This window comes from Salmo salar, chromosome 01, assembly GCF_965601325.2.
Source record: "Salmo salar chromosome 01, fSalSal1, whole genome shotgun sequence".
NCBI lineage: Eukaryota > Metazoa > Chordata > Actinopteri > Salmoniformes > Salmonidae > Salmo > Salmo salar.
In genome coordinates, this window is record NC_138291.1 from 91,319,648 (window position 1) to 91,608,005 (window position 288,358).

A 288,358-nucleotide genomic window follows, 5' to 3' on the forward strand; every position below is an offset into this window, starting at 1 on the left:
TTTTCCAACAATTGTTTACAGACAAATTATTTCACTTATAATTCACTGTATCACAATTCCAGTGGGTCAGACGTTTACATACACTTAAGTTGACTGTGCCTTTAAACAGATTGGAAAATTCCAGAGAATCACGTCATGGATAATTGACATAATTTGAGTCAATTGGAGGTGTACCTGTGGATTTATTTCAAGGCCTACCTTCCAACTCAGTGCCTCCTTGCTTGACATCATGGGAAAATAAAAAGAAATCAGCAATACCTCAGAAAACAAATTGTAGACCTACACAAATCTGGTTCATCCTTGGGAGCAATTTCCAAAAGCCTGAAGGTACCACGTTCACCTGTACAAACAATAGTACGCAAGTATAAACACCATGGGACCACGCAGCCGTCATACCGCTCAGGAAGGAGACACGTTCTGTCTCCTAGAGATTAACGTACTGTGGTGCGAAAAGTGCAAATCAATCCCAGAACAACAACAAATGACCATGTGAAGATGTTGAAGGAAACAAGCACAAAAGTATCTATATCCACAGTAAAACGAGTCCTATACGACATAACCTGATAGCCTGCTCAGCAAGGAAGAAGCCACTGCTCCAAAACCAGAAGCCAGACTACGGTTTGCAACTGCACATGGGGACAAAGATCGTACTTTTTAGAGAAATGTCCTCTGGTCTGATGGAACAAAAATAGAACAGTTTGGCCATAGTGACCATCGTAATGTTTGGAGGAAAAAGGGGGAGGTTTGCAAGCCGAAAAACACCATCCCAACCGTGAAGCACCGGGGTGGCAGCATCATGTTGTGGGGGTGCTTTGCTGCAGGAGCGACTGGTGCACTTCACAAAATAGATGGCATCATGAGGTAGGAAAATTATGTGGATATATTGAAGCAACATCTCAAGACATCAGTCAGGAAGTTAAAGCTTGGTCACAAATGGGTCTTCCAAATGGACAATGACCCCAATTATACTTCCAAAGTTGTGGAAAAATGACTTAAGGACAACAAAGTCAAGGTATTGGAGTGGCCATCACAAAGCCCTGACCTGATTCCTATAGAAAATTTGTGGGCAGAACTGAAAAAGCGTGTGCGAGCAAGGAGGCCTACAAACCTGACTCAGTTACACCAGCTCTGTCAGGAGGAAAGAGCCAAAATTCACCCAACTTATTGTTGGAAGTTTGTGGAAGGCTACCTGAAACATTTGACGCAAGTTAAACAATTTAAAGGCAATGCTACCAAATACTAATTGAGTGTATGTAGACTTCTGACACACTGGGAATGTGATGAAAGAAATAAAAGCTGAAATAAATCATTCTCTCTACAATTTTTCTGACATTTTACATTCTTAAAATAAAGTGGTGATCCTAACTGACCTAAGACAGGACATTTTTACTAAGATTAAATGTCCGGAATTGTGAAAAACTGAGTTTAAATGTATTTGGCTAAGGTGTATGTAAACTTCCGACTTCAACTGTATTACCTCAACTAACCTGTGCCCTTGCACATTGACTCTGTTCCAGTACCCCCTGTATATAGTCTCGCTATTGTTATTTTACTGCTGCTCTTTAATTACTTGTTACTTTTATTTCTTAAATGTATTTTTTTTTAACTGCATTGTTGGTTAGGGGCCCGTAAGTGAGGTCTACACCTGTAAGGTCTACACCTGTTGTTTTCGGCGCATGTGACTAATCACATTTGATTTGATTTGCTGCTGTGACTATTATGGCACTTTGGTTCAGGCTAGAGAAAGAATTCAATAACCCCATCTATTCATTATGGTCATTTATAATCTATCATTACTATTTCCCAAATCATTTACATTAATATCTCCTTAAATCTACAGTTTTTATACAGAGCCATCACTGAAGGGATTTCTTTACCAACTCACATCTCAGGCAAAAAGTAAATTCACCTTCAAGAAAAAAGTCGAAGATTATCTAATGTGATCGACCAAATGACTGGACAGACACTATAGAACATCTAATGCAACCGACCAAATGACTGGACAGATAGATGCTAATCCCAGAGAGCATTTACTGAAAGTTAAATGTGTTACCTGTCAGGTATTTTAGGTGTCTGTAATGTCTACTTGTAAATGTTAGCAATGTCTTAATGTCAATTGTAATTATTTGTAATGTCTTTTTGGTTCTGTGTTGGATTAGCTGACGTCATGGGATCCTACAAAAAAATTATAATGATCATATAACAATATAATATATGCCATTTAGCGGACACTAAGTCATCCGTGCAAACATTTTACGTAATATAATACCAAATATCAATTCATTCTATATCGGTAGCTTTGTCTGAGACTGGTTTGGGAAGAAGGGATTTATTGATTGGCAGTAGTTGTCATCTAGAGTTGAAACCTGTAGTGTTGAAGTTGAGAGAGTGACAGGGTTCAGTGGGTTCACAGATATAAATAAAAGGAACCATCCAGAACATCCTCATTAGCCCTGACCTGCTGTATAATCATTACTCTGCACACTATCTCAGCTGAGTAGTAGGAGATAGTATAACGAGCATTATGGCAGCTGAATGCCCTCTCCTATTGGCAGATCAAACGAGTCACAGTGACACGGTGACAGTGGAAGAGACCCAAGGATGAGCAGGCAGGAGAGAACATTTAAAGAAAATGCCACTATATTACATGTACTGAAGGCCATCAGGTCACCTCAGATCTTTTGAGCTGTGGTGGGTTTGGATCTCCTCAAAGCCTGGATAGCCCTGCAGATGTCAGGTTATCTCTGCTCTGGAACAACACGAGGCTCTTTGAAAACTGGGTGGACAAGGAAATCCTGTTGTTTTTACAGTGACTTACTGCCAGCCAGTTGCCTCTAAGTTACTGTAAAAAATGATACAGTATGCTACCATAAATTCCAATGAAACTTTGGTTAAACAGCACATTATTGTAAACTATTCTGGCTGCCAGTAAGTTACCATAAAAGTTACCGTAAAAGTTGTTTTAAGAGGAGACGACAGACAGTCTGTGGAGAGGAGTCGCTAGAGGACATCTCCGAGGACTCAATTACTGTACATCTGCGAACATCTGCTCCCAATCTCATCAGAGCAGGGGCAAGACCAGGGCCAGCAGCACCAGACAGCTGCTAACATGCTGTACGTGGGACCAGGGCCAGCAGCACCAGACAGCTGATAAAATGCTGTACATGAGACCAGGGCCAGCAGCACCAGACAGCTGCTAACATGCTGTACATGGGAACAGAGCCAGCAGCACCAGACAGCTGATAACATGCTGTACATGGGAACAGAGCCAGCAGCACCAGACAGCTGATAACATGCTATACGTGGGACCAGAGCCAGCAGCACCAGACAGCTGATAACATGCTATACGTGGGACCAGAGCCAGCAGCACTAGATGACTGACACAATGTGACTCCACTATAGTATCTTAGGATCTCAAATTACACCCTATTCCTTAGGTGTAGTGCACTACTTTAGACCCTATGAAACCATATTCCTTGTGTAGTGCACTACTTTCAACCCTTTTTCCAACATAGTGCACTACTTTTGACTGGAGCCACGCAGGGACATGTTGCCATTTTGTTTTTCGGTTGTAAAAACATTTAGTGGATTACGATGAGACTGCTACTTGTTTATTTCTTGAAATACTGCTTATACCCCTGTGAAACTACCATAACATTTGAATATCTGTAATATAACAGTTAAGGAATATTCTCCAAGAGTGTGTGAGAATACACACTCAGACACTACATGTGATGATGAACACCCTTTATAGGCTGCAATACTGTAACAGTGTAATTTCAGGGTTAGAGGGTTTCACAAATAGAAAAAAACACCCTTCTCCTGTTTTAGTTGCTCAACTATAAACGTATGTAGATATTAACCTGTCGTCTCCTGAATGCATTCTCTCTCTGGGCGAGCAGCAGCAATATGACTATAGCAGCATGATTAATATTCTAAACGGCGTTACTGTATCCTCTCTGCAGCTACTGTAACCTTGTAGCCTCGCCTTACCAGATCCCCCGTACAGACAACACTCTTAATAATGAAGCTGTTGATTGGAAAATATATTGGAGTGGCTGGAGCAGGAAGATAGGGGTTGTAATTTGGGGAACTGATGCACATTGAGGAGCAAGCTTATGTGTAGTGGCAGATGTCATTGTGAACGGACACAGAGGTAAACATGGGTTGTGTTCAGTAGAGAGAACACGTTTTGAAAACGGAGTGAAACGGGGAAGTACTACCTGAATTTTCCAATTATTAATCCTCCATTTCGTTTTCAGGTGTTTGCCCTTCTGAACATGACCCAGGTTCCTGACTTCTCTTGGAGAAGTTTCAGCTTTTTCAGCTTTTTCATGTTTAATATATTAGCGATTCAACCCTTTAAACTCTTATTCATTACACTTTGATAGTATGCTAATCAGTCTTAGATTGTGCATGTGCCCCTCATAAATAGCATAGTAGCCGATCAGAGTGAGACAATTCTGATAATATTCTGCCTTGTTCATCTCAGTGTGCCCTGCTAGACTGACCTCTACTGCTGATTTAGAATGCACTTTCATTCTCATTACATCAATTTCCTCTGGACTCTTTGAGATCTTCCAGAGGGCTGCCATCCACTGAATACATTATGGTTTGTACTGAGCCGACTCCTTAGAACTCCTTCCATAAAAACATGCTCAATTGAACAGTACTGTGCTGTTGTGTACTGAAGTTTACTGTGCTGTTGTGTACTGAAGTGTACTGTGCTGTTGTGTATTGAAGTGTACAGTGCTGTTGTGTATTGAAGTGTACAGTGCTGTTGTGTACTGAACTGTACTGTACTGTGCTGGTGTGTACTGAACTGTACTATACTGTACTGTACTGTACTGTAACGTGATGTTGTGTAATGTACTGTACTGTGCTGTTGTGTAGTGAACTGTACAATGCTGTACTGTGTTGTTGTGTACTGAACTGTACTGTACTGTGCTGTTGTGTACATAACTGTTCTGTACCGTACTGTGCTGTGCTGTTGTGTAATGAAATGTACTGTACTGTGCTGTGCTGTTGTGTAATGAAATGTACTGTACTGTGCTGTGCTGTTGTGTAATGAAATATACTGTAATGTGTGTTGCTGTTGTGTACTGTGCTGTGCTGTTGTGTACTGAACTGTACTGTACTATACTTTACTCTGTTGTTGTATACTCAACTGAACTGTACTGTACTCTGTTGTTGTGTACTGTACTGTACTGCACTGCACTTCACTGTACTGTACTGTACTGTACTGTACTGTACTGTGCTGGTGTGTACTGAACTGTACTGTACTCTACTGTACTCTGTTGTTGTGTACTCAACTGAACTGTACTGTACTATACTGTACTCTGTTGTTGTGTACTGTACTGTAGTGTACTGTGCTGTTGTGTACTGTACTGTACTGTGCTGGTGTGTACTGAACTGTACTATACTGTACTGTACTGTACTGTAATGTGATGTTGTGTAATGTACTGTACTGTGCTGTTGTGTAGTGAACTGTACAATGCTGTACTGTGTTGTTGTGTACTGAACTGTACTGTACTGTGCTGTTGTGTACATAACTGTTCTGTACCGTACTGTGCTGTGCTGTTGTGTAATGAAATGTACTGTACTGTGCTGTGCTGTTGTGTAATGAAATATACTGTAATGTGTGTTGCTGTTGTGTACTGTGCTGTGCTGTTGTGTACTGAACTGTACTGTACTATACTTTACTCTGTTGTTGTATACTCAACTGAACTGTACTGTACTCTGTTGTTGTGTACTGTACTGTACTGCACTGCACTGCACTGTACTGTACTGTACTGTACTGTGCTGGTGTGTACTGAACTGTACTGTACTCTACTGTACTCTGTTGTTGTGTACTCAACTGAACTGTACTGTACTATACTGTACTCTGTTGTTGTGTACTGTACTGTAGTGTACTGTGCTGTTGTGTACTGTACTGTACTGTACTGTACTGTACTGTACTGTACTGTGCTGTTGTGTACTGAACTGTAGTATACTGTGCTGTTGTGTACTGTACTGAACTGTACAGTACTGTGCTGTTGTGTACTGAACTGTGCAGTGCTGTTGTGTACTAAACTGAAATGTGCTGTGCTGTGCTGTTGTGTACTGAACTGAACTGTACTGTACTGTTCTGTTGTGTACTGAACTGTGCTGTGCTATTGTGTGCCGAACTGCACTGTACTGTACTGTGCTGTTGTTTACTGAATAGTACTGTACTGTACTGTCTGGTACTGTAGGTGCACCCTGTGCTGGGGACAATATAAGGCCACTCTAAAATGTTCATTTTGTCACACAACAAAATGCCACAGATGTCTCATGTTTTGAGGGAGTGTGCAATTGGAATGCTGACTGCTGGGATGCCCACCAAAACTGTTGTCAGAGAATTGAATGTTCATTTCTCTGCTATAAGCCGCCTCCAATGTCGTTTAAAGAATTTGGCAGTACGTCTGTAGTGGAAAGTCTATAGGAAGGGAGACTGTAGATTCTTCAAACAACTTTATTATAATATTTGCAAAAATGGAGCAGTTCAACAATCCACTCAACAATGCAGAGTTAAAAAGTCCAACGAACAAGAGTCAGCTCTCAGCTTTTATAGAAATTACAGCCTCTTTTGTCTACGTGGCAGTTTAACAGGTGTGTGGAAACAAGGGAGTGGAACGGAGTGCGGTCACACCCAAACGACTTATCACTAAGTCACACAATACAAGTTTTTATAGGTTTGAAAAAACACTAGCATATTCTCTCAATTGTAAAATATGGGATAGCATGACTAATTTTGTGATTTTTCCACCATACGTCCAACTGGTCTCACAACTGCAGACCACATGTAACCACGCCAGCCCAGGACCTCCACATCCAGAATCTTCACCTGTGGGATCGTCTGAGACCGGCCACCCGGACAGATGATGAAACTGAGGAGTATTTCTGCCTGTAATAAATACTTTTTGTGGGGAAAACTCTTCTGTAAGGCTGGGCCTGGCTCCCCAGCAGGTGGGCCCCTGCCCGGGCATGTGAAATCCCTAGATTAGGGCCTAATTATTTTTTTTTCAATTGACTGATTTCCTTATATGAACTGTAACTCAGTAAAATCGTCAAAATTGTCGCATGTTGCATTTATATATTTTTTGTTCATATTTCTGCTGTCTCAGGTGCCGCTCCAGAATCTCCCAAAAGTGTTCAATTAGGCTAAGATCTGGTGACTGACATGGCAATGGCTTACAGAGTTTTCATGCTAATCAAACCATTTTGTGACCACCTGTGCACTGTGAATGGAGGCATTGTCATCCTATTATTAGCCATGGCATCCTAAATACTGGCGAAAATACTGGCCTAACAGCATTTTTTATACATGGCCCAAAGCACGATGGGATGTTTATTGCTTAATTTAATCAGGAACCACACCTGTGTGGAAGTATCTGCTTTCAATATACAGTTGAAGTTGGAAGTTTACATACACTTAGGTTGGAGTCATTAAAGCTTGTTTTTCTACCACTCCACAAATTTCTTGTTAACAAACTATAGTTTTGGCAAGTCGGTTAGGACATCTACTTTGTGTATGACACAAGTAATTTTTCCAACAATTGTTTACAGACAGATTATATCACTTATAATTCACTGTATCTCAATTCCTGTGGGTCAGAAGTTTACATACACTAAGTTGACTGCATTTAAACAGCTTGGAAAATTCCAGACAATTATGTCATGGCTAATTGTCATCATTTGAGTCAATTGGACGTGTACCTGTGGATGTATTTCAAGGCCTACCTTCAAACTCAGTGCCTCTTTGCTTGACATCATGGGAAAATCAAAACAAATCAGCCAAGACCTCAGAAAAAAAATTGTAGACCTCCACAAGTCTGGTTCATCCTTGGGAGCCATTTCCAAACGCCTGAAGGTACCATGTTCATCTGTACAAACAACAGTACGCAAGTATAAACACCATGGGACCATGCACCCGTCATACCGCTCAGGAAGGAGATGCGTTCTGTCTCCTAGGGATGATCGTACTTTGGTGCGAAAAGTGCAAATCAATCCCAGAACAACAGCAAAGGACCCTGTGAAGATGCTGGAGGAAACAGGTACAAAAGTATCTATATCCACAGTAAAACAAGTCCTTTATTGACATAACCTGAAAGGCCACTCAGCAAGGAAGAAGCCACTGCTCCAAAACCGCCATAAAAAAGCCAGACTACAGTTTGCAACTGCACATGGCGACAAAGTTTGTACTTTTTGGAGAAATGTCCTCTGGTCTGATGAAACACAAATAGAACTGTTTGGCCATAATGACCATCGTTATGTTTGGAGGAAAAAGGGGGAGGCTTGCAAGCCGAAGAACACCATCACAACCGTGAAGCATTTACATTTACATTTACATTTAAGTAATTTAGCAGACACTCTTATCCAGAGCGACTTACAAATTGGTGCATTCACCTTATGATATCCAGTGGAACAACCACTTTACAATAGTACATCTATAGCTTTGTGGGGGGGAGGGTTAGAAGGATTACTTTATCCTATCCTAGGTATTCCTTAAAGAGGTGGGGTTTCAGGTGTCTCCGGAAGGTGGTGATTGACTCCGCTGTCCTGGCGTCGTGAGGGAGCTTGTTCCACCATAGGGGTGCCAGAGCAGCGAACAGTTTTGACTGGGCTGAGCGGGAAGTGTGCTTCCTCAGAGGTAGGGGGGCCAGCAGGCCAGAGGTGGATGAGCGCAGTGCCCTCGTTTGGGTGTAGGGACTGATCAGAGCCTGAAGGTACGGAGGTGCCGTTCCCCTCACGGCTCCGTAGGCAAGCACCATGGTCTTGTAGCGGATGCGAGCTTCAACTGGAAGCCCGTGGAGAGAGCGGAGGAGCGGGGTGACGTGAGAGAACTTGGGAAGGTTGAACACCAGACGGGCTGCGGTGTTCTGGATGAGTTGTAGGGGTTTAATGGCACAGGCAGGGAGCCCAGCCAACAGCGAGTTGCAGTAATCCAGACGGGAGATGACAAGTGCCTATATTAGGACCTGCGCCGCTTCCTGTGTGAGGCAGGGTCGTACTCTGCAAATGTTGTAGAGCATGAACCTACAGGATCGGGTCACCACCTTGATGTTAGTGGAGAACGACAGGGTGTTGTCCAGGGTCACGCCAAGGTTCTTAGCACTCTGGGAGGAGGACACAATGGAGTTGTCAACCGTGATGGCGAGATCATGGAACGGGCAGTCCTTCCCCGGGAGGAAAAGCAGCTCCGTCTTGCCGAGGTTCAGCTTGAGGTGGTGATCCGTCATCCACACTGATATGTCTGCCAGACATGCAGAGATGCGATTCGCCACCTGGTTATCAGAAGGGGGAAAGGAGAAGATTAATTGTGTGTCGTCTGCATAGCAATGATAGGAGAAACCATGTGAGGATATGACAGAGCCAAGTGACTTGGTGTATAGCGAGAATAGGAGAGGGCCTAGAACAGAGCCCTGGGGGACACCAGTGGTGAGAGCACGTGGTGCGGAGACAGATTCTCGCCACGCCACCTGGTAGGAGCAACCTGTCAGGTAGGACGCAATCCAAGCGTGGGCCGCGCCGGAGATGCCCAATTCGGAGAGGGTGGAGAGGAGGATCTGGTGGTTCACAGTATCAAAGGCAGCAGATAGGTCTAGAAGGATGAGAGCAGAGGAGAGAGAGTTAGCTTTAGCAGTGCGGAGAGCCTCCGTGACACAGAGAAGAGCAGTCTCAGTTGAATGACCAGTCTTGAAACCTGACTGATTTGGATCAAGAAGGTCATTCTGAGAGAGATAGCAAGAGAGCTGGCCAAGGACGGCACGTTAAAGAGTTTTGTAGAGAAAAGAAAGAAGGGATACTGGTCTGTAGTTGTTGACATCGGAGGGATCGAGTGTAGGTTTTTTCAGAAGGGGTGCAACTCTCGCTCTCTTGAAGATGGAAGGGACGTAGCCAGCGGTCAAGGATGAGTTGATGAGCGAGGTGAGGTAAGGGAGAAGGTCTCCGGAAATGGTCTGGAGAAGAGAGGAGGGGATAGGGTCAAGCGGGCAGGTTGTTGGGCGGCCGGCCGTCACAAGACGCGAGATTTCATCTGGAGAGAGAGGGGAGAAAGAGGTCAAAGCACAGGGTAGGGCAGTGTGAGCAGGACCAGCGGTGTCGTTTGACTTAACCTCTCTGGGCTAGGCGGGACGAATTCGTCCCACCTACGCAACAGCCAGTGTAATCCAGTGGCGCGATTTTCAAATACCTTAGAAATGCTATTACTTCAATTTCTCAAACATATGACTATTTTACAGCATTTTAAAGACAAGACTCTCGTTAATCTAACCACACTGTCCGATTTCAAAAAGGCTTTACAACGAAAGCAAAACATTAGATTATGTCAGCAGAGTACCCAGCGTGAAATAATCAGACACCCATTTTTCAAGCTAGCATATAATGTCACAAAAACCCAGAAGACAGCTAAATGCAGCACTAACCTTTGATGATCTTCATCAGATGACACACCTAGGACATTATGTTATACAATACATGCATGTTTTGTTCAATCAAGTTCATATTTATATCAAAAACCAGCTTTTTACATTAGCATGTGACGTTCAGAACTAGCATACCCCCCGCAAACCTCCGGGGAATTTACTAAATTACTCACGATAAACGTTCACAAAAAACATAACAATTGTTTTAAGAATTATAGATACAGAACTCCTTTGTGCACTCGATATGTCCGATTTTAAAATAGCTTTTCGGTGAAAGCACATTTTGCAATATTCTCAGTAGATAGCCCAGCCATCACGGCTAGCCATTTAGACACCGACCAAGTTTAGCCCTGACCAAACTCCGATTTACTATTACAAAAGTTTGATTACCTTTGTTGTCTTCGTCAGAATGCACTCCCAGGACTGCTACTTCAATAACAAATGTTGGTTTGGTCCAAAATAATCCATCGTTATATCCAAATAGCGGCGTTTTGTTAGTGCGTTCTAGACACTATCCGAAATGGTAAATCAGGGTTACGAGCATGGCGCAATTCGTGACAAAAAAATTCTAAATATTCCATTACCGTACTTCGAAGAATGTCAACCGCTGTTTAAAATCCATTTTTATGCAATTTTTCTCGTAAAAAAGCGATAATATTCCAACCGGGAATCTGCGTTTCGGTAAACAGAGGAAAGAAAACAAAGTATTTGGTCGACGCGGGCACGAGCCTGAGTCTCACAGTACTGTAACCAGCCACTACCCAAACGCGCTACTTTTTTTCAGCCAGAGCTTGCAAAGCCACGATTCAGCTTTTTGCCGCCTTCTGAGAGCCCATTGGAGCCGTAGGAAGTGTCACGTAACAGCAGAGATCCTTTGTAATGGATAGAGATGGCAAAGAAGGCCAAGAAATGGTCAGACAGGGTACAGTTGTACAGAATCTTCTCAGGTTTTGACCTGCCATTTGAGTTCTGTTATACTCACAGACACCATTCAAACAGTTTTAGAAACTTTGGAGTGTTTTCTATCCAAAGCCAATAATTATATGCATATTCTAGTTACTGGGCAGGAGTAGTAACCAGATTAAATCGGGTACGTTTTTTTATCCAGCCGTGTCAATACTGCCCCCTAGCCCTAACAGGTTAACCTCTTACATCTAGACGTTCCGCTAGCGGAACACCTGCTCCAATATCCAATGATAGGCGTGGCGCGAATTACAAATTCCTCCAAAATACAAAAACTTCAATTTTTCAAACATATGACTATTTCACAGCATTTTAAAGACAAGACTCTCCTTTATCTAACCACACTGTCCGATTTTAAAAAGGCTTTACAGCGAAAGCAAAACATTAGATTATGTCAGCAGAGTACCAAGCCTGAAATAATCAGACACCCATTTTTCAAGCTAGCATATAATGTCACAAAAACCCAGAAGACAGCTAAATGCAGCACTAACCTTTGATGAGCTTCATCAGATGACACACCTAGGACATTATGTCATACAATACATGCATGTTTTGTTCAATCAAGTTCATATTTATATCAAAAAACAGCTTTTTACATTAGCATGTGACGTTCAGAACTAGCATACCGCAAACTTCCCGGGAATTTGCTAACAATTTACTAAATTACTCACGATAAACGTTCACAAAAAGCATAACAATTATTTTAAGAATTATAGATACAGAACTCCTCTATGCACTCGATATGTCCGATTTTAAAATAGCTTTTTGGTGAAAGCACATTTTGCAATATTCTAAGTACATAGCCCAGCCATCACGTGCTAGCTATTTAGACACCCGGCAAGTTTAGCACTCACCAATATCAGATTTACTATTATAAAAGTTTGATTACCTTTTGTTGTCTTCGTCAGAATGCACTCCCAGGACTGCTACTTCAATAACAAATGTTGGTTTGGTCCAAAATAATCCATCGTTACATCCGAATAGCGGCGTTTTGTTCGTGCGTCCCAGACACTATCCGAAATGGTGAATCAGGGTCGCGCGCATGGCGCAAATCGTGACAAAAAAAATCTAAATATTCCATTACCGTACTTCGAAGCATGTCAACCGCTGTTTAAAATCCATTTTTATGCAATTTTTCTCGTAAAAAAGCGATAATATTCTGACCGGGAATGTCCATTTAGCTAAACAGAGGAAAGAAAACAAAGCTTTCGGTCGACGCGTGCACGAGCCTGAGTCTTACAGTACTGTAACCAGCCACTACCCAAACGCGCTACTTTGTTTCAGCCAGAGCCTGCAAAGCCACGATTCAGCGTTTTGCCGCCTTCTGAGAGCCTATGGCAGCCGTAGGAAGTGTCACGGGACAGCTAAGATCCTCACTCTTCAACAAACAGAGACAAGAAGAACGACACCTTGTCTGACAGGCCACTTCCTGCATGAAATCTTCTCAGGTTTTTGCCTGCAATATGAGTTCTGTTATACTCACAGACACCATTCAAACAGTTTTAGAATCTTTAGGGTGTTTTCTATCCAAAGCCAATAATTATATGCATATTCTAGTTACTGGGCAGGAGTAGTAACCAGATTAAATCGGGTACGTTTTTTATCCAGCCGTGAAAATACTGCCCCCTAGCCATAACAGGTTAACAAACGAGGATCGGATGTCGTCGACCTTCTTTTCAAAATGGTTGACCAAGTCATCCGCAGAGAGGGAGGGGGGGGGGGGGAGGGGGAGGAGGATTCAGGAGGGAGGAGAAGGTGGCAAAGAGCTTCCTAGGGTTAGAGGCAGATGCTTGGAATTTAGAGTGGTAGAAAGTGGCTTTACCAGCAGAAACAGAAGAGGAAAATGTAGAGAGGAGGGAGTGAAAGGATGCCAGGTCCGCAGGGAGGCGAGTTTTCCTCCATTTCTGCTCGACTGCCGGGAGCCCTGTTCTGTGAGCTCGCAATGATTCGTCGAGCCACAGAGCAGGAGGGGAGGACTGAGCCGGCCTGGAGGATAGGGGACATAGAGAGTCAAAGGATGCAGAAAGGGAGGAGTGCAGGGTTGAGGAGGCAGAATCAGGAGATAGGTTGGAGAAGGTTTGAGCAGAGGGAAGAGATGATAGGATGGAAGAGGAGAGAGTAGCGGGAGAGAGAGAGCGAAGGTTGCGACGGCGCAATACCATCCGAGTAGGGGCAGAGTGAGAAGTGTTGAAGGAGAGCGAGAGGGAAAAGGATACAAGGTAGTGGTCGGAGACTTAGAGGGGAGTTGCAATGAGATTAGTGGAAGAACACCATCTAGTAAAGATGAGGTCAAGCGTATTGCCTGCCTTGTGAGTAGGGGGGGGAAGGTGAGAGGGTGAGGTCAAAAGAGGAGAGGAGTGGAAAGAAGGAGGCAGAGAGGAATGAGTCAAAGGTAGACGTGGGGAGGTTAAAGTCACCCAGAACTGTGAGAGGTGAGTCATCCTCAGGAAAGGAACTTATCAAGGCGTCAAGCTCATTGATGAACTCTCCAAGGGAACCTGGAGGGCGATAAATGATAAGGATGTTAAGCTTGAAAGGGCTGGTAACTGTGACAGCATGGAATTCAAAGGAGGCGATAGACAGATGGGTCAGGGGAGAAAGAGAGAATGTCCACTTATGAGAGATGAGGATTCCAGTGCCACCACCCCGCTGGCCAGATGCTCTCGGGGTATGCGAGAACACGTGGGCAGACGAGGAGAGAGCAGTAGGAGTAGCAGTGTTATCTGTGGTAATCCATGTTTCCGTCAGCGCCAAGAAGTCGAGGGACTGGAGGGTAGCATAGGCTGAGATGAACTCTGCCTTGTTGGCCGCAGACCGGCAGTTCCAGAGGCTGCCGGAGACCTGGAACTCCACGTGGGTCGAGCGCGCTGGGACCACCAGGTTAGAGTGGCAGCGGCCACGCGGTGTGAAGCGTTTGTATGGCCTGTGCAGAGGGGAGAGAACAGGGATAGACAGACACATAGTTGACAGGCTACAGAAGAGGCTACGCTAATGCAAAGGAGATTGGAATGACAAGTGGACTACATGTCTCGAATGTTCAGAAAGTTAAGCTTACGTTGCAAAAATCTTACTGACTAAAATGACTAAAATGATACAGTACTGCTGGCTGGTGAAGTAGGCTAGCTAGCAGTGGCTGTGTTGTTGACTTTGTTTGAAAGTGTAGCTTGCTAGGTAACCTCGATAGCTTCTGTGCTACACCTTTATCATGATACAAAGGCAACTATGTAGCTAGCTAACATAACACTAATCAAGATGTTCCTTTGTAATGTATTTAGTTTCTACAATGCTGCTCGTCGGTAATAGTTGGCTAGGTTTGGAAAATGGCGTCGCGGGGGACGAAAATAGCTGGCTAGCTAACCTCGATAATTACTCTAAACTACACAATTATCAAACTATGACAAAGACAACTATGTAGCTAGCTAACACTACACTAATCAAATCGTTCCGTTGTAATGTATTAGTTTCTACAGTGCTGCTAGTCGGTAAAGGTTGGCTAGCTAGCAGTGGGTTTGATGTTGACTAGGTGTGTTGACTAAGTCTGGAGGACGGCGTCGCGGCGGACGAAAATAGCTGGCTAGCTAACCTCGATAATTACTCTAAACTACACAATTATCTTAGATACAAAGACAGCAAAGACAACTATGTAGCTAGCTAACACTACACTAATCAAATCGTTCCGTTGTAATGTATTAGTTTCTACAGTGCTGCTAGTCGGTAGAAGTTGGCTAGCTAGCAGTGTTGACTAAGTTTGGGGAACGGCGTCACGGCGGACGAAAATAGCTGGCTAGCTAACCTCGATAATTACTCTAAACTACACAATTATCTTTGATACAAAAACAGCTATGTAGCTAGCAAAAAAATTGCTCAGAACAAACAAATCAAACCGTTGTAATGTAATATTACCTGTGGAGCGAAGTGCAGCACGACTTTGGAAGCATGGGGGTGGCAGCATCATGTTGTGGGGGTGCTTTGCTGCAGGAGGAACTGGTGCACTTAAAAAAATAGATGGCATCATGAGGTAAGAAAATGATGTGGATATATTGAAGCAACATCTCAAGACATCAGTCAGGAAGTTAAAGCTTGGTCGCAAATGGATCTTCCAAATGGACAATGACCCCAAGCATACTTCCAAAGTTGTGGCAAAATGGCTTAAGGACAACAAAGCCAAGGTATTGGAGTGGCCATCACAAAGCCCTGACCTGAATTCCATAGAAAATTTGTGGGCAGAACTGAAAAAGCGTGTGTGAGCAAGGAGTCCTACAAACCTGACTCAGTTACACCAGCTCTGTCTGGAGGAATGGGCCAAAATTCACCCAACTTATTGTGGGAAGCTTCTGGAAGGCTACCCGAAACATTTGACCCAAGTTAAACATTTTAAAGGCAATGCTACCAAATACTAATTGAGTGTATGTAGACTTCTGACCCACTGGGAATGTGATGAAAGAAATATAAGCTGAAATAAATCCTTCTCTCTTGTATTATTCTGACATTCCATATTCTTAAATTAAAGTGGTGATCCTAACTGACCTAAGACAGGGAATTTTTAATAGGATTAAACATCAGGAATTGTGAAAAACTGAGTTTAAATGTATTTGGCTAAGGTGTATGTAAACTTCCAACTACAACTGTACTTTGTATCTCTCATTTACTCAGATGTTTCCATTATTTTGGTAGTTAACTGTATTCATAACAGCTCCCATGTAGGGCTGTGGCGGTCATGAAATATTGTCAGCCGATTATTGTCATGCAAATTACTGCCGGTCTCACGGGTAATTGACCGTAATTAACATAAACACATTTAGAATCTCCAGGCCTCCACGCATACAAGTCACCGATACGCGTCTTTGGAACATCTACATTTTAAAAAAAGTAATAAAAATTTATTTGATATACACCATCGCAATAAATACATTTTTTATTTTAGTCAAGTCTAAATAAACATTATGATATGAAGAAAATGTTTTTCAGAAGAACATAATATGAGTTGGCCTACTATATGTTACCTGGCTATGCTCCATGCCATAGGCTGTAGGCTTGTTCATTTAGCTGACATGATATGCTTATAAGTCCCCTGCCATTATTTTATATTATATGATTCTATAGTAAGATTGTAAAATGAGCAATTTAAACAGGTCCTGTATGTTAGATTTAGAGTAGTTTAGCAACTTTAGTTGCGAATGATACAAATCTTAGAATGTCTTACAAATCAAAACACATATGGGCTTCATGGTAAAACTTTAGGGTATATAGACTATAGGATATTGATGATTTGAGAAAGTAAGCCCCCCATGGTGATTCCTCAATCCATTAACCTACATGTTGTGTTTGTGGATCCATTTTGCAGCAGCTGATATACATATACAGTGGCCTGTTTATTAGGTACACCCACCTAGTACTGGGTCGGACCCCCTTGTAACCATGAAGGGATGAACCTGATCATACCACTCTTAAAGTCGCTTAGGTCACTCGTTTCGCCAATTCTAACGTTCAATCAAACAGTAACTGAATGCCTCGATGCCTGTCTGCCTGCTTTATACAGCAAGCCATGGCCAAGTGACTCACATTTGTTAGGAGGTAACCATTTTTTTGTGAACGGGGTGGTGTACCTAATAACCTGTGTAAACAACACACACAGTAAACTGTGATAGTGGAATAGAGGCTATAGAAATGTCCTAATTTTGTAAACTAGGTTTAAATGATTGCATGTGGTGCAGGAACATCTAGAGGAGGATATTATGCTCATTAGTTTATGTACATTAGTGATCGTATCTAATGGGTTTTCCATACGGGGCGACAGCAAGGGCTTTTATGATTTAGTATGATGGTTATTTTATGGAAATAACCAGGGTGAGCTCCTGCTCTCTCTCTCTCTCTCTCTCTCTCTCTCTCTCACTCTCTCTCGCTCTCACAGTTAGGTTGTTGATAATGAGTCAAGTTAAATGAGGATTCTTCCTGGCCATATTATCCAGGTGTGGTAGATTGTATCCTCTCTCTAGCTCCCCCGACCCCCCCCCCCCCCCCCCCCCCCTCCCCCCTTTCCTTCAGAACAGCCTCAATTTGTCAGGGCATGGACTTAATAAGGTGTCAAAAGGGTTCCACAGGTATGTTGGACCATGTTGACTCCAATGCTTCCCACAGTTGTGTCAAGTTGGCTGGATGTTCTTTGGGTGGTGGACCACTCTTGATACACACGGGAAACTGTTGAGCGTGAAAAACTAAGCAGCTGTCACATCCTGACCAGTGAAAAGGGTAATTTTGCCATAGTAGAATGGTCAGGGCGTGGCAGGGGTTTGATTTGGGTGTTTTGGGGTTGGTTTGTTTCTAGAGGAATTTGTTCTAGTTTTCTGTTTCTATGTTTCATTTTCCATGTGTGGCCGAGTATGGTTTCCAATCAGAGGCAGGTGTCTTTCGTTGTCTCTGATTGGAAGCCATACTTAGGCAGCCTATTTTCTGTTTAGTTATTGTACCTGACGGAACTGTTGGTCGTTGGTTATTTTGTTTAAAGTGTTCTCATAAAATAAATCAAGAATGAGCACTATTCACGCTGCACCTTGGTCTGTTCAATACGACGCCTGTGACAGCAGCTTTGCATTTCTTGACACACTCAAACTGGTGTGTCTGACACCTACTACCATACCTCATTCAAAGGTGCTTAAATATTTTGTCTTGCCCATTCACCCTCAGAATGGCACAGATACACAATCCATGTCTCAATTGTCTCAAGGCTTAAAAATCCTTCTTTAACCTGTCTCTTCCCCTTCATCTACACTGATTGAAGTGGATTTACCTGGTCAGTCTGTCATGAAAGATCAGCTGTTACTAATATTTAGTCCACAGTGTATGTGCTTATAGGAGAAAACGTAAAAAACAAGCGTTTATGCGTCTTAATTCTACTTTTTGATGAGCGAATGAGTTATTGATTGAACTGCACTAATGTGGGTTACTTTCAGTGAATTAAAATGCATAACGTAAATAGATAATTATATGGATATGGAAAAGTTGCTCCAACCTCCAACCTCCCTCCTTGCCAATCAGTTTGATCTGAGCTCGCTCCTCCACCTGATGAGTTGTGATCTGTTATTGTCCCTTAGGCCTGGCCTCCTCACATACAGGCGAAATAGGCGGTCTCCCTCCACTGGAGGAGGAAATGAGTCTGGCCTGAGATCCTCTCTCCTCTCTTGTCTGTCTCTCTCTCCCAGCTTGCCTGTCTCTCTCTTCTCCTCCCCACTTTTCCCTTCTTCCATCTCCTTGTGTCTCTGTCTTCCTGCTTCCCTTGTATCCCAGTCTTCCTGCTTCCCTTCTTCCTGCTTCCCGTGTATCCCAGTCTTCCTGCTTCCTTTGTATCCCTGTCTTCCTGCTTCCCTTGTATCCCAGTCTTCCTGCTTCCCTTGTATCCCAGTCTTCCTGCTTCCCTTGTATCCCAGTCTCCCTGCTTCCCTAGCATCCCAGTCTTCCTGCTTCCCATTTATCCCAGTCTTCCTGCTTCCCTTGAATCCCAGTCTTTTTCCTTCCCTTGCCTAATTGGTGGAATTCCTCCCTCTAACTTTCTCTTGTTCCATCTGACCTCTTCCTGCCTCCCTGTCTATGGGAGAATCTCATTTGCATACTCCTCGTCACCTCCTCAAAACCCATAGATGATATTGGAGGAGAGACGAGAGGGGAGGGACTTCTGGCTTTCTCATCCAATGGGTTTTGAGAAGGAGTCGAGGAGAGAGGACACAAGGAGTATGCAATTGCGATTCTCCCTGTGTCTCCCTCCCTGCCAGCCTGCCAGTCTACCTGCCTGCTTTTCTCATCTCCTCCCCTCTTCCATCTCTCCTCTCCCCCTGACAATGCTACTCAGGGAAACAGAGACAGATAGGCAGACATGCAGGCATCGAGCCCCTCTCACTGCCTGTCTGTGTCTCTGTGTTCCTGAGTAGCATTGTCAGGAAGAGAAAGAGGAGAAACACCTTGGCAGCTTGACTGGACAGGTTGACTGGTGAATAGGATATACTCGCTACACACAGTGAATGTTTTTTTCTGAGTGGTGGTCACTGTGTTGTGCATTTGTTATGCACCATTTTCTTATTTGTCAAGGGTATTTTCAACAAACAGTGTTGTAATGAAATTACTATTTGATAGTATTTCAAAAGTTTGGAAGAATCCTCTTTCACATGTTAAGGTTATTTGATGACAAATGGTTTGGATGAGTAATTGTACTGGACATTGAGTCATGTTTCATTCTACTGTTTGATCTCATTCTCTTTAATTCCTCTTAAAGCTCTCTGGAACAGCTCAGCACGTCCTCTTCGTTTCACATGGAATAGATCTGTCAGTCAAAGCAGCGTGACTGATCAGAGCCGACAGAGAGCGTAACACCATGAATGACACTGACAAGTGAAATCAACACCCCTGATGCCCATTTGCCTCTGGGCTTTGGGAAGTTCAGGTCAAACTAAGTCAATTATCATCTCCCGACACTCTCAGCAGTTCTTTAGTCTGAACTTTTTACAAAGTGGGGAAAGGTGTGAAAATCAAACTCAAGCATGGTATGGTTCACCGGTTTGGCTTTCTGTCTGCTCTGCTAACCAGAGCTGACATTCCAGCTGCTTGTTGTGTTCTGCTGGTTGTGAATCCTCAAACTCCAGCATGGTATGGTTCCCCATTTTTGGCTTTCTGTCTGCTCTGCTAGCCCGAGCTGACATACCTGGCATATTCCAGCTGCTTGTTGTGTTCTGCTGGTTGTGAATCTTATTGTCAGTTTGATAGGCGTAACTCTGAGGACACCTAGAAATCAACACCTGTGCATCCAGCTCAGTATCACCATGGCAAGTTGCTGACTCAATATGCAGGTTGTCATGGAATCTTTTGTCTTTAGAGTGCTCAAAAGTTGGGGAAATATTTGTGTCACGTTTTATTGAGAAATACGCTTTGGGAGACATTGGTGTAATGATAGAAACCATTCAAATATTAAAATAGGTAACTGCCAAAATAATGGGATACAAAGTATCTTGAAAGCAGGTGCTTCCACGCAGGTGTGGTTCCTGAGTTAATTACGCGATTAACATCCCATCATGTATAGGGCATAAAAATGCCAAATTATTAAGGCTACCATGGCTAGAATAAGAGATCTTAGTGACTTTGAAAGAGGGGTCTCAAAGGAGCATATGGGGTTTAAAGGGTGTGTGTGTGTCTCAGTCACAGAGTATGTGAGCTGGTGTGGAGCGAGGAGCAGTGCGATCCCAATTTGACTGGAGCGCGGAGCGAGATTCCCAAAGGCTGGAGCGTCGGCCTTCTAACCCGCTCCAATTTAGCTCCAGTAGCAGTCACTTCACGAGTTCAGGGTATTCCCGGCCCAGCATGCATTTGTAGTCTACTTATGTGCTGCTAATAGCCCCTTGCTTTAGTTACTGTCATGGAGTTCACTAAATATTTTTATAAAGAAACTGTTAAAACACAGAGGTGTAAAATCAAGGTGACTTTCAAAGATGAGGACCAAGAGCAAGAGAGGGAGTGTGGTGATGTAGTGTCCAGAACTAAAGAATCATTGTGTAATCTGAAAAGACAAGTATCCCGAAAGAATGATGGTGTACTTACTACATGTAAATGCTAAAAGAAAGGAACGAGGTGGGTATAAGTAAGTGTGTTGTTGTAGCAGAGTATTTATAAACAAAAAATCACGTCTCTTAAAAGTTTCCTTAAATTTGGTTCTATTATCTATACAATAGACCATAATTGATTTTGTCTCAATAGACCTGGCATATTTCCAAGTTCAAGGAGCATTCTGGCAGAGATGCAGAGGTTTGTTTGTTGTTGATTGGGTTATTTTGCCTAAAAACCTTTAGGCCTACCTATAGAAAAATAAAAAAATAACTTGGTGTTTAGCATCTCTGCCCAGCCTGGCGAGAGTGGCCTAAAGGGTGTTTAGCATCTCTGCCCAGCCTGGCGAGAGTGGCCAAAAGGGTGTTTAGCATCTATGCCCAGCCTGGCGAGAGTGGCCAAAAGGGTGTTTAGCATCTATGCCCAGCCTGGCGAGAGTGGCCCAGAGGGTGTTAGTGTGGAGAGGATATTCTCCACTGCTGGCCTGTTCTCCAGACACCATCACATGAGCCTGAAACCACAGACTGGCCAAACTAGTGTTTCTAAAAATGATTCTAAAAATATATTCAAAGGCACTAATCAAATCAAAATCAAATCAAATGTATTTATATAGCCCTTCTTACATCAGCTGATATCTCAAAGTGCTGTACAGAAACCCAGCCTAAAACCCCAAACAGCAAGCAATGCAGGTGTAGAAGCACGGTGGCTAGGAAAAACTCCCTAGAAAGGCCAAAAGCTAGGAAGAAACCTAGAGAGGAACCAGGCTATGAGGGGTGGCCAGTCCTCTTCTGACTGTGCCGGGTGGAGATTATAACAGAACATGGCCAAGATGTTCAAACGTTCATAAATGACCAGCATGGTCAAATTATAATAAACCCAGTTGTCGAGGGTGCAACAAGTCAGCACCTCAATAGTAAATGTCAGTTGGCTTTTCATAGCCGATCATTGAGAGTATCTCTACCGCTCCTGCTGTCTCTAGAGAGTTGAAAACAGCAGGTCTGGGACAGGTAGCACGTCCGGTGAACAGGTCAAGGTTCCATAGCCGCAGGCAGAACAGTTGAAACTGGAGCAGCAGCACAGCCAGGTGGACTGGGGACAGCAAGGAGCCATCATGTCAGGTCCTCCGAGAGAGAGAAAGAAAAAGAAAGAGAGAAAGAGAAAAATTGTGAGAGAGCATACTTATATTCACACAGGACACCGGATAAGACAGGAGAAATACTCCAGATATAACAGACTGACCCTAGCCCCCTGACACATAAACTCCTACAGCATAAATACTGGAGGCTGAGACAGGAGGGGTCGGGAGACACTGTGGCCCCATCCGACGATACCCCCAGACAGGGCCAAACAGGAAGGATATAACCCCACCCACTTTGCCAAAGCACAGCCCCCACACCACTAGAGGGATATCTTCAACCACCAATTTACCATCCTGAGACAAGGCCGAGTATAGCCCACAAAGATCTCCGCCACGGCACAACTCAAGGGGGGGAGGGGGGGGGGGGGGCGCCAACCCAGACAGGAAGACCACGTCAGTGACTCAACCCACTCAAGTGACGCACCCCTCCTAGGGACGGCATGGAAGAACACCAATAAGCCAGTGACTCAGCCCCTGTAATACGGTTAGAAGCAGAGAATCCCAGTGGAGAGAGGGGAACCGGCCAGGCAGAGACATCAAGGGTGGTTCGTTGTTCCAGAGCCTTTCCGTTCACCTTCACACTCCTGGGCCAGACCACACTCAATCATAGGACCCACTGAAGAGATGAGTCTTCAGTAAAGACTTAAAGGTTGAGACCGAGTCTGCATCTCTCACATGGGTAGGCAGACTATTCCATAAAAATGGAGCTCTATAGGAGAAAGCCCTGCCTCCAGCTGTTTGCTTAGAAATTCTAGGGACAATTAGGAGGCCTGCATCTTGTGACCGTAGCGTACGTGTAGGTATGTACGGCAAGACCAAATCGGAAAGATAGGTAGGAGCAAGCCCATGTAATGCTTTGTAGGTTAGCAGTAAAACCTTGAAATCAGCCCTTGCCTTAACAGGAAGCCAGTGTAGGGAGGCTAACACTGGAGTAATATGATCACATTTTTTGGTTCTAGTCAGGATTCTACCAGCCGTATTTAGCACTAACTGAAGTATATTTAGTGCTTTATCCGGGTAGCCGGAAAGTAGAGCATTGCAGTAGTCCAACCTAGAAGTGACAAAAGCATGGATTAATTTTTCTGCATCATTTGTGGACAGAAAGTTTCTGATTTTTGCAATGTTACGTAGATGGAAAAAAAGCTGTCCTTGAAACAGTCTTGATATGTTCTTCAAAAGAGAGATCAGGGTCCAGAGTAATGCCGAGGTCCTTCACAGTTTTATTTGAGACGACTGTACAACCATCAAGATTAATTGTCAGAAATAACAAAAGATCTCTTTGTTTCTTGGGACCTAGAACAAGCATCTCTGTTTTGTCCGAGTTTAAAAGTAGAACGTTTGTAGCCATCCACTTCCTTATGTCTGAAACACAGGCTTCTAGCGAGGGCAATTTTGGGGCTTCACCATGTTTCATTGAAATGTACAGCTGTGTGTCATCCGCATAGCAGTGAAATGTATCATTATGTTTTCGAGTGACATCCCCATGAGGTAAAATATATAGTGAAAACAATAGGGCTCCTAAAACGGAACCTTGAGGAACACCGAAATGTACAGTTTATTTGTCAGAGGACAAACCATTTACAGAGACAAACTTATATATTTCCGACAGATAAGATCTAAACCAGGCCAGAACTTGTCCGTGTAGACCAATTTGGGTTTCCAATCTCTCCAAAAGAATGTGGTGATCGATGGTATCAAAAGCAGCACTAAGGTCTAGGAGCACGAGGACAGATGCAGAGCCTTGTTCTGACATCATTAAAAGGTAATTTACCACCTTCACAAGTGCAGTCTCAGTGCTATGATGGGGTCTAAAACCAGACTGAAGCGTTTCGTATACATTGTTTGTCTTCAGGAAGGCAGGGAGTTGCTGCGCAACAGCTTTTTCTAAAATTTTTGAGAGGAATGGAAGATTCGATATAGGCCGATTAGTTTTTTATATTTTCTGGGTCAAGGTTAGGCTTTTTCAAGAGAGGCTTTATTACTGCCACTTTTAGTGAGTTTGGTACACATCCGGTGGATAGAGAGCCGTTTATTATGTTCAACATAGGAGGGCCAAGCACAGGAAGCAGCTCTTTCAGTAGTTTAGTTGGAATAGGGTTCAGTATGCAGCTTGAAGGTTTAGAGGCCATGATTATTTTCATCATTGTGTCAAGAGATATAGTACTAAAACACTTTAGTGTCTCCCTTGATCCTAGGTCCTGGCAGAGTTGTGCAGACTCAGGACAACGGAGCTTTGGAGGAATACGCAGATTTATAGAGGAGTCTGTAATTTGCATTCTAATGATCATGATCTTTTCCTCAAAGAAGTTCATGAATTTATTACTGCTGAAGTGAAAGCCATCCTCTCTTGGGGAATGCTGCTTTTTAGTTAGCTTTGCGACAGTATCAAAAATAAATTTCGGATTGTTCTTATTTTCCTCAATTAAGTTGGAAAAATAGGATGATCGAGTAGCAGTGAGGGCTCTTCGATACTGCACGGTACTGTCTTTCCAAGCTAGTCGGAAGACTTCCAGTTTGGTGTGGCACCATTTCCGTTCCAATTTTCTGGAAGCTTGCTTCAGAGCTCGTGTATTTTCTGTATACCAGGGAGCTAGTTTTTTTATGACAAATGTTTTTAGTTTTTAGGGGTGCAACTGCATCTAGGGTATTGCGCAAAGTTAAATTGAGTTCCTCAGTTAGGTGGTTAACTGATTTTTGTCCTCTGATGTCCTTGGGTAGGCAGAGGGAGTCTGGAAGGGCATCAAGGAATCTTTGGGTTGTCCAATAATTTATAGCACAACTTTTGATGCTCCTTGGTTGGGGTCTGAGCAGATTATTTGTTGCGATTGCAAACGTAATAAAATGGTGGTCCGATAGTCCAGGATTATGAGGAAAAACATTAAGATCCACAACATTTATTCCACGGGACAAAACTAGGTCCAGAGTATGACTGTGGCAGTGAGTAGGTCCAGAGACATGTTGGACAAAACCCACTGAGTCGATGATGGCTCCGAAAGCCTTTTGGAGTGGGTCTGTGGACATTTCCATGTGAATATTAAAGTCACCAAAAATTAGAATATTATCTGCTGTGACTACAATGTCCGATAGGAATTCACGGAACTCAGTGAGGAACGCTGTATATGGCCCAGGAGGCCTGTAAACAGTAGCTATAAAAAGTGATTGAGTAGGCTGCATAGATTTCATGACTAGAAGCTCAAAAGACGAGGCCTCATTTAACACAGTAAATTCATCAGGCTTAAGCCATGGTGCACCACCTCATTTGTCGCTCTCTCTCTCTTTCTCTCTCTCTCTCTCTCTCTCTCTCTCTCTCTCTCTCTGCCGTGTCCACTGAGCCGTTGGGCCCGCCCTGCAACCTCATTGGATAACGCTGGGCAGTCCTCTTGCTAGCTGTCACTCAAATGCGAAGGGCTGAAGCTCATTGCTAGGGGGCACACCATACACTGAGCAGACCGAGAGAAGAGGACAGAGAGTATCCAGCTAGGTGGTTGGTTATTGTTAGTGTTGTAGCCTCTGCATAGTTTATATGGCTGATCTGTATAACCCTTTCCCACCATGGTGCACTAACAATATGGAGTGGTTTCAGTATGTTATGTGATGGTCTCACAGTATCTCATGATTCCTGAATTGGAACAAATTACTAGAGCATTTAGCTTCTCTCTTCCACCTCTCCCCTCTCCTTCTCCACCTCTCCTTCTCCACCTCTCCCCTCTCCTTCTCCACCTCTCCCCTCTCCTTCTCCACCCCTCCCCTCCTTCTCCACCTCTCCTTCTCCCTCTCCTTCTCCACCTCTCCTTCTCCACCTCTCCCATTTCCACCACTCCTTCTCCACCTCTTCTTCTCCACCTCTCCCCTCTCCTTCTCGACCTCTCCCCTCCCCTCTCCTTCTCCACCTCTCCCTTCTCCACCTCTCCCCTTCCTTCTCCACCTCTCCACCTCTCACCTCTCTACCTCTCCCCTCTCCTTCATCACCTCTCCCCTCTCCACCTCTCCCTTCTCCACCTCTCCCCTCTCCTTCTCCATCTCTTCCCTCTCCCCTATTAGGTGGATTGTATCCTGAAAGCGGTGCTCCGTGATTAGATCACCACGTGGTACAAGAAGATCCAGGAGGACACGTCCATAACCCTGTCCCCGGTGGTCCAGCCTGAGAACATGGACTCCCAGTAGCTGGTGTCCCTGGTGCAGAAGGCTGTGATGGCCAGCATGACCAGGCTTCACAACCTGGCCCAGTTCGAGGAAAGGGAGTCAAAAGTTAAGACTCTGATGGCTGCAGCCAACAGCCTGAACTACCTCTGTCGCATGGACCCTGCCTGGTACCCCTGGCTATAAGGGGGTAGAGGAGACTCCCTGGCAGGCCTGGTTGTGAGAGGAGAGGAGACTGCCTGGCAGGCCTAGTTGTGAGAGGAGAGTAGACTCCCTGGCAGGCCTGGTTGTGAGAGGAGAGTACACTGCCTGGCAGGCCTGGTTGTGAGAGGAGAGTAGACTGCCTGGCAGGCCTGGTTGTGAGAGGAGAGCAGACTTCCTGGCAGGTCTGGTTGTGAGAGGTGTTTAGACTGCCTGGCAGGCCTGGTTGTGAGAGGAGAGTAGACTGCCTGGCAGGTCTGGTTGTGAGGGGGTGAGGAGAGTGCCTGGTATCCTGGCACTTGGGTAGAGGGGAGAATAAATTGGACATTGAGAGGGGGATATGAAGGGGAAATCTAAAGAAGATGGACATGATAAAACGTATGAAAATAGTTTTTCTTGGACATAAGGGTGTTGTAATGCACATTGGTCTGCTCGCACAACCATTAGATGTCATCATCATTGGCCGCTGAAGAGTGTGTCAGTCCCCTTCCCTTTGAGCCACACGAAATAGGAAATCATACAATGTAAACTGGAACTGAAGAAAATGCTTTTGTCACATAAACATGCTGTGCTCTGTCAGGTATTGTTTTTGAAGAGGGCTTCCTGGTCTCAAGTTGAAAGGATGCAGTGATATAGTTTAGCAAACAAACAAAGCAAGGGAACAATGTAGCATTGTTGAGTTCAGCAGAACCAGTCAGGTATCAGGAAACAGCCTGGTTAAACTAGGGCTGGCACAATTACCGTATAATTGTTTAACTGACAATTATGGTTGAAGACCATCATGAAAATATAATAAATGTGTGGAATGAACAGCTGACTGAAGACCGGACAACCAAGTCTGTTTCCATGGTAACATGGACTCTTCAATGTAATGACATGTTTCTTCTTGCTGAAACAAGCAAGGTGTTGTAGCAAATTATGTGTTGGTTGCCTAGGCAACACCCCCTGCCTGCAGCAGCACCTGCAGAGGAGAAAATGTGCATATTTTTTCTTTCTTTCTATTCAAACGATTATAACCCGGTCACTTGGCTGACCAATAATCGTCAACCAAATTTCCATGACCTGACCGTCACAGACCTAGGTTAAACCAGTTTGAATGCAGCGTTCAGTCTTGTTTAACCAGGCTAATCAGGAAACTCATTATGATGGAGAAACTATTTAAGGCACTCGAACCAAGCACAGTCTGACATGTTTATTCTGCAACACTCCTCACTGTACTTGACTTACTCTCTCATGTTGTCCATGAAAATAGAACAGTCCAGGGACTATTGGTGAAAGTACTGTACTGTGTTTTATAATGCTCATTTTGTGTAGAGGTCATGTGATTTTTTTCCTGCTTGACTTGGTAATACTGAGTTTCTAAGAGTCTATTCTAGAAGTTGACAAGTTGACTTGACTTGGTAATACTGAGTTTCTAAGAGTCTATTCTAGAAGTTGACAAGTTAACTTGACTTTTTTTAATTTGATTTGTTTATTTCACCTTTATTTAACCAGGTAGGCTAGTTGAGAACAAGTTCTCTTGTTCTCTTGTTTCCAATGGAGTCAATACTTAGGACATCTGGACACCCACAGTCAGTTTTTGACCCTGAACAATAGCATTTGAACTTGTGGGTGTCCTTACTGTCCTGTGGTAATACTGAGTTTCTAAGAGTCTATTCTAATAGAAAAAAATATTGTAGATAATAAGTCATTGTAATAATGAGTCATTATTACTTAAATGTCAAATTGTGTGTGTGTGTGTGTGTGTGTGTGTGTGTGTGTGTGTGTGTGTGTGTGTATATATATATATATATATATATATATATATTTTTTTTTTATTTTATTTTTTTTTATTTTTAAAACTACCGTTCAAAAATTTGGTGTCACTTAGAAATGTCCTTGTTTTTGAAAGAGAAGCACATTTTTTGTCAATTAAAATAACATCAAGTTGATAAGAAATACAGTGTAAACATTGTTAATGTTGTAAATGACTATTGTAGGGTAAGGGGTGGCTATTTTGAAGAATCTCAAATACAAAATATATTTTGATTTGTTGAACACTTTTTTGGTTACTACATGATTCCATGCGTGTTAATTCATAGTTTTGATGTCTTCACTATTATTCTACAATGTAGAAAATAGTAAAAATAAAGAAAAACCCTTGAATGAGTAGGTGTGTCCAAAGTTTTGACTGGCACTATATATATACTCTACCGTTCAAAAGTTGGGGGTCACTTAGAAATGTCCTTGTTTTTTAAAGAAAAAAAAATAAAAGTGTCCATTAAAATATCAGCAAATTTATCAGAAATACAGTGTAGACATTGTTAATGTTGTAAATGACTACTGTAGCTGGAAATGGCAGATTTGTAATGGAATATCTACATTGGTGTACAGAGGCCCATTATCAGCAACCATCACTCCTGTGTTCCAATGGCATGTTCTGTTAGCTAATCCAAGTTTCTAATTTTAAAAGGCTAATTGATCATTAGAAAAACATTTTGCAATTATGTTAGCACAGCTGAAAACTGTTGTTCTGATTAAAGAAGAAATAAAACTGGCCTTCTTTAGACTAGTTGAGTATACAGTATGTATGTAGTATGTGGGCTACCCTGACCTGTTTTTGTGTGCATTATCCCCCATGTATACACTATGTATGTAGTATGTGGGCTACCCTGACCTGTTTTTGTGTGCATTATCCCCAATGTTGTAAATGTACAGTGCTTTTTGGCTAACTGAAGGATCGTTATCTCCTGTCTTGTAAATATGCATTTTATTTTAATAAAATGCTATTTTTAAAAGTTTTAATTTTCTTTTGACACTTGTTTGTGTGTCGCTACTCAATTTCACGGTAAAGACAAATGGTTCCTGGTTTTAAATGACATATCAACCACACAGTCAGACAGTGCTTCTCATACCCATTCAGTTACAAAACAGAAATTACACTTCTCTCAGAAGAAAGACCAGGGTTGACATTGCAGTTACTACCTCTCACATTGCATACATTATCGATAAATCGTGTGCCTCACTTAGCTGGTCTGCAGTTTCATGTAAAGTTATGATGATGATGATGTGGCATTTTGGCTGAGGGCTATATGGAGGCAGAATAACCTTGAGTTTTTGTCTTCTTTTTTTCCCCTCCGGGCATGGCCCTCTCCATGCCATGGAAGTCCAGGGGAAGAGCACTGAGGTGCATTCAGTCTTGGCCTCCTCTTCCCTGGTGACTGATTAATGTCAATATATCTGTGTACCTTGGCCTCTGTTGAGTATCGGCCTGCTCTCCACACTCATGAACCATGTGTTCAATACTGTAAGTCACTCTCTCTCGTTCTCTCAATCTCACTATAACCGTTTCTCTCTGTCATCCACCTCTCTGTTGCAGCTCTCGCACACTCGCAAATTCACTTTCACACACACTCACTCACTCTTTCTCCTCACTCACACACACATACACAATCCCTCACTGTATCCATCTGCCTCTCTCTCTTTCTTTTGCAGCTCACTGTTCCCCCTTTATCATGTCAGCCAGCCAGACTACCTACCTGACTGTTCCTGTTACTGCATTTAACAATGCTACTTTATTCCAATCTGTTTGGCAGCTTAAGGACAAGTGGGCCTTAAGGAAGAACAGACTGCTACCCATGCTACCATCACATCACATGGGGCCTCGCCAGAAAACCTTCAAAAATCTAAACCAAATATGACATCTGAAGGTCAGTATAACACCATGTACTGTATCTCATATATCACACATCACTTTCCAATGGAGTCAATACTTAGGACCTCTAGGACACCCACAGTCAGTTTTTGGCCCTGAACAATAGCATTTGAACTTGTGGGTGTCCTTACTGTCCTGTGTAGTTTAGACATCCATGTCACGCCTCAGGTGTCTCCTCATATGAGGCTGGCAGTGAGATATGAAACCCACCACAACAGAGAGATGGGTTGTATCCTGCCTGTGTTGTCTTGGCATGTGTCACGGCCGGCCTAGGCGTCTACTGATGTCTAGACTGATATCTGGGAAGAGGAGGTGATTGATGCAGACCTTTGGGATTGAAGTGGGGAAGGATGAAGAGGGAGGGAGTGTGGTAGCTGGCACTGGCAGGGACATTGACACTCTCACTACAATGGAACCTGGCAGGAAGAGGGATTACAATTCCCTCTGCTGATATAATATCACCTATCTGACGATGGATTTCAACGTTTATATCATGTGTATATAATATTTTATAATATTGCAATAGTACAGCATCCTCTGCCTTTACATTTCAGAGCATAGTTACATTTACATTTTAGTAATTTAGCAGACACTCTTATCCAGAGCGACTTGTTAGTACATTCATCTTAAGGTAACTAGATGAGAACCACATTTAGTAAGAAACTCTTTCTCAAAAAAGTAGTTATCACTGAAGTCAGTGCTAGTAAGAAAAGACAAGTGTGAATGTTACTGCAAGAGTAAGTTCACAGCATTCATTATGATAGAATCAATTCTTGGGTGACTTACTATGTCTGACTCTCTGCTCAGCTGTAAGGCTGATCAGACAAGACCCACAGTGGACCATAAAAAGAACTCATAAAGACAGCAGCTGTATAGTTGCAGCAGATATATAGCCTACAGTAAATCTGTCTAGTCACAAGGAAAACAACATCATCCTAATCTGTTTGGTCTCTACAGTAATACATCATTCAATATCAGGATGTTATTGCCTGTCATACAGCAGGCCTAAGGGTTGATATTGTTTCGCATACATCTGAGGGATTTATTACTTCAACTTCCCAAAGTCACCCTATTCCCTATTTAGTGCACTACTTTTGAGCAGGGCCCATTGGGCTCTGGTCAAAAGTAGTGCACTATATAGGGAAAAGGGTTCCATTTTGGAGGTATCCGACAAATGTTTTATTGTTCTGTAAACAAACAAAATTAATCCAGACGTATCAGTTTATATAACAACAGTATTTTATTATTTAAAGGCCTGTTTTGATCTGGATTGTATTCCTGTTCTCTGACAGAACACCATTAACACAGCTAATTCATTAAACATATCTCCCATGATCCTTCAGGCTATTAGAATTTCACTGTGTCAAATGTCATCTCATCACACGGTTGTAGAAACCAAGGCTGATGAATGAATTACATTTTCTGTGTAAAAATTGGGTCGGTGCTGATTTTAAATGTCTATTTCTATTTCATTTAATTCTTCCAGTTTGTGAGCAGATATTTTCACTGTTCTGTGAATGAAAATCACATCAACTATAGTCATTAATATGGTAATTCAGGACATCTTCTCTTTAAGAGCCATTCAGGACATTGCTATAATGCTTATGCTTACTGACTGTTTCAGCTTTCAATCCCTTGTTCCAAAGTCTGCACGCTGTTAGTAACAGTTCATTGATATTCTTAGCAGTTGGGCCAGGAGAATGAGAGTGGTATTTTACAGTGTAGCTTATCACAGCTAGTGTTGTAGTTTATTTGTAAGTAAACAATCTTGAAAAAGATATTAGGCTCTTTCGGTAAGCATACTGTAACAAGATTAAGAGGCAGTCACTGTGTCAGAGAATTCAGTTGTATTGTATTTGGTTTACAAAATTCCTGGAACTTTCAATAAATTCCCTGGTTTCCAGAAATCCTGGTTGGAGGATTCTGGATTTCCTGCTTATTCCCTCCTGATATCCTTTACTAACGACATGCCACTGGCTTTGAGTAAGGCCAGTGTGTCTATGTATGCGGATGACTCAACACTATACACATCAGCAACTGAAATGACTGAAACACTTAACAAAGAGCTGCATTTAGTTTTGGAATGGGTAGCAAGGAATAAGTTAGTCCTAAATATTTCCAAAACTAAAAGCATTGTATTTGGGACAAATCATCCACTAAACCCTGAACGTCAACTCCATCTTGTAATGAATAAGGTGAAAATTGAGCAAGTTGAGGTGACTAAACTGCTTGGAGTAACCCTGGATTTTAAACTGTCATGGTCAAAACATATTGATACAACAGTAACTAAGACGGAGAGAAGTCTGTCCATAATAAAGCGTTACTCTGCCTTCTTAACAGTACTATCAACAAGGCAGGTCCTACAGCCTCTGGTTTTGTCTCACCTGGACTACTGTTCAGTTGTGTGGTCAGGTGCCACAAAGAGGGACTTGGGAAAATTGCAGTTGGCTCAGAACGGGGCAGCACAGCTGGCCCTTAAAAGTACACAGAGAGCTAACATGAATGACATGCATGTCAATCTCTCATGGCTCAAGTGGAAGAGAGATTGATTTCCTCATTACTTGTTTTTTTAAGAGGTGTTGACAAGCTGAATGTACCGAGCTGTCTGTTTAAAATACTAGCACACAGCTCGGACACCCATTTATACCTCACAAGACATGCCACCAGAGGTTTCTTCACAGTCACCAAGTAGAGAACAGACTATGGGAGGCGCACAGTACTACATAGAGTCATGACTAAATGGACCTCTATTCCACATCAGGTAAGTGATGCAAGCAGTAGAATCAGATTTAAAAGCAGGTGAAAATACACCTTATGGAACAGCGGGGACTGTGAAGTAACACAAACATAGACATAGACACAGACACATGCATACAAACACATGATAACATACGCACTATACACACACGTACACATGGATTTTGCGTTGTAGATATATGGTAGTGGAGTATGGGCCTAAGGGCACACACTTAGTGTGTTGTGAACTCTTTAATGAATGTATTGTAATGTTTTTAAAATTGTAAAACTGCCTTAATTTTGCTGGACCCCAGGAAGAGTAGCTAATGCCTTGTCAGCAGCTAATGGGGATCCATAATAAATACAAAATACAATTATCCGGGAATCCTCCAACCTAGAATTCGGGAAAACCAGGGAATTTATTGAAAGTTCCCGGAATTTTGCCACCCTAATTGTAGCTTGTCCAGTGTTCAGTGTTAATTATCCAGGCATCATGGCCCTCGTCTCTTCTCTCGTCTCCTCTCCTCCCTTTGCAGTACTGACTGGCTCCGAACAGCTCAACATCCTCAACCAGTTATTGACTCTCCTCTAACAATGTCCTGATCCTCTGGCAGAGGAGGAGTGCTCCTCTCAGCCCTGAGCTCAGCCCTGTTTGACAGCCTCTATCCCCCTCTTCCACACCTCATCCCTCCATCCCCTCCTCCACACCTCATCCCTCCATCCCCTCCTCCACACCTCATCCCTCCATTCCATCCTCCACACCTTATCCCTCCATCCCATCCTCCACACCTCATCCCTCCATCCCATCCTCCACACCTCATCCTTCCATCCCACTCTCCTCTCCTCATCCCTCCATCCCACTCTCCTCTCCTCATCCCGCTTTCTCCCAGATGTGTGATTTAATTTGTTTGGTAATACAGGATTGGCATGTTGAGCCCAGCCTCACTCCAAAGTGAAATTGGACAAGGGCATTGGAGCCTCACCATGTAAAACTGTCTAACCTTGACAGCTACTTGAGTGGGCAAAGGATTGCTGCTGTGGAGAGGAGAGAAGCACCTGAAAAGGGAGGCCGACACCAATTTACTCCTGTTCTTTCCTCAGGGGAGTGCTCTGTCAAGATGCGAGCGCTACTAAGACGGATGCTCTTTACCTGGGCCAGTTGCAGCCAGGTGGTACGTTCCATTTGGTATCCCTGTAACTTCTGGAGCTAATCCACATCCTTTCCAACCACTCCGATAAAAACCTCTCCGCACTCACAGGAAGAAAATCTGCCCCTCCAAATTCGCTCCATTCATAAAAATCACAATTTAACCAATCTCTATTTTTGTGAATACCTGGAACTACCATTTGGTTTTGAAGTATTACATTTTAAAATTTAGTCATTTAGCAGACACTCTTATCCAGAGCAACTTACAGTAGTGAATGCACACATTTGTATTAATTTCATTATTATTTTTAATTTTTTTTCTTCCCATACTGGCCCCCCGTGGGAATCGAACCCACAACCCTGGCGTTGCAAACACCATGCTCTACCAACTGAGCCACAGGGAGGCTGAAACCGAAGCATATGATTTGAATGAAAAGTATTTGAAAAAACATGAAAAGGTGAGTGTAAGAAGCACACAATTTCAAATAGGTTTCATGTCATACTAAACAGCATATAAACATTTTAAATAGGTCAGGAGCCAGACAGGGAGCCTAAGAAGGAACATGAAAAAATGAATTATGAATTATTTAGGCTATATTATTTCAATTATTTCAAAGAAATACATTGTGAAGCATTAGCGAGTGTGACACAAGTGTGACACAATAGGCTGGTAGGGACATAAAGCGCGCAGCATTTAAACAACATTTTGTTGTATTAAATCATTATAGTCTATACATTTCGCACATAGGCTGTTACTTTGAATTAAATACACATTTAGCGAAAAATGATTTTTTTTTAAATGATACGTCGGCACCAACGATGTTAGGATGAAACAGTCAGAGGTCACCAAGCGCAACATAGCTTCAGCGTGTAAATCAGCTAGAAAGATGTGTCGGCATCGAGTAATTGTCTCTGGCCCCCTCCCAGTTAGGGGGAGTGATGAGCTCTACAGCAGAGTCTCACAATTCAATCGCTGGTTGAAAATGTGTAGATAATTGGCCCTCTTTCTGGGACTCACCCACAAACAGGACCAAGCCTGGCCTGTTGAGGAGTGACGGACTCCATCCTAGCTGGAGGGGTGCTCTCATCTTATCTAACTCCTCTAGCTCCACAATGAAATAGGGTGCAGGCCAGGCAGCAGGCTGTTAGCCAGCCTGCCAGCTTAGTTGGGTCTGCCACTAGCACAGTCAGTGTAGTCAGCTCAGCTATCCCCATTGAGACCGTGTCTGTGCCTCGACCTAGGCTGGGCAAAACTAAACATGGCGGTGTTCGCCTTAGCAATCTTGCTGGAATAAAGACCTCCTCCATTCCTGTCATTATTGAAAGAGATTGTGATACCTCACATCTCAAAATAGGGCTACTTAATGTTAGATCCCTCACTTCAAAGGCAGTTATAGTCAATGAACTAATCACTGATCATAATCTTGATGTGATTGGCCTGACTGAAACATATATGTGACGTAGTACGCAATTTTCAGGGACCACTTTTGGGTCAAGAGCACTACTTTCAGAACTACTGGCTGAAAAGTATACATAAGTACCGGAACATCTCTAAGTATTTAACACCCCATTTTCTTCACCTCCTCCTTCTTCTCTCTGTAACTACAGGATGGAGCTGGGCTATACATAGATATATAGCTGCCTGCCTGCTGCCCTATCATTATGGGACCAACATAGATATACAGCCCTCCTCCTGCCACAGCTGGGACTGAGGCTGAGAGGCTGTTGTTTTTGTTTTGCTATGCCTCAGTAAATTTCCCTACAAGTTTACATTTGTAGGATGTAACACCCACACAGAATAACATCCATCAAGAATTATAGGTATCTAAATTAAGGCAAGAATTGAGAAATGAGACTGAAGCTATATGTTCACACTTTAAACTAAACTAAAGTGTTTGGTTCTACCCGTGATGTCTGTAGGTTCTACAAAGTGCACAGCAGTGGTCTACCACCGTGAAGGAGAACTCTCTCCTACAGTGGCTTCAATTTCAACTGCGATGTGCTGACTCATCCTTTTTGGCCAATCAACACGGCTAACAAACCATGAAAGACTGATTTGCTGTTGTGCTACAGGTGTGGGCTTGTTGTTGGCCCTACCTTGAAGTTGGGCTGAGCGAAGCAGCGTGCCACATGGATAATGGAGGCGGCGAGGGGACCGGAGACGCTGATGGTGGTCCAGAACTCTGAGACATTGGGCATCAGACGGGAGGGCATGGGCCGGTTGGCGTCCAGGTCACCCGTGGCGTTGTTGATATCGATGTGGAAGTACGACACGTTCAGCTTCCCCATGTTCTGTTGGAGGAGAGGAGTATAACGCTTAGGATCAGGTATGTATGATGTGTGATCAGTGTGTGTTTGTGTGTCTTCCCATCCTGATATTTCCTCATCTATTCCAGTCAGAATTGCATCGTGTCTAATCACTAACACAAGTCCCCCATAAACATTCTCCTGAGATATTCTCTACAGACCTGTTACCCCTATATAGAACCATGGACAGGAAACAGCTGCCTTCCAGACCAGACAGTCTGTGTGTGTGTGTGTGTGTGTGTGTGTGTGTGTGTGTGTGTGTGTGTGTGTGTGTGTGTGTGTGTGTGTGTAAGCATTTAACTACAAATTGGCTGATTTTATTGATCTGGCACCATACAAAGTCAACAGATCACCTCAAGCACATCCATAATCCCTCCATCCATCCCTCCCTCCTCATCCCTCCTTGTCTGTCCCTGGTGAGATAAATACAGTTGAAGTCGGAAGTTTACATACACTTAGATTGGAGTCATTGAAACCCGTTTTTCAACCACTCCGCTAATTTCTTGTTAACAAACTATACTTTTGGCAAGTCGGTTAGGAAATCTACTTTGTGCAGGACACAAGTAATTTTTCCAACAATTGCTTACAGACAGATGATTTCACTTATTTCACATAATTCACTGTATCACAATTCCAGTGGGTCAGAAGTTTACATTCACTAAGTTGACTGTGCCTTTAAACAGCATAAAATTATGTCATGGCTTTAAAAGCTTCTGAGTCAATTGGAGGTGTACCTGTGGATGTATTTCAAGGCCTACCTTCAAACTCAGTGCCTCTTTGCTTGACATCATGGGAAAATCAAAAGAAATGCCTGAAGGTCCAACGTTCATCTGTACAAACAATAGCACGCAAGTATAAACACCAGGCGAATACACAGCCGTCATACCACTCAGGAAGGAGACGCGTTCTGTCTCCTAGAGATGAACGTACTTTGGTGCGAAAAGTGCAAATCAATCCCAGAACAACAGCAAAGAACCTTGTGAAGATGCTGGAGGAAACAGGTACAAAAGTATCTATATCCACAGTAAAACGAGTCCTATATCGACATAACCTGAAAGGCCACTCAGCAAGGAAGAAGCCACTGCTCCAAAACTGCCATAAAAAGCCAGACTACAATTTGCAACTGCACATGGGGACAAAGATCGTACTTAAAAAAAAAAAAATGTCCTCTGGTCTGATGAAACAAAAATAGAACTGTTTGCCCATAATGACCATCGTTATGTTTGGAGGAAAAAGGGGGAGGCTTGCAAGCCGAAGAACACCATCGCAACCGTGAAGCACGGGGGTGGCAGCATCATGTTGTGGGGGTGCTTTGCTGCAGGAGGAACTGGTGCACTTCACAAAATAGATGGCATCATGAGGTAAGAAAATGATGTGGATATATTGAAGCAACATCTCAAGACATCAGTCAGGAATTAAAGGCTTGGTCGCAAATGGGTCTTCCAAATGGACAATGACCCCAAGCATACTTCCAAAGTTGTGGCAAAATGGCTTAAGGACAACAAAGTCAAGGAATTGGAGTGGCCATCACAAACGCTGACCTCAATCCTATAGAACATTTGTGGGCAGAACTGAAAGAGTGTGTGCGGGCAAGGAGGCCTACAAACCTGACTCAGTTACACCAGCTCTGTCAGGAGGAATGGGACAAAATTCACCCAACTTATTGTGGGAAGCTTCTGGAAGGCTACCTGAAACATTTGACCCAAGTTAAACAATTTAAATGCAATGCTACCAAATACTAATTGAGTATATGTAAACTTCTGATCCACTGGGAATGTGATTAAAGAAATAAAAGCTGAAATAAATTATTCTCTCTACTATTGTTCTGAAATTTCACATTCTTAAAATAAAGTGGTGATCCTAACTGACCTAAGACAGAATTTGTCCTAGGATTAAATGTCCGGAATTGTGAAAAACTGAGTTTAAATGTATTCGGCTCAGGTGTAGGTAAACTTCCGATGTCAACTTTATATACAACAGGTCTTTAAGCCTGTGTTTAGGTGAGGGAGCCATATGATGTACGAAGAGCAAAGAGCATTTTGGGAAGATAAGCTGTATATGGGAGAAAGGGGAGTCTGCTTATGGCAGCTTTTTGGCAATAACATTTCATTTGAGTTTTTTTTTTTTTGGCCAAAAGGGTTAGATGCTAGGCCCATGGAGGCTCAGATAAGCTCAGGCTCAGAGAGAAACTCCTCTGGCTCTGTACTGACGCAGTGTGCTGAATAATAACACATTAACAGGCGACGTGTACTCAATTTTGTGGCTATATTAATAGGCTGTGAACACAATATAAGGGAGGTGACATAAAATACATTCTCTGAGGATGTGGACATACCATAGAAATAGAAAGAATAAAATGGGTTTAGAATTTATAACCTGGGCAATTTGGCTGGCAAACTCATGGGTACACTCATGCCTGGTATTATGATGTAGTAATTCCCATGGTAATGTAGAATGTTCATTCTATGATGTTAACTGAGGCGCATTCAACAAGGCGAATAGTTCGCAAATGTTTGCTAACGTTAGTTTCCACTAAGTGTGTGGCAAGCGGCGAACAGAAAATGGACTTCACCGGGATTGGATTCAAGTAAGTCGATATTATTTACAAATGTATTGAAGAGCTAAATGATGTGGCTCATGCAATGGAATGCATTTGTTGTAATGTCAGTTGAGTTAAATCAACAAATCACAGCACATATCGATGGGTACACTTCCTGCTTTTGCTTCTTGCTTTGCTCCTATGGGTACTTGCAATGGCACCCAATCCAATCATTATGCCATAATTTACTTGAATGGGGACGCGCATTCTATTCATTTTTATAAAACATACACTGCAGAGGCCAAACCATCTCAATGCACTAGGTTAGAATAGTGTACTAGGGGTAAAATCTGGGGATATTTGAGTGTTTATTGGGGAGAGGCTAGGGGTTATCTATGTCAGTAATGTCCTTGATGTGTGTGTGTGTGTGTGTGTGTGTGTGTGTGTGTGTGTGTGTGTGTGTGTGTGTGTGTGTGTGTGTGTGTGTGTGTGTGTGTGTGTGTGTGTGTGTGTGTGTGTGCATATACAGTATGTGTGTGTGTGTGTGTATGTGTATGTGTATGTGTGTGTGTGTGTGTGTGTGTGTGTGTGTGTGTGTGTGTGTGTGTGTGTGTGTGTGTGTGTGTGTAATCCTGCCTGTGTCTAATGGGCTCTGTGGAGTGGAACAGGGAGGGGGCTTAATGCGTCTGCTTAGCTGCCCAGTGGAACGCCTGTCAGCAGAGACAGATTAGGATCAGAGAGGAGTCTGAGGAGAAGCTTCTTTAATAATGACTTTCAGAGGCTCTCTGCCCTCCGAAAGGAGCGTGTGTGTGTGTGTTTGTGAAGCATCCCGGCTCCTTAAATTGAATAATCTCTGATAGCAGAGCAAAGAGAGTCTGAATATGACTGACTGTCAGGAACGTCTCATAGATAATAGAATAATTAATAAATAATTTAAATAATTGCCTCGCTAAAATATTAGAATGCTTGATAAATTCTCAGCTAAGATCTTTCTAACCTTAAAAATGTAATTTAAATGTACATCAGTCTGGTTTTAGACCAGATCATAGCGCACTCTCTGCTGCATCCCTAGCTATACATTATATGGTTAACTGTATGGATAAAAGGCAACACTTTGCTGCCCTCTTCGTTGCCCTGTCAAAGGCTTTCCATATTGTTGATCACTCACTGCTAATTCAGAGGCTTTCTTCAATTGACCTAGACCAGGTTGCATGTAAATGGTTTAAAAATTACTTGACAGATAGAACTCAATGTGTATCTAATGATGGTGTTAAATCAGCTTTCCTGGATATTACGAAAGGTGTCGATTCTTGGTCCTGTACTTTTTAAGGTTTACATGACCGGTGTCCCATCCACGGGACGGTTGAGCTAACATAGGCTAATGCAATTAGCATGAGGTTGTAAGTAACAAGAACATTTCCCAGGACATAAACATATCTGATATTGGCAGAAAGCTTAAATTCTTGTTAATCTAACTGCACTGTCCAAATTACAGTAGCTATTACAGTAAAGAATACCATGCTATTGTTTGAGGAGAGTGCACAGTTTTGAACTTGAAAAGTTATTAATAAACAAATTAGGCACATTTGGGCTGTCTTGATACAACATTTTGAACAGAAATGCAATGGTTCATTGGATCAGTCTAAAACGTTGCACATGCACTGCTGCCATCTAGTGGCCAATATCTAATTTGCACCTGGGCTGGAATAATGGCCTTTCTCTTGCATTTCAAAGATGATGTTACAAAAAAAATGGTTGTTTTTTCTTTGTATTATCTTTTACCAGATCTAATGTGTTATATTCTTCTACATTCCTTTCACATTTCCACAAACTTCAAAGTGTTTCCTTTCAAATGGTACCAAGAATATGCATATCCTTGCTTCAGGGCCTGAGCTACAGGCAGTTAGATTTGGGTATGTCATTTCAGGCGAAAATTGAGAAAAAAGAGGTTTTAACAATATTGGTTAACTGGTCTGTTAAAACATTTTTACCTGTACTTGTATGCCAATGATACATTTGTGTGTGCTACTTCCCCCTCGGTTGACCAGGCTCTATATGGTTGTAATACAAAAACACTTTATTGACCTGAAATTAGTGGTGAATGCAGGTATAGGACGTTCTCTAGAGCACATAAAAATAACTCTGATGATTTCAGCATGTGTACTTTGTGTTTTAAATAGCATATTGATGAGTTAATTAAGATGCTGAGCATAAAAATGGGCTTCTTCTATAGAAATAGGTCCTGCCTCTCGCTAAATAGTAGAAAGCAGATTATTCAGTCAACGTTCCTATCAGTCCTAGACTATGGTGACATCATCTATATGAACGCAGCTGCCACTTCATTAAAGCCGTTAAATGCAGTTTATCATAGCGCAGTGCACTTTATTACGGGTGACAATTTTAGTACTGCATTCTCGACCAGAAAGTTTGTTGGCCCTCTTTGATGTCACGTAGGTTGATACATTGCTATGTTTCATTTATAAAACCCTTTTTTTTTTTTATGTCCCACTGTACCTAACATTAATACTAAACTTTAGACATACAAGTTAGCACGCCCAGTCACTGGAAATTCCATTTGTCTCTTTTATTTTACCTTTATTTAACTAGGCAAGTCAGTTAAGAACAAATTCTTATTTTCAATTATTGCCTAGGAACAGTGGGTTAAATGCCTTGTTCAGAAGCAGAACGACAGTTTTGTACCTTGTCAGCTCGGGGATTTGATCTTGCAACCTTTCGGTTACTAGTCCAACGCTTTAATCACTAGGCTACCTGCCACTCTCTACTGAGTTAACTGAAAGCTGATCTACCTTTCTTGCACCTTATTTGTGGAACAATCTTCAAAAAATTTTAAACTTTGTTTTGGTGCCTCTAATTCAGAAAGCTGATTGAGGACCTTATTACTAAAGAATGTGTTTCTCTTTCTGCTTGCATTTTGCATTTATATTGTGTGTGTGTAATTTCTGTAATTTAGGGCTCACCTGTAAAAGAGACCTTGGTCTCAGTATGACTCCCTGATAAAATAAAGGTTAAACAAAATAATATAGAGGCTCACTAACTGACAGGGCTGAATTGATATCATAGAGGCTCACTGACTGACAGGGCTGCAGTGATGGCATAGAGGCTCTCTGACTGACAGGGCTGCATTGATATCATAGAGGCTCACTGACTGACAGGGCTGCAGTGATGTCATAGAGGAGAGGAAGTAATGCATACTGCCTGTCAGAAGCTAAATATTTGTTATAATTCTAATTTCGAGGCTACACATGTTGTCATGGAAAATATTTTAAAAAATTTAACAACTAAATCCGCTGCATATTGAGCGTTGAGATTGCCGAAAGGCCAGTCTCTTTGGAAAAGGAGTGACAAGGAGTGGATTGTTAGCTAAAAATGTATCTTGTAACGTGCGTCGTATAGAGGGGACCAAGGCGCGGCGTGTTGAGTGCTCATGATATTTCTTTAATGAAAACTAAACACTTTTACAAAGAAAGAAAACGACAGCAAACAGTTCCGTCAGGCAACAGACAACAAAACGGAAAACAACTACCCACAAAACACAATAGAAAAAACCCCAACTTAAATATTATCTCCAATTAGAGACAACGCGAACCAGCTGCCTCTAATTGGAGATCATCCCAAAACTCCAACATAGAAATAGTAAAACAAGAACTAAACATAGAAACAAAAAACATAGAATGCCCACCCATATCACACCCTGACCTAACTAAACAGAGAAAAAACAGCTCTCTTAGGTCAGAGCATGACACATCTAGGGCAGGAGTATTCAACCGGGGGAGGTACAGGAGAGGTTCCACAAAAAGTGAAAATATATTTTTTATTTTATTTAGATTTAAAATTACATACTTAGAGTACAAAAGAAAATAGGAGAATATCTTCTTTCTAATGATGTCAACTTTATTTCTCAACTCCTAATAGCAAATGACACGTATTAGAGACAATTACACTCACTAGAGTATCTTATATAGGCTTTGAAGTCGGAAGTTTACAATCACCTTAGCCAAATAAATTTCAACTCAGTTTTTCACAATTCCGGACATTTAATCATAGGGAAAATTAGGATCACCGCTTTTTTTTCAGAATGTGAATTGTCAGAAAAATAGTGGAGAGAATGATTTATTTCAGCTTTTATTTCTTTCATCACATTCCCAGTGGGTCAGAAATTTACATACACTCAATTAGTATTTGGTAGCATTGCCTTTAAATTGTTTAACTTGGGTCAAATGTTTCGGGTAGCCTTCCACAAGCTTCCCACAATAAGTTGGGTGTCACGTCCTGACCATAGTAAGATGTGATTTTCTATGGTAGAGTAGGTCAGGGCGTGACAGGGGGTGTTTTGTGTTTTTCTATGTTTTCTATTTCTATGTTTAAGTTCTAGTTTTTCTATTTCTATGTTTTTTTGTTGGGTTGATCTCCAATTGGAGGCAGCTGGTCCTCGTTACCTCTGATTGGAGATCATATTTAAGTAGGGGTTTTTCTTCCTGGGTTTTGTGGGTGATTATATTTTGAGTAGTGTTTGTTTCTCTCTGCGTCTTGGTTTGTTGTTTTGTCTATTCAGTTATTATTGTATTGCAAAGTTTCACGGATTTAATAAAATGTGGAACTATAACCACGCTGCACTTTGGTCCGATCCTTTCGACAGCCGTGACAGAATCACCCACCACAAAAGGACCAAGCAGCGTGCCCAGGAGCAACAGAAATGGACCTGGGAGGAAATTCTGGACGGAAAAGGACCCTGGAGGCAGGCTGGGGAGTATCGCCGTCCGAGGGAGGAGATTGAGGCAGCTAAAGCAGAGCGGCGTCATCATGAGGCGCTGTACCAACAACGAGGCAAGGGCGAGAGACAGCCCCAAAAAATGTTTTGGGGGGGGGGGCACACGGGGAGATTGTCAGAGTCAGGTTGGAGACCTGAGCCAACTCCCCGTGCTTACCGTGGGGGGCGAGTAATCGAGCAAGCACCATGTTATGCTGAGATACGCACTTTGTCGTCAGTGCGCAGCTACAGCCCGGTGCACTCGGTGCAAGCTCCTCACAGGTGCCGTGCTAGAGTTGGCATTGAGCCAGGAAGGAGTATGCCTGCTCAGCGTTCCTGGTCTCCGGTGCGTCTTCTAGATCCAGGTTATCCTGCACCAGCTCTACGCACGGTAACCCCAGTTAGCCAACACAAACCTGTGCAACCTGTCACAACGCCTCGCGCTTGTCGGGCTACGGATGTTATCCAGCCAAGACGGGTTGTGCCAGCCATAAGCTCCAGACCTCCAGTGCGCCTCCACGGCCCAGTATACCCTGTGCCTGCTCCGCGCACCCGGCCTCCAGTGACGTTCCCTAGTCCAGAACTCTCAGCGACATTCTCTAGTCCGGTGAGACCTATTTCAGCTCCACGAAAGAAGCCAGTGATGATCCATGGCCCGGAGCCTGTAGAGATGATCCATGGCACGAAACCTCCAGTGATAATCCATGGCCCGGAGCCTCCAGTGATGATCCATGGCACAAAGCCTCCAGTGATGATCCATGGTGCGGAACCTGTAGTGATGATCCATGGCACGGAGCCTGCAGCAACGCTCCCCAGTCCAGAGCCTCCTGAGACGCTCCCCAGTCCAGAGCCTCCTGAGACGCTCCCCAGTCCAGAGCCTCCTGAAACGCTCCCCAGTCCGGAGCCACCAGCGACGCTCCCCAGTCCGGAGCCTCCAGCGACGCTCCCCAGTCCGGAGCCTCCAGCGGCCTGCAGCCCAGAACCTCCAGCAATGATCTACAGTCCGGTTCTTTCGACGACGATCCACAGTCAGGTGGTAATAAAGCAGAAGGATCAGCGGGTGGAGCGGGGAGTACGCCCCGAACCGGAGCCGCCTCCTCTGCTGGAGGTTAAGGTTATGTGGACTGCATTTGAGCCGCCATAGACAATTGTCACCCTCCCTACCCTCCCTACCCTCCCTTTTGTTTTGTGGTTTCTTTTGTTTTAGGTGCATTCGGAGTCTGCACATTTGGTGGGGGTACTGTCACGTCATGACCATAGTAAGATGTGAGTAGGTCAGGGCGTGACAGGGGGTGTTTCGTGTTTTTCTATGTTTTCTATTTCTATGTTCAAGGTCTAGTTTTTCTATTTCTATATTTTTTTTGTTGGGTTGATCTCCAATTGGAGGCAGCTGGTCCTCGTTACCTCTGATTGGAGATCATATTTAAGTTGGGGTTTTTCTTCCTGGGTTTTGTGGGTGATTATATTTTGAGCAGTGTTTGTTTCTCTCTGTGTCACGGTTTGTTGTTTTGTCTATTCAGTTATTATTGTATTGCAAAGTCTCACGGATTTAATAAAATGTGGAACGACAACCACGCTGCACTTTGGTCCGATCCTTTCGACAGCCGTGACATTGGGTGAATTTTGGCCCATTCCTCCTGACAGAGCTGGTGTAACTAAGTCAGGTTTGTAGGCCTCCTTACTCGCACACGCTTTTTCAGTTCTGCCCACAAGTTTTCTCTGGGCTTTATGATGGCCACTCCAACACCTTGACTTTGTTGTCCTTAAGCCATTTTTCTACAACTTTGGAAGTATAATTGGGGTCATTGTCCATTTGGAAGACCCCCCGACAAAGCTTTAACTTCCTGACTGATGTCTTGAGATGTTGCTTCAATATATCCACATACTTTTCCTTTCTCATGATGCCATCTCTTTGTGAAGTGCACCAGTCCCTCCTGCAGTAAAGCACCCCCACAACATGATGCTGCCACCCTCTTGCTTCATGGTTGGGATGGGGTTCTTCAGCTTGCAAGCCTCCCCCTTTTTCCTCCAAACATAACAATGGTCATTATGGCCAAAAGTTCTATTTTTATTTAATCAGACCAGAGGACATTTCTCCAAAAAGTAAGATTTTTGTCCCCATGTGCAGTTGCAAAATGTAGTCTGGCTTTTTTATGGCGGTTTTGGAGCAGTGGCTTCTTCCTTGCTGAGCAGCCTTTCAGGTTATGTCGATATAGGACTGCGTGGTCCCATGGTATGCGTACTATTGTTTGTACAAATGAACGTGGTACCTTCAGGTGTTTGGGAATTGCTCCCAACGATGAACCAGACTTGTGGAGGTCTACAATTTTTTTTCTGAGGTCTTGGCTGATTTGTTTTGATTTTCCCATGATGTCAAGCAAAGAGGCGCTGAGTTGGAAGGTAGGCCTTGACATACATCCACATGTACACCTCCAATTGACTCAAATGATGTCATTTAGCCTATCAGAAGCTTCTAAAGCCATGACATCATTTTCTGGAATTTTCCGATCTGTTTTAAGGCACAGTCGTCTAGTGTATGTAAACTTCTGACCCACTGGAATTGTGATACAGTGAATTATAAGTGAAATATTCTGTCTGTAAACAATTGTTGGAAAAAGGACTTGTGTCATGCACAAATTAGATGTCCTAACCGAATTGCCAAAACTATAGTTTGTTAACAAGAAATTTGTGGAGTGGTTGAAAAACTAGTTTTAATGACTCCAACCTAAGTGTATGTAAACTTCCAACTTCAACTGTAATAGGCTTTGTTAGAGTTTACACTTCCTCTTCCAAATATAATGTTGGGAGGTCAAATTAATAGAAAACGGTCTACCAAATGTATTCATTTTTAAATGTTGATGACTTGTCCTCTATTATCATTCACCTGATGATAAGACAAGGCGTGGGAAAAAACAAATCCCTCAGGCCGCCAGTTTCCCTTGGAAGGGGTCCCTGGGTCGCCTGTTTGCCTCGGCTGGGGTCCCTGGGTCGCCACAATGCTGTCACGGCACTCTGAGGAGAATTCCCTCGACCTCATGGCTTGGTTCTCTCTCTGACATGCACTGTCAACTGTGGGACCTTATTCAGACAAGTGTGTGCCTTTCCAAATCATGTCCAGTCAATTGAATTTACCACAGGTGGACTACAATCAAGTTGTAGAAACATCTCAAGGATGATCAATGGAAACAGGATACACCTGAGCTCAATTTCCAGTCTCATAGCAAAGGAACTGAATACTTATGTAAATAAGGTATTTTTGATTTTAGTTTTATAAAATTTGCAAAAAAAAATTAAAACCTGTTTTTGCTTTGTCATTATGGGGTATTTTGTGTAGATTGATGAGGAAAACATTTTGTTTAATCAATTTTAGAATAATGTAAGAAAATGTGGAAAAGTCAAGGGGTCTAAATACTTTCCGAATGCACTGTACAAAGAGGAGAAAAAGAGATTGATTGAAGAACAGGAGAGAGCGAGAGAGAGAGTGAGACTGTGTGTGAGAGAGAGAGAGAGAGAGAGAGAGAGAGAGAGAGAGAGAGACACACCAGGGTACCAATCAGTCCGAGTACACAGCAATGTCACGAGCCAATTCTCCCCGGGTGACATTCTGGTCTCCATGGATTCTGGTCTCCTCCTCTTCCTCTGGTCTCCACTGATATCAGGTTCTGTAACCGAGGGAAGCACATTGTACACTGACATGGGCTCAGTGGGCTTCTGCCAAAATGATTTCATCCATCCCCATTTATCTAATCTACCTAATCTAAAACCAAACTGTATCTAATCTATATCCCATAATAATCTAATCTATATCTGTCACGTCCTGACCATAGAAAGATGTTATTTTCTATGGTAGAGTAGGTAAGGGCGTGACAGGTTTTTCTCTCTCTATGTTTTCTATTTCTATGTTGTCAGGTTCTAGTTTTGTATTTCTATGTTGGGGTTTTGTTTGGGATGATCTCCAATTAGAGGCAGCTGGTCCTCGTTGTCTCTAATTGGAGATCATACTTAAGTAGAGTTTTTTTCCACCCGGGTTTCTGGGAGATTGTTTTTGTAGTGTATGTTTCACCTCTGCGTCACGGTTTGTTGTTTTGTTCTTTAGTTTATGTATTGCATAGTTTCACAGTGTAAGTAAAATGTGGAACGACACACACGCTGCACTTTGGTCCTCTTCTCCTTACGACAGCTGTGACAATATCCCATTTCTATCTAATCCATAGCCCATCGATCTAATCTATAACCCATCTATCTAATCTGTAACCCATCTATCTGATCTATATCCCATCTCTATCTAATCCATAACACATCTATAGCCCATCTATCTAATCTATAACCCATCTATCTGATCTATATCCCATCTCTATCTAATCTATAACCCATCTATCTACTCTATAGCCCATCTATCTAATATATATCCCATCTCTATCTAATCTATAACCCATCTCTATCTAATCAATATCCTATCTCTATCTAATCTATGTAATCAAAATCACAGCTATATCTAATCCATATCCCATCTCTATCTAATCTATACCCCATGTATCTAATCTATATCTCAATTATCTAACCTATACCCATCTCTATCTAATCTATATCCCATCTCTATCTAATCTATAACCCATCTATCTAATCAATATCCCATCTCTATCTAATCCATATGCCATCTCTATCTAATCTATACCCCATGTATCTAATCTATATCCCATCTCTATCTAATCTATAACCCATCTATCTAATCTATACCCCATGTATCTAATCTATATCCCAACTATCTAATCTATACACCATCTCTATCTAATCTATTACCCATCAATCTAATATATACCCCATATATTTTATCTATATCCCATCTCTATTTAATCTATAACCCATTTATCTAATCTATACCCGATCTATCTAATCTATATCCCATCTCTATAAAATCTATATCCCATCTCTATAAAATCTATATCCCATCTCTATCTAATCGATATATCATCTCCAACTAATCTATACCCCATCTCTATCTAATCTATAACCCATCTATCTAATCTATACGCCATCTATCTAATCTATCCCCGATGTATCTAATCTATATCCCATCTATCTAATCTATACACCATCTCTATCTAACCTATATACAATCTCCATCTAATCTATAACCCATCTCTTTCTAATCTATCTAATCTATAAACCATCTAATCTATAAACCATCTATCTAACCATCTACGTCTATCTAATCTATAAACCATCTCTATGTAATCTATACCTCATCTCTATATAATCTATACCCCATATATCTGATCTATCTTCAATTTACCTAATCTATACCCCCGTCTCTTTCTAATCTATTCCCATCTATATAATCTATACCCCATCCATCTAATCTGTACCCCATCTATCTAATCTATATCACATTTCTATCTAATCTATACCCCATCTATCTAATCTATATCCCATCTCTATCTAATCTATATCCCATCTCTTTCTAATCTATAACCCATCTTTCTAATCTATACGCCATCTATCTATTCTATCCCCTCATGTATCTAATCTATATCCCATCTATCTAATCTGTACACCATCTCTATCTAACCTATATCCCATTTCTATCTAATCTATAACCCATCTATCTAATGTATATCCCATCTCTTTCTAATCTACATCCCATTTCTATCTAATCTATACCCCATATATCTAATCTATACCCCATCTCTATGTAATCTATACCCCATATATCTAATCTATCTTCAATCTACCTAATCTATACCCCGTCTCTTTCTAATCTATTCCCCATCTATATAATCTATACCCCATCCATCTAATCTATACCCCATCTATCTAATCTTTACCCCATCTATCTAATCTATATCACATTTCTATCTAATCTATACCCCATCTATCTAATCTATAGCCCATCTCCATCTAATCTATATCCCATCTCAATCTAATCTATATCGCACCTCTATCTATTCTATACCCCATCTATCTAATCTTTACCCCATCTATCTAATCTATATCACATTTCTATCTAATCTATACCCCATCTATCTAATCTATAGCCCATCTCCATCTAATCTATATCCCATCTCAATCTAATCTATATCGCACCTCTATCTATTCTATACCCCATCTATCTAATCTATACCCCATCTATCTAATCTATACCCGATCTATCTAATCTATACCCCGTCTATCTAATCTATACCCATATCTAGCTAATCTATACCCAGTCTCTATCTAATGTATATCCTGTCTTGTTCTAATCTATATCCCATCTCGTTCTAATCTATACTACATCTATCTAATCTATATCCCATTTATTTAATCTATATCCCATCTATCTAACTATATCCCATCTATTTAATCTATATCCCATGATCTAATCTATATCCCATCTATTTAATCTATATCCCATTGTCTAATCTATATCCCATCTATCTAATCTATATCCCATCTATTTAATCTATGTCCCATTTTCTAATCTATACCCCAACTCTATATCTCGGCTGGGGTGCCTGGGTCATAAATTTGCCTCGGCGGGGGTCCCTGGGTCGCCAGATTACCTCGGCAGGGGATCCTGGTCATGAAACTTAGGGGTCTTGGAGGAACATCTTCACATTTAATTAGTCTCCTTGACATCCTTGAAACCTCTTTCTTTGACAGACAGACTGCTTCAAATTCCCTTATCTAAGTGTCCTTGGCCAGGGTTGGGTGTGGAGGAGGCGTGTGTGTGTGCATGCACATGTCTCTATGTATATATGTGTATGTGTATGTCTCAGGTTTGAGGATGCGTGTCTCTCTGTGCTATCTGCAGCGTATCAGGTTTGAGGATGCGTGTCTCTCTGTGCTATCTGCAGCGTCTCAGGTTTGAGGATGCGTGTCTCTCTGTGCTATCTGCAGCGTCTCAGGTTTGAGGATGCGTGTCTCTCTGTGCTATCTGCAGCGTCTCAGGTTTGAGGATGCGTGTCTCTCTGTGCTATCTGCAGCGTCTCAGGTTTGAGGATGCGTGTCTCTCTGTGCTATCTGCAGCATCTCAGGTTTGAGGATGCGTGTCTCTCTGTGCTATCTGCAGCGCCTCAGGTTTGAGGATGCGTGTCTCTCTGTGCTATCTGCAGCTCCTCAGGTTTGAGGATGCGTGTCTCTCTGTGCTATCTGCAGCGTCTCAGGTTTGAGGATGCGTGTCTCTCTGTGCTATCTGCAGCGTCTCAGGTTTGATGCGGTTGAAGTGTAACAGGAATTCAGCCAGGCCGATGAGAGCCAGCTGAACATTTTCCTGAAGGTCCAGTAGTCTGTAGCGTTGGGGAAGGTGTGTAACGCCCACTCCCTCAGCATGCTGCGACGCATCATATTCCCCTGCACCTCCTTCAGAATGTCACACAGCACCTGGTGGGGACAGGGGGTTAGAGTCAGAGAGGGAGTGTGTTTGTTCCAGACAGTTCCTGGTGGGGACAGGGGGTTAGAGTCAGAGAGGGAGTGTGTGTGTGTTCCAGACAGTTCCTGGTGGGGACAGAGGGTTAGAGTCGGAGAGGGAGTGTGTGTGTTCCAGACAGTTCCTGGTGGGGACAGGGTTAGAGTCAGAGAGGGAGTGTGTGTGTTCCAGACAGTTCCTGGTGGGGACAGGGGGTTGGAGTCAGAGAGGGAGTGTGTGTGTTCCAGAAAGTACCTGGTGGGGACAGGGGGTTGGAGTCAGAGAGGGACTGTGTGTGTCCAGACAGTTCCTGGTGGGGACAGGGGGTTAGAGTCAGAGAGGGCGTGTGTGTGTTCCAGACTGTACCCGGTGGCCTGTGTGCCGCTGGACTGAACTGTAGCCAGGCGGTCTTTGTGTGTGTGTGTGTGTGTGTGTGTGTGTGTGTGTGTGTGTGTGTGTGTGTGTGTGTGTGTGTGTGTGTGTGTGTGTGTGTGTGTGTGTGTGTGTGTGTGTGTGTGTGTGTGTGTGTGTGTCCATGCGTATGTTCCAGTATCTGGTGGCTGGCCTGTGTACCCCTGGCCTGTACAGTAGCCAGACGATCGTAGTTGCGTGAGATGGGGTTATCTTGCTTGATGCCCTTCTTGGACAAGCGTGGCTTATAGAGCTCAACTTGAGACAGAGAGGATGGGATGTCCTCCACCAGACGCATCTGAGGAGACACAGCTACCACCCTGGGTACTGGAGGGAGGGAGGGAGGGAAGGTGGAGGGAGGAAGATGGGGAGTAGGGAGGGATGGAGGGAGAGTAAGCACAATTTAATAACATGGTAAACTGATTACACACCTCAATACACTGTATTAAACCTAACCTTGGTGGACTAGAGGGAGAGGGAGAGGGAGAGGGAGAGCTAGAGCTACTGCAGTAAGACACCTCAATAGAACAGCTACACCTTCATTTTTAGAGACAAAACAATAAAGTTAACTATCATATCCAACAATCTTAGGCCTTCGAGCTCCAACATGCAGGACTAAGTTAAATAAAACAATGACAATGGTAATCCCCTCATCAATCTACACACAATGCCCCATAATGACAAAGCAAAAACAGATTTTTTTAAATGTCAGAAAATGTATATATTTTTTAACTGAAATATGACATAAGTACTCAGACCCTTTACTTAGTACTTTGTTGAAGCACCTTTGGCAGTGATTACAGCCTCCAGTCTTCTTGGGTATGACCCTAAAAGTTTGGCACACCTGTATTTGGGGAGTATCTCCTATTCTTCTCTGCAGATCCTCGCAAGCTCTGTCAGGTTGGATGGGGACCGTAGCTGAACATGCTATTTTCGATCGAGTTCAAGTCCAGGCTCTGGCTGGGTCACTCAAGGACATTCAGAGACTTGCGTTGTCTTTGCTGTATGCTTAGGTTCATTGTCCTGTTGGGAGGTAAACCTTCGCCCCAGTCTGAGGTCCTAAGCGCTCTGGAGCAGGTTTTCATCAAGGATCTCTCTGTACTTTGCTCCGTTCAACTTTCCCTCAATCCTGACTAGTCTTCCAGTCCCTGCCGCTGAATAACATCCCCACAGCATGATGCTGCCACCACCATGCTTCACCGTAGGGATAGTGCCAGGTTTCCTCCAGATGTGACGCTTGGCATTCAGCCCAAAGAGTTCAATCTTGGTTTCATCAGACCAGAGAATCTTGTTTCTCATGGTCTGAGAGTCTTTAGGTGCCTTTTGGCAAACTCCAAGCCGGCTGTCATGTGCCTTTCACTGAGGAGTGGCTTCCGTCTGGCCACTCTACCATAAAGACTTGATTGGTAAAGTCTTGGTGGTTATACACTTCTTCCATTTAAGAATGATGGATGCCACTGTGTTCTTCGGGACCTACAATGCTGCAGAAATGTTTTGGTACCCTTCCCCAGATCTGTGCCTCGACACAATCCTGTCTTGACCCCCTGGAACAATTCCTTCGATATCATGGCTAGGTTTTTGCTCTGACACGCACTGTGAGATCTTATATAGACTTTCCAAATAATTATTATTATATTATATTATATTATATTATATTAGAGAGAGAGAGAGAGAGAGAGAGAGAGAGAGAGAGAGAGAGAGAGAGAGAGAGAGAGAGAGAGAGAGAGAGAGAGAGAGAGAGAGAGAGAGAGAGAGAGAGAGAGAGAGAGAGAGAGAGAGAGAGAGAGAGAGAGAGAGAGAGAGAGAGAGAGAGAGAGAGAGAGAGAGAGAGAGAGAGAGAGAGAGAGAGAGAGAGAGAGAGAGAGAGAGAGAGAGAGAGAGAGAGAGAGAGAGAGAGAGAGAGAGAGAGAGAGAGAGAGAGAGAGAGAGAGAGAGAGAGAGAGAGAGAGAGAGAGAGAGAGAGAGAGAGAGAGAGAGAGAGAGAGAGAGAGAGAGAGAGAGAGAGAGAGAGAGAGAGAGAGAGAGAGAGAGAGAGAGAGAGAGAGAGAGAGAGAGAGAGAGAGAATCAGTCCAAGTACACAGCGATGTCACGGGCCAATTCTCCCCCGGGTGACATTCTGACCCCTCCCTTTCCTCTGGTCTCCACGGATTCCAGGACCGGTAAACGAGGGATGTACATCGCACACTGACGTGGGCTTCTGCCAAAAGGATTTCATCCATCCCTATTTATCTAATCTACCTAATCTATAACCCATCTCTGTCTAATCTATACCCCATCTCTATCTAATCTATATCCCATCGATCTAATCTATACCCCATCTTTCTTAATCTATACCCCAGCTATCTAATCTTCTATCCCATCTATCTAACCTATATACCAACTCTATCTATTCTATACCCCATCTATCTAATCTGTACCCCGTCTATCTAATCTATATCCTATCTAATCTATACCCCATCTATCTAATCTATACCCCATCTATCTAATCTATATCCCATTAATTTAATCTGTATCCCATCTTTCTAAATCTATACCCCATCTATGTAATCTATATTCAATCTATATAATCTGTAGCCCCATCTATCTAATCTATACCCCATCTATCTAATCTGTACCCCATCTATCTAATCTATTCTCTGTCTATCTGATCCATATCCTATCTATTCTATATTCCATCTAACTAATCTATACCACAATCTATCAAATCTATACCCCCATCTATCTAATCTATATTTTTTCTATGTAATCTATACCCCATCTATGTATTTATGTTACCAGATGAAATTGCTGTACAATATGATCTTGTTGTCATCTGATGCATATTCAGATGTCATAAATCATCACTGCAGAGCTCTCCCTGTACTTGTATTACTGTTGATGATATCTGGAAATGTGCATGTACACCCTGGCCCATCTACAGTTGCTAGCCCCAATTCTGACTTGTGCTCTGATATCTGCTTCACTGATTTCTGCTCTCGTAAAAGCCTGGGTTTTCTGCACGTTAACATTAGAAGCTTATTACCTAAAATTGATAAATTGAAAGTGTTGGTTCACAGCTCCAATCCAGATGTTTTGATCATTACTGAGACGTGGTTAAGGAAGTGTTTAGAATACTGATGTTCACCTTTCTGGTTATAACCTTTTTTGGCAAGACAGATCCTCCAAAGGTGGGGGAGTGGCAATCTTTACCAAGGATCACCTTCAGTGCTCGGTTGTCTCCACCAAGTCTGTCCCCAAACAATTTGATTTGCTGGTTTTAAGCATTCAACTTTCAAATAGCTCTTTGTTGACTGTTGCTGGGTGCTATTGTCCTCCATCAGCACCAGCCTGTACCCTACCTGCCCTAAGCTCTCTCCTGGACCCTTACAATAAGTCTGAATTTTTCCTGCTAGGTGACCTAAACTGGGACATACTTAAACCACATGACCAAGTCCTAAAGCAATGGGACTCCCTAAATCTTTCTCAGATTATCACCAATCCCACAAGGTATGACTCCAAACACCTAGAAAAGGCAACTCTCCACGATGTTATCCTCACAAATAATCCTGATAGGTATCAGTCTGGTGTTTTCTGTAATGACCTTAGTGATCACTGTTTTACAGCCTGTGTTAGTAATGGCTGCTCAGTGAAACGACCTGTCCTGATTTGTCTTAAACGCTTGCTAAAAAACTTTAATGTACAAGCCTTCCTTCATGAACTGGCTTCTGTAAAAGGGTATAGAATCAGCTTGATCCCCTCTGTCGAAGACGCTTGGACCTTCTTTTTTATATTTTCACTGGTATTGTTAACAAACACGCCCCCATAAAGAACATTAGAATTAAAAACAGGTTCAGTCACTGGTTCGGCACACGCATACTCAAGCATACTGGCTATCGTTCAGGCAAATGAGAAATAAGTGCACTCAGGCTATCCAGAAGGCCAAAGTTAGTTACTTTAAGGAGCAGTACTCTCTCTGTGGGTCTAACCCCAAGAATGTCACGGATCCCTCCCCAACTTTTATCACGCACACCTGTCCCCTATTCCCACTGATTAGTATTCGTATATATATACCCTTTGGTTTCCATGGTCTTGTCGATTATTGTTACAATGTCCGTTGGTGCGTGTGAGTACCTGTGCTGTGTGTTTTGGGCTTTCATGACATTGTGGATTGCGCAGATGATTACAGGTCTCGTCCCGTGTGTTAATCATCGTGCACGTGTGTTATTTATTCAAGGTACTCCTCGCTTTTTTGTTTGGGTTTCAACCCAGTGTTTTTGTTATGTGTTTATTTGGTCTTCGTCCCCGTGCCTTTACACGGCACGCCGTAATTTGGGGCTTAATAAAAAAAACTATTACGAATTCCTGTGTCTGTCTCCCGAATCATTCATGCCAACATGGCAAAGAAGTTCTGGAAAACGGTTAAAGACCTGGAGAATAAACCCTCCTCCTCACAGCTGCCCGTGTCCCTTAATGTTGATGATGTGGCTGTTACTGACAAGAAGCACATGACTGAGCTCTTTAATCACCACTTCATTAAGTCCGGATTCCTACTTTGACTCAGCCATGCCTCCTTGCCCGTCCAACGTTTCCTCATCTCCCACCCCTTCTAATGTGATAAGCCCCGATGCTTCTCCCTCTGTTTCCCCTGTCCCGCTACAAAGTTTCTCCCTGCAGGTAATCACTGAGTCCGAGGTGCTAAAGGAGCTCCTTAAACGTGACCCCGAAAAAACATCTGGGTCATATGGTTTAGACCCTTTCTTCTTTAAGGTTGCTGCCCCTATCATCGCCAAGGCTGTCTCTCCTTTCTGGGGAGGTTCCCATTGCTTGGAGGCAGCCACAGTTCGTCCTTTATTTAAAGGGGGAGATCAAGCTGATCTTAACTGTTATAGGCCTATTTCTATTTTGCCCTGTTTATCAAAAGTGCTGGAAAAACTTGTCAACAATCAACTGACTGAGTTTCTTGATGTCTGTAGTATTCTCTCGGGTATGCAATCTGGTTTCCGCTCAGGTTATGGATGTGTCACTGCAACCTTAAAGGTCCCCAATGATGTCACCATTGCCCTTGATTCTAAACAATATTGTGCTGCTATTTTTATTGATTTGGCCAAAGCTTTTGATATGGTAGACCATTCCATTCCTGTGGGCTGGCTAAGGAGTATTGTTGTCTCTGAGGGGTCGTTGGCCTGATTTGCTAACTACCTCTTTCAAAGAGTGCAGTGTATAAAGTCAGAAAATCTGCTGTCTCAGCCACTGCCTGTCAACAAGGGAGTACCCCAAGGCTTGATCCTAGGCCCCACACGCTTCTCAATTTACATCAACGGCATAGCTCAGGCAGTAGGAAGCTGTCTCATCCATTTATATGCAGATGATACAGTCTTATACTCAGCTGGCCCCTCCCTGGATATTGTGTTAAATGCTCTACAACAAAGATTTCTTAGTGTCCAACAAGCTTTCTCTGCCCTTAACCTTGTTCTGAACACCTCCAAAACAAAGGTCATGTGGTCTGGTAAGAAGAATACCCCTCTTCCCACAGGTGTTATTACTACCTCTGAGGGTTTAGAGCTTGAGGTAGTCCCCTCATACAAGTACTTGGGAGTATGGTCAGACGGTATACTGCCCTTCTCTCAGCACATATCAACACTGCAGGCTAAAGTTAAATCTAGACTTGGTTTCCTGTATCGTAATCGTTCCTTTTTCACCCCAGCTGCCAAACTAACCCTGATTCAGATGACCATCCTACCCATGCTAGATTACGGAGACATAATTTATAGATCGGCAAGTAAGTGTGCTCTCGAGTAGCTAGATGTTCTTTACCATTCGGCCATCAGATTTGCCACAATGCTCCTTATAGGACAGATCACTGCACTCTATACTCCTCTGTAAACTGGTCATCTCTGTATATCCATCGCAAGACCCACTGGTTGATGCTTATTTATCCTGATATGGATAGGGGGCAGTATTTTCACAGCCGGATGAAAAAATGTACCTGATTTAAACTGGTTACTACTCTTGCCCAGAAACGAGAATATGCATATTATTAGTAGATTTTGATAGAAAACACTCTGAAGTTTCTAAAACTGTTTGAATGGTGTCTGTGAGTATAACATAACTAATATGGCAGGCAAAATCCTGAGAAAAATTCAACCAGGAAGTGTAGGATCTGTGAAATGTAGTTCTTCTTTCTAGTCCCTTTCAAAACTACAGTATCTGTGCTGTCATGTTGCACTTTCTAAGGCTTCCATTGGCTGTCTAAAGCCTTCAGAAAGTGTTTTGAGCATTCCCCTGTCACTGGGCAGAGTATAGTAGCTCAGTTTCTGAGTGGACTGCCTGGGGACAAAGAGATTGGATATGTGCGTTCCCGCAAGCACGCTGTTTTTTATTTTCCTCCTTGAATGAATACACTATTGTCCGGATGGAATATTATCGCAATTTTACGTTAAAAATACCATAAAAATTGATTTTAAACAGCGTTTGACATGCTTCTAAGTACGGTAATGGAACATTTTGACTTTTTGTGTCTCGAAATGCGCTCGCGCGTTACCCTTTGGATAGTGACCTGAACGCACGAACAAAATGGACGTATTTGGACATAACTATGGATTATTTCGAACAAAAACAACGTTTCTTGTGGAAGTAGCAGTCCTGGGAGTGCATTCTGATGAAGATCAGCAAAGGTAATACAATTTTTCTAATACTAATTCTGAGTTTAGTTTAGTTTGCTCCGAACTTGGCGGGTGTCTGAATAGCTCACCGTGATGGCGAGCTATGTACTCAGAATATTGAAAAATGTGCTTTCGCCGAAAAGCTATTTTAAAATCTGACACAGTGATTGCATAAAGGAGTTCTGTATCTATAATTCTTAAAATAATTGTTATATATTTTGTCAACGTTTATGATGAGTATTTTTGTAAATTCGGAAGTTTTTGGTGGGAATACATTTTCTGAACATCACGCGCCAATGTAAAAAGCTGTTTTTGGATATAAATATGAATTTGATTGAACAAAACATACATGTATTGTATAACATAATGTCCTAGGAATGTCATCTGATGAAGCTCATCAAAGGTTAGTGCTTCATTTAGCTGTGTTTTGGGTTTTATTGACATATATGCTTGCTTGGAAAATGGCTGTGTGATTATTTTTGTCTATGTACTCTCCTACCATAATCTAATGTTTTGCTTTCGCTGTAAAGCGTTTTTGAAATCGAACAACGTGGTTGGATTCAGGAGAGGTTTATCTTTCAAATGGTGTAAAATAGTCGTATGTTTGAAAAATTACAATTATTGGATTTTTGAGGTTTTTGCATTTCGCGCCATGCGATCCCATTGGCTGTTGGCTAGGGGTTCCGCTGGCGGTACGGGGTTCTGCTAGCGGAACGCCTAGATGTAAGAGGTTATATAACCCTCTTAGGCGTCACTCTCCCCTATCTGAGATATCTACTGCAGCCCTCATCTTCCACATACAACTCCCGTTCTGCCAATCACATTCTGTTAAAGGTCCCCAAAGCACACACATCCCTGGGTCGCTCCTCTTTTCAGTTCGCTGCAGCTAGCGACTGGAACGAGCTGCAACAAACACTCAAACTGGACAGTTTTATCTCAATCTCTTCATTCAATGACTCAATCATGGACACTCTTCTGACAGTTGTGGCTGCTTTGTGTGATGTATTGTTGTCTCTACCTTCTTGACATTTGTGCTGTTGACTGTGCCCAATAATGTTTGTACCATGTTTTGTGCTGCTACCATGTTGTGTGCTACCATGTTGTTGTTATGTGGTGTTGCTACCATGCTGTGTTGTCATGTGCTGCTGCCTTGCTATGTTGTTGTCTTAGGTATCTCTTTATGTAGTGTTGTGTTGTCTCTCTTGTTGTGATGTGTGTTTTGTCCTATATTTATATTGTATTTATTATTTTTTAAATCCCAGGCCCCCGTCCCCGCAGGATGCCTTTTGCCTTTTGGGAGACCGTCATTGTAAATAAGAATTTGTTCTTAACTGACTTGCCTAGTTAAATGAAGGTTAAATAAAATAAATGAATAAAAAATACCCCATCTATCTAATCTATACCCCAAATCTATCTAATCTATACCCCATGTATCGAATCTATATCCCATCTATCTAACCTATATCCTATCTAATCTTTATCCCATTAATCTAATCTATACCCCATCTATGTAATCTATAACCCATCTATCTAATCAATTTTTTAATTTATTTTATTTCACCTTTATTTAACCAGGTAGGCAAGTTGAGAACAAGTTCTCATTTACAATTGCGACCTGGCCAAGATAAAGCAAAGCAGTTCGACAACATACAACAACACAGAGTTACACATGTGATAAAACAAACATACAGTCAATAATACAGTAGAAAAATAAGTCTATATACAATGTGAGCAAATGAGGTGAGATAAGGGAGGTAAAGGCAAAAAGGCCATGGTGGCAAAGTAAATACAATATAGCAAGTAAAATACTGGAATGGTAGATTTGTAGTAGAAGAAAGTGCAAAGTAGAAATAATGGGGTGCAAAGGAGCAGGATAAATAAATAAATAAATAAATACAGTATGGGGATGAGGTAGGTACATAGATGGGCTGTTTACAGATGAGCTATGTACAGGTAGGTGCAGTGATCTGTGAGCTGCTCTGACAGCTGGTGCTTAAAGCTAGTGAGGGAGATAAGTGTTTCCAGTTTCAGAGATTTTTGTAGTTCGTTCCAGTCATTGGCAGCAGAGAACTGGAAGGAGAGACGGCCAAAGGAGGAATTGGCTTTGGGGGTGACCAGAGAGATATACCTGCTGGAGCGCGTGCTACAGGTGGGTGCTGCTATGGTGACCAGTGAGCGGAGAAAAGGGGGGACTTTACCTAGCAGGGTCTTGTAGATGACCTGGAGCCAGTGTGTTTGGCGACGAGTATGAAGCGAGGGCCAGCCAACGAGAGCGTACAGGTCGCAGTGGTGGGTAGTATATGGGGCTTTGGTGACCAAATGGATGGCACTGTGATAGACTGCATCCAGTTTGTTGAGTAGGGTATTGGAGGCTATTTTGTAAATGACATCACCGAAGTCGAGGATCGGTAGGATGGTCAGTTTTACGAGGGTATGTTTGGCAGCATGAGTGAAGGATGCTTTGTTGCGAAATAGGAAGCCAATTCTAGATTTAACTTTTGATTGGAGATGTTTGATGTGAGTCTGGAAGGAGAGTTTACAGTCTAATATCATCTATGTAATCTATACCCCATCTCTATCTAATCTATATCCATCTATCTATTCTATACCTCATCTATCAAATCTATATTCCATCTATCTAATCTATACTCCATCTATCTAATCTATATCCCATCTATCTAATCTATACCCCAGATATACCACATATATCTAATCTATAACCCATCTATCTAATCTATATACATCTATCTAATCTATACCCCATCTATCTAATCTATACTCCATCTAATTAATCTATACCCCATCTTTCTAATCTATACACCGTCTCTTTAGATCAGAGCAGATGAAAGGAAAGACATAAGTCCTCTTAATGCTAAATGGAAATGCACTTCTTTATGTTGTCAGACAAGAACATTGTAGCCCCCCATGAGTATGCCCGTGACCTCTGCCCTGGAAGTGGTTCACCACAACACTGATGAGTCTATCATAGAAAGACAATTTAGATTTCATCTCCCAACCAGCCTCCTGTGGTCATAAACTTGCATCTTATTTTATTCACTCACTGACTGACTGATTCTCTGCCCTGACACAAGTCGGCACAATTCACTTAAATTTCATTTCCCTCATTCCTCTCTTCTCTTTTTTGCCCTGTTTTTCTTTAAAGAAAATCATATATACAGCTCAGTTAAAGACCTAGGATTTAAACATCCACTGCATGCCATCGAATGCATTGACATGCCCTTGGAAAAACATTTTAGACTCTGAGCTACTCTTGACATTTCTACTCTCTCCTTGAGAAATGCAGTCCTGGGTTGAGAGCCGCAGATATAAAGGGAGAGGGAATTTTAAACTGCCTGTGAAAGCACTGACTTGACAAGAGGAAAACAGATAGCCCAGACACAGATGGAGAGAGCGATATGAAAGAGGAGAGTCGAAGACCGAGGGAAGGGGACAAGGAGACACAGTCAGACAGACGTAAAGCAGTAGCCCAGTGTGTTGTCCCACTGAGGAAGAGCTGTCTTTTGGTGAACTATAGAGACTAGACAGAGGAGAGCGAGGAGGGCTAGAGAGAGACAGAGAAAGAGATCTAGACCAGTGTGTGTCATAGAAGTGAAAAAGAGGTGTCTCTTGGTGGTCTCCTTCCTCTTCTCCAGACAAGGGTTGAGCAGTCTCAGGAGCTGTAGGACCCTCTCCTCCCTGCGGAAATCAGTCAGTCAGGCATAGATGTTCCAGTTGAGACCTCTGATGTAGAGACGCAGTGTTGCTGAGTTGTGTTTCTGGACAATCTCCACTCTGGGCATGAACCTGGAGGAAACACTCATACACTGTTACTACCTGGGAGGTAATGGGTGCATAACAACAATTGTTGTTTGTTTGTGTGCGTGTGTCTATACTGTATCAGTGTGCTGTACAGTACTGGGTGATCTTGATGTAGTAGTGTGTGGGCTTGGGCATGAGGAATTCACCAGGGATCTCCACCTCAGCGGTCTGGGCGGAGAAGTTACTGAGGAAGCGACACTTCTCCTCGATCAGGAAGAACTTGGGCAGCTGCTTGGCCTTGGCCTCCAGGATCTTGATCCACTTCTTCAGCTAGGAGATGAGGTTGTGGAGATTCATGGAGCCAGTCACGCTGATGTCAAAGTCTGCATGGGGACAGAGACACAGAGAAAGGGGTTGATAACCTACATGAGGCTGGAGGTAGTGGAGGTTGACAACATGTTAGAAGGATGAGGCTGGAGGTAGTGGAGGTTGACAACAAGTTAGAAGGATGAGGCTGAAGGTAGTGGAGGTTGACAACATGTTAGAAGGATGAGGCTGGAGGTAGTGGAGGTTGACAACAAGTTAGAAGGATGACGCTGAAGGTTGTGGACGTAGTGGAGGTAGACAACATGTTAGAAGGATGACGCTGAAGGTAGTGGAGCTTGACAACATGTTAGAAGGATGACGCTGAAGGTAGTGGAGCTTGACAACATGTTAGAAGGATGACGCTGGAGGTAGTGGAGGTTGACAACATGTTAGAAGGATGACGCTGAAGGTTGTGGAGGTAGACAACATGTTAGAAGGATGACGCTGAAGGTAGTGGAGGTTGACAACATGTTAGAAGGATGACGCTGAAGGTTGACAACATGTTAGAAGGATGAGACTGGAGGTAGTGGAGGTAGTGGAGCTTGACAACATGTTAGAAGGATGAGGCTGAAGGTAGTGGAGGTTGACAACAAGTTAGAAGGATGAGGCTGAAGGTAGTGGAGGTTGACAACATGTTAGAAGGATGAGGCTGGAGGTAGTGGAGGTTGACAACGTGTTAGAAGGATGACGCTGAAGGTAGTGGAGGTTGACAACATGTTAGAAGGATGACGCTGAAGGTTGTGGACGTAGTGGAGGTAGACAACATATTAGAAGGATGACGCTGAAGGTAGTGGAGGTTGACAACATGTTAGAAGGATGAGGCTGGAGGTAGTGGAGGTTGACAACATGTTAGAAGGATGACGCTGAAGGTTGACAACATATTAGAAGGATGAGGCTGGAGGTAGTGGAGGTTGACAACATGTTAGAAGGATGACGCTGAAGGTTGACAACATGTTAGAAGGATGAGGCTGGAATTTGTGGACGTAGTGGAGGTTGACAACATGTTAGAAAGATGAGGCTGAAGGTTGTGGACGTAGTGGAGGTAGACAACATGTTAGAAGGATGAGGGTGGAGTTAGTGGAGGTAGAAGGAAGTCAACACCAAAGCCTACACTGACAAACATAAAATTCAAATTTGGTGTTCAAATGGTTTAGTCTATTATGGTTCATAGAGAAAACGAAATGATTTAGTCTTTTAAAGTTCATACAGAAAACTAAATGGTTTAGTCCAGTGGTACCCAAATTTTTTATAGTTCTGTACCCCTTCAAACATTCAACCTCCAGCTGCGTAACCCCTCTAGAACCAGGGTCAGCGCACTCTCAAATGTTGTTTTTTGCCATCATTGTAAACCTGCCGCACACACACACTATATGATACATTTATTAAACATAAGAATGAGTGTGAGTTTTTGTCACACCCGGCTTGTGGGAAGTGACAAAGAGCTCTTATAGGACCAGGGCACAAATAATAACATAATAGTAATGAATAATGTTGCTCTTATTGAACCATTTTATTTTTTCATCGAAAATGTTGAATAACTCACCACAGGTTAATGAGAAGGGTGTGCTTGAAAGGATGCACATAACGCTGCAATGTTGGGCTGTATTGGAGTGGGTCTCATTCTTAAATCATTGTCCATACACAGTCTGTTCCTGTATTTAGTTTTCATGCTAGTGAGGGCCGAGAATCCACTCTCACATAGGTATGTGGTTGCAAAGGGCATCAGTGTCTTAACAGCGGAATTTGCCAAGGCAGAATACTCTGTTCAGAAATCTGGAATTGGCTTCTGATTAAATTCAAATTTCACAGAACCGCTTGTTGCAATTTCGATGAGGCTCTCTTGTTCAGATATCGGTAAGTGGACTGGAGGAAGGGCATGAAAGGGATAACGAATCCAGTTGTTTGTGTCATCCATTCTGGGAAAGTACCTGCGTAATTGCGCACCCAAATCACTCAGGTGCTTCGCTATATCACATTTGACATTGTCCCTAAGCTTGAGTTCATTTGCACCCAAAAAATCATACAATGATGGAAAGACTTGTGTGTTGACCTTGTTAATGCAGACAGAGAAGAGCTCCAACTTCTTAATCATAGTCCCTGTAATCCTAGATTCGGATCATTCAGGCGAGAATAAACATCACCCAGATAGGCCAATCGTGTGAGAAACTCGTCATCATGCAAGCGGTCAGACAAGTGAAAATTATGGTCAGTAGAGAAAACTTTAAGCTCGTCTCTCAATTCAAAAAAACGTGTCAATACTTTGGGCCTTGCTTTTACAAATTTAACCATTTTCCCTGTAGTGGCCAAAACGTCTTTCAGGTCGGTGGATGCTGCAGTATACCCAAGTGGCGTCGGGAGCAACTGCTTGCACGCGCGTTACCACTCCACTATGTCTTCCTGTCATGGCTTTTGCGCCATCAGTACAGATACCAACATGAGCAGCAGCTACATTTGGTTACATACGGACCGTAAGTGGACTAGGCTACATGTATTGGACATTGTGTTGTTATTTCGCTGAACACTAAATGGTTTAATTTTATTTTTGGCAGTGAAATGGGGCTACTCAGGCAAGACGTGTACCCCAGTTTGGAAATACCTGGTTTAGTCTTTTAAAGTTCATACAGAACACTAAATGGTTTTATCTATTAAAGTTCATACAGAAAACTAAATGGTTTTATCTATTAAAGTTCATACAGAAAACTAAATGGTTTTATCTATTAAAGTTCATACAGAAAACTAAATGTTTTTATCTATTAAAGTTCATACAGAAAACTAAATGGTTTTATCTATTAAAGTTCATACAGAAAACTAAATGGTTTAGTCTATTAAGGTTCATAGAGAAAACAAAATTGTTTGGTTTCCATGAATGTGAGAAATAACCAAAGAGAGCAAAGCTGAGACTGAAAAGAACCAATGAGTAAGAGGCAGAAATAAGCTCTTCGTCACCATATCAGCCAAAGTGCTGTACGTTTTCCACCCAATCCCCCATGGAGCTAGTCTACTGATACAATCACAAGTCCCTCTCACAAGAAAAGGGATTCAACTCCATATTCAAGTCACAACTGACATTGCGCATATTCTTGGGAGGGAATGGTTTAACAAAAGGTGCAAGCAGAAAGGGAGCCACGGTGAAGGCCCCAGGACATCTTTATCAAGCGTGCAGAAACCTGCTCCAGTATCATGTGGCTGCAGTTCTCTGCTTGTTGTAATGAAACCATGAAAGTGTATCAGAGAAAGAAAGGTCTTGCCATTTCCCACTGTATGAGGGAAGTATAACGCTTGAAATAAACCTTAAAAAAATTCCAATGTTCCTTTTTACCTGCCTGCGCTTTGCTAGCCTAGGGGAGATGGTGAATTTGAAATAGTCTTGTTGAATTACCAATGATTCAGAGGCATAAAAGGATAAATAACCTACAAATAGAACACATGAACTGCAACTGTCTTTATTTTACAAGATCATTTTCATTACTGTCTCAATTATTTTGTGATATCAAAGGGTACGTAAACAGAGGAAATAGGAAAGAAGAGGAGAGTTGAAAATAGAACACATTTTGACATTGCAGCGTGGCCATATAGTGGAAACTGCGTCCCAGCAAAAGTAAGGAGGAGGGGGGCTATTTTAGCTCCCTTTTTATCTGACTGCTGATCAGTCATCTCATGCTGCTGTGAACAACAAGCACCCTGCTCTCTAATCCCTAGTCTCTTCCCACAGCTACAGATACCTGCTCCCTGACCTGAGACTGGAACACTAGGAGGCCTGGAACTCTTTCTCTCCTTCACTGCTCTCTCGGCCTCCATCTCTGCCTGCCTCAGCTCTCTCTGCCTGCCTCAGCTGTCGCTCTGCTCCCCCCCCCCCCCTTCATCATGTCCAGAGAACCACAGTGGTTACAGTGGAGTTAGTATATTACATTTACGCAAATCATGAATGCTTTTAAAAAATATATATATTTATTACTTTCCAAATAAACGTTATATTTCCATGGAAATACATGGGTAGCCATGAGAAAGACACATCAATATGACAACAAAAACAAAACATTGTTGTGCTCTCTCTCTGTCTCCCTCTCCAGATATACTCTAGACACCTAAAACAATCCTGCCATCAAGTTACAATCATTTATTAAAAGGTACATCAAAACAACTGCCACTGAACTTCAAGTAGGCCTACAATTTGAACACTGGCCTGAATGTCTGAGAAAAAAATACAGATCCCAAAGATGGGAGAAAAACCTGAACATGGAGACTACGTGTGTCTGTCGTGTGTGTGTGTGTGTGTGTGTGTGTGTGTGTGTGTGTGTGTGTGTGTGTGTGTGTGTGTGATGCATAAACAGTTTCATTCTTTCTCTTATCTCAGGGACCTATGATGCATTGCATTTGCAAAATACCAAATTCGATACAATTCTGTCAGTCATTTGTGCACGATGAGGCCGCAGTATGATGCCACCATGGCTGAAAACACACTCCACTGGAGCACTGGAGGCAGGCACTGCCAAGACCCTGATGGCCACTCGGGACAGTGAAGGAAGAGCCTTCATGTTCATTGCCCAGAACAAGAGGGCATTCTGTCCTTTGCATATGTCAAGGTAGTGACTTAGCTGTAGTGCTGGAGTGGTCGCAACAGCTTTCTTCTGCCTCTTACAGTATGCTGCAAACAGCCCTTCTTCTTGTCCAAGACTATGGTCCTCTTGCTCTTCCTCATCAACAAGAGACACAGCTTGCTCAGTCCCTGCAGCATCTTGCAGAATCAGTTCTGGCAAAACATGTAAAAGCAGAAACAAAAAGGCCGGTATTAGACTATTGGTGATGCAGTGGGTTAAACTGAAAAAGTATTATTGTTGCAGTCAATTTGATTAAAACTTCTTATGGCTTGGGGCGCTATTTTCACGTCCGGATGAAAAGTGTGCCCAAAGTAAACTGCCTGCTACTCAGGCCCAGAAGCTAGGATATGCATGTAATTGATAGATTTGGATAGAAAACACTAAAGTTTCTAAAACTGTTTGAATGATGTCTGTGAGTATAACAGAACTTATTTGGCAGGCGAAAACCCGAGGACAAACCATCCGGGAATTCTTTTTTTTGAGGTCACTCTCTTTTCAATGGGGTTTCATTGGGAATCTAGAATTCTAAGGCAGTTGCTTGCAGTTCCTATCACTTCAACTGGATGTCAACAGTCTTTAGAAATTGGTTGATGTTTTTCCTTTGTGTAATGAAGAAGTAGCTCTGTTCAGAATGGGGGTCGAGTGAAGTGTGCTGTTTGATAGAGGCGTGTGACCTGAAAAGCACGCTCCACTTTGTTTTCCTCCCGTATTGAACGCAGTTTATCCCGTCTTAAAATGTATTGATTATTTACGTACAAAAATACCTAAAGTTGTATTGGGAAAGTTGTTTGAAATGTTTGGACAAAGATTACAGGTAACTTATGAGATATTTTGTAGTCATGTTGCACGAGTTGGAACCAGTGTTTTTCTGGATCAAATAAATTGACATTTTGGATATATAACGACGGAATTAATCGAACAATAGGACCATTTGTGATTTTTATGGGACATATTGAGTGCCAACAGAAGAAGCTCGTCAAAGGTAAGGCATGAATTATATCGTTTTTCTGAGTTTTGTGTCACGCCTGGCGGGATGAAATATGATTGTCTGTGTTTGTTTGATGGGGTGCTGTCCTCAGATAATAGCCTTTTTGAAATCTGACACTGTGGCTAGATTAACAAGAAGTTCAGCTTTAATTTGGTGTATTGCACTTGAAAGTTAAATATTGTTTATAATTATTTTTTAATTTGGCGCTCTGCCATTTCACCGGATGTTGTCAAATCGATCCCGTTAATGAGATTTGAGCCATAAGAAGTTTTAAATTATGAGACAAAATTACATTAAACTCAATAATATTTACCTTTCACTCTTTATGCCACCTCCTCCTTGACCAGCACATGGTGCTCCACCCACATCAGAGAAAAAGCCGAATCCAAGGCAGCTGCTTTGAGGTAGACTGGATCTGAAAAGTGGGCAATGATTCCATCTTGTGTCCTGGCCATTTTCACATTGATGAAGATTCCAAGAAATATTTTGTTCAGGGATGCCTGGAGACTTCTGACCAGGCCGCTCAGGAAATGGACTTGAGGCTTCCGCTGCTCCAGCTGATAATTCAGGGACCGGACAGAGGGAACAACAGAACTGATTGTGACTATCTTCTCCCCCTGTGTCATATCTGTTGCTTCTCCAAATGGCTTCAGAATGTTCACCAACTCCTTCAACTTATTCCACTACCATACTGTGAACAACAACTCCGTGTGCCCAGCCTTTTCTAGAGCATGACAGAGCTTTAGATGGTCACATTGGATAACTGCTTTCACTTGTCTCAGTGTTGAGTTCCATCTTGTGTTGACAGCAGCGGAGATGCCTCTTTCCCCAAATTCAGCCTCAAACACCTCTTTGAATATTGTGCTTGTATGCAGCAGGGAGCTGATTTTTGATAACTTTGAAAGAGAAGGAGTCATCACTTTTGTTTCTTTCAAGCCATCTCCCACCACCAGCTGGAGAGTGTTGGCAAAACACTGCAAGCGCTGTTTTTTTGCAATAGCAGCATCCACTGTTTGCTGGTGTTCCAGGGTTAGGTCATTCCAGAGCTCTGGGTCATCAAGGTCATCTTTGTCATGTACTTAATCTTCTTGTTCAATGGGGAAGCACACCGTGGATGTTTTTCTCATGTTGGCAGCATTGTCACTAATGATTTAGTCCAATTTATCTTTAATGATGTACTCATCACATATGGCCTCAAATTGCTCACAGATTATTTTGGCTGTCAAGCGGTCACAGGCAAAGAGATTGGACTTGAGCTGTATCCTCTCCCCATCTTTCTCCATACAGTACACAGTGACACCAAGGAACCCCCTCATCTTTCGGTCGGACCAAATGTTCACTGTGACTGAAACGTGGTCTGTGTTTCTCAACTGAGTTTTCAGTTTTGAACCTCTCTCTGTAGCAAGGTTCTCTACTTTTGATGTCAATGTTCTTCGACACACTCGGCTGTACTTACAGTCAACCACTGAGAGAAAGTGACCAAACTCTTGTTTTCCACAATAGACAGAGGCAAGTTGCAATTGATAACCAGGTTGGACAGTATTGCATTGTTGATAGCTTTCTGCTGAGGATGATTCATGCTGTACTGCCCTACATGTGTCTCCATGAACTGTGAGATTGGAGACTGTTGTGGTTAATTGAGCGGCAGCAGTAGCACCGCAACCCCCCCCACATATCGATCAACTATCGAGGATCACTATGGGGCGCAATAGGTCAATGTAGGCTTGTACACAATCGCCCAACCTTAACACACACAAACACGCACACACACACACACACACACTCCCTCTCTGTGTGTGGAACAGGTTTTAGGAACAGCAGTAACATCAGGCAGGATTTAGACTACCAACTGCCTAGCCAGTTGTAGCTCAATCTTGGGTGCAATGATCACGTTCCCGCACTGACTGACTGTGTGGAGGCTCATTGATTTAACGTTACGTTAGCCTACATGCTACACTAGCAAAGTTATATATAGCTGTCGGCTATATTAGCCATGACTTACCGTTCTTTGTGCAGCTTGAAATGTCGAACAAAGTTGGAAATTGATGCGCCTCCGTCTGTAATTTACTTCCCACATGTTTTGCAAGTTGCAATCTGTTTTTTGTTGACTACAGTGTAGTCTTTATATCCGAAAATAATAATTTTGAGTATCATCTTTCCAAGGGCTCCATCTGAACTCACCCGCCGACGTTCCTCTGCACTGCCACGGACAACTTTTTCTCCACTGGCATAATTTGATTGACTGCTATCCGATTCAAACTGTAATCCGTTAAATGAAGAGTTGATGCACTGCACACGTCATTTTTCATATTTGGGGTGGGGGAGGGTTTCAAGTCATGTCGGGTCAAAAGGCTCAAGTCCAAGTTAAGTCGAGTCATTGGTGTTAAAGTCAAAGTCGAGCCGGAGTCTGACTCGAGTCCAAGTCATGTGACTCAAGTCCACAACTCTGCTAGGCGGTGTTAGAGGAAGGCTCAAATAATTGTCAAAGACTCGAGTCACCCAATTCATACACTGTTCTCTCTGCTACCGCACGGCAAGCGGTACCGGAACGTCTAGTCTAGGACCAAAAGGCTCCTTAACAGCTTCTACCCCCAAGCCACAAGACAACTAATCAAATGGCCACCCAGACTGTTTACATTGACCCCCCCCCCTGGTACCGGGTACCCCCTGTATATAGCCTTGTTATTGTTATGCACATTTATTGTGTTATTTTGATTGATCTGATTTGTTTATCTTTAGTTTATTTAGTAAATATTTGATTAAACATGTTTCTTGTACAGCATTGTTGGTCAAGGGCTTGTAAGTAAGCATTTCATGGTAAGGTCTACACCTGTTGTATACGACGCATGTGAGAAATAACATTTGATTTGTGAAGCACAACCCTTCAGACAAAATAATATTTGTTTCAGCTTGTGTGAAAATTGTTTGAAAACCCCCCAAAAGAGTGTTCACATGATGCCATGTTGCCAAAATACTGTAGTTTCTGAAAGACTGACAAAGACAGGTGATCTTGCTGGGTGCTGTGAACAGTGAAGTTATATAAAATATATTTTTTCCAGGGTTCTTTTGACAAGCAGAGAGATCTGGAGTGGGATCAATTTCTTAAACAGTAACTCATGCAAAGAGCATTCCCCATAATTGGATTTGAATGCCTCCCCCTCTCCTCCCTGTCCCCTCTGACAAATGTTATGTGTGCGCACATAAACAGATTTTCCGGCCCACAAACCCAGGAAAAGTGAAGGAGGGATCGTGTAACAGGGCAAGGCAGTGCCGGTGAGGTTGGCTGCTCGGCAGCAGCAGAAGTGCTGGGCTGTAAACCCTTTTTGTTCCGCTCTGAGGGATTTTTGGATTTCTCTGTGGCGCTCGGTTGCCGTGGACACAGCTGGGGAGCGACGGTCGGTCGGCAGGCAGGCAGGCACCCTGTGAGCCGGAGCTCCAGTGACGACTGGCCGAGCCAACACAGCTGGCACCCAGTACCCACACAGCTGGTAACACGCTACACGCTCCCTCTGTGTCTCTCACGCTTCACTCTTGCTCTGCCTCCAATTCTGTTTCCCTTTATTCTCTCTGTCTTGCTTATTCTCTCACAGGCTCTCTTGTTCCTCATTTTCTCTCTCTCCATTACTCAATTTATTTTCCCTCTTTCATATTTTACTCTCACACGCTCTAGTCTCTGGCCTTCTCTCCCTCTCCCTGCCCAGTCATCATACAGTACTGTAGTCAGACACATTAGCTCAGCTAGCCTCTCTCCAGTCTGGTGGAGAGGAAAACAGAGGTGGAAAAGAGGGGGAACTGAGTGAGGAGAGACAAGACAAATGAGAGGCGTGCCAGTGTGTGTAGGTGGACAGGGAATGGGCAGCTCTGTGTGTAGGTGGACAAGGAATGGGTAGCTCTGTGTGTAGGTGGACAGGCAATGTGGGAATGGGTAGCTCTGTGTGAAGGTGGACAGGGAATGTGGGAATGGGTAGCTCTGTGTGTAGGTGGACAGGGATTGGGGAGCTCTGTGTGTTACAGAGTTACAGAACTCACCACTGTGTTTTAAGACGAGAACAACATGCTCTCGTGTTTGTCTGTAAAGCACTTTTGAATAAACTACCTTCTTATTTATCATCACTCATCAATATTAGAATTATATTTCCTAAAACAAGGTTTCAAGCATGGATTACACTTGAGGCCCATGCGATTTCCACAGAGTTGGGTATGGCTGCCTTTTCCTGTTATGCTCCTTGCCTATGGAATAGCCTGCAGACTAAACTTAAACTTGAGACTCTTGTCCCCCTTGCCCATTTTAAACAGTTTTTGGAGGATTTTATTTTTGTATTGCTTGTAACTATTTAGGGTAATGCAAGTTCTTGTGCTGTTAGGGGAATAACCTATGTGTAAATGTCATAATCTGTTGCTGTATTTTTTGTGTTATCTGTGATTGCTTTGTTTGTCTTGTGTAGTTTCTTAATCATTGTACCTAAACTGTATGTGTAAACATGTATACGCAGGGCCCAGCTGAAAAAGAGACCTTGGTCTCAGTCTGTGTTCCTTGTTGAAATAAAGGTATAATAATAATAGTGTGTGTAGGTGGACAGGGAATGGGGGAATGGGTAGCTCTGTGTGTAGGTGGACAGGGAATGGGGGAATGGGCAGCTCTGTGAGTAGGTGGACAGGGATTGGGCAGCTCTGTGTGTAGGTGGACGGGGAATGGGCAGCTCTGTGTGTAGGTGGACAGGGAATGGGGGAATGGGTAGCTCTGTGTGTAGGTGGACAGCTCTGTGTGTAGGTGGACAGGGAATGGGGGAATGGGCAGCTCTGTGTGTGTACTCAGTCGTAAAAATTTGAGAGGAGAGACAGAGGAGGAGAGTTGTTATGTGGACACAGGGAGGAAGTTAGAGGGTGAAGCAGACATTCCTAGTTAAAACCAGTGGCCAGGGAACTGAACTGTGGTTCAACCTGGTGGTTATATAATGAGGAGGGAAATGTACCCTCTCCAAAAAAGAACAATTCGTATTTAGAAACGTCTCTACAGGGGCCAGCCTGCAGCTGTCTGTCGCATTCCCGAGTAGAACATAAATACATAGTGAGAAGTGAAGGGTGACGGTGTCATGGGTCGCTGACTAACATGCGCAAACATCCATACCAGAGATAAACGGATTGCTTCATGATTCAATTTAACTTCCGAATAACTGTTCCCGAGGTATTGTTTTGAAAGCAGTATGTGGTGATAATTTAGTTACACCAGTGGCTGAGGTCAAACACATACCACCCCAACAGATCCACAGATGATGCAATCCCTATTGCACTCCACAAGGCCCTTTCTCACCTCAACAAAAGGAACAACTATGTGAGAATGTTATTCATTGACTACAGCTCAGCATTCAACACCATAGTGCCCTCAAAGCTCATCACTAAGCTAAGGACCCTGGGACAAAACACCTCCCTCTGCAACTGGATCCTAGACGTCCTGATGGGCCGCCCCCAGGTGGCTAGGGTAGGTAACAACCCATCCGCTACGCTGATCCTCAACAAAGGTGCCCCTCAGGGGTGTGTGCTGAGTCCCCTCCTGTACTCCTTGTTCACTCATGACTCCACGGCCAGGCACGACTCCAACACCATTATTAAGTCTGCGGATGAAACAACGACGACACAGCCTATAGGGAGGAGGTCAGATACCTGACCGTGTGGTGCAAGGACAACAACCTCACCCTCAACGTGATCAAGACAAAGGAGATTATTGTGGACTACAGGAAAAGGAGGACCGAGCACGACCCCATTCTCATCGACGGGGCTGTAGTGTAGCAGGTTGAGAGCTTCAAGTTCCTTGGAGTCCACATCACCAACAAACTAACATGGTTCAAGCACACCAATACAGTCGTGAAGAGGGCACGACAAAACCTATTCCCCCTCAGGAGACTGAAAAGACTTGGCAATGGATCCTCAGATCCTCAAAAGGTTCTACAGCTGCACCATCGAGAGTATCCTGACAGGATGCGTCACTGCCTGGTATGGCAACTGCTCGGCCTCCGACCGCAAGGCAATACAGAGGGTAGTGTGTACGGCCCAGTACATCAGCGGGGCCAAGCTTCCTGCCATCAAGGACCTCTATACCAGGCGGTGTCAGAGGAAGGCCCTAAAAATTGTCAAAGACTCCAGCAACCCTACAGTAGTCATAGACTGTTCTATCTGCTACCGCACGGCAAGAGGTACCGGAGCGCCAAGTCTAGGACCAAGAGGCTTCTAAATAGCTTCTACCTCCAAGCCATAAGACTCCTGAACATCTATATTAAATGGCTACCCAGACTATTTGCATTGCCCCCCTCCCCCACACACACTTTACACTGCTGCTACTCTCTGTTATTATCTATGCATAGTCACTTTAATAACTCTACCTGCATGTACATATTACTTCAATTATCTCGACAAACCGGTGCCCTCGCACATTGACTCTGTACCGGTACCCCCTGTATATAGCCTCGCTATTGTTATTTTACTGCTGCTCTTTAGTTATTTGTTGCTTTTATTTCTTTTTTTTTTTAGGTATTTATCTTAAAATTGCATTGTTGGTTAAGGGCTTGTTAGTAAACATTCACTGTAAGTTCTACTACACCTGTTGCATTCGGAAACATGGGACAAACCAGATTTGATTTGAAATGTCTGCAGATGTTCAACAGTTGCTTTTACTGTTCTAATAAACACCCTTCAGTTCAAACTCAACTCTCCTTGCAGCACCAGTACCAGCAAGCACTGTTATGTTTTTCTCCACATGCTGTATGTACCCAAATGACCGCTAAACAGGCCGTTAGGGAGAGTCAACGGGTTGGATTAGCAGAGCTGTGTAATGCCTGTGAAATCAACACCCCAAACCAGACCAGCACACACTGGCACCCGGACGCGCGCTTGTGGACACGGACGCGCACACAGACACACACCACACACAGCACACACACACACACACTCAGCCCTCCATTAAATAAAATCATGTGGTTCAGAAGCCCCAATTACTTTCCGGAACATCCCTGTTCTGTTCTGTTTCTGCCTGGTAATGCAGAGCTAGGATACTTCTGGCAGCTAAATTATGTCTGGAAGCTTGGCTACTTCTGGCAGCTATGTTATGTCTGGCAGCTATGTTATGTCTGGCAGCTAGGTTATGTCTGGCAGCATGGCTACTTCTGGCAGCTATGTTATGTCTGGCAGCTATGTTATGTCTGGCAGCTAGGTTATGTCTGGCAGCATGGCTACTTCTGGCAGCTATGTTATGTCTGGCAGCTTGGCTATGTCTGGTAGCTAGGCTATGTCTGGCAGCTTGGCTACTTCTACAGCTAGGTTATGTCTGGCAGCTTGGCTATGTCTAGCAGCTTGGCTACGTGTAGCAGCTAAGTTATGTCTGGCAGCTAGGTTACGTCTGGCAGCTAGGTTACGTCTGGCAGCTAGGTTATGTCTGACAGCTAGTTTACGTCTGGCAGATAGTTTATTGTCTGGCAGCTAGGTTACGTCTGGCAGCTAGGTTACGTCTGGCAGCTAGGCTACGTCTGGCAGCTTGGCTACGTCTGGCAGCTAGGTTACGTCTGGCAGCTAGGTTACGTCTGGCAGCTAGGCTACGTCTGGCAGCTAGGCTACGTCTGGTAGCTAGGCTACGTCTGGTAGCTAGTTTATTGTCTGGCAGCTAGGTTACGTCTGGCAGCTAGGTTACGTCTGGCAGCTAGGTTACGTCTGGCAGCTAGGTTTCATCTGGCAGCTTGGTTATGTCTAGCAGCTTGGTTATGTCTAGCAGCTAGGTTATGTCTGGCAGCTAGGTTATGTCTGACAGCTAGGTTATGTCTGACAGCTAGGTTATGTCTGGAAGCTTGGTTATGTCTGGCAGCTAGGTTATGTCTAACAGCTTAGTTATGTCTGGGAGCTAGGTTATGTCTGACAGCTAGGTTATGTCTGACAGCTAGGTTATGTCTGACAGCTTAGTTATGTCTGGCAGCTTGGTTATGTCTGGCAGCTTGGTTATGTCTGACAGCTTAGCTATGTCTGGCAGCTAGGTTACGTCTGGCAGCTAGGTTACGTCTGGCAGCTAGGCTATGTCTGGCAGCTAGGTTACGTCTGGCAGCTAGTTTATTGTCTGGCAGCTAGGTTACATCTGGCAACTAGGTTACGTCTGGCAGCTTGGCTATGTCTGGCAGCTAGGTTACGTCTGGCAGCTAGGTTACGTCTGGCAGCTAGGTTACGTCTGGCAGCTAGGTTACGTCTGGCAGCTAGGCTACGTCTGGCAGCTTGGCTACGTTTGGCAGCTAGGTTACGTCTGGCAGCTAGGCTACGTCTGGCAGCTAGGTTACGTCTGGCAGATAGGTTACGTCTGGCAGCTAGGTTACGTCTGGCAGCTAGGTTACGTCTGGCAGCTAGTTTACGTCAGGCAGCTAGTTTACGTCTGGCAGCTAGGTTACGTCTGGCAGCTAGGCTACGTCTGGCAGCTAGGCTACGTCTGGCAGCTAGGTTACGTCTGGCAGCTAGGTTTCATCTGGCAGCTTGGTTATGTCTAGCAGCTAGGTTATGTCTGGCAGCTAGGTTATGTCTGACAGCTAGGTTATGTCTGACAGCTAGGTTATGTCTGACAGCTAGGTTATGTCTGACAGCTAGGTTATGTCTGGCAGCTAGGTTATGTCTGGCAGCTATGTTATGTCTGACAGCTTAGTTATGTCTGGCAGCTTGTTTATGTCTGGCAGCTTGGTTATGTCTGGCTAGGTATTGGAGCTAGGTTATGTCTGGCAGCTAGGTTATGTCTGGCAGCTAGGTTAAGTCTGGCAGCTAGGTTATGTCTGGCAGCTTGGCTACGTCTGGCAGCTTGGCTACGTCTGGCAGCTTGGCTACGTCTAGCAGCTTGGCTACGTCTGGCAGCTTGGCCACGTCTGGTAGCTTAGCTACGTCTTGCAGCTAGTTTATGTCTTGCAGCTAGTTTATGTCTGGCAGCTAGGTTACGTCTGGCAGCTAGGTTACGTCTGGCAGCTAGGTTACGTCTGGCAGCTAGTTTACGTCTGGCAGCTAGTTTACGTCTGGCAGCTAGGCTACGTCTGGCAGCTAGGCTACGTCTGGCAGCTAGGTTACGTCTGGCAGCTAGGTTTCATCTGGCAGCTTGGTTATGTCTAGCAGCTAGGTTATGTCTGGCAGCTAGGTTATGTCTGACAGCTAGGTTATGTCTGACAGCTAGGTTATGTCTGACAGCTTAGTTATGTCTGGCAGCTAGGTTATGTCTGGCAGCTAGGTTATGTCTGACAGCTAGGTTATGTCTGACAGCTAGGTTATGTCTGGCAGCTAGGCTATGTCTGGCAGCTAGGTTACGTCTGGCAGCTAGTGTACTGTCTGGCAGCTAGGTAACGTCTGGCAGCTAGGTTACGTCTGGCAGCTAGGCTATGTCTGGCAGCTAGGTTACGTCTGGCAGCTAGGTTACGTCTGGCAGCTAGGTTACGTCTGGCAGCTAGGTTACGTCTGGCAGCTAGGCTACGTCTGGCAGCTAGGCTACGTCTGGCAGCTAGGTTACGTCTGGCAGCTAGGCTACGTCTGGCAGCTAGGTTACGTCTGGCAGCTAGGTTACGTCTGGCAGCTAGGTTACGTCTGGCAGCTTAGGTTACGTCTGGCAGCTAGGTTACGTCAGGCAGCTAGGTTACGTCTGGCAGCTAGGTTACGTCTGGCAGCTTAGGCTATGTCTGGCAGCTAGGCTACGTCTGGCAGCTAGGTTACGTCTGGCAGCTTAGCTATCGTCTGGCAGCTAGGTTACGTCTGGCAGCTAGGTTACGTCTGGCAGCTAGGCTATGTCTGACAGCTAGGTTATGTCTGACAGCTAGGTTATGTCTGACAGCTAGGTTATGTCTGACAGCTAGGTTATGTCTGGCAGCTAGGTTATGTCTGGCAGCTATGTTATGTCTGACAGCTTAGTTATGTCTGGCAGCTTGTTTATGTCTGGCAGCTTGGTTATGTCTGGCTAGGTATTGGAGCTAGGTTATGTCTGGCAGCTAGGTTATGTCTGGCAGCTAGGTTAAGTCTGGCAGCTAGGTTATGTCTGGAAGCTTGGCTACGTCTGGCAGCTTGGCTACGTCTGGCAGCTTGGCTACGTCTAGCAGCTTGGCTACGTCTGGCAGCTTGGCCACGTCTGGTAGCTTAGCTACGTCTTGCAGCTAGTTTATGTCTTGCAGCTAGTTTATGTCTGGCAGCTAGGTTACGTCTGGCAGCTAGGTTACGTCTGGCAGCTAGGTTACGTCTGGCAGCTAGTTTACGTCTGGCAGCTAGTTTACGTCTGGCAGCTAGGCTACGTCTGGCAGCTAGGCTACGTCTGGCAGCTAGGTTACGTCTGGCAGCTAGGTTTCATCTGGCAGCTTGGTTATGTCTAGCAGCTAGGTTATGTCTGGCAGCTAGGTTATGTCTGACAGCTAGGTTATGTCTGACAGCTAGGTTATGTCTGACAGCTTAGTTATGTCTGGCAGCTAGGTTATGTCTGGCAGCTAGGTTATGTCTGACAGCTAGGTTATGTCTGACAGCTAGGTTATGTCTGGCAGCTAGGTTATGTCTGGCAGCTAGGTTATGTCTGGCAGCTAGGTACTGTCTGGCAGCTAGGTAATGTCTGGCAGCTAGGTTATGTCTGGCAGCTAGGTTATGTCTGGCAGCTAGGTTACGTCGGTCAGCTAGGTTACGTCGGTCAGCTAGTTTACGTCTGGCAGCTAGTTTACGTCTGGCAGCTTGGCTACATCTGGCAGCTAGGTTACGTCTGGCAGCTAGGTTATGTCTGACAGCTAGGTTATGTCTGGCAGCTAGGTTATGTCTGGCAGCTAGGTTATGTCTGGCAGCTAGGTTAAATCTGGCAGCTTGGCTACGTCTGGCAGCTTGGCTACGTCTGGCAGCTTGGCTACGTCTGGCAGCTTGGCTATGTCTAGCAGCTTGGCTACGTCTGGCAGCTTGGCCACGTCTGGTAGCTTAGCTACGTCTTGCAGCTAGTTTATGTCTTGCAGCTAGTTTATGTCTGGCAGCTAGGTTATGTCTGGCAGCTAGGTTATGTCTGGCAGCTAGACTACGTCTGGTAGCTAGGCTATGTCTGGCAGCTTGCAGCTTGGTTATGTCTGGCAGCTTGGCTATGTCTGGCTTGGTCTGGCAGCTAGGTTATGTCTGGCAGCTTGGTTAAGTCTGGCAGCTAGGTTATGTCTTGTAGCTTGTTTAAGTCTGTCATCTAGGTTATGTCTGACAGCTTGGTAATGTCTGGGTAGGTCTGTCAGCTTGGTTGTGTCTGGCAGCTTGGTTCTGTCTGGCTAGTTCTGGCAGCTTGGTTATGTAATAAAGGTAAATACAATATGTCTGGCAGCATTGTTATGTCTGGCAGCTTGGTTACGTCTGGCAGCTTGGTTATGTCTTTTTAGGTCCGAGAGCTTGCTTATGTCTGGCAGCTTGGTTATATCTCTCTAGGTCTGGCAACTTGGTTACGTCTGGCAGCTTGGCTACGTCTGGAAGCTTGGTTATGTCTAGCAGGTTGGTTTTTTCTGTCTGCTAGGTGATGTCTATCAGCTAGGTTATTTCTGTCAGCTTGGTTATTTCTGGAAGCTAGTTTATGTCTGGCAGCTAGGTTATGTCTGACAGCTCGGTTACGTCTGGCAGCTTGGCTACGTCTGGCAGCTTGCTATGTTATGTCTGGTATCTTGGATTAGTCTGCCAGCTTGGATACGTCTGGCAGCTTGGTTATATCTGGCAGCTTGGTTACATCTGGCAGCTAGGTTATGTCTGACAGTTAGGTTATGTCTGACAGCTTAGTTATGTCTGACAGCTTAGTTATGTCTGACAGCTTAGTTATGTCTGGCAGCTTGGTTATGTCTGGCAGCTTGGTTATGTCTGGCTAGGTCTTGCAGCTAGGTTATGTCTGGCAGCTAGGTTATGACTGGCAGCAAGGTTATGTCTGGCAGCTAGGCTATGTCTGGCAGCTAGGTAATGTCTGGCAGCTAGGCTATGTCTGGCAGCTTGCAGCTTGGTTATGTCTGGCAGCTTGGCTATGTCTGGCTAGGTCTGGCAGCTAGGTTATGTCTGGCAGCTTGGTTAAGTCTGGCAGCTAGGTTATGTCTGGTAGCTTGTTTAAGTCTGTCATCTAGGTTATGTCTGACAGCTTGGTAATGTCTGGGTAGGTCTGTCAGCTTGGTTGTGTCTGACAGTTAGGTTATGTCTGACAGCTTAGTTATGTCTGACAGCTTAGTTATGTCTGGCAGCTTGGTTATGTCTGGCAGCTTGGTTATGTCTGGCTAGGTCTTGCAGCTAGGTTATGTCTGGCAGCTAGGTTATGTCTGGCAGCAAGGTTATGTCTGGCAGCTAGGCTATGTCTGGCAGCTAGGTAACGTCTGGCAGCTAGGTTTTGTCTGGCAGCTAGGTTATGTCTGGCAGCTAGGTTATGTCTGGCAGCTAGGTAATGTCTGGCAGCTAGGTAATGTCTGGCAGCTAGGTAATGTCTGGCAGCTAGGTTATGTCTGGCAGCTAGGTTATGTCTGGCAGCTAGGTTACGTCGGTCAGCTAGGTTACGTCGGTCAGCTAGTTTACGTCTGGCAGCTAGTTTACGTCTGGCAGCTTGGCTACATCTGGCAGCTAGGTTACGTCTGGCAGCTAGGTTATGTCTGACAGCTAGGTTATGTCTGGCAGCTAGGTTATGTCTGGCAGCTAGGTTATGTCTGGCAGCTAGGTTAAATCTGGCAGCTAGGTTACGTCTGGCAGCTTGGCTACGTCTGGCAGCTTGGCTACGTCTGGCAGCTTGGCTATGTCTAGCAGCTTGGCTACGTCTGGCAGCTTGGCCACGTCTGGTAGCTTAGCTACGTCTTGCAGCTAGTTTATGTCTTGCAGCTAGTTTATGTCTGGCAGCTAGGTTATGTCTGGCAGCTAGGTTATGTCTGGCAGCTAGACTACGTCTGGTAGCTAGGCTATGTCTGGCAGCTTGCAGCTTGGTTATGTCTGGCAGCTTGGCTATGTCTGGCTTGGTCTGGCAGCTAGGTTATGTCTGGCAGCTTGGTTAAGTCTGGCAGCTAGGTTATGTCTTGTAGCTTGTTTAAGTCTGTCATCTAGGTTATGTCTGACAGCTTGGTAATGTCTGGGTAGGTCTGTCAGCTTGGTTGTGTCTGGCAGCTTGGTTCTGTCTGGCTAGTTCTGGCAGCTTGGTTATGTAATAAAGGTAAATACAATATGTCTGGCAGCATTGTTATGTCTGGCAGCTTGGTTACGTCTGGCAGCTTGGTTATGTCTTTTTAGGTCCGAGAGCTTGCTTATGTCTGGCAGCTTGGTTATATCTCTCTAGGTCTGGCAACTTGGTTACGTCTGGCAGCTTGGCTACGTCTGGAAGCTTGGTTATGTCTAGCAGGTTGGTTTTTTCTGTCTGCTAGGTGATGTCTATCAGCTAGGTTATTTCTGTCAGCTTGGTTATTTCTGGAAGCTAGTTTATGTCTGGCAGCTAGGTTATGTCTGACAGCTCGGTTACGTCTGGCAGCTTGGCTACGTCTGGCAGCTTGCTATGTTATGTCTGGTATCTTGGATTAGTCTGCCAGCTTGGATACGTCTGGCAGCTTGGTTATATCTGGCAGCTTGGTTATGTCTGCCAGCTAGGTTATGTCTGACAGTTAGGTTATGTCTGACAGCTTAGTTATGTCTGACAGCTTAGTTATGTCTGACAGCTTAGTTATGTCTGGCAGCTTGGTTATGTCTGGCAGCTTGGTTATGTCTGGCTAGGTCTTGCAGCTAGGTTATGTCTGGCAGCTAGGTTATGACTGGCAGCAAGGTTATGTCTGGCAGCTAGGCTATGTCTGGCAGCTAGGTAATGTCTGGCAGCTAGGCTATGTCTGGTAGCTTGCAGCTTGGTTATGTCTGGCAGCTTGGCTATGTCTGGCTAGGTCTGGCAGCTAGGTTATGTCTGGCAGCTTGGTTAAGTCTGGCAGCTAGGTTATGTCTGGTAGCTTGTTTAAGTCTGTCATCTAGGTTATGTCTGACAGCTTGGTAATGTCTGGGTAGGTCTGTCAGCTTGGTTGTGTCTGACAGTTAGGTTATGTCTGACAGCTTAGTTATGTCTGACAGCTTAGTTATGTCTGGCAGCTAGGTTATGTCTTGTAGCTTGTTTAAGTCTGTCATCTAGGTTATGTTTGACAGCTTGGTAATGTCTGGGTAGGTCTGTCAGCTTGGTTGTGTCTGGCAGCTTGGTTATGTAATAAAGGTAAATACAATATGTCTGGCAGCATTGTTATGTCTGGCAGCTTGGTTACGTCTGGCAGCTTGGTTATGTCTTTTTAGGTCCGAGAGCTTGCTTATGTCTGGCAGCTTGGTTATATCTCTCTAGGTCTGGCAACTTGGTTACGTCTGGCAGCTTGGCTACGTCTGGAAGCTTGGTTATGTCTAGCAGGTTGGTTTTTTCTGTCTGCTAGGTGATGTCTATCAGCTAGGTTATTTCTGTCAGCTTGGTTATTTCTGGAAGCTAGTTTATGTCTGGCAGCTAGGTTATGTCTGACAGCTCGGTTACGTCTGGCAGCTTGGCTACGTCTGGCAGCTTGCTATGTTATGTCTGGTATCTTGGATTAGTCTGCCAGCTTGGATACGTCTGGCAGCTTGGTTATATCTGGCAGCTTGGTTATGTCTGCCAGCTAGGTTATGTCTGACAGTTAGGTTATGTCTGACAGCTTAGTTATGTCTGACAGCTTAGTTATGTCTGACAGCTTAGTTATGTCTGGCAGCTTGGTTATGTCTGGCAGCTTGGTTATGTCTGGCTAGGTCTTGCAGCTAGGTTATGTCTGGCAGCTAGGTTATGACTGGCAGCAAGGTTATGTCTGGCAGCTAGGCTATGTCTGGCAGCTAGGTAATGTCTGGCAGCTAGGCTATGTCTGGTAGCTTGCAGCTTGGTTATGTCTGGCAGCTTGGCTATGTCTGGCTAGGTCTGGCAGCTAGGTTATGTCTGGCAGCTTGGTTAAGTCTGGCAGCTAGGTTATGTCTGGTAGCTTGTTTAAGTCTGTCATCTAGGTTATGTCTGACAGCTTGGTAATGTCTGGGTAGGTCTGTCAGCTTGGTTGTGTCTGACAGTTAGGTTATGTCTGACAGCTTAGTTATGTCTGACAGCTTAGTTATGTCTGGCAGCTAGGTTATGTCTTGTAGCTTGTTTAAGTCTGTCATCTAGGTTATGTTTGACAGCTTGGTAATGTCTGGGTAGGTCTGTCAGCTTGGTTGTGTCTGGCAGCTTGGTTATGTAATAAAGGTAAATACAATATGTCTGGCAGCATTGTTATGTCTGGCAGCTTGGTTACGTCTGGCAGCTTGGTTATGTCTTTTTAGGTCCGAGAGCTTGCTTATGTCTGGCAGCTTGGTTATATCTCTCTAGGTCTGGCAACTTGGTTACGTCTGGCAGCTTGGCTACGTCTGGAAGCTTGGTTATGTCTAGCAGGTTGGTTTTTTCTGTCTGCTAGGTGATGTCTATCAGCTAGGTTATTTCTGTCAGCTTGGTTATTTCTGGAAGCTAGTTTATGTCTGGCAGCTAGGTTATGTCTGACAGCTCGGTTACGTCTGGCAGCTTGGCTACGTCTGGCAGCTTGCTATGTTATGTCTGGTATCTTGGATTAGTCTGCCAGCTTGGATACGTCTGGCAGCTTGGTTATATCTGGCAGCTTGGTTATGTCTGCCAGCTAGGTTATGTCTGACAGTTAGGTTATGTCTGACAGCTTAGTTATGTCTGACAGCTTAGTTATGTCTGACAGCTTAGTTATGTCTGGCAGCTTGGTTATGTCTGGCAGCTTGGTTATGTCTGGCTAGGTCTTGCAGCTAGGTTATGTCTGGCAGCTAGGTTATGACTGGCAGCAAGGTTATGTCTGGCAGCTAGGCTATGTCTGGCAGCTAGGTAATGTCTGGCAGCTAGGCTATGTCTGGCAGCTTGCAGCTTGGTTATGTCTGGCAGCTTGGCTATGTCTGGCTAGGTCTTGCAGCTTGGTTATGTCTGGCAGCTTGGTTAAGTCTGGCAGCTAGGTTATGTCTGGTAGCTTGTTTAAGTCTGTCATCTAGGTTATGTCTGACAGCTTGGTAATGTCTGGGTAGGTCTGTCAGCTTGGTTGTGTCTGACAGTTAGGTTATGTCTGACAGCTTAGTTATGTCTGACAGCTTAGTTATGTCTGGCAGCTTGGTTATGTCTGGCAGCTTGGTTATGTCTGGCTAGGTCTTGCAGCTAGGTTATGTCTGGCAGCTAGGTTATGTCTGGCAGCAAGGTTATGTCTGGCAGCTAGGCTATGTCTGGCAGCTAGGTAATGTCTGGCAGCTAGGTTTTGTCTGGCAGCTAGGTTATGTCTGGCAGCTAGGTTATGTCTGGCAGCTAGGTAATGTCTGGCAGCTAGGTAATGTCTGGCAGCTAGGTAATGTCTGGCAGCTAGGTTATGTCTGGCAGCTAGGTTATGTCTGGCAGCTAGGTTACGTCGGTCAGCTAGGTTACGTCGGTCAGCTAGTTTACGTCTGGCAGCTAGTTTACGTCTGGCAGCTTGGCTACATCTGGCAGCTAGGTTACGTCTGGCAGCTAGGTTATGTCTGACAGCTAGGTTATGTCTGGCAGCTAGGTTATGTCTGCCAGCTAGGCTATGTCTGGTAGCAAGGCTATGTCTGGCAGCTTGGCTACTTCCACAGCTAGGTTATGTCTGGCAGCTAGGTTATGTATGGCAGCTAGGTGATGTCTGGCAGCTAGGTTACGTCTGGCAGCTAGGTTACGTCTGGCAGATTGGCTACATCTGGCAGCTTGGTTACGTCTGGCAGCTAGGTTAAGTCTGACAGTTAGGTTACGTCTGGCAGCTAGGTTACGCCTGGCAGCTAGGTTACGTCTGGCAGCTAGGTTACGTCTGGCAGCTAGGTTACGTCTGGCAGCTAGGCTACGTCTGGCAGCTAGGCTACGTCTGGCAGCTAGGCTACGTCTGGTAGCTAGGCTACGTCTGGTAGCTAGGCTACGTCTGGTAGCTAGGCTATGTCTGGCAGCTTGGCTACTTTTACAGCTAGGTTATGTCTGGCAGCTAGGTTATGTCTGGCAGCTAGGGTATGTCTGGCAGCTAGGTTATGTCTGATAGTTAAGTTATGTCTGACAGCTTAGTTATGTTTGACAGCTTAGTTATGTCTGGCAGCTTGGTTATGTCTGGCAGCTTGGTTATGTCTGGCTAGGTCTTGCAGCTAGGTTATGTCTGGCAGCTAGGTTATGTCTGGCAGCTAGGCTATGTCTGGTAGCAAGGCTATGTCTGGCAGCTTGGCTACTTCCACAGCTAGGTTATGTCTGGCAGCTAGGTTATGTCTGGCAGCTAGGTGATGTCTGGCAGCTAGGTTACGTCTGGCAGCTAGGTTACGTCTGGCAGATTGGCTATATCTGGCAGCTTGGTTATGTCTGGCAGCTAGGTTAAGTCTGACAGTTAGGTTACGTCTGGCAGCTAGGTTACGCCTGGCAGCTAGGTTACGTCTGGCAGCTAGGTTACGTCTGGCAGCTAGGTTACGTCTGGCAGCTAGGTTACGTCTGGCAGCTAGGCTACGTCTGGCAGCTAGGTTATGTCTGGCAGCTAGGCTACGTCTGGTAGCTAGGCTACGTCAGGTAGCTTGGCTACTTTTACAGCTAGGTTATGTCTGGCAGCTAGGTTATGTCTGGCAGCTAGGTTATGTCTGGCAGATTGGCTACATCTGGCAGCTTGGTTACGTCTGGCAGCTTGGTTATGTCTGGCAGCTTGGTTATGTCTGGCAGCTAGGTTATGTCTGACAGTTAGGTTGTGTCTGACAGCTTGGTTATGTCTGCCAGCTTGGTTATGTCTGGCAGCTTGGTTATGTCTGGCAGCTTGGTTATGTCTGGCAGCTAGGTTATGTCTGACAGTTAAGTTATGTCTGACAGCTTAGTTATGTTTGACAGCTTAGTTATGTCTGGCAGCTTGGTTATGTCTGGCAGCTTGGTTATGTCTGGCTAGGTCTTGCAGCTAGGTTATGTCTGGCAGCTAGGTTATGTCTGGCAGCAAGGTTATGTCTGGCAGCTAGGTTATGTCTGGCAGCTAGGTAATGTCTGGCAGCTAGGTAATGTCTGGCAGCTAGGTTATGTCTGGCAGCTAGGTTAAGTCTGGCAGCTAGGCTACGTCTGGTAGCTAGGCTACGTCTGGTAGCTTGGCTACTTTTACAGCTAGGTTATGTCTGGCAGCTAGGTTATGTCTGGCAGCTAGGTTATGTCTGGCAGATTGGCTATATCTGGCAGCTTGGTTACGTCTGGCAGCTTGGTTATGTCTGGCAGCTTGGTTATGTCTGGCAGCTAGGTTATGTCTGACAGCTTGGTTATGTCTGGCAGCTTGGTTATGTCTGGCTAGGTCTTGCAGCTAGGTTATGTCTGGCAGCTATGTTATGTCTGGCAGCTAGGTAATGTCTGGCAGCTAGGTTATGTCTGGCAGCTAGGTTAAGTCTGGCAGCTAGGTTAAGTCTGGCAGCTAGGTTAAATCTGGCAGCTAGGTTGTGTCTGGCAGCTTGGCTATGTCTGGCAGCTAGGTTACCACTGGCAGCTTGGCTACGTCTGGCAGCTAGTTTATGTCTGGCAGCTTGGCTACGTCTGGCAGCTAGTTTATGTCTGGCAGCTAGTTTATGTCTGGCAGCTAGTTTATGTCTGGCAGCTAGGTTATGTCTGGCAGCTAGGTTATGTCTGGCAGCTTGGCTACGTCTGGCAGCTTGGCTACGTCTGGCAGCTTGGCTACGTCTGGCAGCTAGGTTACGTCTGGCAGCTAGGTTACGTCTGGCAGCTAGGTTTCTCGTCTGGCAGCTAGGTTTCTCGTCTGGCAGCTTGGTTACGTCTAGCAGCTTGGTTATGTCTAGCAGCTTGGTTACGTCTGGCAGCGTGGCTACTTCTGGCAGCTATATTATGTCTGGTATCTTGGCTTAATCTGGCAGCTTGGCAACTTCTACAGCTAGGTTACGTCTGGCAGCTAGGTTACGTCTGGCAGCTAGGTTACGTCTGGCAGCTAGGTTACGTCTGGCAGATTGGCTACGTCTGGCAGCTTGGATACGTCTGGCAGCTTGGTTACGTCTGGCAGCTTAGTTACGTCTGGCAGCTTGGTTATGTCTGGCAGCTAGTTTATGTCTGGCAGCTAGGTTATGTCTGTCTAGGTCTGGCAGCTTAGTTGTGTCTGGCAGCTTGGTTCTTTCTGGCTACTTGTGGCAGCTTGGTTATGTCTTGCAGCATGGTTATGTCTGTCAGCTAGGTTATGTCTGACAGACATTATTTTTTTTATTTTTTTTTCCACCTTTATTTAACCAGGTAGGTTAGTTGAGAACAAGTTCTCATTTGCAACTGCGACCTGGCCAAGATAAAGCGTAGAAATTCGACACATACAACAACACAGAGTTACACATGGAATAAACAAAACATACAGTCAATAATACAGTAGAACAAAAGAAAACAAAAAGTCTATATACAGTGAGTGCAAATGAGGTAAGTTAAGGCAATAAATAGGCCATGGTGGCGAAGTAATTACAATATAGCAAATAAACGCTGGAATGGTAGATGTGCAGAAGATGAATGTGCAAGTAGAGATACTGGGGTGCAAAGGAGCAGGATAAATAAATAAATAAATACAGTATGGGGATGAGGTAGGTACATAGATGGGCTGTTTACAGATGAGCTATGTACAGGTGCAGTGATCCGTGAGCTTCTCTGACAGCTGGTGCTTAAAAGCTAGTGAGGGAGATATGGTTATGTGTTGGTTATATCTGGCAGCTCGTTTATGTCTGGCAGCTTGGCTACGTCTGGCAGCTAGGCTACGTCAGGCAGCTTGGCTACGTCTGGCAGCTTGGTTATGTCTGGCAGCTAGGTTATGTCTGACAGCTAGGTTATGTCTGGCAGTTTGGTTATGTCTTGCTTGGTCTGGCAGCTTGGTTGTGTCTGGCAGATTGGTTGTGTCTGGCAGCTTGGTTATGTCTGGCAGCTTGGTTATGTCTGGCTAGGTCTGGCAGCTTGGTTATGTCTGGCAGCTTGGTTATGTCTGGCTAGGTCTGGCAGCTTAGTTATGTCTGGCAGCTTGGTTATTTCTGGCAACTTGTGGCAACTTGCTTATGTCTTGCAGCATGGTTATTTCTGTCAGCTAGGTTATGTCTGTCAGCTAGGTTATGTCTGGCAGCTTGGTTATGTCTGGCAGCTTGGTTCTAAAGAGCTCTGTTCTAAAGTAACGCACTACATAAGGAATTGAGTGTGATTTGAGAATTACCCCTGGAATCCTATGGCCCAACACTGTTGGTTAGATTCCAAAAGTGAGTTCTATTTCTCAAAAAAGAGTACATAAATAAACAATGAAAACAGCAGAACAGAAAAATGAGATGTAGCAGTGTAGAACGGATCGTGCCTGTGGTGAAATGTCTCTTCATCTTCTAGAAGACAGGGTCCTGAGCGGTGGCCTGGGCTCGGCGGACGAGCGACTCTGATGCCGCGCTGGAGAACGTGGTGAACACGTTGGAGACTTTCTCCAACCCCACGGCAAACGTGCTCACCAGCTTCTTGACAAAGTTCAGTGTGATCTTGATGGGAATGGTTGGGGGAGAGGGTTAGGGGGAAGAGAGAGGGAGGAAGATTGATTATGAACATTTATACTACACCGTTATTTGTGACCCAAAAAATGCTATGACATTGAGCAAGCTATGATGCCCACAGACTCAGCCCAACAAGTGTATGTTTTCCAGATGTGATGGGACAAACACACCTCTAATCCCCCTCACCCCTTCCTCCCAAAGCCCCCTGACTCGGCAGAACAGGTGCAGCCAGGTGAGTTTGTTCCCATAAGGGGGGACAAGTGTTCCTCTGTCCCTGTCTAACCAATGGAACGGAGCGCTGAGCCTGCAGCTGCTGCTTCTGGAGCCCCCTTGCCGTCAGCACAGTGCAGTCAGCCCAACTACAGTCTACATCCCCTAGGCCCATCTCCCACTCATCAGGTCCTACACACTCACCGCACCCATCACCCCCATCTTCCCTCCTCCTATCCCACTCCCCTCACTAGCCCCCCACCCCTGATTACCTGACTATCCTCAGCTCAGTGCACAGCTGCCCCCCCCCCCCCTCCTCCCAGCCAGCATTGCTAAAGCACTTTGCAGCACCGCCGAGTTCGATTTGGAAGCTTGTGTCATGTCAGCTCTCTTTCTCTCTGTCAACACCTTGACTGAAATGGCTTGAGGATTTAGTGTTGTAGATGAAAGTGTTTCAGAAAGTACATAGTTAGCGAAGACTTCAGCTTGTCCTCTGTGTAAATGTTGAGTGCAAATGTCCATTTTCCAGTTTGTAAGTGCGCTGTGTTGGACATTGGATGAAAAAGTCTTATCTTTGTCATGTCATGAACGTGACAGAGCCCTTCCTTCAACAGAGCTTCAGACTGCTCAGGTAGAGAGGAACAGCAGCAGACTGAACAGATGTGGCTGCCATACTGTTGCAGGGTGGTATTGGGCTGTGCCAGGCTATGCCAGGGTTACCTTATGCCACTGTCTATCACTCACACACACACACCTCTCCACCCCCCCCCCCCACACACCTTCCCTCTCTCCACCCCACTCCACCTCAAACACCTATATGAATCCTACCTATATGAATCCTACCTGTCACACCCTGATCTGCTTCACCTGTATTTGTGCTTTTCTCCATCCCCTCCAGGTGTTGCCCATCTTCCCATTATCCCCTGTGTATTTATACCTGTGTTCTCGGTTTGTCTGTTGCCAGTTCGTCTTGTTTTGTCAGGGCTTACCAGCATTCTTTCTTGCCTTCCTGTTTCTCTAGTTCTGTTTCCTATTTTTCCCATTTCTGACCATTCTGCCTGCCCTGACCCCGAGCCTGCCTGCCGTCATGTACCTGCCTGACCTGATTACGAACCTCTGTCTGCCCTCGACCTGCCCTTTGCCTGCCCCGTGTTTCTAATAAATCATCTGAGAACTGTACTATCCACCTCCCGTGTCTGCATCTGGGTCATATCCCGAGTCTTGATACTACCTATATGAATCCTATCCATATGAATCCTACCTATATGAATCCTACCTATATGAATCCTACCTATATGAATCCTACCTATATGAAACCTACATTTGAAGCAGATCTCATGAGTAGCAGACCCTTTTTCTTTCTTCCTGTGCCAATCCGGTGTGCCTAAACCTACTGTCAAGTTACCAGGTTGTTAGCTAGCTAAATAACATGACTGAACAGCGTTGTTTGTTATCAAACCAATACATTTCGACCCTGGATTAGTTCACGATGTGGTTTGTGAAATTACATAAAATTCGAGAGAATCCCAATAAAAATAAAAAAGGTATCTCTGGTAATATGGGTCATATTGTTTTAACTGTCTACAGACAATACTTTTTCTTTGCTGTAAAGCTGCCAACATGCCTGGGCTCCATTTTCCCTCTCTGACATCCAAGAGGCTACATGATAGTGAGCTTGCAAAGTCTACTCAGTCTGACCTGTGCTCTTGGTTGATTTAAAAAAAAAAAAATTCACCTTTATTTAACCAGAGTTACGCATGGAATAAACAAACGTACAGTCAATAACACAATAGAAAAAAATATTTATACAGTCTGTGCAAACGAGGTAAGATTAGGGAGGTAAGGCAATAAATAGGCCGTAGTGGCGAAGTAATTACAATTTAGCAATTAAACACTGGAGTGCCAGATGTGCAGAAGATGAATGTGCAAGTAGAGATACTGGGGTGCAAAGGAGCAAAAATAAATATATCACAAAATGGGGATGAGGTAGTTGGATGGGCTATTTAAAGATGGATTATGTACAGCTGCAGTGATCTGTGAGCTGATGCTTAAGGTTAGTGAGGGATATATGAGTCTCCAGCTTTAGTGATTTTTTTCAATTAATTCCAGTCATTGGCAGCAGAGAACTGGAAGGAAAGGCGGCCAAAGTAGGGATTGGCTTTGGTGATGACCAGTGAAATATACCTGCACAGTATTGTCTCTTATCGATGGCGGTTATGATATTGTTTAGGACCTTGAGCATGGCTGAGGTGCATCCATGACCAGCTCGGAAACCAGATTGCATAGAGGAGAAGGTACGGTGGGATTCGAAATGGTCGGTGATCTGTTTGTTAACTTGGCTTTCGAAGACTTTAGAAAGGCAGAGTAGGATAGATATGCAGTGGGGGAAAAAAGTATTTGATCCCCTGCTGATTTTGTATGTTTGCCCACTGACAAAGAAATGATCAGTCTATAATTTTAATGGTAGGTTTATTTGAACAGTGAGAGACAGAATAACAACAAAAATATAGAGAAAAACGCATGTCAAAAATGTTATAAATTGATTTGCATTTTAATGAGGGAAATAAGTATTTGACCCCCTCTCAATCATAAAGATTTCTGGCACCATCTCCACCGTCAAACATGGAGGTGGAAACATTATGCTTTGGGGGTGTTTTTCTGCTAAGGGGACAGGACAACTTCACCGCATCATTTTACGGGGCCATGTACTGTCAAATCTTGGGTGAGAACCTCCTTTCCTCAGCCAGGGCATTGAAAATGGGTCGTGGATGGGTATTCCAGCATGACAATGACCCAAAAAGCACGGCCAAGGCAACAAAGGAGTGGCTCAAGAAGAAGCACATTAAGGTCCTGGAGTGGCCTAGCCAGTCTCCAGACCTTAATCCCATAGAAAATCTGTGGAGGGAGCTGAAGGTTCGAGTTGCCAAACGTCAGCCTCGCAACCTTAATGACTTGGAAAAGATCTGCAAAGAGGAGTGGGACAAAGTCCCTCCTGAGATGTGTGCAAACCTGGTGACCAACTACAAGAAACGTCTGACCTCTGTGATTGCCAACAAGGGTTTTGCCACCAAGTACTAAGTCAAGTTTTGCAGAGGGGTCAAATACTTATTTCCCTCATTAAAATGCAAATCAATTTATAACATTTTTTACATGCATTTTTCTGGATTTTTTTGTTGTTATTCTGTCTCTCACTGTTCATATAAACCTACCATTAAAATTATAGACTGATCATTTCTTTGTAAGTGGGCAAACGTACAAAATCAGCAGGGGATCAAATACTTTTCCCCCCCACTGTAGGTCTGTAGCAGTTTGGGTCTAGAGTGTCTCCCCCTTTGAAGAGGGGGATGACCGCAGCAGCTTTCCAATCTTTGGGGATCTCAGAAGATACGAAAGAGAGGTTGAACAGGCTAGTAATAGGGGTTGCAACAATTTCGGCAGATCATTTTAGAAAGAGAGTGTCCAGATTGTCTAGCCCGACTGATTTGTAGGGGTCCAGATTTTGCAGCTCTTTCAGAACATCAGCTATCTGGATTTGGGTGAAGGAGAAATGGGGAGGCTTTGGCTAGTTTCTGTGGGAGGTGCAGGGCTGTTGACCGGGATAGGGGTAGCCAGTTGGAAAGCATGGCCAGTCGTAGAAATTTGCTTATTGAAATTCTCAATTATCGTGGATTTATCGGTGGGTACAGTGTTTCCTAGCCTCAGAGCAGTGGGCAGCTGGGAGGAGGTGCTCTTATTCTCCATGGACTTTAAAGTGTCCCAGAACTTTTTTGAGTTTGTGTTGCAGGAAGCAAATTTCTGCTTGAAAAAGCTAGCCTTGGCTTTTCTAACTGCCTGTGTATATTTGTTCCTAACTTCCCTGAAAAGTTACATATCGCGGGGGCTATTCGATGCTAATGCAGTACGCCAGAGGATGTTTTTGTGCTGGTCAAGGGCAGTCAGGTCTGGAGTGAACCAAGGTTTATATCTGTTCCTGGTTCAAAATGTTTTGAATGGGGCATGCTTATTTAAGATGGTGAGGAAAGCACTTTTAAAGAATAACCAGGCATCCTCTACTGATGGAATGAGGTCAATATCCTTCCAGGATACCCGGGCCAGGTCGATTAGAAAGGCCTGCTCGCTGAAGTGTTTTAGGGAGCGTTTGACAATGATGAGAGGTGGTCGTTTAACCACAGACCCATTACGGACGCAGGCAATGAGGCAGGGATCACTGAGATCCTGGTTGAAGACAGCAGAGGTGTATTTAGAGGGCAGGTTGGTCAGCATGATATCTATGAGGGTGCCCGTGTTTACAGATTTGGGGTTGTACCTGGTAGGTTCATTGATAATTTGTGAGAGATTGAGGGCATCTACCTTAGATTGTAGGACGGCCGGGGTGTTAAGCATACATTTAGAGGAGCAAGTTGCCTTTATAACAGGCGATGAAATGATACAATGCATCAACTATGCTTGCTCTGCTCCAATGTAACAAATGCACAAATCGACCAGCAGAAGACTCAGGATCTGCATCCCTACTTGCCATCACGGCTAAATTACAATAAAACTGATGGATAAATAAATGTGGACGGAGAGAAGCAGGTGAGTGATGGCTGGAGGAGGAAGTGCTTGGCGGATTACTGTTGCCAAACGTGATATGCGCATGAAAGTGAAGTGGACATTCTTGGACCAGCGCATACAAGAGAATAGCTCACAGATCACTGCACCTGTACATAGCCCATCTGTAAATAGCCCAAATAACTACCTCATCCCCTACTGTATTTATTTATTTATTTATCTTGCTCCTTTGCACCCCAGTATTTCTACTTTGCACATTAATCTACTGCACATCTACCATTCCAGTGTTTATTTGCTATATTGTATTTACTTCGCACTTGGCCTATTTATTGCCTTAACACTACAGGCTGATCCAAATTTGATGTTATGTCCTTAAAACAAGTCAAAATGAGGCTCAGTAGTGTGTGTGGCCTCCAAGTGGCTGTATGACCTCCCTACAACGCCTGGGCATGCTCCTGATGAGGTGGCGGATGGTCTCCTGAGGGATCTCCTCCCAGACCTGGACTAAAGCATCCGCCAACTCCTGGACAGTCTGTGGTGCAACGTGGCGTTGGTGGATGGAGCGAGACATGATGTCCCAGATGTGCTCAATTGGATTCAGGTCTGGGGAACTGGCGGGCCAGTCCATAGCATCAATGCCTTCCTCTTGCAGGAACTGCTGACACACTCCAGCCACATGAGGCTTAGCATTGTCTTGCATTAGGAGGAACCCAGGGCCAACCGCACCAGCATATGGTCTCACAAGGGGTCTGAGGATCTCATCTCGGCACCTAATGGCAGTCAGGCTACCTCTGGCGAGCACATGGAGGGCTGTGCGGCCCCCCAAAGAAATGCCACCCCACACCATGTGTCACGTCCTGACCAGCAGAGGGAGTAGTGGTTTAGTATTTTGGTTAGGACGTGACAGAGGGATGTTTGTTTTGTATGGTGGTGTTTTTTTTTGTGTGTTGTGAGGGGTGTTTGATTTATGTGTTCCTGGGTTTTGGATGTATGTTCTAGGTTGTATGTTCTAGGTTGTATTGCTGCATTTTTGTCTAGTTAGGTTTGTTTTTCTATGTGTAGTTAATTGGGGTTGGACTCCCAATTGAAGGCAGGTGTGTTGAGTTGCCTTTGATTGGGAGTCCTATATAATAGGGTGTGTTTGTCTTTGTGTTTTGTGGGTAGTTGTTTGTGAGCACTGCTTTGTTTAGCCTGCCACTCTGTTCGTGTCGTGAGTATTGTTTATAATTTTTTTTCTCGTGTTCACGTGTTTGGAATAAATGATCATGATGAACATGCAACCCGCTGCGCCTTGGTCTCATCTATACGACACCTGTGACACCATGACTGATCCACCGCCAAACCGGTCATGCTGGAGGATGTTGCAGACAGCAGAACGTTCTCCACGGTGTCTCCAGACTCTGTCACGTCTGTCACGTGCTCAGTGTGAACCTGCTTTCATCTGTGAAGAGCACAGGGCGCCAGTGGCGAATTTGCCAATCTTGGTGTTCTCTGGCAAATGCCAAACGTCCTGCACGGTGTTGGGCTGTAAGCACAACCCCCTCATACCACCCTCATGGAGTCTGTTTCTGACCGTTTGAGCAGACACATGCACATTTGTGGCCTGCTGTAGGTCATTTTGCAGGGCTCTGGCAGTGCTTCTCCTGCTCCTCCTTGCACAAAGGCGGAGGTAGCGGTCCTGCTGCTGGGTTGTTGCCCTCCTATGGCCTCCTCCACGTCTCCTGATGTACTGGCCTGTCTCCTGGTAGTGCCTCCATGCTCTGGACACTACGCTGACAGACACAGCAAACCTTCTTGCCACAGCTCGCATTGATGTGCCATCCTGGATGAGCTGCACTACCTGAGCCACTTGTGTGGGTTGTAGACTCCGTCTCATGCTACCACTAGAGTGAAAGCACCGGCAGCATTCAAAAGTGACCAAAACATCATCCAGGAAGCACAGGAACTGAGAAGTGGTCTGTGGTCCCCACCTGCAGAACCACTCCTTTATTGGGGGTGTCTTGCTAATTGCCTATAATTTCCACCTGTTGTCTATTCCATTTGCACAACAGCACGTGAAATTTATTGTCAATCAGTGTAGCTTCCTAAGTAGACAGTTTGATTTCACAGAAGTGTGATTGACTTGGAGTTACATTGTGTTGTTTAAGTGTTCCCTTTATTTTTTTGAGCAGTGTATATAGACTTGTTTTTCTACTGTATGTTTGTTTACTCCATTTGTAACTCCATGTGTTGTTGTTGTAACGCGGGTCGTATAAAGGGGACCAAGGCGCAGCGTGTAGAGTGCTCTTATTTACTTTTAATGAATATACTTAAACAAAACAACAAAACTACTGACAACAGTTCCGTCAAGTGACATACAGAAAACAACTACCCACAAAACCCAGGAAGAAAAACCCCTACTTAAATATGATCTCCAATCAGAGGCAACAAGGATCAGCTGCCTCCAATTAGAGATCAACCCAAACAATCCCAACATAGAAATAGAAAAACTAGAACTACCCAAAACACCCCCTGTCACGCCCTGACCTACTCTACTATAGAAAATGACATCTTACTAGGGTCAGGACGTGACAGTTGTATGTGTCGAACTGCTTTGCTTTATCTTGGCCAAATCGCAGTTGTATATGAGAACTTGTTCTCAACTTGCCTACCTGGTTAAATAAAGGTGAAATATATATATATTTTTAAAGTGGCTGTTGTTTAAATTCAACTTAATTTATAAACAAAACTGACTTCATAAACAAGCGGCAGCTGGTTATTTAGAGCGGTAGGGCCGAAAAATGTTGGTAGTGTCATACGAAACAGTACTACGCTATTCTAAAATGTTGGTACCAAACTGTATGTATCATGATGTTTTGCAACCGTCATATTACCGTGGTACTGGCATAGCACACACACACGATTTACCTCTGTTGTAGCGTTCCCTCTGCTCTATCTTGAGCGTCAGGTAGAGGGTGTGGATGGGGAAGTAGACTGCCTGGGGGTACACTCGTCCCACCTAGCAGATAACAGTCATGGGCAGGGGGAGGGGTTCACACTCAGATTACCTTTCAAAGAAGAACCTACCCTCAGGGTTCACAGTGAAGCACAGATGAGAGGAGTGTACACGGCAGAGAATAACAAATAATATCAAACATTGATCCCCTGGATGAAAGCAGCTCTGTAATGTGTAATGGAGATGGAGTTATGATATGAAACCATGGAGGGTGATGTCAGGTTAAAACAGACCTGGGGCTACATTTAGAGGAGGAAGTTGCCTTGACCTACCCTTCTACTGCAGTCACTGAGCTAATGTCAGCTTTATATATATTTTTTTACGCAAACTAACTATGCACTCCCTAATCTACATTTCTACAGACGTAATCACGACTCCTCACAAAACCGGACACGTGTTGACACAACAAGCACTCCATGGTATAGACAGGATGGATGCAACAGTGTGACAGATAGACAGCCATTGGTGAGAGCTCTGCACCTCTCACTACGAGGGAGATACTCTGCTAGACACTGATAGAGTGACAGTGAGGCCTTGATGACAGAGAGACAGAGACAAGTTGGTTGAGCCCAGACCACAGTTCTTCTCTGGCCTCATTAGACTGACACCCTACACCCCTGTTAGCATACCCTGTTGATAGAGGGGTGAGGAGTAGCCTGTAGTCGTAAAGAGACACCTCTCTAACCCTGGCTCAATACAGAGGACTACAGAGGGTGGGCTGTAATGGATGGAAGGATGGATAGGAGATGGAAGGGAGGTGGGGTGGAGGAATGGAGCTTACTACAAAGCTCTACGCAGATGCAGGACTTGGAGTGTTGCAATGTTGCTTTTTGTCACAAAAAGGCCGGGACCTTTTAATACACTCCGGCATACCTACCTACTTTTTTTACTAAGTGAAAATTGAGGCACGCCGTATCATGATAAACCAGAGCTGTGGGGGCAGTGTTGTGGCATGGTTCCTTCATCTGATCTATAGACAATATAGGCTATTAATCAAAGTTGCCTATTTTGCATTGATAACCAAATATAATCTCAGCGGCTGGTAGAACCTGCTGTAAACATTTTATTTATTTAACCTTTATTTTACTAGGCAAGTCAGTTAAAACCTGTTAGGGCTAGGGGGCAGTATTTGCACGGCTGGATAAAAAAAATGTACCCGATTTAATCTGGTTACTAATCCTACCCAGTAACTAGAATATGCATATACTTATTATATATGGATAGAAAACACCCTAAAGTTTCTAAAACTGTTTGAATGGTGTCTGTGAGTATAACAGAACTCATTTGGCAGGCAAAACCCTGAGACATTTTCTGACAGGAAGTGGATACCTGATGTGTTGTATTACCTTTAAACCTATGCCATTGAAAAACACAGGGGCTGAGGAATATTTTGGCACTTCCTATTGCTTCCACTAGATGTCACCAGCCTTTACAAAGTGTTTTGAGTCTTCTGGAGGGAGATCTGACCGAACAAGAGCCATGGAACGATGATGGCCCATTAGACACCTGGCGCGCGAGTTCATGTTGGGTACCCTCGTTCCAATACGTTATAAAAGAGAATGCATTCGTCCACCTTGAATATTATTCATGTTCTGGTTAAAAAAGGCCCTAATGATTTATGCTATACAACGTTTGACATGTTTGAACGAACGTAAATATATTTTTTTCCCCTCGTTCATGAAGTGAAGTCCGGCGGGCTTAGATCATGTGCTAACAAGACGGAGATTTTTGGACATAAATGATGAGCTTTTTTGAACAAAACTACATTCGTTATGGACCTGTGATACCTGGAAGTGACATCTGATGAAGAGAATCAAAGGTAATGGATTATTTACATAGTATTTTCGATTTTAGATCTCCCCAACATGACGGCTAGTCTATATCGTAACGCGTATTTTTCTGGGCGCAGTGCTCAGATTATTGCAAAGTGTGATTTCCCAGTAAGGTTATTTTTAAATCTGGCAAGTTGATTGCGTTCAAGAGATGTAAATCTATAATTCTTTAAATGACAATATAATATTTTACCAATGTTTTCTAATTTTAATTATTTAATTTGTGGTGCTGACTTGACTGCCGGTTATTGGAGGGAAACGATTTCCTCAACATCAATGCCATAGTAAAACGCTGTTTTTGGATATAAATATGAACTTGATAGAACTAAAAATGCATGCATTGTCTAACATAATGTCCTAGGAGTGTCATCTGATGGAGATTGTAAAAGGTTAGTGCATCATTTTAGCTGGTTTTATGGTTTTGGTGACCCTGTCTTTGAATCGACAAAACATTACACACAACTCTTGTAAATGTACTGTCCTAACATACTCTAAATTTATGCTTTCGCCGTAAAACCTTTTTGAAATCGTAAAACGTGGTTAGATTAAGGAGATGTTTATCTTTCAAAGGGTGTAAAATAGTTGTATGTTTGAAAAATTTGAATTTTGACATTTATTTGGATTCAAATTTGCCGCTCTTGAAATGCACCTGCTGTTGATGGAGTGCACCACGGGTGGGACGCTTGCGTCCCACCTAGCCCATAGAGGTTAAGAACAAATTCTTATTGACAATGACGGCCTACCAAAAGGCAAATGTCTTCCTGTGGGGATGGGGGCAGGGATTAAAAATAAAAATAAATGAAATAAAAATATAGGACAAAACACACATCACGACAAGAGAGACAACACAACACCACATAAAGAGAGACCTAAGACAACAACATAGCATGGCATCAACACATGATAACACGCATGGTAGCAACACAACATGACAACAACATGGTAGCAACACAACATGGCAGCAACACAACATGGTAGCACCATAAAACAGGGAAACAAACATTATGGGCACAGACAAAAGCACAAAGAGCTAGAAGGTAGAGACAAAAATACATCACGCAAAGCAGCCACAACTGTCAGTAAAAGTGTCCATGATTGAGTAATTGAATGAAGAGATTCAAATAAAACTGTCCAGTTTGAGTGTTTGTTGTAGCTCGTTCCAGTCGCTAGCTGCAGCAAATTGAAAAGAGGAGCGACTCAGGGATGTGTGTGCTTTGGGGACCTTTAACAGAATGTGACTGGCAGAACGGGTGTTGTATGTGGAGGATGAGGGCTGCAGTAGATATCTCAGATAGGGGGGAGTGAGGCCTACTAGGGATTTATAAATAGCCATCAACCTTGTGACGGGTATACAGAGATGACCAGTTTACAGAGGAGTATAGAGTGCTGTGATGTGTCCTAGATTTGGTGGCAAATCTGATGGCCGAATGTTAAAGAACATCTAGCTGCTCGAGAGCACGCTTACCTGCCGATCTATGAATTACGTCTCCATTATCTAGCATGGGTAGGATGGTCATCTGAATCAGGGCTAGTTTGGCAGCTGGGGTGAAAGAGGAGAGATTACGATACAGGAAACCAAGTCTAGATTTAACTTTAGCCTGCAGCTTTGATATGTGCTGAGAGAAGGACCGTGTACCGTCTAGCCATACTCCCAAGTACTTGTATGAGGTGACTACCTCAAGCTCTAAACCCTCAGGTAGTAATCGCATTCTTCTTACCAAACCACATTACCTTTGTTTTGGAGGTGTTCAGAACAAGGTTAAGGGCAGAGAAAGCTTGTTGGACACTAAGAAAGCTTTGTTGTGGAGCGTTTAACACAAAAACCGGGGAGGGGCCAGCTGAGTATAAGACTGTATCATCTGCATATAAATGGATGAGAGAGCTTCCAACTGCCTGAGCTATGTAGTTGATGTAAAATGAGAAGAGCAATGGAACCAAGGGCAATGGTGACATCATTGATTACCTTTAAGGTTGCAGTGACACATCCATAACCGGAGTGGAAACCAGATTGCATACCAGAGAGAATACTATAGACATCAAGAAAGCCAGTCAATTGATTATTGACAAGTTGTTCCAACACTTTTGATAAACAAGGCAAAATAGAAATAGGCCTATAACAGTTTTATTTTTATATTTCACCTTTATTTAAAACCAGGTAGGCCAGTTGAGAATAAGTTCTCCTTTACAACTGCGACTTGGCCAAGATAAAGCAAATCAGTGCGACACAAACAACAACACAGAGTTACACATGGAATAAATAAACGTACGGTCAATTACACAATAGAAAAAAGTCTATATACAGTGTGTGCAAATGGCGTGAGGAGGTAAGGCAATAAATAGGCCATAGTAGCGAAGTAATTACAATTTAGCACATTTACAATGGAGTGATAGATGTGCAGATGATGTGCAAGTAGAAATACTGGTGTGCAAAAGAGCAAAAAAGTGAATAAAAACAATATGGGGATGAGGTAGGTAGATTGGATGGGCTATTTACACATGGGCTGTGTAAAGCTGCAGCGATCGGTAAGCTGCTCAGATAGCTGTTGTTTAAAGTTAGTAAGGGAGATATAAGTCTCCACCTTCAGCGATTTTTGCAATTCATTCCAGTCATTGGCAGCAGAGAACTGGAAGGAAAGGAGGCCAAAGGAGGTGTTGGCTTTGGGGATGACCATTGAAATATACCTGCTGGAGTGCGTGCTACGGGTGGGTGTTGTTATAGTGACCAGTGAGCTGAAATAAGGCGGCGCTTTAACTAGCCAAGACTTATAGATGACCTGGAGCCAGTGGGTCTGGTGACGAATATGTAGCAAGGGCCAGCCGACGAGAGCATGCAGGTTGCAGTGGTGGGTGGTATAATGGGCTTCGGTGACAAAACGGATGGCACTGTGATAGACTGCACTTAGTTTGCTGAGAAGAGTGTTGGAGGCTATTTTGTAAATGACATGGCCAAAGTCAAGGATCGGTAGGATAGTCAGTTTTACGAGGGTATGTTTGGCGACGTGAGTGAAGGAGGCTTTGTTGCGAAATAGGAAGCCGATTCTAGATTTAATTTTGGATTGGAGATGTTTAATATGAGTCTGGAAGGAGAGTTTACAGTCTAGCCAGACACCTAGGTATTTGTAGTTGTCCACATATTCTAAGTCAGAACCATCCAGAGTAGTGATGCTAGTCGGGCGGGTGCGGGCAGCGATCTGTTGAAAAGCATGCATTTTGTTTTACTAGCGTTTAAGAGCAGTTGGAGGCCACGGAAGGAGAGTTGTATGGCATTGAAGCTCGTTTGGAGGTTTGTTAACACAGTGTCCAATGAAGGGCCAGATGTATACAGAATGGTGTCGTCTGCGTAGAGGTGGATCAGGGAATCACCCACAGCAAGAGCGACATCGTTGATATACACAGAGAAAAGAGTTGGCCGGAGAATTGAACCCTGTGGTACCCCCATAGAGACTGCCAGAGGTCCGGACAACAGGCCCTCCGATTTGACACACTGAACTCTATCTGAGAAGTAGTTGGTGAACCAGGCGAGGCAGTCATTTGAGAAACCAAGGCTGTTGAATCTGCTGATAAGAATACGGTGATTGACAGAGTCAGAAGCCTTGGCCAGGTCGATGAAGACGGCTGCACAGTACTGTCTTTTATCGATGGAGGTTATGATATCGTTTAGGACCTTGAGCATGGCTGAGGTGCACCCGTGACCAGCTCGGATACCGGATTGCACAGCGGAGAAGGTACAGTGGGATTAGAAATGGTCAGTTATCTGTTTGTTAACCTCTATGGGCTAGGTGGGACGCTAGCGTGCCACCCGTGGTGCACTCCATCAACAGCAGGTGCATTTCAAGAGCGGCAAATTTGAATCCAAATAAATGTCAAAATTCAAATTTTTCAAACATACAATTATTTTACACCCTTTGAAAGATAAACATCTCCTTAATCTAACCACGTTTTACGATTTCAAAAAGGTTTTACGGCGAAAGCATAAATTTAGAGTATGTTAGGACAGTACATTTACAAGAGTTGTGTGTAATGTTTTGTCGATTCAAAGACAGGGTCACCAAAACCATAAAACCAGCTAAAATGATGCACTAACCTTTTACAATCTCCATCAGATGACACTCCTAGGACATTATGTTAGACAATGCATGCATTTTTAGTTCTATCAAGTTCATATTTATATCCAAAAACAGCGTTTTACTATGGCATTGATGTTGAGGAAATCATTTCCCTCCAATAACCGGCAGTCAAGTCAGCGTCACAAATTAAATAATTAAAATTAGAAAACATTGGTAAAATATTATATTGTCATTTAAAGAATTATAGATTTACATCTCTTGAACGCAATCAACTTGCCAGATTTAAAAATAACCTTACTGGGAAATCACACTTTGCAATAATCTGAGCACTGCGCCCAGAAAAATACGCGTTGCGATACAGACTAGACGTCATGTTGGGGAGATCTAAAATCGAAAATACTATGTAAATAATCCATTACCTTTGATTCTCTTCATCAGATGTCACTTCCAGGTATCACAGGTCCATAACGAATGTAGTTTTGTTCAAAAAAGCTCATCATTTATGTCCAAAAATCTCCGTCTTGTTAGCACATGATCTAAGCCAGCCGGACTTCTCGTCATGAACGAGGGGAAAAAATATATTTACGTTCGTTCAAACATGTCAAACGTTGTATAGCATAAATCATTAGGGCATTTTTTAACCAGAACATGAATAATATTCAAGGTGGACGAATGCATACTCTTTTATAACGTATTGGAACGAGGGTACCCAACATGAACTCGCGCGCCAGGTGTCTAATGGGACATCATCGTTCCATGGCTCTTGTTCGGTCAGATCTCCCTCCAGAAGACTCAAAACACTTTGTAAAGGCTGGTGACATCTAGTGGAAGCAATAGGAAGTGCCAAAATATTCCTCAGCCCCTGTGCTTTTCAATGGGATAGGTTTAAAGGTAATACAACACATCAGGTATCCACTTCCTGTCAGAAAATGTCTCGGGGTTTTGCCTGCCAAATGAGTTCTGTTATACTCACAGACACCATTCAAACAGTTTTAGAAACTTTATAGTGTTTTCTATCCATATATAATAAGTATATGCATATTCTAGTTACTGGGTAGGATTAGTAACCAGATTAAATCGGGTAAAAAAATTTTATCCAGACGTGCAAATGCTGCCCCCTAGCCCTAACAGGTTAACTTTAGAAAGCTAAGGCAGGATGGATAAAGGTCTGTAACAGTTTGGGTCTAGAGTGTCACCCCTTTGAAGAGCGGGATGACCGCAGCAGCTTTCCAATCTTCAGGGATCTCGGACGATACGAAAGAGAAGTTGACAAGCTGGTAATAGGTTTTGCAACAATGGCCGCAGAACATTTTAGAAAGAGAGGGTCCAGATTGTCTAGCCCAGCTGATTTGTACAGGTCCTGGTTTTGCAGCTCTTTCAGAACATCTGCTATCTGGATTTCGGTGAAGGAGAAGCTGGGGAGGCTTTGGCAAGTAGCTGCAGGGGGTGCGGAGCTGTTCGGGTAGCCAGGAGGAAAGCATGGCCAGCTGGAGAGAAATGATTATTGAAGTTCTCGATTATCGTGGGTTTATCTGTGGTGACAGTGTTTCCTAGCCTCAGAGAAGTGGGCACTTATTCTACATGGACTTTACAGTGTCCCAAAACTTTTTGGAGTTAGAGCTACAGGATGCAAATTTCTGTTTGAAAAAGATAGCCTTTGCATTCCTAACTGACTGCGTGTATTGGTTCCTGACATCCCTGAAAAGTTGCATATCGCGGCGGCTATTCAATGCTTGCGCAGTCCACCACAGGATGTTTTTGTGCTGGTCAAGGGCAGTCAGGTCTGGAGTGAACCAAGGGCTATATCTGTTCTTAGTTCTACATTTTTTGAAAGGAGCATGCTTATTTAAGATGGTGAGGAAATTACTTTTAATGAATGACCAGGCATCCTCTACTGACGGGATGAGGTAAATATCCTCCCAGGATACCTGGGCCAGGTTGATTAGAAAGGCCTGCTCGCTGAAGTGTTTCAGGGAGCGTTTGACAGTGATGAGGGGTGGTCGTTTGACCGCGGACCCATAGCGGATGCAGGCAATGAGGCAGTGATCGCTGAGATCCTGATTGAAAACAGCAGAGTTGTATTTGGAGGGCAAGTTGGTCAGGATAATATCTATGAGGTTGCCCATGTTTATGGATTTGGGGTTGTGCCTGGTGGGTTCCTTGACCATTTGTGTGAGATTGAAGGCATCTAGCTTAGATTGTAGGACTGCCGGGGTGTTAAGCATATCCCAGTTTAGGTCACCTAACAGAACAAACTCTGAAGACAGATGGTGGGCAATCAATTGACATATGGTGTCCAGGGCACAGCTGTGAGCTGAGGTGGGTATATAACAGGTTGCAACAGTGAGAGACTTATTTCTGGAGAGATGAATTTTTTTAATTAGAAGGTTGAACTGTTTGGGCATAGACCTGGAAAGTATGACAGAACTTTGCAGGCTATCTCTGCAGTAGATTGCAACTCCTCCCCCTTTGGCAGTTCTATCTTGACGAAAAATGTTGTAGTTGGGGATGGAAATCTCCGAATTTTTGGTGGCCTTCCTAAGCCAGGATTCAGACACGGCAATTACATCAGGGTTGGTGGAGTGTGCTAAAGCAGTGAGTAAAACAAACTTAGGGAGAAGGCTTCTGATGCATGAAACCAAGGCTTTTACGGTTACAGAAGTCAACAAATGAGAGCGCCTGGGGACACGCAGGGCCTGGGTTAACCTCCACATCACCCGAAGAACAGAGGAGGAGTAGGATGAGGGTATGGCTAAAGGCTTTCAAAACTGGTTGTCTAGTGCGTTGGGGACAGAGAATAAAAGGAGCAGATTTCTGGGCATGGTAGGATAGATTCAGGGCATAATGTACAGACAGGGGTATGGTAGGGTACGGGTACAGTGGAGGTAAACCTAGGCATTGAGTGACGATAAGAGAGGTTGCATCTCTGTACACACTAGTTATGCTGGGTGAGGTCACCGCATGTGTGGGATGTGGGACAAAAGAGGTATCTGAGTGGGACTAGGGGCTCTGCAGTCAACTAAAACAATGATAACTATCCTAAACAACAGTATACAAGGCATACTAACATCAGAGAGAGACATAAAGCAAGGCATAAAGCAATCACAGGTGTTGATTGGGAGAGCTAGCTAAGACAACAACGGATAAAACAACAACAGCTAATCAGCTAAGACAACAACAACAGGTAAAATGGCGATGAATGGGCAGAGAGGGTCAGTTAACTACACACAGGGCCTGAGTTTGAGGCTGGGGCCGACAGATAAACAAAAATAAACAAAATGGAGTACCGTGATTAATGAACACTCCAGCAGGCATCAGCTATGTAGGCAAGTGATCATAGGGTCCAGTGAACAGCAATAGACGAAACAGGGAAGCCGCTAGGTAGTCGTTACTATGCTAGCAAGCGGGAGACACGGTGTTAAAAAAAAAAAAGTTAGCAGGCCAGGGCTAGTAGAAGCGTCTGCTCCGACGTCGGGCAAAGGCCGGTTGAGGGCACAATGGATGGAATTACGTCGGCAGACCAGTCGTGATGGAACGACGGGGCTCCGTGTCGACAAAGGGTCCAGGCCAGTTGACAAAATAGGTATTGTAACTGGAGTCATTTCGATTGCTAGCCTGGCTCGCGGCTAACTGGTGCTAGCTTTGGGACAAGGGCATTAGCCATTATAGCCACTCGGTAGCAGCTAGCTAGCAGTGATGATCCGATGCAAAGGTCCAGAGCTTACGGCAAGAATCTTGTGGTGTAGTGGATTCTAGTTGTGTAAGTGAAGAGTCCGGGAGGCATCAGCTGTGTAGCCGAGTGATCATAGGGTCCACTGAGCAGGCCGGGAGGTGGGCCTGGCTTAAGGCTAGCTTCGGGGCTGGGCCACTCGGTGGCAGCTAGCTAGCTGTGATGATCAGGAGTAATGGTCCAGGGATAACGGCAGGAATCCGGTGTTGTAGTGGAGTAAAACAGTCCGATACTGGCAGGCTGGCAAGTATTATCCAGGCTGAAGGCGACTGGTGTCTGTGCAAAAGGTAATGGCCACTAGCAGTGGCTAACAATGACTTAATAGCTAGTAGCTAATTAGCTGGTTAGCTTCTGATGGCTAGCTTCTGATGGAGATTCTGGCTATAAGGTCTAAAAATAGCAGATCCATATCACATTGGGTGAGGTGGGTTGCCAGAAGGTATATTTAATTTAAAAATGGAAAAAGAGATTGAAAATATATTGAACTATATACAAAAAAGATGAGAAATTAAAAATGTACACGGGAGAAGAACAAACAACATCTGCACTGCAACGCCATCTTGGATCAGCTTGATCTCCCCCTTTAAATAAAGGACTAACCGTGACTGCCTTCCAAGCAATAGGAACCTCCCCCAAAGAGGAGAGACAGGTTAAGAAGGACTAACCGTGACTGCCTTCCAAGCAATGGGAACCTCCCCAAGAGAAGAGACAGGTTAAGAAGGTCAGAGATAGGATTGGTGATTATAGGGGCAGCAACCTTAAAGAAGAAAGGGTCTATACCATCTGACCCAGATTATTTTGGGGGGTAAAGTTTAAGGAGCTCCTTTAGCACATTGGACTCAGTGACCGCCTGCAGGGAGAAACTTTGTAGCGGGGCAGGGGAAAAAGATGGAGGAGTATCGGGGCTAGTCGCATTAGAAGGGGTGGGAGATGAGGAAATGTTATACCCCTACCTACATGTACAGTACATATTACCTCAATTACCTCGTACCCCTGCACATTGACTCGGTACCAGTACTCCTTGTATATAGCCTCGTTATTACTTCAACTACCTCGTACCCTGACTCGGTACTAGTACTCCCTGTACATTCTTGTTATTACCTCAACTACCTTGTACCCCTGTACCAGTACTCCTTGTATATAGCCTCGTTATACCTCAACTACCTCGTACCCCAGTACCAGTACTCCTTGCATATAGCCTAGTTATTACCTCAACTACCTCATACCCCAGTACAGTACTCCTTGTATATAGCCTTGTTATTACCACACTACCTCGTACCAGTGCTCAGGATCCTCGTTATTACCTCACTACCTCGTACCCCAGTACCAGTACTCTAGAGCCTCGTTATAACCTCACTATCTCATACCCCAGTACCAGTACTCTAGAGCCTCGTTATTACCTCACTACCTCGTACCCCAGTACCAGTACTCTGGAGCCTCATTATTACCTCAACTACCTCGTACCACAGTACCAGTACTCTACAGCCTCGTTATTGTTATTGTGTTACTATTTCCTTTTTAATTGTATTTTTTGTTATTTGCAAAAGAAAAAATCTCACTTTTTAACTCTGCATTGTTGGGAAAGGGCTCATAAGTAAACATTTCATGGTAAAGTCTACACCTGTTGTGATGAATACATTTTGATTTGATCTAGCTAGCCATGTGCTGTTTATTTTTAGCTGATATGGGAATGTATACACAAGCAGCATATCAAACTGGGAAAATGTTTTATGTTACACCAGCAAGTATAATAATATTTGCCAGAGATGTGGGAAGCTAAAAAGGCTAGCTAGCTTGCTATATTTTTATCCAGGGTGAAACCATCTAGCTAGGCTGTCAGCTAGCTACTACAAGTAAGGGAAGGCGACTCTTCCTTGCTTTCACAAAATGAAAAGACAAACATTTTAAAACATTGCCATCATGTTAACAAAAGGTGTCCGCTAATCCAAAAATCCCACTACACCCACGTGCACACACTCACGTAGATCGATGGAGTGAAGCTTGTAGTAACCTTAAGTGGCAGATTAAAGATGAAAGGAGGAAGAAGGAGAGAAGGAAGAAGGAGAGGAAGTTGAGATCAGGCGATGAAGGATGTCATATTTTGGAGGGGGTGAGGAGGAGGGGTGTTAGATTGTCTAAAGGAATGTTAACGCTGTGATTCATCTCTCCTCTGCCCCTCAGGGCTAACCTTCATTAATATTTCACTGTCCATTTTTAAAACATCCCGTCGTGCACCTGAATCCCGCGGAGAAACACTAAATTATTCAGCATCGCTGAGATAAAGGCTTCCATCCATTAAAAAGGTGCTTTGCTGCTTTTTTTATTTTACAGAAAGACACTCAACCTTTTACCCTTCACTTATCAAAGGGCGAGGAGGGATGAGGAGGGGGGAAAGGCCTCACCCATTCACTCCCCAAATACCAAACGCCAAAAGACATTCAAAAACCTCTCCTTGATGTCTCTCCACTCATGTAATAGGTAAAGGGAGTGCTGGATCAAAAAAAGGTTGAGGAAGCCTGATTTAACAACTAACAAAGCCATATTTCTATTCCATTAAGCACTTGACGTGGGATTGACTTACTATCCTTAATATGGTGTGCTACAGACAGATTCTGAGATCAGATAGATACTAACTGACATCTAACCCCGAACTGGCATCCAAACTTACTTAGGTGGTGTGCTGCCAATTAGGCCTTACAACTACTCTCTCGACTCTTTGCTCTCCCTTCTCTCACACTCTCTGTTCTCTCTCTCTTCATTCCCTACTACTCCTCCTCCCTCCTTCTCTCCCATTTCCCGCTCTACCGGCTGGATGAGGGGTGTTTGACGTAGCCAACTATTCTTTGAAGTTCACGCCACTTTAAATAATACTTAATTAACGGAAAGCAAATTAGTCACCTACTTTAATTGGCAGCTCTGTTCCTGCACTGCAGATGCATTTGATATTAACTTAATAATCATTCCTTCCATAAATCATTTGAAAAGGCTCACTGGAGAGAGGGGAAGAGGGGGAAGCCAATAAATGAGAGGAGAGGAATATGAATGGTTAATTTCATAAATCCAAAGTGCTGGAGAGAGGCCACTGGCACTGATTGCTGTTAATCTATCTTTATTAGGCTGACATGGCGGCACTCTTATGCGCACACACACCCCTTTCCCCTCAGCCACGGACACAGACACACATGGACAGATACATATGGGGGGAAAAAAACACATTTAAGAGTGATGAGGAGGGGAGGGCTGATTGCTTGTGGTACAGGAAGGTCCACAGCTTGCCCGTACCTGGTACAAAAAAGTTGAGAAAGTTGAGAAACACTATATATGGAAGAGTGCTTTGGTCCTCCTCGTTTTGTTTTGTAAATTAACCAATGAACCCCTTTGCCAAAGACTACCCATCTACAAAGATCTATTATTGTGTACCCTAACAACACTTACCTTCCTTTTTATACTGTAGATTTCTAATTCTAATGGGGTGTGCTGTAGACAGATGGGCTTATTCTATGGACATGAGGTGGCCACAGGCATATAATTATATATTAGAACTTAATTCAATAGGATCTCTGTGGGTACAGGTGTCTTGTGGGTGGTCACAGGTATGCTGTAGTAGACAGATTGACGTACCTGGCTGATGAGGTTGAGCAGGGGTTTGCCCTATGACCCCACCAGGAAGTTCAGGAGCTGTGGTATCCATGCCAACCACTGAATGGGCGGCACCCCGATGCAGTACTTGTCCACAGCATCCGCCAGGATGTTCTTGTCATGGAAACTCAGCAGCCAAGGCACCTGGGGATGGAGGGATGAAAAAGGGCAGGAGAGAGAGATAGAGAGGGGGGTGAGAATAGTGACACCGTTAGAGGGAGGTTGTCATCAACATTTCAATGGTAACTAAAGGGCTTAATTGCCTGTAGTATCATCACCGGACCATCTCTGCAGCTAAGATCAGTGGCACACATGCACAGTGAGAGGGAAAGGGGGAGGTTGCTTTCCTGGCAAGCTCTAGGCACTTTGAGAGGGGGAGGAGTAGAGAGAGGGGTCACTGAGGTGAACTCCCTCCTGGGAGGGACTGTTGATGGAGACATAAACCCCCCCAGCCCCTCCACCCTCCTGGCCCTCTACCCCTTTCAATCAGCCAGCCAGGCCACACAGCTTATGTATGATTACTGATAACGCTACCAGGACCAGACCCAGAGTGCGTCCCAAATGGGACACTATTCTCTATATAGTGCACTACTTTTGACAGTTAACCAAAAACAGTTAACTACATAGGGAATAGGGTGCCATTTGGGACACAACGCAGTTACCATGCCCCAGCCAGCCATCTCATCTCTTCATACAATATCAAGGGCAACAGACTCCCCTATCTTTGTGTGTGAGTGCATTGTTTAATGTTCATCCACAGAAACGCCAACCCATAGGAAATGGAATGGCCTGTGATTATTTCTGTGAAAGATGATTACAGTATTTGTGTGACAGACAATATCACAGCACACACTGGAGAGGGAGAGGCTGTTGTCCTGTTACTCTTTCAATTTTAATACAGGCCATCTTCATCTTATTGACACCCTATTGTCCATTTAGTGCATTATATGCTGTTGTCCAGTTCCACCATCACCGAATGAAGATCAACTACAGTATCTTATCTGGACATACACTACATGACCAAAAGTTTGTGGACACCTGCTCGTCGAATATCTAATTCCAAAATCATGGTCATTAATATGGAGTTGGTCCCCTCTTTGCTGCTATAACAGCCTCCACTCTTCTGGGAAGGCTTTCCACTAGATGTTGGAACAATGCTTCGGAGACTTGCTACCATTCAGCCACAAGAGCATTAGTGAGGTCGGGCACTAATATTGGGCGATTAGGCCTGGCTCAAAGTCAGCATTCCAATTCATCTCAAAGGTGTTTGATGGGTTTGAGTTGGGTCAGATGGGTCAGAGCTCTGAACAGGCCAGAAAAGTTCTTCCACACCGATCTCGACACACTATTTCTGTATGGACCTCACTTTGTGCACGGGGCATTGTCATGGTGAAATAGGAAAGGGCCTTCCCCAAACTGTTGCCACAAATTTGGAAGCCCCGAATCATCTAGCATGTCATTGTATGCAGTAGCGTTAAGATGTCCCTTCACTGGAAGTAAGGGGCCTAGCCCAAACCATGGCGGCGAGCTTTACACCAGACGACGCTTGGCATTGCGTATGATGATCTTAGGCTTGTGTGTGGCTGCTCGGCCCGTTCTGTGAGCTTGGGTGGCCAACCACTTCGCAGCTCAGCCATTGTAGATCCTAGACGTTTCCACTTCAGAATAACAGAATTTACAGCTGATGAACTGACTTGTTGGAAAGATGGCATCCTATGACAGTGCCAGGTTGAAAGTCACTGAGCTCGTTAGTAAGGCCATTCTACTGCCAATGTTTGTCTATAGAGATTGCAGTAGAATGGCCTTACTAAGTGGAATAGCCAAATCCACTTATTTGAAGGAGTGTCCTCATACTTTTGTATATATAATGTATTTCTGAGAACAGTGATCTAACACCACCGTATATAATCCATCTACAATAGCTTTTGCTGTTGGACTATTGGCTACAACTGTCCATTGCTCTTTCTGGAACCACAGTCAGCTAGGCCTCCTGAAAGAGCATCATAGGATCAGGGTGTGTAGTATTGATTGGTCTGGAGCGGAGACTGGGCGGTGTGGTCTGGTTGTTAGTGAGGGTCAGTCTGAGCTGATGCTGGGCGGTGTGGTCTGACTGTTAGCAAGGGTCAATCTGAGCTGAGGCTGGTGCCGTGTGGTCTGGTTGTTAGCTAGGGTCAGTCTGATCTGAGGCTGGGCGGCGTGGTCTGGTCTGGTTGTTAGTGAGGGACAGTCTGAGCTGAGGCTGTGCGGTGTGGTCTGGTCTTGTTGTTAGTGAGGGTCAGTCTGAGCGAAGCATGAAATTAAAGGAGACTATGGCAGTGATTGGTTGTGAAGAATAGATGGTCTTTCTTTGACATGGATGCTCCACTCGGTGGAACAAAAAGAGAAAGTGCTTTCACTAAATACTCCATTTTGAGTTATCTTGGAAAACCTAGTCTAAATAACGGCTGATGAACACAACTCCTACACGCCGAGAACCATTTGTGGGAGTTAAACTTCACAAGAGTCTTCCTGTTCATTTGTGTGCGAGACCTTCACAGGTAAAGGTGCAAGGCAAGCTTCAACGCCATACAACACTCCTTCCGTGGCCTCCAACTGCTCTTAAATGCTAGTAAAACTAAATGCATTCTCTTCAACGGATCGCTGCCCGCCCGCCAGACTAGCATCACTACTTTGGACGGTTCTGACTTAGAATATGTAGACAACTATAAATACCTAGGTGTCTGGCTAGACTGTAAACTCTCCTTCCAGACTCACATTAAGCATCTCCAATCCAAAGTTAAATCTAGAATCAACTTCCTATTTCGCAACAAAGCTTCCTTCACTCATGCTTCCGAACTTACCCTCGTAAAACTGACTGTCCTACCAATCCTTGACTTCGGCGATGTCATTTACAAATTAGCCTCCAACACTTTACTCAGCAAACTGGATGCAGTCTATCACAGAACCATCCGTTTTGTCACCAAAGCCCCATATACAACCCACCATGGCGACCTGTATGCTCTCTTTGGCTGGTCCTCGCTACATATTCGTTGCCCAATGGCTGCAGGTCATCTATAAGTCTTTGCTAGGTATAGCGCCGCCTTATCTCAGCTCACTGGTCACCATAGCAACACCCACCCGTAGCACGCGCTCCAGCAGGTATATTTCACTGGTCATCCCCAAAACCAATACCTGCTTTGGCCGCCTTTCCTTCCAGTTCTCTGCTGCCAATGACTGGAATGAATTGCAAAAATTATTGAAGTTGGAGACTTATATCTCCCTTACTAACTCTAAGCGTTAGCTGTCAGAGCAGCTTACCGATCGCTTCAGCTGTACACAGCCCATCTGTAAATAACCCATCCAACCAATAACCTACCTCATCCCCATATTTGTTTTTCTGCTCTTTTGCACACCAGTATATCTACTTGCACATCCTCATCTGCACATATATCTCTCCAGTGTAAATTGATAAATTGTAATTACTTCGCCACTATTGGCCTATTTATTGCCTTACCTCCTTACTTCATTTGCACACACTGTATACAGATTGTTCTATTGTGTTATTGACTGTATGTTTGTTTATCCCATGTGTAACTCTGTGTTGTTGTTTTAGTCAAAATGCTTTGCTTTATCTTGACCAGCTCACAGTTGTAAATGAGAACTTGTTCTCAACTGGCCTACCTGGTTAAATAAAGATGAAATAAAAAAATATATAAACCCACCGTTTGTGACCCATAATATTAGCAGTTTCATACGCCAAATGTTGGCTAGAGCTCTGTCCTTCATAGAAGCTGCAAGGTTACCAGCAGCTGTGCCTCATATATGCTAGAAGCTGGAAGGTTACCAGTAGCTGTGCCTCATGAGGTAGAAGCTGCAAGGTTATCAGTAGCTGTGCCTCATATGAGGTAGAATCTGAAAGGTTATCAGGAGCTGTGGTTCATGAGGGAGAAGCTGGAAAGTTACCAGTAGCTGTGCTTCATGGGGTAGAAGCTGCAAGTTTACCTGTAGCTCAATCAATCAATGAAATGTATTTATAAAGTCATTTACAGATCAGCCGATGTCACAAAGCGCTATACAGAAACCCAGCCTGAAACCCCAAACAGCAAGCAATGCAGATGTAGAAGCACAGTGACTAGGAAAAATCCCTAGAAAGGCTGGAACCTAGGAAGAAACCTAGAGAGGAACCAGGCTCTGATGAGTGGCCAGCCCTCTTCTGACTGTGCCGGGTTGAGATAATAACAGTACATGGCCAAGATGTTCAAATGTTCATAGATGACCAGCAGGGTCAAATAATAATAATAATCACAGTGGTTGTAGAGGGTGCAACAGGTCAGCACCACAAAAGTAAATGTCAGTTGGCTTTTCATATCCGAGCATTCAGAGTTAGAGACAGCAGGTGCTGTAGAGAGAGTGTCGAAAACAGCAAGTCCGGGACAAGGTAGGACATCCGGTGAACAGGTCAGGGTTCCATAGCCGCAGGCAGAACAGTTGAAACTGGAGCAGCAGCATGACCAGGTGGACAGGGGACAGCAAGGAGTCATCAGGCCAGGTAGTCCTGAGGCAAGGTCCTAATGCTCAGGTCCTCCGAAAGGGAAGGGAGAGGGAATTAGAGGGAGCATACTTAAATTCACACAGGACACCGGATAAGACAGGAGAAACACTCCAGATACAACAGACTGACCCTAGCCCCCTGACACATAAACTATTGCAGCATAAATACTGGAGGCTGAACAGGATGGGTCGGGAGACACTGTGGCCCCATCCGACAATACCCCCGGACAGGGCCAAACAGGCAGTATATTACCCCACCCACTTTGCCAAAGCACAGCCTCCACACCGCTAGAGGGATATCTTCAAACCGCCAACTTACTATCCTGAGGCAAGGCTGAGTATAGCCCACGAAGATCTCCACCCACGGCACGAACCCGAGGGGGGCGTCAACCCAGACAGGAAGATCACATCAGTGACTCAATCCACTCAAGTGACGTACCCATCCTATGGACGGCATGGAAGAACACCAGTAAGCCAGTGACTCAGCCACCATAATAGAGGCAGAGAATCCCAGTGGAGAGAGGGGAACCGGCCAGGCAGAGACAGCAAGGCGGTTTGTCGCTCCAGTGCCTTTCCGCTCACCTTCACACCCCTGGGCCAGACTACACTCAATCATAGGACCTTCTGAAGATATGAGTTTTCAATAAAGACTTAAAAGTCAAGACAGAGTCTGCATCTCTCACATGGATAGGCAGACCATTACATAAAAATGGTGATCTATAGGAGAAAACCCTGCCTCGAGCTGTTTGATTAGAAATTCTAGGGACAATAAGGAGGCCTGCGTCTTGTGACAATAGCGTACGTGTGGGTATATACGGCAGGACCAAAATCAGAGAGATAGGTAGGAGCAAGCCCATGTAATGCTTTGTAGGTTAGCAGTAAAACCTTGAAATCAGCCCTATCCTTAACAGGAAGCCAGTGTAGAGAGCCTAGCACTGGAGTAATATGATCACATTTTTGTGTTCTAGTCAAGGTTCTAGCAGCCGTGTTTAGAAATAACTGAAGTTTATTTAGTGCTTCATCCGGGTAGCCGGAAAGTAGAGCATTGCAGTTGTCTAATCTAGAAGTGACAAAAGCATGGATTAGCTTTTCTGCATCGTTTACGGACAGAAAGTTTCAGATTTTTGTAATGTTATGTAGATGGAAAAAAGCTGTCCTTGAAATAGTCTTGATGTGTTTGCCAAAAGAGAGATCACGGTCCAGAGTAACGCCGAGGTCCTTCACAGTTTCATTTGAGATGACTGTACAACCATCAAGATGAATTGTCAGATCCAACAGAAGTTCTCTTTGTTTCTTGGGAACTAGAACTACCATCTCTGATTTGTCCAAGTTTAAAAGCAAAAAATGTGCTTCCATCGACTTCCTTATGTCTGAAACACAGGCTTCTATCGATGGCAATTTTGGGGCTTCACCATGTTTCATTGAAATGTACAGCTGTGTATCGTCCTTGTAGCAGTAAAAGTTAACATTATGTTTTCGAATGACATCACCAAGAGGTAAAATATATAGTGAAAACAATAGTGGTCCTAAAACAGAATCTTGAGGAACACCGAAACTTACAGTTACAGATATGTAAGAGGACAAACCATCCACAGAGACAAAGTAATATCTTTCCAACAGATAAGATCAAAACCAGGCCAGAACTTGTCCGTGTAGGCTAATTTGGGTTTCCAATCTCTCAAAAAGAATGTGGTGATCGATGGTGTCAAAAGCAGTACTAAGGTCTAGAAGCACGAGGACAGATGCAGAGCCTTGGTCTGACGCCATTAAAAGGAAATTTACCACCTTCACGAGTGCAGTCTCAGTGCTATGAATGGGTTAAAAACAGACTGAAGCATTTCGTATACATTGTCTTCAGGAAGGCAGTGAGTGGGAAACAGCTTTTTCTAAAATGTTTGAGAGGAATGGGAGATTCAATATAGGCTGATAGTTTTTAATATTTTCTGGGTCAAGGTTTGGCTTTTTCAAGAGAGGCTTAATTACTGCAACTTTTAGTGAGTTTGGTACACATCTGGTGGATAGGCAGCCGTTTTTATGTTCAACATAGGAGGGCCAAGCTCAGGAATCAGCTCTTTCAGTAGTTTATTTGGAATAGGGTCCAGTATGCATCTTGAAGGTTTAGAGGCCTTGACATTTTTCATGAATGTGTCAAGAGATGTAGGATTAAAAAAACTTGAGTGGCTCCTATGATCCTAGGTTCTGGCAGTGTTGTGCAGACTCGTGACAACTGAGCTTTGGAGTAATACGCAGATTTAAAGAGGAGTCAGTAATTTGCTTTCTAATGATCATGATCTTTCGTCAAAGAAGTTCATGAATTTATCACTGCTGAAGTGAAGCCATCCTCTCTTGGGGAATACTGCTTTTAAGTTAGCTTTGCGACAGTATCGAATATAAATTAAGATTGTTCTTATTTTCCTCAATTAAGTTGGAAAAATAGGATGATCGAGCAGCAGTGAGGGCTTTTCGATAGTACCGTGCAGTGTCTTTCCAAGCTAGTCAGAAGACTTCCAGTTTGGTGTAGCACCATTTCCATTCCAATTTTCTGGAAGCTTGCTTCATAGCTCGGGTATTTTCTGTATACCAGGGAGCTCGTTTCTTATGACAAATGTTTTTTATTTTTAGGGGTGCGACTTCATCTAGGGTATTACACAAGGTGAAATTGAGTTCCTCAGTTAGGTGGTTAACTGATTTTTGTACTCTGACGTCCTTGGGTAGGTGGAGGGAATTTGGAAGGGTATCTAGGAATCGTTGGGTTGTCCAATAATTTATAGCATGGCTTTTGATGATCCTTGGTTGGGTCTGAGCAGATTATTTGTTGAGATTGCAAATGTAATAAAATGGTGGTCCGATAGTCCAGGATGATGAGGAAAAACATTAAGATCCACAACATTTATTCCACGGGACAAAACTAGGTCCAGAGTATGACATGTTGGACAAAACCCACTGAGTCGATGATGGTTCCGAAAGCATTTTGGAGTGGGTCTGTGGACATTTCCATGTGAATATTAAAGTCACCACAAATGATGAATATTATCTTCAATGACTACAAGGTCCAATAGGAATTCAGGGAACTCAGTAAGGAATGCTGTATACGGCCCAGGGAGCCTGTAAACAGTAGCTATAAAAAGTGATTGAGTAGGCTGCATAGATTTAATGACTAGAAGCTCAAAAGACAAAAACGCAGTCTTTTTTTTTGTAAATTGAAATTTGCTGTTGTAAATGTTAGCAACACCTCCGCCTTTGCGGGATGCGCGGGGGATATGGTCACTAGGTTAACCAGGAGAAGAGGCCTCACACAGTAAATTAATCAGGCTTAAGCCATGTTTCAGACAGGCCAGTCACATCAAGATTATGATCAGTGATTAGTTTATTGACTATAACCGCCTTGGAGGTGAGGGATCTAACATTAAGTAGCCCTATTTTGAGATGTGGGATATCACAATCTCTTTCAATAATGACAGGAATGGAGGAGGTCTTTATTCCAGTGAGATTGCTAAGGCAAACACCGCCATGTTTAGTTTTGCCCAACCTAGATCGAGGCACAGACATGGTCTCAAAGAGGATAGCTGAGCTGACTACACTGACTGTGCTAGTGGCAGACTCCACTAAGCTGGCAGGCTGGCTAACAGCCTGCTGCCTGGCCTGCACCCTATCTCATTGTGGAGCTAATGGAGTTAGAGCCCTGTCTATGTTCATAGATAAGATGAGAGCACCCCTCCAGCTTGGATGGTGTATGTCACTCCTCAGCAAGGCCAGGCTTGGTCCTGTTTGTGGGTGAGTCCCAGAAAGAGGGCCAATTATCTACAAATTCTATCTTTTGGAAGGGGCAGAAAACAGTTTTCAACCAGCGATTGAGTTGTTTAACTCTGCTGTAGAGCTCATCACTCCCCCTAACTGGGAGGGGCCAGAGACAATTACTCGATGCCGACACATCTTTCTAGCTGATTTACACGCTTAAGCTATGTTGCACTTGGTGACCTCTGACAGAAGCTGTACCTCATATGAGGAAAAAGCTGGAAGGTTACCAGTAGCTGTGTCTTGTATGAGGTAGAAGCTGGAAGGTTACCAGTAGCTGTGCATCATGAGGTAGAAGCTAAAAGGTTACTAGTAGCTGTGCATCATGAGGTAGAAGCTGGAAGGTTACCAGTAGCTGTGCATCATGAGATAGAAGCTGGAAGGTTACCAGTAGCTGTGCCTCACATAGGGATATTACTCTAGCTCATCTGTGTTTGCTTGGATCACACAAGCAGTAGTGGGGAGAACTAAGTTTAACCCACCTCGGCCAGGTACTTGCGTGACTTGCTCTCGTTCTGGTGTCGGCAGGCAGCAGGTGAGGGCGGACACACCCAGGTGCAGCTGGTGCTCCTTAATGAAGATGTTCTCCAGGTCGTCCCCCCACATGGCCCAGGCCTTCACTAAGACATCATGCATCTGGAACACCACCGAGAACGCCTTGTTAGCCTCCTCTGACCTGAAGGAGAGGGGGAGTAATGAAGAGAGTGATAGGGAAGGGGGGATATGGAGAGGGAGGAGATGGAGACAGAATCAGAGAAGGGAGGATAGAGGAGTGGGGAGGAAGAGGGAATGGCAAGAGAAGGAGAAAGAGGGGATGAGACTATGGAGAGGAATGGGGAGAGGGAGAGGGAGAAGAAGAGAGAGAATGGAAAATAGAGGTGGGAGTATGTTGAGAAAGAGAGAGAAGGGGGATTCATCGTCCCCTCTTCATCTACAAGGCTCTCCTCCCACCATTACAGCAAGCATTAGCACTTACTGTAGCATGACTTCTGTGAAGGACTTAATGTGGCATGAATTCTGTGAAGGACTCAATTAGGCATGAATTATGTGCAGGTTTTAATGTAGCATGACTTCTGTGAAGGCCTTAATGTAGCATGACTTCTGTGCAGGCCTTAATGTAGCATGACTTCTGTGCAGGTCTCAATGTAGCATGACTTCTGTGCAGGTCTTAATGTAGCATGACTTCTGTGCAGGTCTTAATGTAGCATGACTTCTATGCCAGTGAAGGTCTAGAGCTTTTACTGTGGTGAAGTACGTCAAAGCCAGTCTCACGTTATCACACGGAGCTGATCAATGAGCTTTAATAGCACAGTGACATTGCAGCTTAACAGCATCACAACATTTCATCAACACGTCACAAAGCAGGTTATGGCTCTGTATACTGGATCTGAGTATAAGCTTAAACGCAGAAGAGGCTACAGCTTAGAGAGAAACCAATGCAGATAAACTTGGGAGTCCTTGAGGATTCCTTATCCTGCTTCCAAAATCTAGAACTCACAGCTCAAGTGTTCCTTTTATAGGTTAAACATTAAGCAGACACACACATAAAGAGACACCTATGTTTGACTGTTGTGCTATGCAGACTGTGAAAAATATGTTCAACCATCAGCCACTTTCAATGCATCCTCCTCCCCTGTAAGCCATAAACCATAATAATTGTACACCCCATTTGGGACTTGATTAAGTAATAATGGGCAAGGCACCCCATAAAAAATAAACATGTCCCTCAGTCAAAATAAAGCCACTTGTCTGTCAACCGAACAAAAGCTCAACAGGGCTTAGTCAAACAACCCCATAATTTTGGGAGACGTTCCACACATCAAACCGTGAGGAGTAAACACACATAGTGTAAAATGGCTCCCAGGCCAATCAATTATAATGTGTTATTATAAAAACCTATTTGGAATTGAGATAAAGGAACGTGGAGGCTGATTGCTGTGGGAGTCTGAGCCAGGCCCCTACAGTCACATTGACCGTGTTAAAGCACATAAACAGTTTCTCCTCAGCGGGAGCAAAGCGGGTAGAGGGGGGTGAGGAGAGGAGCGGGGAGAGGGGAGCGGAGAGAGGCAAGAGGAGGGAGGAGCTGGAGAGGAGAGGAGAGCGAAGAGAGGGAATGGGATGAGGGGAGAGGGGAGCGGGCTGAGGAGGGAGGAGAGTGGAGCGGGGAGAAACGCCCAGCCGTGTGTCAAGTCACACACACATCACCTAACTGTACACCCCAAACCTCTACCCCAGGTCTGAACCATGCTGTTCATACTCCTGCAGAGTGAGAGTGCGTTGTGGTGTGTCTGTGTGTGTGTGTGTGTGTGTTCTTAATGACTGCATTAGGGCCCTACTGCTGAGGTTAGGCTAATTTCTGCTGATTCCAGTAAATTGCCAGCGAGTTAATTATTCGGGCGCAGATATTTAATAGCCGTCCCCAATTTGTCTTTCACCCTGTGGGGCACCGCCATCATGTCAGGGCTGATGAGATGAGTTGGCGCTGAGAGGTGAGGGGGAAAGCAGTGTGTGTGTGCGTGAAAGAGAGATTGGAGAAGGGCACGGAGGGGGTTGTGTGTGTGTGCTGCATGGTTTTTTTGTGTGTGTGTGTGTCTGTCTGTGTGTGTCTGTCTGTCTGTCTGTCTGTCTGTCTGTCTGTCTGTCTGTCTGTCTGTCTGTCAGCTTCTCCAAAGACACCCCTTGCAGTGAGAATAGTGTAGTGTAGTAACACGGTTAGAAATAAGTGTCTGAGGTTATAACTGGAGCCTGTCACCAAGTCAACCCGAAGAGTGAGCCTGTCACCAAGTCAACCCGAAGAGTGAGCCTGTCACCAAGTCAACCCAAAGAGTGAGCCCGTCACCAAGTCAACCCGAAGAGTGAGCCCGTCACCAAGTCAACCCAGAGTGAGCCTGTCACCAAGTCAACATGAAGAGTGAGCCTGTCACCAAGTCAACCCGAAGAGTGAGGAAATATGACCACATACTTGTTGATCTGGGCCAGGAACATGCCTTATAGAGCATAGAACTCAGCTGTCATCTCCTTGGTGAAGTACTTCAGGTTGGAGGTGGAGATGAAAACAACTGTTCACCAAAGATATTCAGCCTCTATTTAGAAAGGGGATATAATACAGGAGGTTGGTGGCATCTTAATTGGGTAGGATGGGTTCATGGTAATGACTGGAGTGGAATCAGTGAAATGGTATCAAATACATCAAACACATGAAAATATTTTTAGATATACTGTAGGCCTACTGTAGGCAACATGAGTCTCACTAGTGTTGAGTAATGTGCTGTTAAACGTGTTGTAGGTCTTATTTATTTATTTTAATTTAACCTTTATTTTACTACATAAAGGTCTACTTACTCTGCTGGCGTCTTGACCCAGTTTATGCCCTCATTTGCAATGCAAACCATAAGAAATTACTATGGGAATAAATGGAAGAGGCAAGTGGAAGGGGGGAAAAGTAAGGAACTTTTCTGTCGGCCCTGGAGGCCTTTTGGAAACATGTTTTCACAAGGGCTATTAGCAGAACAATAGTCATAATGTGGTCCCAAAAAAACCTCTCTGACATAGGGTCCAGCATATCTATTGATAATGATCGGCCTCGGGCCGATTCCGGTGTGAGTCATCTGGCCCATATGTATTACTTGGGGCTCTGGCCGATTCCGGTGTGAGTTATCTGGCCCAAATGTATTACTTGAGGCTCGGGCCGATTGTAGCTACTCTCTAGCAGATGATTACACGGGCTGCTTTATATAATTAGCATTTCATTATTTATTTATTTTTCTGTATTTTCTCATTGTTTCTGTGATCAACATTTTTTTTATTTTTTTTATTAAATTCTTTAAGAGTCCTGTTTAAGTAGAATTTCAGCATTTTAATACTTTGTGCAAGGCAATTGATCAGCATTAAACATTTTGTGGATGGGGCCTCCCGAGTGACGCAGATGCTGGTTCGATACACGTGCTGGCCACGACCGGGAGACCCATGAGGTAACGTACAATTGGCCTGGCGTCGTCCGGGTTGGGGGAGGGTTTGGCCGGCCAGGTGGTGGACTTTTGGTTTCTTCTGCAAACAACGTTTCTAGGATGGGCTATTAGCAGGACAATAGACTTTTTCCTTTTTTCAGATTACAACTGTTCAATTTCGGTTATTTGAAAACGAAATAATCTCCAAAATATAGTTATTTTTTAAACAAGGACTTGAAAATAAGATCAGGAACTCTGCAAACAACGTTTCCAGTCCAAGAGTGAGAATGGTAAATTACTGTAATTAATACATTCGTTCAATACATTGGAATACAAAATAAGCCATCCATCCACCCATTATGGGCTATTAGCAGGACAATAGATGCTTGCCAAGAAGGAGGGTAGGGGGAGTATTGTATCATTACGGATGAATGATTTCAGTTGATGCCAAACAAGTTAGATCGGGTTTAAATCAGGAGGCCTACATGTAGAAGTGAAACAAATATTTTTTGATATACTGTAGGACTATCGTAGGTGTTGTAGGTCTTTAATTTATTTATTTTGGTGCCACCGTTCCAGGGTTAGGACTGTAACCACCAGAGGACTTGAAAATGAGCCGGTGCTGAGAGGATCACCAAAACAAAAGTTATTTTAGTTTCAGTGCATTTTCTTTAAAGAATAGTATACAGCCTATCAATGTGTAGGCATACTGTGTAATTAATTCGATAATGTGAATGTGTTCTTGCAGAGTATGCAAATTTGCCGACAACCATCCGTGGAGATCAGTGGACAAAGGGCTGGACAATGGGCCGCACCGAAAAAATGCATGGTTCCACAGAATACCAACTGGGGTGGATCCTGAGGCAAACGTGGCTTCTTCATCAACGTCTTTATGCAAGAGGCATCACTACAGTCCCTGGTTCGACGCCAGGCTGTATACATCTGGCAGTGATTGGGAGTCCCATAGGGCGGCGCACAATCGGCCCAGCGTCATCTGGGTTTAGCCAGTGTAGGCAGTCATTGTAAATAAGAATTTGTTCTTAACTGATGTGCCTAGTTAAATAAAGGTTAAATCATTTTATTTTTGCAATTTTGTAATGTGTTTTGTTTAGTAAATTGTTTTGTAAATACTAATTCACATGTGTGGTGCCACTAAATAACAATGAACTATTTAAATCAATATTGTCAATATTTGTATTATAATATTTTTTTAAATTATGATGGAAACGGGGGACAGGGAGTTAAAAAAAATTAACCCCAAAAGGTTCTTTGAGGAACAATTATGAGGGGTGCTTCGAATAACCTTTTTCAAAGATTCTTTGAAGAACTTACAGGGGTTCCCCCACAGTTTCTGAGACTTGTCCAGGATGCTGGCCTTCTAGCCAGAGATCCTCTGTCCAGTGTCTGTGTTCTTTTGCCCATCTTAATCTTTTCTTTTTATTGGCCAGTCTGAGAAATGGCTTTTTCTTTGCAACTCTACCTATTTCGATCTTGCAACCTTTCGATTACTAGTCCAACGCTCTAACCACAAGGCTACCTGCCGCCCTAAGAAGACCAGCATGCCGGAGTCGCCTCTTCACTGTTGATGTTGAGACTGGTGTTTTGCGGGTACTATTTAATGAAGCTATCAGTTGAGGACTTGTGAGGCGTCTGTTTCTCAAACTAGACACTCTAATGTACTTGTCCTCTTGCTCAGTTGTGCACTGGGGCCTCCCACTCCTCTTTCTCTTCTGGTTAGAGCCCTTCTGCGCTGTTCTGTGAAGGGAGTAGTACACCGCGTTGTATGAGATTTTCAGTTTCTTGGCAATTTCTTGCATGGAATAGCCTTAATTTCCCCCGAACAAGCATAGACTGACGATTTCCAGAAGAAAGTTCTTTGTTTCTGGCCATTTTGAGCCTGTAATCGAAACCACAAATGCTGATGCTCCAGATACTTAACTAGTCTAAAAAAGGCCAGTTTTATTGCTTCTTTAACTTCTCTTGGCTTGGGGGCAGTATTTCGACGTCTGGATGAGAAGCGTGCCCAAAGTAAACTGCCTGTTACTCAGGCCCAGAAGCTAGGATATGCATATTGGTAGATTTGGATAGAAAATACTCTAAAGTTTCCAAAACTGTTAAAATAATGTCTGTGAGTATAACAGAACTGATATGGCAGGCGAAAACCTGAGTATGGGTATTTTCAATTGAATGTCTATACAGTGTCTAATGTGTTAGGACACAGATTGCAGTTCCTATGGCTTCCACTAGAAGTCAACAGTCTTTAGACATTGTTTCAGGCTTGTTTTCTGAAAAATGAAGAAGAATGAGACCTTTTTGTCAGTGGACTGAGGAAGAATGCAGAGCTGGTTTGTGCGCGTGACCGATTGCGCAACCTTCGTTGTTTTTCCTTTCTATTGAATACGCTATTGTCCGGTTGAAATATTATTGATTATTTAGACAATTGACAACCTGAGGATTAATTATAAACATCGTTTGACATGTTTCGACGAACATTACCGGTACTATTAGGATGTATTCGTCTGCATGTTTTGACCGCCTTGGAGCCAGTGGATTACTGAACAAAACGCGCCAACAAAACTGAGTTTTTGGGATATAAAGATTTTACTTTATCGAACTTAACAAACATTTATTGTGTATTTGGGACTCTTGTGACTGCAACCATATATAGATCTTCAAGGTAAGTGATTAATTTTATCGCTATTTCTGACTTTTGTAATTCCTTCACTTGGTTGTAAAATATTTGTTTGCTTTTGTAAGCGGGGTGCTGTCCTCAGATAATCGCATGGTATGCTTTTGCCGTAAAGCCTTTTTGAAATCTGACAAAGCTGCTGGATTATCAAGAAATTAATCTTTAAGCCGATGTATAACACTTGTATTTTTTATGAATGTTTATGATGACTATTTCTGTATTTTGAATTTGGCGCTCTGCAATTTCACTGGATGTTGTCGAGGTGGGTCGCTAGCGGAACGCCTGCGCCAGAAAGGTTAATCAGAACAACAGTTTTTAACTGTGCTAACACAATTGCAAAAGTGTTTTCTAATGATCAATTAGCCTTTTAAAATTATAAACTTGGGGCGGCAGGTAGCCTAGTGGTTAGAGCGTTGGACTTGTAACCGAAAGGTCGCAAGATTTATCCCCGAGCTGACAAGGTTTTTATCTGTCGTTCTACCCCTGAACAAGGCAGTTAACCTGTCTGGGCTAGGGGGCAGTATTTTCACGGCCGGATAAAAAACGTACCCGATTTAAACTGGTTACTACTCTTGCCCAGAAACGAGAATATGCATATAATTAGTAGATTTGGATAGAAAACACTCTAAAGTTTCTAAAACTGTTTGAATGGTGTCTGTGAGTATAACAGAACTCATATGGCAGGCCAAAACCTGAGAAGATTCCATACAGGAAGTGCCCTGTCTGACAATTTGTTGTCCTTCTGTTGCATCTACATTTTACATTTTACATTTTAGTCATTTAGCAGACGCTCTTATCCAGAGCGACTTACAGTAGTGAATGCATACATTTCATACATTTTTTTCCTGTGCTGGCCCCCCGTGGGAATCGAACCCACAACCCTGGTGTTGCAAACACCATGCTTTACCAACTGAGCTACAGGGAAGGCATCTCTATCGAAAATACAGCATCTGTGCTGTAACATGACACTTTCTAAGGCTTCCATTGGCTCTCTAAAGCCGTCAGAAAGTGGAATGGGGTGTCTGCTGTCTCTGGGCAAAGTACAGCAGCAGAGTTTGTAAGTGGTCAGCCTGGGGACAGTGAGACTGAGATGCGCCTTCACGAGACCTCGCAATTTTTTTCTTTCAGCCTTTGAATGAATACAACGTTGGCCGGTTGGAATATTATCGCTATTTTACAAGAAAAATAGCATAAAAATGTATTTTAAACAGCGTTTGACATGCTTCTAAGTGCGGTAATGGAATATTTTTAATTATTTTGTCACGAAATGCGCTCGCGCGTTACCCTTCGTATAGTGACCTGAACGCACAAAGAAAATGGAGGTATTTGGATATAACTATGGATTATTTGGAACCAAAACAACATTTGTTGTTGAAGTAGAAGTCCTGGGAGTGCATTCTGATGAAAAACAGCAAAGGTAATCACATTTTTCTAATAGTAATTCTGAGTTTAATGAGCCCCAAACTTGGCGGGTGTCAAAATAGCTAGCCTTGATGGCTGAGCTATGTACTCAGAATATTGCAAAATGTGCTTTCGCCGAAAAGCTATTTCAAAATCTGACACAGTGATTGCATAAAGGAGTTCTGTATCTATAATTCTTAAAATAATTATGTATTTTGTCATCGTTTATGATGAGTAATTTAGTAAATTCACCGGAAGTTTTCGGTGGGGATACAGTTTCTGAACATCACACGCCAATGTAAAAAGCTGTTTTTTTATATAAATATGAACTTGATTGAACAAAACATGCATGTATTGTATAACATAATGTCCTAGGAGTGTCATCTGATGAAGATCATCAAAGGTTAGTGCTTCATTTAGCTGTGTTTTGGGTTTCTGTGACATATATGCTTGCTTGGAAAATGGCTGTGTGATTATTTGTGGCTATGTACTCTCCTAACATAATCTAATGTTTCGCTTTCGCTTTAAAGCCTTATTGAAATCGGACAATGTGGTTAGATTAACGAGAGTCTTATCTTTCAAATGGTGTAAAATAGTCATATGTTTGAAAAATTGAAATTATTGCATTTTTGAGGTTTTGTATTTCGCGCCACGCGGTTCCACTGGCTGTTGAATAGAGTGGGACGTTACGTCCCACCTAGCCCAGACAGGTTAAGCAGCATGGCTACCAAAGCAATCTGCAGCGATACGTCATCCCTTCTGGCTTGTGATTAGTGGGACTATCATTTGTTTTTCAACAGGACAGTGACTCAACACACCTCCAGGCTGTGTAAGGGCTATTTGACCAAGAAGGAGAGTGATGGAGTGCTGCATCAGATGACCTGGCCTCCACAATCACCCGCTCTCAATCCAATTGAGATGGTTTGGGATGAGTTGGACGTGCTGAGTGACTGAAAAGCAGCCAACAAGTGCTCAGCATATGTGGGAACTTCTGGAAATGTAGGAACTCCTATTGAAAAAGCATTCCAGGTGAAGCTGTCAAGAGTGTGCAGAGCTGTCATCAAGGCAAAGGGTGGCTACGTTGAAGAATGTAAAATATAAAATACATTTTGATCTGTTTAACACTTTTTTGATTACTACAGGATTCCATATGTGTCATTTCATAGTTTTGATGTCTTCACTATTATTCTACAATGTAGAAAATAGTAAGAATAAAGAAAAACCCTTGAAAGAGTAGATGTTCACAAACTTTTGACTGGTACTGTACATCAAACACATGGTTTGTCCATATTGTTGCTGCTACCATCTCTTACGACCGAAAAGAGCTTCTGGATGCCACGAAGAGGAACTACGATGTGGGGAATCATGAGCTTCTCGCGGTGAAGATGGCGTAGGAGGAGTGGAGGCACGGGCTGGAGAGGGCAGAACATTCGTTCATTGTGTGGACAGACCACAAGAACCTGGAATATCTCTGCACCGCCAAGCGTCTCAACTCCAGGCAAGCTAGGTGGGCCCTGCTTTTCACTGGTTCAACTTCTCCCTCTCATATCGACCGGGATCCAAGAATGTCAAGCCGGATAAGCTGTCACGACGCTATAGCCTCATCGCTGATTTCCAAAACTGGGGGGGGAGGGGGGGGTACTGTCACACCCTGATCTGTTTCACCTGTCTTTGTGCTTGTCTCCACCCCCCTCCAGGTGTCGGCCATCTTCCCCATTATCCCCTGTGTATTTATACCTGTGTTCTTTGTTTGTCTGTGGCCAGTTCGTCTTGTCTTATCAGGTCCTACCTGCGTGTTTTCCCATCTCCCTGCTTTCTCAAGTTCTGTTTTCTAGTTTCCCTGGTTCTGACCATTCTGCCTGCCCTGACCCCGAGCCTGCCTGCCGTTCTGTACCTGCCTGACTCTGACCCGTTTACGAACCTCTGCCTGTCCTGACCCCGAGCCTGCCTGCTGTTCTGTACCTTATTGACTTTGCCCTGGATTGCGGACCTCTGACTGCCTTTGATCTATATTTTGCCTGCCCCCTGTTTGGGTCAATAAACATCTGTGACTCTAGCTGTCTGCATCTGGTTCTTATTCTGAGTTCTGATAGATGTATAGCACACTGAGAGACAACAAAAAGAAACCAGATGTAGAGGACACTGTGGGACAACAATAAGTCACCAGATTTGTCAACTCTCTCTCAATCTTCTCCTTTCAGTTGTTCTCTCGTTTCTCTTGTCCTCTTCATATCCTCTCCTCCTTCTTTCTCTCCTTGCATCACTCTGAGTTTCATCTCACCTCCAGCTCTCCAACTTTCCTTCCCACTCACTATCTCTTTCTCTATCTTCCTCCTTCCCCTCTTTACTCCCCCCTCTCTCTCTGTGTGTGTGTCTGTCATGCAGAGTAAATGAGTACTTTAGAGAGCTGACATTTGGGAAGGTAGAGAGCCTGAGGGGTTCAACTCACTGTGGCCTTTTAGTGACGCCCCCATCCTGAGTACTGATAGGTAGGGGGGGGGGGGGGGGGGGTGTGTGTGTGTGTGTGTGTGTGTGTGTGGTGTGTGTGTGTGTGTGGTGTGTGTGTGTGTGTGTGTGTGTGTGTGTGTGTGTGTGTGTGTGTGTGGTGTGTGTGTGTGTGTGTCACCTACTCTGGTAGTGGAGTGCGTCTGTCTATGCATTAAGATACGTGTCAGTGTGTGTGTCAAATTACATGTTGTAGACTCACAGTGAAATGCATACTTACGGGCCCTTCCCAACAATGCAGAGAGAAAGACAATAGACAAATAATAGAAAAGTAAAACACATAATCCTGAAGTACACAATGAGTAACAATACCGTGGCTATATACACGGGGTACCAGTACCGAGTCAAAGTGCATGGGTACGAGGTAATTGAGGTAGATATGTACCGATAACTAGGAATAAAGTGACAGATAATGAACAGTAGCAGCTGTGCATGTGATGAGTCAAAAAAGTTAGTGCAAAATAGGGTTAGTGTTTGTTTGTGTTTCCTACCCTGGCAGTGGTGCTGCCTCCACATGAAGATGCTGCTCCAGTGGGAGAGGTCTTCAGAGACAATGGTCAGCCTGTTCCTCCAGGTCTTCACCACAGTCTTCATGTCGTGGAGGCTGGTGTTACGGCCCAGGTTAGCTTTTGAGGATTTTGCAAGAATTGAGGAATAGGGAGGGGGAGAGAGAAGGGGTGAAGAAGAAAGAATGCTTGGTCGAGAACCATGGTGACAGGAAACGATTGGGAAAGAGAAGATGTGTCAGGAGGAGAGAGAGAGAAGTGGTTAACAGAGAAAAAGAAGAGAATGGTAGAGAAGAGGGAGGGATGGAGAGAAATAAAAGAGGGATGACAGTTGGCAGAGTTTCTGTTCTTTCTCTATGACAGTTGAAAAGGCAGTGTGTCCAGGCCAATTCCAAAGCCATTAGCCCACTGTATTACAGGCTAACGATGACTATTGAAAAATCTTTATCTGAAATTAGGTCCGAGAAGCCAGCAACTGATAGATGGATCAGACTGTCTTATCAACCATCTACCTTAAGGGAGCGTCAAATTAAGGCAAGGGCTGGTGGCAGACAGAAAATCATATTACTTTAATGGCTAATCACTTCTTTCAAACATAAATAAAGACCTAAAGATTGAAAATGTGAAAAATAATACACTAGATTGGGTCTCTCCATTCTGAAGGGTCTAAACCTGGAAATGAAATGCCATTGAGCTGCTAGAATCTGTGCATAATGATCAATCATTTTATTATATCAACCCATCAATCAACCTGACAATCAATATGGCTGGTGTGAATTCATTGATCGAAAGTCATTGGAAAGTCCTGCATTTTGATGGCTTGATTCTGAATGCAGTTTGATCCTAGTTATTTACCTGTAGAAAGCCTTTGTTTTAGAGTCACTCAGGACTTTAAGTGTATGGTACTGGAATAGAGACTTACAACTGCAGAGCTCACTAACCAGGAAATAACAGTTACTTTCCTCTGCTTTTATAATGAAATGGACCACACACAAACTAATGTATGGTACTGGAATAGAGACTTACGACTGCAGAGTTCACTAACCAGGAAAGAACAGTTACTTTCCTCTGCTTTTATAATGAAATAGACCACACACAAACGACTGTAGCGGTACTCAATTCAAATACCTGCTTTCAAAAGATAAAAGTCCTAAATCGGTTGGCGAACTTCCCAAAATCAAATCCCCAAGAACAAAATAAATTGGGTAGTACAATATTCTCACAATTATCTATTAATATCAGCTGATGCCACATTTCTAACCTTAATTTTGGAGTGTCCATTCATCATGTAAATGCAATTTTGGAGCAGGTATTTAATCAAACACTATCTGATGGGGGAAAGCAATTACGGACAATCTAAACCTACTGCCTCTTCTCCGTCTCTATTTTTCATCCCTCTCACTCACCCTCTCCTCTTTCTTCCATTCTATTTCACTCTCCTCTCCTCTTTCTTTCTATCCCTCCCTTCCTCCTCTTTCTTTCCCTCCCTCATAGTCTGTCTCTCTTTCTGTTATCTCCCTCTGTTTCACTCATGTCTAATCTAAAAGGTTGTTATTTGCCTTTCAGGGCAGTGTTTTTCCCCTCTTCACTGCCAGAATAGAGACGACTTATCAGTGTCATTCCACAGTAAATTGGCTGGGGTCACTGATGGACTCTTCATTTGGCAGTGATTTAAAATACATTTGTTCCAGCCTTTTATTGCCTCTTGTTTCAGACTTCAGATATATTTGGGTGGTGCTTGTATGTGTGTCTGCCTCCATCTCTTACTTGAAGTATTGGTGTGTGTACGTGGGACACGATGCGAGGCAGTCTCCTCCACTCCCGTATGGCCAGACTGGAGGATCTCCACCAGCTGTTCTATGAAGTTGAGCTGCTGCTCCTCTGGGTGGCAGATAGCCAGGTAAGCACGGTGCATGTTCACCTTCCACGCCATCTCCTTAAGACAGCTCAGCTCCACCTTACAGACAGACAGACAGACAGACAGACAGACAGACAGACAGACAGACAGACAGACAGACAGACAGACAGACAGACAGACAGACAGACAGACAGACAGACAGACAGACAGACAGACAGACAGACAGACAGACAGACAGACAGACAGGCAGGCAGGCACAGGTTATAGACACAGCAAGGGAAACCCATTACCCGTGCACACATGTTAGTTACCTTTGAAAACACAAGATGATACACACACGTAACAAGTGTGCATTTGTCAGTATGTGTGTCACAGCTGTGACAATTTGGACTGCAGTTGTTTGTGTGCATCTCTGAAGTGAATTACTTTATGCCACTGACACAAAGCAGCACTCTAACAGAACACACCAGCTGTTCTAGTCTATGTCCTATTCTATTCATTCTCCTCATCATTTTTAAAGGCCTTCGTGGGTCATGAATAATCAGCCTGACATGGAGGTGGACAGAGAGACTATATTGATCGGCCCACTGAGTGCTTTAACCACAACACTACCAATATCCCAGGGGAGCCTGCCTCCTGCGCAGTCAAACCTGGGCAACATGATTAGTTGTGTGTTTTCCCCTGTCTGTTGATGAGGAAAAGAATTACAGCGATCGGTCAACATGCACTTATCACAGACAAGGGGACATGTGATGAATCTCCAGTAGACAGTGGTGGCCTTATCAGAGGCTTTTTAATTCAAAGCTGTGCCATTCAGTTAGACAGGCTTCCTCTCTGAGCCAGGGGGTACCGAAGGCTCACCACAACAAGCCGGCTCTACTCTGTCTTCTACCACCGCTACATAACAGATGTTGGGCCAATTACTCACTCACAGACATATAAATATTAGATCTATGCAAAACCATGGAGGAAGGAAAGAGGGAGGAAGAAAGGGAGAGAGGGACACATAGAGAGAGAACACGGAGAGAGAATGAATAAGAGAGAATGGAAGAAATAGTGAAAGAGGTAGCTAGTTAAATGTTTTTCTGGACAGTTTAATGAGATGTCAGCTCAGGAGTATTTGTTATGTGTCAGCTACTATCACATTCCCCCCTATACTCTGCTTTAGAAAACATGAAGCCGATAAATTAACCTCCCTAATGCCGGTGTGTGTGTGTGTGTGTGTGTGTGTGTGTGTGTGTGTGTGTGTGTGTGTGTGTGTGTGTGTGTGTGTGTGTGTGTGTGTGTGTGTGTGTGTGTGTGTGTGTGTGTGTGTGTGTGTGTGTGTGTGTGTGTGAGAGAGATATGTGTCAGGGTGTGTGTGTTAGGCATCCCCTACCTGTACCAGTGCTTCCTTCATGGCCCCCCAGTTGGGGACCCTCCAGGCACACTCCAGTAGCAGTTGGGGTTGCTGTTGCCTTTTGACTGGCCGATCTCGGTCAGAGGCTCCCACTGGTTCAACTTTTCAGAACACCTGCAGAGACACGGAGGAACGTTTATATCAAGAGATGTAGTTATACTGAATTTAACTTTCTACATGAGTTACAGGGTAAATCCAGTTATTAAAAAGCAATTACATAGTTATGGCACAGTAACAGTACAAATCCCAACCAGAAGCCATTGATTACAGGCAACATCCACACTGAGCTAAAGGGTAGAGATGCCGCTTTCAAGGAGCGGGTTCCCGAGTAGCGCAGCGGTCTAAGGCACTGCATGTCAGTGCAAGAGGAGTCATTACAGTCCCTGGTTCGAGTCCAGGCTGTATCACATCCGGCTGTGATTGGGAGTCCCGTAGGGTGGCGCACAATTGGCCCAGCGTCGTCCGGGTTTGGCCAGGGTAGTCCATCATTGTAAAAAATTATTTGTTCTTAACTGACTTCCCTAGCTAAATAAAGGTTAAACATTTTTTTTTAAATACACAGATGATGCAATCTCTATTGCACTCCACACTGCCCTTTCACACTTCAACAAAAGGAACACCTATGTGAGAATGCTGTTCATTGACTACAGCTCAGCTTTCAACACCATAGTGGCCTCAAAACTCATCACTAAGCTAAGGACCCTGGGACTAAACACCTCCCTCTGCAACTGGATCCTGGACTTCCTGACGGCCGCCCCAGGTGGTAAGGGTAGGTAACAACCCATCTTCCACACTGATCCTCAACACGGGGCCACCTCAAGGGTGCGTGCTCAGTCCCCTCCTGTACTCCCTGTTCACCCATGACTGCATGGCCAGGCACGACTCTAACACCATCATTAAGTTTGCCTGATCACCGACAATGATGAAACAGCCTATATGGAGGAGGTCAGAGACCTAGCTGTGTGGTGCCCTAATAACAACCTCTCCCTCAATGTGATTAAGACAAAGGAGATGATTGTGGACTACAGGAAAAGGAGGACCGAGCACCATTCTCATCAACGGGGCTGTGGTGGAACAGGTTGAGAGCTTCAAGTTCCTTGGTGCCCACATCACCAAGAAACTATCATGGTCCAAACACACCAAGACAGTCGTGAAGAAGGCATGACAAAGCCTATTCCCCCTCAGGAGACTGAAAACTGCACCATCGAGAGCATCTTGACTGGTTTGGCAACTGCTCGGCCTCCGACTGCAAGGCACTACAGAGGGTAGTGCTTACGGCCCAGTACATCACTGGGACCAAGCTTCCTGCCATCCAGGACATCTATACCAGGCAGTGTCAGAGGAATGCCCTAAAAATTATTAATGTCTCCAGCCACCCTAGTCATAGACTGTTCTCTCTGCTACCGAACGGCAAGCGGAACCGGAGCACCAAGTCTAGGACAAAAAGGATTCTTAACAGCTTCTACCCCCAAGCCATAAGACTCCTGAATAGCTAATCAAATGGCTACACAGACTATTTGCATTGTCACCCCCCCCCCCCCACCCCCTATTTTACCCTGCTGCTACTCTCTGTTAACTATCTATTCATAGTCACTTTAACTCTACCTGCATGTACAGTGGGGAGAACAAGTATTTGATACACTGCCGATTTTGCAGGTTTTCCTACTTACAAAGCATGTAGAGGTCTGTAATTTTTATCATAGGTACACTTCAACTGTGAGAGACGGAATCTAAAACAAAAATCCAGAAAATCACATTGTATGATTTTTAAGTAATTAATTTGCATTAATTACTTAAATTACTGCATGAATTACTTAATTACTTAATTACTTGCGTATGTTACTTAATTACTTAATTACTTGCGTATGTTGTCTGAAAACCTGTACCTGTTGTGGTGGAGTGATGCTCTGCTGTTCGTAGAACTCGGCGGTGCTCTGCTTGGGCTTGCTGTGCAGGCTGAGGCCCTTCTCAAAGGCCTGCTGTTCCAACATCAGAGTGGAGCGCAGCCACAGTTTGTTAGTCTTCCCAAGGTACTTCAACACACAGGGCCTGATGGGGATAAGAGGCACACACTTGGACATGGCCTCCACGAAGCAGCTGAGGGCACTGGACGGGCAGTCCCTCTGAGCCTGGTGGCTCCCACTGCACAGGAACGGACCCATCTCACCTGACAGGGCCTGGGAGGAGAGGGGAAATGACGGGGAGGAAAGGGAGGAGGAGAAGGAGGAAAAGAGGGAAAGGAGAGTCTAGATAAGGCTAGGCGTCCCGCTAGTGGGTCAACTTCCGGTGAAACTGGATGGCAGGCAATTCAAATAAATAATCATACAAATTATGGATATTAAACATTTAGGTACATGCAAGTGTATTATATCGATTGAAAGCTTAAATTCTTGTTAATCTAACTGCACTGTCCAATTTACAGTAGGCTTTACAGCGAAAGAATGCCATGCGATTGTTTGAGGACGGCACCCCACATCAACAAAAAAATCCACCGGCACAGGTCTCATAAATTCACAAATAGCGATTAAATATTCACTTACATTTTGAAAATCTTCCTCTGATTTGTCATCCAAAGGGTCCCAGCTATAACATGTAGTGTCGTTTTGTTAGATAAAATTCTTCATCCCAAAAAGTCTGTTTAGTTGGTGCCATCGATTTGAGTAATCCACCCGTTCAACATGCCAAGATACGAATCCGAAAATCTACCCCTAAACTTTGTTTCAACAAGTCAAAATACATTTCTATTTAATCCTCAGATACCCTAAAATGTAGTCAAACTATAATATTTCATATGGAAAGAAGTATGTTCAATAGGAAAGCAATATTAGCAGGTGCGTGTTGTCTTCATGGCGCGTGCACACACAAATTTCCAAGCAGAGGTCCTTGTACGAAAACTCATATTTCTTACTCGTTTTGGAAGAAACAAGCCTGAAACCTTGAACAGAGACTACTGACCCCCAGTGGAAGCCATAGTAATTGCATACTGGGAGCTAGATTTAATTACTTCCCTATACGTTCCATTGTAATAGCACGGGTTCTCAAAAAACAACAATTCCGGTTGGTTTTTATCTTTGGATTTTCTCCTACCATATCTATTGTGTTATAGTCTCCTACATTATTTTAACATTTCTACAAAGTTCAAAGTGTCTTCTGTCCAATGGTACCACTTATATGCATATCCTGGCTTCAGGGCCTGAGCAACAGGCATTTTACTTTGGGCACGTCAGTCAGGCGGAAATTGAGAAAAAAGGACCCTAGCCTGAAGAAATAATTAAGAAGACAGACAGAGAAGAGTGTTTCTAAAGCCAAAAGCACGCAATATAATGCACAACTAAAATCAAGCTAGAGCTGATTGGAAGCCACCATTAACTACCACAGCTTCATCTCAGAGACAGCCTCAGCTAAAATAACCACATGAAGATATTTATAACCAGATAATTATTAGCGAAAATATGGAACCTATTTATGTCTTGACCCCTGTGTGTCTCTGAGCGACAAACATCATCATTAAGAAGTGTAGTTCTATTTCCAATGTGTTTCAGAGTTAAAAGCTCAATCACTGTCACGACTTCCGCCGAAGTCGGTCCCTCTCCTTGTTCGGGCGGCGTTCGGCGGTCGACGTCACCGGCCTTCTAGCCATCGCTGATCCACTTTTCATTTTCCATTTGTTTTGTCTTTGTTTTACACACCTGGTTTCACTTCCCCAATTACTTGTTCATTATTTAACTCTCTGTTCCCCCATGGTTTTTGTGAGTGATTGTTTGTATGTTATACGGTCCGTTATGTGGGCTTGCTTTCTTGTATTGTATTTGTCTATTTTGAGTAAATTAAGTTTATTTACTCATATCTGCTGTCCTGCACCTGACTCCTCTACACAAGCTACACACAGACCTCATTACAGAATAACTCAACTAAAACGAACACTATCGGTGCAGTCTGCGCAAAGACTTCCGTCGGGAGTTGGCCTGCCGAGACACCACCCTCACGTTGGATCAGCTGGTGGACTCAGGCGCAGCTGGGAATTTTATTGACCGTTCTTTTGCCAATAGTTTAGGGATTCCCCTGGTTCCTGTGGATATGCCCTTCCCTGTGCAAACCCCAGATTGTCGACCATTAAGGTCAGGGCTGATTAGGGAGGCCACCGCTCCACTAGACATGGTTACGCAGGAGGGTCACAAGGAGAGAATCAGTCTCTTCCTTATTGATTCTCCTGCATTTCCCATGGTGCTGGGCCTACCCTGGTTGGCCTGTCATGACCCCACTATTTTGTGGCAACAGAGGGCTCTCAAGGGGTGGTCACGAGAGTGCTCAGGGAGGTGTGTAGGGGTTTCCATCGGTGCGACTACAGTGGAAAGTCCAGACCAGGTCTCCACCGTGCGCATTCCCCCTGAATAGGCCGATTTGGCTCTCGCCTTCTGTAAGAAGAAGGCAACTCAATTACCACCCCATCGACGAGGGGATTGTGCGATAAATCTCCTGGTAGACGCAGCACTTCCCAGGAGTCATGTGTATCCCGTCACAGGTGGAGACGGCAGCTATGGAAACATATGTCTCCGAATCCCTGGGGCAGGGGTACATTCGGCCCTCCACTTCACCTGCCTCCTCGAGTTTATTTTTTGTGAAGAAGAAGGATGGAGGTCTGCGCCCGTGTACTGACTATCGGGGTATCAATCAGATCACTGTGAGGTACAGCTACCCACTGCCTCTTATTGCCAGTGCGATCGAGTCAATGCACAGGGCACGCTTCTTCACAAAACTGGATCTCAGGAGCGCTTACAACCTGGTGTGTATCCAGGAGGGGGACGAGTGGAAGACGGCTTTGAGTCCCATTTCAGGGCACTATGAGTACCTCGTCATGCCGTACGGGTTGATGAATGCTCCATCAGTCTTCCAGGCCTTTGTTGACGAGATTCTCCGGGACCTGCACGGGCAGGGTGTAGTGGTGTATATCGATGACATTCTGATATACTCCGCTACACGTGCCAAGTATGTGTCCCTGGTGCGCAGGATGCTTGGTCGACTGTTGGAGCATGACCTGTATGTCAAGGCTGAGAAATGTCTGTTCTTCCAACAGTCCGTCTCTTTCCTAGGGTACTGCATTTCCACTTCAGGGGTGGAGATGGAGAGTGACCGCATTTCATTAGTGCGTAATTGGCCCTCTCCCACCAAGGTAAAGGAAGTGCAGCAGTTTCTAAGGTTTGCCAACTACTACCGGAGGTTTATCCGGGGTTTTGGTCAGGTAGCGGCTCCCATTACCTCACTGCTGAAGGGGGGACCAGTGCGACTGCAGTGGTCGGCTGAGGCGGACAGGGCTTTTGGTCACCTGAAGGCTCTGTTTACCTCGGCTCCCGTGCTGGCTCATCCGGATCCCTCTTTGGCATTCACAGTGGAGGTGGACGCGTCCGAGGCTGGGATTGGAGCTGTGCTCTCTCAGAGCTCGGGCACGCCACCAAAGCTCTGCCCCTGTGCTTTCTTTTCGAAGAAGCTCAGCCCGGCGGAGCAAAACTATGATGTGAAGGACCGGGAGCTGTTGGCTGTTGTCAAGGCTCTGAAGGCGTGGAGACTTTGGCTTGAGGGGGCTAAACACCCCTTTCTCATCTGGACTGACCACCGCAATCTGGAGTACATCCGGGCAGCAGGGAGACTGAACCCTCGCCAGGCAAGGTGGGCCATGTTCTTTACCCGTTTTGTTTTCACTCTGTCCTACCGACCAGGTTCCCAGAACACTAAGGCAGACGCACTGTCCCGGATGTATGACATGGAAGGAGCAACCCATGGATCATACTCCCATACCTCCAGCCTCTTGCCTGGTGGCACCGGTGGTGTGGGAGTTGGACGTGGACATCGAGCGGGCGTTACGCACAGAGCCCACTCCTCCCCAGTGTCCAGCTGGGCGTCTGTACGTTCCGTCTGCTATCTGCGAACGTTTCATCTATTGGGCCCACACGTCACCCTCCTCTGGTCATCCTGGGATCGGTCGGACAGTGCGTTGCCTTAGTGGGAAGTACTGGTGGTCCACCATGGCCAAGGACGTGAGGGTTTATGTTTCCTCCTGCTCGATGTGCACCCAGTGCAAGGCTCCCAGTCACCTGCCCAGAGGGAAGTTACAACCCCTCCCCGCTTTTCAAAACGGCCGTGGTTGCACCTGTCGGTGGACTTCCTGACAGATCTTCCTCCCTCACAGGGCAACACCACGATCCTGGTCATTGTGGATCGGTTTTCTAAGTCCTGCCGTCTCCTCCCTTTGCCCGGTCTCCCTATGGCCCTACAGACTGGCCCTACAGACTGCGGAGTATGGAAGGCGTTCATGGAAGGTCTGGGGATCTCGGTCAGCCTCACCTCAGGTTTTCACCCCGAGAGTAACGGGCAGGTGGAGAGAGTAAACCAGGATGTGGGTAGGTTTCTGCGGTCATATTGCCAGGACCGGCCGGGGGAGTGGGCGGCGTTCATCCCCTGGGCAGAGATGGCCCAAAACTCACTCTGCCACTCCTCCACTAATCTCTCCCCTTTCCAGTGCGTACTGGGGTATCAGCCGGTTCTGACACCTTGGCATCAGAGCCAGATCGAAGCTCCTGCGGTGGACAAATGGTTTAAGCCCTCGGATGAGACCTGGGACGCTGCTCATGTGCATCTGCAATGGGCCGTGAGGCGACAGAAGGTGAGCACCGACCGCCACCGCAGTGAGGCCCCGTGGGTCTGGCTCTCGACCCGAAACCTGCCCCTCTGCCTGCCCTGCCGGGGCCATTGCAAGTCCTGAGGAGACTGAGCTGGTACAGGTTACAGCTTCCCCCAGATTACCATATTAATCCCTCATTCCATGTGTCTCTCCTCAGGCCGGTGGTGGCTGGTCCACTCCACGAGTCTGTGGTGCGGGAGGTTCCTCCACCCACTCTCGACATCGAGGGGGCCCCGGCGTATGCTGTTCAAACCCTCCTGGACTCGAGGTGTCGGGTGAGGGGCCTTCAGTACCTCGTGGAGTGGGAGGGGTACGGACCGGAGGAGAGATGCTTGGTGCCGGTGGAGGACGTCCTGAACCCTTCGTTGCTGAGGGAGATCCACCAGCTCCACCAGGATCGCCCTGCGCCTCGTCCTCCGGGTCGTCTCCGAGGTCGGTGTCGGCGCACTGCTGGAGCCGCGCTTCAAGGGGGGGTTACTGTCACGACTTCTGCCGAAGTCGGTCCCTCTCCTTGTTCGTTCGGCTGTCGACGTCACCGGCCTCCTAGCCATCGCCGATCCACTTTTCACTTTTTTCTTGTATTGTATTTGCCTATTTTGAGTAAATTACGTTTATTTATTCATATCTGCTGTCCTGCACCAGACACCTATACACAAGCTACACACAGACATCATTACAATCACTTCATATCAGGACCTTTAAATGGGCCTCTTAATACTGGAGCCATCTGGTTCGTTCAACTCATTACGTTTTTATCTTCGTCCATATTTTGCATAAATGAATGGTTCCTCATTAAGAGGAAATTGCATGTTTTAAAGCAGAAATGTGACAGCCAAGGTCAGGCTGACTGCCTTCTAAACTAATGTCACTGAGGTGTGTGTGTGGTGTGTGTGTGTGTGTGTGGGGGGGGGGGGGGAGCTGACAAGTTAGACCAGAACCTGTGACCCGTGTCAGCCCTGTCCAGGTGAATAATGATGACACAGACAATGCCATTAGATCCTTGGACCTCTATCATGGCATGACAACCAGGGTTTTGACTTTAACCTTACACACTAAATTATAAATAGCTAATCTCAATAAATAGCTAATCTCAATAAATACCTCATCTCAATAAATAGCTCATCTCAATAAATAGCTAATCTTAATGTTGCAGATAAAAACAACATCAATAGCCACTGTTATAGAATTACTATTATAATAGATATTCTATTTCTAGGGATCTGACATGATTCCTTCCATCTAAACGTTCTGGAATGTTGCTCCCATCTGAACACACCCCCCATCCCCTACCTGTACCAGTGAGCACAATGCTTTACAAGCCATCGTAGCCTGGCCATTCGGTGCCAACCCTTGAAGTACCTTACTGTGATTGTTTTCAATGAAAATGTTAAAAAAATAAACACAAATTACTTCTTAGCAAAGAGCCATTTCTCAAGCAATAATTTTGCTAGTACTGTCTGGGAGGGGTCTGAGCGTGGAGGGGCTATTATTGGCAGCGAGGTTTGGAACTCTTTCTTATTGGTCTATTAACTAATTTACCGCTTGGTGATATCAACAGGCAGGCCAAAACTCCATCCCACCAAAACAGGCTGAGATTTCAGACAGTCTTTTCAAACAGCTCTTACACCAAAAGGGCATTATCCACAATTATCCAACCTCAGTGTGGAAACAACTGCCAAAATAATGGAAACACCAACATAGTGTCTTAATAGGGCGTTGGGTCACCACGAGCCACAATAGCTTCAATGCACCTTGTGCATAGATTCTACAAGTGTCTGGAACTCTATTCGAAGGATGTGACAAGATTTGTCCACAAAGAAATTCCATAATTTGGGGTTTTGTTGATGGTGATGGAAAATGCTATCTCTAGTGCTGCTCCAGAATCTCCCATAAGTGTTCAGTTGGGGTGATATCTGGTGACAGAGAGCCATGACATATGATTGACATCATTTTCATGCTCATCTAACCATTCAGGGACCACTCGTGCCCTGTGGATGGGGGCATTGTCATCCTATGTGGGCATAGCCATAGTAGCCAAAATACTGGCCTGGAAATTATAGGCAATTAGCAAGACACCCCCAATAAAGGAGTGGTTCTGCAGGTGGGGACCACAGACCACTTCTCAGTTCCTATGCTTCCTGGCTGATGTTCTGGTCACTTTGAATGCTGGCGGTGCTTTCACTCTAGTGGTAGCATGAGACGGAGTCTACAACCCACACAAGTGGCTCAGGTAGTGCAGCTCATCCAGGATGGCACATCAATGCGAGCTGTGGCAAGAAGGTTTGCTGTGTCTGTCAGCATAGTGTCCAGAGCATGGAGGCGCTACCAGGAGACAGGCCAGTACATCAGGAGACGTGGAGGAGGCCGTAGGAGGGCAACAACCCAGCAGCAGGACCGCTACCTCCGCCTTTGTGCAAGGAGGAGCAGGAGAAGCACTGCCAGAGCCCTGCAAAATGACCTCCAGCAGGCCACAAATGTGCATGTGTCTGCTCAAACGGTCAGAAACAGATTCCATGAGGGTGGTATGAGGGCCCGACGTCCACAGGTGGGGGTTGTGCTTACAGCCCAACACCGTGCAGGACGTTTGGCATTTGCCAGAGAACACCAAGATTGGCAAATTCGCCACTGGCGCCCTGTGCTCTTCACAGATGAAAGCAGGTTCACACTGAGCACGTGACAGACGTGATAGAGTCTGGAGACGCCATGGAGAACGTTCTGCTGCCTGCAACATCCTCCAGCATGACCGGTTTGGCGGTGGGTCAGTCATGGTGTGGGGTGGCATTTCTTTGGGGGGCCGCACAGCCCTCCATGTGCTCGCCAGAGGTAGCCTGACTGCCATTAGGTACCGAGATGAGATCCTCAGACCCCTTGTGAGACCATATGCTGGTGCGGTTGGCCCTGGGTTCCTCCTAATGCAAGACAATGCTAGACCTCATGTGGCTGGAGTGTGTCAGCAGTTCCTGCAAGAGGAAGGCATTGATGCTATGGACTGGCCCACCCGTTCCCCAGACCTGAATCCAATTGAGCACATCTGGGACATCATGTCTCGCTCCATCCACCAACGCCACGTTGCACCACAGACTGTCCAGGAGTTGGAGGATGCTTTAGTCCAGGTCTGGGAGGAGATCCCTCAGGAGACCATCCGCCACCTCATCAGGAGCATGCCCAGGCGTTGTAGGGAGGTCATTCAGGCACATGGAGGCCACACACCCTACTGAGCCTCATTTTGACTTGTTTTAAGGACATTACATCAATGTTGGATCAGCCTGTAGTGTGGTTTTCCACTTTAATTTTGAGTGTGACTCCAAATTCAGACCTCCATGGGTTGATAAATTGGATTTCCATTGATTATTTTTGTGTGATTTTGTTGTCAGCACATTCAACTATGTAAAGAAAAAAGTATTTAATAAGATTATTTCATTCATTCAGATCTAGGATGTGTTATTTTAGTGTTCCCTTTATTTTTTGCAGCAGTATATATACTATTCTTACCAAGCTAAATTACCTAACATCATTGGCAAGAAAAAACAAGAACTAAAAAAAAGAAAATTTTAAATGAATTATCACTCAATATAAGATATTTAGGCTGGCTTAGATTTCTTTTTTTTTGCAGTGTGAGGGATACAAAGTATATTTCAATCAATTGCTTCCACACAGGTGTGGTTCCTGGGATAATTAAGCAATTAACATTCCATCATGCTTAGGGTCATGTTAGGATGTTAGAATTCACTTCTTTCCAAGCGTTTCCTTTATTTTACCAGTTAGCTGTATATAAAACACAGGAAAATCGTGTTTATGACTGCACTGAGCCATTCATTTCTAAAACTGATTGGGAGGGTTGCAGAGGAGAATAATAGGATTTTAACCAACAGGACGAGGGTCGGTGTCATAACTTACCTTGACCTCTCTATGGGAATCGTGGAACTTGTCGTGGCGGTTGGTGAGCATGTGAAGCTGGTTGCCTGAGTCTTTTTCCGCCTGCTCCTTGGTGTTGGGGATGGCTGTCTGGTCCCCTGAGGCTAGCTCTATATCGATCTCCACATCCTGGAGAACAGGGAGGAGGAGAGAAAAGACAAAGGAGGGGAGAGGGTTGGTGATTTATTGTCATAATGCAAAAGCACTTAGTCTTTCCCCTTGGAGAGATGCACATCATGATGACATGGGAGAGGAAAAAAGAAAATATTGACTGTTACATAAATACTGCTATGAATACAGCATTACATCTGTGTGGAAAACAGTTTGCTTGAGCAGGAAATACAAGTTAACAAAGAGGGAGCAATAGATGTTATTCCTCTCTAAGAAAAAACACATGGGATAGTGTGTCAGTCAACATGCATCTTGTGTGTGTGTGTGTGTGTGTGTGTGTGTGTGTGTGTGTGTGTGTGTGTGTGTGTGTGTGTGTGTGTGTGTGTGTGTGTGTGTGTGTGTGTGTCCATGTGAACCTTTGACTTCTGTTGCGTGGCGTCCTCACCTCCTCCTCGGTCTCGCTGTTCTCCCTCTCTCTGGGCTCCTGCTTGATGTTGCCATGGCGAAGGCAGTGCGGTCGTGGCTGTCGGCCAGATTGATGACATTGGTAATGGAGGGCAGCATGAACCCTGGCAGCTGGTCCCAATGATGCTGTTACGCTCACATACAGCCAGCAGCAGCTAAAACAGAGACAGCGAGACAGAGAGAGAGAGAGAGAGAGACAGACAGAGAGACAGAGAGAGAGAGAGAGAGAGAGAGAGACAGACAGACAGACAGACAGACAGACAGACAGACAGACAGACAGACAGACAGACAGTCTGTACAGACAGACAGACAGACAGACAGACAGACAGACAGACAGACAGACAGACAGACAGATCACAGAAAGCCAGATTAACAGTTTCTAGGGGGCTGAAGCATTATGGAGACACTTCAAGACAGTCAGAACAGACATTACAGACAAGCTAAATCACATACCACAGTATGAAGTAGGTTTTTGAGCTAAAACAGGACAAACTGTTCAAGTTCAAAGCTGAAGTCAGGAACCTGTTTACAAAGGGCTTAGTCGTAACTGGAATATTCAACACATCTCCAACTGACATCATGATTCCACCCCTCGTCCCAGTCTGCCTCCTTACCTCGATGCATTGCTTGATCCAGAAGTGGCTGCATATGGCCTCTCAGTTCTGAGAGCAGCAGACGTAGAGAAGCCTCTCGTAGACACGTCTCTTCATGGATAGGTCAAACACCTCACAGAATTTAGCCCTGATCAGAGGCTGGGCGCATCACAGCCCAGACAGGAAGGCCAGCTCCAACTTTGACATGATGTCACTTCTTGAGAGACTCTCATCCCAGATTGGACAAAGAGGGTTGAAATGTACAGTGAGGGAAAAAAGTATTTGATCCCCTGCTGATTTTGTACGTTTGCCCACTGACAAAGAAATGATCAGTCCTACTTGGTAGGTTTATCTGAACAGTGAAAGACAGAATAACAACAGAAAAATCCAGAAAAACGCATGTCAAAAATGTTATAAATTGATTTGCATTTTAATGAGGGAAATAAGTATTTGACCCCCTCTCAATCAGAAAGATTTCTGGATCCCAGTTGTCTTTTATACAGGTAACGAGCTGAGATTAGCACTCTTAAAGGGAGTGCTCCTAATCTCAGTTTGTTACCTGTATAAAAGACACCTGTCAACAGAAGCAATCAATCAATCAGATTCCAAACTCTCCACCATGGCCAAGACCAAAGAGCTCTCCAAGGATGTCAGGGACAAGATTGTAGACCTACACGAGGCTGGAATGGGCTACAAGACCATCGCCAAGCAGCTTGGTGAGAAGGTGACAACAGTTGGTGCGTTTATTCGCAAATGGAAGAAACACAAAAGAACTGTCAATATCCCTCGGCCTGGGGCTCCATGCAAGATCTCACCTCGTGGAGTTGCAATGATCATGAGAACGGTGAGGAATCAGCCTCGAACTACACGGGAGGGTCTTGTCAATGATCTCAAGGCAGCTGGGACCATAGTCACCAAGAAAACATTTGGTAAGACACTACGCCGTGAAGGACTGAAATCCTGCAGCTCCCGCAAGGTCCCCCTGCTCAAGAAAGCACATATACATGCCCGTCTGAAGTTTCCCAATGAACATCTGAATGATTCAGAGGACAACTGGGTGAAAGTGTTGTGGTCAGATGAGACCAAAATGGAGCTCTTTGGCATCAACTTATCTCGCCGTGTTTGGAGGAGGAGGAATGCTGCCTATGACCCCAAGAACACCATCCCCACCGTCAAACATGGAGGTGGAAACATTATGCTTTGGGGGTGGTTTTCTGCTAAGGAGACAGGACAACTTCACCGCATCAAAGGGACGATGGACGGGGCCATGTACCGTCAAATCTTGGGAGAGAACCTCCTTCCCTCAGCCAGGGCATTGAAAATGGGTCGTGGATGGGTATTCCAGCATGACAATGACCCAAAACACACGGCCAAGGCAACAAAGGAGTGGCTCAAGAAGAAGCACATTAAGGTCCTGGAGTGGCCTAGCCAGTCTCCAGACCTTCATCCCATAGAAAATCTGTGGAGGGAGCTGAAGGTTCGAGTTGCCAAAAGTCAGCCTCAAAACCTTAATGACTTGGGGAAGATCTGCAAAGAGGAGTGTGACAAAATCCCTCCTGAGATGTGTGCAAACCTGGTGGCCAACTACAAGAAACGTCTGACCTCTGTGATTGCCAACAAGGGTTTTGCCACCAAGTACTAAGTCATGTTTTGCAAAGGGGTCAAATACTTATTTCCCTCATTAAAATGCAAATCATTTTATAACATTTTTGACATGCGTTTTTCTGGATATTTTTGTTTTTTATTCTGTCTCTCACTGTTCAAATAAACCTACCATTAAAATTATAGACTGATCATTTCTTTGTCAGTGGGCAAACGTACAAAATCAGCAGGGATCAAATATTTTTTTCCCTCACTGTATTTGTGTTACCATTTGTTATATCTAATGAAAAATGGTTTACAACTTCAACTTGATTCTCTAACACAGTATTTCATGCTAATGCATTTGGGAGCTAGCTCCTTCATAAGAATGAAGATACAGAGTAGCTAAAAGCATCATGGCAATAAGTGGAGGACAAGAGGTGATGAAGGTCATCAATGTGAAACAGGATGCAGTAACATCTAAATGTTTAAAAAAGGAACATCTTATCTTTAATGATGGGAATACTCCTGGTGGAATAGTAAACCTGTTAACAGCCTACATTAGATGCTGTGTAATAACCTTGACAATCATTTCTAGATCATTCCACAACCCTGGTGAATGGGCCTCAAGAGTACTATTTAAATGAACAGAGAGGAACAGAAATGTCTCTCAGCAGTGAGTGTATTATATTAAAGCTACTAAATCATCACTTATTCAGAGACATGGTTGTGGAGCAGCTGCTCTGTCATTCTGTCATCTTTATGTGATGTGGACAGTGATGTGTCAATCATGGTTTTACTGCTTGTTTAAAGTCATGTGACTTACAGAGCAGATGTCTGTGAACAGGCAGACTGGGAAAGAGGATGGGGTAAGTTTTGAGGACTGAAGGAGAGGGACAGGGGAGTGGTGTGTGTGTGTTTAAAGGGCCAGGCGGGATGAATAGCAGTGGGCTGAGGAGTCAGTCGCCTTTCGCTTGGCTGCCTTCTCACCCCTCTGCCACCCTCCCACACCCCCATCTCTCCCTCAAACCATAAGTCCTGTCACTGGAAGACCCCCAAACTCAACCCCCATCTTTCTCTCTACCCAATCCCCACCGCTCTCTTTCTCCCCCTCCCTCTTGATAGATGAATGGTTGTGTGGCAGTGACCTGACATACTCCCCCCCCCCCCCTTTTTTCCCTCTCCCTCCCCCTCGATGGATGAAGAAGCGTAGTGGCGCCCAGCATACTTGCCATGCATACTCGTCCAGGTGATTAATGGGGATAATTACCTATAGACGTAATTAACGAGGGCCAGGAACTGGGCGTTTAACTCAAGGTCATCAGGGAAACGCTTCTCAATATAGGTCATCATCTTCTCCAGCAGAATGGACTTCTCACAATGATTGGGCATCTGTGGGAGAGAGGGAATGAGCGAGATGTAGGAGAGGAGAGAGAGAGGGAGAGAGAGAGAGCAGATTGATTCAGTTAATTTATCTTTAGAGCATCTGGAGGGGGAGGTGTGAAGCATCTTTGTTCCTGTCCCCTCATTCTGTCTCTCTGCTGGACTCTACTCTGAATAAATGCCTAAACAGAGCAAAGACAGCTGTGTAGGTTTGTGCTTCCTGGTTCCCAGGTTGCTTTGCTGGCTAGTTGTTCTTACACAGATCATTAGCAGAGTAAGTCCTGGGTTGTTCTTCACCCACTCCTCCACGATCTTGACGATGGTGCGGAGGATCTTGGCGTCGGGTGTCTTCTCGATTAGCGACGTGAGGATGACCTGGATGAAGTTCTTCCTCATCTCCATGGACATGACAGACAAATGACTATTCACCAGGTCCAACATTAAACACTGAATGCAGTCTGACTGTAGTAGCACCGTGTCCACACTATAACACAGCAAGAGGATCCTCTCTGCATCTATGACCCAGGAGAGGAACTAGAGCCCTGTTTGTCTCAGCCAGAGGAATCTCTGGGGATCTACAACCCAGAGCCGTGGTACATTCCCAGTGAGACCTGTTTATCAGCCCAGTGGATCTGCAGGACTTTACAGCCATTCACACTGATACAGGGGCTTCTGGATGGGCCAGACAGACCTGAGATATCTGAGCTCTGGGTCCTGAAGGGGAGGTGCCCGAGGTCCACACTCCAGTCCAGTAGGTGGTGGTAATGCACCTTAAAGTTGGTTGCCAACCGCCATATAAAGTCCAAAGAAGAAGAAGCCTGAAGGAGGAGAGATTACTAGAAACAAACTCGGTTTACCCTTTTATATTTGGATTAATTGTCAGAGTAGAGGACCTTGTGCATTTCAGGTAAAGTAACAACCGAATGTTTATATCCCAGGACAAATTACCGTAGCTAACAACAGCAAGCTAGCTAGCTAAATTGCCATAAATGTTTAATGCTTTTCGACCTGTCCCCAAATTAATATAGTTGGTTCAGAGTTTGTTTTGATATTTCAACCTGCGTGTCCTGACTGCATCTGGTATGGATGGACAAAATCAACACGCGTGCACCCTGTCTAGTCAGCATGTAAGGCAAGCCTAGGTTTTTTAATACGTTTTAAGGGAGGGAGAATTATTTGCTTGTGTCCGACATACACTGGTGGCTTTGATTGACTGATGCTTTTACGGGGGTGTACGTGTGAGTTAGCTGATATATGTCCATTCAGAAAGTTTCCTAAAGTAGCCTGTCTGGAGTACATCTCTTTAATAAGAATCAAACGCTCCTGTCATTTAATCTTATAAAAGGCGTATTGTCAGTAGCGTAGGCTACATTCTTTCTGTCATTATGGCGTTCTCTCTTTGAAGAACATATGCCAATACCATCGAATGACCGCAACAGCAGGGTTTGTGACATCATGCAAATATTTTGGGAAAAGTGGCAGAAAATCCATCAGACTTCGTTTGAATGGTTTTTCGCGTGAAAATAGAATCTGTATTCAATGTTTTTATATGCAGAAAAGCCAACAGACAAGCACAAGGTAGGCATATCTATATTTTGACTCTGTTAATGTTGTGTCAATACAAAAATGAGACAGATCCTCTCCAACTGGCATTTCTTAATTTGTTGATTAATATTTATAAGTAATAACCTGAATAATAATAACGAAATGCCATGATAATACCGAATTATAATAGCTTATTTCAAATAGGTTTTATTAAGACGCATATCCATGTAAACAAGTGTACTAACATAATTTTGACCTCCCCTGAACAGTTATGTCGGTGACTGTTTACATTGGCCTGGTCAAGTACCGTAACCTCCAATTCCAAGTCCGTCACAGCCCTATTCATTTCATTTTTTTCCTACAGATCTACACAACCTACTCCACATTTCCGAAGTGAAAGAAAGCTATAGAACCTTTTCCAAATAAAAATAAAATAACTAAATAACTGAAATATCATAATTTAATAAGTCTCCACCCAGTTAATATTTGGTTGAAGCACCTTTGGAAACCATCACAGCTGTGAATCATTTTCATAAACTTTACTCTTAGGGCAACATATCCATTGTTTTTGTCAAAATTGGTCAGGCTCAGTAAATTTGGTTGGGGATCATTGATGGACAGCAATATTCAAATGTTGTCTCAGATTTTTTAAGCAGATTTAAGTCAGGACTTAGACTGAACCATTCAGGAACACTCAACACCTCCTGCAAAGCCATTCTGGTGTGTCTTTTGCATACAAATGTGTGTAACTTTCAAGCAAAAGAATTAAACCCTATGTCAGGGTTAAGTTTTCAGAAGACTGAGGTGGGTTTTACTCTAACTTTTTACCTGGGTTTTGCTCCTTTCATATATTTTTTTTATCCCAACAAACTCCCCATAAAAAGATGCTGCCACCTCAATAAGTTTTACAAAAAATATGCATATACAGTATGTTGCCCGAAGAGTTGTGCAAATTTGGTAGAATCTCATTCAAGGGTTTTTCTTTATTTTTACTATTTTCTACGTTGTAGAATAATAGTGATGACATCAGAACTATGAAATAACACATATGGAATCATGTAGTAAGCAAAAAATTGTTAAACAGATCACAATATATTTTATATTTTAGATTCTTCAAAGTAGCCACCCTTTGACTTGATGACAGCTTTGCACACACTTTTGGCATTCCCTAAACCAGCTTAATGAGGTAGTCACCTGGAATGCTTCTCCAACAGTCTTGAAGGAGTTCCCACATATGCTAAGCACTTGTTGGCTGCATTTCCTTCACTCTGCGGTCCAATTCATCCCAAACCATCTCAATTGGGTTAAGGTCAGGTGATTGTGGGGGCCAGGTCATCTGATGCAGCACTTCATCACTCTCCTTTTTGGTTAAATAGCCCTTACACAGCCTGAAGCTGTGTTTGAGTCATTGTCCTGTTGAAAAACAAATGATAATCCCATTAAGCGCAAACCAGATGGGATGGCGTATTGCTGCAGAACGCTGTGGTAGCTATGCTAGTTAAATGTGACTTAGCTAGCAACAATTCTGAATAAATCACTGACAGTGTCACCAGCAAAGCACCCACACACCATCACACCTCCTCCATGCTTCACGGTGGGAACCACACATGCCTAGAACATCCGTTCACCTACTCTGCATCTCACAAACACATGGAGGGTAGAACCAAAAATCTAAAATTTGGACTCATCAGACCAAAGGACAGATTTCCACCGGTCTAATGTCCATTGCTCGTGATTCTTGGCCTCAGCAAGTCTCTTCTTATTATTGATGTCCTTTAGTAGTGGTTTCTTTGCAGCAACTCGACCACGAAGGCCTGAATCACGCAGTCTCCTCTGAACAGTTGATGTTGAGATGTCTGTTACTTGGACTCTGTGAAGCATTTATTTGGGCTGCAATCTGAATTGCAGTTTATTGCTGATTTTCTGAGTCTGGTAACTCTAATGAACTTATCCTCTGCAGCAGAGGTAACTCTGGGTCTTCCTTTCCTGTGGCGGTCCTCATGAGAGCCAATTTCATCATAGCGCTTGACGGTTTTTGCGACTGCACTTGAAGAAACGTTGAAAGTTCTTGACATTTTCCGCATTGACTGACCTTCATGTCTTTAAGTAAAGATGGACTGTCGTTTCTCTTTGCTTAATATGGACTTGGTCTTTTACCAAATAGGGCTATCTTCTGTATATCAACCCTACCTTGTCAAAACACAACTGATTGGCTCAAACGCATTAATAAGGAAAGAAATTCCACAAAATAACTTTTAACAAGGCACACCTGTTAATTGAAATGCATTCCAGGTGACTACCTCATGAAGCTGGTTGAGAGAATGCCAAGTTTGTGCAAAGCTGTCATCAAGGCAAGGGGTGGCTACTTTAAAGAATCTCAAATATAAAATATAGTTTGATTTGTTTAACACTTTTTTGGTTACTACATTATTCCATATGTGTTATTTCATAGTTTTGATGTCTTCACTATTATTCTACAATGTAGAAAATAGTAAAAATAAAGAAAACCCTGGACTGAGTAGGTATGTCCAAACTTTTGACTGGTACTGTGTATATATATTTTTTTTAATCGTTCAAAAGCCAGCTGTTACCAGCTAACAGAAACCCTGGCACATGCACACTAACACGTGCTGGTAAAACAAGGAAAAACGGTCAGTCTGTTTGTAAGGAGAAGTTATACTACAAGGTCATTTTTGGAGGAAATCTAACCGAATAACTGAGTCAAGAAAATGAGTAACGCATTTCTCTCTACACTGCTCTTGGGAGGGGAGACAATTTGTAAAATGTCACCCTCGGCAAGACACATTCATCATTTCAGTGGTGTGTGTATAACAGAACCCCTTGTGGAGAGGACAGGGTATGAAGGCAGTTATTGACCACTGTTGCCATTTCAGGAAACGGTATCAAATAGTGTTCACGTAAGAGTGTTCTCCAACAGCCATTTGTCACTTCATGTCCCACTTACTGAAATAAATAATGCCACCTGTTTAAATTGAGACTTTATTCTCTTCTATCAAAAATAAGCTTTTCAGAAAAACTTCTGACATCTGGTAGAAAACTGATTACAGAAGAAGTAGTTAAAGACAAAAATCGGTCTTTCCCGCTACAGACTGAATTCTGTGCTGCACCCTTCATGTAACCACACCAGCTGTTAACCCACCCAGCATAGACCACTGCTTTAGATTTAAACGACACACCTACTCCTCTAATTTCTGGATAGAGATAGTGTGGTAGTGTGCATGCATGAGTGCGCCCGAGAGAGACACAGAGAAAGAGCATGAGTGACTGAGTGCAAGGCAGAAAGAGAGAGACCAACAGAGAAAGTAAAAGAGAAAGAGAGTGTTGGTACTGGTAGGTGTCTTACCAAACAGCTGTGTTGGGTTAGCACTGCTGGTGGCCTTCTCATAGTTGGTGAGTCCCTCGTAGATTACCTTACCCACTGCTGCATACAGACACTCCAACTCCTCATACCTAGACGACACAGTTGACGTGCCTGGGAGACGAACAGGAAAAGGCAACATATTTGATTATAGTAGGTTAAAGCTCTCTATTTAGTAGGGAGAAGGAGAATGGGAGAGTGGGGGAGGAGAGAAGAAAGAGATAAAAATATTATTTGGACTCGGAGCAGACCCTTTGGACGAATATGTATTAATGAAAAAGGTGACTCAGTTGTTAAGGCTCTGGTCGAAGTAAAAAAGTATGAATTTATAGCTGTAGGAGCAGAATAAGGCCTAGTCTCTGGTGTGTTTCAGATAGATGTGTGTGTGTTCTGCCCTCTCCCGCTGTCCCTTTAATCACTGACATGACAGAACAATGAGATGATAAAGGACAATGTGATTTACAGCTCTGTTCATTACTCTGGATAAGACTGCTAGCCATGTACAGTTCAGTCTCAAGAGGGAGAGGACACATCTCTGAGGTAAGGTTGGGCCTTGGTTTGAGGGGGCTGCAGCGATCCACGGAGAGAAAAACAATCATTGTCAGACATTTGGGGAAGCACTCAGATAAGCTTGTCTTAGGAAGCTCATGAATAGGGAGGAGTGGAGGAGGAGATGGAGGGATGGGTGGAGGAGGGGAAGTCCAGGTGGACTTACTTTAGTTATCTCTACTACACTGATTGAGGCTGCTTCACATCATGACTAAATAATGACATGGAACTGATAAGGGACAAAGGAAGTAAAATAGGAAGACAGACTGGAACTTAGGAGCTGAGGAAAACAACCAACTGAAGGTGAAATCCCAGGAGGGAACTTTGCAAGAACACACTACAATAACTCACTCGTTAAAAAGACAACAGCTATTCATGGTTGATGTAAGTGGATGTGAGTATTTCAAATAATTTATAAAGCCATGATGAGGCTTTATGATGCAACATACGTCATCAGAGCACGCAACAGAACACTGTACTGTCTACACTCGGTTTGTTGTTAATATTAAATCTTTTTCATTAAATTGATTTTATTCAGAACTAAAGTTTTGTTTCTAAGGATTCCACGACGCGGTTAGCCTTTATGGCTGGGACTGCAAGTTTGTGTTCCATTTTTTTGTGTGGATTCCGCGAGTGCTAGCTGGCTGTACTACAGACACCTGTCGTCGTCGTGGGAAAGACTCATTGTTATCTTTTCGTAAAAAAACTGGTTGCAGAAAGGAGCCAACCTGGATACTAAGGAGATCCTGAGGGATATTGACGAGTACCAACAGCTTTACGCTATGGAGGAACAACATACTCCATCATGGAATGATCCGACTACCTCACAAAATAACTTTAACCTGACAAAAAAAGAAAAACAGATTCATCTACAGACATGGACGATTTTCTTAACGTTGAAGTAGAGGCTAGTGCTCTGGCTGTAATCCATGCAACACTGGAAACGTTGTGTGAAGAGGTAGCAGGGCTGTGGGGGAGTATGGAGTTTAGCCAGAGTAAAATTCTCACGCTCCAAGGAGAAAACAAGGCACTCACAGCCAAGGTAAAAATCCACGATTCCAACATGGATTGTCTACTCAGGGAAAACAGGGTGATGAAGGAGTCGCCACTAGACATACAAAGTCGTAGCATTCATGAAAATATTTTTTTTCTGGGATTCCTGAGGACGCATCCAATAATCCAGAGGGCGCGATCAGAGAATTCATGCAATCCGCCTTGAAATTTCCTATAGAGACTAAACAAGGTGGCTTTCCACCGAGTACACAGACTTGGAGCTCGGAGGGTCCCCGACCGATCATTTGAACACTACCAACAAAAGGAGCTGATCAAAAGCAGGAGAAGGGAGGGGACCAAATTTGGTCTCAATTTGGAGACCAAATTTGGTCTCAATGACCAATTTCCAAGGGAGATAAACGAACGTCGTAAGAGACTGTATCCGGTACAAAGGCATCAGAGGGAGGAGGGTAAGCGTGCCTTTCTCATTGTGGACACACTCTTTATAGATGGACATCTATTCCGAGACAGCTCCATAACACCATGACTGTACTAAATTCTACAGGGACTTCAGGCTACAAAAAAAAGTATGGGAACTGTAAAAATATCTGAACACAATGAAGTGGATATGAACACACAGGTACTCAATTACATGCTCGCTTACACATACGGACTTCACACACACACACACCTGATCTCGCTCTCTTCTCTCACTCTTTCTCTTTTCTCTTCTCTCCCTGTCTCTGTTGTCGAACTGTTTTATAATTTAATGTGTTTATTCTTGTATATCTTTTTATGTATTTGTCTACAACCTTATATATGTTTACAACAAGCAAGGGGAAGATATCAGAATATAGGCATTGGGGAATAATAACATATTGTACAGAATACATTTGTACTGTAGTGAAGCCGTCTCTAGAGTAATGCAAGGTCTCTTTCATGATCATGTGAAACGTCAATTTCTTTGGAAATGCTGGGATGTGTTTTTCAATGATGTTAAAGGAAATTATGATGCAACTATGACACGATATGGATTACAATTATCATCATGAATATTAAGGCTATACGCACTACATGTTAAACACATAGACACTCAACCATGCAAATTGGCAGAGTCATTATTTACATTTTAGTCATTTAGCAGACACTCTTATGCAGAGCGACTTACAGTAGTGAATGCATACATTTCATACATTTATTATTATTATTTTTCTCCATACTGGTCCCCCGTGGGAAACGAAACCACAACCCTGGCGTTGCAAACACCATGCTCCATGCTCTACCAACTGAGCCACCACACATTATAGTCTTACTCTTACACAGACATCGTACAGAATCTCACTAAATCACATCCAATATCATACACATCAACCTACTCAGATTTTACTCAGACTCAGTTTGGGGTTTACTAGTCCAAGATCAAATCCCTGAGCTGACAAGGAAAATCTGTTCTTCTGCCCCTGAACAAAGCAGTTAACCCACTGTTCCTAGGCCATCATTGAAAATAAGAATTTGTTCTTAACTGACTTGCCTAGTTAAATAAAGGTAAAATAAAAAAAAATACCACACACATACTATGTTGTCTCAATTTTCTAACGTCTGGCATTGGCATTGGCTCACAGGCAAACAGGCAAGGGAATAAAATAAATATTGCTAGAACCTATTTCTTGAATTCTAAATAACAGACATTTGAAAGCTCTAATTTTGACCATCATAATACCTCTGATGGCAGTAACTTTACAATCACTAATTATGGTCAATTTAGACTGGGAATAGTATCTAGTAATGGTAAGGGGTGCAATAAGTATAGCCAGTTATAATTGTAACGGTTTAGCAGGTTATAAAAAAAGATAATCAGTCTTTACGTGGCTAAAAGAAAAGGAATATAACATATACTGTTTACAGGAAACTCACTCGACATCCTTAGATGATGTTGCGTGGAAAAGGGAATGGGGTGGTGAAATAATTTTCTGTCATGGACAAAGGAACTAAAAAAAGGTGTGATGATATAAATTAACCAAAATTACGATCTGAATGTGCAAATAGTCAGGAATGATTTGCTTGGAAGGTGGATTTTGTTGAAAATGACAGTGGATGAAAAAGAGATTTGGCTCATTAATCTATATGGTCCAAATCAGGAGGATCCATACTTCTTCGAAAATATTTATATCAATTTATTGAGCTTACAGGCAACAAATGAACATATCATTTTGGTAGGAGACTATAACACATCGTTAAGTACCTAAATGGACCGTAAAGGTAATCACTCTACAAACTATCATCACCATGCTCTTAATGTTGGGGCTAGGGGGCAGTATTTGCACGGCCAGATAAAAAACGTACCCGATTTAAACTGGTTTCTACTCTTGCCCAGAAATGAGAATATGCATATAATTAGTAGATTTGGATAGAAAACACTCTAAACTTTCTAAAACTGTTTGAATGGTGTCTGTGAGTATAACAGAACTCATATGGTAGGCCAAAACCTGAGAAGATTCCATACAAGAAGTGCCCTGTCTGACAATTTGTTGTCCTTCTGTTGTATCTCTATCGAAAATACAGAATCTCTGCTGTAACATGACATTTTCTAAGGCTTCCATTGGCTCTCAGAAGGCGCCAGAAAGTGGAATGGGGTGTCTGCTGTCTCTGGGCAAAGAACAGCAGGAGAATTTGTGAGTGGCCAGCCTGGGGACAGTGACACTGGAGATGCGCGTTCATGAGAATTCTCAATTTTTTTCTTTCAGCCTTTGAATGAATACAACGTCGCACGGTTGGAATATTATTGCTATTTTACGAGAAAAATAGCATAGAAATAGATTTTAAACAGCGTTTGACATGCTTCTAAGTACGGTAATGGAATATTTTGAATTTTTTTGTCACAAAATGCGCTCGCGCGTCACCTTTCGGATAGTGACCTGAATGCACGAACAAAACGGAGCTATTTGAATATAACTATGGATTATTTGGAACCAAAACAACATTTGTTGTTGAAGTAGAAGTCCTGGGAGTGCATTCTGACGAAGAACAGCAAAGGTAATCCAATTTTTCTAATAGTAATTCTGAGTTTGGTGAGCCCCAAACTTGGTGGGTGTCAAAATAGCTAGCTGTGATGGCCGGGCTATGTACTCAGAATATTGCAAAATGTGCTTTCGCTGAAAAGCTATTTTAAAATCTGACACCGCGATTGCATAAAGGAGTTCTGTATCTATAATTCTTAAAATAAATATGTATTTTGTGAATGTTTATCATGAGTAATTTAGTAAATTCACCGGAAGTTTGCGGTGGGTATGCTAGTTCTGAACATCACATGCTAATGTAAAAAGCTGGTTTCTGATATAAATATGAACTTGATTGAACAAAACATGCATGTTTTGTATAACATAATGTCCTAGGAGTGTCATCTGATGAAGATCATCAAAGGTTAGTGCTGCATTTAGCTGTGGTTTTTGGTTTTTGTGACATATATGCTTGCTTTGAAAATGGCTGTGTGATTATTTTTGGCAGGGTACTCTCCTGACATAATCTAATGTTTTGCTTTCGCTGTAAAGCCTTTTTGAAATCGGACAATGTGGTTAGATTAACGAGAGTCTTGTCTTTAAAATGGTGTAAAAATAGTCATATTGTCACGTCCTGGCCAGTATAAGGGTTAATTGTCATTGTAGTTTGGTCAGGACGTGGCAGAGGGTATTCGTTTTATGTGGTTCGGGGTGGTGTGTTTGTTGAAGGGGCTTTTGATTTAAGTATTCCGGGGTTTTTGGGCACTGTTTGATTTTTCATGTATTCTATGTTTAGTCTAGTGTGTCTGTTTCTATGTTTGGTTAATTGGGGTTGGGACTCTCAGTTGAAGGCAGGTGTTGTCTATTTGCCTTTGATTGAGAGTCCCATATATTAGGGTGTGTTTGTGTTTGTCATTTGTGGGAGATTGTTCTGTGTTTAGCCTTTTGCCTTACCAGACTGTTTTGTTGATCGTTCGTTCTTTTGTTATTTTGGTGTTCATTTTGAATTTATTAAAACGTCAAGATGAGCATACACATACCTGCTGCGTTTTGGTCTCATCACTATGACAACTGTGACAGAATCTCCCACCAAACCAAGACCAAGCAGCGGAGAGAAGAGCGGCACGCTCAGTATATGGATGAGGCGGAAGGATGGACATGGACAGAAATAAGGTTGAGCGTTTCCAGGGCTATGGAGGAGTTTAAGAAACTCGAGAGGCAGCCCCAAGAATTTTTTTGGGGGGGGCACAAGAGCAGTTTTGCGGGGCAAGAATGGAGCCCCAGGCCAGCTCCCCGCACTAGCCCGAAGGTGCGTGTCTCCAGGCTGGCACGTCCAGTACCAGCCCCACGCACAAGGCTTCTAGTGCGTCAGTCCAGCCCCGTCAGTCAGGAGTCGCCAGAGCTGCCCGTCAGTCAAGATGCGCCAGTGCTGCCCGTCAGTCAAGAGTCGCCAGAGCTGCCCGTCAGTCAAGAGTCGCCAGAGCTGCCCGTCAGTCAAGAGTCGCCAGAGCTGCCCGTCAGTCAAGAGTCGCCAGAGCCGCCCGTCAGTCAGGAGTCGCCAGAGCCGCCCGTCAGTCAGGAGTCGCCAGAGCCGCCCGTCAGTCAGGAGTCGCCAGAGCCGCCCGTCAGTCAGGAGTCGCCAGAGCCACCCGTCAGTCAGGAGTCGCCAGAGCCGCCCGTCAGTCAGGAGTCGCCAGAGCCGCCCGTCAGTCAGGAGTCGCCAGAGCCGCCCGCCAGTCAGGAGCTCGCCAGAGCCACCCACTAATCAGGAGCTGCCAGAGTGGCCACGACTGCCCGGAGATGCCAGAGTGGCCAGACTGCCCGGAGATGCCAGAGTGGCCAGACTGCCTGGAGATGCCAGAGTGGCCAGACTGCCCGGAGATGCCAGAGTGGCCAGACTGCCCGGAGCTGCCAGAGTGGCCAGACTGCCCGGAGCTGCCAGAGTGGCCCATCGGCCCAGAGTCTAGCAACAACCCTGAACTGAGTAAGCCTGACAATTCAGAACTTAAAGAGATTAACTGTTTAATTGCTGTCTGCATACAGGGTGGAGAGGTGGAGGTCTGCCCATGATCCGGAGCAGGGGGAGTCTGCCTACGGTCCGAGGCTGATCGGGTCGGTCGGCACTCTGGAGGACAATAGGCCGGAGCCTGAACCACCACCAGCATAGGTGGGTTGGGGAGGGGGGGTGTAGCACAAGTGCCGTCGGTGACGGCAGCCACCATCCCTTCCCTCCCTTTAGTTTAGGGGGATTTTTTTGTTGTTGTTTGGGGTTTTGTTATTCTTGAGGTGCTTCCGGGGTTAGCACCTTTAGGGGGGGGGGGGGGGGGGGTACTGTCACATCCTGGCCAGTATAAGGGTTAATTGTCATTGTAGTTTGGTCAGGACGTGGCAGAGGGTATTCGTTTTATGTGGTTCGGGGTGGTGTGTTTGTTGAAGGGGCATTTGATTTAAGTATTCTGGGGTTTTTGGGCACTGTTTGATTTTTCATGTATTCTATGTTTAGTCTAGTGTGTCTGTTTCTATGTTTGGTTAATTGGGGTTGGGACTCTCAGTTGAAGGCAGGTGTTGTCTATTTGCCTTTGATTGAGAGTCCCATATATTAGGGTGTGTTTGTGTTTGTCATTTGTGGGAGATTGTTCTGTGTTTAGCCTTTTGCCTTACCAGACTGTTTTGTTGATCGTTCGTTCTTTTGTTATTTTGGTGTTCATTTTGAATTTATTAAAACGTCAAGATGAGCATACACATACCTGCTGCGTTTTGGTCTCATCACTACGACAACTGTGACACATATGTTTGAGAAATTGAAGTTATAGCATTTGAGGTATTTGTATTTCGCTCCACGCGATTCCACTGGCTGTTGACTAGCAAGCGTCCCACCTCGCCCAGACAGGTTAAGGAAATGACAAATATTATGGACACATTAGAAATAGTGGATATTTGGAGACTAAAAATCCCCGACCTAGTGAGATATACATGGAGGAGACTTAATTCAGCTAGTCGTCTTGACTACTTTCTTGTTTCTTTCTCTCTTGCATCAAAGGTTAAAAAAGTTTTAATAGGAGACAGAATGTGATCGGATCATCATCTAATTAGCATTCACATAACTCTTATAGATTTTCCACGTGGACAGGGATATTGGAAATTTAATCAAAGTTTACTGGAGGACAACTCATTTTTAACTAAGACAAAATAATTTATAACTCAATTTTTCCAGTGTAATATAGGTTCATCAAATCCCCTTATTGTTTGGGATACCTTTAAATGTGGAACGGCTGTCTGTAAGAGGGAACCAAGGTGCAGCAGAGGATGTGTTCATCATTAGAATTTTAATTCAACAAACAAGAGAACACTACAAAAGGAACAAAAAAACGACAGCAAACAGTCCTGTTAGGAAAATATTCTAAACAGAAACAATTACCCACAAAACCCAAAGGAAAAACATGCTCCTTATGTGTGACTCCCAATCAGCAGCAACGAGCTTCAGCTGTGCCTGATTGGGAGCCACAACCATGGCCCAAAACAAAGAAATACCAAAACATAGAAAAAGGAACATAGAACGCCCACCCAATGTAACACCCTGGCCTAACCAAAATAAAGAACAAAAAACCCCTCTCTATGGCCAAGGCGTTACAAAATGTACCTTCAGAGGTCATTCAATTCAATTTTCATCAATAATAAAAAAAGAAATTTCTGGCTAAAGAGACGAGACAAACAAGGGAAATCCATGAACTAATAGTACAGGTAGAGAGCAATAAAAACGATACTACGGAGATACAAAATAAGTTTGAGGGAAAACAAAAAGAACTTGAGGAACTTATTCAAGAACGATCTAATGTAATCTATTACAAAAATAAAGCAAACTGGATGGAATATGGAGAAAAATGCACAAAATTCTTCCTGAATCTCCAATACAGGAACACTAACAAAAATAATTTGCAGAAACTCGTTATTGAAGACGGAGTCATCAATGATTCTCCGAATGATATTTTAAAAGAGGAAGCTAATTATTTTAGGAAGATGTTCTCTTTTCTGTCTCATCCTCTCCCACTGAATGAAGATTACGGTAAGGAATTATTTCCAAATAATATAAAAAATGGAAAATTAACAAATGTACAGAAAGATCAGTGCAAAGGCCAAATTACAGAAGAATAACTTTTTGAGGTTATTAAATCCTTTCAGTCTGGAAAACCCCCAGGGCTTGATGGCATACCGGAAGAGGTATATCAAGCCTTTTTTGTACTTAAAGCTCCATTGTTAGATTGTTTTAACTACTCCTATAGAAATGGTTGTCTGTCCGGTACTCAGCAGGAAGGTCTGATTTCTCTATTATTCAAACAAGACCCAGATGGCAAATATAAAGACCCAGTCTATCTAAAAAAAATGGGGGCCCCTTACACTTCAATGGTGTGATGCAAAAATACTAGAGAAATGCATAGCACTCAGAATTAAAAAGGTTTTTCCAGGTATTGTTCATCCAGATCAGACAGGTTTTTTACATAAACGATATATTGGAGATAATATACGACAACTACTAGAAATAATAAAACATCATGAAACATCTAAGAAGCCAGGCCTAGTATTTATAACGGATTTTGAAAAGGCATTTGATAAAGTAGACTGGATTTTATTTATAAATGCCTGGATTTTTTCCATTTTGGTGATTCTCTTAAAAAATGGGTAAAAATAATGTATAGCAACCCAAGGTGTAAAATAGTAAATAACGTCTGTCACATCTGCTCCTGCTATGCCCTCTTGTGTTCATCTGGTGTTTTCTTGACCTGCAGTTACTCCCTCAGTACACTCTCTCTCTCTCCCTCTCCCAGAGCAGATCCCTACCAGCTGCAACTCGTTCCATAATTAAGACCTCTACACATATTCAGTCCTGCCACTTCCACTATGCCAGATCGTAATCTCTGCCCAGTCAGTTTATGCTTCTAGCTATTTATGATTATTCAAGATCCTTGGATTCCCCTCCGGACCTGTTTACCCAGTTCTACCCAGCTCACTCCAACCTCAGTCTTCACATCTGGCTTTCTTCAACTCATCTGAGCTTCCCCGGATCTGCACTCCATATCTCCCTGTGTTACAATAAATATCTAGGTTCATTCATCCCTGTTTCCTCGTCTGAGTCTGCTCTTGGGTTCCCCTGTGTCGCTCCGCCTAACAAACGGCTACTTCTCAGAGAGTTTTGAATTGTCAAGAGGAGTTAAAATAGGATCTCCACTGTCACCATATTTATTTGTTATGGCCATCGAAAGAGGATTAGAAATCCAAGGCTTAAAAACCAAAGTGTCCATGTATGCCGGTGACTCAAGTTTTATATTAAGTCAGCAAGCTAGATCCCTGCAATGTCTCATTGAAGATCTAGGTAACTTATCTCTACTCTCTGGACTTAAACCTAATTCTGATAAGTGTACAATATTACGTATTGGATCTTTAAAAAATACAACTTTTACATTACCCTGCAGTTTACCTATAAAATGGGCTGATGGAGAAGTAGACATACTTGGTATGTCTCCACAATTCATTTCAATAGAAAACTTGTAAAAATAGACAAGATCCTTCAACCATGGAGACGTAAATACCTGTCTATTTATGGAAAAATTGCCCTGATTAATCTCAGTTTACTCACTTACTTATGGAGCTCCCTACTCCTGATGATTCGTTTTTCAAATCATATGAGCAAAAAATATTTTGCTTTATCTGGGAAGCTAAGCCAGACAAAATAAAGCATGCCTACTCTTATAATGATTTTGAATTGGGTGAGTTGAGATTATAAAATATAAAAGCATTAAACCTCTCTCTGAAAGCTTCACTTATTCATAAGTTTTACTTGAACCCTAAATGGTTCTCAAGTAGATTACTAAGAAAAGCTCATCCATTGTTTAAAAATTGCCTTTTTGACTTTGTGCAGATGTCTAATTTTCGATTAGTATCTCTCTTTTTCAAACGAGCATTGCAGAGCTGGCTACAATTTCAATTTCATCCCCCCGAAAAGATAGAACAAATATTATGGCTGAACTCAAATGTGCTGGTTGATAAAATACCTGTATTTATGGGAAAGATGTTTGAAAATTGTATTTTGTTCTTAATGTAAATTGGAATGGTAGAGTTATGTCCTTCATGGAGTTAGCAGAATTGTACAGAAAGGTCTGCTCAATCCAAGAGTACAACCAATTGATTACAGCATTACCACAAAAATTGAGGAGGCAGGTGGCAGCGGGAGGAGGTAGGGAACTGGTCTGTCTGCCCAATATAAAGGATCAAAACTGGTGGAGGAATAAAAATAGCATAAATAGGAAACTATACTAGTTTCATTTGAGGACCAGAATGTTGACAACTGTGCCATACAGATTGCAAAATAGATGGGAAGAGATTTTTGATGTACTGATTCCATGGTACAGGGTGTTTGAGTTGATATATAAAACAATGCAAGATTTGAATATTGAATATCTGAGGCATAAAATCATCGAAGCTCTGCAGATTTTGTTGTGAGGATACAGAATCAATAGACCATTTATTTTGGTATTGCCCTCAGGTAGCCTGTTTCTGGTCTCAGGCATGGCTGAAAATGCATAGCATTGATGTAAAATTGACCCTAGAAATAGTACTGTTAGGAGATCTGGAGAGACCGGGTCAGTCAATTACTAATATACTAATACTCTTAGTAAAAGCATTTATCTTCAACTCGCAATCTGTGGATTCTATTCGATTAGATAGATTGAAATTGTACGTTACGCTAAACATCACAGCATAGTTGAAAGATATATGTTACGTAGAAATCCGAAGAGGGTGGCCAGCAGAGATAGGTGGGATTGGCTGAGGGAAGCTGAGGGTTGGGAGGTGGAATTGGAGACAAGTGGGAGTTAGAATGATGGTCAAAGAATGACATGAGGGACAGTGTTTTTACAGCTAATACCGGCTTGACTGAGGCTGATGCCGTGCAAGTGTGTGTACACATGCATATACACACACTTTCATTCAAATAAACGCAAACAAGAACACGCTCTTGCTGCTGGGGATTCTCTGATCCACCTCTACGCAGATGACACCATTCTGTATACTTCTGGCCCTTCTTTGGACACTGTGTTAACTAACCTCCAGACAAGCTTTAATGCCATACAACTCTCCTTCCGTGGCCTCCAACTGCTCTTAAATGCAAGTAAAACTAAATGCATGCTCTTCAACCAATCGCTGCCCGCACCTGGCCGCCCGTCCAGCATCACTACTCTGGACGGTTCTGACTTAGAATATGTGGACAACTACAAATACCTAGGTGTCTGGTTAGACTGTAAACTCTCCTTTCAGACTCACATTAAGCATCTCCAATCCAAAATTAAATCTAGAATTGGCTTCCTATTTCGCAACAAAGCATCCTTCACTCATGCTGCCTAACATACCACCGTAAAACTGACTATCCTACCGATCCTTGACTTTGGCGATGTCATTTACAAAATAGCCTCCAACACTCTACTCAGAAAATTGGATGCAGTCTATCACAGTACCATCTGTTTTGTCACCAAAGCCCCATATACTACCCACCACTGCGACCTGTATGTTCTCGCTGGCTGGCCCTAGCTTCATATTTGTCGCCAAACGCACTGGCTCCAGGTCATCTATTAGTCTTTGCTAGGTAAAGCCCCACCTTATCTCAGCTCACTGGTCACCATAGCAGCACCCACGCATAGCACGCGCTCCAGCAGGTATATTTCACTGGTCACCCCCAATGCCAATTCCTCCTTTGGCCGCCTTTCCTTCCAGTTCTCTGCTGCGAATGACTGGAATGAATTGCAAAAATCACTCAAGCTGGAGACTCATATCTCCCTCACTAACTTTAAGCACCAGCTGTCAGAGAAGCTCGCAGGTCACTGCACCTGTACATAGCCCATCTGTAAATAGCCCATTCAACTACCTCATCCCCATACTGTTATTTATTTTTTTGCTCCTTTGCACCCCAGTATCTCTACTTGCACATTCATGTTCTGCACATCTATCACTCCAGTGTTTAAATTGCTAAATTGTAATTATTTTGCCACTATGGCCTATTTATTGTCTTACCTCCCTTATCTTACCTCATTTGCACACACTGTATATAGACTTTTTTTTCTATGGTGTTATTGACTATGTTTGTTTATTCCATGTGTAACTCTGTGTTGTTGTTTGTGTCGCACTGCTTTGCTTTATCTGGGCCAGGTCGCAGTTGTCAATGAGAACTTGTTCTCAACTGGCCTACCTGGTTAAATAAAGGTGAAATAATAAAAATAAAAACTTTTTTTAATGATTTAGTTGTTCTTGATGTCCTTTGTTTTTTATTTTTTATTTTTGTTGTTTTTTTATTAAAAAATGTTGCATTGTTGTTTGCTGTTTTCTATCTTTTTCTTTTTCTCTTTAGTTCATTCTCTTGGTTGTTGGTGCATTGGGGTTCTTGGGGGTGGGGAATGGAATTAATTGTATTTTTGTTTTTATTTTAACTCTTGGGGGCGACTGTGGGAAAGCCTCTATGGTTGAGGGACAGCTATTGGGGAACTGTGGGGGGGGGGGGGGTGTGTTAGAGGGTTCAGGTTCACATTTTTTGGCCTGGTGGCAGATCTATCAACGAGCCCTTTAGCAGGGCATTGACCCTGGATGCTTCTGTGTGTCACTCTGAATGGGAATCTGTTGGATGACTGGTATGATGTAGTTGTTGAGCGGCTTCCCTGCAAGTATATTGTATGTTTCGGATATTCAATAAAAAATAAATATATATATAAAAAATAAATTTAAAAAGCCATGATGAGGCCCAGAAGAGGAGCAAGTGCTTAATAAGGAACTAGATTGTTAATATTGTACATCTCTGTGAAGCCTTACCACAGTCATGAGGAGTTTGTCAAACCACTGTAGTTTGAGCTCAGCTCTGGACCACAGCCCTGTACACTGATTAATCTAAATAAAACGTACAGATGGGCCCCTGACAACGCAACACACCTCAATACAGCGTTGAACTGCCCAGAAGTTACAACCTGTATCAATGCTTTCCTTTCAAGTACATTCAGCCCAAACCTCCCTGACATAAATTTGACTGTGAACAAATGAAATGAGATCTATCATAAAGCAGCCACAAAAGCAAATTTATGCAAAATTAAAAAACAGTTCTAATTCGAAACATCAAAAAGAGAAATGGTTTGATGCCGAATGTAAAATGTAGTTCTCTGTCAAATGGAAAAACATCACCAACCACAGGATAGAGACGTTTGGCAAAAAAATAGTGACACATTGAAAGAATGCAAACAAAACCTAAGATTGAAGAAACGGAAGCATTTTGATAACACTCTCAAAGAGATTGAAGACTCCATTGATGGAAGCCAGTTGTGGGAGAAATGGAATGGTCTAAATGGAAAACAGAGGAATAACCTAGCCATTCAAAATGGCAACATTTGGAAGATCAATTTGAAAGTCTCTATGGAATATTACCAGCAGAAGACCTTACTTTACATGCCCTAAACAGTACTCCTGAGCTGCAGGATGTCTTATTAAAACTATTGAACCTGGTTTTGGAGAGTGGCTGCTTGCCTGGTATTTGGAACCAGGGGCTCATAACCTCCATATATAAAAAGGTGACAAATTAGGCCCTAATAACTATAGGGGAATATGTGTCACTAGTAACATGAGGAAACTGTTCTGCTGTATTCTCAATGACCGAATACAGACCTTCCTCACACAACATAACGCTCTCAGCAAAAAAACAAATTAGCTCTCTACCCAAACACAGAACAGACCACATACACACATTACACACAATAATAAACCAGCATGTTCATCAGAAGCAGAGGAAAAGTATGTGCATGTTTTGTTGATTTTAAGAATGCTTTTGATTCCATATGGCATGATGGATTATATTACAAAACCCTCCAAAGCTGGCGTTAAGTGAGGTCAAGTATATGATATCATAAAATCTATCTTCTTGAACTACACATGTAGCATTAAACTGAACAATAAAATATGATTTTTTGGGCAAAAGGGAGAGGGGTGAGAAAAGGGTGCAGTTTAAATCCAACCCTGTTCAACGTCTACATCAATGATTGTAAATATAAAGAGAAGGGCATTAAAACATTGGCACCATTTTGTTTATTTATTAGCCATTCATTATTATTATTTTTTTGTAATCTTATTTTTATTGAATTATACTGAACCCAAATAAAAACGCAACATGCAACAATTTAAAATAATTTAATGAGTTACAGTTCATATAAGGAAGTCAGTCAATTCAAATACATTCATTAGGTCCTAATCTGTGGATTTCATGTGACTGGGAATACAGATACGCATCTGTTGGTCACAGACACCTTAAAAAAAAAGTAGGGGCGTGGATCAGAAAACCAGTCTGTACCTGGTGTGACCACCATTTGCCTCATGCAGCGTGACACATCTCCATTCGCATAGATTTGATCAGGCTGTTGATTGTGGCCTGTGGAATGTTGTCCCACTCCTCTTCAATGGCTGCGAAAAGTTGCTGGATATTGGTGGGAACTGGAACACGCTGTCGATCCAGAACATCCCAAACATGCTCAATGGGTGACACGTCTGGTGAGTTCTCAGGCCATGGAAGAACTTGGGACATTTTCAGCTTGCAGGAATTGTGTACAGATCCTTCCGACAAGGGCCTGAAACATGAGGTGATGGCGGCAGATGAATGGCACGAGAATGTACCTCAGGATCTTGTCATGGTATCTCTGTGCATTCAAATTGCCAACGATAAAATGCAATTGTGTTCGTTGTCGGTAGCTTATGCCTGCCCATACCATAACCCCACCAATAACAATGCTGATATCAGCAAACCGCTCACCCACACTACGCCACTACACACGTGGTCTGCGGTTGTGAGCCCTGTTGGACGTACTGCCAAATTCTCTAAAACAATGTTGGAGGTGACTTATGGTAGAGAAATGAACATTCAATTCTCTGGCAACAGCTCTGGTGGACATTCCTGCAGTCAGCATGCCATTTACATGCCCCCTCAAAACTTGAGACATCTGCGTCATTGTGTTGTATGACAAAGTGGCCTTTTATTGTCCCCAGCACAAGGTGCACATGTGTAATGATCATGCTGTTTAATCATTACACCTGTCAGTTGGATGGATTATCTTGGCAAAGGAGAAATGCTCATTAACAGGGATGTAAACAAATTTTTGCACAAAACTTGAGAGAAATACACTTTATGTGCTTATGGAACATTTCTGGGATCTTTATTTCAGCTCATGAAACATGGGACCAACACTTTACATGTTACGTTTATAACTTTTTTTCAGTGTAATTGTATTGACCAAAGATCACACAAAAGCAGTACTGTTGTACCTGGATACATGATAACATGTACTATTATTATTACTACTGAAATTAACTGGATTTTATTAGCCTTATTGCATTGTACTGTATTTACTGAAACTATACGCCTTTGCAATATCTACAAATTGTATTTCATGCCAATAAAGCAATCTGAATTAGATTTTTTTGTTGTTGAGAAAGACAGACAGACCGAGCAAGAGAGAGAAAGAGAGAGCGAGAGACAGACAGACAGACAGACAGACAGACAGACAGACAGACAGACAGAGCGAGAGCCAGAGAGAGCCTGCGAGAGTGAGGACACAGAGTGAAGAGACAGACAGAGTGAGGAGACAGACAGAGTGAGGAGACAGACAGACAGAGCGAGGAGAAAGACAGACAGAGCGAGGAGACAGACAGTCAGAGCGAGGAGACAGACAGTCAGAGCGAAGAGACAGACAGACAGCGCGAGACAGACAAAGCGAGAGCGAGGAGACAGACAGACAGAGCGAGACAGACAGAGAGCAAGACAGACAGAGAGCAAGAGACAGAAAGACAGACAGAGAACGAGAGACAGAGAGACAGAGAGAGCGACAGAGAGACAGACAGATGGCACGAGAGGCAGACGGACAGACAGACAGACAGACAGACAGACAGACAGACAGACAGACAGACAGACAGACAGACAGACAGACAGACAGACAGACAGACAGACAGACAGACAGACAGACAGAGCCAGCGAGAGCCAGACAGAGCAAGCACGAGAGACAGACAGAGCGAGGACAGACAGACAGAGTGACAGACAGAGCGAGAGCCAGACAGAGCGAGAGCCAGACAAAGCGAGAGCGAGAGCTAGACAGAGCGAGAGACAGACAGACAGAGCGACAGACAGAGCGAGAGCCAGACAGAGCGAGAGCGAGAGCCAGACAAAGCGACAGACAGACAGACAGACAGACAGACAGACAGACAGACAGACAGACAGACAGACAGACAGACAGACAGACAGACAGACAGACAGACAGACAGACAGACAGACAGACAGACAGACAGACAGACAATGCGAGCGAGAGACAGACAGACAGAGTGACCGACAGACAAAGCGAGAGATAGACAGAGCGAGAGACAGACAGAGCGAGAGACAGACAGAGCGAGAGACAGACAGAGCGAGAGACAGACAGAGCGAGAGACAGACAAAGCGAGAGACAGACAAAGCGAGAGACAGACAAAGCGAGAGACAGACAAAGCGAGAGACAGACAAAGCGAGAGACAGACAGAGCGAGAGACAGACAGGGTGAGAGCGTGGCCGAGCAATATGCATTATGTTAAATCGTCCAGCTGTCAAACCAGGATAAAACATCTCTGTTCGCAGATTTAGGAGGGCTACTACAAAATAACACCCTTTTTCATCTTGTTTCCAGGAAAATGCTTCAGTCAATTATTGAATATGTCAGTGGAGGCACACACACACACACACACACACACACACACACACACACACACACACTCAAGCACTAGCACACACACACGGACAGCATCTGCTCTTCGCTCGAGAAGAACAATTAAGAGGAAGCTAAGTATATGAGAAACATAAGTAATTGGAGGGGGGGACTGGCGCTGCACCGCTGAAATTAAAACAATGCAGTCCAGCAGGGAACACTCACGGTTAGGAATTTTAATTTCCATTTTGGGGCTTTTAATATTATGTTCTTTTACCATGTCGGTGTTTGTGTGTGTGAAAACATTTGAGAGGATGCTGTGTTCCCATACGTCCGTGTGTGTGTGTGTGAGAGAGAGAGGGAAGGGTGGGTTGGTTACCTTGGCTTTGAGCTCATTGTTGAAATGTGGGTCATTGAAAGAAGAGAATTCGTTTTTGAGCGATGCTGTAGTTCTTAGGGATCTCCTCCTCCATGTGGTCCTTTAGGAAGGTCATGTTGCACAGGAAACAACCCATAAACGCCCTCAGCAGCTGGAACAGCAGCTCGATCTCATTGAAGTTATGCCTGGAGGGAAGGGGGGTGAGTAAACAGTGAGTAGAACACTGACAGTGTGTGAGCATGCAAGGTATAAAAAATAAAGTTTTACATGAAAGATAGATGACAGTCAATGACGCATCTTGATCTTAGAAGTATTGACCAACCCAGGCAGTTTCATACTGAAGTGGTAGTGCAAATGATGCATATTTACAGCAGTATCATGGTGTGTGGGTTTTTTAGTACATACTTGCAATGGCTGAGCAGACTGTAGGCCAGCAGCTTGGGCTCTTTCCAGTTGATGGCGGCTATGTTGTCTTTGCGGTGTCGTTCCTGGAAGGCCTAACTGGCCCAAACCTGTCTGAGCTGGCTGACCAGAGAGTGCTGCCCCGCTAACCAACCCTCCTCGTTGTTCACTATGATACTGATGATCTGAGAAGAGGAAAGAGAGCAGTGGACACACAGGTGTGAGAAGGTGTAGCTGTTGGAAAGGATTGGATAGGTGAAAACAATATGGCTGAAACTAGCCGGTCAGTGGTAGATTTACATGAAGTCTCACAGGTTAAGGGAGGGTGCATTTGTGTGAGTTTGTCTGAGTGAGTGTGTAATAATGTTAATCATAATGATGTGGGTGCTTATATTTGTCCTAGTGTGTGTGTGTGTGTGTGTGTGTGTGTGTGTGTGTGTGTGTGTGTGTGTGTGTGTGTGTGTGTGTGTGTGTGTGTGTGTGTGTGTGTGTGTGTGTGTGTGTGTGTGCATCAGCGTGCAGCCATCCTCACCTTGATGGCCTGGAACTGCAGGTCGAGCCTGGCGGTGTCGGTGGTGGAGGACCCAGACCTGGCTGTGGCTGCAGTACCAGCAGGGGGGTGAAGCGGCTGGGGTTGGAGGCCAGCATGTCCGTCAGGGGCTTGGCTTCTTTATGTTTCAGGAAGCTCTGGAGCACAACAGAGGAAAGGGGATTAGGAGAATGGGAATTATCTCATGCATTTCTTAAACAGATCCATGGAGCAAAGGCTCTGAATGAGAACACCCGGAGCATAATGTTAGCAGCCATAACTGCAATTCTATCTGACATCAAACAGGGATTCCTCCACACAGTTAAAGCTCCATAGTGAGACATAATGTACCCAAGGCTCTTGGGCAGGATGGTGTTGACATCACCTCCACACAGTTAAAGCTCCGTAGTGAGACGTAATGTACCCGAGGCTCTTGGGCAGGATGGTGTTGACATCACCTCCACACAGTTAAAGCTCCGTAGTGAGACGTAATGTACCCGAGGCTCATGGGCAGGATGGTGTTGACATCACCTCCACACAGTTAAAGCTCCGTAGAGAGACGTAATGTACCTGAGGCTCTTGGGCAGGATTTTAATTTTTTTTACATTTTAGTCATTTAGCAGATGCTCTTATCCAGAGCGACTTACAGTAGTGAATACATACATTTCATTTTCATTTCATGGATTTTTTTTTTTTTTGTTGTACTGGCCCCCCATGGGAATCGAACCCACAACCCTGGCGTTGCACACACCATGCTCTACCAACTGAGCCACAGGATGGCGTTTGTCTCACCATGAACATGTAGCTCTACTGTGGGTCATTGAGTGTGGCCTCCATCATGAACAACTCTACAGTCTGAGATGGGGGATGCGTCAGGAACTTGATCAGGGGCTCCCTGAATGGACTGCCAGCCTGGGAGGGGGGGGCAATCAGTCAGTTAACCATGTACATGACACATTGATGTGTTGACATTTCAAGCCAAAGTGCATAACAAACACTCTGGACAGGGGGTGATCGGACATCTAAAGTTGTAATTAAATAGACAGAGAGATTGAAAAGAAAGTGGAGGAGAACTATAATTCAGGGGTAGATAGGTGGGGATGAGGAGATGAGAAGAGGGAGAGAGAGACAGGGAGAGTACCTCTATGAGCATGGCCCTCAAACTCCATGACCAGTCTGAGGAGCTGATTGAATCAGAAGGAACAGGAGTGAGTGAGTGAGTGAGTGAGTGAGTGAGTGAGTGAGTGAGTGAGTGAGTGAGTGAGTGAGTGAGTGAGTGAGTGAGTGAGTGAGTGAGTGAGTGAGTGAGTGAGTGAGTGAGTGAGTGAGTGAGTGAGTGAGTGAGTGAGTATAGTGAGTGAGTCACAGAAGGAAGACAGAGAGACAGTGCTCATGTGCTCCTGAGTTCTTCTGCAAAAAAATATAGAATTAGAGTTGGATGAAAGTAGATCAACTTACATTTTTAGCCTCAACATTAAAACCTTCAATCCAAATCAAAATTCCATACCTAAAACCTTGAATGACCTGAATGGACTATTACTACCAAAGACTATCAAGAAAAAAAAACCTAACAAACCAAAACCTGCAGAAGAAACACAGGGGAACCTGGAAATACACCCCCCCTCCCCCCCTCTTGCATTGAACACACCCAGGTCCCACAACTGCACTGCTCTCCATCATTGAGAAGGATAAATTCACAGAGCTGGAGAGAGACATGGTGGAGCTCAGAGAGCTAGTCTACACAATCCAAACAGAACAAATCCACAATACAGACCAGCACAACAACACCCCCCACCCCAACAAGACCCGGAGGGCAGAAGGTGGAGCTGGATGGCTGTCTGAGAGAGCTGGCTGCTCTACGGACTGACGTGAGAGAACTTAAAGTAGCACACATAGCAATGAAGGACGAGGTCAGAAAGCTGAGGTTTGACACAGAGCAGGACACTCCCCCAGACATGCCAGCAGAACAGCCCACCTCAGACTCGGACCACAACCTCAACACCCCAATGGGACAGACAACACAGGACCCACCAACCCAAAAGACCTCACCTCCTCCTAACAGCCCTCTTGTCAGCTCCCCCGATAGCCCTCCTGACAACCCCCCCACATCCACTGAGGACACACAAAAGCCAGAGATTGTGCTCCTCATTGACTCAAATGGAAAATACATTCAAAAGGATAAACTTTTTCCCAAACACAAAGTGGCTAAACTCTGGTGACCAAAAACTAGGCATGCCCTGGAGCTGTTGTCAGAGGACAGACTAGGGTCCCCCAGCCACATCATAATTCACACGGGCACAAATTACCTGAGGGCCAGCAGGAAAGGGTGGCAACAGCACTCAAGGGAGTGATTGAAAAAGCTTCTTCCACTTTCCCCAACACACAAGTGATTATTTCCATTCTGCTACCACGAAAATACTTTCACTCTGCCACCATACAGCGGGTGAATGCAAGCATTTCGCAAGACTGTGCCTCAAAATGTAATGTATACCTGGCCCAGCACTGCACCATTGACTTGAACAGCCTTTACGACCAGGTCCACCTCAACAAGGTAGAAATCCCAACTTTTTCCAGGACCCTGAAGGTCGTCACCCTCAACTGTAGCCCCAGCACCTTACACTGGAGCAACAGAGCAAAGGACAAACCCGCCCAGACCAGCGAGACACCCTCCCAGACCTGCAAGACCCCCTCCCGAAGGACCTTCACTGAGTGAACCTACGCCAAGAGGACCTACAGTGGGGGAAAACAGTATCTAATCCCCTGCTGATTTTGTACATTTGCCCACTTACAAAGAAATGATCAGTCTATAATTTTAATGGTAGGTTTATTTGAGCAGTGAGAGACAGAATAACAACAAAAAAATCCAGAAAAACGCATGTCAAAAATGTTATAAAAGGATTTGCATTTTAATGAGGGAAATAAGTATTTGACCCCTCTGCAAAAAATGACTTAGTACTTGGTGGCAAAACCCTTGTTGTCAATCACAGAGGTCAGACGTTTCTTGTAGTTAGTTGGCCACCAGGTTTGCACACATCTCAGGAGGGATTTTGTCCCACTCCTCTTTGCAGATCTTCTCCAAGTCATTAAGGTTTCGAGGCTGACGTTTGGCAACTCGAACCTTCAGCTCCCTCCACAGATTTTCTATGGGATTAAGGTCTGGAGACTGGCTAGGCCACTCCAGGACCTTAATGGGCTTCTTCTTCAGCCACTCCTTTATTGCCTTGGCCGTGTGTTTTGGGTCATTGTCATGCTGGAATACCCATCCACGACCCATTTTCAATGCCCTGGCTGAGGGAAGGAGGTTTTCACCCAAGATTTGACGGTACATGGCCCCGTCCATCGTCCCTTTGATGCAGTGAAGTTGTCCTGTCCCCTTAGCAGAAAAACACCCCCAAAGCATAATGTTTCCACCTCCATGTTTGACGGTGGAGATGGTGTTCTTGGGGTCATAGGCAGCATTCCTCCTCCTCCAAACACGGCGAGTTGAGTTGATGCCAAAGAGCAAAATTTTGGTCTCATCTGACCACAACACTTTCACCAGTTGTCCTCTGAGTCATTCAGATGTTCATTGGCAGACTTCATACGGGCCTGTATATGTATTCTTGAGCAGGGGGACCTTGCGGGGGCTGCAGGATTTCAGTCCTTCACGGCGTAGTGTGTTACCAATTGTTTTCTTGGTGACTATGGTCCCAGCTGCTTTGAGATCATTGACAAGATCCTCCCGTGTATTTCTGGGCTGATTCCTCACCGTCTCATGATCATTGCAACTCCACGAGGTGAGATCTTGCATGGAGCCCCAGGCCGAGGGATATTGACAGTTCTTTTGTGTTTCTTCCATTTGCGAATAATCACACCAAATGTTGTCACCTTCTCACCAAGCTGCTTGGCGATGGTCTTGTAGCCCATTCCAGCCTTGTGTAGGTCTACAATCTTGTCCCTGACATCCTTGGAGAGCTCTTTGGTCTTGGCCATGGTGGAGAGTTTGGAATCTGATTGATTGATTGGTTCTGTGGACAGATGTCTTTTATACAGGTAACAAGCTGCGGTTAGGAGCACTCCCTTTAAGAGTGTGCTCCTAAACTCAGCTCGTTACCTGTATAAAAGACACCTGGGAGCCAGAAATCTTTCTGATTGAGAGGGGGTGAAATACTTATTTCCCTCATTAAAATCAAATCAATTTATAACATTTTTGACATGCGTTTGTCTGGATATTTTTGTTGTTATTCTGTCTCTCACTGTTCAAATAAACCTACCATTACAATTATAGACTGATCCTTTCTTTTTCACTGGGCAATCGTACAAAATCAGCAGGGGATCAAATACTTTTTTCCCTCACTGTACCTCGGCCTAAAGATCAGCGCCACAGGTAAGCTGTGAACGATCTGAGAAATAAGTCAAGAAGGGCCTTCTATGCCATCAAAAGGAACATAAAATTCGACATACCAATTAAGAACTGGCTAAAAATACTTCAATCAGTTATAGAATCCATTTCCCTTCATGATTGTGAGGTCTGGGATCCGCTCACCAACCAAGAATTCACAAAATGGGACTAACACCAAATTGAGACTGCATGCAGAATTCTGCAAAAATATCCTGCGTATACAACGTAAAGCACCAAATAATGCATACAGAATAGAATTAGGCCGAAACCCGCTAATTATCAAAATCCAGAAAAGAGACATTAAATTCTACAACCACCTAAAAGGAAGCGATTCCCAAAACTTCCATAACAAAGCCATCACCTACAGAGAAATTAACATGGAGAAGAGCCCCCTAAGCAAGCTGGTCCTGGGGCTCTGTTCACAAACACAAACAGACCCCACAGAGCCCCAGGACAGCAACACAATTAGACCGAACCAAATCATGAGAAAACAAAAATATATTTACATGACACATTGGAAATAATTTACAAAAAAACAGCGCAAACTAGTATGCTATTTGGCCCTAAACAGAGCGTACACAGTGGCAGAATACCTGACCACTGTGACTGACCCAAAATTAAGGAAATCTTTGACTATGTACAGACTCAGTGGGCATAGCCTTGCTATAGAGAAAGGCCGCCGAAGGCAGACCTGGCTCTCAAGAGAAGACAGGCTATGTGTACACTGCCCATAAAATGTTGTAACTTCCTAACCTCCTGCCAAATGTATGGCCATGTTAGAGACACATATTTCCCTCAGAGTACATAAGCCCACAAAGAATTCGAAAACATATCAAATTTTCCTGAACAGGAAAAAAATTGAAAATTGGTTAAACAAACAGGTATAATTGTGCTTTCCTCTGTATCCCTCCCTCTACCTCTCTCTGTCCCTCCTCATCCCCCTCTCCCCTTCTCACTATTTCTTCATCATCCAAATCTCTCCCTGTCACCCCTCTTCCCTCTGTATCCCTCCCTACACCTCATCCTCTTGTCCTTTCTAACTGTTTTCCTGTGTGTTTGACCTGGTGGCCGCGGTGGCCTTGATGTCAGGCCCCTCAAAGAGAAGAGGAGAAGCAGTCGAACAGCGGGCCAATTTACACGTTATTACCACTAGGTTTAAAGAGCGGAGAAAGAGGAGGACAAAATGAGGAGATAATGGATGCTGTTTGTGCAGAGGTGGGCAGGCACCGCGTCACCTTTTCTGTCCCTTTACAAGGTTATCTGTCAGAGAGATAACGAGAGGCGAGACGGTAGCATTGCTACTGGCTCTGCTCTCTGGCTGGCGCCTAATTAATCATTAATTGTAATATGGCCACTCACTTCTCATGTAGAGCAGGCCACATTGAGGTGGTGTCAGGGTGTGTGTGTCAAGGACTCTTCCTGTGTGTTCATACTCACACAGCCATAGCTGCGCTGGCCTCCATTGTGGGTTATCACCACCACCACAGGTGTTGCTGAGAGAGAGAGAGATTCAATGAATAGGAATATATACAGTTGAAGTCGGAAGTTTACATACACCTTAGCCAAATACATCTAAACTCAGTTTTTCACAATTCCTGACATTTAATCCTAGTAAAGATTCACTGTCTTAGGTCAGTTAGGATCACCACTTTATTTTAAGAATGTGAGATGTCAGAATGATAGTAGAGAGAAGGATTTATTTCACGCTATATTTATTTCATCACATTCCCAGTGGGTCAGAAGTTTACCTACACTCAATTAGTATTTGGTAGCATTGCCTTTAAATTGTTTAACTTGGGTCAAACGTTTCAGGTAGCCTTCCACAAGCTTCCCACAATAAATTGGGTGAATTTTGGCCCATTCCTCCTGACAGAGCTGGTGTAACTGAGTCAGGTTTGTAGGCCTCTTTGCTCGCACATGCTTTTTCAGTTCTGCCCACACAAGCTTTAACTTCCTGACTGATGTCTTGAGATGTTGCTTCAATATATCCACATACTTTTCCTCCCTCATGATGCCATCTATTTTTTGAAGTGCACCAGTCCCTCCTGCAGCAAAGCACCCCCACAACATGATGCTGCTACCCCCGTGCTTCACGGTTGGGATTGTGTTCTTCGGCTTGCAAGCCTCCCCCTTTTTCCTCCAAACATAACAATGGTCATTATGGCCAAACAGTTCTATTTTTGTTTCATTAGACCAGAGGACATTTCTCCAAAAAGTACGATCTTTGTCCCCATGTGCAGTTGCAAACTATAGTCTGGATTTTTTTATGGCGGTTTTGGAGCAGTGGCTTCTTCCTTGCTGAGCGGCCTTTCAGGTTATGTCGATGTAGGACTCGTTTTACTGTGGATATAGATACCTTTGTACCTGTTTCCTCCAGCATCTTCACAAGGTCCTTTGCTGTTGTTCTGCGATTGATTTGCACTTTTTTGCACCAAAGTGAGTCTCCATCCTGAGCGGTATGATGGCTGCGTGGTCCCATGGTGTTTACACTTGCGTACTATTGTTTGCACAGATGAACGTGGTACCTTCAGGCGTTTGGAAATTGCTCCAAACTTGTGGAGGTCTACAATTTTTTTTCTGAGGTCTTTTGATTTTCCCATGCAAAGAGGAACTGAGTTTGGATGTAGGCCTTGTCAAGTACACCTCCAATTGAATCAAATGATATCAATTAGCCTATCAGAAGCTTCTAAAGCCATGACATCATTTTCTGGAATTTTCCAAGCTGTTTCAAAGCACAGTCAAGTGTATGTGTATGTAAACTTCTGACACACTGGAATTGTGATACAGTGAATTATATGTGAAATAATCTGTCTGTTGGCATTTGTTGGAAAAATGACTTGTGTCATGCACAAATGAGACTAAAATGACTTGTGTCATGCACAAATGAGACAAATGAGACTAACCGACTTGCCAAAACCATAGTTTGTTAACAAGAAATTTGTGGAGTGGTTGAAAAACGAGTTTTAACCTCTCTGGGCTAGGCGGGACGAATTCGTCCCACCTACGTAACAGCCACTTTAAGCCTGTGGCGCGATTTTCAAAACCTTAAAAATCCTATTACTTCAATTTCTCAAACATATGACTATTTTACAGCTATTTAAAGACAAGACTCTCGTTAATCTAACCACACTGTCCGATTTCAAAAACGCTTTACAACGAAAGCAAAACATTAGATTATGTCAGCAGAGTACCAAGCCAGAAATAATCAGACACCCATTTTTCAAGCCAGCATATAATGTCACCAAAACCCAGAAGACAGCTAAATGCAGCACTCACCTTTGATGATCTTCATCAGATGACAACCCTAGGACATTATGTTATACAATACATGCATGTTTTGTTCAATCAAGTTCATATTTATATCAAAAACCAGCTTTTTACATTAGCATGTGACGTTCAGAACTAGCATACCCCCCGCAAACTTCCGGGGAATTCGCTAACATTTTACTAAATTACTCACGATAAACGTTCACAAAAAGCATAACAATTATTTTAAGAATTATAGATACAGACCTCCTCTATGCACTCGATATGTCCGATTTTAAAATAGCTTTTTGGTGAAAGCACATTTTGCAATATTCTAAGTACATAGCCCAGGCATCACGGGCTCGCTATTTAGACACCCGGCAAGTTTAGCACTCACCATAATCATATTTACTATTATAAAAGTTTGATTACCTTTTGTTGTCTTCGTCAGAATGCACTCCCAGGACTGCTACTTCAATAACAAATGTTGGTTTGGTCCAAAATAATCCATCGTTATATCCGAATAGCGGCATTTTGTTCGTGCGTTCCAGACACTATCCGAAATGGTAAAGAAGGGTCGTGCGCATGGCGCAATTCGTGACAATAAAATTCTAAATATTCCATTACCGTACTTCGAAGCATGTCAACCGCTGTTTAAAATCAATTTTTACGCCATTTTTCTCGTAGAAAAGCGATAATATTCCGACAGGGAATCTCCTTTTCGGCAAACAGAGGAAAAAATCACAAAGGCGGGGGCGGTCGGGTCACGCGCATAAGCCCAGAGTCCCTTGATCGGCCAATTGAGAAAGGCGATAATGTGTTTCAGCCTGGGGCTGGAATGACGACATTCTGTTTTTTCCCGGGCTCTGAGAGCCTATGGAAGACGTGGGAAGTGTCACGTTAGAGCAGAGATCCTTAGTAAAAGATAGAGATGGAAAAGAAGTTCAAGAAATGGTCAGACAGGCCACTTCCTGTAAAGGAATCTCTCAGGTTTTGACCTGCCATTTGAGTTCTGTTATACTCACAGACACCATTCAAACAGTTTTAGAAACTTTAGGGTATTTTCTATCCATATGTAATAAGTATATGCATATTGTAGTTACTGGGTAGGAGTGGTAACCAGATTAAATCGGGTATGTTTTTTATCCAGCCGTGTCAATACTGCCCCCTAGCCCTAACAGGTTTTAATGACTCCAACCTAAGTGTGTGCAAACGTCAACTTCAACTGAATTTTACTTTATAAAGACTGAATGCTAAATTAACAGACAGATTACCAACCATTTCGAATCCCACCGTACCTTCTCCGCTATGCAATCTGGTTTCAGAGCGGGTCATGGGTGCACCTCAGCCACGCTCAAGGTCCTAAATGACATCATAACCGCCATCGATAAGAGACATTACTGTGCAGCCATATTCATCGACCTGGCCAAGGCTTTTGACTCTGTCAATCACCACATTCTTATTGGCAGGCTCAACAGCGTTGGTTTCCCAAATGATTGCATCGCCTGTTTACCAACTACTTCTCTGATAGAGTTCAGTGTGTCAAATCGGAGGGCCTGTTGTCCGGACCTCTGGTAGTCACAATGGGGGTGCCACAGGGTTCAAATCTCGGGCCGACTCTCTTCTCTACATACATCAATGATGTCTCTCTTGCTGCTGGTGATTCTCTGATCTTCTGGCCCCTCTTCGGACACTGTGTTAACCTGTCTGGGCTAGGGGGCAGTATTTTCATGGCCGGATGAAAAATATACCCAATTTAAACAGGTTACTACTCTGGCCCAGAAACTAGAATATGCATATTATATAGTATAGTATATTTGGATAGAAAACACTCTGAAGTTTCCAAAACTGTTTGAAAGGTGTCTGTGAGTATAACAGAACTCATATGGCAGGCAAAAACCTTAGAAAAAGTCAACCAGGAAGTGGAGGATCTGAGAATTGTAGTTCTTCTTTCTAGTCCCTTTCGAAACTACAGTATCCGTGGGGTTACGTTGCACTTCCTTAGGCTTCCATTGGCTGTCTAAAGCCTTCAGAATGTGGTTTGAGCATTCTCCTGTCACTGGGCAGATAATAGGAGCTCAGTTTCTGAGTGGACTGCCTGGCAACAAAGGGATTGGATATGCGTGGTCACGCGAGCACGCTGTTCCTTCTTTTTCTCCTTGAATGAATACGCTATTGTCCGGTTGGAATATTATCGCAATTTTACATTAAAAGTACCATAAAGATTGATTTTAAACAGCGTTTGACATGCTTCTAAGTACGGTAATGGAACATTTTGACTTTTCGTCTCTAGTTCCGCGCTCGCACGTTATGCCTTTGGATAAGTGATCTGTACGCACGAACAAAACTGAGGTTTTTGGACATAAATATGGATTATTTGGAACAAAAACAAAATTTATTGTGGAAGTAGCAGTCCTGGGAGTGCATTCTGACGAAGATCAGCAAAGGTAAGAGAATATTTCTAATACTAATTCTGAGTTTAGGTTGCCCCGAACTTGGCGGGTGTCTGTATAGCTCACCGTGATGGCTGAGCTATGTACTCAGAATATTGAAAAATTAGCTTTCTCCGTAAAGCTATTCTAAAATCTGACACAGTGGTTGCATCCAGGGGTAGTCGATCTATAATTCTTTAAATAATTGTTATATATTTTGTCAACGTTTATGATGAGTATTTTTGTAAATTGATGTGCACATTCACTGACCGTTTTGGTGGGAATACATTTTCTGAACATCACGAGCCAATGTAAAATGCTGTTTTTGGATATAAATATGAACTTTATCGAAAAAAACATACATGTATTGTGTAACATAATGTCCTAGGAGTGTCATCTGATGAAGATCGTCAAAGGTTAGTGCTTCATTTAGCTGTGTTTTGGGTTTTATTGACACATGTCCTTGCTTGGAAAATGGCTGTGTGATTATTTTTGTCTATGTACTCTCCTAACATAATAACATAACGCTAGCGTCCCACCTAGCCCATAGAAGTTAAATAACCTCCAGACAAGCTTCAATGCCATACAACTCTTCTTCCGTGAGCTCCAACTGCTCTTAAATGGAAGTAAAACTAAATGCATGCTATTCAATCGATCACTGCCCGCACCTGCCCGCCCGTCCAGCATCACTACTCTGGACGGCTCTGACTTAGAATGCGTGGACAACTACAAATACCTAGGTGTCTTGTTAGACTGTAAACTCTCCTTCCAGACTCACATTAAGCATCTATAATCCAAAATTAAATCTAGAATCGGCTTCCTATTTCGCAACAAAGCATCCTTCACTCATGCTGCCAAACATACCCTCGTAAATCTGACCATCCTACCGATCCTCGACTTCGGCGATGTCATCTATAAAATAGCCTCCAACACTCTACTCAACAAATTGGATGCAGTCTATCACAGTGCCATCCGTTTTGTCACCAAAGCCCCATACACTACCCACCACTGCGACCTGTACGCTCTCGTTGGTTGGCCCTAGTTTCATACTCGTCGCCAAACCCACTGGCTCCAGGTTATCTACCAGTCTCTGCGAGGTAAAGCCCCGCCTTATCTCAGCTCACTGGTCACCATAGCAGCACCCACTCGTAGTACACGCTCCAGCAGGTATATTTCACTGGTCACCCCCAATGCCAATTCCTCCTTTGGTTGCCTTGCCTTCCAGTTCTCTGCTGCCAATGACTGGAATGAACTGCAAAAATCACTGAAGCTGGAGAATCATATCTCCCTCACTAGCTTTAAGCACCAGCTGTCAGAGCAGCTCACAGATCACTGCACCTGTACATAGCCCATCTGCAAACAGCCCATCTATCTACCTCATCCCCATACTGTATTTCTTTATTTATCTTGCTCCTTTACACCCCAGTATCTCTACTTGCACATTCATCTTCTGCATATCTACCATTCCAGTGTTTAATTGCTATATTGTAATTACTTCGCCACCATGGCCTATTTATTGCCTTAACTCCCTTATCTTACGTCATTTGCACTCAGTGTATATAGACTTTTTTTTGTTTTCTTTTTTGTACTGTATTATTGACTGTATCTTTTGTTTATTCGAAGTGTAACTGTGTTGTTGTATGTGTTGAATTGCTATGCTTTATCTTGGCCAGGTCGCAGTTGCAAATGAGAACTTGTTCTCAACTAGCCTACCTGCTTAAATAAAAGTGATCTAAAAAAATAAAAAAAAAACACATATCTGCACTCTGGACTGTGGTGAGATAACATCAACAGGGGAAAGAGCAGGAGCAGGAGAAGAACAGAGCACTCGAGGAGAGGATCAGAGTGCTGGAGGAGAGGGTGAGGGGAATATCTTGTGACAGAGAACAACCCATTAGAAAGGTGGCCACCCCCGCAGAGAAGCCAGCAGAACAGCCCGCCTCAGCTCCCGACAAAAGTCTTGGCACCATAGCAGAATAGTCCACCCCAGACCTTGACCATAGCGTCAACATCACAGCAGAACAGACAAATGAAGAACCCCAAGCCCAGGGGATCCCACCTCCTCTGAGCACCCTCCCTGTCAACCACCCTGATAGCCCTCCTGACAACAGCCCCACACCCACTGAGGACAAAAAACACAGATTGTACTCCTTATGGACTCAAACGGGAAATATATACAAGAAAATACACTTTTTCCCAAACACAGAGTGTCTAAACTCTGATGTCCAAACACCCAGCGCACCCTAGACCTTCTGTCTGAGGACTAACTAGGGTCAACCAACAACATAATAATACACACAGGCACAAACGACCTGAGAGCACAGCAGGAAACGGTGGCCACAGCACTCAAGTGAGTGATTGAAAAAGCTTCTTCTACTTTCCCCAATGCACAAGTGGTTATCTCCACCTTGCTACCACGAAAAGACTTCCACCCTGCTACCATACAGCGGGTAAACGCAAGTATTTCCCGTGACTGTGCCTCAAAACCAAATGTTTACCTGACCACCACTCCACCCTGGACTTGAACAGTCTTTACGACCAGGTCCACCCATGCAAGGCAGCAGTGCCCGCCTTCGCCCGCACCCTAAAGGACATCGCTTTCAAATGCAGCCCCAACAATTCACACAGGAGCAATGGATCAATAGACGCTCCGTCCAGACCAGCACGACACTCTCCCAGACCTGCGGGACCCCCCCGGACCTTCACATAGAGGATTCCTGCCAAGAGGACCCACATCCAGACCACAGCACCACCAACCACATCCCCCACCCAAACCAATCAACACCCTCCCAAGTCAACCATGCCCACACCCCAACACCCTCCCAAGTCAACCATACCCACATCCCGGAGGACGAGGCGCAGGGCGATCCGGATGGAGGGGGTGAAACTCACTCAGCAGAGATGGGTTCAAGTCGTCCTCCACCGGCACCCAGCATCTCTCCTCCGGACCGTACCACTCCCAATCCACTAGGTACTGCAGGCCCCTCACCCGACGCCTGGAATCCAGTATGGAACGCACTGCGTACGCCGGGGCCCCCTCAATGTCCAGGAGGGGCGGAGGGATCTCCCGCACCTCGGCTTCTTGAAGCAGACCAGCTACCACCGGCCTGAGGAGAGACACATGAAACGAGGGGTTAATACGGTAATAAGGGGGAGCTGTAACCTATAACACACCTTGTTTATTCTCCTCAGGACTTTAAATGGCCCCACAAACTGCGGACCCAGCTTCCGGCAGGGCAGGCGGAGGGGCAGGTTTCGGGTCGAGACCCAGACCCGGTCCCCTGGTGCGAACACCGAGGCTTCACTGCGGTGGCGGTCAGCGCTCGCTTTCTGCCGCCCTTCGGCCCTTTTCAGGAGCCCGTGGACGGCCTCGAGCGCTTCACCCAATCCTCCACCACAGGAGCCTCGGTCTGGCTCGGATGCCATGGTACCAGAACCGGCTGATACCCCAACACGCACTGAAAGGGCAAAAGGTTAGTTGAGGAGTGGCGGAGTGAGTTCTGGGCCATCTCTGCCCATGGAACGTACCTCGCCCACTCCCCTGGTCGGTCCTGGCAATATGACCGCAGAAACCTACCCACATCCTGGTTCACTCTCTCCACCTGCCCATAACTCTCGGGGTGAAAACCAGAGGTCAGGCTGACCGAGACCCCCAGACGCTCCATGAACACCCTACAAACCTGGGACGTGAACTGGGGACCCCGATCAGAAACTATGTCCTCAGGCACCCCGTAGTGCCGGAAGACGTGTGTAAACAGGGCCTCCGCAGTCTGTAGGGCCGTAGAGAGACCGGGCAAAGGGAGGAGACGACAGGACTTAGAACGTGAAGAGACGTAAACCCTCACGTCCTTAGTCAAAGTGGGCCACCAGTACTTCCACCTAAGGCTTCGCACCGTCCTATCGATACTCAGATGACCAGAGGAGGGTAACGTGTGCGCCCACCGAATCAACCCATCGCGGACACCAAGTGGGACGTACTTCCGTCCAGCTGGACACTGAGGTGGAGTAGGCTCCGACCGAGATGCTCGCTCATTGTCCGCGTCCACCTCCCACACCACCGGCGCCACCAGACAAGAGGCCGGAAGTATGGGGGTGGGATCGATGGACCGCTCCCCTGTATCATACAGACAGGACAGTGCGTCTGCCTTAGCATTCTGGCAACCTGGTCTATACGATATCGTAAATCTGAAATCGGGTGAAAAACATGGCCCACCTTGCCTGGCGAGGGTTCAGTCTCCTCGCCGCCTGGATGTAATTCAGATTACGGTGGTCAGTCCAGATGAGGAAAGGGTGTTGAGCCCCCTCAAGCCAATGTCTCCACACCTTCAGAGCTTTTACGACAGCCAGCAACTCCCGGTCCCCCACGTCATAGTTTCGCTCCGCCGGGGTGAGCTTCCTCGAAAAGAAAGCGCAGGGGCGGAGCTTCAATGGCGCGCCCGAGCGCTGTGAGAGCACGGCTCCAATCCCAGCCTCGGATGCGTCCACCTCCACTATGAATGCCAAAGAGGGAGCCTCGGTAAACAGAGTCCTCCAGCGACAAAACGCTCTGTCCGCCTCAGCCGACCACCACAGACGCACCGCCCCCCCCTTCAGCAGTGAGGTAATGGGAGCAGCCACCTGCCCAAAACCCCAGATAAATCTCTGGTAGTAATTGGCAAACGCTAAAAACCTCTGCACCTCCTGTACCGTGGTGGGAGTCGGCCAATTACGCACAGCTGCAATGCAGTCACACTCCATCACCAACGCTGATGTGGAAATGCGATACCCTAGGAAGGAGTCAGCCTTTTTGAAGAACACGCATTTCTCAGCCTCGACGTACAGGTCATGCTCCAGCAGTCACCCAAGTACCTTGCGCACCAGAGACACATGCGCGGCGCGGGTGGCTTATATCAGAATGTCATTGATATAAGCCACCACACCCTGCCGGTGCAGGTCCCTGAGAATCTCATCTACAAAGGATTGGAAGACGGCTGGGGCATTCTTCAACCCATACGGCATGACGAGGTACTCATAATGGCCGGATGTGGTACTAAACGCTGTCTTCCACTCATCTGCCTCCCGGATACACACCAAGTGATACGCGCTCTTGAGATCCAGTTTTGTGAAGAAGCGTGCTCCGTGTAATGACTCAGTCGCCGTAGCGATGAGAGGTTGCGGGTAACTGTACCCCACCATAATAGAATTTAGACCTCTATAGTCAATGCACGGACGCAGACCTCCCTCCTTCTTCTTCACAAAAAAGAAACTCGAGGAGGCGGGTGATGTGGAGGGCCAAATGTACCCCTGCCTCAGAGATTCAGAGACATATGTTTCCTTAGCCAACGTCTCCTCCTGTGACAGGGGATACACATGACTCCTGGGAAGTGCTGCGTTTGCCTGGAGGTTTACGCACAATCCCCTCATCGATGAGGTGGTAATTGGGTCGCTCACCCCTTTAGAGCCCTCTGTTGCCACAAAATAGTGGGGTTGTGATAGGCCAACCAGGGAAACCCCAGCACCACCGGAAACGCAGGAGAATCAATGAGGAAGAGACTAATTCTCTCCTCATGACCCCCCTGCGTAACCATGTCCAGTGGAGCCGTGGCCTCCCTGACCACCCCTGACCCTAATGGTCGACTATCTAGGGAGTGCACATGAAAGGGTTTGTCCATCTGAACCAGGGGAATCCCTAACCTATGCGCGAAATCGCGGTCCATGAAATTCCCCACTGCGCCTGAATCTACTAGCGCCTTATGCTGGGAATGGGGGGAAAACTCAGGGAAAGAAATTAACACATACATGTGACCAACAGGGGGCTGGTGCTGACTCACCTGGGGTGTCCGAACAGTGCTCGGCCTGCCGTCTCGACTCCCAGACGAGCTCCTCCAGCACTGTTCGGCAGTGTGCCCTCTCCGACCACACCCAATGCAGGAGGAGGCTCCTCCTCCGATCGCCCTCGCTGCAGCACCCCCTAACTCCATGGGGGTTGGAGCGGAGGCGCTGGGAGGTGGGACCAACAGGACCTGATCCGGACGCCTGAGCATAGCCAGCAAGTTGTCCAACCTGACGGACATGTCCACTTGGTGGTCCAGGGTGAGGGTAGTGTCTCTGCATGCTAGCTCTCTGCGGACGTCCTCATGTTAGCTGCACCTATAGTGGTCAATCAGAGCCCTGTCGTTCCACCCTGCGCCGGCAGCCAAGGTCCTGAACTCCAGAGCGAAGTCTTGTGCGCTCCTCGTCTCCTGCCGTAGATGGAACAGACGCTCACCCGCCGCTCTGGGTAGTGGTCCCTCGCCGAGTCTGGTCCATCCCAGACCGCGTTGGCCCACTCCAGAGCTTTGCCTGACAGGCAGGAGATGAGGGCGTTCACGCTCTCACCTCCTGAAGGAGCCAGGTGAACGGTTGCCAGGTAAAGCTCCAGCTGGAGCAGGAAACCCTTGCACCCGGCATCCGTCCCATCGTACTCCCTCGGGAGCGTGAGCTGAATACTGCTGGGGCCGGATGCTGCCGGAGAAGGTGGTGGTGCTGGTTGGGGTGTGGCTGGTGGAGGGATAGGCAGGCCACCCCTCTCCCATCTCTCCATCGTCGCCATTAATTGATCCATGGTGGTCCCGAGACGGTGGAGAACGGTGGTGTGGTGTTGCACGCGCTCATCCATGGAAGTGGAGAGCGCGTCAGCTCCTGCTGACATCATTTAGTTGGTGCGGGATTCTGTTACGTGCCTCCTTAGAGGAGGGAGGTGCAGGAATCAGGAGCAGGAGAGCAAGGAAGTCCCAGTGGCACAATCGTTTATTAACTTCTCAAGGGTAGGGGGCCATATTTTGACATCCGGATGAAAGGCGTGCCCGTAGTAAACTGCCTGCTACTCAAGCTCAGAAGGTAGGATATGCATATTATTAGTAGATTTGGATAGAAAACACTCTGAAGTTTCTAAAACTGTTTGAATGATGTCTGGGAGTATAACAGAACTCATATGGCAGGCAAAAACCGGAGAAAAATCCAACCAGGAAGTGTGGAAATCTGAGGTTTGTAATTTTTCAAGTGATTGCCTATACAGTATACAGTGACTTTGAATTAATTTTGCACTTCCTAAGGCTTCCACTAGATGTCAACAGTCTTTAGAACGTTGTTTCATGCTTCTACTGTGAATAGGAAGAGAACAAGAGGTCCTGGAAGTAGACGACTGAGAAAATGACATGTGTTCAGTGGCGCGCACTGACATGAGAGTTAGCTGTGTTCCTTTTCTTTTTTGAAGACATTGGAATTGTCCGGTTGGAATATTACTGAAGATTTATGATAAAAACATCCTAAAGATTGATGCTATACATCATTTGACATGTTTCTACGAACGTAAATAAAACTTTTTTTTACTTTTCGTCGTGACATTTTGCGCGCACTTCCTGCATTTGGAGTAGTGGACTAAATGCGCGAACAAAAAGGAGGTATTTGGACATAAATGATGGACTATATCGAACAAAACAAACATTTATTCTGGAACTGGGATTCCTGGGAGTGCATTCTGATGAAGATCATCAGAATGCACACTCTAGCGTCCCACATACCCCAGAGAGGCTAACCACTTCTGGGAAAACACTAAACAAACAACAACACGAAGAGTTATCTATCCAAAATGGAGATGTATGGGTAAACCACTTTACCAATATTTTGGCCCTAAAACAAATAACAAACAGCAAAAACATATACATGATCAAATACAAATCTTAGAATGAACTATTAATATCAGGATAAAGGTAAGTCCCAGATGCAGACCGTGTCAAAGTAACAATGTTTATTACAGCAACAGGGGCAAAGGTACAGGACGGTAGGCAGGCTCAGGGTCAGGTAGAGTGGTCAGGTGGGTGGGTACAGGGTCAGGACAGGCAATTGTCAAAACCAGGAGGATGAGAAAAAAGAGACTAGGGAAAAGCAGGAGCTGAATACAAAAATGCTGGTTGACTTGACAAACAAGATGAACTGGCAACAGACAAACAGAGAACACAGGTATAAATACACAGGTGATAATGGGGAAGATGGGTGACATCTGGAGGGGGGTGGAGACAATCACAAAGACAGGTGAAACAGATCAGGGTGTGACAATTAAAAACTACCAGAACCCACTGGATTCTCCAATTCCATTGAATGAACTACAGGACAAAATACAAACCCTCCAACCCAAAAAGGCCTGTGGTGTTGAATGTATCCTCAATGAAATTATAAAATATACAGACAACAAATTCCAATTGGATATACTTAAACTCTTTCACATCATCCTCAGCTCTGGCATCTTCCCCAATATTTGGAACCAAGGACTGATCACCCCAATCCACAACAGTGGAGACAAATTTAACTCCAATAACTACCATGGGATATGAGTCAACAGCAACCTTCAGAAAATCCTCGACATTATCATTAACAGCAAACTCGTACATTTCCTGCGGTTGAAATAGGCAAAAAAACATGTTTCTTTCTACATGGCCAGGGGGTGAGACAGGGATGCAGCTTAATCCCCACCCTCTTCCACATGTACAGTTCAAGTCGGTTCGGAAGTCTATGTTGCGCATGACACAAGTAACTTTTCCAACAATTGTTTACATTCAGATTATTTCACTTATATTTCAATGTATCACAATTCCAGTGGGTCAGAAGTTTACATACATTAAGTTGACTGTGCCTTTAAACAGCTTGGAACATTCCAGAAAATGATGTCATGGCTTTAGAAGCTTCTGATAGGCTAATTGACATCATTTGAGTCAATTGAAGGTGTACCTGTGGATGTATTTCAAGGCCTACCTTCAAACTCAGTGCCTCTTCGCTTGACATCATGTGGAAAATCAAAAGAAATCAGCCAAGACCTCAGGAAAAATATTGTAAACCTCCACAAATCTGGTTCATCCTTGGGAGCAATTTCCAAATGCCTGAAGGTACCACGTTCATTTGTACAAACAATAGCACACAAGTATAAACACCATGGAACCACGCAGCCATCATACCGCTCAGGAAGGAGATGCGTTCTGGCGGAGTGCAAATCAATCGCAGAACAACAACAAAGGACCTTGTGATGATGCTGGAGGAAACAGGTACAAAAGTATCTATATCCACAGTAAAACGAGTCCTACATCGACATAACCTGAAAGGCCGCTCAGCAAGGAAGAAGCCACTGCTCCAAAACCGCCATAAAAAAATCCAGACTACGGTTCGCAACTGCACATGGGGACAAAGATTGTACTTTTTGGAGAAATATCCTCTGGTCTGATGAAACAAAAATAGAACTGTTTGGCCATAATGACCATCATTATGTTTGGAGGAAAAAGGGGGAGGCTTGCAAGCCGAAGAACACCATCCCAACCGTGAAGCACGGCGGTGGCAGCATCATGTTGTGGGGGTGCTTTGGTTCAGGAGGGACTGGTGCACTTCACAAAATAGATGGCTTCATGAGGGAGGAAAAGTATGTGGATATATTGAAGCAACATTTCAAGACATCAGTCAGGAAGTTAAAACTTGGTCGCAAATGGGTCTTCCAAATGAACAATGACCCCAAGCATACTTCCAAAGTTGTGGCAAAATGGCTTAAGGACAACAAAGTCAAGGTATTGGAGTGGCCGTCACAAAGCCCTGACCTCAATCCTATAGATAATTTGTGGGCAGAACTGAAAAAGCATGTGCGGGCAAGGAGGCCTACAAACCTGATTCAGTTGCACCAGCTCTGTCAGGGGGAATGGGCCAAAATTCACCCAACTTATTGTGGGAAGCTTGTGGAAGGCTACTCGAAACGTTTGACACAAGTTAAACAATTTAAAGGCAATGCTACCAAATACTAATTGAATGTATGCAAACTTCTGACCCATTGGGAATGTGATGAAAGAAATAAAAGCTGAAATAAATAATTCTCTCATTTCACATTCTTAAAATAAAGTGGTGATCCTAACTGACCTAAGACAGGGAATTTTTACTAGGATTAAATGTCAGGAATTGTGAAAAACTGAGTTTAAATGTATTTGGCTAAAGTGTATATAAACTTCCGACTTCAACTGTACATAACTCACTTCTGTGAGTGTAATGTTTACTGTTATCTACTTCATTTGCTTGGGCAATGTTAACATATGTTTCCCATGCCAATAAAGCCCTTGAATTAAGTTGAATTTGAGGAGAGAGAGAGAGAGAGAGAGAGAGAGAGAGAGAGAGAGAGAGATAAACACAAGAGAGACAGACAGACAGACAGTGAGGCCTTTTTTGCCTCATACAGCCTTCTCCTGCATCATGCAGGCCTCTCCTGCCTCACACAGGCCTCTCCTTCCGCATACTCTCCTGTATCCTGCAGGTGAGAATCGGTGGAGTTGAGGGCTTGGAACAGGGCAGCAATGATCTTCTCTCTGGACTGAGGCAGGTAGTTACACGCTGCCAGGGTATCTACACAGATAGACAGGGAACAACACAAACTGTCAATTTACAGCTTAACTTCTGATTGATAAAATGCAGAATTGTTCTGAGAACAGAATTAGAATCATGTTGTTCTCATTTTGTCAGGTTGATTGTGATGTACATGTACTTGTATGTTCTACATGTTGAATGGCTGAATTATTTATTGTCCTTCAGTGAAGTAAGAACTACGACTCCCATCATGTATTCACTAAAGGCAGCGATACGCAGGGGCACCAGAGAGGACAGGCTTTAATAGCAGGGCAGTGTCCTCAGCCTCACACAGGTTCAACAGCTGGAGCAACAGCAAGAGCTGGAATCAATACGGATCAATGGAGGATCAAAATACAGTCAACTTACTAAAGTTCCCCTAATACACTGAACTCATTAGGGGAACATATTTTAAATAAATATAGACTAGACCACTTTGAAGGTATGAAAACAAAACCTTTGAAAAACGTTTGACTTTGTTATAGACTATCCAATTAAGTCTGTTGCCATGGCTTGGCCTGTGACCTGAACCCATGGCCTTTCACCTCTGTGTAGAAGACCTTATGCTCCATGACGTTGATGTCCATGGTGAAGAGGCGTGGCTGCAGGGGGGTGCAGAAGATATAGCCCTCCATCAGGCCGATCTGGGCGTTGGCCGCCTGGTGGCTAGGCAGGTGCTTCTTAAAGAGGATCATGTCCTGTAACACCTGGGGGGTGGAAGGGGTTATAACTGGTTATTGCAGGTTATAGAGCAGAAGGTGCTTCTTACGGGGGATCCTGTCCTGTAACACCTGGGCTTGGGAGGGGTTATAATTGGTTATTGCAGGTTATAGAGCAGAAGATGCTAATTAGGGGGATCCTGTCCTGGGGTTACAGTAGGGGGGTAAACACAAGGTTAGGCTGTGGAGTGTGTTTTATTGTATGGCCAGATGGTAATGCTCACTAAGACCTTCATTCCAATATCTGTAGCATGTGCAGAGCAAAGACCATATCTAACACTGCCTCATTCCATTTCTATGTGCAACAACACCCTGATACGGCGTCTCAGACCCACCTCTTGTGTGGCTCCATGATGACGGTGACACTCTTCCCGGTGACCTGGGCCAGCACCTGCAGGGAGTGTATGGCCTGCTTCCTGACCGGGGAGTTGTGGGAGGTGACCTCTCTCACCAGGTCATGGGTGACCATGTGGAAGGACTTGTCCTGAGCAGACAGCAGCTCCTCTGTCTTCTCCTCGTCCTTCAGAGGGGTGGCACAATGGACCAGGAGCTGCTCCAGTGGTCTTTGCCATGGCTACTGCACTGTTATACACCTGGAGGTAAAACTTTAACCTGTTAGGGCTAGGGGGCAGTATTTGCACGGCTGGATAAAAAAAATGTACCCGATTTAATCTGGTTACTAATCCTACCCAGTAACTAGAATATGCATATACTTATTATATATGGATAGAAAACACTCTAAAGTTTCTAAAACTGTTTGAATGGTGTCTGTGAGTATAACAGAACTCATTTGGCAGGCAAAACCCTGAGACATTTTCTGACAGGAAGTGGATACCTGATGTGTTGTATTACCTTTAAACCTATGCCATTGAAAAACACAGGGGCTGAGGAATATTTTGGCACTTCCTATTGCTTCCACTAGATGTCACCAGCCTTTACAAAGTGTTTTGAGTCTTCTGGAGGGAGATCTGACCGAACAAGAGCCATGGAACGATGATGGCCCATTAGACACCTGGCGCGCGAGTTCATGTTGGGTACCCTCGTTCCAATACGTTATAAAAGAGTATGCATTCGTCCACCTTGAATATTATTCATGTTCTGGTTAAAAAAGGCCCTAATGATTTATGCTATACAACGTTTGACATGTTTGAACGAACGTAAATATATTTTTTCCCCTCGTTCATGAAGTGAAGTCCGGCGGGCTTAGATCATGTGCTAACAAGACGGAGATTTTTGGACATAAATGATGAGCTTTTTTGAACAAAACTACATTCGTTATGGACCTGTGATACCTGGAAGTGACATCTGATGAAGAGAATCAAAGGTAATGGATTATTTACATAGTATTTTCGATTTTAGATCTCCCCAACATGACGACTAGTCTGTATCGCAACGCGTATTTTTCTGGGCGCAGTGCTCAGATTATTGCAAAGTGTGATTTCCCAGTAAGGTTATTTTTAAATCTGGCAAGTTGATTGCGTTCAAGAGATGTAAATCTATAATTCTTTAAATGACAATATAATATTTTACCAATGTTTTCTAATTTTAATTATTTAATTTGTGATGCTGACTTGACTGCCGGTTATTGGAGGGAAACGATTTCCTCAACATCAATGCCATAGTAAAACGCTGTTTTTGGATATAAATATGAACTTGATAGAACTAAAAATGCATGCATTGTCTAACATAATGTCCTAGGAGTGTCATCTGATGGAGATTGTAAAAGGTTAGTGCATCATTTTAGCTGGTTTTATGGTTTTGGTGACCCTGTCTTTGAATTGACAAAACATTACACACAACTCTTGTAAATGTACTGTCCTAACATACTCTAAATTTATGCTTTCGCCGTAAAACCTTTTTGAAATCGTAAAACGTGGTTAGATTAAGGAGATGTTTATCTTTCAAAGGGTGTAAAATAGTTGTATGTTTGAAAAATTTGAATTTTGACATTTATTTGGATTCAAATTTGCCGCTCTTGAAATGCACCTGCTGTTGATGGAGTGCACCACGGGGGGGACGCCTGCGTCCCACCTAGCCCATAGAGGTTAATAATAACTTCATATTTCACTATTGTTTTCACCCCACCGTGATACCCGACAGAAAAGTCCTTAGGGGGCAGGGGCCATCTTGCCATAGAAAATAACATTTTTTAATTTTATTGTTTCAACCCTGTATAGTTCAAGTATATGTGTCAACACAAACCAGACAACTAGTGTTACCACAGATAACCGTACCTCTCAAGTGAGGTCCATCATGATGAAGAGCAGAGCCTTGAGGAAGGTGAGATGGTTCTGCAGGACCCAGATGACAGGTAGTCTCTCCATCAGGAACTTAATGGACACTACCCCTTCCAGCTTGGCGCACCAGGCCTGCTCATAGCAGCACACACACATACGCTCTACGACATAGGAGACAGAGGCAGCTGGAATGCCTGGGGAGGGAGACGAGGAATGAAGGGGTGGAATGAGGAATGAAGGGGGGAGAGGAGGGAAATGAGGAATGAAGGGGGGGGATTAGGAATGAAGGGGGAGAGGAGGGCGATGAGGAATGAAGGGGGAGAGGAGGGAGATGAGGAATGAAGGGGGAGAGGAGGGAGATGAGGAATGAAGGGGGAGAGGAGGGAAATGAGGAATGAAGGGGGAGAGGAGGGAGATGAGGAATGAAGGGGAGGAAATTAGGAATGAAGGGGGAGAGGAGGGAGATGAGGAATGAAGGGGGAGAGGAGGGAGATGAGGAATGAAGGGGGAGTGGAGGGAAATGAGGAATGAAGGGGGAGAGGAGGGAGATGAGGAATGAAGGGGGAGAGGAGGGAGATGAGGAATGAAGGGGGAGAGGAGGGAAATGAGGAATGAATGGGGGAGAGGAGGGAGATGAGGAATGAAGAGGGAAGAGGAGGGGGTGAGGAATGAAGAGGGGAGAGGAGGGAGATGAGGAATGAAGGGGGGAGAGGAGGGAGATGAGGAATGAATGGGGAGAGGAGGGAGATGAGGAATGAAGGGGGGAGAGGAGGGTGATGAGGAATGAATGGGGAGAGGAGGGAGATGAGGAATGAAGAGGGGAGAGGAGGATGATGAGGAATGAAGGGGGAGAGGAGGGGGATGAGGAACAAAGGGTGGATGAGGAATGAAGGGGGAGAGGAGGGAGATGAGGAATGAAGGGGGAAGAGGGAGAGGGATGATGAACGAAGGGGAGAGGAGGGAGATGAGGAATGAAGAGGGTAGAGGAGGAGGATGAGGGAAGAGAAGTAACAGAGTGAGAATGAGCTACAGTAACAGCAATAATGTATATTCACAGACAAGAATTAAAGCACTTACAGTAATCGAGAATTCACTTCCTGTTCAAAACATATCAATTGTATAAATCAACACTAGCACACATTATAGTAAGTGATGCCCCAAGCCCTCTGTCTCTCACCCTCTCCTCGGACCCCAGGATGATGGAGGCTATTTCGAAGATAACAGCCAGAGCCACCCCCTATTTTACACAGCTAATTTTCCTCGTAGGCCACGCAGACGGCTATGGTGTTGATCAAACCATTCTCTTCACTGTGGAACATAGCTGTGTTTGGCTGGCTGCCCAGCAGGTAGCACTGCAGCAAGAACGGACCTGGGGGGCGGGGTGGGGTCAAAAACCCAACACCTATGAGAAGCATACAAAAGGAGGAGAATAGAAAGGGTAGAAGGTGTGAGAGAATGACACAGAAGGAGAGATGAGACAAAAAGAGATGGAGCATCCAGCCAAATGAGACAGAGGTGGAGAGACGGTCAAGTCCCAAATGCGAGTGAGACAAAAAGACAAGGTAGCAGAGAGAAATATGCCTTCTCTCACCACACTGCTGAGCCACAGTCACTATGGTGAAAAAAATCTGTCAATGTGCCCTTGAGCAAGGCACTTAACCCTAACTTGCTCCGGGGGCGCTGTACTACTATGGCTGACCCTGTAAAACGGCACACTTCACTTCACTTATCTGGTGCATGTTACAATAAAACATTCTAAATGAAAAGTTTAGCCCTGCTGAAGTGGACGTGTTGTTTAAACAGAAAGGGAAAAGTCAATTAGCCCTTGCCCGGAGATCAATGATGGTAATGGGGGAGAGAGAAATATGGAGATTGATTAAGGCATGAAGAGATGAAGACAATACCCGAGGTCATGTGGAGTTGAGCGGAAACTGGGGAACATTAAAGAGTGCATGTGCGTGCAAATAGTTTTACTTGGGGTGAGCCAGGAGTTGTTACAGGGTGTGTTTGTTGTCATCCAAGGAGATCATAGCGACCAGAAACACTTGATGGCCTCCCAGGCTTGCCGTCTGTTGTACTGCTCAGTATTGGCACTCTTCAGACATTCCAGAGACGTCTCTATAACCTGCAGGGGAAACAGAGAGGCGTTTTACCCTAACCCTAACTCAGTGTTGGCACTCTTCAGATGGTGGGTCAAATTGAGATTTACTTTATAATTTATAAGTATAAGGTTCTGTATTTATTTTCTTAGTCAACCTTGTGTTCAGTCCTAGTTTTGATTCACCTGCCTGTTTGCCTACCTATGTATGACCATTGCCTGCCCGTGACCACGATTCCTGCCTTCTGCGAAGGCGAAATAAACACTCTGCTGGTGAATCTACATCTTTTTCTCTCTGAGTTTTCACCACAATAAGGTAGACTCGGCGAGATGACGTTGCCAAGAGCAGCACCTCAGATATTGGGCACGTTTGAGGTAAGGCTAAATCAACGGACCATAGACGAACATCGAGGAGGGAAGTTGGGGCAGGTGCATCTGAAAGTCAGACACTAATGTGGTTTTCTAACAGCAAGGCTCATATAAACGCTCATATCAATTTCAGTGTTGAAATTGCTTATAAAAGGTTTTCTTTATAAGTTTGAAAAAAACAGGTCTCCAACCCCATATCACAAACTCACTAACTGCAATCATAATATAATATTATGTGTGTACATTGTACAATCAATTAGTTAAAGAGAGCCTCAAATATCACATTTATTTGTATATATCCACTGTACACATAAATTAGTCAAATTTTAGCATTTTAGCTAACCCAACCATTTTCCTAACCTTAACCTAATTCTCCTAATCTGCTATGTTAATTCACCTAACCTGCTGCGTAAATTCTCGTAACTTGCTATGAAAAATCACCCAGAAATCGCAGCAAATTGGTTCCTGTTTCAGTCATGTTTTTGGTCACGTTCATGTAGGTCAAACAGAAACACACTAATGATTGTTTGACAATAGAGCCCACAATGCAGGCGATGGCTGCAGGATGAAGTCCGTGAAGAGCAACTTGCAGTCAACTGCAGTCAAAACTTTGTGACCTTTGATCACCATCGCTTCATACTCGTGGCCAAACCCAGTGGCTCCAGGTCATCTACAAGTCTCTGCTAGGTAAAGCCCCGCCTTATCTCAGCTCACTGGTCACCATAGCAGCACCCACCCGTAGCACGCGCTCCAGCAGGTATATCTCACTGGTCACCCCGAATGCCAATTCCTCCTATGGCCGCCTTTCCTTCCAGTTCTCTGCTGCCAATGACTGGAATGAACTGCAAAAATCACTGAAGCTGGAGAATCATATCTCCCTCACTAGCTTTAAGCACCAGCTGTCAGAGCAGCTCACAGATCACTGCACCTGTACATAGCCCATCTGTAAATAGCCCATCCAACTACCTCATCCCCATACTGCATTTATTTATTTATCTTGCTCCTTTACACCCCAGTATCTCTACTTGCACATTCATCTTCTGCACATCTACCATTCCAGTGTCGAATTGCTATATTGTAATTACTTCACCACCATGGCCTATTTATTGCCTTACCTCTCTTATCTTACCTCATTTGCACTCACTGTATATAGATTTTTCTTTTTTGTACTGTATTATTGACTGTATGTTTGTTTATTCCATGTGTAACTCTGTGTTGTTGTATGTGTCGAACTGCTGTGCTTTATCTTGGCCAGGTCGCAGTTGTATATGAGAACTTGTTCTCAGCTAGCCTACCTGGTTAAATAAAGGTGAAATAAATAAAAAAATACATGATTTTTGTAAAGTTCATGCAGTTCACATGTAGGCACAAGTCTGACATTTTTTATCCCCAGAAAACACTTTGAAAGGTGTTGAACAGCAGTGGTCACAGACTTTAACAAAATGGTCAGCTAGGACGCGGCCATTGAGATGAGCACGATGCAAGACTTTGCTCTCACACAGTCACACAGAGAATCTTGGCATGTGCACGGGTACGCTTCATGCTGCTACAACATGCACACTACGGGAACACAACAGCAGAGAAGTTTAGCGTTGCGCTCCAACACTCCTGGTTGTTGCGGAAATTGACCCACTACTACCGTTTACTTTGTGCATCTACGTCATCTCGCTGAGTCTACATTTAAACCTAACCTATGGCCTGACCCATCCACTTATGCTTTGCTCCCCCATAGTGGCAAGAAGTGACATCCCCCCCAAAACTAAATGTCTCCTAGCCATAAGTGTCTCCTGTCTCAAACACAAAAACTAAATAATACTAAAATATGTTATATAAAACCTTAATAAAAACTAGACAAATGGATCCAAAAACGAACTGAAACTGAACTGAATTTCAAATAAAAATCGTTAAAATAATAGAAATAGAGGATATAACTCATATAAAAACACAAAATTACCTTTGAGCTCAATAATGATCATTTAAAAATAATTGCATAGCATTTTTAAATGTTATACAATCACGAGAAGCATACATGATTGTATAGAGAGAGTGTGAGAGGTTATCTCATTACAGCAACCGGCCCCAGTGAAACAGGAAGGCACAGCGGCGGGGCAGACACCTTTATTACAGGGATCATGAGGATAATGCATGTCACAGGCGTCGAAATGAGCAGACCAAGGTGCAGCGTGGAATATGTTAATCTTGTATTTTAACGCCAAAAATGAATACTTTACAAATATAACAAAAATGACAGCCGACAGTTCCGTCAGGTACTTACAACAAAACAGAAAGCAACTACCCACAAAACCCAAAGGAAAAACAGGCTACCTAAGTATGGCTTCCAATCAGAGACAACGATAGACACCTGCCTCTGATTGGAAACCATACCCGGCCAAAACATAGAACACAAAACATAGAATGCCCACCCACCTATCACACCCTGGCCTAGCTAAACAGAGAAAACACAGCTCTCCTAGGTCAGAGCGTGACAATGCACTTTACTGTTTAACAAACTCATGGTTTTATCAGCAAAAACAATTTGACATTTGATTGAGGTGGCCAAGTAGAATGTGCAGCTCGTACCAGTGCGACCAATAAAAATGTTTTGCTCGCACAGACAAGGGTGGCAAAATGTGACAAAATGGTTGCAGTCTGAAACCCTGTACCCTGTGTAGAATAACTACCCTGCTGCACTCAGACAGTGTGATTAACGCTGAGACCGGCGCTCTGAGTAACCTGTCATGAAGAGGGAACCTCTGCACACGGTGCCGGGCCCAGGGAGAGCAGAGGTCATTTCAAATGGCAGATTATGAGCTGACAAGGCGACGCGGCCAGAGACTTAAAGAGGGAGAAAATTAACTAATTAACGCCAGAGATGAGAGAGGGAGAGAGAGGGCTGGTCTGTCTGCTGGGAGAGGAGGTAGAAAGGAGGAGAGGAGGAGAAGACTGCATAATTGAATTCCACTAGCCTAGCCCTGTCAGCACATAAAGGCTACGCTGCAACTGGCTGACATGCACTCATCCCATCTCAACAGCTAGATATAAAGACATAAATACCATAGAAATCATTTTGTATAAAGAGAGGCTCAAAGAGGCTTTAAATAGACTAAGTGTCTCACTTCAAAAGGAGGAGGAAGGGGAGGGAGAAATAGAGGAGGGAGTGAAGGGGCCGGCGGACAGAGAGAGAGGGAGAAGACAGAGCAGGAAAAGAAAGGGATAGAGGGGGAGATAGATCAAAGGAGAGAGAAAAAGATTTAGCGCAACCATCCAAACAAATGTCAGGATAAACTTAGAGAGAGAGAGAGAGAGAGAGAGCTATCTGTGGCATCCATCTTTGGAGCACCAACTCAATTATAGAAATGTGTTTTCACTAGTAGCAGACAGAAATAGAGTCATTAGAGAGTAAATCATGTGGTCGTCATCCAGGGTTCTGTAGATTGATTATTCTGGCCTGAAGAGGAGACGAGGAGCTCGTAAGACCTGATGATGGAAGACTGTCTCCTCTCCTCTCACAGAGAGACGCTTAACTCTGACAAGGATTCATTATCCCTCAGAAGAACCATCACCCTTATTCTCTCCACTTCCTGTTCTCTAGCTTTCTCTGCTTTGTGATCACATTGAAATAGACCAGGAGAAAGGGGTGGATATGTGGAATTAATAGACCAGGAGAAAGGGGTGGATAAGTGGAATTAATAGACCAGGAGAAAGGGGTGGATAAGTGTAATTAATAGACCAGGAGAAAGGGGTGGATATGTGGAATTAATAGACCAGGAGAAAGGAGTGGATATGTGGAATTAATAGACCAGGAGAAAGGGGTGGATAAGTGGAACTAATAGACCAGGAGAAAGGGGTGGATAAGTGGAATTAATAGAACAGGAGAAAGGGATGGATAAATGGAATTAATAGACCAGGAGAAAGGGGTGGATATGTGGAATTAATAGACCATGAGAAAGGGGTGGATAAATGGAATTAATAGACCAGGAGAAAGGGGTGGATATGTGGAATTAATAGACCAGGAGAAAGGGGTGGATATGTGGAATTAATAGACCAGGAGAAAGGGGTGGATATGTGGAATTAATAGACCAGGAGAAAGGGGTGGATATGTGGAATTAATAGACCAGGAGAAAGGGGTGGATAAGTGGAATTAATAGACCAGGAGAAAGGGGTGGATATGTGGAATTAATAGACCAGGAGAAAGGGTGGATACGTGGAATAAATAGACCAGGAGAAAGGGTGGATAAGTGGTATTAATAGACCAGGAGAAAGGGTGGATACGTGGAATAAATAGACCAGGAGAAAGAGGTGGATAAGAGGAATTAAAAGACCAGGAGAAAGGGGTGGATATGTGGAATTAATAGACCAGGAGAAAGGGGTGGATATGTGGAATTAATAGACCGGGAGAAAGGGTGGATAAGTGGTATTAATAGACCAGGAGAAAGAGGTGGATAAGAGGAATTAAAAGACCAGGAGAAAGTGGATATGTGAAATTACATTTTGATACAATCGCTAGGACCCATTTCTCAATACTTAGGTCACTTTTTCAAAACTCTTCACACAGTTCTCCTAACCAACTTTCAGCTTGGCACAGCATTTAATTTCACATCCAAAATGCACTAAAACTACCAAAACACTTCATACATGTCTCAAATCAACACATTCTTCCATAACACTAGCAAAGGTTGTCACCCAACAAGCACACTTTGTCACTCATAAAACAATGACCTAAAAAACACTAACAACTGGTAGCATTACACAATGTTTTCTTCTGTAAAATGTCTTTACAAAACAAGAATGACACCTCTCTACTGTTTAGAGTTCACTGCAGTATATGTTACAGGAATGAATCAGACATGATACATTATGTTTCAATATGTTTTTTGGCATTGATTGATTCCAAAATACAAGAATTTGTATATACATCATCTACCGATACAGATACAGTAGCAATGCTAGTCAATCCTGTCTTCTGCCTTTGGCGACAGGTTCTCATCCACATCACATCTTGTGTCATCTTGGGCAATAAACCTAGGAAAGAATCTTTTGGCATGCCTGGTCCATCCCTGGCAATCTCCTGCAGATATGTCCAGGCATCCAGCATTCATTGCGTCTAGGAGGGACATTTGATCATGTGGATGGTGGTCATAAACCTTCCACCTCCATGAGGAAAAGTGACACCATCCTGGGATGGGCTGAAAACCACTCTGTGACTGCACGGGAGTGGTGAAATGCCATATTGTCCCATATAATTACAAACGTTGGCCAATTTCGTCTCACTGCAACCCTTTGCTCACCTGGCACAACCCTTCCATAGAGGTCATCCAGGAATGAAATGAGACGCTCGGTGTTGTATGGCCCAATTAGCGGTTTGTGTAACAGCAATCCATCAGAGGATACTGCTGCACACATTGTGATGTTGGCACCCCTCTGGCCCGGGACATCCACTGTAGCTCTTTTCCCAATCACATTCCTTCCTCGCCGCCGTGTTTTGGCCAAGTTGAAACCAGCCTCATCCACACAGATGAATCTCCATGACTCTCTAAAATAAATCCATAAGACAACATAAGAGTTATGCTATTATGGTAGTTTACATTATACCTGAAAACATGCCGTTGTGTGCCTCTACCCTGTTTGGTTTTGTTCAAAACCAGTTGTGTATTTTATAGTCATCTTACCTGGACATATTGGTTCCTGAGTTGCTTGACTCGTTCAGAGTTCCTCTCAAAGGGGACAGTGTACAACTGCTTCATCCTGACTTGATGTTGTTTCAGTTGTTATGCTTACATTGTGAATATTTCCAAATGTGATATTGTCTGCCAACACTCTGTCCCGAATCTCTGTGAGTTTTATGCCATTGTTTCTGATGACCATATCAGCGATTACAGTTTCCTGCACAGCAGTGAAAATCCAACCTCTCCCGCCTGTGGGAGGTAACCGTTGGGTCCTAAGCAGAAATACAAAAACAATTACACACAAGTGGGTTTGGAGGCTTTGCTCAATTTACTTCTGTAATGTGCAGTTCAGTCAGATGCCCTTGCAGAATGCACATCTTACCTGTTGTTTTGGAAATTTGGATTGCACTCTCAGACCAGCCTCTCTCATTGATAGACGATGATTTATTACATGATCAATTATAGTAGCCCTAATCTCATCTGAGACTACAGCTCTTGATCTTCCTCTCAGTCTTCTTCCACCACGCATATGTACTCCTCTCCCTCTCCCTCTCCCAGCCACTCTTCTTCCTCTGTCAGCCACTTCTCTATCTCTCGCTGGGACCATGTTTACATTACAGTACAGCATTATTCCTAAGATGTCCCCTTTTGTATAGATGGTAATGAAATTGAAAGACTAACACCTGTGTAGGTGTTCAGCTACAATGGGAATCCGCTGTGGTTGGTCTAATCATTTTGATAGTATTTTATTTTTTAGATTTGGAATATATTTCAATACAGTATTACTGTAGAAATGTAGCAAATTGCTGTCTTATTCAATTTTGTGTTATGTTAGGTTTAAACTTAAGTTTAACAGTTTTGAAAAGAGTATGTAAACATGTGCGAATTGGCCTGTAGGTACATAGAGTTTTGGTGGTGGTTGTGTCACATAGCGAGAAAATAATTCATGAAATTTGAAAGATGTAGTCATTGAACGCATTTTGTGCCGAAGCAATGAAAAATGATCCACAGTTTAACCCACATAGACTGCTGTTGTGCTAGACCAGGAGAAAGACCAGGAGAAAGACCAGGAGAAAGGGGTGGATATGTGGAAATAATTGAGAGTTGTTTTTCAGTGGTCTCTTTGAGAACATAGTACAATATCCTTCTATTGAGACTTAATGCCCAACACACCAAAGTGGAATGCCTTATCAACAACTATTATGATCCAAATTGGCTACCATACCAATCCCGCATTCAGAGACGTAATGGCTGACCAGTGACGTAACTTCTCCATGGATAGTTGTATAGAGGCCTTGCAGTCAGTGAACTCAGCCTTGATGCTGGGTCCCTGGACCTCCGTCACAACGTAATGCTGTCTCTGGCACTCCTTCAGCATCTTCCTGTTGCTGCAGTCAAACTTCCCCAGCACCCTATACGCCACGTGGCTGATGGTCTCTGCTGGGATACGCAGCGTCCTCCACAATGCTTGGAGAGAACAGGGGGAAGAGGGGTCAAAGGTTAGGAAGTGAGAGTAGAGACTGCGATGTGTGTCTAGATTGAATGTGGGGATGGGTGTGTGTGTGTGTGTGTGTGTGTGTGTGTGTGTGTGTGTGTGTGTGTGTGTGTGTGTGTGTGTGTGTGTGTGTGTGTGTGTGTGTGTGTGTGTGTGTGTGTGTGTGTGCCTGCATCTATGCGTACGTCCTCACCTACATCTGCTCTGCTCAGACAGGCTGTATATGAGCATAGAGGAAGTCTGGCTGCAGGTTGTCCAGACAGAGCTCCAGGGTGCGGAGGACCTGGCTGACCAGTGTCTGGGAGGCATTCAGGGCAGAGACCAGCGGGTCCATCAGCATGGGCAGGTAGGCTGTGTCAGACACAGGCACCGTCAGACACAGCCTCACAGGCACCGTCAGATACAGGCACCGTCAGAAACAGGCACCGTCAGACACAGGCACCGTCAGACACAGCCCCACAGGCACCGTCAGACACAGGCACCGTCAGATACAGGCACCGTCAGACACAGGCACCGTCAGACACAGCCCCACAGGCACCGTCAGACACAGGCACCATCAGATACAGGCACCGTTAGACACAGGCACCGTCAGACACAGAACTTCAGCATCAACACCTCATGGAAGAAGATGTAGAGATTGAAGATGTATTGAAGTTAATGTCTTGATAGTCATGAAAGGAACAGAATCTTCTTACATGGGGAACCAAGAGGTAGTAGAGAGGCCAAGGGTCGATTTGTGATTGGGCACAACATTGCCTATTATGATGTCCCTTCCCATCTGTCATTACTTATTAACAGTCTCCTTATCAGTATGTCCAGTCCGTTGTCGTTCTCCTGTTCACTCTTGGAGCGGATGCAATCAACCAGGTTAAACAGCAGTTTTCAGGACATGGTCTGGATGCTACTGGGGAGAGACTCGTCATCTATGTTCTTAGCAAACAGCCAAGACACAGACACAGATCTGTGAGGGGCAGGATCTGACACACATGGTCTGCCAGTGTGCTGTAGGCCAGGGGTCTGTGGGGGGAGAGAAGGGGAAAGTTTAGGTCAATAAAGGAGTGAGGAGGAGAGCTCACCACTATCAAACAGAAGGTTACATTTTACATGACATTATCTGGATGGGGGAGAAGGAAAACGGCCATATCACTAGCACCCATGTAGACCAGAGGTTTGGAGGGATGGGGGAAAAAGAGGGGAAGGGACAGGTTAAAGGTTATAGGAGTTCACAACTATCAAATGAAACATCTTTACATTTTACCTAACATCTCTGTCATTTAGCAGACACCAAATGCTCTTATCAGGAGTGTCTTACAATCAGTGCATGAAGGTACCTGAGCTTTTAAGAGCCCTTTTTCATTTATTATACTCCACCATCAGCCTAGAAACTGTGATTGATTTGCTCTTTGAGATTCCAGTTGAGTGAATATAAGTCACTTTTTGCTGAATAGGTAAGGTGGAGGCTTCAAAATGATTCTGAAAGCTCCAGGGTTCTAAAAGAATAAAGGCTGTCTGCTTGTTCAACGATCAACAACCAACTTGACAGAACTTTAAAAATAAAAAAAGAATGTGCTAATATTGTACAATCCAGGTGTGCAAAGCTCTTAGAGACTTACCCAGAAAGACTCACAGCTGTAATCACTGCCAAAGGTGATTCTAACATGGATTGACTCAGGGGTGTGAATACTTATGTACATTAAAAATGTCTGTATTTCATTTTCAATACATTTGCAAACATTTTCAAAAAACATGTTTTCACGTTGTCATTATGGGGTATTGTGTAGATGGGTTATAAAAACAATTATGTAATCGCTTCTGTATTCAGGCTGTAACACAACAACATGTGGAATAAGTCAAGTGGTATGAATACTTTCTGAAGGCACTGTACATGTTCGTGAGAGTATGACCTTTCCATAGAGGGGTCATAATAGTTTCCAGGTTTGCGTTTTTTCCCATTTTGTTCAGGCGCCGCCCACACAGACAGGGACATTCAGGTCGGCCCTTCAGAAAGTTGCTGCAAATACAAATCAGTGACGCATTCCGTTAATGTCTTATAATAAACTTGGAAAAATAATACATTTTCAATACATTTAGTTTATTCCTAGCTAAGGTCAATACATGTTTTATATTGTGGGATTCTGTTTTAATTGCTGGATCTAATCAAATCAAAGTTTATTGACCAGTTCTTATAGCCTTTAGCCGTATCCTTATCCTACTCCTCCTCTGTTCCTCTGGTGATGTAGAGGTTAATCCAGGCCCTGCAGTGCCTAGCTCCACTCCTATTCCCCAGGCGCTCTCATTTGTTGACTTCTGCAACCATAAAAGCCTTGGTTTCATGCATGTTAACATTAGAAGCCTCCTGCCTAAGTTTTATTCACTGCTTTAGCACACTCTGCCAACCCGGATGTCCTAGCCGTGTCTGAATCCTGGCTTAGGAAGACCACCAAAAACCCTGACATTTCCATCCCTAACTATAACATTTTCCGTCAAGATAGAACTGCCAAAAGGGGCGGAGTTGCAATCTACTGCAGAGATAGCCTGCAGAGTTCTGTCTTACTATCCAGGTCTGTACCCAAACAATTCGAGCTAATACTTTTAAAAATCCACCTTTCCAGAAACAAGTCTCTCACCGTTGCCACTTGCTATAGACCACCCTCTGCCCCCAGCTGTGCCCTGGACACCATATGTGAATTGATTGCCCCCCATCTATCTCCAGAGGGCACAAGCTGGGGATTATCGCCGCCCGCAGTGGGAGATCGAGGCGGCGAGAGCTGAGAGGCGCTGGTATGAGGAAAGGGAGCGCAGCAGACACGAGAGGCAGCCCCCCCCAGGGTCGCCCGCAAGCCAGGCGCAACCATCGCCGCCCGCCAGCCAGGCGCAACCAGGGTCGCCCGCCAGCCCTTCGGCGCGGCCAGGTGCGCCACCTAAGAGGGCGACGCCAAGGGTGGAGCAGAGGCCATGTCCCGCACCTGAGCCGCCGCCGTAAGAAGGCCCACCCGGACCCTCCCCTTCAGAGTCAGGTTTTGTGGCCGGAGTCCGCACCTTTGGGGGGGGGGGGTACTGTAACGCCCTGGCCATAGAGAGGGGTTTTTGTTCTTTATTTTGGTTAGGCCAGGGTGTTACATTGGGTGGGCGTTCTATGTTCCTTTCTCTATGTTTTTGTATTTCTTTGTTTTGGGCCGTGTGTGGCTCCCAATCAGGCACAGCTGAAGCTCGTTGTTGCTGATTGGGAGTCACGCATAAGGAGCATGTTTTTCCTTTGGGTTTTGTGGGTAATTGTTTTCTGTTTAGTGTGTTCCTAACAGAACTGTTGCTAGTCGTTTTTTGGTTTCTTTTGTATAGTGTTCGTTAATCATTAAAACCTTTTATGATGAACACTCACTCTGCTGCACCTTGGTCTCTCTCTCACGACAGCCCTTACAGACACTGTAAAGTCCATGGAGAATAAGAGCACCTCCTCCCAGCTGCCCACTGCTCTGAGGCTAGGAAACAATGTCACCACCGATAAATCCACAATAATTGAGAATTTCAATAAGCATTTTTCTATGGCTGGCCATGCTTTCCACCTGGCTACCCCTACCCTGGTCAACAGCCCTGCACCCCCCACAGCAACTCGCCCAAGCCTCCCGCATTTCTCCTTCACCCAAATCCAGATAGCTGATGTTCTGAAAGAGCTGCAAAATCTGGACCCCTGCAAATCAGCTGGGCTAGACAATCTGGACCCTCTCTCTCTAAAATTATCTGTCGAAATTGTTGCAACCCCTATTACTAGCCTGTTCAACCTCTCTTTCGTATCTTCTGAGATTCCCAAAGATTGGAAAGCTGCCGCGGTCATCCCCCTCTTCAAAGGGGGTGACACTCTAGACCCAAACTGCTACAGACCTATATCATCCTACCCTGCCTTTCTAAGGTCTTCAAAAGCCAAGATAACAAACAGATTACCAACCATTTCAAATCCCACCCTACCTTCTCCGCTATGCAATCTGGTTTCAGAGCTGGTCATGGGTGCACCTTAGCCACGCTCAAGGTCCTAAACGATATCATAACCGCCATCGATAAGAGACAATACTGTTCAGCCGTGTTCATCGACCTATCCAAGTTACTAGCTCTTAACAATGCTTATGTTACTAGCTCTTAACATTGACTTCAATAAATCTTCAATCTCTACATTTTCTTCCTCGAGGTGTTGGTGCTGAAGTTACACACCATCACTCACTACCAGCTCACCACCATCTTCAAGAATTGCAAGAGAACCAGACGCCTCACAAGTCCTCAACTGGCAGCTTCATTAAATAGTACCCGCAAAACACCAATCTCAACGTCAACAGTGAAGAGGCGACTCCGGGATGATACCATGGATACCATGGACATATAACCACGTTGATTTATGAATAGCAAAGTGATTTGGACATCGACTTTATTCAGTCAGTTTGACAGCTTTTATAAACTAGTCAACACTTGTTGTTCAGTTGTCAATCAAAGCACAATAAACACTTAATAGCCTACCTGCACCACGACTGCGTGGCTGGCTATGTAAAACACATGTAAAGAAATTTGACTGCAACCAACCACAGCGCACACAAATTGTACCTGGAGGCGGGACGAACAGAGACAGACAGAGAACGAGAGAGTACAAGGGAGAGAGAGCAAGGGAGAGAGAGCAAGGGAGAGAGTGCAAGGGAGAGAGTGCAAGGGACAGAGAGCAAGGGAGAGAGAGCAAGGGAGAGAACACAAGGGAGAGAGCACATGAATGTTCATGCACCTGAAAGACACTAATATGGCTGCCACCAATAGAGATGCCAAGTCTGATAGCTGTGGCTTGTTTCACATGGAGACTAATGAAAGATGAAGGCTGCTGTTTTGATGAGAGGGGCAGGTCGGCAGCATGGGGAGGAGGAGGAGGAGAGGAGGGGCAGGTCGGCAGCACAGGGAGGAGGAGGGGGAGAGGAGGGGCAGATTGGCAGCACAGGGAGAAGGAGGAGGAGAGGAGGTGTAAGAGGGAGGAGAGGGTTAAGGTGAGGAGGTATAGGAGGGAAGAGGGGAGGGGGTTTGGGGCTACCTGTTAGGTGGTCTAACCTCAGTGTCTCCCGAGCCGTGTAGCCAGTAAATCCATGCAAGGGATGAACTCTGCAACACAGAATGAAAATCTAGTGTCAGAATGAATCTGAGTGTGTGAGTCTGCATCCGTATGTGCATGCCTGTGTGTGTGTTTGCGTCCGTCAGTGTGTGTCCTTCGGTTAGTGTCAATACGTACGGCTGCGCAGGTCTTTGGTGAGGATGTGTTTGGCAGCGATGAACAGCTCCTTGTGGAGGTGGGCCGTCTCAGAGGGACAGCTGGTCAGCAGCTGCAGCATGCCCTTCACCATCTGCTGAGAGTATTTCCCTACCAGGTCCTGGTCAGAAACACACAGAGAGAGAGAGAGAGAGACACAGAGAGACACACGCATTGCAATACAGTTCAGAAAATATGATTTAATGTACATGTAATTAATTATTCTGTGTACCAGGTAAATGCAATACAAGACAGAAAATGAGAAATTGAACCCAGACATAAAAAGCACAACATGGATACGTACCTGGTAGATGCAGATGCTGCAGGCCAGGAAGGACAGGGTCTTGATCCGAGCAGGGGTAAAATCAGAATACAGCTCTCTGTTATACAGCTTGCGTTGCCTGAAAGTTACGTTAGGGTTTAGAATAACTCTTTATAGACGAAGCAAACTATTTTACTGTAAAAATTCAAAATTATTTATGCTTCAATACCATTTCATATTCTTTGTGGTTGTTTAGTAAAAAGAGTGAGTATGATTGTCTGCAGGAGGAAAATTAACACACACGCACACAGGTGTCTTACCTGGCCAGAGGAGAAACCTGCAGCATCATAGTGTTCATGACGAGGGGGACAATCTCAGACACCAGGTTATTGATTTTCAGTTTGTACATCTGGTACATGAGCACCACTATGATGGGCAGCTCAGCCAGCACCTTGATGGACAGGGACCCCGGGGGATGATGGTGTGCTGGAGGAACAGACAGACACAGACAGATGATCAGGAAAAGACAAGGGCAATGCCAGCCTAAATTCAGGAAGGGTCCAACAGTACAGAACATTCAGAAATAAATATACTGTATGGACCAGACATGATTCTACAACATCCATGATTCAATGATGAATCACATCAACTCTCTGCCTTAGGGAGCACACACACTGCATCGAATGTCGATCTGCCATTCATCTGCTGTTTGTTCACAGTTTGTTCGGTGCTGTGTTTTAGGGACCACACACTGGTGGGTGTCTGACTGACAATATTTTCACGCGATTCTACATGTAGAATAATTTAGCAAATTACGGCTGGCACGCTGAACAGAGCTTCTTTGTACTCTCGGCCGGCAAACGCTACCGGTCTGTCCATGCCTTTTCTACCTGGAAAACTAGCCGTGGTCTGAGATGCTTCGCCAGTGCCACGGTGCTTCTACGCCACCAAGTGGTAATAAGAGGAGTTCCAGAAAGTTGATAGAAGTATCCAGGACAGGTCTACTCACCTTGCGTGTTTCACTGTCCTCCCTGTGTGGTCTTCACCAACACTGAGGTGATCATGCCCACCATCTCAGGAGAAGACACTATGTTCTCAGCTATCACCTGGGGGTTCTCAAAGTACCGAGCCTGGAGGAGGAGAGAGAGAGATCAGAAAGAGTGAGAAAAAGAGACAGGAGGGGCAAGCGAGAGTGAGGGGAGGGGGAATGTGTTAGCAATCAGGATGGGAAAGGTGGCAAAATAGAGGCATGAGAACATGATTCAGAGACCAAACATTTTCCAGTTCCCACAAAGCTCAACAATCCACCTGCTGTTCAGTAGTCTTACCACTACTGTAGGTAGCTCCTTATTGATCTGCTTCACAAAGTCCAGTCAGGGATGAATTTGAATAGAGGATGAAAGCAGACAGTTAATACCATGATCAGAGGAGCACTGCTCAGCATCAAGACATGGGGTCAAACTCAATGAATCTTTGCTCGATTCCTCACATCCTCTCTCCTTGCTTTCTTCTAATAACACATTGAAGAAGTGGGTCTGATGGGAGTGTCCTTGGACCTCCTTTCTCATTCAGTACGTTTGAGGAGGAGACAAGGAGATGCGATGAATCATGGAAAGAGGAATTGAGATAGAGCCGAGGCAAAACACTGGAGACAGGTCTTCTGTTCATCATCAACACAAAGTGAGAGTGGAGTATAGTAAGATCTTAGTTCTCACCTCTTGAGAGATCTGTGGACGGAAGTGCTTGTGCAGTTCAATGATGATACGCAAGTATATCAGAACGTTGTCTTCGCTCGCAATCTGAAAACAAACAATGTGCGATGCAAAGAAAACTCTGAGGTTCAGGTTAGGGACAGATAATTACTTAGGTGTTCATCAGTCGGGTTCCGGTGGATGATCTCCAGCACCAGCTTCCTCAGTTGCTGTTTTAAAGTAATACAAGGTGGCTCGGAGTCTTGTGTATTCAATGTGTGCATGTTTAAATTGCATCTGTGCCTACTCAAATAAACTATTGAAATTATAACATTTCCTCCTACAGTTACAGAAGTCAACAAATGAGAGCACCTGGGGAGTGGGAGTGGAGCTAGGCACTGCAGGACCTGGACTAACCTCCAAATCACCAGAGGAACAGAGGAGAAGTAGGATAAGGGTACCGCTAAAGGCTATACGAACTGGCCGTCTAGCACGTTCAGAACAGAGAGTAAAAGGAGCAGGTTTCTGGGCACGATAGCACCGATTGAAGGCATAGTGTACAGACAAAGGTAAGGTAGGATGTGAGTACATTGGAGGTAAACCTAGGCATTGAGTAATGATGAGAGAGATATCGTCTCTAGAGACGTTTAAACCAGGTGATGTCATCGCATATGTAGGATGGAACAACATGGTTGGTTAAGGCATATTGAGCAGGGCTAGAGGCTCTACAGTGAAATAAGACAGTAATCACTAACCATGACAGTAATGGACGAGGCATATTGATATTAGAGAGAGACATGCGTAGCCAAGTGAACATATGGGTCCAGTGAGTGGTTGGGCTACCTGGGGACACGGCGATTCAGACAGTTAGCAGGCCGATGCTGACAAGCTAACAGTTAGTAGGCCGGGGCTAAACAAGCTAGCAGTTAGCAGACCGGGGCAGGCAAGCTAGCAGTTAGCAGACCAGGGCAAGCAAGCCTGCAGTTAACAGACCGGAGCTAGCAAGTTAGCCTTTGGGGGACGTCGCGATGGGGGTAAGTCTGTTTTTGCCTCTTCGTGCGGTGACGTCGATAGACCAGTTGTGGAATTAGTAGGGTTCCAAGTAGCTCTAGGTACCTAGTAGGCCGCGGTTTGCAGAATGGGCCTTCAGTGGACGTCGCGCCTGAGGGGCCTGTTGGAATCCTCGGGCAGATTATGTCGGTATTCACAGTCATATGAAATCCATAGATTAGGGCTTAATACATTTATTTCAATTGACTGATGTCCTGATATGAACTGTGGACTCAGTAAAATCTTTGAAATTGTTGCATGTTGCGTTTATATTTTTGTTCAGTATTTGAGTAAAATAATTGTGTTGACCATTCCTAAGAAGTGTCTAGCAACATTTCTAATGTGGACCATAAACTCAGTGAGGAAAATTCAATTGTGCTACCTCCACCATGGACAGTGACTTGCAATTAACAACACAACAGCTCGTTGTAATCCGAGGTACATGGTTAAAACACATTGTCACGACTTCCACCGAAGGTGGTTCCTCTCCCTCTTCGGGCGGCGCTCGCGGTCGACTTCGCTGGCCTACTAGCCATCACCGATCCGTTTTTCCTTTTCCGTTTGTTTTGTCTGGGGGTTCTTCACAACTGTTTTCATTTGCCTTGATTTCTGTGTGTATAATTACCCCTGTTGCCTGCCTAGGTTTGTGCGGGATTATTTTCATGTGAGGTTGCCCGTTTAGGTCGTGCCTTATTTGTTTTCGCGTGTATTACAAAATGTGTATAAGTTTAGGAGCGTTGGGTTTTTTCCCTCCTTCCGTGAGTAACTGGTTTCACTGTTGTCAAGGGCATTTATTTTTGGTATTGTACCTGACCTGTATGTTTGTTGCTAGGGGGCAGTATTGACACGGCTGGATAAAAAATGTACCCGATTTAATCTGGTTACTACTCCTGCCCAGTAACTAGAATATGCATATAATTATTGGCTTTGGATAGAAAACACCCTAAAGTTTCTAAAACTGTTTGAATGGTGTCTGTGAGTATAACAGAACTCATATGGCAGGCCAAAACCTGAGAAGATTCCATGTAGGAAGTGGCCTGTCTGACAATTTCTTGCCCTTCTTGATTATCTCTATCCATTACAGAGGATCTCTGCTGTTACGTGACACTTCCTACGGCTCCCATGGGCTCTCAGAAGGCGGCAAAAAGCTGAATCGTGGCTGTGCAGGCTCTGGCTGAAAAAAAGTAGCGCGTTTGGGTAGTGGCTGGTTACAGTACTGTGAGACTCAGGTGCGTGCCCGCGTCGACCCCATGCCTTGTTTTCTTTCGTCTGTTTACCTAAACGCAGATTCCCGGTCTGAATATTATCGCTTTTTTACGAGAAAAATGCCATAAAATTGATTTTAAACAGCGGTTGACATGCTTCGAAGTACGGTAATGGATTATTTAGAAATCTTCTGTCACGAATTCCGCCATGCTCGTGACCCTTATTTACACTTCGGATAGTGTCTTGAACGCACGAACAAAACGCCGCTATTTGGATATAACGATGGAATATTTTGGACCAAACCAACATTTGTTATTGAAGTAGCAGTCCTGGGAGTGCATTCTGACGAAGACAACAAAGGTAATCAAACTTTTGTAATAGTAAATTGGAGTTTGGTCAGGGCTAAACTTGGTGGGTGTCTAAATAGCTAGCCGTGATGGCTGGGCTATGTACTCAGAATATTGCAAAATGTACTTTCACCGAAAAGCTATTTTAAAATTGGACACCTCGATTGCACAAAGGAGTTCTGTATCTATAATTCTTAAAATAATTGTTATGTTTTTTGTGAACGTTTATCGTGAGTAATTTAGTAAATTCCCCGGAGGTTTGCGGGTGGTATGCTAGTTCTGAACGTCACATGCTAATGTAAAAAGCTGGTTTTTGATATAAATATGAACTTGATTGAACAAAACATGCATGTATTGTATAACATAATGTCCTAGGTGTGTCATCTGATGAAGATCATCAAAGGTTAGTGCTGCATTTCGCTGTCTTCTGAGTTTTTGTGACATTATATGCTAGCTTGAAAAATGGGTGTCTGATTATTTCTGTCTGGGTACTCTGCTGACATAACCTAATGTTTTGCTTTCGTTGTAAAGCCTTTTTGAAATCGGACAGTGTGGTTAGATTAACGAGAGTCTTGTCTTTAAAATGCTGTAAAATAGTCATATGTTTGAGAAATTGAAGTAATAGCATTTCTAAGGTATTTGAAAATCGCGCCACGGGATTACACTGGCTGTTGCGTAGGTGGGACGAATTCGTCCCACCTAGCCCAGAGAGGTTAACCTCTTACATCTAGACGTTTCGCTAGCGGAACACCTGCTCCAATATCCAATGATGGGCGTGGCGCGAAATACAAACTCCTCTAAAATCCGAAAACTTCCATTTTTCAAACATTTTACAGCATTTTAAAGACAAGACTCTCGTTAAACTAACCACACTATCCGATTTCAAAAAGGCTTTACAGCGAAAGCAAAACATTACATTATGTCAGCAGAGTACCCAGCCAGAAATAATCAGACACCCATTTTTCAAGCTAGCATATAATGTCACAAAAAACAAAACCACAGCTAAATGCAGCACTAACCTTTGATGATCTTCATCAGATGATACTCCTAGGACATTATGTTATACAATACATACATGTTTTGTTCAATCAAGTTCATATTTATATCAAAAACCAGCTTTTTTACATTAGCGTGTGACGTTCAGAACTAGCATACCCCCCGCAAACATCCGGTGAATTTACTATATTACTCACGATAAACGTTCACAAAAAACATAACAATTATTTTAAGAATTATAGATACAGAACTCCTCTATGCACTCGATATGTCCGATTTTAAAATAGCTTTTCGGTGAAAGCACATTTTGCAATATTCTCAGTAGATAGCCCAGCCATCACGGCTAGCCATTTAGACACCCACCAAGTTTAGCCCTGACCAAACTCCGATTTACTATTACAAAAGTTTGATTACCTTTGTTGTCTTCGTCAGAATGCACTCCCAGGACTTCTACTTCAATAACAAATGTTGGTTTGGTCCAAAATAATCCATCGTTATATCCAAATAGCGGCGTTTTGTTCGTGCGTTCAAGACACTATCTGAAGTGTAAATAAGGGTCACGAGCATGGCGCAATTCGTGACAAAAGATTTCTAAATATTCCATTACCGTACTTCGAAGCATGTCAACCGCTGTTTAAAATCAATTTTTATGCAATTTTTCTCGTAAAACAGCGCTAATATTCCGACCGGGAATCTGCGTTTAGGTAAACAGAGGAAAGAAAACAAAGCATTCGGTCGACGCGGGCACGCGCCTGAGTCTCACAGTACTGTAACCAGCCACTACCCAAACGCGCTACTTTGTTTCAACCAGAGCCTGCAAAGCCACGATTCAGCTTTTTGCCGCCTTCTGAGAGCCTATGGGAGCCGTAGGAAGTGTCACGTTATAGCAGAGATCCTCAGTCTTCAATAAACAGAGGCAAGAAGAACGACACCTTGTCAGACAGGCCACTTCCTGCATGAAATCTTCTCAGGTTTTTGCCTGCCATATGAGTTCTGTTATACTCACAGACACCATTCAAACAGTTTTAGAAACTTTGGAGTGTTTTCTATCCAAAGCTAATAATTATTTGCATATTCTAGTTTCTGGGCAGGAGTAATAATCAGATTAAATCGGGTACGTTTTTTATTCGGCTGTGAAAATACTGCCCCCTATCCATAACAGGTTAATTAACAACCCTCCAGACGAGCTTCAATGCCATACAACTCTCCTTCCGTGGCCTCCAACTGCTTCTAAATACAAGTAAAACTAAATGCATGCTCTTCAACCGATCACTGCCTGCACCTGCCCGCCTGTCCTGCATCACTACTCTGGACGGTTCTGACTTAGAATATGTGGACAACTACAAATACCTAGGTGTCTGGTTAGACTGTAAAATCTCCTTCCAGACTCACATCAAACATCTCCAATCCAAAGTTAAATCAAGAATTGGCTTCCTATTTCGCAACAAAGCATCCTTCACTCATGCTGCCAAACATACCCTCGTAAAACTGACCATCCTACCGATCCTCGACTTTGGCGATGTCATTTACAAAATAGCCTCCAATACCCTACTCAACAAACTGGATGCAGTCTATCACAGTACCATCCGTTTTGTCACCAAAGCCCCATATACTACCCACCACTGCGACCTGTACGTTCTCGTTGGCTGGCCTTCGCTTCATAATCGTCGCCAAACCCACTGGCTCCAGGTCATCTTCAAGACCCTGCTAGGTAAAGTCCCCCCTTATCTCCGCTCACTGGTCACCATAGCAGCACCCACCTGTAGCACGCGCTCCAGCAGGTATATCTCTCTGGTCACCCCCAAAGCCAATTCCTCCTTTGGCCGTTTCTCTTTCCAGTTCTCTGCTGCCAATGACTGGAACGAACTACAAAATCTCTGAAACTGGAAACACTTATCTCCCTCACTAGCTTTAAGCTTGCGTCCCACCCTAGTCAACAGCCAGTGGAATCGCATCGCGCAAAATACAAATACCTCTATATGTTATAACTTCAATTTCTCAAACATATGACTATTTTACACCATTTTATAGATACACCTCTCCTGAATCGAACCATGTTGTCCGATTTCAAAAAGGCTTTACAGCAAAAGCAAAACATTAGATAATGTTAGGAGAGTACCCTGCCAAAAAAAATCACACTGCCATTTTCAAAGCAACTAGCATGCATCACAAATACCCAAAACACAGCTAAATGCAGCACTAACCTTTGACAATCTTCATCCGATGACACTCCTAGGACATCATGTTACACAATACATGCATTTTGTTCGATAAAGTTCATATTTATATATAAAAACAGCATTTTACATCGGCGCGTGACGTTCAGAAAATATTTTCCCTCAAATGCTTCCGGTGGATCAGCGCTACAATTTACAAAATTACTATTCGAAAACATTGTTAAAATGTAATATTGTCATTCAAAGAATTATAGATTAACATCTCGTGAATGCAACCGCATTGCCAGATTTAAAAATAACTTTACTGGGAAATCACACTTTGCAATAAACGACGTGGTATGCTCAGAAAAATAGGCTAGGCGATACATGTTAGCGCCATCTTGGAACAATCTAAAATCAAATATACTATTGTAAATATTCCCTTACCTTTGATTATCTTCATCAGAAGGCACTTCCAGAAATCCCAGGTCCACAATAAATGTAGTTTTGTTCGAAAAAGTTAATAATTTATGTCCCAATAGTTCCTTCTTGTTAGCGCGTTCCGAAGGCTACTCATAATGTACTGAAGTGCGCGGGACTTGTCGTCACGAATGTGCAAAAAATATATATTTACGTTCGTTCAAACATGTCAAACGTTGTATAACATAAATCTTTAGGGCCTTTTTCAACCAGAGCTTCAATAATATTCAAGGTGGACGATTGCATTGTCTTACTAAACGTTTCGGAACAAAAGGGATCCCATGGGCGCCGGTGTCATAGTAGTAATGGCCCTCCCCCTGTGACCAACTTCCCAAGCCACTCTTTGGGTAAGTTTCTACCATAGAAGACTCAAACCACTTTGTAAAGACTGTTGACATCTAGTGGAAGCCTTAGGAAGTGCTAAATGATTAATAAGTCCCTGTGTGTTTCAATGGCAAAGGCTTGAAAGTGATTCCACACATCAGATTTCCACTTCCTGTTAGGATTTGTCTCAGGGTTTTGACTGCCATATGAGTTCTATTATACTCACAGACACCATTCAAACAGTTTTAGAAACTTTAGAGTGTTTTCTATCCAAATCTACTAATTATATGCATATTCTAGTTACTGGGCAGGAGTAGTAACCAGATTAAATCGGTATGTTTTTTATCCGGCCGTGCAAATACTGCCCCCTATCCCCAACAGGTTAAGCACCAGCTGTCAGAGCAGCTCACAGATCACTGCACCTGTACATAGCCCATCTATAATTTAGCCCAAACAACTACCTCTTCCCCTACTGTATTTATTTATTTTATTTATTTTATTTTGCTCCTTTACACCCCATTATCTCTATTTCTACTTTGCACTTTCTTCTACTGCAAATCTACCATTCCAGTGTTTTACTTGCTATATTGTATTTACTTTGCCACCATGGACTTTTTTTTGCCTTTACCTCCCTTATCTCACCTCATTTTCTCACATTGTACATAGACTTATTTTTCTACTGTATTATTGACTGTATATTTGTTTTACTCCATGTGTAACTCTGTGTTGTTGTATGTTGTCGAACTGCTTTGCTTTATCTTGGCCAGGTCGCAATTGTAAATGAGAACTTGTTCTCAACTTGCCTACCTGGTTAAATAAAGGTGAAATAAATAAATAAATAAATAGACCAGGTTCCCAGAATACTAAGGCAGACGCACTGTCCCGACTGTATGATACGGAGGAGTGGTCCATCAATCCTACTCCCATACTTCCAGCCTCTTGTCTGGTGGCACCGGTGAGGTGGGAGGTGGACGCGGACATCAAGCGGGCGTTGCGTGTAGAGCCTACTCCACCACAGTGTCCAGCTGGACAGGTGTACGTTCCGCTTGAGGTTAGTGACTGGTTGATCTGGTGGGCTCACACGTCCCCCTCCTCTGGTCATCCGGTCATTGGTAGGACGGTGCGATGTCTTAGTGGGAAGTACTGGTGGTCCATTTTGGCCAAGGACATGAGGGTTTATGTTTCCTCCTGCTCGGTGTGCACTCAGTGCAAGGCTCCCAGGCACCTGCCCAGAGGGAAGTTACAACCCCTTCCCGTTCCACAGTGGCCGTGGTCACACCTGTCGGTGGACTTCCTGACCGATCTGCCTCCGTCACAGGGCAACACCACGATCCTGGTCGTTGTGGATCAGTTTTCTAAGTCCTGTCGCCTCCTCACTTTGCCCGGTGTCCCTACGGCCCTACAGACTGCGGAGGCCCTGTTTACTCACATCTTCCGGCACTACGGGGTGCCTGAGGACATAGTTTCTGATTGGGGTCCCCAGTTCACGTCCAGGGTGTGGAAGGCGTTCAAGGAACGTCTGGGGGTCTCGGTCAGCCTTACCTCGGGTATTCACCCCGAGAGTAATGGGCAGGTGGAGAGAGTGAACCAGGATGTGGGTAGGTTTCTGCGGTCGTATTGCCAGGACCGGCCAGGGGAGTGGGCGAAGTTCATCCCCTGGGCAGAGATGGCCCAGAACTCACTCCGCCACTCCTCTACGAACCTGTCGCCCTTCCAGTGCGTGTTGGGTTATCAGCTGGTCCTGGTACCATGGAATCAGAGCCAGACCGAGGGTCCTGTGGTGGACGATTGGGTGAGGCGCTCGAGGGAGACTTTGGAGGCCGCCCACGGGTACCTTAAATGGGCCGAAGGGCGGCAGAAGGCAAGCGCTGACCACCACCGCAGCGAGTTCCCGGTGTTCGCACCGGGGGACCGGGTCTGGCTCTCGACCCGAAATCTGCCCCTCCACCTGCCCTGCCAGAAGCTGGGTCCGCGGTTTGTGGGGCCATTTAAAGTCCTGAGGAGAATAAACGAGGTGTGTTATAGGTTACAGCTCCCCCCTTATTACCGTATTAACCCCTCGTTTCATGTGTCTCTCCTCAGGCGGGTGGTGGCTGGTCCGCCTCAAGAAACTGAGGCGCGGGAGGTCCCTCCGCCCCCCCCGGACATCGAGGGGGCCTCGGCGTATGCAGTTCGGTCCATACTGTACTCGAGGCGTCGGGTGAGGGGCCTTCAGTACCTCGTGGATTGGGAGGGGTATGGCCCGGAGGAGAGATGCTGGGTGCCAGTGGAGGACGTATTAGACCCATCTATGCTGAGGGAGTTTCACCGCCTCCATCCGGATCGCCCTGCACCTCGTCCTCCGGGTCGTCCTCGAGGCCGGCGTCGGTGCGCTGCGGGAGCCGCGCATCAGGGGGGGGGGGGTACTGTCACGACTTCCACCGAAGGTGGTTCCTCTCCCTGTTCGGGCGGCGCTCTGCGGTCTACTAATGTACATGTCCTTTTGCTCAGTTGTGCACCGGGGCCTCCCACTCCTCTTTCTATTCTGGTTAGAGCCAGTTTGCGCTGTTCTGTGAAGGGAGTAGTACACAGCGTTGTACGAGATCTTCAGTTTCTTGGCAATTTCTGGCATGGAATAGCAGTTATTTCTCAGAACAAGTATAGACTGACGACTTTCAGAAGAAAGTCTTTGTTTCTGGCCATTTTGAGCCTGTAATCGAACCCACAAATGCTGATGCTCACGATACTCAACTAGTCTAAAAAAGGCCAGTTGTATTGCACCTTTAATCAGAACAACAGTTTTCAGCTGTGCTAACATAATTGCAAAAGGGTTTTCTAATGATCAATTAGTCTTTTAAAATGATCAACTTGGATTAGCTAACACAACATGCCATTGGAACATAGGAGTGATGGTTGCTGATAATGGGCCTCTGTACCCTATGTATATATTCCATAAAAAATCTGCCGTTTCAGGCTACAATAGTCATTTACAACATTGACAATGTCTACACTGTATTTGTTATCAATTTGATGTTACTATAATGGACCATTTTTATTTTTTTAAACAAGGACATTTCTAAGTGTCCCCAAACTTTTGAACTGAAGTGTATACCTAACAAATTGACTAACAATCAACTCCAAAACTTGGTCGTAACCGTAGAAAGCACTGTCAAGCAGTGTTTTTTTTATATATAATTTTATACAGGTTTTTCTCAATGAGATAAAATAAATGTTTCAAAAGAGACCGGGTCCAAGAGCAGCAGGGGGAACAAAGTTTCAGACAAAAAAACGTACATACACTAACGCAACGTTGAACAAAACTATTGACAAACATACAGTACAACAATGACATATTATGTAAAGAAACAGGACTCAGAGTTGACTCAGACTCCATTAGTAGTGACTTTGTTTTCAGAAAATCTCTTCCTTTTGCATTATTGAACATACTACTAAAAACGGTTGGACCACAGCTTTTAGCACGACTAAGGGACTCGTGACTCGAGTATGAGGAACTCGAGGTTTACTGGACTCTACATTTACCTTTAGTTATTTATTTAACCTTTATTTAACTAGGCAAGTCAGTTAATAACAAATTCTTATTTACAATGACGGCCTACATCACTGCTGTCAAGTCATGGGGATTTGCACAGTGTATTTGTTCTTGTTCAGTATGAAATTACTAAGAAATATTCAGACAATGTAGCCCTACAAACACCAAAAAACACTTGTGTGTCAGTGTAAATAATGATTTTTTATTTTACAGATGTCTAAGTCCAGTAACGCCACTTACTCCAGCATGAACATGGAACTGCAGCCACAACAGGACATCCCTGATATCAGTAGTGATATCTATGTGTCCAGTTCAAAGAAAGAAGAGGTCCAACCCCTTCTACAGCACGGGACCAGATCTCTCGCCAACTCCTACCATAGCTAGTCTTTGATTTGAGCTTTGTGTTGGACTGATTCAAGTCAAATGTTAATAGTTTGCTAACAATGTATAGTTTGAGATGAATATATGTCACCAGTAACATTGAACTATAAATTGTCAGTGATGTAATACCGATGTAGATTACATTCCTCTGTCTGTATGGATTTTATACTTACACTATTTTGCCTTCGATGATCTCATCCTCAGACCCAGCCAAAAGCCTGTCCTCGAAAACTAAATATCCATAGCAATTAACCTAATTCGTTTTTATCACTTTACACATTTATTTTGGGATCCACCCCTGTAAACGGCTGAAAGTGGAGGAGAGATTGACTTCATCACTACTTTTATTTATGAGAGGTATTGACATGTTGAATGCATCGAGCTGTCTGTCTTCCGCTACAAGACCATGGTGATTGCCTACGGAGCTGTGAAGGGAACGGCACCTCCATACCTTCAGGCTCTGATCAGGCCGTACACCCAAACAAGGGCACTGCGTTCATCCACCTCTGGCCTGCTGGCCCCCCTACCTCTGAGGAAGCACAGTTCCCGCTCAGCCCAGTCAAAACTGTTCGCTGCTCTGACACCCCAATGGTGGAACAAGCTCCCTCACGACGCCAGGACAGCGGAGTCAATCACCACCTTCCGGAGACACCTGAAACCCCACCTCTTTAAGGAATACCTAGGATAGGATAAAGTAATCCTTCTAACCCCCCCCCCCCCCTTAAAAGAGTTAGATGCACTATTGTAAAGTGGTTGTTCCACTGGATATCATAAGATGAATGCACCAATTTGTAAGTCGCTCTGGATAAGAGCGTCTGCTAAATGACTTAAATGTAATGTAAATGTAAAATACTGACATACAGCTCGGACACCCATGCATACCCCACAAGACATGCCACAAGAGGTCTCTTCACAGTTCCCAAGTCCAGAACAGACCATGGGAGGCACACAGTACTACATTGTCACGCCCTGACCTGAGAGAGAGGGTTTGTTTCTCTATGTGGTTAGGTCAGGGTGTGGGGTGGGCATTCTATGTGTTATTTTCTATGTTTTGGCCGGGTATGGTTTCCAATCAGAGGCAGGTGTCTATCGTTGTCTCTGATTGGAAGCCATACTTAGGCAGCCTTTTTCCACCTGTGTTTGTGGGATCATGATTTTGTACTGCTCGTATTTAGCCTGCAAGATGTGACGGTCATTTGTATTTGTTTATTATTTTGTTTAAGTGTTCCGATTTAAAATAAAGATGAACACTCACCACGCTGCACCTTGGTCTAATCCTTTGGACGAACGTTACAGAAGATCCCACCACCAAAGGACCAAGCAGCGTGGGCCGATGGACGGGACATGGGAGGACATCCTGGATGGCAAAAAATCCTGGACGTGGGAAGAGATCCAGGCCGGAAGGGATCACCTTCCATGGGAACAGGTGGAAGCAGCGAGGGAGGTACAGCGACATGATCAACAGGCAAGGCAACAACGGAGGCCCGAGAGGCAGCGCCAAAACAAATTTGGGGGGGGGCACACGGGTAGATTGGCAAAGGCGGGTTTAAGACCTGAGCCAACTCCCCGTGCTTACCGTGTTATGCGGTGATACGCACTGTGTCGCCAGTGCATACTCACAGCCCGGTGCGCTCGGTGCAAGCTCCTCACCGTTGCCGTGCTACAGTTGGCCGACAGTCAGGAAGAAGTGCGCCGGCTCAGCGTATCTGGCCTCCAGTGCGTCTCTATGGCCCAGGTTATCCTGCACCTGCTCTACGCACGGTACCCCTCATTCACCAGCACAGCCCAGTTCGTCCTGTACCAGCGCTCCGCCCTTGCCGGGCGATAGTCAACATCGAGCCAGGACGGGTTGTGCCAGCCCTAAGCGCCAGACCTCCAGTGCACCTCCAAGGCCCAGTGTACCCTGTGCCTGCTTCGCGCACTCTCCCTCCAGTGCACCACCATAGCCCAATACGTCCTGTACCAGCGTTCCACCCTTGCCAGGCGATAGTCAACATCAAGCCAGGATGGGTTGTGCCAGCCCTAAGCGCCAGACCTCCAGTGCGCCTCCAAGGCCCAGTGTACCCTGTGCCTGCATCGCGCACTCTCCCTACAGTGCGCCACCATAGCCAAGTACGTCCTGTGCCTGCTTTGAACATGCGGTCCTCAGTGCATCTCTCCAGTCTGGTGAGACCGGTTCCAGCTCCCCATAGGAAGCCTCCAGTGATGATCAATGGTCCGAAGCCTCCAGTGATGATCAATGGTCCGGAGCCTCCAGTGATAATCCATGGCACGAAGCCTCCAGTGATGATCAAGGGTCCGAAGCCTCCAGTGATAATCCATGGCACGAAGCCTCCAGTAATGATCCATGGCCCAGAGCCTGTAGTTATAATCCATGGCATGATGCCTCCAGTGATGATCAATGGCCTGGAGCCTGTAGGGATGATCCATGGCACAAAGCCTCCAGTGATGATCCATGGCCCGGAGCCTGTAGGGATGATCCATGGCACAAAGCCTCCAGTGATAATCCATGGCCCGGAGCCTCCAGTGATGATCCATGGCACAAAGCCTCCAGTGATGATCCATGGCGTGGAACCAGTAGTGATGATCCATGGCACGGAGCCTGCAGCGCAGGTCCCCGGTCCGGAACCTACAGAGACGCTCTCCAGTACGAAGCATCCAGCAACGCTCTCCAGTCAGGAGCCTCCAGCGACGCTCCTCAGCCCGGAGCCTCCAGCGACGCTCCCCAGTCCGGAGCCTCCAGCGACGCTCCTCAGTCCGGAGCCTTCAGCGACGGTCTGCAGCCCGGAGTCTTCAGCGACGGTCTGCAGCCCGGAGACTTCAGAGCCGCCGCAAAGTATAGATGCCCACCCGGACCCTCCCCTATAGGTTCAGGTTTGCGGCCGGGATTCCGCACCTTTGGGGGGGGGGGGGTACTGTCACGCCCTGACCTAAGAAAAAGGGTTTGTTTCTCTATGTGGTTAGGTCAGGGTGTGGGGTGGGCATTCTATGTGTTATTTTCTATGTTTTGGCCGGGTATGGTTTGCAGAGGCAGATGTCTATCGTTGAGTCTGATTGAAAGCCATACTTAGGCAGCCTTTTTCCACCTGTTTTTGTGGGTTCTTGATTTTGTACTGCTCGTATTTAGCCTGCAAGACGTGACGGTCGTTTGTATGGAGGTGGAGGTGGGGCCTGAGGGCACATAGTGTGTTGTGAAATCTGTGAATGTATTGTAATGTTATAAAATTGCATAAACTGCCTTAATTTTGCTGGACCTCAGGAAGAGTAGCTGCTGCTTTGGCAGCAGCTAATGGGGATCCATAATAAATACAAATACAAAACGGCATTATTTTGAGATCCACCCCTGTAAACGTCATTTGGCTGATGACCCGCAAGTGGAGAAAGAGCTTGTCATTTCATACAAGGGGATTTTTGTCCACGTTCACTCTCCTCGCCGCCTCTCCTCGATTACCTTTGACCTTTTTCAAAAGGAGGCGAGAGAGGGCAGAAAAGAGGAGTGAGGACACAGGAGTTGAGCAAATCTAATTGAGAAAAGGCCGCTAGAAGCCAAAAGGATACTCTTGTTCATCCTCTGCTGAAGTACATTACCAGTCCAAAGTTTGGACACACCTACTCATTCAGGGTTTTTCTTTATTTTTACTATTTTCTACATTGTATCATTTTATTTTACCTTTATTTAACTAGGCAAGTCAGTTAAGAACATGTTCTTATTTTCAATGATGGCCTAGGAACAGTGGGTTTGTTCAGGGACAGAATGACAGATTTTTACCTAGTCGGCTCGAGGATTCAATCGTGTAATCTTTTGGTTACTAGTCCAACGCTCTAACCACTAGGCTACCTGCCACCCCAAGCATAATAGTGAAGACATCAAAACTATGAAATAACACATATGGAATCATGTAGTAACCAAAAAAGGGTAAAACAGCTTGATGAGGTAGTCACCTGGAATGCATTTCAATTAAGACGACAGAAAAGGCGTGTCTACCTCTCATAGTGCATCAAAATTATTTGAGCAGGAGCACGCAGGGCAAAACAAAACATAAGTACACACTCCCCTATTCCCAGGATGCAGGCATGCATTATAACAAATCAACATGCTATACTGTATTAATATATGAACCTGGTGAAATTCACAAAGTACTTTAACAACTGTTAAATCCGTATGTGTGGTTCCCACTGTGAAGCATGGAGAAGGAGGTGTAATGATTTGGGGGTGCTTTGCTGGTGACACTGTCAGTGATTTCTTTAGAATTCAAGGCACACTTAACCAGCATGGCTACTACAGCATTGTGCAGCGATACACCATCCTATCTGGTTTGCACTTAATGGGACAATAATTTATTTTTCAACAGGGCAATGACCCAACACACCTCTAGGCTATGTAAGGGATATTTGACCAATAAGGAGAGTGATGGATTGCCGCATCAGATGACCTGGTCTCCACAATCACCCGACCTCAACCCAATTGAGAGGGTTTGGGATGAGTTGGACAGCAGAGTCAAGGAAAAGCAGCATATGTGGGAACTCCTTCAAGACTGTTAGAAAAGCATTCCAGGTTCTGCTGGTTGAGAGAATGCCAAGAGTGTGCAAAGCTGTCATCAAGGCAAAGGGTGGCTACTTTAAAGAATCTCAAATATAAAATATATTTTGATTTGTTTAACACTTTTTTGGTTACTACATGATTCCATAAGTGTTATTTAATAGTTTTGATGTCTTCACTATTATTCAACAATGTAGAAAACAGTAAAAATAAAGAAAACCCCTTGAATGAGTAGGTGTGTCCAAATTTTTAACTGGTACTGTAGGTAATGGAGGAGGTAAGCAGACTCCTCCATTCACCTACTAACAAAGTGACACTCTCCTCAACCACTCAACCGCTTATCAGTTTCTGGGTCACGGAGGAGAGGAGGATGGAGGAGTCGAGGAGAGGACAGAATCTCCCCATGGCTTTCCCTCAGGTGGAAAATTAACCACCATTACACCAGGTGGAGGTGCATTGTCCGTCACACCTTGAACCAATCACAGCACTCAAATGATTAATTCAAACCAGTGTTATGATAGGCCTACTGAAGATTTGTCCCCACATATGGTTTCATTACGTTTCTACTGTTGTGGCTAGATGGAGTAGGCCTACAACAGCTTCCTCTAGTGGTCGCATCAGGGACAACAGTTGTTGACAGCTGTAGCATTGTAGCTAACCCTAACCCTCAACCTCATTCTCCTAACCTGCTACGTTTATTCACCTAACCTTTTGTGCTAGCTCTCCTAACCTGCCATGTAAATTCACCTAACCTGACACATTAATTATCCTAACCTGACACATTAATTATCCTAACCTGACACGTTAATTATCTTAACCTTCTTTGTAAACAATGAGTCAACGACAATTCCCGATTGACTAATCTTCTATCCTGTCTCTGCATTGTTCAATTGAGGTATATTATACCATAAAATGGTCAAATAGAAAAATACACAAAAGAACAATTCATATTATTTAATGATTGTAACATGAAGTAGGCCTACAACTCAAGTTAGATTGTATTGTAAGATACCATTCAGGTACATAACGTTGGTACCTTTGGTACAGTCGTGAGCAGCAAGTAGGCTACAGTCATGAGCAGCAAGATAAATATGTAGAAATAACGGCGACAGATGTTGATTACCCAACAAATACATCAATTTGGGGGGACAATAACCAGTGTATAACATTGTAAATATAACAAGACTTCTTACTTACAATGACGCTTGATTTATTTTTACTTTCATCATTGACTTTCTTGGCATTCCATAAAAACATTTTGTAAATGAAATTAACATTTTCTAAAGATGTTGACAGCCAGTATCTCTAAGTAATACCCATCAGGACCGTTCCCTACAGGGTTACTAGCAGATCTCATCTATCAGCATAGGGGGATCCAATCCTCTAAAACAGAAGTACATCTCACCCCCCCCCCCCCCCCCCCCCCACCCCCACCCCCATCCCTTGTTGGTGGAAAGACTTTTGCCATGTCTAATGTGTATTCATGTGATATTGGAATGACAATGCCAAGAGGGTGCAAAGCTGTCATCAAGGCAGAATCTTTAATATGAATATATTTTCATTTGTTTAATCCTTTTTTGCTTACTACATGATTCCATATGTGTTATTTCATAGTTTTGATGTCTTCACTATTATTCTACAATGTAGAAAATAAACATAAAGAAAAATCCTGTAATGAGTAGGTGTGTCCAAACTTTTGACTGGTACTGTATATTCATCTCAAACTATACATTGATAGCAAACTATTAACATTTGACTTGAATCAGTCCAACACAAAGCTCAAATCAATGTGTGTAAATGAAGACTAGCTGCGGTAGGAGTTGGCGACAGATCTGGTCCCGTGCTGTAGAAGGGGTTGGACCTCTTCTTTCTTTGAACTGGACACATAGATATCACTACTGATATCAGGGATGTCCTGTTGTGGCTGCAGTTCCATGTTCATGCTGGAGTAAGTGGCGTTACTGGACTTAGACATCTGTAAAATAAAAAAACATTATTTACACTGACACGCAAGTGTTTTTTGGTGTTTGTAGGGCTACATTGTCTGAATATTTCTTAGTAATTTCATACTGAACAAGAACAAATACACTGTGCAAATCCCCATGACTTGACAGCAGTGATGTAGGCCGTCATTGTAAATAAGAATTTGTTATTAACTGACTTGCCTAGTTAAATAAAGGTTAAATAAATAACTATAAAGGTAAATGTAGAGTCCAGTAAACCTCGATTTCCTCATACTCGAGTCACGAGTCCCTTGGTCGTGCTAAAAGCTGTGGTCCAACCGTTTTTAGTAGTATGTTCAATAATGCAAAAGGAAGAGATTTTCTGAAAACAAAGTCACTACTAATGGAGTCTGAGTCAACTCTGAGTCCTGTTTCTTTACATAATATGTCATTGTTGTACTGTATGTTTGTCAATAGTTTTGTTCAAAGTTGTGTTAGTGTATGTAAGTTGTTTTGTCTGAAACGTTGTTCCCCCTGCTGCTGTTGGACGAGTTCTCTCTTGAAAAATAGATTTTATCTCAATGAGAAAAACCTGTATAAATTAAGATGAAATAAAAAATCAAATAAAAACTACAAAAAACGCTTGACTGTGCTTTCTACGGTTATGACCAAGTTTTAGAATTGATCCTAAGTCAATTTGTTAGGTATTCATGTAGATCAACCAATTGTGGATATATTGTAGAATAGCCTCATATCTTTAGGAGTATTGAAACAGAGCATAACATTCTTGAACAAGTCCCTCTATCAGTCTCCTTCCTACCTGTGGTTTGTTGTTGCGTCCTTTCTTATGGCGACAGGCTATAACACTGATGAAGGCGAGGATTGCCAAGACGATCAAAGCACACATCATGATGAAGAGCAGGTTAATAGAGGCTATAAGAAGACAAAGAGAGAACTGTTTTGACCATAGTTCAAGGAATGGAAAACACTTCACATACTGTAATATTACAGTATTACAAGATGCAGTTAGACAAGCTTGAATACTGGTCAGAAGTTCTACAAGCAGAATTGATTTTATTTTACAATTAACTGCAAATAGTAACTGTCATACTACCGAGTATATGCATACATGATTAGCATGTCTCCTCTTGTCTTAACTTTGTGCACCATTGAATCATGTTATTATTTACACAAACCATCATTCATCATTCTTTTAGTCTTCTGATTTCAAACTCTCTATTTGTTATGGATTAAAATTAGGTCACAAGCTTCCTGAAACTCCTCTATAACCATACCATCCAGCACAAATCAATTCACCACAGGAGACAAATGCAGTATGGGATGTGGGTCCTGCTGTTAAATTGCTCTCCTCCAGAACTCCTTAGCTGCCTTCCTCAACCCTGGCCACTGTCCCACTGACGTCTTTTCATTTCTCTGAACACACTATCACTCGGTTCAGCTGAAGATTACAGGATGAACCATGAAATCTAAATTCTCATCAAAACCTCTTGTGCCACCAGAACTGCTGAGGGACACTGTACTAATAGATGGATCATTTGTACTATATCAAACAGTCTATACTGTATTCAAATCAAATCAAAATGTATTTGTCAAATGCTCCGGATACAAGAGGTGTAGACCTTACCGTGAAACGCTTACTTACAAGCCCTTAACCAACAATGCAGTTCAAGAGTTAAGAAAATATTTACTAAATAAAATAAAAATAGTAAAATAAAAATAACAAGTAACACAATAAAAATAACAATAACGAGGCCATATACAGGGGGTACCGGTAGCGAGTCCATGTACTCAAGTTATTTTGTACATGTAGTTAGGGGTAAAGTGACTATACATAGATAATAAACAGCGAGTAGCAGCAGTGCAAAAACAAAGGGGGGTGGACGTGTCAATGTAAATAGTCCAGGTGGCCATTTGATTAATTGTTCAGCAGTCATATGGCTTGGGGGTAGAAGCTGCCTTTTGGTCCTAGACTGGGCGCTCCGGTATCGCTTGCCGTGCGGTAGCAGAGAGAAAGGTCTACAGATTGACTTGGGTGACTGGAGTCTTTGACAATTTTTTGGGCCTTCCCAAAAAAGTGAGAGGACAAAGTATGTACTGTACTATCCTGTAGCTTCTGCCTAGCATGACTAACGTGGACCAAATCTCCACAGACCACATGATAACACCAGACTTACGATCTCTCCTCACAAAGATGTTGTAGGAGGTCTGCAGTTTGCTGATGTCGTTGCGGGCGCTGATGTCCAGACAGTGGACTCCTAAAGCTGTGAAGGTGTGGTTCAGTATCATGGTGTTCTCATACAGCATGGTCAGGTGACAGCCTGTAGGGGTTGCTGATACACAGTTCTGTAGGAACCTCCAACAGACCCACATGGGAGGACTAGAGAGAGGGAGAGAGAGAGAGATGATGAGAATAAATACAGCACCCACACTGGAAGACTGGGAAACAGAGAGAATAAATATGCTGATTATTTTATGTGTTATACATGTTTAGTATGTTGTGTGTGTTAATTGTGTGGCCTACTGAGAAATTGTACCCACCTTCCATCCACATGAACAGCCAGACTGTTGTTTCTGGAAACCTGGAAAATCAGAGGGCTCTTCAACTCAATATTTCTGATGGCGTCTGGAAAATAGCAGAGATATGCAATACACCTAAATTGATGCTGTCACTTGCTGTATGGTAGATTTAAAAACTCTTACATGTCCTCTCAACATTTCCAAAACACACTGTTTCAAACTAATTAATTATAAACAAAAACTATGTGTATTCTGTCTACCTACCCAAAACTGTAACGTCTATGGTGTATACCCCAGTTAGTGGAGTAGAGGTTGTGTTCACTTGGGCCCCAACTCTCAGCCGCAGAGTGTAGTTTCCAGAGGATGAGTAGTTATAGTGCACAGACGGCTCTGATCCCTTCAGCACCTCTCTTACAAAACCAGAATATTGATTAATGATTTATTGAGCAAAATTATGCACTGAGGACAACCCATGGATAACAGGTTAAAGAAATTCCACTTGTTTCTAACGTGGTCCCTGATGGAATACTACATTCAACACTGTCAAGACAACAGAAAACAACAGTAATCCTTACAGTAAAAAACAGCATCACACAACATCGAATAAATAAATAGAGAAAAAATAAAACAACCACATAATATTTAAATATATAGCCTAAACTACAAAACATACATTCGATGATAAACAGGCGAAGTCCACATACTCCTACCCGTTGCCGAAGTCCCAGGTATAGTTGAATCTGGCGGTGCGTAAAGTGTTCATTGGATCGAACAGTTCGAACTTTGCCTCGGTTGGAACTTCCGTTGCCAGCTCCTTGTCCCGCAGATAAGTCACATTTCCTTCCCTCTGAATGAAGCTGAGCTTCCCTGCAATATTTTCTGAGTAAAAATGTAAAAAGCATATGTGTTTAGTATACATTTTGTTAAAATAGTGTTGTATTGAAATAATGTTGTCTATGCGTAAAAGTAAACCTACGCAGATTGCTCAAACCGTCTGTCGCGAGCCCAAAAACCTGGGGGCTCAGAATCAGTGGAAGTGACATGACGACCAACGCAATTATTTTTCTGAAATCATAAACCAGAAGTTCACAAAATGATGTTGAATGTACTGCAATGTAATTCTAATTATTTTCCCTAATATTACACGTACAACACATCATATTTACCGATTCATTTGCACTTGTGAAGAGGCAGATGGTGTAGGATACTTCAGTACTAAGACGTTTAGAAATGTGGACAGTCTTTAAATGGACAGCCTATAATAGATGCTTTGTCAGCCGGTGCCAGCAAATTGTTCATGCCTTCTAAATTTCACAGATACTTGTAAAAGCTTGAAATGATGTCCATGCGTTTTAACCATGTGCCTCAGATTACAAAGAGCTGTTGTGTTGTAAATCACTGTCCATGGTGGAGGATACACATGAGTTTATGGCCCACATCAAAAATGTGCGGGACACTTCTTAGTAATGGCCAATTTACATTTTTCCTCCTACAGTGAACAAAAATATAAACACATGTACCAATCTCAAAGATTTTACTGAGTTACAGTTCATACAGTGCCAGTCAAAAGTTTGAACACAAATACTCATTCAAGGGTTTTTCTTTATTTTTACTATTATCCTACAATGTATAAAATAGTCAAAATAAAGAAAAACCCTGGAATGAGTAGGTGTGTCCAAACCTTTGACTGGTAGTGTATAAGGAAATCTTATTAGGTCCTAATCTATGGATTTCACATTAATGTAAAGACAGATATGCATCTGTTGGGCAGATAAACTACATGACCATAAGTATGTGGACAACTGCTCGTTGAACATCTCTTTCCAAAATCATGGGCATTAATATTGATTTGGTTCCCCTTTGCTTCCCCTTTTCTGGGAAGGCTTTCCACTAGATGTTGGAACATTGCTGTGGGGACTTGCTTCCATTCAGCCAAGAGCATTAGTGAGGTCGGGGACTGATGTTGGGCAATTAGGCCTGACTTGCAGTCTGCATTCCAATTCATCGGAAAAAGATGTTTGATGGGGATTGTAGTCAGGGATCTGTGCTTCCACACTGATCTCAACAAACCATTTCTGTATGAACCTCGATTTGTGCACAGGGGCATTGTCATGCTGAAACAAGAAAGGGCCTTCCCCAACTGTTGCCATAAAGTTGGAAGCACAGAATCGTCTAGAATGTCATTGTACACTGCAGAGTTAACATTTCCCTTCACTGGAACTAAGGGGCCTAGCCTGAACCATGAAAAACAGCCCCAGACCATTATTACTACCCCAAACTTTACAGTTGGCAATAATATATAAATATATATATCTCCTCCCAGACCTGGACTACTGCTAAAAAAAATAAAGGGAACACTTAAACAACACATCCTAGATCTGAATGAAAGAAATAATCTTATTAAATACTTTTTTCTTTACATAGTTGAATGTGCTGACAACAAAATAACACAAAAATAATCAATGGAAATCCAATTTATCTACCCATGGAGGTCTGGATTTGGAGTCACACTCAAAATTAAAGTGGAAAACCACACTACAGGCTGATCCAACTTTGATGTAATGTCCTTAAAACAAGTCAAAATGAGGCTCAGTAGTGTGTGTGGCCTCCACGTGCCTGTATGACCTCCCTACAATGCCTGGGCATGCTCCTGATGAGGTGGTGGATGGTCTCCTGAGGGATCACCTCCCAGACCTGGACTAAAGCATCCATCAACTCCTGGACAGTCTGTGGTGCAACGTGGCGTTGGTGGATGGAGCAAGACATGATGTCCCAGATGTGCTCAATTGGATTCAGGTCTGGGGAACGGGCGGGCCAGTCCATAGCATCAATGCCTTCCTCTTGCAGGAACTGCTGACACACTCCAGCCACATGAGGTTTAGCATTGTCTTGCATTAGGAGAAACCCAGGGCCAACCGCACCAGCATATGGTCTCACAAGGGGTCTGAGGATCTCATCTCGGTACCTAATGGCAGTCAGGCTACCTCTGGCGAGCCCATGGAGGGCTGTGCGGCCCCCCAAAGAAATGCCACCCCACACCATGACTGACCCACCTCCAAACCGGTCATGCTGGAGGATGTTGCAGGCAGCAGAACGTTCTCCACGGCGTCTCCAGACTCTGTCACGTCTGTCACGTGCTCAGTGTGAACCTGCTTTCATCTGTGAAGAGCACAGGGCGCCAGTGGCGAATTTGCCAATGTTGGTGTTCTGTGGCAAATGCCAAACGTCCTGCACGGTGTTGGGCTGTAAGCACAACCCCCACCTGTGGACGTCGGGCCCTCATATCACCCTCATGGAGTCTGTTTCTGACCGTTTGAGCAGACACATGCACATTTGTGGCCTGCTGGAGGTCATTTTGCAGGGCTCTGGCAGTGCTTCTCCTGCTCCTCCTTGCACAAAGGCGGAGGTAGCGGTCCTGCTGCTGGGTTGTTGCCCTCCTACGGCCTCCTCCACGTCTCCTGATGTACTGGCCTGTCTCCTGGTAGCGCCTCCATGCTCTGGACACTACGCTGACAGACACAGCAAACCTTCTATCCACAGCTCGCATTGATGTGCCATCCTGGATGAGCTGCACTACCTGAGCCACTTGTGTGGGTTGTAGACTCCGTCTCATGCTACCACTAGAGTGAAAGCACCGCCAGCATTCAAAAGTGACCAAAACATCAGCCAGGAAGCATAGGAACTGAGAAGTGGTCTGTGGTCCCCACCTGCAGAACCACTCCTTTATTGGGGGTGTCTTGCTAATTGCCTATTATTTCCACCTGTTGTCTATTACATTTGCAAAACAGCATGTGAAAAGTATTGTCAATCAGTGTTGCTTCCTAAGTGGACAGTTTGATTTCACAGAAGTGTGATTGACTTGGAGTTACATTGTGTTGTTTAAGTGTTCACTTTATTTTTTATATATAGGTAGCGTTCTCCTGTTATCCGCCAAACCCAGATTCGGCTGTCAGACTGCCAGATGGTAAAGCGTGATTCATCACTCCAGAAATGCGACTTATATATACACTGCTCAAAAAAATAAAGGGAACACTTAAACAACACAATGTAACTCCAAGTCAATCACACTTCTGTGAAATCAAACTGTCCACTTAGGAAGCAACACTGATTGACAATACATTTCACATGCTGTTGTGCAAATGTAATAGACAACAGGTGGAAATAATAGGCAATTAGCAAGACACCCCCAATAAAGGAGTGGTTCTGCAGGTGGGGACCACAGACCACTTCTCAGTTCCTATGCTTCCTGGCTGATGTTTTGGTCACTTTTGAATGCTGGCGGTGCTTTCACTCTAGTCGTAGCATGAGACGGAGTCTACAACCCACACAAGTGGCTCAGGTAGTGCAGCTCATCCAGGATGGCACATCAATGCGAGCTGTGGCAAGAAGGTTTGCTGTGTCTGTCAGCGTAGTGTCCAGAGCATGGAGGCGCTACCAGGAGACAGGCCAGTACATCAGGAGACGTGGAGGAGGCCGTAGGAGGGCAACAACCCAGCAGCAGGACCGCTACCTCCGCCTTTGTGCAAGGAGGAGCGGGAGAAGCACTGCCAGAGCCCTGCAAAATGACCTCCAGCAGGCCACAAATGTGCATGTGTCTGCTCAAACGGTCAGAAACAGACTCCATGAGGGTGGTATGAGGGCCCGACGTCCACAGGTGGGGGTTGTGCTTACAGCCCAACACCGTGCAGGACGTTTGGCATTTGCCACAGAACACCAAGATTAGCAAATTCGCCACTGGCGCCCCGTGCTCTTCACAGATGAAAGCAGGTTCACACTGAGCACATGTGACAGACGTGACAGAGTCTGGAGATGCCGTGGAGAACGTTCTGCTGCCTGCAACATCCTCCAGCATGACCGGTTTGGCGGTGGGTCAGTCATGGTGTGGGGTGGCATTTCTTTGGGGGGCCGCACAGCCCTCCATGTGCTCGCCAGAGGTAGCCTGACTGCCATTAGGTACCGAGATGAGATCCTCAGACCCCTTGTGAGACCATATGCTGGTGCGGTTGGCCCTGGGTTCCTCCTAATGCAAGACAATGCTAGACCTCATGTGGCTGGAGTGTGTCAGCAGTTCCTGCAAGAGGAAGGCATTGATGCTATGGACTGGCCTGCCCATTCCCCAGACCTGAATCCAATTGAGCACATCTGGGACATCATGTCTCGCTCCATCCACCAACGCCACGTTGCACCACAGACTGTCCAGGAGTTGTCGGATGCTTTAGTCCAGGTCTGGGAGGTGATCCCTCAGGAGACCATCCGCCACCTCATCAGGAGCATGCCCAGGCATTGTAGGGAGGTCATACAGGCACGTGGAGGCCACACACACTACTGAGCCTCATTTTGACTTGTTTTAAGGACATTACATCAAAGTTGGATCAGCCTGTAGTGTGGTTTTCCACTTTAATTTTGAGTGTGACTCCAAATCCAGACCTCCATGGGTTGATAAATTGGATTTCCATTGATTATTTTTGTGTGATTTTGTTGTCAGCACATTCAACTATGTAAAGAAAAAAGTATTTAATAAGATTATTTCTTTCATTCAGATCTAGGATGTGTTGTTTAAGTGTTCCCTTTATTTTTTTGAGCAGTATATATATATATATATATATATATATATATATATATATATATATATAATTTATTTATTTATTCGGGTAGGTAGCGTTCTAGACGATTCTGTGCTTCCAACTTTATATATAGATTATTTATTTATTTTTTCGGGCAGGTAGCGTTCTAGACGATTCTGTACTTCCAACTTTATGGCAACATATATATATATTCGGGCAGGTAGTGTTCTCCTGTTATCCGTCAAACCCAGATTCGTCTGTCGGACTGCCAGATTTGTCTGTCGGACTGCCATGGTGATGCGTGATTCATATCTCCAGAGAACGTGTTTCCACTGCTCCAGAGTCCAATGGCGGCAAACTTTACATCACTCCAGCCAACTCTTGGCATTGCACATGGTGATCATAGGCTTGCGTGCGGCTGCTCGGCCATGGTATCCCATTTCATGAAGCTCTCAACAAACATTTCTTGTGCTGATATTGCTGCCTAAGGCTGTTTGGAACTGAATGTTGCAACTGAGGACAGACGAGGACATGGAGCTTGCAATTGATATGCTGACTGCAGGAATGTCCAACAGAGCTGATGCCAGATAATTTAATGTAAATTTCTCTACAATAAGCTGCCCGCAACGTCATTTTAGAGAATTTGCAGACCACCTTTATGGCGCAGTGTGGGTGAGCGGTTTGCTGACGTCAATGTTGAGAACAGGGTGCCCCACAGTGGTGGTTGTGTTGTGGTATGGGCAAGCAAGCTACAGACAACGAACACAATTGCATTTTATTAATGTCAATTTGAATTCACAGAGATTCCATGATGAAATCCTAAGGCCCATTGTCATGCCATTCATCCGCCGCAATCAGCTCATGTTTCCGCATGATAATGTATAGCCCCATGTTGCAAGGATCTGTACACAATTCCTGGAAGCTGAAAATGCCCCAGTTCTTCCATGGCCTGTATACTCACCAGACATGTCACCCATTGAGCATGTTTGGGATGCTCTGGGTCGATGTATATGACAGCGTGTTCCATTTCCCACCGATATCCAGCAAATTCGCACAGCCATTGAAAAGGAGTGGGATAACATTCCACAGGCCACAATCAACAGCTTGATCAACTCTATGCAAAGGAGATGTGTCGCGCTGCATGAGACAAATGGTGGTCACACCAGGTGCTGACTGGTTCTCTGATCCACGTCCCTACCTTTTTTTAAATGTATCTGTAACCAACAGATGCATATCGCTATTCCCAGTCATGTGAAACCCACAGATTTGGGCCTGAAGAATTTATTTCAATTGAATTTGGCTCCCGAGTGGCACAGGCACTGCATCTCAGTGCAAGAGGCGTCACTGCAGTCCGTGGTTTGAATCCAGGGTGCATCAAATCCGGCCATGATTAGGAGTCCAATATGGTGGCGCACAATTGGCCCAGCATCGTCCGGGTTTGGCCGCCGTAGGCTGTCATTGTAAATAAGAATTTGTTCTTAACTGACTTGCCTAGTTAAATAAAAATCATTTAAAAATGACAGATTTTCCTTAGATGAACTGTAACAAATCTTAGAAATTGTTGCAGGTTGAGTTTATATTTTTGTTCAGTAAATATTATCAAGACCCTTGTTTGATGTAAGCTACATAAGCTGCTTGCATCTCAGTTATGAGCTCAAGTACTGAATATGACCACACGATAAAGCCACACAAGGAGAAATTACCGGACCCCCTGTGAATGACGCCTTTCATCACTTCTGTGAACAACGAAGTCATTCTAGGGATCGCTTCTGTGAACAACTAAGTAACTCTAGGGATGAATTAGGAAATGTCTTTCATATTTATGGTTAATGTTTAGATCATAGGGAGTAAGTTTACTTTTGATGGCCATTGTCAAATGTCCAGCTCCTACACGACCGGCGCTACCAGGCAGGAGGCCGGGAAAATGGGAGTCTGATCCATGGGCCGCTCCTTTGTGTCATACAGCCGGGACCGTGTGTCTGCCTTCACATTCTGGGAACCTGGTCTGTAGGACAGGCTAAACACAAAACGGGTAAAGAACATGGCCCACCTTGCCTGACGAGGATTCAGTCTCCTCGCTGCCTGGATGTACTCCAGGTTGCGGTGATCAGTCCAGATGAGGAAAGGGTGTTTAGCCCCCTTAAGCCAATGTCTCCACGCCTTCAAAGCCTTAACCACAGCCAACAGCTCCCGGTCCCCCACATCATAGTTCCGCTCCGCCGGGCTGAGCTTCTTCGAGAAGAAAGCACAGGGGCGGAGCTTCGGTTGCGTGCCCGAGCGCTGAGAGAGCACGGCTCTGATCCCAGCCTCGGACGCGTCCACCTCAACTATGAATGCCAAAGAGGGATCCGGATGTGCCAGCACGGGAGCCGAGGTAAACAAAGCACTTAGGTGCCCAAAAGCCCTGTCTGCCTCAACTGACCACTGCAGACGTATAGGACCCCCCTTCAGCAGTGAGGTAATGGGAGCAACCACCTGGCCAAAACCCTGGATAAATCTCCGGTAATAATTGGCAAACCCTAAAAATCTCTGCACCTCCTTTACCGTGGTGGGAGTCGGCCAATTACGCACGGCTGCTATGCGGTCACTCTCCATCTCCACCCCTGATGTGGAAATGCAATACCCTAGGAAGGAGACGGCCTTCTGAAAGAACAGGCATTTCTCAGCCTTGACGTACAGGTCATGCTCCAACAGTCGTCCAAGTACCTTGCGCACCAAGGACACATGCTTGATGCATGTAGCGGAGTATATCAGAATGTCATCGATATACACCACTACACCCTGCCCGTGCAGGTCCCTGAAAATCTTGTCTACGAAGGATTGGAAGACTGATGGAGCATTCATCAACCCGTACGGCATGACGAGGTACTCATAATGCCCTGAGGTGGTACTAAACGCCGTCTTCCACTCGTCTCCCTCCCGGATACGCACCAAATTGTACGCACTCCTGAGATCCAGTTTAGTGAAGAAGCGCGCCCCGTGCATTGACTCAATCGCTGTGGCGATAAGAGGTAGAGGGTAACTGTACCTCACCGTGATTTGATTGAGACCTCTATAGTCAATGCACGGGCGCAGACCTCCATCCTTCTTCTTCACAAAAAAGAAACTCGAGGAGGCGGGTGAAGTGGAGGACCGAATGTACCCCTGACACAGGGATTCGGAGGCATATGTCTCCATAGCCACCATCTCCGCTTGCGACAGGGGATACACGTGACTCCTGGGAAGTGCAGCGTCTACCAGGAGATTTATCACACAATCCCCCCGTCGATGGGGTGGTAATTGAGTCGCCTTCTTTTTACAGAAGGCGATAGCCAAATCGGCATATTCTGGGGGAATGCGGACAGTGGAGACCTGGTCTGGACTTTCCACCGTGATAGCACCAACAGAAACCCCTACACACCTCCCCGAGCACTCTCGTGACCACCCCATGAGAGCCCTCTGTTGCCAGGAAATGGTGGGGTTATGACGAGCCAACCAGGGAAGGCCTAGTACCACGGGAAATGCAGGAGAGTCAATGAGAAAGAGACTGATTCTCTCCTCGTGACCCCCCTGCATCTCCATGGCCAGGGAAATGGTGGCTTCCCTGATTAGCCCGGGCCCTAATGGTCGACTATCCAGAGCGTGAACCGGGAAAGGTCTATCCACAGGAATAATGGGGATCCCTAAACTAAGAGCTAACGCTCTGTCGATCAAATTCCCAGCTGCGCCTGAATCGACGAGCACCTTATGCTGGGAATGCAGGTAGAACTCAGGGAAACAAACAGGTACAAACAGGTGGACAACAGAGGACTCTGGATGAGAGTGGTGCAGACTCACCTGGGGTGATGCCAGAGTGCCCTGCCTGCTGCCTCAACTCCCAGAGGGACCAACCCGGCACCGACCAGCAGTGTGCCCTCTGCGGCCACAGATGGTGCACTTGAAGGCCCCTCTTCCAGCCTCCCTACGCGCAGCCCCTCCCAACTCCATGGGCACCGGAGCGGGAGTGCTGGCAGATGGAACCGACAGAGCCCCCACAGGATGTCCACGGATGACCAGCAGGTTATCCAACCAGATGGACAGCTCCACCAGTTGGTCAAAGGTGATGGTGGCATCCCTGCAGGCCAACTCCCGTCGGACGTCCTCACGTAGGCTGCATTGATAGTGGTCGATGAGGGCCCTGTTGTTCCATCCTGCTCTGGTGGCCAAGGTCCGGAACTCCAGCACGAAATCCTGTGCGCTCCTCGTCCCCTGCCTCAAATGGAAGAGTCGTTCCCCCGCCACTCTACCTTCAGGCGGATGGTCAAAGACGGCCCGGAAGCAGCGGGTGAACTCCTCGAAGTGGTCCAACGCCGCGTCTTCCTCTCCCCACACGGCGTTTGCCCACTCCAGAGCTCTCCCCGAGAGACATGAGATGAGGGCGGATACTCTCTCCCTTCCTGGGGGAGCTGGGTGAACGGTGGCCAGGTATAGGTCCAGTTGTAAAAGGAACCCCTGGCACTGTGCGGCCGTCCCATCATACTCCTTGGGAAGGGAGATACGTATCCCACTGGAGCTGGATCCGGACGGGTAGAGGTAACCCCGGTTGCGCTGGTCGAGGCGCTGGAGAGACTTCCTGTCTCTCCCAGTGGTCCATGGTCTGGACAACGCGATCCATCATGGCACCGAGATGATGCAGCATTGCCGCGTGTTCCTGGACGCGTTCCACGACTCCTCTCACCGGGGTACCTGCTCCTGCTGACTCCATGGTTGGTGTAAGATTCCGTCAGGCGTGTGTGTACTGGTAGCGAAGTCAGGTGCAGGAGAGCAGAGATTTGTGAACAGGCGCACACTTTATTGAGGCAAAAGTGCAAAACAATCACAAAAATTATGTTTAACAATGAACATCTTCGTGAAATACCACGGGAAAAAACAAACCAGTCTGGCGCGTCAACAACAAACACGTAACACAAACAATCTTACACAAAGACATGATGGGGAACAGAGGAATAAATACATGTAGATTGATTGGGGAATGAAAACCAGGTGTGCAGGGAACAACACAAAACAAATGTATACATGAAAAATGGAGCGGCGATGGCTAGGAAGCCAGTGTCATCGATCACCGAACGTCGTCCGAACAAGGAGAGGAGCTGACTTCGGCGGAAGTCGTGACAAGAATTTCTAAATTAAACGGATTAAATGGATTTTAACACAATTGTGTGAAACAGTATGCCATAATATTCTACCGGGTGGAGTTCCACTTTTCTAAAAATAACATTTCATGAAATAACTGGAGGGTAACTAAAAAAGTGTAAACTGTAGCCATTTATTTCCCTTGATAGTTTATTCGCCTAAGCATGACCTTCATCCAAACGTGGCTTTTTATGTGTCAGCAATTATACATTGTTCTTAGGGGGGGGGGCTAGTTACCCCCTAGTATCCTAAGTACATGAATTGCACATTTTTCCTGTCCTGCAGAGTATTCCAAATGTAACGAGTACTTTTGGGTGTCAGAGAAAATGTACTGAGTAAAAAGTACATTGTAGTGAAGTAAAAGTTAAAGCTGTCAAAAATATAAATAGTAAAGTACAGATACCCCAAAAAACAACTTAGTACTTTCAAGTATTTTTACTGAAGTACTTTACACCACTGCGAACATTCACTTTGACTAATCTTCTATCCTGTCTCTGCATTGTTCAATTGGAGTACATTATACCATAAAGTGGTAAATATAGAAAAATATATATCAAATAGAAAAATACATAAAAGAACAATTCATATTATTTAATGATTGTAACATGAAGTAGGCCTACAACTCAAGTTAGATTGTATTGTAAGATACCATTCAGGTACATAACGTTGGTACCTTTGGTACATTCGTGAGCAGCAAGATAAATATGTAGAAATAACGGCGACAGATTTCGATTAACCAACAAATACATCAATTTGGGGGGACAATAACCAGTGTATAACATTGTAAATATAACAAGACTTCTTACTGACAATGACGATTGATTTATTTTTACTTTCATCATTGACTTTCTTGGCATTCCATAAAAACATTTTGTAAACGAAATTAACATTTTCTAAAGATGTTGGTAAGTCACACTCCCAAACCCAAATTAAAATACAATTTCTGCAACAACAAAAAATATGTAAGCTAAAGCCATCTGTCAATCAAGGTCATTGTCATTAGTCATGATTTCATCTCTGTAGCCCTGACTGAAAGGTGGGTTTGGTGACAGCAGAAGGATAACTCGGCCCAAAAGCTGTTTTCTCCAGCAGGTGGCGTTTTGTTGTTGTTTTTTTCCTTTCACCAAGCCAGGTTTTTTTGGATGGAGGTCAAAGAGAGTGTTGGGTTTGGTTAACCAAAAATGTAATGGCTTATTTTCAACGTGTGGCTTATTTGATCTAATAGAGGTTTTGTAACGCTTTGGTTGCTATGACTGTACTGATATTAGTAGGATGTGACATAAAAAGCCCCTTATATCAGAGTTCTGTTATCACACGTGTATCTGCTCTCTCATTGGTTCTGCCTGTATTCACACGTGTATCTGCTCTCTCATTGGCTAGAATGGTCTTACCTGATCTCTTTTCCTACCAACTGCCTTACATTTTTGAAGACATTCTTTTAATTCTTAAAGTGGCCAATGGAGTATCTGGTCAATACAATGGATCATCTGTGGTGACAGCCAGTATGGTTAGGTAATACCAACAATGTATATATACTGCTCAAAAAAATAAAGGGAACACTTAAACAACACAATGTAACTCCAAGTCAATCACACTTCTGTGAAATCAAACTGTCCACTTAGGAAGCAACACTGATTGACAATACATTTCACATGCTGTTTTGCAAATGGAATAGACAACAGGTGGAAATTATAGGCAATTAGCAAGACACCCCCAATAAAGGAGTGGTTCTGCAGGTGGTGACCACAGACCACTTCTCAGTTCCTATGCTTCCTGGCTGATGTTTTGGTCACTTTTGAATGCTGGCGGTGCTTTCACTCTAGTGGTAGCATGAGACGGAGTCTACAACCCACACAAGTGGCTCAGGTAGTGCAGCTCATCCAGGATGGCACATCAATGCGAGCTGTGGCAAGAAGGTTTGCTGTGTCTGTCAGCGTAGTGTCCAGAGCATGGAGGCGCTACCAGGAGACAGGCCAGTACATCAGGAGACGTGGAGGAGGCCGTATGAGGGCAACAACCCAGCAGCAGGACCGCTACCTCCGCCTTTGTGCAAGGAGGAACACTGCCAGAGCCCTGCAAAATGACCTCCAGCAGGCCACAAATGTACATGTGTCTGCTCAAACGGTCAAAAACAGACTCCATGAGGGTGGTATGAGGGCCCGACGTCCACAGGTGGGGGTTGTGCTTACAGCCCAACACCGTGCAGGACGTTTGGCATTTGTCAGAGAACACCAAGATTGACAAATTCGCCACTGGCGCCCTGTGCTCTTCACAGATGAAAGCAGGTTCACACTGAGCACGTGACAGACGTGACAGAGTCTGGAGATGCCGTGGACAACGTTCTGCTGCCTGCAACAACCTCCAGCATGACCGGTTTGGCGGTGGGTCAGTCATGGTGTAGGGTGGCATTTCTTTGGGGGGCCGCACAGCCCTCCATGTGCTCGCCAGAGGTAGCCTGACTGCCATTAGGTATCGAGATGAGATCCTCAGACCCCTTGTGAGACCATATGCTGGTGCGGTTGGCCCTAGGTTCCTCCTAATGCAAGACAATGCTAGACCTTATGTGGCTGGAGTGTGTCAGCAGTTCCTGCAAGAGGAAGGCATTGATGCTATGGACTGGCCTGCCCATTCCCCAGACCTGAATCCAATTGAGCACATCTGGGACATCATGTCTCGCTCCATCCACCAACGCCACGTTGCACCACAGACTGTCCAGGAGTTGGCTGATGCTTTAGTCCAGGTCTGGGAGGAGATCCCTCAGGAGACCATCCACCACCTCATCAGGAGCATGCCCAGGCGTTGTAGGGAGGTCATACAGCCACGTGGAGGCCACACACACTACTGAGCCTCATTTTGACTTGTTTTAAGGACATTACATCAAAGTTGGATCAGCCTGTAGTGTGGTTTTCCACTTTAATTTTGAGTGTGACTCCAAATCCAGACCTCCATGGGTTGATAAATTGGATTTCCATTGATTATTTTTGAGTGATTTTGTTGTCAGCACATTCAACTATGTAAACAAAAAAGTATTTAATACGATTATTTCATTCATTCAGATCTAGGATGTGTTATTTTAGTGTTCCCTTTATTTTTTTGAGCAGTGTATAAAGCTGGATTGCTTATGCTATCTATTTGCCATTGAGAGGCTTTGAAGCCGTCGGTCGGCATATTGGCACTCCCCAGTAGGGGCAGTCCTCCATAGGAATGAATGGAACTCTACAGTATTTCAAATAAATGTTTCAAGGAAAAAATTACATGTATTTAAGTATTTTTTGTTTTAGTGGGGACAGTAACATTAGTAATGAAATATAATTTAAAGGTATGCGATAAGGTGTCTGTAATAGAACAAATGTGGCAAAAATGAATGTAAACATGAAGAAATGCATTTCTATAGCTTCCCAAAATGTTTATAGAGTGGTGGGGGGGTGTCAAAATGGAGGCACGGTGGATTCAACACTGCCCCACAGATCAATCATCTAGCGTATAAATAAATCACTGGGTAATAATACCCATTAGGACAGTTCCCTACAGGGTTACTGGCAGCTCTCATCTATTATCATAGTGGGATCCAATCCTCTAAAACCCCTTGGATGGATATTTCGTTTTCGAGGTCAGGCTTTTGGCTGGGTCTGAGGATGAGATCATCAAAGGCAAAATAGTGTAAGTATAAAATCCACACAGACAGAGGAATGTAATCTACACCGGTATTACATCACTGACAATTTGTAGTTCAATGTTACTGGTGACATATATTAATCTCAAACTATACATTTTTAGCAAACTATTAACATTTGACTTGAATCAGTCCAACACAAAGCTCAAATCAATGTGTGTAAATGAAGACTAGCTGCGGTAGGAGTTGGCGACAGATCTGGTCCCGTGCTGTAGAAGGGGTTGGACCTCTTCTTTCTTTGAACTGGACACATAGATATCACTACTGATATCAGGGATGTCCTGTTGTGGCTGCAGTTCCATGTTCATGCTGGAGTAAGTGGCGTTACTTGACTTAGACATCTGTAAAATAAAAAATAATTATTTACACTGACACACAAGTGTTTTTTGGTGTTTGTAGGGCTACATTGTCTGAATATTTCTTAGTCATTTCATACTGAACAAGAACAAATACACTGTGCAAATCCCCATGACTTGACAGCAGTGATGTAGAGTTCAGTAAACCTTGAGTCCAAGTCCTTTGGTAGTGCTAAAAGCTGCAGTCCAACCATTTGTTAAGCTAAATTTAATTATCATGTTTCACGTTTGTAAGGCTGATTAGATAATACAGTTATCTATCATTGCTGCTGGTCGAGTCCGAGTCATGTCACGAGTCATGAGAATCGTGAGTCGAGTCTGAACCGAAACTGAGTCCTGTACTCGAGTACTACAACACCGCTTGCCAGCGCTTTCGACTGCTACGAACAATTTTTGGAGTTGATCGTTAGTCAATTTGTTAGGTATATTTCACCCTCATATGGACATATTGTAGAATAGCCTCCTTTTTTTGGGATAAATACTAAAACAGGGCCTAACATTCTTCAACAAGTCCCTCTGTCAGTCTCCTACCTGTGGTTTGTTGTTGTGTCCATTCTTAGTGCGACAGGCTATAACAGTGATGAAGGCGAGTATTGCCAAGATAATCCCAGTACATGTCAGGGTGAAGAGCAGGTTAATGGAGGCTATAAGAAGACAAAGAGAGAATTGTTTTTCTACAGTATTACATGATGCAGTTAGACAAGCTTGAATACTGGTCAGAAGTTCTACAAGCAGAATTGATTTTCTATTACAATTAACTCCCAATTAGTAACTGTCATACTACAGAGTATATGCATACATGATTATTAGCATGTCTCCTCTTGTCTTAACTTTGTGCACCATTGAATCATGTTCCTATTTACACAAACCATCATTCTTTTAGTCTTCTGATTTCAAACTATCTATTCGTTATGCATTAAAATTAGGTCACAAGCTTCCTGAAACTCCTCTATAACCATACCATCCAGCACAAATCAATTCACCACAGGAGACAAATGCAGTATGGGGTGTGGGTCCTGCTGTTAAATTGCTCTCCTCCAGAACTCCTTAGCTGCCTTCCTCAACCCTGGCCACTGTCCCACTGACGTCTTTTCATTTCTCTGAACACACTATCACTCGGTTCAGCTGAAGATTACAGGATGAACCATGAAATCTAAATTCTCATCAAAACGTCTTGTGCCACCAGAACTGCTGAGGGACACTGTACTAATAGATGGATCATTTGTACTATATCAAACAGTCTATACTGTATTCAAATCAAATCAAAATGTATTTGTCAAATGCTCCGGATACAACAGGTGTAGACCTTACCGTGAAACGCTTACTTACAAGCCCTTAACCAACAATGCAGTTCAAGAAAGAGTTAAGAAAATATTTACTAAATAAAATAAAAATAGTAAAATAAAAATAACAAGTAACACAATAAAAATAACAATAACGAGGCCATATACAGGGGGTACCGGTAGCGAGTCAATGTACTCAAGTTATTTTGTACATGTAGTTAGGGGTAAAGTGACTATACATAGATAATAAACAGCGAGTAGCAGCAGTGCAAAAACAAAGGGGGGTGGACGTGTCAATGTAAATAGTCCGGGTGGCCATTTGATTAATTGTTCAGCAGTCTTATGGCTTGGGGGTAGAAGCTGCCTTTTGGTCCTAGACTTGGCGCTCCGGTATCGCTTGCCGTGGTAGCAGAGAGAAAGGTCTACAGATTGACTTGGGTGACTGGAGTCTTTGACAATTTTTTGGGCCTTCCCAAAAAAGTGAGGACAAAGTATGTACTGTACTGTACTATCCTGTAGCTTCTGCCTAGCGTGACTAACGTGGACCAAATCTCCACAGACCACATGATAACACCAGACTTACGATCTCTCCTCACAAAGATGTTGTAGGAGGTCTGCAGTTTGCTGATGTCGTTGCGGGCGCTGATGTCCAGACAGTGGACTCCTAAAGCTGTGAAGGTGTGGTTCAGTATCATGGTGTTCTCATACAGCATGGTCAGGTGACAGCCTGTAGGGGTTGCTGATACACAGTTCTGTAGGAACCTCCAACAGACCCACATGGGAGGACTAGAGAGAGGGAGAGCGAGAGAGAGATGATGAGAATAAATACAGCACACCCACATTGGAAGACTGGGAAAGAGAGAATAAATATGCTGATTATTTTATGTGTTATACATGTTTAGTATGTTGTGTGTGTTAATTGTGTGGCCTACTGAGAAATTGTACCCACCTTCCATCCACATGAACAACCAGACTGTTGTTTCTGGAAACCTGGAAACTCAAAGGGCTCAACTCAATATTTCTGATGGCGTCTGGAAAATATCAGAGATATGCAATACACCTACATTGATGTTGTGGTGTCACTTACTGTATGGTAAACTTAATGTGATATTTAAAAACTCTACTATTTCAAACCAGATAATTATGAACAACAAAGATGTGTATTCTGTCTACCTACCCAAAACTGTAACGTCTATGGTGTATACCCCAGTTAGTGGAGTAGATGTTTTGTTCACTTGGGCCCCAACTCTCAGCCGCAGAGTGTAGTTTCCAGAGGATGAGTAGTTATAGTGCACAGACGGCTCTGATCCCTTCAGCACCTCTCTTACAAAACCAGAATATTGATTGATGATTTATTGAGCAAAATTATGCACTGAGGACAACCCATGGATAACAGGTTAAAGCAATTCCACTTGTTTCTAACGTGGTCCCTGATGGAATACTACATTCAACACTGACACGACAATAGAAAACAACAGTAATCCTTACAGTAAAAAACAGCATCACACAACATCGAATAAATAAATAAAAAACAAATAAAACATTGAATAAATAAATAAATAACAAATAAAACAACCACATAATATTTAAATATATAGCCTTAACTACTAAAAGGAACACTACAAATCATGCATTCAGTGATAAACAGGCGAAGTCCACATAGTCCTACCCGTTGCCGAAGTCCCAGGTATAGGTGAATCTGGCGGTGCGTAAAGTGTTCCTTGGGTCGAACAGTTCGAACTTTGTCTCGGTTGGAACTTCCGTTGCCAGCTCCTTGTCCCGCAGATAAGTCACATTTCCTTCCCTCTGAATGAAGCTGAGCTTCCCTGCAATATTTTCTGAATAAAAACGTAAAAAACATGAGTTTACTATACATTGTGTTAAAAAACGTATTGTATTAAAATAATGTTATGCGTAAAAGTAAACCTACGTAGATTGCTCAAACCGTCTGTCGCGAGCCCCAAAACTTGAGGTCTCAGAATCAGTGGAAATGACATGACGACCAACCCAATTATATTTCTGAAATCATAAACCAGAAGTTCACAAAATGATACATTTACTATAATGAAATTCAGCTTTTTTGCCCAAATATTACACATACAACACATCATATTTACCGATACATTTGCGCTTGTCCGCTCACAGAAGAGGAAAATGGTGTAGTATACTTCAGGACTAAGAAATTGAGAAATGGGGAGTCTTCAGCCTTCAGATGTCCAACCGATAGTAGATGCCTTGTCAGCCGGTGCCAGCAAATTGTTCATGCGCTTTATGTTTCCCAGATATACATAATAGCTTGAAATCATGTCCATGCGTTTTAACCATATGCGTCAGAATACAAAAAGCTGTTGTGTCTCACTATTGTACGTGGCTCTGGATAAAAGCGTCTGCTAAATGACTGAAATGTTAACGTATTGGAAGTCGCTGTCGATAGTGGAGGTATTTAACAAAACATTTTTTTACCTATATTTAACTAGGCAAGTCAGTTAAGAACACATTCTTATATACAATTACGGCTTACACCGGCCAAACCCGGACGAATTGTGCGCCACCCTATGAGACCCCCAATCACGGGTGGATTTGAACCATGGGATCTGTAGTAACACCTCAAGCACAGAGATGCAGTGCTTTAGACCGCTGCGCCACTCTGGAGGTATGACAATTTATTTTCCTCATTGACTTTATGACCCACATCAAAAATGTGCAGGACACTTCTTAGGAATGGCCAAATCAATTTTTTCCTTCTATTTACCTAGCAAATCACATTTTATTGGTCACATGCGCAGAATATAACATGTGTAGGCTTTACAGTGAAATGCTTACTCACGAGCCCATTCCCAACAGTGCAGTTAAAAAGTAAGACAAATAAAAAGGAAATAGTAACACAATAAAAAATAATAACAAGGCTATATACAAGGAGTAGCTGTATCGAGTCAATGTAGAAGGGTACGAGTAGTTGAAGTCATTGAGGTAATACATGTGGGTAGAGGTAAAATTGACTAGGCAATCAGGATAAATGATAAACAGAGTAGCAGCAGCTATGTAAACTGTGTGTGTGTGTGTGTGTGTGTGTGTGTGTGTGTGTGTGTGTGTGTGTGTGTGTGTGTGTGTGTGTGTGTGTGTGTGTGTGTGTGTGTGTGTGTGTGTTGGAGTGTCAGTGTAGTATGTGTGCGAGTGTGGGTAGAGTCTAGTGAGTGTGCATAGAGTCAGTGCAAAACCATTTTTTTATTTTTTTTTATTTCACCTTTATTTAACCAGGTAGGCTAGTTGAGAACAAGTTCTCATTTACAATTGCGACTTTGCCAAGATAAAGCAAAGCAGTGCGACACAAACAACAACGCAGAGTTACACATGGAATAAACAAACATACAGTCAATAACACAATAGAAAAAAAAATCTATAGTGTGTGCAAATGGCGTGAGGAGGTAAGGCAATATTACAATTTAGCAAATGAACACTGGAGTGATAGATGTGCCGATGATGATGTGCAAGTAGAAATACTGGTGTGCAAAAGAGCAGAAAAGTAAATAAAAACAATATGGGGATGAGGTAGGTAGATTGGATGGGCTACTTACAGATGGGCTATGTACAGCTGCAGCGAACGGTAAGCTGCTCAGATAGCTGATGTTTAAAGTTAGTGAGGGAAATATAAGTCTCCAGCTTCAGCGATTTTTGCAATTCATTCCAGTCATTGGCAGCAGAGAACTGGAAGGAAAGGCTGCCAAAGTAGGTGTTGGCTTTGGGGATGACCAGTGAGATATACCTGCTGGAGCGTGTGCTATGGGTGGGTGTTGTTATTGTGACCAGTGAGCGGAGATAAGGCGGAGCTTTAACTAGCAAAGACTTATAGATGACCTGGAGCCAGTGGGTCTGGCGACGAATATGTAGCGACGGCCAGCCGACTAGAGCATACAGGTCGCAGTGGTGGGCGGTATATGGGGCTTTGGTGACAAAACGGATGGCACTGTGATAGACTGTATACAGTTTGCTGAGTAGAATGGTGGAGGCTATTTTGTAAATGACATCGCCGAAGTCGAGGATCGGTAGGATAGTCAGTTTTACGAGGGTATGTTTGGCGGCATGAGTGAAGGAGGCTTTGTTGCGAAATAGGAAGAAGATTCTAGATTTAATTTGGTATTGGAGATGTTTAATATGAGTCTGGAAGGAGAGTTTACAGTCTAGCCAGACACCTAGGTATTTGTAGTTGTCCACATATTCTAAGTCAGAACCGTCCAGAGTAGTGATGCTAGTCGGGCGGGCACAGGAAGCGAACGGTTGAAAAACATGCATTTAGTTTTACTAGCTTTTAAGAGCAGTTGGAGACCACGGAAGGAGTGTTTACATTGAACCCCTCATTTATTTATGTCTCTTAATTTAAAGTTAACTTAATAAAAAGCCAAGTTAATTTCGAATCCCACGTTCCTTCTCCGCTGTGCAATCCGGTTTCCGAGCTGGTCACGGGTGCACCTCAGCCATGCTAAACGATATCATAATCGTCATCAATAAAAGACAGTACTGTGTAACCGTCTTCATCGACCTGGCCAAGGCTTTCGACTCTGTCAATCACTGTATTCTTATCGCATTCTCAACAGCCTTGGTTTCTGAAATGACTGCTTTGCCTGGTTCACAAACTACTTCTCAGACAGAGTTCAGTGTGTTAAATCGGAGGGCCTGCTGTCCGGACATCTGGCAGTCTCTATGGGGGTACCACAGGGTTCAATTCCCGGGCCGACTCTTTTCTCTGTATATATCAACGATGTTGCTCTTGCTGCTGGTGATTCTCTGATCCACCACTACGCAGATGACACCATTCTGTATACTTCTGGCCCCTCTTTGGAAACTGTGTTAACCTCTCTTGGGTAGGGGGCAGTATTTTCACGTCCGGATAAAAAACGTACCTGATTTAATCTGGTTATTACTCCTGCCCAGAAACTAGAATATGCATATAATATGCATATAACCCCAAAGTTTCTAAAACTGTTTGAATGGTGTCTGTGAGTATAACAGAACTCATATGGCAGGCCAAAACCTGAGAAGATTCTATACAGGAAGTGCCCTCTCTGACCATTTCTTGGCCTTCTATAGCCTCTTCATCGAAAACAGAGTATCTCTGCTGTAACGTGACATTTTCTAAGGCTCCCATAGGCTCTCAGAAGGCGCTAGAACGGGGAATGATGACTCTGCAGTCCCTGGCTGAAAAACAGTAAGGGTTTTGGATAATGGTCGATCTGAGAACAATGACCCGGTGCGCGCGTGCACGTGCAGACACCATTTTCTTCTTTCAGTCTTTGAACGAAAACAACCGTCTCCCGGTTGGAATATTATCGCTATTTTACGAGACAAATCGCATAAAAATTGATTTTAAACAGCGTTTGACATGCTTCGAAGTACGGTAATGGAATATTTAGACATTTTTTGTCACGACATGCGTCCGCGTGTCACCGTTCGGATAGGGACCTGAACGCACGGACAAAACAGAGGATATTTGAACATAACTATGGATTATTTTGAACCAAAACAACATTTGTGGTTGAAGTAGAAGTCCTGGGAGTGCATTCTGACGAAGAACAGCAAAGGTAATCCAATTTTTCTTATAGTAATTCTGAGTTTAGTGAACGCCAAACTTGGTGGGTGTCAAATTAGCTAGCCCGTGATGGCGAGCTATCTACTCAGAATATTGCTGTCACGTCCTGGCCAGTATAAGGGTTAATTGTCATTGTAGTTTGGTCAGGACGTGGCAGAGGGTATTTGTTTTATGTGGTTCGGGGTGGTGTTTTTCTAGCAGGGCATTTGATTTAAGTATTCCGGGGTTTTTGGGCACTGTTTGATATTCATGTAATTCTATGTTTAGTCTAGTGAGTCTGTTTCTATGTTTGGTTAATTGGGGTTGGGACTCTCAATTGAAGGCAGGTGTTGTCTATTTGCCTTTGATTGAGAGTCCCATATATTAGGGTGTGTTTGTCATTTGTGGGAGATTGTTTCTTGTTTTGCTGAGTGAGCCTTTCAAGACTGTTTCGTTGTTCGTGAGTTCGTTTCGTTTTGGTGTTCACTTAGTTTGTAAATAAATACACAAGATGAGCATCCACATTCCTGCTGCGTTTTGGTCCTCCTTTACCAACGACAACCGTGACAATTGCAAAATGTGCTTTTGCCGAAAAGCTATTTTAAAATCTGACACCGCGATTGCATAAAGGAGGGCTGTATCTATAATTCTTAAAATAATTGTTATGTTTTTTGTGAACGTTTATCGTGAGTAATTTAGTAAATTCACCGGAAGTTTTCGGTATGTTTGCTAGTTCTGAACGTCACATGCTAATGTAAAAAGCTGGTTTTTGATATAAATACGAACTTGATTGAACAAAACATGCATGTATAACATAATGTCCTAGGAGTGTCATCTGATGAAGATCATCAAAGGTTAGTGCTGCATTTAGCTGTGGTTTTGGTTTTTGTGACATTATATGCTAGCTTGAAAAATGGGTGTGTGATTATTTCTGGCTGGGTACTCTCCTGACATAATCTAATGTTTTGCTTTCGTTGTAAAGCCTTTTTGAAATCGGACAATGTGGTTAGATTAACGAGAGTCTTGTCTTTAAAATGGTGTAAAATAGTAATATGTTTGAGAAATTGAAGTTATAGCATTTTTAAGGTTTTTGAATTTCGCGCCATTCGATTCCACTGGCTGTTGACTAGGTGGGACGATTTCGTTAGGTTAACTAACCTCCAGACGAGCTTCAATGCCATACAACTCTCCTTCCGTGGCCTCCAACTGCTCTTAAACGCAAGTAAAACTAAATGCATGCTATTCAATCAATCACTGCCCGCACCTGCTCGCCCCTCCAGCATCACTACTCTGGACGGCTCTGGACAACTACAAATACCTGGTTGTCTGGTTAGACTGTAAACTCTCCTTCCAGACTCGCATTAAGCATCTCCAATCCAAAATTAAATCTAGAATCGGCTTCCTATATCGCAACAAAGCATCCTTCACTCATGCTGCCAAACATACCCTCGTAAAACTGACCATCCTACCGATCCTCGACTTCGGTGATGTCATCTATAAAATAGCCTCCAACCCTCTACTCAACAAACTGGATGCAGTCTATCACAGTGCCATCCGTTTTGTCACCAAAGCCCCATACACTACCCACCATTGCGACCTGTACGCTCTCGTTGGTTGGCCCTCGCTTCATACTTGTCGCCAAACCCACTGGCTACAGGTTATCTACAAGTCTCTGCTAGGTAAAGCCCCGCCTTATCTCAGCTCACTGGTCACCATAGCAGCACCCACTCGTAGCACGCGCTCCAGCAGGTATATCTCACTGGTCACCCCCAAAGCCAATTCCTCCTTTGGTCGTCTTTCCTTCCAGTTCTCTGCTGCCAATGACTGGAACGAACTGCAAAAATCTCTGAAGCTGGAGACTCATATCTCCCTCACTAGCTTTAAACACCAGCTGCCAGAGCAGCTCACAGATCACTGCACCTGTACATAGCCCATCTGTAAACAGCCCATCTATCTACCTACCTCCTCCCCATACTGTATTTATTTTTTTATCTTGCTCCTTTGTACCCCTGTACTTGCACATTCATCTTCTGCACATCTACCATTCCAGTGTTTAATTACTATATTGTAATTACTTCGCCACCATGGCCTATTTATTGCCTTAACCTTACCTCATTTGCACTCACTGTATATAGACTTTTTGTTTTCTTTTGTTCTACTGTATTATTGACTGTATGTTTTGTTTATTCCATGTGTAACTCTGTTGTATGTGTCGAATTGTTATGCTTTATCTTGGCCAGGTCGCAGTTGCAAATGAGAACTTGTTCTCAACTAGCCTACCTGGTTAAATAAAGGTGAAATAAATAAAAAATTAAAAAATTAAAAAATCCAGTGTTAATGTTGCAACTGATTATTGTAGCTGGAAACGATTTTCTTTTATTTTTTCTCTTTTTACTATTTTTTTTACTATTTTTTTTAATGGCATATCTAGATATGCGTACAGAGGCCCATTATCAGCAATCATCACTCCTGTGTTCCAATGGCACATTGTGTTAGCTAATCCAGGTTTATCATTTTAAAAGGCTAATTGATGATTAGAACTCTTTTGCAATTATGTTAGCACAGCTGAAAACTGTTCTGATTAAAGAAGCAATAAAACTGGCCTTCTTTAGACTAGTTGTGTATCTGGAGCATCAGCATTTGTGGGTTTGATTACAGGTTCAAAATTGCCCGAAACAAAACTTTCTTTCTGAAACCTGTCAGTCTATTCTTCTGAGAAATGATGGTTATTCCATGCGAGACATTGCCAAGAAACTGAAGATCTCGTACAACGCTGTGTACTACTCCAACACACAGACATAACAGACATAATTTACAAACAAAGCATCTGTGTTTAGCTAGTCCTCCAGATCAGAGGCAGTAGGTGACCAGGGATGTTCTCTTGACAAGTGCGTGAATTGGACCATTTTCCTGTCCTGCTAAGCACTCAAAATGAAACGAGTACTTTTAGGTGTCAAGGAAAATGTATGGAGTAAAAAGTACAGTATTTTCTTTAGGAATGTAGTGAAGTAAAAGTTGTCAAAAATAAAAATAGTAAAGTACAGAAACCAAAAAAACGACATAAGTAGTACTTGAAAGTATTTTTACTTTAGTACTTTACACCACTGCTCAATCGGGATAATTTCCACACAGCCACGTAGGGCTGCATGATATGGGCAAATAATCTAGGACTTATTTTTAACCAAATGTTACAATTGCGATTTGACTTGCGAATTACAGCAAAACTGTTGGAATTATGGAAATAGAATGACTATTCTAATTATATAGTTAGAATATAATAGTGGGAACTTTGAATACAGTGTTTGAGAACAACAAATTACAATGCCAGGGAGGTGTTATTGTGACAGTGTAGGTACTAAAGTGTTGATACGTGTTTCCTAGGGGACCCTATAAGCGTTGCCTACATTGCATGTTTTGCATATTCCTCTTTGATTTAGAAGTCTGTTGCACAAACAAAATACTGATTTAGGTCTACACCATCACTGGTAAAATCGGGCTATATTAGCTAGCTACGTTTGCTCTTACTCAGTACGTTTATTAGCTATCTATTAGCATTAGTGGCTAACAATTCGCGTCTCACAAGATTTTGGGCAACTTGCTAAGAAAAGACAAACTAGCTGTTTGCTGATGTAAGACACACAAACTAATAGTGTCATTATAGAACGCTAGTGGATTTATATTAAGAAGCAAAGTGAAAACAGCATTGTTGTCGTCAACATTGTTACATGTGCTGCAGTGACCATGCAGACTGAACGCAAATGTCTAGCGGTTGAGGAAATATCAAATGCGCTCCTTGAGTAACAGGGGGCGTGGCTAGGTCTGTGTGGAAAGTGGCGCGGAGAGAGATGACTCAAGTAGTGAAGTAAACCATAAACATTGACAGTACACATGGCGTATCACATTTAACAAACCAAACATTCAAATACCGGTATAGAAGGTAAAGTAAAAACCCAAACCGGTCCCTGCATCAATACCGGTATATTATAAAATACGTATACCGCCCAGCCCAAATTCATTTCTGTTACTGTTAGATAACTGGAAGGATTTATGTACAACCATTTTTCATCTAGATGAGGTTAGTTGGTCATCTACATGTCACTAGCTATAGATTTAGTTATATGTCTGTCACATTGAAGTATCTAGCTATAAGTTAACTCTGATCAATCAAATTAATCTGTGTAAATAATTATTATAGCTGGGGTCATCATCCGTTAAGGTAAATATAAAACATCTCAGATAACAACTATTTGAATTTGCACATAAAATAACCTGAAGCTAGTTTTAGTTTTTCTAAACACTGACATTTTGCTCGTTATGTCTTCATAAGGGTTACCTCGGTGGAAGCCAACAATCTTCTCCAGTCGGAGCAGTTGGACGGTTGACCACAGACAGCCCTGACGCCCTACACTTCGGTGAAGCCTGTGAGTCAAAGTATGTTAAGCTTTGGTTGACATTTGAGAAAGCAAGAAATGGTAGTTATACTGAGCTCATAAAAACGTACCTCTTCAATTTACCTCTCCTAATGACTTTAGGGCCGTCGACTGTCCGATCCAGCCAGGAGGTATGCCATCCACCAGAGCCAGGATCAGTCTGATTCTCTGTGCTCGGAGTCGGAAGGGGACCCGTTTGAGGTAGGATATACTTTAAAAACTGTTAAAAGTACATATCTCCCCTTCATAACACTGCACTAATCCATCAAATGTTCTCACAGGTGGCTTGCGTCACACTGGAGGAACAGGGGCAGGTAAGTCCAGTCACTGAACTAGAAGACACTAGTGAGGTTCTCATCACTAGTGTCCAACAGGGGTAGGTGAGGCCAGCTGCTCTCTGTGGCCGGATGGAGGACCTTCGGGGGGTCATTCTTCCGTCACACACCTGGTTAGACAATTTTACAATTGATCATGCTCAAGCACTTTTGCAGGTGCAGCATCCAGAAGTAGGAGGCCTCCTCGCGGTGGGTGGCATCGCCATGCTGTCAACAGTACCAACACTGGCCCAGGGGTTTATCCAGATGGTCAGTCTCAAGGCTAACCACTGGGTCACGGTAAGTAATCTCCGCTGCCAGGTAGGTACTGTTAAGGTGTATGACTCTAGCAATCATGACACCACCCTGGAGTTTCTCTCACAACTCACCTCTCTCTTATCTTTTCCAGGGACCTCTTTGACTGTGGAGTGGCCAGCAGTCCAGAAGCAGAAAGGGGGCAGAGATTGTAGGCTGTTTGCTATTGCAAACAGTCTTACTCTCTGCAGAGATGAGGAACCCTCCATGGCACGATACCATCAGAAATCCATGAGAAAATATATTTCTTCTTGTTTTCAGGCTGGTTACCTGGCACCATTTCCCAGTCCCGATTCCATCCCGATTCCAGTCCCTGTCCTGGGTCCAGGCCTCTCAAGGTGTCCACACCCTAACCAACAGAGGTCAGCATCCACTGCTTCTGTCGGAAATACGTGAGAAGATAAGGACCCGGTGCTGGTGCCCGGTGCTGGTGATGCGGCAAGCATTTTCATGCGTCTTGTTTGTCTCATGTCGTCAATGTGAGTGAATTTGTCTGTCCATAGTCCGTCATCTGTTTTGTCTGATGTTTTCCCAACCCTTGTTTTCACTGCTTGGCCGGCTCCCCACCTCAAGACGGTAGGTATTTTACTACATTGCATCTTGTTGTATATTGTATGTTATTGTAAATAACCTTAATAACCTGTTGTAATATTTTTACATTTGTATAAAGATGTGTTTTGTTGCAGACATTGGCTGTGAAGTTGGTACGTTGTTTGATAAGTATATAGCATATGTATTCAAGTAACATTTACAAGCATGGAAATATTTGCATTTTTTTCCATTTGTTTGCTGGTAAATATTTTAAACTTGCTGAAATTGGCTGTAAATGTATACATTTGCATATTAAACGTAAAATGTTCAATTGACTGAAATTGACTGTTCATTTGCCCAGTTCCTTACTGGTCCTTGACCCGTTCTCCCTAGCCATTAATCTTTTGTGTCCAAATCCAAATCAAATTTTAGGCCAAGGTTGGTATCGAAATGGACATTGGTTTCTAGTTAGTGTTTGCAGATCTGGAGGTTCTAGATTTGTGTATGTAAAATGGCAGAAGTCTCCTGGAGTCCATTACACAGCAGGGTTGAGTCATCACCATATTGCTACACCCATTCAAGCCCCATCAGGTCAAACACTACAAAGATAGAGTAGGGGGTTGAGGGCCTTAATTAAACTAGGTCAAAAAATATATATCTCAGCCTGTACCTTGACGTGGTGAGAGGGCTTCCAACTAAACCAGGCCCATGTTATTGAACCCCTGACTGAGACTGGCTGCCTGTCAAGGACAAATGACAGGAAGAACTAGCTGCAGAACCTGATCAAGCATGTCTTGATTCTGCATCTTTCCTCTCTCCTCATCCTTTAACTCTTTTGAAATTCTTCATCTAGTGACTTCTGAATGCCCAGCAATCTGCCCACTCATCCCATCCCCTCCATGTCATTATATCATTTAAAGCTACTGTTATTGTCATGTTGTCATTATCTGCTAATAATGTTTGCTAGCCATATCATACTGGGCATATAATATGTGAGATACACAGATTAACTAAAAACACTAGCACTGCAAACACTTAGAACAAAGAGAGCAGCAGTGCCTGGACTTTGCAGTCCCCCTTCCGAGACTGCCTGTTAAGAATAAGTGACAGGCAGAACCTCCCAACCACATGGCACCCACCTCTTTATTCCACACACCAGAATTAAGTATTTCAGTCTGATTGCCATGTAGTAAACCAAGATGGCGTAGCAGTCAGACGTCTTTGTCTTGTCCCTTGTATATATCTTTTTACATCTTTTTCTTCGCATATCTTTTTAAAATATTTTCCTGAACCTCAACTTCTAAATACTCTCCTGCAACCCGCCTCACCCAATGTGGCGTCGATCTGTTTTTTTTTCTAAAGTATTTCTATTTACTTCGGATCTGGAATCCCTCAACTGAAGCTAGCCAGCTAACTACCTACCAGCTATCAGTCAGCAAACCATTGCTAGCGGTCATCAGCTAACCTTTAGCTCGGAAAGCTCTCGCCAGTTCGAACAACGTGACTCAAACCAGAGCATAATGGACCTATTATTGTTATACATTTTTTTCCCCCCATATCCCCAGATTCCTACCGCAAACTCTGAACATTTTCATCTGGATCTTTGCAACTAGCTAACCGCAAACCCGAGTGACTACTCCTGGCTAGCGTTTCCATCCCGAAGCAAGCACCCATTAGCCTGAAGCTAGCCCGGCCAGGGCTCCTGTGCTACCACCGAAGCCCACTCCTGGGCTACAATATCCGTACTCCTTCTACTGTCGGTACGGGGCACGGAACCTCGCCGATCCTCTATGACTGGAATACCGACATAATCTGCCCGAGGATTCCAACAGGCCCCTCAGGCGCGACGTCCACTGAAGGCCCATTCTGCTAACCGCGGCCTACTAGCTACCTAGAGCTACTTGGAACCCTACTAATTCCACGACTGGTCTATCGACGTCACTGCACGAAGAGGCAAAAACAGACTTACCCCCATTGCGATGTCCCCCAAAGGCTAACTTGCTAGCACCAGTCTGTTAACGGCTAGCTTGCGTGCCCGGTCTGCTAACTGCTAGCTTGCCTGCCCCGGTCTGCTAACTGCTAGCCCCAGTCTCCCAACTGCTTGCTTGCTAACCCAGTCTGCTAACTGCTAGCTTGCCAGCCCAGGTCTGCTAACTGCTAGCTTGTTTAGCCCCGGCCTACTAACTGTTAGCTTGTTAGCATCAGCCTGCTAACTGTCTGAATCGCCGTGTTCCCAGGTCAGCCCAACCACTCACTGGACCAATATGTTCACTTGGCTACGCATGCCTCTCTCTAATATCAATATGCCTCGTCCATTACTGTCCTGGTTAGTGATTACTGTCTTATTTCACTGTAGAGCCTCTAGCCCTGCTCAATATGCCTTAACCAACCATGTTGTTCCACCTCCTACATATGTGATGACATCACCTGGTTTAAATGTCTCTAGAGACTATATCTCTCTCATCATTACTCAATGCCTAGGTTTACCTCCAATGTATTCTCATCCTACCTTACCTTTGTCTGTACACTATGCCTTGAATCTATGCTATCGTGCCCAGAAACCTGCTCCTTTTACTCTCTGTTCCGAACGTGCTAGACGGCCAGTTCGTATAGCCTTTAGCCGTACCCTTATCCTACTTCTCCTCTGTTCCTCTGGTGATGTGGAGGTTAATCCAGGTCCTGCAGTGCCTAGCTCCACTCCCACTCCCCAGGTGCTCTCATTTGTTGACTTCTGTAACCTTGTTTTACTCACTGCTTTAGCACACTCTGCCAACCCGGATGTCTTAGCGGTGTCTGAATCCTGGCTTAGGAAAACCACCAAAAACCCTGAAATCTCCATCGCTAACTATAACATTTTCCGCCAAGATAGAACTGCCAAAGGGGGCGGTGTTGCAATCTACTGCAAAGATAGCCTACAGAGGTCTGTATTACTATCCAAGTCTGTACCCAAACAATTCGAGCTTCTACATCTAAAAATGCACCTTTCCAGAAACAATTCTCTCACTGTTGCCGCTTGCTATAGACCTCCCTCTGCCCCCAGCTGTGCCCTCAATACCATATGTGAATTGATTGCCCCCATCTATCTTCTGAGCTCGTGCTACTAGGTGACCTAAACTGGGACATGCTTAACACCCCGGCCATCCTACAATCTAAGCTTGATGCCCTCAATCTCACACAAATTATCAATGAATCTACCAGGTTCAACCCCAAATCCGTAAACACGGCACCCTCATAGATATCATCCTAACTAACTCGCCCTCCAAATACACCTCTGCTGTTTTCAATCAAGATCTCAGCCATCACTGCCTCATTGCCTACATCCGTAATGGGTCTGCGATCAAACAACCACCCCTCATCACTGTCAAACGCTCCCTAAAACACTTCTGTGAGCAGGCCTTTCTAATCGACCTGGCCGGGGTCTCCTGGAATGACATTGACCTCATCCCGTCAGTAGATGATGCCTGGCTATTCTTTAAAAGTGCCTTCCTCACCATCTTAAATAAGCTTGTCCCACTCAAAAAAAAATAGAACTAGGAATAGATATAGTCCTTGGTTCACTCCAGACCTGTCTGCCCTTGACCAGCACAAAAACATCCTGTGGTGTTCTGCATTAGCATCGAATAGCCCCCGTGATATGCAACTTTTCAGGGAAGTTAGGAATAAATATACATAGGTAGTTAGAAAAGCTAAGGCTAGCTTTTTCAAACAGAAATTTGGGGATCATATTTAAGTTGTTTTTCCCACTAGTGTTTGTGGGAGATTATTTTGAGTTTATGCATGTAGCACCTCTTCGTCACGGTTTGTTGTTTTTGTTTATAGTTTATTGTCTTTTATAGTTTCACATAGAAATAAAGATGTGGAACGATACGCACGCTGCACCTTGGTCTCTTTCATACGACATCCGTGACAAATAGATCCATATATATTCAACCACAAGGGTGTACCAAAGAGCCGTGCGAGATAGAACAAAATGAATCAAAATAGAGGACTACTGAAATTATATTATTTCAGTGTAGACAAGGGAAGGGCAGGTTAAAATAAAAACATGACAGCCAGACAAGCCAGCGTGCGAATCAAACAGATTTGCATATAAATGGAGTGGAAATTAACTGACTTTGTGATCTGTAAGTTAAGTAACTTTAACGTGTCAAGCAGATTACACGTTTTGTTTGCCATTTCCGAAACATAGCAAAACATTTAAGACATGGATGTCATGTTGTAATGTTAACAAGGTATCAAAAAGAAGTTAGAATTAATATTTTCATTTTATTAGCTAAGCCAAACTTGTTAAAACAGCTAAACTGTTGAAAAATCAGCCTTGTTTGAATAGCGATGATGAAAGAACTTCATTTAGACTGCAACGATATCCAAAATTCGAATCATTAGGTCACCGCACTGTTGATATAGCAACGGGCGCTAATAGCTTATCAAATCCCATTGTGACGTATAGGGGGACACTATTTGGCATGACAGGCCCCTCAGGGGTGCGTGCGCAGTCCCCTCCTGTACTCCCTATTCACCCTTGACTGCATGGCCAAGCACGACTCCAACACCATCATTAAGTTTGCTGACGACACAACAGTGGTAGGCCTGATCACTGACAATGATGAGCCAGCCTATAGGGAGGAGGTCAGAGACCTGGCAGTGTGGTGTCAAGATAACAGCTTCTCCCTCAACATGATCAAGACTAAGGAGATGATTGTGGACTACAGAAAAAGGAGGACCGAGCACACCTCCATTCTCATTGACGGGGCTGTAGTGGAGCAGGTTGAGAGTTTTAAGTTCCTTGGTGTCCACATCACCAACATACTAACATGATCCAAACACACCAAGACAGTTGTGAAGAAGGCCCGACAAAGCCTATTCCCCCTCAGGAGACTGAAAAGATTTGGCATAGGTCCTTAGATACTCAAAAAGTTCTACAGCTGCACCATCGAGAGCATCCTGACTGGTTGCATCACCGCCTGGTATGGCAACTGCTCGGCCTCCAACCGCAAGGCACTACAGAGGGTAGTGCTTTAGGCCCAGTACATCACTGGGGCCAAGCTTCCTGCCATCCAGGGCCTCTATACCAGGCGGTGTCAGAGGAAGGCCCAAAAAATTGCCAAGGTCTCCAGCCACCCTAGTCATAGACTGTTCTCTCTGCTACCGCACGGCACGCAGAACCGGAGCACCAAGTCTAGGTCAAAAAGGCTTCTTAACAGCATCTATCCCCAAGCCATAAGACTCTTGAATAGTTGATCAAATGGCTACCTGGACTATTTGCATTGTCCCCACCCCACCCCCCATTTTTACTATGCTACTACTCTCTGTTTCTTATCCATGCATATTCACTTTACCTCTACGTACATGTACATATTACCTCAATTACCTCGACTAACCAGTGCCCCCGCACATTGACTCTGTACTGGAACCCCCTGTACATAGTCTTGCTAATGTTATTTTATTGTTGCTCCTTAATTATTTGTTATATTTCTATATTTATTTATTTTTTATTAAAACTGATTTGTTGGTTTAGGGCTTGTAAGTAAGCATTTCACTGTAAGGTCAACTACACCTGTTGTATTTGGCACATGTGACAAATACAATTTTATTTGACTTGCCCTTTAAACAGCTGCATATTATCAAGATATCAAAGTGTCACAATTTTTTTTTTATACCATAAGCCTATAGCAAATGCAGCATATGGCATTCATTTTTTACATGTAAATAGCACTTTTCAGTAGAGCTCAAAGCATGCCATTCCATAAGCGCAGCATTTATTTTTCAACTCGAATCAATGAGCCCAATCAGTCCTCCATGATAACAAAATCATAAACAACAGAGTAGGGCTGGCTAATAAGTCCTTATTTTTGGCGTCATGCTCAGGTAAAACAATTTGGCTAATCTATACCTCCATATTTCCAAGTCCTATTCTTGAAGATCAAGGGGTATAACATTTATTGGAATGACTGGAATTCTGATAGACTTTGGTTTTTAATGTAAAGATATCATTTAATCGTATTATTATATGTAGTAGAAAGCGATCGGTTAGAAGAAGCCTACATAACCAACCCATTAAGTAAAATGTGACATCTATATATGGCCAGCTATGTCAACTTTAACATTGATTTATCCTGCAATAGATGTGGTTCAATTGGTAACATACATTTTTGTCTTTATCTAATCTATTACATTACTGAGTTTGGGTAATCTAAAAGTTACGTTACTGATTACAATTTTGGACAGGTAACTAGTAACTGTAATGGATTACATTTAGAAAGTAACTTACCCAACCCTGGGTATAGAGGTCCTGGATGGCCGGGAACTTGGCCCCAGTGATGAACTGGGCTGTACGCACTACCCTCTGTGGGCCTTGTGGTCAGATGCTGAGCAGTTGCCATACCAAGGGGTGATGTAGAACTTTTTGAGGATCTGAGGGCCCATGCCAAATCTTTTCAGCCTCCTGAGGGGGAAGAGGCTTTGTCGTGCCCTCTTCATGACTGTGTTTGTATGTTTGGACCATGATAGGTCCTTTAAGATGTGTACACAGAGGAACTTGAAGCTTTTACTGTACACCTTAGTACTGTACATAGGACTGGCCTATATTATATAAAAATTCAAGCTTATGAAGTCAGCCATGTTCCATCTAGTGCAGTATATAATTGTATTGATTAGCAAGACCCTTGTTTGACGTCAGCTATTTATGACGCTTGCATCTCACTTATGAACTCAAGTATTGAATATGGCCACAAGATGGAGCCAAACACAGAGAAACAGGACTGGTCCCCTGTGAACGACGCCATTCATCGCTTCTGTGAACATCTACGTCACTCTAGAGATTAATTAGTACATGTTTTTCAGAGTTATGGTTCATTTTCAAATTATAGTGAGTAAGACTACATTTGATGCCCATTGTCAAATGTATAGGGGCTCCTGAGTGGCGCAGCGGTCTAAGGCACGGCATCTCAATGCAAGAGGTGTCACTACAGTCCCTGGTTTGAATCCAGTCTGTATCACATCCGGATGTGATTGGGAGTCCCATAGGGTGGCGCCAGTGTCATCCAGGCTTGACAGGGGTAGGCTGTCATTGTAAATAAGAATTTGTTTGTAACTGACTTCCCTAGTCAAATAAAATTAAAATAAAGTATAGGACCTAATATGAACTACAGATGCACAATTGAGAGCATCCTGTCAGGCTGTATCACCGCCTGGTATGGAAACTGCACTGCCCACAACCGAATGGCTCTCCAGAGGGTGGTGCGGTCTGCCCAACACATCACCGGGAGCAAACTACCTGCCCTCCAGGACACCTATAGCACTCGATGTCACAGGAAGCCCAAAAGGATCATCAAGGACAACAACCACCTGAGCCACTGCCTGTTCACCCCACTACCATCCAGAAGGCGAGGCCAGTACAGGTGCATCAAAGCTGGGACCGAGAGACTGAAAAATAGCTTCTATCTCAAGGCCATCAGACTGTTAAACAGCCAGCCATCACTAACACAGAGAGGCTGCTGCCTACATACAGACCTGAAATCATTGGCCACTCTAACAACGGATCACTAATCACTTTAATAATGATGTTTATATATCTTGCACAACTCATCCCAGATGTATATACTGTATTTTATACCATCTATTGCATCTCGTCTATGCCGGTCGGCCATTGACCCATCATTATATTTATAAGCAGGGGCGAAAATCTGATATCAACTTTGGAGGGGACAATTATATTAAATTTTCTCAAGAGCAATTCCTGAGGGGGACACCAAAAGTAGTGCTGTAACACATAGCCTACATTGTAATATGGTAAATGTATATTGAGGAAGCAAAGAAATAAGGTGTTTGCCATACTCCTAACTACCGGTACCCAAAACTACACAACTAACCACAACAGCAATACCATTGCCTTTAACAAATCTTAGTTCAGTCACCAGTTTAAGTTGAGAGTGGGGGTATCCATGGCATTTTCCAATTATGTTCCTATTTTACAAGTCAAAAAAATTGAGAACCTTTCATAATGTTGCCAAACAAAGACTCAACAAACTTACCTGAGACTCCCTGTCTCTGCCAGTCTATCCCTGCATATCTGTCCCCAACTCTGCTGTCTGTGTGCCATCTGCTGCGTGCTCTGCCTAATGACATCATTGTGAAACATTTCCATTAGAATTTCATTTCTTTGTTATGAACATTTTATCAACTAGTCTTTCAGATATTAGGCTACTAGGGTTCTTCCTTTGTGTTTTGGTGTACTGAAAAATACTCTGATGTCCGTCTTTTATTTTTCTGCCATTTTTCTACCTGGCTGGCTGGCTGGCTGGCTGGCTACACACACACACAGTGTGTAGGTTATTTACAGTAGGAGATGGGCTTCTATCATCTTATCTTTTATCATTCTATTTGGGCTTCGATCTAAAAGGTAGCTAGCAAATGTGAAACGGATTAAAATGACAAGAGTTGACAGCTGTATGAGTTCACCATTTACACAACATATGCTGCAACCTTTTGTAATTTTAATAGTTTGTTTCATATTGGCTGGCTTCCAACTATAGCTGAATTTGCAAAGCTAGCGAGCACCAATTCCGTTTCAGTGGTGTTTGCTATAATCTTTGCTACCCGGGTTAAATAAAGGTGAAATAAAATAAATAAATAAACGTTCCCTTGTGACAATTTAGCTTTTGCAATGAGACCATTAAATATATTTAAGACAATGGTAGAAGAGAGTGTAGTTCTGTTCAGTTTGGACTCCAGTTTATCGCTAACCTTATCACAGGGACTTTGAAGCACTAACTTACATCATCTGCATGCTGATCTTGGAATAAATTGACGATAGCAAAGATTCCATCTTTGACGAGGCCACATAAATGGAATAGGTACTAGCTAGCTTAATAGTTAATATTTGCGCGCTAGCTCTGCATATTCAGCTAGTGTGTGTGCGCGATTGACTGGATGCTTCTTTCACATGCATTGCTTGCTGTTTGGGGTTTTAGGCTGGGTTTCTGTACAGCACTTTGAGATATCAGCTGATGTACGAAGGGCTATATAAATACATTTGATTTGATTTGATTAACCTCACGTCAGTTACGTTCATTGAGTGCCTTTCAGACAGTGGATATGACCCCTCTGTTACCTTGCCAACTAAGGAACTGGCAGTGGATCAAACCATTGTGAGGCAAAGGGTGGGGGGGTTGCAATCTTTTGAAACTTAAAAACGTGCTATTAAGTGTCTATAATCAGCACAATTGCTTTCATTGCATATTATTAATATTATTTAAATTACATAGTTATGTTTCAGTGATATATTGGGGGGGACAAATCATATTTTTCCCAGGATGGGGGGGTCGTGTCCCCCCTGGGATTTCCGCCCCTGTTTATAAGTACATATTCTTATTCCATCCATTTATTTAGATTTGTGTGTATTAGGTAGTTGTAGTGGAATTGTTAGATTACTTGTTAGATATTGCTGCACTGTCAGAACTAGAAGTACAAGCATTTCGCTACACTCGCAATAACGTCTGCTAACCATGTGTATGTGACCAATACAATTTGATTTGATTTGATTTGGATTAGTGCTGAGAGATTAGTGCGTTTTGAGGTCTGTTCGGTTTCTGTTCGATTATTTAAAAATAATCACGGTTTTCAGTTTCGACAAAAAAAAATTAAACATGACATGCGCTATGCATTATGCGGGGTTGAATGCTGTAACAACACAGAATACAACAATTAATAAAAGTCCCATGATGGTAGTGACTGCCCATTACTGCTTATCACTTATTAACCATCACTTATTCACATGACTTTACTTTAATAAGATATTTCAGTTGTACATTTGTTTTGATGACTTTATTATTTTATTCCAAGTCATCATCTCATCTCTACAGAGCTACTCCCTATGCTGTCTGACAAAATCACTATTTTAGAAGTTCTTCAAAGTAAATATGACTGCTGAATACCAACTATCAATCACTTAGATCGTGTATTTTCAGGTAGAGATACCTCGCGAAGTAACAGTTATCTATCCCTCTTGATCCTGCATCTTCTGACTCTTCTCTCTGGTGTCTGGTGTCTGCCGACACTAACCTAACTAACGTTGCTTGCCTAAATGAATCGCACAGAAAGGCGCGCAATGGATTGGGGTCATTGTAGTTAATTACCACGGTTTCTGCACTAAACTATGTAGAATTTTGACCTGTTGGAAACTACAACTCCACCATCGCACAGTTCAGGCTGATCTGATTTATTTTATCTCCAGAGAAACTAGGCAATTTGTGCATTGAGTTCACAGAAATGGAATTCAAATAATTGAACCGATGTGTAAAAGCCAAGGCCAACAGGTGTGAAATGGAAAACTACATCAGTCTATTCCCTATAAAACAACGTTGTCTTCTCTCCGAAAGGTTGCTGGATCGAATCCCCGAGCTGACAATGTAAAAATCTATCTTTCTGCCCCTGAGCAAGACACTTAACTCACTGTTCCCCGGGCGCCGAAGACGTGGATGTCGATTAAGACAGACCTCCGCACCTCTCTGATTCAGAGGGGTTGGGTTAAATGCGGAAGACACATTTCATTTGAAGGCATTCAGTTGTACAACTAACTAGGTATCCCCTTTCCCTACAACAAGCAGCAATTAACCACAACATAATTAGGCCCAGACGGTGTTTACATGAGACTGATGTCGATGGCCAAATTGGGGTGTGAATTGATTTTAAAGTAAGTCTACTGTGATTTAAATGAATCCGAATGCAATAACAAGAACCACCCCGGGAGAGTGAGCGCCCAACCCCTATTGTCAATTCCGAGTTGATGATCTGCCTAAAACCACAGCACCGAAAGTGCTTGACTCATAAATATCCTATTAAATTACTAGAGGGACTATGTGATCATAATCCCTCAAAGTTATAGAATAGGAGTAAATGGCAGCCGTCTTGGTCAGGGAGAATTATCATTATAATTATCAACCCTAATTATTTGGTTTGACTAAAGCAGTGACGACTCGGATACCACGGTTTCTGCCTCCCGCCCCGCGGACACACAGTGAAGTTTGACTGTTTCGCTGTCAGCGCAGCGGTGAATGCCGGTTTGTTTGGCCACCAGCGAACAGTTGCGTTTCGGCTCTACGTGTACATGCAAGGTGTGAGAAATGCCATCAAGCGTAAACTACTCCTGGAACAATTAAACAGCCCACCCTTGGATTTGAAAGGAATTATATAGACTTCGAGTGATTTGCTTTGGGTTTTTTTCTTGGTTTGGCTTGTTTTTTGTTGTTCCATCTTGTAGAGACTGAGAAATAACTGCCAACATGTCTAGGGATCATGACAATGTGAATAAGCTGACCGAAAGTACATACAAGGTAAGCAGGCTTTTTGTTAGGCTATGTTCTCATCATCATAGCTCCCCATTTCTCCACCTTTATAACAACATGGTTTCCGTATGGCCAATGTCCATCGTCGCCTTTGGCAATAGCAGTAGGCTCCAATTGGCTTCAGTTTTAGGGCACAACCAGTTATTATTATAGGAGATACATAAATCCATTCCAAAATATGGTCATAAACCTGCACAGTGCGTATGGTGAGAGCACGGGTACACTTGTGACTCGCCCGTGAGAGCGAAAAAGCGCAGTGAAGTAGGCCTAACATTTGCCTTTCCAAATAACTGAGAAAAAAAACAATTTGTCATTTGTCAATTTAAAATGTGTCCAATAATCCATATATTCTTGTTAGTTCATCAATTATAAGGCCATTTGGTGTACTTGCGTCAAGCAAACCCCACCAGTTCAGTACGCTGCATGTGAAGTCAGAAGTGTCAGAAACACAAATTCTACATTGACTATGACGTTCCACAGTTTCAGCTGAAGATAAACCTGTTTCTCTCTGTTTTAATTTTTCTTCCTCCTGTTTTCTCTCTATCTGGCATGGCGCAACTAGGCCTAATGCATACCTGGCATTTCATTGTTCTGTTGAGGGTGTGCCTGGGGATTTGAAACAGGGACTACAGTCCTGAACAGCATTTTATTGTGGGCCATTTGAGTACGAGTGGGATTGGGTTTGGTTCAATCTGCCCTGTTGCTGCAAATACTTTGTGTATGACTTTGCTCCCACAAAGTTGTAAATTGTGAAAGATCGTGTTAATGATTAAAATGTTTTATTTCAGCTTGGAGTTATTTATAGAATTAACACAAACGTTTAAACACTTTATTTATGATGACAATGAGACAATCCTTTATTCGGATTTGTTTATTAGAAACGTCACATGGTTTACTAACTTATTATTGGTCTCTGTGTATCCACTCCACAACAAGAGATAAAAATTGTGTTTTTGAAACAAAAGATGTGAAGAATAGTTACACTCACTGCCGGTATTATATTGTTTTTCCCCCTCTTGCAGAATGTGATGGAGCAGTTGAACCCAGGACTGAGGAACCTTGTCAATTTGGGGAAGAACTATGAGAAATCTGTAGCCGGTAAGAACATGTCAATGGAGGATGGTTTGAGTCGGGTTCCTCTCAAGGTGTCTTCCTTCAAGAGAGTTGGTCCTTGCCTGTTGCCACTGTGCTGCTGCTTGCTTTTTTGTGATCTTGTGCATTCATCTTCAGATTGCTAGGTAAGACAACCACATATCACAGTTAGTTCATTCATCTTCAGATAGCTAGGGGAGACAACCACTTATCACAGTTATTTGTGCATTCATCTTCAGATAGCTAGGGGAGACAACCACATATCACAGTTAGTTCATTCATCTTCAGATAGCTATGGGAGACAACCACATATTACAGTTATTAGTTCATTCATCTTCAGATAGCTAGGGGAGACAACCACATATCACAGTTAGTTCATTCATCTTCAGATAGCTAGGGGAGACAACCACATATCACAGTTAGTTCATTCATCTTCAGATAGCTAGGGGAGACAACCACATATCACAGTTAGTTCATTCATCTTCAGATAGCTAGGGGAGACAACCACATATCACAGTTAGTTCATTCATCTTCAGATAGCTAGGGGAGACAACCACATATCACAGTTAGTTCATTCATCTTCAGATAGCTAGGGGAGACAACCACATATCACAGTTAGTTCATTCATCTTCAGATAGCTTGGGGAGACTACCACATATCACAGTTAATGCATTCATCTTCAGATAGCTAGGGGAGACAACCACATATCACAGTTAGTTCATTAATCTTCAGATAGCAAGGGGAGACAACCACATATCACAGTTAGTTCATTCATCTTCAGATAGCTAGGGGAGACTACCACTTATCACAGTTATTAGTGCATTCATCTTCAGATAGCTAGGGGAGACTACCACATATCACAGTTAGTTCATTCATCTTCAGATAGCTAGGGGAGACTACCACTTATCACAGTTATTAGTTCATTCATCTTCAGATAGCTAGGGGAGACTACCACTTATCACAGTTATTAGTGCATTAATCTTCAGATAGCTAGGGGAGACAACCACATATCACAGTTAGTTCATTCATCTTCAGATAGCTAGGGGAGACAACCACATATCACAGTTAGTTCATTCATCTTCAGATAGCTAGGGGAGACAACCACATATCACAGTCGTAGTAAGTTATCAGAAAACTCAGCGCTAGTAGGAAAAGACAAGTGTGAGTGTTTGGGGATTTAGTCAAGGCAATCTGTGAAGAGGTTTCTGGTTACTGTCACTTTGTGACGAATGTTGTTATAAACAAGGGTTATATGAACAAAATGTGATTTATTGTCCCAATTTTTTAACAAAAGTGAATTAGATGTCTCATATGATACAGTAACAAGCTTACATTTACACTCTGGTTTTAAACACTTAGCCACGACTGGCGCAAGGGGCTGAATATGGTATCATGTAGAGATTGAGGAGATCCATTCATATGATTGTGTTTGTTTGTCTCCTCACAGTGATGACTCTTGCTGGGAAGGCGTACTTTGACGCTGTGTCAAAGATAGGAGAGACTGCTTCCGTGTCCCCTGTCTCCAGAGAATTAGGTTAGTACACACACACATACAGTTGAAGTCGGAAGTTTACATACACCTTAGCCAAATACATTTAAACTATGTTTTTCACAATTCCTGTCATATAATCCTAGTAAAAATTCCCTGTTTTAGGTCAGTTAGGATCACCACTTTATTTTAAGAATGTGAAATGTCAGAATAATAGTAGAGAGAATGATTTATTTCAGCTTTTATTTCTTTCATCACATTCCCAGTGGGTCAGAAGTTTACATACACTCAATTAGTATTTGGCAGCATTGCCTTTAAATTGTTTAACTTGGGTCAAATGTTTCGGGTAGCCTTCCACAAGCTTCCCACAATAAGTTGGGTGAATTTTGGCCCATTCCTCCTGACAGAGCTGGTGTAACTGAGTCAGGTTTGTAGGCCTCCTTGCTCGCATACGTTTTTTCAGTTCTGCCCACAAATTTTCTATAGGATTGAGGTCAGGGCTTTGTGATGGCCACTCCGATACCTTGACTTTGTTGTCCTTAAGCCATTTTGCCACAACTTTGTAAGTATGCTTGGGGTCATTGTCCATTTGGAAGACCCATTTGCAACCAAGCATTAATTTCCTGACTGATGTCTTGAGATCTTGCTTCAATATATTCACATAATTTTCCTCCTTCATGATGCCATCTATTTTGTGAAGTGCACCAGTCTCTCCTGCAGCAAAGCACCCCCACAACATGATGCTGCCACCCCTGTGCTTCATGGTTGGGGTGGTGTTCTTTGGCTTGCAAGCCTCCACCTTTTTCCTCCAAACATAACGATGGTCTTTATATATTTTTGTTTCATCAGACCAGAGGACATTTCTCCAAAAAGTATGATCTTTGTCCCCATGTGCTGTTGCAAACCGTAGTCAGACTTTTTTATGGCGGTTTTTGAGCAGTGGCTTCTTCCATGTGAGCAGCCTTTCAGCGTATGTCGATATAGGACTCCTTTTACTGTGGATATAGATACTTTTGTACCTTTTTCCTCCAGCATCTTCACAAGGTCCTTTGCTGTTGTTCTGGGATTGATTTTCACTTTTCGCACCAAAGTACGTTCATCTCTAGGAGCCAGAACGCGACTCCTTCCAGAGCGGTATGATGGCTGCGTGGTCCCATGGTGTTTAAACTTGCGTACTGTTGTTTGTACAGATGAACTTGGTACCTTCAGGCGATTGGAAATTGCTCCCAAGGATGAACCAGACTTGTGGAGGTCAAAAATCTTTTTTTTAGGTCTTGGCTGATTTCTATTGATTTTCCCATGATGTCAAGCAAAGAGGCACAGAGTTTGAAGGTAGGCCTTGAAATACAGCCACAGGTACACCTCCTATTGACTCAAATTATGTCAATTAGCCTATCAGAAGCTTCTAAAGCCATGACATAATTTTCTGGAATTTTCTAAGCTGTTTAAAGGCACAGTCAACTTAGTGTATGTAAACATCTGACCCACTGGAATTGTGATACATTGAATTGTAAGTGAAATAATCTGTCTGTAAACAATTGTAGGAAAAATTACTTGTGTCATGCACAAAGTAGATGTCCTAACCGACTTGCCAAAACTATAGTTTGTTAACAAGAAATTTGTGGAGTGGTTGAAAACCGAGTTTTAATGACTCCAACCTAAGTGTATGTAAACTTCTAACTTCAACTGTACATACATACATACATACATACATACATACATACATACATACATACATACATACATACATACATACATACATACATACACTGTAATGAATCTGTCATTAGTCCTAGACACAGGTTGTTATTCCCTCTCTTGGTGCTGACTCACCACCCATTATGTTAAAGTGCTGCTGGAGACATTGAGGTGACCCATTTTCCCAGATTTTTATGATCCATTAAGTAGCTGATGGACTGCTGGGTGGATAAGGCCAACAAATGGTTTCATCTGTGTCCATGTCACATATACATTATCCTTATAGTGGCTGTTATCCACAGAAAATGGTCAAATATAAGGTATTTTTCATGATAATGATGTTTATTCTGTAGTGTTATAGAACTTTAATAGCCTGGTAGCAGATCAGTTTGTGTTTCTAGCCAACTGAATCTAACATTACAAAATGGAACACCAAATGCGTCCGGAACATTGGTTTAGAATGGGGAATGTCCATTTGAGGAATTCTAATTAAGTCTGGAGCTGTTCCTACTCTATTTCTATGGTTCCTCCTCTGCTGCTCAGACTGGCCTCAGTCAGCGAGACTGGCCTCAGTCAGCGAGACTGGCAATAGTCAGTGAGACTGGCCTCAGTCAGCGAGACGGTGTGAATTCTCTCACGCGTTACAGAGCAGGGCAGCAAACACATTGAACAAACAGACTGACATGGGAGGACACTATTCCCACCATCACATCTATCTTTCCCTCCATCTGCTACCCTTCTCTCCTCTTCCCCTCTCAGGGGCCAGAGTAAAGCTTTCATTGTTGTCAAGATATAGACGCTGAAATTGCTGGAGTTGTGGAGTTTGATGAATAACATTTTGAGTGTGACCCCTTGTTCGATTTTCTTTATTGTTGTTTGGAACATGTTCATGCTCCAAGATGTAAAACAAGACAGTGTGCCCTCAGTAGATCAAACCTCATGTCTCAGTGTGCCCTCAGTAGACCAAACCTCACGTCTCTATGTGACCTCAGTAGATCAAACCTCATGTCTCAATGTGCCCTCAGTAGACCAAACCTCATGTCTCTGTGTGCACTCAGTAGACCAAACCTCATGTCTCAGTGTGCCCTCAGTAGACCAAACCTCATGTCTCTGTGTGCACTCAGTAGATAAAGCATCATGTCTGTGTGACCTCAGTAGACCAAATCTCACGTCTCAGTGTGACCTCAGTAGACCAAACCTCATGTCTCTGTGTGACCTCAGTAGACCAAACCTCATGTCTCTGTGTGACCTCAGTAGATCAAACCTCATGTCTCAGTGTGCCCTCAGTAGACCAAACCAGTCTCAGTGTGACCTCAGTAGACCAATCCAGTCTCAGTGTGACCTCAGTAGACCAAACCAATCTCAGTGTGACCTCAGTAGACCAAACCAGTCTCAGTGTAACTGCAAAGTTATCTCTTTCTCTGAATTTACATCACAGTGAATCTCATATTGATCAAACTATTAACAAATTGCTATGAGCAACTTTCCCCCTTTTAGATGCCTTGTAAGGGTTGTAGGTGATGGGGTTGATTTTCATTAAGTAGCTAAATAGAGTAGTGTAATAGAGCAGCGTCTGCGTCAGTCAGTGAGTTTGGCACGTGGCATATATGTAGAATGGCTACGAAATGATACGTGTAGGATCCTGGGTTTTTCTCAACCACATGACCAGACCAGGAGAAACTCTTACCCTACTTATAGGCTACAACTAGAGTTCAGAGTTTTCCCTTGTTTAGCAATGTAGTCAGTAAATACTTAAGGTCCTAATAATAATAATAATAGATAACCAATAAGGGACAATATCAAGCCAACATTTTAGCTCCATTCTGCCTGACGACAGGCCTATTTGACCTCCTGGTTGGGGCTGTGACATTGAGAAAGGTAAATGGTGTTGTTAACAGATAGAACAATCAGCTTATCACTTAATGCGACTTGGCATTATTTGATAAGGAAGTCATTGACTGCTAACCGCTAAGAGACATTCCTGAGTGTTTTCACTTCAAAGAAAACTGCTGGGCTTTCAGATGTTTTAGATGTGTGAAATCTGAAGGAAATAACTTTAAACAAAATCTGACATCTATTTATGTAGTCCTATTAACTGTTGTGACATGCCAACCTCCCTCATTTCAATAGGAGAAATTCATACAATTGAAAAGTACAGTCCATGACTCAATTCCAGCTCAAATTAATTAGTGGTTCTATTGACTCCTTTTGGGCTCAAGGGAATTGAGCAGTAGAATGACCTGGCTCTGCAAACAACAGGGGCAGAAAGAAACTGTGAAGGAGCCCAGACTGCCAGCCTCTTTCCTGGTATTCAGTGTCATGGAAAGACCTGATTGTTGTGAGAAACATACTGTCCATCTCTCATCACAAGGGAGCACATACAGTGCCTTTTCCATATTTTGTTGCATTACAGCTTGATTTTAAAATGGATTAAATTGTGATTTTATGTCGCTGGCCTACACACAATGCCGCATCATGTCAAAGTCGAATTGTTTTTATAAATGTTTACAAATTAATTAAAAATGAAAAGCTGAAATGTCACGTAATAAATTGCATGGACTCACTCTGTGTGCAATAATAGTGTTTAACATGATTTTTGAATGACTACCTCATCTCTGTACCCCACACATACAATGATCTGTAATGTCCCTCAGTAGTGAATTTCAAACACAGATTCAACCACAAACACCAGGGAGGGTGTCCAATGCCTTACAAAGAAGGGAAGAGGAAGGACACGACTAGAAAACAAAGAAAATATAACTATTGTAAAATAGATTGTGACTGTAAAATGTGTAGAGTATGTTTCAGCTGGAAGTAGAAGCCTAAGTGTTATTGTTCATTGTGTTACTCCAATTAGGGGAGGGGTGGTACGGTTAGTGGAAAATAATAAAGGAAAATATATTTTAAAAAGATAAGTATAGTACCAGTCAAAAGTTTGGACACACCTACTCATTACAGGGTTTTTCTTTATTTTTACTATTTTCTACATTGTAGAATAATAATGAAGACATCAAAACTATGAAATTCCTCATATGGAATCATGTAGTAACCAAAAAAGTGTTAAACAAATTAAAATATATTTGAGATCCACCCTTTGCCTTGATGACAGTTTTGCACACTCATCATACACACTCAGTATATATACTGTATATTTACCCAAAAATATATGGGAGATTGGAAATGATGCAGACAATTACAGTGATGGAAGCTACAATCTATCTGCAATATTAAAGCTGATCAACCCCCTAAAACATAAAAAATAAATACTAAACAAAATACAAAACGGCACCTATTTGTAGATGGGTACAAAAAAAAGCTAACATTGACTATCCCTTTGAGCATGGTGAAGTTTTTATTTTATTTTTTATTTCACCTTTATTTATTAGTTATTAATTACACTTTGGATGGACTATCAATACACCCAGTCACTACAAAGATACAGGCATCCTTCCTAACTCAGTTGCTGAGAGGACAGAAACCGCTCAAGGATTTCACCCTGAGGCCAATGTTGACTTTAAAACAATTACAGAGTTTAATGGCTGTGTTAGGAGAAAACTGAGGATGGATCAACAACATTATAGTTACTCCACAATACTAACCTAATTGACACAGTGAAAAGAAGAAAGCCTGTAGAGAATACAAATATTTCAAAGCAGGCCTCCTGTTTGCAACAAGGCACTAAAGTAATACTGCAAAAATAATATCAAAGCAATTAACTTTTCGTCCTGAATACAAAAATGTATGTTTGGGGCAAATCCAACACAACACATTACTGAGTACCACGCTCCATATTTTCAAGCATATTGGTGGCTACATCATGTTACGGGTATGCTTGTAATTGCTAAGGACTGGGGAGTTTTTCAGGATAAGAAAATAAACGGAATGGAGCTAAGCACAGGCAAAATCCTAGAGGAAACCTGGTTCAGTCTGTTTTCCTCCAGATACTGGGAGATGAATTCACCTTTCAGCAGGACAATAACCTTAAACAGAAGGTCAAATCTACACTGGAGTTGCTTACCAAGAAGATAGTGAATGTGGCCGAGTATACAGTTTTGAGTTAAATCTACTTGAAAATCTATGGCAAGACCTGAAAATGGTTGTTTAGTAATGATCAACAACCAATGTGACAGAGCTTGAAAATAATAATGGGCAAATGTTGCACAATCCATGTATGGAAAGCTCTTAGAGACATTTATTTATATTTTAATCATTTAGCAGACACTCTTATCCAGAGCAACTTACATTCATGAATACATTTCAGACATTCTCTTTCTTTTCCTGTACTGGTCCCCCGTGGGAATCGAACCCACAACCCTGGCATTGCAAACACCATGCTCTACCAACTGAGCCACACGGGACCATGAGAGACTTACCCAGAAAGACTCACATCTGTAATTGCTGCCAAAGGTGCTTCTTCAAAGTATTGACTCGGGTGTGAATACTTATGTAAATGAGATATTTCTGTATTTAATTTCCAATACATTTGTAAACATTTCTCAAAACATATTTTCATTATGTCGTTATGGGGTATTGTGTGTACATGGGTGCGAAACATTTTTATTTAATACATTTTAAATTCAGGCTGCAACAACACAATGTGGAATAAGTCAAGGGGTATTAATACTTTCTGAAGGCACTGTACTTTACATGCAATACTACTTTAGGGATAGCTATCATAAAGTATCTCTAACTGGTTCATAGTATGTGTAGGAACATTCATTTTTCCAGGGAAAACTAGTCTAGGCCCTAAGTATGTATTTATCATTCTGGTGAGGGAAATTATGAATTAGCATGATCAGAATGATCTCATATTAGTCCCCCATCAGTGTTGTGCTTGTAGAATGTCAAATTGTGTGTTTACTATTCATAGTGCTAGCTGGCTTCTAATATTCGATTTCCTCTATTGGGAATAACAACATTTACACTGGTCTCTATGGGATCGCATTACTGTACCATGGCAACATCACAGAAAATAGGCAAGTTATCAAGCCCGGAAACGTACTGAAGAAAGAATGGTGTGCTCCCCGCCCTTCCACCTTTTCTTCACAAGCTGTTTGTCAAAACCTCCAGCAAAGTAGTTAAAACAATATTGAACCCGAGCTGTCACTCTGAGAAAAAAGGTAATTACGTCCAAAAATGTAGACTATTTCTAATTTGAGTGAGGACAGGAGGAACTCAGTAGGAGGTGCGTTGGCTTTTTCATTCTGATAGTGAGTCTAGTAAGTTGGTGACAGCTTTTTGGTTCGGAACGGAACAGATTTTACTGAAGGTGACGTAGTGTTTTTTGAGGCTATGTTGAATTTCTAACCTGAGAGTTGGTGGTGTTTGATAGGAATGCTTAGGTTTCATCACACTGCTCTGCCGTCCATCCATCAGTTGTGTGGGAGACAATTCATCAACCCTCCTAGGACATGGCGTCAGCGTGAGTGTCAGGGATCCCAAACATTTTCCCCAAAGTGGGCAAAAATATGACCCTGCTTCTCTCTCTCTCCATCTCACACGAACTCTCTAGGAATGTGTTGTTCTCAGGATGGACACTGGTCCTGTTTGAATACTTAGAAAATGCATCCTTCTCTTTCTACCTCCCTTGGAGGGATCACCTGTGGTGGAAAAAGTACCCAATTTTCATACCTGAGTAAAAGTAAAGTTACATTAATAGAAAATGACTCAGGTCAAAGTGAAAGTCATCCAGTAAAATACTACTTGAGAAAGTCTAAAACTATTTGGTTTTAAATATACTTAAGTATCAAAAGTAAAAAATCATGTAATATTTCTTATATTAAGCACATCATATGGCATGATTTTCTTGTTTTTAAAATTTACAGATAGCCAGGGGCACACTCCAACACTCAGACATAATTTACAAACTAAGCATGTGTGTTTAGTGAGTCCGCCAGATCTGATGCAGTAGGGATGGCCAGGGATTTTCTCTTGATAAGTGCGTGAATTGGACCAGTTCCCTGTCCTGATAAGTACTTTTGGGTGTCAAGGAAAATGTATGGAGTAAAAAGTGCCTTATTTTGTTTAGGAATGTAGTGAATTTCAAAGTAAAATTTGTCAAAAATATAAATAGTAAAGTATAGTACTTGTATTTTTACTTAAGTACTTTACACCACTGGTGATCACTGATGTGACATGAATTAACATATTTTTTCACAGTGTTTTTTTCTGGTGTTAATTTCGGGCATTTAAATGCTAGGCTATTTGTTTGTCAACTTGTCTATAATAAGATACATGCAGCTTCTCTTCTGTCATAACATCTTGCCTGCCTAAAGTGGTGCTCACTAGATCAATGTAATAAAACGATAGAATGAATGCATCAATAATCTGTCATCAGTAAAGTTTTCTCTTTCATTCTGCTTTCTTGTGGAGTGAGGACGTTTAGGGGCCGGGGAGAAATTGCAAGATCCTTCCCGTGGAAAATGTCCAAATTACATCAGTTTGACCAGTTTTAAGGAAACGAAAAGCTGTGAAATTATGTTTCTGATTAGATTTCAGTTTGTCTTGGATGCATTTATGTGGTTGAAATACTGTCAGCTTCTATGTTTCAGTGTCAATCACTGAAAAGGATTGCGATCCCTAACCGCGCATTCACATTCTCTCAAGACATGCTGAATTAAATTATAATTTCTCCACTCCTGTTACTGAGACAAAATGTACATTTTCTGTACAATATTACTGCATGAAATACTTAATTCTGCAGGAGTTAATATTATATACGGCTACATGTTTGTGGTTATAAGCCTACAGTTACTGTCTAGATTTCAGTTATTTACATTAACTTTAAAAGTGAGCAAACCAGGGGGTGTGGCCACACCTGCCGCACCCTTCTGCCGTCCTTGGAATCAATGTTTTCACCAATCTATCCAAAAAGTTTAAATCTATAAGAGGGATTTCACACTTCATAAAGACAAGTGAGCAAGTGAACACTTCCTAGGGAGTATGGTAGGGAGTCAAGAGACAGTCAGGGCCATTGGCTGCTCATTCACCCATGATGCCTCAGGCTTTCCGATCTATCACGCTCCTTTCACTCACCAAACAATCCCATGACCTCCCTAACCCCACACACCCTTCCTTGCCCCACACACTTGCTTTCTGCAGAATTTTTTTACCATGCCATTAACCTAATCTTAAAAGGACATACCCCAAACAATGTAATACAATTCATTATTGCATTCTGTCTCTGTTGTTCATGTAGTTAAGCCTGTACTGCACTGTACAACACATAGACATCTGATATAGAACATATTATGTGATACATCCTTCTGGGAAACTCCTCCCCCACCCAACTCATGGCACATCGCTTAGCAAGTGTCGAATTATGAAATTCTGTATTTCGTAGTTTCTTCCTATGTCATTGTCAATTAGTTTTATCAGCATTTTTATCCCGTTTCTAAAGTCAGAGTCTCTAAACTCATGCCCTCCATGGGTGGGTTGTCTGAAGGATTGTCAAGAGGACATTACTGTCCATGCCTAACTTATTCTATTATGTCTACTGTGTGTGTGTGTGTGTGTGTGTGTGTGTGTGTGTGTGTGTGTGTGTGTGTGTGTGTGTGTGTGTGTGTGTGTGTGTGTGTGTGTGTGTGTGTGTGTGTGTGTGTGTGTGTGTGTGTGCGATATCCATTTTCAGTGGATAACAGCCACTATAAGGATAATGTATATGTGACATGAACACAGATGAAACCATTTCTTGGCCTTTTCCACCCAGCAGTCCATCATGGAGGATGGTGACAAGCATAAGAAGCTACTTAATGGATCATAAAAATCTGGGAAAATGGGTCACCTTAATGTTTCCAGCAGCACTTTAACATAATGGGTGGTGAGTCAGCACCAAGAGAGGGAATAACAACCTGTGTCTAGGACTAATGACAGATTCATTACAGTGTGTGTGCGTGTGCGTGCGTGCGAGCGCGTGCGTGAGCGTGTAAAATGTAATTAAATTATATTCGTCACATGCTTCTTAAACAACAGGTGTCGACGAACAGTGAAATGCTTACTTACGGGTCCTTCCCAACAATGCAGAGAAAAAGAAAATAGAGAAATAATAGAAAACTCTTAGGTTGGAGTCATTTAAAACTCGTTTTTCAACCACTCCACAAATTTCTTGTTAACAAACTATAGTTTTGGCAAGTCGGTTAGGACTTCTACTTTGTGCATGACACAAGTCATTTTTCCTACAATTGTTTACAGACAGATTATTTCACTTATAATTCACTGTATCACAATTCCAGTGGGTCAGAAGTTTACATACACTAAGTTGACTGTGCCTTTAAACAGCTTGGAAAATTCCAGAAAATGATGTCATGGCTTTAGAAGCTTCTGATAGGCTAACTGACATCATTTGAGTCAATAGGGGGTGTACCTGTGGATGTATTTCAAGGCCTACCTTCAAACATTTGGTCGCAAATGGGTCTTCCAAATGGACAATGACCCCAAACATACTTACAAAGCTGTGGCAAAATGGCTTAAGGACAACAAAGTCAAGGTATTGGAGTGGCCATCACAAAGCCCTGACCTCAATCCTATAGAAAATGTGTGGGCAGAACTGAAAAAGCGTGTGCGAGCAAGGAGGCCTACAAACCTGACTCAGTTACACCAGCTCTGTCAGGAGGAATGGGCCAAAATTCACCCAACTTATTGTGGGAAGCTTGTGGAAGGCTACCTGAAACGTTTGACCCAAGTTAATCAATTTAAAGGCAATGCTACCAAATACTAATTGAGTGTATGTAAACTTCTGACCCACTGGGAATGTGATGAAAGAAATAAAAGCTGAAATAAATAATTCTATCAACTATTATTCTGACATTTCACATTCTTAAAATAAAGTGGTGATCCTAACTGACCTAAGACATGGAATTTGTGCTAGGAATTGTGAAAAACTGAGTTTAAATGTATTTGGCTGAGGTGTATGTAAACTTCCGTCTTCAACTGTAGCCTCGCTACTGTTATTGTTCTCTGTCTTTTTACTGTTGATTTTTATTTCCTTACTTATCTATTGTTCACCTAATACCTATTTTTTACTTAAAAATTGCACTGTTGGTTAGGGCTTGTAAGTAAGCATTTCACTGTAAGGTCTACACCTGTTGTATTCGGCGCACGTGACAAATAAACTTTGATTTGATTTGTAATCCATGATAGTTTGCAAGCCCTGCCACATCCGACAAACCGGTATAATAGGATTCGATCTTAGTCCTGTAATGATGCTTTTCCTGTTTGATGGTTCGTAGGAGGCCGTAGCAAGATATCTAAAAAGTGTCTGGGTTAGCGGCAGCTCTAGCCTTTAGCTCAGTGCGGATTATGGCTTCGTGTTGGGATATGTACGTACAGTCACTGTGGGAACGACATCGTCTATGCACTTATTAATGAAGCCGGTGACTGACTCCTCAATGATATAGGATCAATCCCAGAACATCTGTGCTAGCGAAACAGTCCTGAAGCTTAACCGCCGCTTCATCGGACCACTTCTGCGTAGAGCGCGTCACTGGTAATTTCTGTTTGAGTTTGTGCTTGTAAGCAGGAATCAGGAGCATAGAATTATGGTCAGATTTTCCAAATGGAGGGCGAGGGAAAGCTTTGTGTGCGTCTCTGTGTGTTTTGTGCCTCTTGTTGCACAGGTGACATGCTGATAGAAATTAGGTCAAATGGATTTTAGTTTTCCTGCATTAAAATCACTGGCCACTATTATAGTCTTCATCCAGATCGTGGTTAGTGATTGCTGTCTGATGTCCTGAATATCTTTTCATTCCTAGGAAACGATGGCGGAAACATTATCTACAAAAAAAGTTAAAATCAGTGAAAAAACACAAAATAGCAGAATTGGTCAGGAGCCCGTAAAACAGCCACTATACACTCCAGTACTATTAGCCTTCTCAAGGCTGTGTGTGTGCGTGCACGTTAGATCTATGGGCCTGGAGCTGAGTGACACCGATCTCTGATTCATATCCATGTAATATCAGAGAACAAAGACTTCCAACCATGGCAACATCACAACACTCACTCTCCCTACCTGTCATTGGAATGTGTGGCTTCAAGATTGCGATATCGTTGGCCGTGACTCAGATAGGTGTTGTCCATATTGCGTCAGACTCTTGCTGTGACATGACCCTGTACGATTTATCATTATTGTTTTATGAGTGACGACTATCTCAAAGTTCAAATGTCACTGCTTTGGTCATATTGTGTGAATTAGGCCCTTTGTCACACATGTGCATTAGGTTCTGTGTGGCTCAGTTGGTAGTGCATGGTGTTTGTAACAACAGGGTTGTGGGTTTGATTCCCACTGGGGACCAGTGTGAAAAAACTATAACAATGTATGCACTCACTACTGTAAGTTGCTCTGGATAAAAGCATCTGCTAAAACATAAATGTAACTGCACATAGCTCAGTCAGCCATAAACTCAAACCTTTGTATCTATTCCAATGCTGTTTTGCATATTAATAATACCGGTGCGTCGGAATAACCTGAACAGATCACCGGTTGAAATCTATTGTAATTTGTCATCTAATAAAGTTATGTTTTTCCACAGCATGTTTCTCTATTAGACTCTTATGAGGGAACGGCAGGTATTCTGTTACCAGAGGCCTACACCGTTCATAAACTACATCACCTGGTAACAATGTGAAAGATGATGGACGTAGTTTTCTGTGCTATCAAAACCACCATAAACCACAGAGGTACTATAATAATGATCAAGTCGTTATTAAGTCACTGTAAAACCAGACATCACAATGAGACTATAGCCACCACCTAGCACTATCTGAAGACATCTAGGATAAGGCTGGGATACAAGGCTTATCATCATTACTGGGTGGTTTCCCAAATGACCCACCACAAACAGACACAGTCAGTCAAGCTGTAAAGCCTTTGATTATAGTGGATGTAACTATAGCTGAATGTAAGGCTAGTATTATTCATTCTTGTATTGTAGATGAAGCAGTGTTTGGAGATGTACACATATACCTATCTATACAGTATTATGAACAATACTATGTATCCTTTACTGGGTACACTCTTAGAAAAAAGGGTTCCTAAAGGGTTCTTCAGCTGTCCCCATAGGATAACCTGTTTTGGGTCCAGGTAGAACACTTTTTGTTTGCAGGGAGAACTATTTTGGGTTCCATGTAGAACCCTCTCTGAAAAAGATCCTACATGGAACCCAAATGGGTTCTAGGGATCTACCTGGAACCAAAAATGGTTCTTCAACAGGTTCTGCTATGGGGACAGATGAAGTACCCTTTTAGGTTCTACATAGATAGCACTTTTTTTCTAAAAGTATAATAATATGTATCCTTATCAGGGTAGGTCAATCTGGAGACAGCAGAACCAGATTCACTTGTAATGTTTTGAGGGAGAGATGTATTTTTTCCTTATTTACATAAAACATTGTAGCACACAGATCACTGAGACTAAGACCAGAGCCATGTGGAGGATTACAGGGTCAAATGTTCTTATCTAGTCATCTGCCTGGTTAAAACATCTTTTCTTGTTTGGTTTTTTTTACCCCTTTTTTCACCCCAATTTCGTGGTATCCAATTGGTAGTAGTTACAGTCTTGTCTCATCACTGCAACTCCCGTACGGACTCGGGAGAGGCGAAGGTCGAGAGCCATGTGTCCTCCGAAACACAACCCAGCCAAGTCGCACTGCTTGTTGACACAATGCACATCCAACCCGGAAGCCAGCCGCACCAATGTGTCAGAGGAAACACCGTACACCTGGCGACCTGGTCAGCGTGCACTGCACTCGGCCCGCCACAGGAGTCGCTAGTGCACGATGAGACAAGAATATCCCTGCCGGCCATACCCTCCCTAACCCGGACGACGCTTGGCCAATTGTGTGCCGCCCCATAGGCCTCCCGGTCGCGGCGGTTAAAACATCTTAAGATGGAGAGGAGTACAGGGATGGAGGGGGGAGAGGGAGGGAAAGAGAGAGGGTCGAGAGTAAAGGAGAGGGGGAGAGCGGAATAAGAGAGATGGGATGTCAGAGGAAATCAGCAGGTGATGTTATGAAAACCATCCCTCTCACTACACACCATCCCTCTCACTGCACACCATCCCTCTCACTACACACCATCCCTCTCACCGCACACCATCCCTCTCACTGCACACCATCCCTCTCACTACACACCATCCCTCTCACTACACACCATCCCTCTCACTGCACACCATCCCTCTCACTGCACACCATCCCTCTCGCTGCACACTATCCCTCTCGCTCACACACCCCCGCTCCCCATCCCTCTCTCTACACACCCTCCCTCTCTCTACACACCCTCCCTCTCACTACACACCATCCCTCTCACTACACAATTACTCTCTCACTAAACCCCAGCCCTCACTCTACAGCCTGTTTGAACACCAGCCCTCTCATTCTGCAGCAGGTTGTTGTTGGTGCTGTATATCAGCCTGCCCAGAGCCCAGCCACCCCCCCTCCCCCCGACATACAATGGCAGCATTTACCAGTACGTACTATTGACTATCAGAGGGCAATGTTGTTGAAGCTGCAGTCGGCCAGCGAGGTACAGCTCTGTATAAGCAGGCCTGCCTGGGGTCACACCGGGGGTGTGTGTGTGTGTGTGTGTGTGTGTGTGTGTGTGTGTGTGTGTGTGTGGTGTGTGTGGGTGTGTGGTGGTGTGTGCGTGCGTGTGCCTAATGTATGTATGCTCAGTGTGTTTGGGTTGAGTCTGTTAATATGGTCTCACAGGCCCAGTCGTGGTTTTGGGGTATTGAATTAATACTGAGGTGATAGGAGTGATTGGACGGTGGTTGCAGATTTTTGCAAAGGGAATAGAAAAAAACACGACTAACTCATATACAATATTACATTTTGTCAAAAGAAAACCTGCTAGTGGCAGGTGGTGCTAGAGGCAGGTGGTGCTAGAGGCAGGTGGTGCTAGTGGCAGGTGGTGCCAGTGGCAGCTGGTTCTAGAATGCACCACAACTAATTCTTAACAATATGCTGGAATATTATTACAGTATACTCTACAGAACCTCTAGATGTCACCCCATTGTGTCTGTCTGCTGTCATTGTCTACTTCTGTTTACAGTATGACTGCTATTGTGCCATGTTCCTCTATGGCGTTCAATGGTTGTTTTTTCTGTCTCTGTGTCAGACAATGTGGATCTGATCAGTAGCGACTACTTAGTTACCACTGTTCAAACATTACTGTGCCGAAAAGTCATCCATGCAGTATGTAAAAACTCCTCATGACATAAAATACACATTACATTTTGATAAGGGCTAGAGTAAGCTTTGTTCCTGACCACTAAAGTAACAGTTGCTTCTGTAAGCATAGGGAAAGAACAGATGCAACAGCTTTGAGGTGAAAACCCATTGTCCTCCTCGTGACGTCTCAGCCTGTCCCATGCCAGCTAGGCTCTCAGGGACCTTGTTGTCGCCAAGCAATGTGAGGAGAAAGGGTCATAGATGTCCTCAGCATATTCAAATGCAGTAGTTTCCCTTAGCCTGGTTGTCTTACAGTTTCTGCATTGATTCCACACTGATGTATCCTGGCCTTGTCCAATAAGACAACAGTATGTTGACTAAAGCGGATATAGACTAGCAGGACTGTGACTGGCACCCCGGCTAGATGTCCCTTACCTGTGTATGATGTATGATCTGTTTTCTACAGGTGTGGTTCTGATGGAAATCTCTGAGGTGCACAAAAAGGTTCACCTGGAGCTGGAGGAGAATGTAAGTTACCCAGCTGACCTACTGTCACTTCTTCTCTTAGTAAAATAGCAATTATTCCTTTTTTGTTATGTAATTACCATTTTACCATCTAATTGCTAATTAAGTGGCAGACTGAAGTCAAGGGTTACCATTCTCTTTGACCTGCATTGTGTGCTCATGTCCACCCACAGCCATAGGGCCTTCCTATGCCAACTCTCTCTTTCTCACTGTGACTAGTAGTTAGCAGGCTTCCCTTATCCTCTAAACACACCCAGAAGACAACAAAGCCTAGTGAGAAATACTACCTGGACACAAGACAACTGTTACTACTTTGTTTGTCTTTTAGACCAGGGATGGACAACCTGCAGCCCCTGCCCACCCCCCCATCAGCAGTTTTTCTATTGTTATGTGTGACGATCAGTGACTGACAATTAGCCCAAATAGATTGGTAAATTAGTCCAGCGGGCCAGCTATGTAAACTTAGTAATCATGGTCTAATTACCGGCCGGGGGGCCCCTTTGATTTTGCTAGTCTCACTCACATATAATAAAACCTGTGGAGAAAAAATGAATATAACAGCAAATCTTCCTCTCCGACCCATGGCAAAATGTGTAGAATTCACAAAATTAACTCAAAAACGTAAAAATGTTTCACTGTACTGTTTTACACATGTTGCTTCCTGTGCACGTGGCAAATAAACTTTGAAACTTAACTGAATTTAAGATGATTTGTATGATGAATATTGCATTCTCTGGAGTGATGAATCAGGCTTCACTGTCTGGCAGTCTGATGGACAAATCTGGGTTTGGCAGATGCCAGGAGAACGCTACCTGCCCGAGTGCATAGTGCCAACTGTAAAGTTTGATGGAGGAGGAATAATGGTCTGGGGTTTTTCATGGTTTGGACTAGACCCCTTAGTTTCAGTGAAAGGAAATGTTAACGCTACAGCATACAATGACATTCTAGATGATTCTGTGCTTCCAACTTTGTGGCAACAGTTTGGGGAAGGCCCTTTCCTGTTTCAGCATGACAATGCCATACAGATAACTTGACTGGCCGGCACAGAGCCCTGGCTCGCCAACTGCGAGCCTAATCGCCCAACATCGGTGTCCGACCTTACTAATGCTCTTGTGGCTGAATGGAAGCAAGTCTCCGCAGCAATGTTCCAATATCTTGTGGAAAGTCTTCCCAGAAGAGTGGAGGCTGTTATAGCAGCAAAGGGGGACCAACTCCGTATTAAGGCCCATGATTTTGGAATGAGATGTCAGACAAGCAGGTGTCCACATACATTTGGTCATGTAGTGTTTCTGTAAGAGGGAAAGAAGGAGAAAGTAGTCAATGTTTAAAAAAAAAGAAAGACAGACCTGTTGTTGGAATTCCCCTTACTGAGAAAGCCATTATCACAGCTACATTCCTCTGGCTCAGCCTCACAACTGTTATCCTGATGTCACCATCTTAACATGATTATTATTGTCATACGTTTATATATCGACTTGAACTACATTCTTTCTTTTCTTTTCAGTTCAAGCAGTTCCACAAAGAAATCATTTCTGAGCTGGAGAGGAAAACAGAGTTGGATGTGAAATATATGACTGTAAGTACCTTGACCATTGTAGGACCTTGGCAAGGGACAATGTAATAGCAAGGAGTGTGTGAGTGCATGCGTGTGTTTGTGTAGGTGTCTGTATGTCTACGTGTACAGGTATGTGAGTACACACTTCAACATGGTCTCCAGGGCCTCCCGAGTGGCGCAGCAGTCTAAGGCACTGCATCGCAGTGCTAGCTGCGTTACTATAGATCCTGGTTCAATACTGGGCTGTGTCGCAGGGAGACCCATGAGGCGATGCACAATTGGCCCAGCGTCCTCCGGGTTAAGGGAGGGTTTGGCCGGCCGGGATGTCCTTGTCCCATCGCGCTCTAGCAACTCCTGTGGCGGGCCG

The 288,358-nt window shown here is 43.9% G+C and overlaps 3 protein-coding genes, 1 non-coding gene and 1 pseudogene across 4 annotated transcripts in view; 1 reads left to right on the plus strand and 4 right to left on the minus strand.

Moving 5' to 3' along the window:
- Positions 1-34,377: 34,377 nt before the first annotated feature.
- Positions 34,378-34,452, minus strand: trnaa-ugc (transfer RNA alanine (anticodon UGC)). The gene has a single exon. It is a non-coding gene; the product is annotated as a tRNA-Ala (tRNA).
- Positions 34,453-36,113: 1,661 nt separating this feature from the next.
- LOC106609298 (transformation/transcription domain-associated protein-like) lies at positions 36,114-211,993 on the minus strand (annotated as a pseudogene).
- A 14,992-nt stretch (positions 211,994-226,985) lies between these two features.
- Positions 226,986-231,470, minus strand: LOC106609795 (transmembrane protein 130). Its single transcript, XM_014208815.3, has 8 exons — positions 231,111-231,470; positions 230,921-231,009; positions 230,655-230,823; positions 230,209-230,354; positions 229,966-230,050; positions 229,602-229,804; positions 228,227-228,339; positions 226,986-227,438 (listed from the first exon to the last, which is right to left on the minus strand). The coding sequence occupies exons 1-8, from the start codon at positions 231,116-231,118 to the stop codon at positions 227,268-227,270; spliced, it is 984 nt and encodes a 327-aa protein (XP_014064290.1). The 5' UTR covers positions 231,119-231,470; the 3' UTR covers positions 226,986-227,267.
- Positions 231,471-240,411: 8,941 nt separating this feature from the next.
- LOC106610061 (transmembrane protein 130) lies at positions 240,412-249,040 on the minus strand. Its single transcript, XM_014209196.3, has 8 exons — positions 248,089-249,040; positions 247,902-247,990; positions 247,641-247,809; positions 247,149-247,294; positions 246,921-247,002; positions 246,555-246,757; positions 245,220-245,332; positions 240,412-244,673 (listed from the first exon to the last, which is right to left on the minus strand). Exons 1-8 carry the CDS (start codon positions 248,094-248,096, stop codon positions 244,503-244,505), a joined length of 981 nt encoding a protein of 326 aa, XP_014064671.1. The 5' UTR covers positions 248,097-249,040; the 3' UTR covers positions 240,412-244,502.
- An 18,797-nt stretch (positions 249,041-267,837) lies between these two features.
- Positions 267,838-288,358, plus strand: part of LOC106609807 (BAR/IMD domain-containing adapter protein 2-like 1) — a 67,099-nt gene continuing 46,578 nt past the window's right edge. The window contains exons 1-5 of the mRNA XM_014208834.3: positions 267,838-268,457; positions 269,492-269,567; positions 271,009-271,095; positions 286,378-286,439; positions 287,941-288,012. Of these exons, the coding sequence (XP_014064309.2) occupies positions 268,407-268,457; positions 269,492-269,567; positions 271,009-271,095; positions 286,378-286,439; positions 287,941-288,012 (348 nt within the window). The 5' untranslated portion in view covers positions 267,838-268,406. The remainder of the gene's footprint in view (positions 268,458-269,491; positions 269,568-271,008; positions 271,096-286,377; positions 286,440-287,940; positions 288,013-288,358) is intronic.

Bases quoted from the DNA above. Each gene is read 5' to 3' on its own strand.
- LOC106610061 (XM_014209196.3), bottom strand. The intron at 247,810-247,901 runs GTAGGTTTACTT...GTTTTTATTCAG, and splicing joins AGACGGTTTGAGCAATCTAC to AAAATATTGCAGGGAAGCTC. The intron at 247,003-247,148 runs GTAGGTAGACAG...GATATTTTCCAG, and splicing joins CATAGACGTTACAGTTTTGG to ACGCCATCAGAAATATTGAG.
- LOC106609795 (XM_014208815.3), bottom strand. The intron at 230,355-230,654 runs GTAGGAGTATGT...TGGTTTTGTAAG, and splicing joins ACCTGGGACTTCGGCAACGG to AGAGGTGCTGAAGGGATCAG. The intron at 227,439-228,226 runs GTAGGAAGGAGA...TTTATTTTACAG, and splicing joins GACGCAACAACAAACCACAG to ATGTCTAAGTCCAGTAACGC.